The sequence below is a fragment of the Coturnix japonica genome, chromosome 2, assembly GCF_001577835.2.
Source record: "Coturnix japonica isolate 7356 chromosome 2, Coturnix japonica 2.1, whole genome shotgun sequence".
Taxonomy (NCBI): domain Eukaryota; kingdom Metazoa; phylum Chordata; class Aves; order Galliformes; family Phasianidae; genus Coturnix; species Coturnix japonica.
In genome coordinates this window covers 46,566,455-46,792,129 of record NC_029517.1, presented here as the reverse complement: position 1 = coordinate 46,792,129, position 225,675 = coordinate 46,566,455, and the positions used below count along the sequence as shown (strand labels likewise).

The 225,675-nt window shown below is 41.0% G+C and overlaps 2 protein-coding genes and 2 long non-coding RNA genes across 11 annotated transcripts in view; 1 reads left to right on the top strand and 3 right to left on the bottom strand.

Annotated features, from left to right (window-relative positions):
* Positions 1–1,976: 1,976 nt before the first annotated feature.
* Positions 1,977–14,376, bottom strand: FRRS1L (ferric chelate reductase 1 like). Its single transcript, XM_015854298.2, has 5 exons — positions 14,138–14,376; positions 12,211–12,295; positions 11,607–11,745; positions 9,274–9,520; positions 1,977–9,075 (listed from the first exon to the last, which is right to left on the bottom strand). The coding sequence occupies exons 1-5, from the start codon at positions 14,340–14,342 to the stop codon at positions 8,903–8,905; spliced, it is 849 nt and encodes a 282-aa protein (XP_015709784.1). The 5' UTR covers positions 14,343–14,376; the 3' UTR covers positions 1,977–8,902.
* A 20,029-nt stretch (positions 14,377–34,405) lies between these two features.
* Positions 34,406–196,506, bottom strand: EPB41L4B (erythrocyte membrane protein band 4.1 like 4B). 5 transcript variants are annotated; one of them, XM_015854295.2, is made up of 26 exons: positions 148,029–148,136; positions 147,748–147,852; positions 137,333–137,420; positions 133,942–133,984; positions 131,677–131,755; positions 128,441–128,485; positions 127,658–127,710; positions 123,185–123,305; positions 122,536–122,623; positions 121,314–121,402; positions 120,914–120,983; positions 120,576–120,745; positions 120,370–120,479; positions 119,488–119,518; positions 118,957–118,990; positions 117,826–117,893; positions 102,054–102,235; positions 96,560–96,675; positions 87,833–87,958; positions 78,121–78,188; positions 67,230–67,334; positions 63,703–63,838; positions 63,167–63,244; positions 43,512–43,580; positions 40,884–41,047; positions 34,406–39,064 (listed from the first exon to the last, which is right to left on the bottom strand). In XM_015854295.2, the coding sequence occupies exons 3-26, from the start codon at positions 137,369–137,371 to the stop codon at positions 38,995–38,997; spliced, it is 2,154 nt and encodes a 717-aa protein (XP_015709781.1). In that variant the 5' UTR covers positions 137,372–137,420; positions 147,748–147,852; positions 148,029–148,136; the 3' UTR covers positions 34,406–38,994. The 5 variants fall into 5 exon arrangements, with proteins under 5 accessions (XP_015709781.1, XP_015709778.1, XP_015709779.1 ...); XM_015854292.2 differs by lacking the exons at positions 137,333–137,420; positions 148,029–148,136 and adding an exon at positions 196,127–196,506; XM_015854293.2 differs by lacking the exons at positions 43,512–43,580; positions 137,333–137,420; positions 148,029–148,136 and adding an exon at positions 196,127–196,506.
* Positions 196,507–200,877: 4,371 nt separating this feature from the next.
* LOC107309469 lies at positions 200,878–222,581 on the bottom strand. 4 transcript variants are annotated; one of them, XR_004306082.1, is made up of 5 exons: positions 222,268–222,581; positions 217,789–218,793; positions 211,375–211,466; positions 204,601–204,688; positions 200,878–202,966 (listed from the first exon to the last, which is right to left on the bottom strand). It is a non-coding gene; the product is annotated as an uncharacterized LOC107309469 (long non-coding RNA). The 4 variants fall into 4 exon arrangements; XR_004306081.1 differs by having other exon boundaries at positions 200,878–204,688; positions 217,789–217,847; positions 218,634–218,793; XR_001553189.2 differs by having other exon boundaries at positions 200,878–204,688.
* Positions 214,590–225,675, top strand: part of LOC116652890 — a 44,132-nt gene continuing 33,046 nt past the window's right edge. The window contains exon 1 of the long non-coding RNA XR_004306083.1: positions 214,590–214,979. This is a non-coding gene — a long non-coding RNA (uncharacterized LOC116652890). The remainder of the gene's footprint in view (positions 214,980–225,675) is intronic.

Genomic DNA, 225,675 nt, shown 5'->3' with positions numbered 1-225,675 from the left:
GATCTGAAGGAGTATTTTTCAGGGCAGGGATCCACTACATTTGAAGCAGCTGGATGCTGTCCAGCTTTCTGCCTGTTAGAGTTTCACCCCTTCCAGTCACTCAGATGCATTGCAAGCACCTGAGCTCCTCTGGATTGGTCCTGCCTTCCCACCAAGTGCCTCACCTCTTTTTCTGATAAGTTGTTACTAATATCCAACATGACAGCAGACTATTGCAGAAACCTACCTGTGTCATCAGCCAGGGGAGGAAAAACGGGGCTTTTCCCACACTTAATGTAACTTCAAGGCCTGCCTGTTTCCTGGAGTTTTTGGCTTGCAGTTCCTACTCTTCCATGCCACAAAGGCTTTGTTACCGGTTACATATCCATTACTGCTCACAGATGTCCCTTTTGGCTCACGTAGCACCACATTCTTGTTAGCCAAAAAGACCCCGTGCAGGTTCAAATGCTTTAACTTCATTCAGCAGAGGCATTTAGAGACCTACAGGCACTTTGTTTGATCATGGTGATGTAGTACAAGCAGCTGTCCATGTGAGAGAGAAGCTCTTAGTGTACCTTGAAATGATACTGTCAATTACTTTTCTTTGATCAGATACCTTCTGGAAGAGCTCTGAAATAATAGCTAACAAATATGCATCACTACCTGAGCCTCTTCACTTCCTAGAGAAGTGTGTCAAAAAGGAGATTCTAATGGTTTATTATACATCTATTGCATTAAAATTCAATTAGCAACTGAGATTTGGATGGGGGAGAAGGATTATTGAGAATAAAAAGTGTGAGGAAATGGCATTTACTGTCTTGTGTTACCACAACATGGACACTGAAAAGCAGGGATGTGAACAAACAAAGTGGTCTCTGAGATGACAGCTCAGGGAGGGTCTTCACGAGATACTACTGAAGGTCTGAAAACTTGATTCCGGAACAGATTTCAAGCAGATTGCTGCCAAAGCAGTGATTTCATTGAACACTGAAGTGCAATGCAGTTTTAGATTAGATGGCAACTTAGGTATAGATTATCCTGGCACTTTGTGCTTTAAGGACTTTTATGGCCATAGGTGCATAGTGTACCTCAGGGACCTATATTACCAGAAATTCTCTGTGTGCAGCCTTTGGATGTATTTTGCTATTAGTAATTCTTCAAGGGTGAAGAGAATGGAAAGAGAGTGCTTTTTGGCCATGTGTGCCTAAAAGTATGTATGTGGCAAACATTGACAGTCCTTGATGCTCTCCTATGTAGACAGTTATACGAAAGATTATCTCATAAATAAACTTGTAATTACTGTCTGCTGCATCATTAGTGACTGTGTGTGTTGAACTGAAGCTGGTTGCCCTTTGAAAAAATCCATAGTTCTCATTCGCTTGGCGTGCAGTCAACACAGCTGCAATTGCCAGGCAGTCTCAGATGTGGTACCAAAATGCTGCATACTGAGGTGGCTGGGAAGCAGAGGAGACAGACAACATGGGCCACAGCAAATTAATCACGATTCATCCCTGTAATAAATGCACAAAACTATGAAATCACTCAGCAACAAAGCCAGCAGGTGTCAGCCCCGACCTGCGCATGTGGAAAATAAATCTAAATTTGGCCATGCAGAAAAGCAGCGATGAAGATCAGACACCCAGGTCTGAAATATTGGTATCTTGATTATACTTGCATCAAATCCATTACAAACACGAGAGGTCACCACGGAAACTTCTACATTCTATTTAGTTACACTGAATGTCAGTTGGGTTGATTTGTTAAAATTACAGCTGATTTCTTCTACTTACGGTGATTCTGATAGTGGAAAAGAAAAGCAGAAGTAGTCTCCCATGTCTGTTATGTTGTTACCATGACCAGGCTCACTGATTGAAATGGAATTACTCAGGGTAATAAATTGAAACCCACGGCAGAGGAAGAAATTAATACAACACAAGGCGTAGACCTTTCTTCTTCCATTTCTTTTAACCTTTTATAAAAGCCAAACCACACACTTATTAGACTAAAAAAGCATTTATTATAACAGGTTTATAAATATTGTATGTCACCGTCAAATAGCTAACAAGGCTCACTTTAACACCGATGTTTAGTATAAAACAGATGTTACAAAGCAATCCTCTAGGGCATGCATTGATTGTAAAATAATCCCATAGGTCACTATCATTCCATTATGTATTCATCCACTGTTACTTTCTTCTTTCAGAAAGACTGGTGCATGAATATAAATAAGCTGAAATGTTCACTGTCTTCAAATGGATGCTAGGTATTGGCATACAGAACTGAGTCTAGTAAAAGAAAAAAGAACACCAAAAAAAACAGAACACCACTTAGCGCTGTACTTACAAAGTGCTTCTGTGTATTAGACCTAATTTTCATCTTGAGAATGCTGAATGAAATCAAAAAGGCACAGATGACATTTCAGCTTCAACCATTACAATCGATGTAACACAAATCCAAGTGGCGAGCGTTAATGTATTTATGACAGTCTACTTAACTGCTAGGAAGTTAAAGCAAACCAGATCTCAGAATATATCCATCAGAAATGCCAAGACATACCCAGCATCTGATGTCACCTAAACAATACGGTTTTTACCTCCTGTGTTTTAAGTATGACATTCATTGTTTCCAGTTATCCTGACAGTCTACATTGAAATATTTCCTTGATTCTTTAACATCTTTTTTTCATCTTGTTTGGGAAAAAAAAAAACCCAGGACAATAATAATGTGAGATTTTCTTCCACCAAAGAAGGCAACAAGAATGCCGCTTTGCAACACTGGAGGCCCGGGTTCGAATCCCCCCTGTGGCGCAAGTGGTAGCAGTGCCGCTCTGCTACACAGGAGGCTCGAATCCCGGGGGTTGGACTTGATGATCTCTAAGGTCCCTTCCAACCTGCACGAGACTGTGATACTGTGAAGAAGTTAACATACTGAAAGATCAAATATGATCCTGTAGAAGGCAACATCACCGTATTCATTTATATTCTTCTGTATCACCATCCAAAAATGTGAGCTGGGAGTAAAAGAACATGGAAGCTTTTCCACTTTGTTTTAGGTTTTTGTTCGGTTGGTTTTATTCCCAAAATACAGTCTAACCTTGTGTTTTTAAACCATCTTACATGATTTTTTCACAGCCCTTCAACACATTCAGTATGCCTAAATATTGACTCTGGGAAGAATATGTTTCATTAATCTGGTTGATCACTCTTGTGAAAAATCAGTGATGTTTTTGTTCCTTTGCATAGAATCTAGGCGAGTTTTCCCCCTGTTTAGTCTTCTACTATTGGCAACTTACAAAGTTGAACTGACTGATGTGAAGCTTAAGAGAGAGCTCTGAGACTAAATTAGGTATCACGCTGCAATCACTTTGCCGTGAGTAGGCAAAGAAGCTGTAAGTGATTTGCAGCTGCTTGGCATGTTTGAAAAATCTAGTTCCTTCCTTACAAATGTAAACATGAATTTGCATTAAGCAGCATTTAGAAACAACTCAGAAGATTACGGCTAACAGGTAATTCTGTAATGATTGGGTCTATATAAATAATAGCGCAGAAAAAGAAGGTTTATCTAGATCTTATTGCATCTGCAAAAAATAAGACACTCAGATATATGAACTGCACAGGATAGTTAGCAAGAATTAGGTGAAGAGCTGGCATGTGCTAAATAAATAAGTAAATGAACATACAGATTAATTTTTATACTCAGAAAATTGAGATTTTCTTTTAATTGCCAACAAGCTTCCAGTTAGACCCCTATCTGTGCTGGGCAGGCTGTGGAAGAATGATATTAAGCCCTAACACAATGCTACAGAAACCTTGATATGCTTCTTTGCATATCAAGTAAAATTTCCATGTGATTTACACACATCTTTGCCACATGTAAAGTCATGCAAAAATAGGAAGTAAGACAAAACCATGAGCCCTTCTTCATCTTCCAGCCTTACTTACAAACCATCCATTCATCTGTCCTGAAGTTTCCTTCTCCTAAAGCTGTTACTGACTACTTTGTGTTGGAGAAACCATGTGGAGAAGAGGTTTAAAAACAGCATATCTGTATGCATCGCACCAGTATGTCAAGGGGTCACAATGTTAATTTACTTTGCAGTAAAATCAGCAGGTTTGTATACGAGCTCAAGTTCTGCCTCTAGAGTGCAGTGCAGTGTCAACAGCCAATGTGCCCAGACGAAATCGAAGACCACAGGGTGTACGCTCTAAAAGGAGGATAATTTACCTCTTTTTAAATGTCTGATTCAGTAGAAGGACAGGAAAAGTAAGGGTAACAAAGACTGAAAAAGAAAGAATGCCTCTTCCTTTCCCCCGCAACTCACAACAGTACTTAGAAAGAAGTGGAGTATCATCCACAATACAGAGTTCTAACTGTGACCTGGCTGATCGTGAAGACAGCTGTCTTTCAGTCCTCCTTACCTAATAACACCCCTTTACAGCTGGGCTGAGACCTCTCAGGATCATCACACGTGGACAGAGGTACAGGACATAGGCTAGTGACAAAGACCACAATACTTTTCAGAGAAGACATTAACACAGTTTTAACACCGTTTCACAGTAGCTGTTGAGCACAAGGAGAGATTTTCTTCTGGTCCAGCCTCATGGCAACCCAGTCAAGCTTCAAAGCTACTACCCGGGCAGTTTGCTGTTGCATGCATTGCTCCAGTTACTCTCTAATCCTTGCGGTGAAGACTGGAAAAGTCAGTGCCAAAAAACTCTTTCAGAACTGTTAAGACATTTGGGGAGTTCTCTTCAATTAGGGTGGCTACAAGTACTTATTTTCCTGCTAGCCAAGCATTGCAACGTCCATTAATAAAGACACCCATTAATAAAGCCTCAGAGGGCTTTAAAAATATCTAATCAAAATATACTCTTCCAGAAACAGAATAATTCTCTTATAATGTTACAACTGTAGATGAAAGCATCACCTTGTACCCAATAACATTCTAAAATCAGCTAAGCTTTTATCTGAGGAAAAAATAGATAGCATCTACAAGTGTCTCAACTACACATAAAGTTATTTGATTCCACTGAAGAAAAACTTTATAGAAGTCTTTATTCTCTGATTATTTTTCTTTCTCCTATGCTATTCTTTATGTTATAATTTCTGGCCAAACTTGGTATTTATTATGGTTTACCTATCAGACAATACAGTCAAAACACAAGGTCCCTTTGTGATAGGCACCATCTCAAAGAAGCTGACTGCTCCTTCAAATAGCTTATGAACTTTAAGTATATGGGTCATAGATAAGGTGGACTGAGTGAGAAGGCGTTATGGTTAACATAACGAGCTATGGTCAGAGCTGAATATGGTTCTGCATGGAAAGAATATATTCAAGACTGCTAATTAATGCCTTATGGTCTTTATGGTCTTATCTTTCATATTAATAATATTTGTAATTAGCAACCAAAATCAAATTTCCAAAGGCCACCATGCTGTAAACGTGACCTTTCTAAAGCTTCTGCTTCTGTAAGATCTTACCCTGCAGCAAGTTATTCTCACTCTCAAAATAAAAGCGCTTTGGAAATGTGTTATTTAATAGCTGCTTACTGGTAGTCACCATAAAGAATCTACAAATGATCCCGTTTTCAATTAGTTTGCAGAGAGCTACTTTGTAGTAACCATACAGCAGGGATCAATCCTGCTTTTAAGCATTAGGAAAGTATTAGGAAAGAAAACATGAAAAACAAAACACTTTCCATGCTCACTCAAATATTAATAATTATTAGTTACTATATAAAGCTAAGCACCAATGAATTAAAGCCTTTTCATTTCTCTTACAGCCTTTTTGTTCTCGTATTTACTCTCAGCCACCTATATCCAAGTGCTCGTACCTTCCTTGTTTTCCTGAATCTGGAAAGCACACAATCCTGCTTTTCCTACAACTCTCAAGACAAAGTGCCACGATACAACAAACTTTCTACTCCAAAGAAAAAAACAACAAAAACCCCACCACTTATCCTACCTCCTGAATCTAATTTATCTTCATTGTGTGCCCCGGTGGCGCAGTGGTAGGAATGCTGCGTTGCAACACTGGAGGCCCGGGTTCGAATCCCCCCTGTGGCGCAAGTGGTAGAAGTGCCGCTCTGCTACACAGGGGCTCGAATCCCAGGGGTTGGACTCGATGATCTCTAAGGTCCCTTCCAACCCGCATGAGACTATGAGACTATGATGATACTATGATTTCCAGTTCTCCTTAAACACTCTACCAAACATTTAGGGAACACACAGCAGCTTTTCTGATACCTGAGAAGTAGCGTACAAAAAGTAATAACATAGCTCAGCCATAGATTTAAATGCCAAGTAATAGATTGTTTTGCTGCTTGTTGTGGACCTTTATTTCCTCCCAATTAATTAGAAATGCTTAATTAGTGCTAATTAGATATTTTGAAGCTCATGGATCGAGGTCATTTAGAAGCACTAATTAGGAGTGCTAATATTTCAAAAAGAGAAAAAGACAACAACAAAAACAAAAAAAGGAACTGTATTTCTACCCCAGTTTAAAGCACGGGTACATCTGTGGCCTGGAGCAGTTTATGCTTTGCACGGGGCATTCCCATAAGTGGCTGTGCTTCAGCTCTGACCTCACTATTGCTTTAGAGCTTGAACTTTCAAACTTTACAAAGCTCTAACTCCCTGCAGAGTGCTTTACAGTGCAAAGCAGCTCTACGTGTGTTGTATATTTACCTTGGTGTTATTATTGCCATATTTAACATATGTCTCTGCCTAGATCTAGCCAGGCTATCTTTAGTGCAGTGCTGTATTAAAGGAGCCCAAATGGGTTTCTAGCGTACTTCAATACGCTTCTGTTATTAGATTACCCTTTTAGTGGGCAAGTGGGGAAATGCTTGAATCTAAACCAGTAAATTACAAAGCCATAAACTAAAGTAACCCTGAGGCCACTTTGAGCAGCTGTGATTTCACAAAAGGGGCTTTAGTATCTCAGCTCCCAAAACAGCCTAGACTTCAACACTGGAGAGAAGGAATTGGTCCTAATAACTTCCTCACTTCACCTGGCTGCTTACTATAAAACTCATTATCTGAGACTTCAGCTCTCTGCTTCTGCTAACCTTAGACCTCAGTTTTACAATCACGAAGGTCCAAAACTGACCTTCCTTATCAGGTGGCTTCCACTACATAATTTCATCAGATTGTGAGTTGGTTATTCCACTTGTGGAAGGTAATTTACACAAAAGAAGCTACTATTTGCACCTTGAAAGTTCACTTCAATTTGCATTCTTCTCTTCCCTATTTTAGTCCAGCAATGTTAAGCAAACAAATCCTTAAAGACATCAAAGAAAATGTTGTATGTTACTGGGAAATCTTTTTCTATAAAGATAATAAAGGTAATAAAGGATTTGTGATGGAGTTGTGATTCCTTTTCAAGCCTATTTCACTATTCTTTACTTACAGAATTGCTTTCAAGAATGTAGAACCTAAAATAAAACTATTAACTTCATTCCATGAAGAACGATGCAAACCCAGCAAAGCTTGTTACTTTTTTTTTACAATCTATACAGGAATGAAAAAACAAAGAGCATCTATCACATGTTTTACCAGATCCTACATTACAGAGCCCTTAAGTGCATCATGTTAGAGAATTCTGGTGCAATAATGCAAGTTGGGAAACAAATGAACAACTGTACCTAAGCACATTCAACCGCTACACCTATACATGTCACACGAATTACATAAATTCTCCACACAAATTCAGTGTTTTCAGAACATTCCATGGCTCAAATGTATTTTGACACTTTACAGTTTTATAATATTTAGCATTCATCTTCGTATCATTTATTGGTGATAAAAAATGGAAGTGCATTCCCTTTTTAGCCCATCTTTTCCACTGTAACTATGTTTCAGCAGCAATTTCGTGAAATAAAAGGTGCTGATCTTTTTATTAATTCTTATCTCAATTATATCTCCGTTCCTTTGTAAGCGAACATCTGCTGCTCATATTCACCTTTAACATGAACAGGATATACAAGAATACAACACAGTAAAACAGATTTCTTGGTACTGCTCCACAACTATTTAAAAACATATTTACACATCAGCAACATAACTGCTTTTAAATAGAAAGAAAAATCATACTTCATTGATTGGGAGGATGTTCTATGGCTTGTTAGAAACTTCAGTGTTCTCTGTGGCTTACACTTGCTTTTCCTATGCATGGAGAATTCAAATGATTGCATTCTCCTTTCCCTTTGTTTGCATAATGCAATATCTCACTCAAAAAACAAGCAGGCGTTTCTTTCAAGAAGGCTGTTGAAACGCTACTGTTGTAAAGACATTGATCATTTCTTTCCATTAAAAAAAAAATCCTGTTCTTGCTTTATTATTCAAGGATTGTTTTGGAAAGTACCAGAGCAAATAAACTTTGATAAATATTCATTTTAAGAAAACATCCAACTGTCCATTCAGGAAGGGTAGCTTTTATACTGCAGTGTAAGCATCCTGATCCTAAGTTCAGAAACCACACTTGGACTTTGCACCAGAAGTACCAAACGGTTTTATAATGTTTTCCCAAATTTGCTTTCTGGGAGCAATTTGGAAGGCATTTTTTTGCTATTTGATAAGATGTGCATCGCTAAATTTTCCTAACCACACATACAGGCACCCCTCCCAAACACACATACACACGCACGCACACACACTGATTTTACAAAAGTCTTTGTTAAGCAAGTAGTCACAACACTGAACATCGTCTCCTATTTGTTCACTGGTTATTCTTAAATGATTTGTCACCACTCAGCCACTCAAAAGATGGTGATTTCATTCTTCTGAGAAGCTATGTTCAAAAGCAGCTAGATGACGATGGCGGTGTGATATAAATTCCAATAGAAATACGCATCATCCATCCATCATATATCCATCCATCCTGAGAAGCTTTCACTGGCAAATTCTTGTTACTTTCCAGAGGTCAGGGGGTTCCCATCAATAAATAGAAGGTCAGTGCAACAATGAGGAGCAAGCAGAATGGAGAAGAAAAGGTCTGATAGGCAGCTGATGGCATGAAAATATCTTCATACTTGTAAATACTGACCACACGCTCTGAGACAGGTGGTGAGTCTATATCGTGACGAGTTATAGAACCTTTAATAGGCAAGGGCAGAAAGAAATAACATCAGCTGCATTTGACTTCTAAAGATTTATCAAACAAATAGGTAGAAAGACTTAATTTTCATACATAGAGGAGCATGCAGCGTTACAATGTCAGTGAGTAATAATGTCATTGAACAATTTTTATCAACCTTGATACCTAAGTTGTCAGTACCACAGATATCAACTTACCCTGAATTGCTGGACCCCAGGCAAACAGATAGTACCAACTCAAGTGCAGGTCTACGATAGTTTCCTCTCGGGGAACGTATACAGGACGTTTGAATCGACATGTTACACGATTGTTTTCAAAAACCCCCTCTTCATCTCTAGCGGGATTTCTCTGGATTTCCTTAGCCCACTGACCAACATTGTAAAAGTGCTGTATTCGGACTCTTCCATTATCATCATGAACACAAGCCATGACATCATCTCCTCCCTACACGGCAAAAACATTTTTGCAAAAGGAAAACAAGTGTCATAAAGCATTTCCTCATTTATTTATACAATTTCAACTATTAAAAAACAACCAAGACTTGGGTCTCTAATTCCCTTTTTCTAAGTTACAAATACACACATATTCTTTTCCCTAGGAATATTTCTTTATGCAGATTGAACAGCATGGACTAAATACTATCATTTACTTACTCTTACCATCTCTGCGTTCTTGTTTGGATCTTTCTAAGATCCAAAACAACCTAACATACACAACACAGTTATAAGGCATGATATCACCCTGACATCACACAATGGACCAGCAGAAGGCTGTTTTCTTTCATAATGTGTGAACTTCTGGGATCTCGCTTCAGTAAAATTGGAAGTCTTGATTCCTTGATGCTTGCAAAATCTACTGTATTGCAGTAGAATTGCAATATAACTTAATAAGTTAGAGAAGATTAATCTACTAAATCTGTATAACTATTATCATAAACTACAGACTGTCTTTTCTAATCTCACGTTCACTTACGATAATATAACTTCTCATTTATCTTAAGAGAAAATGAGAAATGATCAGCCAACAGTAACAATACAGAATATTGTAGAATACCAGAAAACATTAATCAACTTACGCCTCTTCCTATAGTACAAACTACCAATCAAAGAAACAAGGAATAGAAAGAAGTGTGAGGCAATTGTTTGTTTAAGTCGCTCACAGAAACATTAAAATAGTTGTTAGAATAGTTTATTCAAGGTAACTGTTAAAGTTGCAGAGCATTGCATCACTCAGGTATTAATTTTAGGAGCACTGTCTTGCTGTCATGAACCATTAAAACACTGCAAGTTTGATGCGTGGCATTTTGCTGAATGCCACTGCTGCAGGTATCACTACTATGTTAGACATGGGCCCTACTCTTCCAACACAAATCTTTCTGATAGGTCACACTGATTCCGCAAGCAGTGCTTGCTAGCGTGACCATCCATCAGTCTGCTGTTATGGGGAAAGGATTCAAAAAGGGCACGGTGTATCTCTCTGGGACTATGTCCATGAAAGCCTGGTAAAGATGTGTCAAAAGTGAGGGAATAAGGGGAAAAAAACAGTTTAAACACATTTCAAGAGTTTCTGTACCCAGTATTATTGCAGGCTACCTTTCCAACTTCGGTCTAGAGCCCATCATTGCTACTATAATGTTAAAACTATAATGAAAACTATAATGTTATCTGAGACAAAGAAATAGGTCACAGGAGTTAAAAAAAATCTGACAACCCAAAAACACTTTTTTTCCCTTGAAGTTTTTTTCTATCCAGGCCACAATGTTTTCATCAGGGCCTCCATGGTACAGCCCCTTTCTCACAGCAGAGCTCTTTTGATGCAAAGTCATTTTACCATTAAAGTATCCCAGATACCAAAACACCCTCAAGTTATGACAAGGGATGAGGTCAGCAGGGGAACGAAAGAGGAAGGTTTCTCTGATGCGACAAATTTATAATGAAAATCTTTCCACTTTCATTCTTATTACTGGAAACTGTGATTTCATGTGCTGTTTGGTCCACCTGGGCTGAAAGGTAACATTTGCTTTAAGGCATAGCTATCTATCTATCGTACCGTGCCAACCTTCCAGCCACCAAGCACAAGCACAACTCTACCTGCTCAGGAAAGCCCATAGGCTACAGCACACATCCTCGTGGCTGAGAAACAAGAGAATTTTCACAGTTTAAAGTGAAAGCCATATTTGTATCTCTGAAAGACAGATGATTTACTGAAGCATAAAGCAACATGATACTTTTGTCCTGAAGTGCCTTTTGTCCAAGTAATGTCAACGTGAGAAGCTCAACAGGATATTATAATAAAAAGACAAAAAGTTAGTAATATTCAGACACTCAAAGATAAACCAAAACACTGTTTAGCAGAGAAGGGAAAAGCAGTTTTGAGGAGACAGAAGACCCAGTGGCTATCGGATACTTTGCTTTCAACAAGTCAGTTTTTACATATATGCTCTGCTTTTGACAGAGAAAATATAAAGTATTAATATTGCAGCATGCTAAAGTGTTCACACTATCAACACGAAGAACTTTAAGAACCTTACCATTTTCTTGTCTGAGGAAAATCCCACTGCCACCCAGCCGTCGGTATCGGCACTCAACTCAAATTCAACATCAGCTCCTATTCTGCGGTAACTGAGGAAGTAGTCACAAGTCTCTGCGTTACAGCCAGGTTTGCCATACCTAAGTGGAAATTGAAAAACACACAAACTTTGCCTTTCAACTTCTTACTACAGAGGTTATGCTTCTGCAAGAAAAACTAAGAGAATGTGAAACGTAAATGATGCTCTATTAAAGTACTACTAATTGCTTGCAAATATCACTTTTTAAAAATAAGAACATAGAATATTTAAACATAATGACAAGCAATTACATACGCACAGCATTACTGTGTTGAAATGCTGAGTCCCTGTTTTGTAAGGAACTGCTTTAGGAAAATGCAAGGATCATAAGTTAATCTTGCCCACAACTATGATGCCCTTAAATAATCTAATTTACTTGAATAAAACAGTCCTGCACTACAGAATAGGTTCTCAGATAATAAAAACATATTCAAATGAATATGGAACATCAATGAAACTCTTAAGTACGTGCAATCAATCAGCATTTGCAGATGTAAAGGTACCTGTGTTTTTATCTCAGACTGACCTGAAGCATCCCTTTGTTCTTCCACAATCATCCACTCTGATTTTTGCAAATGGATCCACAGGAGGTGCAGTGGGGAAAGGGTAGCCTGCAGAATGAGAACAAAGCATAACCAAACAGATACAAGGAGAAAAAAAGCAGTAATGCAGAAGATAAGGAGTTCCAATAGTGTTTACTTTGACTGGTGATAAGTGAGTTGCTACCTTGCCACAGACACAGTCCCTCTATCAGTGGGTCCAGGATTGAGATACTAAAATAATACAGAGAAATGAAAAAAACCCATTTCCTCAGGTTTGCAACATTCTTCAGGTGCACAACAACAATGGAACACAACTTTGCTACAATAAGGGCAGGAAGCCTTCCACTGACTATGTAAGCTCTGGCAGCACCAACATGAAGCAGGCTATTCAGCTAAGGCTTGAGGATCTCCACTCAGCTGGCTCTCTGTGCAAGTCTGGATCCCTTGGAATCCAAGGCAGAGAATTCTGACTCCTCAGCTTTAGGAATGAATACTGAATGGATACTTTCTCCTTTAAGAGGTACAGTAAACATGCACTGAGTCGGAAGGGAAGAGCATCAAAACAGGCAATGCCTGCAGCAATGACCTGTAATCACTTGTCAGGTAAGGCACAGAGGAGACAGATAAGGAAGGATCTATGACTCCAGGCAATAGCTTATCTGCTGTTCTGTAATACAGTGAAGACATGGCATGAACATCTGCAAGCAGACCTTTCCTCTCTTAGAATCACTGAATCATTAAGGTTGGAAAAGACTACTAGGATTATCTAGTCCAACTGTCTGTCAGTCCATCCCCACCATGCCCACTAACCATGTCTATCAGTGCCACATCTACGTATTTCTTTAATACTTCCAGGGATGTTGACTCCACCACCTCACTGGGCAGCCTGTTGCAATGCCTCACCACTTCTTCTGAGAAGAAATCTTTCCGAATACCCAACCTGAACCATCCCTGGTGCAACTTGAGGCCAACACTTTTCATCTTATTACAGAGATTTGTTTTACAAATAGCCACCTTCGGTTCTAGTTCATCTAACGTGCAAGTGGGAAAGTTCTGTGTTCATTCCATCATGCCAGCAATGTACAACATAGGTTTTACTGTGAAACATCTACTCTGCAGATTGATTTGGGCTTGCAGAGGTTCAGTTTTTATTCTATAAACATTGGTATTTTAATGTGATTTTAGTCAGCCAGCTTAAAAACAAAGCACTATGTTGCATAGCCAGAAAAAGCTCTGAAAGTTGCAGGCTGCAGCATCTCCGAACAAACAGGAACACGTGCCCTGAATGCCCTGTGAGCCCTGATTCACTTTCTAGGCTTCTGATGGTGCCAAAGGAGAGGAAATATGCCATAACCCGCAAATTACAGCTTCCATTAGCCACACCATGGGCTAGGTAAAGCAGTCAGCTGGTTTAAGCATACAAAGCCAGCAACGTTTCACAGCAGTTCAGAGTGGAGCATCAGTACCAGACTGACTGCAGCACATCCCACCTTCTCTCCGTTTCATTTTTTCCCACTCTATCCAACATCTGTTTCGAAAAAAAGCAAAACGCGGCTGTATTTCTTGCCACTCACACCATCTCACGGCACTTCAACAACACGATAAACCCCTCCATCACTCTCCCGTGCCGACAGAGCACCGCACTCCGGGCACCGGCCGCCGCCTCCCGCCGCCCTCAGCCGGGCCCTGAGCTCGTGCTCCGTCTCCCCTCGCTTCCTTCGGGCCCTCAGCCCCGATGCGGGCAGCCCCCCGAGCCCGGCGCGGCACCCGGCGGCCCGCACGGCGTTGGCTGCGGGCAGAAGATGGCGGCGGGCGCTGGCCTTCGTCCTGAACGCCGCCGCCGCCCGCTCGCCACGGCCCCGCGCTGTCCCCGCCGCCCGCCCGCCCGCCCGCCCTCCCTCCCTTCCGCACCCTCCTCGGAGAGGTAGCGCAGGTCGTAGAACTCGCTGGCGAAGGTGCCGTACGAGGAGTCGTGGTGCGGCATCGCCGCCTCCTCGCCCTGCTCCCCGCCGCCCGCCTCCCGCCGCCCGCCGCCCTCCTCCGCCGGGCTGGCGGCGGAGCCGGCCAGGAGCAGCAGCAGCAGCAGCCGCCGAGCGCCGGAGCTCCGCACCGCCATGGCGGCGGCGGCGGCGGCGGGGTGGGGAGGCGGCGGAGCCGAGAGCGCCTGGCGCCCGCCCGCCCCGGGCTGCTGCGCCGCCGGCAGAGCGGGGGCGGCGGGGAAGGAGCGGAGAGGAGAGACCGCCCCGGGGCCGGCGGGGGAGCGGGGAGGGAACGTGGGACGGGGGCGTGGGAGGGGAGCGTGGGACGGCCCCACGTGGCGGCACCCCAAAAGCTGTCGGGACCGTCCCGCCCGCCTGCTGCAGGCTGAGCTGTACGCCGGGGTTGTGTGGGGTTGGAGGAGTACTGAGACGGGACCGCGTTACTTTCATGGCAGGTAAAGCAGCCACTCGCTGCCAGCCGCTCTTTTGTGCTCGCATGCTGTGCGGGTGTGCGTGCTCCCACCCGACGGGGCGTCCCCCGTGTGCTCCTGCTGCGTGCTGCCCGCGGGTAGAGCTTACACAGCAGCTTCGATTGCTTCAGGGTTTGGTTGCGCCTTCTGGCCGTAACTCCTCGCTTTTTGGTTGGGTTTTGCGTGGTGACACTTCCTCTACTCGGCCAAACTTCGGGGGGTGGCGGCGGAGCGGCTGAACAACAACGTTGTCATTGTACCCTGACAATGACAGTGACGCCTTTCGTTTCTGATCGCTGACGGTTGTTACTCTCAGATGGGGCTGCTTTTGGGGTGACTCCGTTCCCCTGGGCTCAGCAGAGGCTCTCACTGCTGTAGTGGTCCCACTGCTCACTCGAGACAGAGCCGCATTCACTCAGGGGTAAAAAAGGCTCAAGAGTAATTTTAATCACGTGCAAATTCAACGTGTTCCGTGGCAACCTGAGTAAGAAGCTGTGGGAGAGCAGCGCCGTGCTCACATACAAAATAACGAGTCTTTTCTTCCCCTTCCGATGCAGTTTGGCAAACTTTGCAGGGCCAGTGGAAAACAAGCGACAGCAATAGAAAAACCCTTACAAATCAGGCTGTGGCTTATTCTTTCCAGCAATAATCAGCTCTGATGAAGGCCCCCCCCATCTCCTTTTGGAAATAGCCACCCAAGTGCCATACTGGCTGTGAATAAGCATTTGCTCAGCGCTGGAACAGCTGTCAGCTGTGTGCGTCTTCTCCTCAGTGGAAACAGGCTTGGGAGCACTGTGTGACGCTTCACAGTGATGGTAAACATGTGGGATGTTTATCCGCATGGCATGCACCTACATGAGAGCTATCATTTTAAATCTGACAGCTGAGATACTGTCAGCGATCGCACTGGAGCTGTGCTCATTTACTAAGCCGAAGATACTGCTACTGACCCTATTGCTTTTGCCTCCTTCCTGTTAATTCCTTTAAATTAAAAAATAAAACAATTCTTGACATTTTTTTTTTCCTTTTATTTGCTAAAACCTCACCTAAGCATTGTCCGTGTTACCAGAATGGCTTGCTTGTAGGAAGCAATGCCGTAGCTTGATTGCTAGAGCATTAATGAGGACCCTTGTTCAGCCAGGAGAAGAGAAGGCTCTGGGGAGCCTTCATTGTGACCATCCAGTACTCCTAAACAGAAGGAAGACTGACTTTTTATATGGTCTGATTGTGAAAGGATAAGTGGGAATGGCTTTAAACTAAAAGGGGGGAGATGTATGTCAGATGGCTGTAAGAAATTCTTTACTCAGTGTGATGGGATACTGGAACAGGATTCCAAGAGAAGCTGAGGATAACCCAACTCTGGAAGCATTTAAAGTCAGGTTGGATGGGGCCCTGGGCACCCTGGCTTGTTGGGTGGCAGCCCTGTCCATTGCAGCAGAGTTGGAACTACATAATCTTTAAGGCTCCTTCCAACCTAAGCCATTCTATGATTCTATGAAACTAGTTTCATGAGCAGTGTCAGTCCTTGAATGTTCAAACTTTTCAAGTGCTGTACTTTGCAGCTTGAACAACCTGGTGACACCTTTCCTGGATAGAACATACAGATGCCACATTATATATGAACTGCATGCTAGAATGCACTGTGGTCCTTCAGCATGGAGCCACAGACCCATAGAATATCCTCAATTGGAAGAGACACACAGGGATCGTCAAGTCAAACTCCTGGTTCTAACATGACCACCCAAAATCAAACCCTACATTTGAGAGCATTGTCCAAACACTTCTTAAACTACAGAAGCTTGGGGCCATGACCTCTGCCCTAGGGAGCCTTTTCCAATGGCAGCAGTGGGAGACAGAGGTCTGTTGATTTCCAGTGCTTCTTAAGCTACTATCTCATGCTTCAGGGAAATCCAGAAGCCAAACTGCCTCCATCATTTCTTCATACTATTCTGGACAGTTCCTGGTTTGCTGGTGCTCAGTCTAGCAGTCCATTCCCAGAACTAGAGGCTGGGATTTATCTCACTCATCCCTGGAGGCTAGAAATGAAAGCTTCAGGAATAAGTTATGGTATGAGTATCCAATCTTTTGCCTTGCCTGGGCCACAGTGAGTGAAGAGGAATTGTCTTTGGACTGCATATACATAGGTTGCAGTGAAAGTAACGTGTCCTATTTATTTCCATGGAAATGATAGTAAATACAAAGAGCACGAAAACACCATTTAATAGAGCAGGTGTCGATAAATCTCTGTGGGTGCAATTTTTTCCACTTGGAAGGATTCAGTGGTACACCTTTGCTCCATCTGTTCTTCCATGTCAGACGCCATTTTGTTAGACTGCCCCTCTGCTGCCGTCTGTCACACACAGCAACAACATGTAATGAAATATTGGTGGTAAGGTGCTCTCCATGCAGAGCTCTCCGTGCTCTGGTTTCAGCTCAGTCAGGTTTAATAGCACACAGATGATGTTCAGGTGATGCTGAGGGGTCAGGCCACACCATTTGGCAGAGCAGAGCTGCCGTGGTGATAGGCAGGGCAAGGGGTGGGCCACGTTGTGAGCTATGCCAGGCTGCATGTGACCCATGGGCCACAGACTGAACATGCCTAAGTTATGGTTTAGATAACAGATGCAAAAATAAATCTAAGTTCAGTCTCCAGTTTCTTGTTGCTCAGGAGTGGCTGTAGCTCTGCACTGAGCAGGCTGGGAGGTAAAATACCCTTGTTATGTAATAGCACAATCTGACATGGGAAGAGGGCTGTAGAAAGGCTAGCAATGCTGTCAGAGTGTGAGGCTAATGAAACCTCTAGTGTGTGTTCTCTGTGTGGAACCACTCACCTCAAACACATCTCCCCTCTGCCTCAGTGGCCAGGTAACACTAGATCCTGCACCAGAAGAAGCAACTATTGCTTTCCTGCTTCTATACATAATCTAGTGGATTTTCTCCATTTAACTGTCCTCTTTTAAAAGGCTCAGCTTCCTTACTCAGCTCATGGCAGTTTATTACTGTTTCCACTGTGCTCCCCAAACCAGAGTCCGGTCAAGTTCTTACAGCTTCTTCCTCAGCCTATCTGTGCTTCAAGAAGAGCTTCTTAAACCTTAGTACTCCTGTCTGTTTCCATCAAGTCGACGTATCAAAAACTCAGTAGTATAAAACAACTCACTAGACAGCAGCATTCTTGCAATAGCTCTGCAATAATCTCAACTGGAATCTGGAATCTGTACTCAGTTTCTTCAGACCCTTATTGCAGGCTTGTTCAACATGGCATTTCTGAAAGCTGCTAAGCAAGGGATATGTAGGGCTTTTGGAGGGATGGTACTGTTTCTTGTCTTTTGGAAAAAGGTAAGAAAATACCGGCTCTCAGTATGTTACCATCCAAATAAAAACTACTTCAGACCATTAGATCATCTTTTGCTTAGCACTGATAAACCTTCCTTTTCCCTCCTACATGGAATTACGTATCTGGTCTCGATCCAAGGGCCCTCATGCCTCTGCAGTCCATACTGCTCACAACAGCACTCTTTTTATAGAACTAATGTAACATAGGAAAAAAGCAGTGTCTCTGAATTCTGTTTTGAAAGCATAACATGCCTCAATCTGAAGAGTAAGTCCTGCAGTTTTAGACACTAAATCAGCATGAGTTTTGCTTCAGCAAGCACTATGGAGCCTTCCCAAAGCATATGGAAATGGCACAGCTCTGTGTGTGTGTGTGTGTGCTTGTTTACATCAGGCAGTCATTTCTTTTCTCTGAAATTGTGGGGTTTTTTTACATCTCTGGCACTCCATGCCACCTCAGCATGAATGAAGCGCTAGGAGGTTGAGCTGCCCTAGAAGCCAGATCTGCCAGATGGTGGCACAATGTGCACCAGGAGGTGTTGGAGCAAAAAATTCCCCATTTTTATAAAGTCCTTGCTACAAAGGGGCTATTTATAGTGTTATTCTAATAAGGAGCCAAAACAGAGCAGCCTTTTATTAGAACTCGCAATAGAGGGCATTGCACTGAGGCCTCCCCATGCATAAATACCATTTCCTTATTGTGCAAAAGTTGGCCCGGGGAGCTGAAAATTCAGCTTGTATTTAGCAAAGAGCTCATTTAGGTAGGAATGTTTTAAGGAGTTTAAGCAGTATTGGCAGAACTCAATTAATTCCATGTGTGACAATGTCATCTCATCCTAATTAGTTAGGAACTCAGAAATAAGAATTAACAATATATTGGGGGTTGGACTCGAAGAGGTCCCTTCCAACCCCTACAATTCTGTGATTCCGTGAATATATATACAGAGGTCCCCATTTTGTCCCGAGACTCCATCCAGAGATGGAAGGCAGCTTTCTCTCCCTCGCAGGGATGCCGGGGCCCGGCCTCGGAAACATCGGGGTGCTCATGGCCTCAATTCGCCCTGCTTGGGGCTTCACCGAGCAAGCTGCCTCAATTCACCCTCTGAGGGCCGCGGGCAGTAGCAGCATCGGGCCGCAGAGAGGCGCCATGGCACCGCAGGATGAGCGCTGCCTTCAGCTCGAGCCCGCCTTCGTCTCCACAGAGCTGGGGGAACCCTGCCCGGCCGTTATTGAAAGGCACATCTGTGCCCATTAGCTGTGCTCATATAGAAGTCAGAGAAACGGGTATAGAGTGATTGCTGACTTCAGAATGACCTGCGCTTTTGTTGCCGTTTAAAACGAAGGGAAATCAGTTGCAGCCAAGACCTTTGGTATGGAAAAAGTATCCTCAGGAGGAGAGTGGAGCCTCTTGGAAGCCTCACTGCAGGCTGTGCTGACATCCGTGAGGTGTGTGGGAGACCTGCAACCTTGGATGCAGGAGTGAACCCAGCATAAAGCCATATGCCCTGCTGTGACCTGTCCCAAAGGTCTGCTACCAATACAGCCTTGGAGGGCTTGAAATGTTTGCAAACAATGTTAAAAAAAAAAAAAAAAAAAAAAAAAAAAGAGAAGTTTTTAATATTTGAGTTGTTATTAGTTTAAACTAGCCAGTTGCAGTTGCACTTCTCACAGTGCCAAAGAGGTCATAGTGGTTTATTTCCCCAGAGATTGCAAGGTACAGGACTGTTCTATAAAATACATATACTAGTCAGTGCATGGGCAAAAACATTACATTTAAGGGTTGTTAGAGGATAATTTGTGTCCTTTGGAAAGGATCTGTAAGTGCCAGTTGCTCCTCTTGCTTCTACTAACCAGAAAAAGATAAGTGGCTGGTATTTTCTTGTTAAGGTCTTTATGCAACACCAGTAATAAATAATAGAATCACAGAGTCTTTAAGGCTGGCAATGACCTCTGATATCATCCAGTCCAACCACCAACCCACCCCCACCATGCCTGCTAACTGTGTCCCTTGGTGCCATGCTCACACATTTCTTGAACACCTTCAGGAACAGTGACTCCACCACTTCCCTGGGCAGCCCATCCCAATGTCTCACTGCTCTTTCTGAGAAGAAATTTTTCTTACTACCCAACCTAAACCTCCCCTGGTGCAACTTGAGGTCATTTTCTCTCTTTCCGTCATGGTTATCTGGGAGAAGAGGCCAGCCCCATCTTGCTACAACCTCCTCTCTGGTCACTATAGAGATCGATAAGGTCTCCCTCCTCTTCTCTTGGCTGAACAATCCCAGTCCCTCAGCCACTCTCCATAAAACCTGTTTTCCAGATTCTTCACAGCATTACTGCTCTTCTCTGGACACGGTCCCAGGCCTCAGTGTCTTTCTTGTAGTGAAATAATAAGCCTATGTCTTCTTGTTTCTATTTTGCAGCTACATAACATATCCTCAGGTTACTTCAGTGTCTTTCATACAGATGTTTACAGGGATAAACCTAATTAAAGAACAGGTATTTCACTGGCTTGTCTTCATTTGGCAGTCAACATGTGCACAGAGCAAAGGTTGCCAACAGCCTAAGGTGCACTCTGTGCAGAATCCCTTCCCTTATACTTCAAACAAATGGCAGCATATGATGAAGCCCTTTCAGCGTGTTGCTAACTTGATGCTTTGAGTTTTGTTCCGATGCCGTTGCTATGCTGATTTGAGATGGGAAAATAGTCTTTACAGCATTTACTGAAACCAGCGTTCATCAGTGGAAAAGAGAAACAGTGGGAAAAAATCCAGACGTCAATCTGGTAGAAAAAAAGAGGAAAAAAACAAACAAATTCTTCCTCTCTGACATCCTGTTTCCCTGCATGTGTGCATAGCTCTCCCAGTGCCCTTGAAATTATTTGCATATGCCAACACCCCACTGAATGCAACAGCGGGTGGCAAAAAGGCTAAGGCTTTCTCACTACTTCTCACTAGCAGCAGCAATGTTCCCCTGCCAGCATCCTGCAGCCTCCCTGACCCCCAGGCATTGCTGGGACAAAGTCCTTCTTCCACCTATTGCAGGAAGGCATAAACCTGAAGCCAAGCACAGAAGAAGCAGTGAAGCTGGTGTCTGCTGCCACCCGCCATCTGTAGACACTGTCTAGTCGGTTTTCTTCTAGACATCCCCAGGAGAGATGAGTTTGCTTATCCCATTAGTCCTCTTGAATGCCAGCCACATGCCAAAGAGAGAAATCCCGAGAGAACAGTGCGTATGACTGTCTGAGGAGGTGCAATGACTTAAATTGTGTAGGCTGCAAGCAATATCGTAAGTGTTAGGCAAGGACTGACAGTATATTCCCTCTAGGATGGAGCAGGAGCAGCATGGCAGTCATGCTTGCAAAGCAGCACAACTTTCTCCACCCATAGCAAGTCACAGGATATCCTGAGTTAGAAGGGATGCACAAGGATCATCAAGTGCAACTCCTGACTCCACACAGGACCACACAAAAATCAGACCATATGTCTGAGAGTGTTGTCCAGATGCTTCTTGAACTCCAGCAAGCTTAGTGCCAAAGCACGTGTTCTGGGGAGCCTGTTGCACTGCCCAACCCCACAGTGTGAAAGAAACCTCAAACTCATCAAAACTCTTATTTGTAGACAAGTAACAATATCGACAGCGTTTTCCATCAAACATCAATAAAAGAGTGTCTTTTTAAAGTTTTCTTTAGGAAACCAGAGTTTTTGGTTGATCCTGTTGTTTTCCTCAAACTCATCATATAGGACTGTTCTTACTATATTTGTACATACCAGTTGCTCTTATCTAAACAGTTATCGCTAGAAAATTGAGTTGTGATGCTCCACTTCGCTTTATTCACAGAGAATTCTGGCTCTTCATTGCCAGCCTGAAGAATGGATTCAGAAGACAAGTAACCCCTGCCTCTGAGAAGCTTTTCCCTGACAGCCAGGCCATGATGAAGCTGAGGTTGGCAAGTCACCCCAGCCACTCCTCCCAACTACCTGCGCATCTATGGTGACTCAATTTCTAATGACACAGTCACACATTCATTTTTCCACTGAACCTGTCCCCTTTGACAGCTTGCAATGAATGAAAGAGTTGATCGGTGTTTATTTTTATCTTGTCTTTTTTCTTTGAGTTCTACTTTTGGGGCAACTGTCAAAACCATATTAAGCCACTTTGAACAACTTGGCACACAAAGATCTTCAGAACTATGGCTAAGCAAAAGCGTAGTTCTTAGTAGAAGCTAATTCTGCTTTATACTTCTAATTGTGCTAGTGGAGGGACCCAGTAGCATTTTGCAGGAGACCTACGTAGGCTTGAGATGCAATGCTGATATTTCATCTTCAGAGGAACGGGGGAGCTCTTCCACAGCACTGCATTGTTGTTTTTGCCCCATACATCCTGCTCCATCTTGAAAAGGAATACTATTTGAAGGATTGCAAATGAAACATTTAGGGATACAGCTGGCCACAGGCCCAAGAGACACAGGGACAATACAGGCTGAGTCGACAACTGTTGGCTTAACAAGGCACAGGTGTGTAGGCAGAATTACAAAACCAAACTTTAACAGTGCTTCCTTGTTCTTTGAACAGTTGACCTTCAAATCATCTCCCCCCTTTCCTTCACTGTTGTCCTCTCTGCCATCAGAGGCATCATCTCCTTGTGCTTCTCTCCTTCCAGTCTTCCTCATGTGGGCAGGTTTGACAGGAGACTTGCAGAGGGCTTCAGCAGAGTCTGATGCTCCCTGTAAATCCTTCTTAAACCAGAATTGCTCTTCAGAACTGGCTGGGCCTCCATCACATGGCCCACCCTTTCCTTGCTACTGGGATTACTGGAGGTAGAAGTTCTTCCCCTCACTATGCATAGCCTTGACAAGCAGCAGCTCATGGAATGCCATTTATTCATGTCAGCTCCTGTTTATGGATCTGCCCCTGCAGTTTCCACTGTCGGATGTGAGGGCAGTGTTTCAGCCACAGAGGACTGCATCATTCTTTAACACTGAAAGTAGAAAGTGATGTTAAGAAAATATTTGTGATATTAATCATTAAAAAAAGAAATACTGGGAGGCTTCATAACTAACCTTTCTATTGATTCATATTCATATCTAGCAGTGATTTTCTGTGAGCCTGCCCATCGCATCTCCCTTCCCCCAGATTACTGTTCCCTGGTTACCACGGGGGGGAATATGCCTCGAACGAAGATCACTATTTATAATCTATTGGTGGTTATTTTAACACAAGTCCCACAGACAAGACCAAGGCTCCATTGTTTCTGGTGATAGAACCATACAGATGTCATGAGTCCCTACTACAGGGCTGGCACAGAAATGAGACAGCAGATCTCAGAAGTCTTTGAAATATTACCCCCACCTGCTTGTTCAGGGTTCAGTTAAGCCAGCAGTGTTCCCCAGAGAGTGGCATTACTAAAACCTCCTGGTGAACCAATACCACAGGCTAGAAGAGAAGAATAACATTTCAAATGAGTGGACTGGCAGAGTTCAAAGGGATAATAAGCATTTAAATTCAACATGAAAGACATCTTCCTCTTCAGAGCTTTAGGAAGGAAAGTAGCCAGGCAGATAAACTATTTAAAAGCCCCTTTAATCAAGACCATTAACATAGAGATTTTTGTCTTAATTAAAAACATTCCCCATTCAATCACATTAAAGAAAAAGTAATACAGAATGTAATTTATTCTTCTGTTTGAAATTTTTAGAAGAACAGCAAAAACATTTTCACTTGCAGAGAACCCCAACTTCATTAAAAGTTATCTTTGAGAAAAAGATTAATTTAGTCTATCTCGCTGCTCACATTTCCATTTGGAGTGAACTGCACGCTTGTATTTCTACTTTTGTATAAAGACTACTTTCTTGGCTTCGCACATATTTGAATTCCTGACCGCAAGCAATAAGAAGACAGGCAAATATTTGTTCTCAGAAATTTCTTGGTGTCTCAAAAGAAGCTGAAGTAAACAATGCACTTCAAAGAGGAGTCCCAAGCAAAAAGTGAAGAGCTGCCTACAGTCTGGATGAATTTGTGTCACAAGGGTGATGTTGACATATAGAGAGAGCAAGAGGAAAATGCACAGGACCAGAGAAGACCTTGAAGATTGACAGTACCAGGAAACCTTCACAAATAAGCGTGGCATCTACCTGAAAATAAATAGCTCTCAGCGGGATAAGGGTTGCTGTTCACTTCATTTCAGCCAGACTTGCAGACCTGTGTGGTTACAGAGGAAGAGCAGCATATGGGACAGGCGTGAAGCCTGCCTGATCCTCCCACATGGTGCAGTCTGCCAGCTAAGAAATCTAACCCCAGGCAGGGAAAATATCACCATCTGACAGAGTTTTGCCAGCATGAAGCAGCATTTCTCTCAAACTGTGAAGCAGTTCTGTGGGGCAGCCGTGGTGTTGCCAAGGATAGATGTTGTTGTTGTTACTAGATCTGAAGAGGTTATGGAGTCATTTGCTCATCAAGCTCCTATTTCTTCATATTTCTCAGGAAGTTTGAGCCAGAGGAGAAATTACCAGTCATCCTTGCCCAGCTGATGCTGACTAAACTGACAGATGCAGGCACACGTGGTAATGCCTCTGATACATCATGACGGTGCTAGGTGCTACCTTTCAGTTACAGTACAGCCACGTGCTGATTCAGCAACACTGCTTTGGCCCTGGGACTCGGTTGGTCCCCTTGGGCAAAGTGCCTTTTGTCAGATTGCAGAAACCTAGAAACAGATTTGGAGATGTCCCATGTTCTTCATTTTGTCTTGAGCAGCGCAGAGTCAAGCATCATCTTGTCCTCTCATAATGGCCAAAGTGATCAAATACTCCGTTACCTAAACTGAGCAGCAGCAGAATAACCAAGCAGCTCTTGCTGTAGCAGAATGGTCCCACACAACCACTAATCTGCCTAGCATGGTTTTTCCATACTCCCCTCAGTCAGCTAATATTGCTGACTTGGGGTAGTCGCGCTAAATTTGTGCTGATTAAAGGACAACCGTCCTATCAGAGCAGGAAGATCTGCAGTGTTGGCCTGTGCTGCATAATGAGGCTGCTGCCTGCCAGAGCTCTTCCAAGAGTTGGGCTGCTCCCCGGAGCTCTCTAAAAAACATTATGTATATATATTGTCCTAAAGGTACACATGAGTACAGAGGAGCATCTGCCTTTTTAAAGGGAAGGAACACCTGCATCATCATCACCTATAAAACTAAAAGTAATTTCAAAGCAGCTCCATCTCCTCATTTTGCCCTTCAGAAATGTGATGACACACTTATTTTTACCATCCTCTATTTGCCTCATTTCCTAGAAGGGATGGTGCAGGCTGTGAGCAGAACAGAGCCGTGCCAGTTTATGGCAGCAGTCACCTGGCCTACATGCTCCTGTGAGATGTTGTAAGCTTACTAAGCCCTGAGTGCTGCCTCATTCTGCTTTGTGCATTGCATACAACCTTTCCTTGAATGTAACCTTTCTGGAGATGCAGAAAAGGCAGGATCTGCCTGAGCTGCTTAGATGGGTCCTAGGCATCAAATCTGTTTCAATCTAAAAATCAATTTAAGGATTGCTTGATGGCTTTAGTTAATTAGTCAGGTTTTTATTTGATGCTGGTTACTTTCAAATTCAATAAAAAAATATTATTTCCAGTATTATCTCTTCAGATAAGAAGTGTCACCTGCTTTTCCTGATACAATCATCTCTTATTGAGTAGCCAAGGAGGATTCACTATTGCCTCTCGAAGCTAAAGAAATGTCAGAGGTATTAAAACATTGACATTTTGCTGCAGTTAGATCTCCGAGATCAGCCAGACAGCTGCCTCAAGGCTAGCTACCAGATTACTCATCTGATTTTGTTACTGTGATATGGTATTTTTGCATACAATTACTGTGAGTCACTCCCTCTGGTGTCAGCCTCTACACCAATTCACTTTCCCCATTTGTCACGGTTATAATGGTTTCTATATGGCCAACGCCAGAAACGCAGAGCTACTTGTAATGTTTGTTTCAGAAACTAAGAATGTCCTAAAATCCTTGTTTTCTTTACAAGTGCAAAATGAGATGGTGCATATGATCTACTCAGCAAATGCTGAGTATAACAGAATTAAATCCTTAGAGAGTAGAAGGTTTGGATAGCTCAGCTGTGTCTGAGTGCCCTAACAAAAGATTTTTTTACTTTTAAATGACTTTTCTTCCATCCACCTCTCCCAACTCATTTTCATTTTATTACAAATCTTTCCAAGTGTACTGAAGGAAAAAAATGAAAAAATAAATAAATGTGGGGATGAAAATAACTCCTCTGGTACAATTTGCAGCCATTTCCTCAGGTCCTGTTTGTTGCCTGGTGCCATAACACTGTGCACTCAAGATGCATGTTTTCAGTCACCTGCTGTGCCCTTCAGCCTCGTGACAGTTCCTTTCAGCTTACCATTGCTTCTATGTTTTGATCTTGCCTGACTTTAGATCATGCAACAGCTGAGAGCAGTCTTTCCACTATATAAAGGCAGGTTATTCTTCCTTTTGGCCGGGACAAACTGCAGGATGCCCTGTGTTTATCTGACCAGTTCCAGCAAACTGATTATCTTTTCAGCAATTGAGAACATTTACTCATTTCCATTTCTTTGTTAAAGGAGGTTACAAAAGATGTGCTGTAAGCAGTACAGCAGTAAGATTTGACTGACAGTGTCATAACTTCTTCCTAACCCATTACCTGACAGGGCAGACAAAGCAGTGCAAAAGAAACCCGAATAACATTAGGAGACATCTTTCCTCAAACTGACAGTTTCAAATTGCACTAAATTTTAAGAAGGAAAGCCCATCATCACAATCACTGCAGTCTCCAGAGTAGCAAAGCTCTGACCAAGGTACAGCAAGATATTGCTTTCTCACTGACTCTTTTCCTGGTCTTGGTGTTTCCAGTGACATTTATAATGGCTCAGGACATTACAATAAATCTAAGGGAAACAACAACAATCTGAATAGCGAACCTTCCTTGTCAGTACCCCATGTGCATTTTCCCCTCTCTTTCACATGGCAGTGAACATACTGGTTCAAAGACAAGTACCCTCTCCAAAGCATCCCTGAATGCTCTGACCGCTATTTGATAAGTGGGATGGAAGAAACCCACAAAATAATAAGAGATCAGAAACCACTGATCTAAAGACATTGATTCTTTAATCAACTCAGATCCATGAGTTCTGGATAACCTTCCCAACCAACATGATTATGGCTATGTCATATTAAAGTCATATAAAACATTAGAAGCAAAGCACTGGAAAATTCAGTACTAAATTTTTTTTCTTTAACGCATACAACACAATAGAATGCACAATAACGACAGCAAAACAGCACAACCCCAGACCACAACAAGTGAGAGCTGCTCAAACATGACAACAGTGGGCACAGAGATAAAGACCCAACCTACCCTTGCATGACCTCAAACACACAAAGATCTCTAAAGAAACACCCTCAGTTCCACTGCCAACTCTTAAATGAGGTCTGGGAAGGGATGGATCCTGGCTCCTCCCCTTCCAGTCATTCAGGTTCATTGAATGCACCCGAGCTCCCCTAGGTTGGCCCTGTCTTCCTTCCAGGTGCTCAGTCACTGTTTCAAGCTGTGACTTCCATTTCCAGTTCTCAATAGTACCACAAGTCTCTTTGATAGACATTATCCCCAGGAGAAGATGAACCTTCTCCATGCACTGTGGAGGATGGTTTCATTGAAGCCAATCTAATTTTCATGAGGGACAGTCCCTTTTTGCTTACCAACCCTGCATTCAATGCCTTCTTTCAACCAACATTTGCATTTTCAGGTGTTGCAAGGTGAATGAACAAAGTAGTTGTTTTGTTACTGCATTAATTTTCCAGGAGATCAATGCCTTGTCACAATTATACAAAGACAAAGCCCTAGCAGCAGTACAAAGCATACAGCAGGAGCACTGTGCCACAGAAAGGCAAGAACCTGTCTTTCCAATGGCATCTCTGTCCAAGATCAGAGTAAACCACACATAGTACTATCCTCTGCTGCAGGATCGCTTCCAGCTCTTATGCTTCTGGTTCACTGAGAGAGCTGCCAATGCCACACAGCCTTAGTGTGCATTTAGAAACATTCTAGTAATTTATTTTAGCAGCTCTTGTGTACACACGTGCACTGCTTCCTTTCATCCTGCTGCGCCCCTTTTTGCCTTGACTACAGCCAGAGTTATGTTGAGTCACAAATTGTGGCTTATGACGTGTTATTATTTTTAAAGATTCCAGATTCTTACTAGCTACAAAGTTGGGGTCTGGTAGCAAAAGAGGCCATAGATGTTTCTACTTCTGTGTGAGCTATTTTATTTTATGTATATATGTATATATATTTGGTGCCAAAGATGCAGATAAACATCATATTTACTAGCATGATAATATGGGAAGGAAATATGCTTTTATTCATCTGGATGATTTTCATGTCTTATCTGCCCTTCAAAAGGTTTGAAGCCCAATGCGCACAGGAGCATGGAACATTTATAGGCTATGGTCTTGTGTGTGTTTTCCTAAGCTAAGGAATAGAAGACATTCTCAGGGCTCTTTTCTCTCACCCACTAGAAGCGGTATGCAAAATGTAGTTTCCATGGTCACAGCATAAGTCAAATGGGGTGACAGTTTCTCTTAAGTACTTTTCCATCCCTCCCTGACCTCCATAACTCTCCCAACTTTTCTTCTGAGCCTATGCTGAAGGTAGAAGTTATGATTGTTTGTGCCTGAGGTCCCCTGGCTGCTTTTCTGCCCGGTGCATTTCTGCCTTTGTCTTTGTACTTGCAGACCATGGTAGCTCTGAAAAACAGCAAACTGTAAACCCCCTCAGAAGGACTGGTGATCAGCTTCACCTTACTGCTTTGCATGTGGATCAGATAGCTCTGCCTTCAGGAGATCTTGATCTATTTGCTCATTCATTAGGCTTGAGACGCAGCCATTGTGCATAAAACTTCAGTGAAGTTTAACAATTGCAGTGAACCACCTCTGTGATTTACAAAACAATACAGTCTAAGAGTAAACCCTTTGGGCAGAAAGATATCAATAGATTAAGGAATACAGGTATGACTATGAATAAAGCATTTTCCAGCAAGCTTGGAAAGTCACCAAAGCAAATACACGGAGCTATTTACTCCTTTGGGGTATTGTTTAGGTTTCTTCCAGGTGTGTACATGAGTGCTCATTCATGTGGGAGCAGTTATCCTAATTCTGCCCTTCTGGTTCCTAGAGTTTTAGGACTCCTACTAGTTTTCCCCTTTAAACCGTTTTGTACTTGCACTGATTACACTACAGTGTACCCTTCCTGGTTAGCGCCAAGCTCTGAGTTTTCTTTATCATGATAAGCAAAAGCTCTCTCAGCTGTGAATGACAGGGTTTGTCATTTTTTTTACTCCTCTCTTTAGCTCAAGAAGTCTGACAACTACAGGGTGTACCCTCAACTCAAAGGAAAGGGGCTTAGAGTCTCTCCTTAAGACCCCTCTCCCTGCCTCTCATGAGCCCAAAGGCTAGGAAAGCTTGTTTAGTAGGACTGCTGCTACTGTGAATTTCAGCCTACTTTATGACTTACCCTATGATAACTGCAAGCCTGTGCTTTCAGAAGCATCCCAAGCACTTACATCAACACAACCTGCTTATCCTTTCCTTGCTGGTGCTGTCTGGGCTCTGTGCAGTAGAACTCCCAGAAAACAAGAGTTAGACCACTATGTTGTGGTCAAATGCACCTGGTCAGAAATCTCATGATGTGGAGTCCTGGCACTGCACGCAGTTGGGCATTGTTTGAATTTCCCCATCTATTTTGGGCCAGGCCTGAGAGGCAGTCACGTGGCGCAGCGTTAAGTGCCTTGCTGAACTCAGGCCAAAGCTTAACTAGAAGAAACAGGCAAAACCTGTGATAGCACACTAAGAAAAGAGAAAGATCTTGTCCATTCTCTTTTCCATACGGCATAGAAATGAGGAAATTATCAACAGTAAATTAGCCAGAGAGGAACATTTGGGTTAATGTTTCATAAGTTTGCACATCTGGCCAATAACAAGATGTGATTAACTGCAAGCTCTAACTCTATGTATAGATCTCTATTAAGTGATTAGGGGGAGGAATCTGCCTCCCTGCCCCCCCCCCCCCCCCAGATGCTTCATTTCCTGTTTTAATTTCATAATGGACAGTTTACATTTTCTGCAAACAATAATGGGATCTGTTTTCTCTCCTGGCAGCTTGCTCACTGCATTTGGTAGATGAGCCTGAGAGGGAAGCAGCCTTTAGAAGAAGATAGATGGCACAGCCGTGCATGCAATCTGCTGTGATGGGCATGGCAGCTCTGCAAAGAGCATCTGTCTGCTTTGATGGGAAAGACTTCCTGTTTACTCCTAAGGACAGCAAACTGTTTATAGGAGGATGCTATTCCATACTAATGAAAGGGCCTGTGGTCAGATTGTTGGCAGCTTAGCCTAGTCCTGAGGCATCCCACAAGAACATGGGGCAGTACTGGCTCTGAGGAGCTGTGGGTGCTGAGGTCTTTCCTCCTTTGAGACTCTTACTGATAAATCAGATCTGTGAGTTTCCTGCTGTCCTCCTGGAGGGGTTCAGTGGCCTGGTCCCTTCCCTAATGCTTCCCTTTGGGCCATTCTGTGCCACTAAGGGGCATGACATTGTATGAGTTACCCAAAAGGTGCTCTTCATCTTCCCAGGGTGGGACGAGGTTCACACCTGGCTGCCTGCGCATGTGGAAAAGCAACGATAAGTCCAGACACACCCCACGTATGCTCATGTTTACCCCTAGGGAATTGTACAGGATGTGAGTGGGACATTAAGCAGCCGTGTTTCTTGGGGTGCTAGCATGAGTGTATCAGTAACTGCTTGAGCCCACATTTACAGGCTGTAAGAGACAGATGTGCATAATTCATATACTTTTAATTAAATGGTAGCATCTCACTATGTATTGCATTTATTTTAATTACATTTATCTCCTCATTCTTGTCGACCAACTGAAGCATCGCTTTTTTTATCCTTTCAGTTACTATCTGAGCATAAACAACACTAATTGGACTTTAGGACAAGATGTGCCAAAGGAGCTGTGCCAGCTCTCCCCACAAAGGTTGCAGTGCCAGAACAGGATGGCCAGGAGCTGCCAGGGGAGACAGGAACTGCCCTGGGATGATCTAAGGAGAGAAGTCTCAGGCACGTGAAGATTGCCCGAACCATTTCAGTGTTGCAGGAGAGTTTCTTTCAGGATTAAGTTGTCCGTAGAAATAGGAGCCTGGAGTTTTTGCTGCTACATTCATATGTAATGCATACAGCTGGGAGACAAGGCTGCTGAGATCTACCAAGGCACACTCTTTTTAACTGAATTCACTGCTGACCACACATGGTTTTATGCTGGGACCCATCAGATGCAGCAGGGCAGCAGCTCACCCACATCTTTCAGCATTAAGTAAGCTGAGCTGTGCAGGCATGGGGAAGGTTGTACATTTGTTTCACACCACCAGTGTGAGCACCAGCAGTGTTCTCCATACTGGGAAACCAAAGTTGGGTTGGTGGGGAAGGATGGGAGCTGGATATCTTGCAAGTGGATAAAAGTGCATTGCTGAGAAATACCATTCTGTCTGCCAGAAGATGGTTTCCCTCCTTCCACAAAGGCATTTAGCAACCATGGTTTGCTAGCTGCTGCCTGACAGGCCCAATTTTTGTGGGTTTTTTGTTGGTTTGTCTGTGTTTCCTAGCACACACACACACACAAAGGAGAAAAAGCAATTAATACAGCTTCATTGTGGTTTAATGGTATTTCTCCTGTGAGACCAGGTGGGCAAAGCTAGATCTTCATTATTCATTTTGTTGCCACAACAGTAGTTCGGGTTTGTGAGAGGCTATGCTCCTATTAAAAAAGAAGAGCACCCAGCTTGTGCTGCCCTCATGGTTTATTTCATGCTATATGTTGCAAGATTAATTCCAGCTGTGTAGCTGTGGGAAGAGAATACTTAGTTTGGAGCACCTGATAGGGATTAATAAGCTGGCAGTTTGGCTTTATGGAGAATTGAGACGCTGAATGATAGAATAATTACAGTTGGAAAAGACCACTAAGATCACTTACTCCAACTGCCAACCAATCCCCATCATGCCCACTGACCATGTCTCTCAGTGTCACACTGAGAACACCTTTCTGGAACACCTCCAGGGACAGTGACTCCACCACCTCCTTGGGCAGCCTGTTCTGATATCTTCCTATTTTTTCTGAGAAATTGTTTCTAACACCCAGTCCCCTGGTGCAGCTTGAGGCCATATTCTCTTGTCCTATCACCATCATCTGGGAGAAGAGGCTGACTTGCGAAAAAGAAATCCATGTGGCTTTTACATATCCCTCCTGTGAGATGCAGTGCCAGATACTCTGATGTGTGGTCACTGGCACTATATTTCACATGCACTAAAAACATATAACTATACAGAACTAGTATCAATTGCGTACACAACAATGCAGTTTTATATGTGTTGTTTTATAATAAACTAAAAAGGTAAACGTTTCTTTAGGTGTTGCTTGGCTGTCAGGGCACCAGCAGCAGACAGTGTGGGTGGCTTGCTGCTCCCTTTCTTCTTGTTGCTTTCCCCTCCTCTTCCGCTGACCATCACAGGCCCTAGAGCCTGGAGCAAAGCCACCCCATATGCTGTATGTGCTGCTGACAGTGCAAAGGAAAGAGCTGTGATGGTCGGAGCTGCCAAAGGTGTCTGATGCCTCAGCTCTGTAGATGTCATGCCTAGCTTCTCACAAAAATGGCAAGGCTGCTCTCCTCATCTTCCACCAGTGGCTGGGATGCTCCCATGAATCTGCTCTGGGTGGCTGGAGGAGGGCGATGGCTTATCTTCTATTAATTCCCTCATCCCCTGGCATCTCATTTTGGATATCTGGAAGAAGTTCTTCACCAGGGGGTGGTTGGGCACTAGAGCAGGCTCCACAGAGTAGAAGTCATGGCACCAGCCTTGCTGGAGTTTGCTCAAGAGGTACCTGGACAACACTCTTAGCCATATGGTCTCATTTTTGTGTGGTGCTGTATGCAGCCAGGAGTTGGACTCGGTGATCCATATGGGTCCTTTCCAACTCAAGATATTCTGCAATTATATGGTCTCTTCCAGTAGGTACGGTTACAGCCAGCTCTGGTGTTGCTGTAGGGCTCTCCTTTAGGGCAAATTGAACATAGGCATGTGGGGATCCCTGTGCTGGCCACCTAGTGGCTTCACTGAGGTTGGCTAGAGCATGGCTGTGGCATCTCACAAGGGCTGTGGCTTGCTTCACCAATGTGCATCTGAACCAGCAATTCCCTGACTCACAGCAGGCTTTGTGCAGCATGGTTGGGCTGCCAGCTATGGCTTCATCTTCCCTCTAAGTTAATAGTTACTGTGCAACGTCTCTTTTCTGCTCTAGAAAGCATACCCCCTGAGAAAGAGACTTGATCTTAATGACCTCACGTCCACTCCCATAGATCAGTCACTCGATAATAAAGCAAGAAATGTTTCAGATTTATATCTCTATATCTCGTGCTTCACAGTCCCGGCCAAGTTACACAGGTGTGTCTGGCGACCTTTCAGTTCACAGCTGCTCATCCCCTGCACCCCAGAACACTATTTTTTTTTTTACAAAGACAGATCTTAAAGGGAATTAATTAACTAGGTTTGCTTGCTGGATAATCAATTTTCCTGGTATAAATTGAGTGCTGATGGAAGAACATTGATCTGTTGCATTTCCCTGTATAGAGATTAAAAATAGATGAATACCCAGCTGGAGAAATTGTGATGAGATCATATTCCTTCCCAGTACAGAGTTTTGGCAGCCTCAAAAATGGGGTGAATGTTACTGGGATTTCATTTCATAAATGCAATGGGAAAGTAAGAGTGAAAATGTCCTAATTTAGGGATCCTTCAACAAAAGAAAGTGGAAATGTTTCGTTCTGAAACAGCTTTTCATTAGACACTGAAAGGCTGGCAAGACCAAGGGCAAAATCTAAGTGAAATGTTCTAATTGCATTTAAACAAAACCTACTTACAATGATATTTTAGAATATTTTCAACATATTTATGTATTTACCACATTTTCCTCCACAGAGCAGCTCAGAAAGTTGGGGTCTCAGCCCCAAGTGCACTGTATACCTTCTCCCCAGCCCTGCTGCCCAGCAAAACCTTTTGCCACATTTGGGCCCCGGCTCAGACACCAGCAGCATGCCATGGTTCATGCTGCTCTACCTTGGTCTGACCAAGGTTCCCTTGCTACGAAGTTCGGCAGACTATTCCCTGCTGAGGGCCCACAGATGACTGGCACATACAACTCAGCCACGTGTTTCTCTTACGTATGTGTTTGTGGAAGTTTATATACACGATAAGGAGGTCCCGTGCCTCCGAAGTCACTGATCTGACTACAAATTGCTCAGACTCCATGATGTATTTTTCATCTTATTTATTGCAGGCATGAATACAGGAACAGGTAAACAGCTGAGCCGTAAAAGTTTCTCTCCAGGCACGTTTTCAACAAAACGCCATCACACACTGTCTGGTGATACATGCTGCTACCCAGATGGAACAAAACCAGGTGAGCAATCTTTCCTTAAAGCTGCTGCCCACCAGCCCAGGCTGCAGCTGCCAGAGAAGCCTTCTCCTCCCCTCATTCCCTCTCTTCCTTCTCCTCCCCGTGGGTTCTTTTACGGCGCTTAACTTTACAAAACACAGTTGTGAGGCTGATCTTACATGCAATTACAGATCAGCACCAGTATATTTATTGCAAACTCCTTAAACATCAGGACATTAAAATTAAAAAAAATAATAATAATAAAGAAAAGAAAAAAGAAAGGAAAAGGAGAAAACAATATTCTGTTGCATAATTACGAGTAGGTTTTTGTAGCCAATGAACCAGAAATGTATTCAGAAGAATAAACAGAAGAAAAAAGAAAAGAAAAACAAAGGATATTCATAAACAGTTCAAACAAAACATGGTGCTGCCTCCAATGAAACATTTCCCTGCATTGCCAGCTCTGTTTCGTGAGCACATCGGGTCCTTTTGCAAGAAAGATGTGAAGCCACAAGCTGAAACTTCCCAGGAGTTAATTTTCAAACATTGCACTTCCAGGGGCTGAGTACATTTGAATGTGAGAGATCTGCACACAGTGTGGGATCCGATTGAGACCGGGGATCTCAAACAAAATAGTATTTCCTAGGAAAACCCAGTTATCTCCTTTAAAACAAAATAGAGAAAACACCCGAACCACACAAAAAATGAGCCATAATTGGTTGGCTTCTATAAGAGATTGCAACATGAGAAAATATTTAACTCCTTGCATAGCTGCTGAATTGGCTGCTAAGTTTTGCTTGAATCTCCGAAGCACGACAACCTTGCATTCTGCCACTTGGCAACTTCACACCTGAAAGCCAAGCTCTGCCCACCAGGTCAGGGCACCCTGTTGCTCTCTGCTGGAAGCCAGGAGCCCCAGAGGCTTTGCCAGTGTGGCCATAGAGGAGGCATCCCCAGCTGTCCTGGTTTCATAACACCAGCTGATGCCTCTCATCTGCAGCCAGTGGCGGCTGTCCCAGCTCTTTGCTCCCCCCTTGAGGGATGAAAGCTGTTCTGAGAACAGGGCGTTTGGTGGTGTGTTTACATCTAATGAGCTAGGTCTTGCTTGCAGAGCTATGCTGGTCACAAATTGAATCTCAGAGGACCCCTGGATGGTGTAGCCTTGTTGGCAAGGGCTTGCAATGTAGGCCTAGCCAGAGAGACAGAGGGCAGGATTCATCTCACTTAACTGTAAGCAATTTAAAGGTAGACATTGAAGTCAGAGGCACCTCTGGAAGGCAGTCCCTTGTATCTCTCTGCAGGTGAGAGATGGTATATGCTGGACATATAGCATTAGGTGAGATGAACCCTGCTCCTGGAGGGCTGGAGGACAGACTCCTTCCAGATGCCCTGTTCTGTCACTAGCTCTGGAGACCATGCTTCAGAAGGCTGCTGTTTAAATGTGTTACCTTTACATGTGTCAATGTACATGATAATGATAGCCTGTGCTGGGCTTCATGCTGCCACAACTACATATGCAAGCTCATTAAAGCTAGCTCAGATACTTCTGCGCTATTATATAGACATTCCTTCAGGCAGAGTATCCTTTCACACCTGTAAAGTTAAAGCCTAGGGGCAAACCTAGACTATATGCCCCCAGCATACGTTTATGTTGACGTTGTCTTGTTTGCTGTAGTGTAGATCACAGGTGTCCTAAAGTTATCATTTCCAACTGGAGGCGAGGCAGGAGTGTTTGATATTCAAAGGATGTGGAAACTGAAATGCTTAGGCGTGGCTGAAGAAAATACGTAGGAAGAAAGAACAACATGATGACCTTCTGCAGCTAAAAGTTTAGTTCAGTATCAGTCTAATGCGTTAAATAAAGCTCCATTAGACTGCAGAATAGGAAACAGTGGCAGCCAGTAGATAAGACACTAAAAACAAGACAAGGCAACGTACGTGGGGGTTTTTGGTGGGAAATGCCCCACTGGAACTAAGTGAGCACACAAGCCTTTCCCTCTCCATCTGGGGGGACCAAGGAGCTCAGCTACACCAGAGCAGCCCCAGCTGTGGGAACACGGCCACTGTAAAGTCACCTTGGTTCACATTTTTTGTTTAGCCTAAGGATTTTTTAGACAATGGGAGTAAAAGGCTGCACTTAAAAGCATAAACTAATAGCTTGTTGATGAGCAAGAAAATCAGAAGGGCCGGTCTGAGTCAGGCATTCCATTTTGCTAAAGGCTTTTGCATATGTGACCAGACTGCCCTAATGCAGGGAACTGGATGTTTGCCCCCAGACCTGAAGGCACATTGCAGGGTTCTCAATGTCCATTCCAAGGCAATCAGTACAACCAAAGCGTGCACTCAGATTTTATTTCCTTTGTTTTCCCTCAGTGATGACTTCGTGAAACAGCCACCAGTTCACACGCAAGTGGGCACTGCCTAAATGCAGGCAGCAGACCAGGTCCAGTTAGTGTCAGTGCTGTGCCATTTGCAAACCTACTTTACCTTCCTGAAACAGCATCTCTAATCAGAGTTTCTGTTTATTTGTTCTTTCCAATGCTCAGTCCAATTTGGGTGCAGACAAAGGTGCTGCTGCTCCTCCCTCCATCAGGACCTTTTGGGAAGTGGTAAGCAAGGAGTAATGGGAAACAGAAGATACAGACTTTGATGTGTGTTGCATGTTCCTTTCTGGTCTCTTCACAGCAATTTAATGTTCCTAAGTCATTTTTAATGACCTCAGACTGATGGAGAGGTACGTGAAAACGTAAGGAATAGGAATGCCTTGGCACCATAACCAGAAGATGGACAACGTACGGGTTGTGTCTGATTACCCAGCAATGTCATCAGAGTGCTCTGAAATCTGCAGTCCAGGTGTGTTTCTATGACTCCTCGTGCCCATTCCTCGTGTTGAGCTACATCATTGCATTTTGCATTGCGGGTTTCTACCTCACAGTTGTATTGTTTATTCGGCCCCATTTCATGGTAACCGGAAAGGTTTGGGGTGCTGGATTTTAACTGGGAAGCCTCATGCTAGTTTCTTGTCCCAGTAAATCTAAGATAGACAAGTCATTTTATACCTCTAACATTGCAATCCACAGTCCTGCAAGGCTCTCAAGATTTCTCCTCTCAAAGAGGAGAAAGCAGAAGAGCACAAGCTAACTAAAGGAAACTCAGTCTCACAGCAATCACTTCCCAGCCTCCACACAAACAAACGGGTTAAGCTGAGATAAAGCCATCGTAATCAGTATCAAATTAAGGACAATCTTTTATCTTAGTACAAACCAGAGAACACAGTGTACAGAGTAACAGAAAAATATACATCTTCAGCCATACAAAACGCACAAAAGCTTTCCTGTTGGAATAGTATCTTGTAGCTGACAGTCAGTTGTTGGTAGCTTTGTAGGCAACCCTGCACTTCTGGACAGGGGGAAATGGAGAACTGCTCTTTAAAATTTAAGAAACTGTTGGTTGTGTTACCTGTATACCACAACACACTCCTCGAGGCTGCGGTCCTGCTGATAAGAACACCCACCCAACCCTGTGCCACAGTCTGTATTATTTTTAATGTGATCAATAAATCAATGCAGGAGGAAGGTGGATTGGAGAGGGGAAGCGCCTTGGCTGTGCCAGCTGTACTTGTGCTGCCCAGGCTCTGTAGCTGGAGCCATCTATGTGCGGGCAAGCTGGGGAAGCTGGAACTTCCCACCAAGTTAGAAAAAGTCAGTATCAAGGTAGAGAATCAGTAGCAAATTGCTTTAAACAACTGTTTTTGTGTTTGTTTTTTTTAAATCATTAATGGAAATACAGTAAGATTTAATTTCAGGTTGAGGTTGAGAAGGCAGGCTATGGGGAGTGTTGGGTGCGCATACCTGTGTGGAGGGGCGTCCTCCCCCTGCAGCTATTTGTATCTCTGAGTAAAGGTTAAGGTTAGGAATTTAGTAAGACAGCCACTCGTTTTTCTGTGGAGACTAACAGTCCTGGGGTTAGGATGTAATAATCATTCTTCTGCTTTAAAAACGGTTCTTTAACAAATAGCAGTTGCTCATTGCAATTTTCAGTTGTACAAAATGACATATTTTCTATGTTACTATCAAAATATTCTGCATAACATTAATTTCTGTGCACTTATTAACATATGTACAGAACAGTGTTTCCCAATAGAGATCAGTTTGCTCCTTGCTGATCCGTTTTGCCCTAGATTTACCAAAACCAAACCTGAAATTAACTGTGTTAATAGTATAAAATCTCAGGAGAGATAAAGGATTGAAGGTTTATTTCCCAGCAGCAAACGAATAAAGGAACTCCTTCAAGTTAAAGTCTGTCCAAGACTGAATTTTAACCAACCGTAGTGAATCCAGGCGAGTCAGGAATATCACACGTTTTCCCGATGCATTATGTTGAGTACACAGAAGCAGAGGAATGTAAACAGACAGAAGGCACATGAAAGGCCCCAATCCATTCTCCATCAGACGGAAGCGAGAATTTCATAATTCTGTCATCAAGAGTCTTTTCATCATTTTCTCTCTCTCAAGTTCACGCCTCAGAGTCTCAGCGCTGTGTAATTAATGCACAAACAGCCAATTATGGGAACCACAATAAGTCTCAGATTTCAATTTAAAATAATTAACATTTCTGAAATACCAAAAGAGGGGGGAAAAGGTCAGACTCGATTCAGTGAAAAGGCTGGTAACTGATGGCTGATTCTAAAGCAAGTACCGCTTGATATTTCTGAAGAGCAAACAGAAGCAAGGAAAAGGACACAGAAAAACCCATATGGCTAAACTGTTTATGTTTTAACTTCACTTCTGCTAAAGGCAGTGATTTCAAAGGGAGCTGAATGAGGACTCTAAGAATAAAACAAAACAGCTACAGTAAATGCCAGCACTCAAAAGAACGGTGTTACGGCCTTCTGCTCCTCAGCACGGCGTGAGCTAGATGGACATCCACCAATGCTGAATTTACTGCAGCCTGCTTCATTTTCTCATACCAGGGTAGGGGAAGCAGAGCCTGGATGTCCTTGGTCACACACACTGAATCTCACACTAGGAGTGACCTGAGTTGCTGGTCCCATTTCTAATAAATAGCAATAAATAGCAAAAATTGGGAAGAACAACAGTGTACTGTGTTGTTCTGAGAGTTCAGTAGGTAATGCGGAGAACATTACGGAGACATTTTGAGAACTTGTGTCCATTATGGACAGCAGGAGTGGAATCTCTCATTTGATCTGGGGACATCCTATGGAAGCTGACTTCATAGAATCAAGAATCACAGTCATACAATCATAGAATGTCTTAGGTTGGAAAGTACCTTAAGATCACCCAGTTCCATGGGCAGGGCTGCACTTCACCAGATCAGGCTGCCCAGGGCCCCAGCCAACCTGGCCCTGAGCGCCTCCAGGGATGGGGCACCACAGCTTCTCTGGGCAAACTGTGCCAGTGCCTCACTGCCCTCTGAGTAAAGGATTTCCTCCTAATGTCTAACCTAAATATCTCCCCTTTTTTAGTTTAGCTCTGCAGCTTCACAATTACACTTGTGCAAAAAATATTTAACGTGAAAGCTGGAACTGACTAGAAATCCAAAAGTGAAACATCTAATGTATCATAATGCCAAAGGAAATGTTTTTCTATTTGACATAAGCTTTGGACCTTTTGTGTTCCAGAAGTACCGAGTATGTCCACTCCTACATTTGTATTCAGTAAATCATCAGCCTGGGAAATTTAGCTTTGATTAAACTCTGAAATAAGAAGCCAATGAGGAAAACTGGTAGGATGGAGGAATAGAAACTGATTGCAGTGGAAAGATGGAATGGCTTGTTTTTCTGAGAAACTACAAGAAACATCACTGTAGGCTGACATTACAGAAAAAAACACCCACAAAAACAAAAACAACAACCAATAGGACAAAGAAAGAAAACAAGAATACCAGTGTCTGTTTTTCACTTAGAAGGGCAGATATTTCTTAATTTCAGCTTCCCCCCATAGACATTTAATTTCAAAAAACAAATTGGAATAGCAATTATTAAAGGAAAACCGTGGTTTGGGGAAAATGACTTGCCTGAGGAAAATCTGCACAACCTTTTCTCTCCAGGTCATTGACTATATAAATGGTACACTGCTGGCTGCAGCAGTTAATTAAGTTTTTGTGGTTTTGTTTTGTTTTTTGTTTCTCTTGCCTCAGAGCAGATGTGAAGTCTAGTCACTTCCTTACAAAACCCACCTGTTCTGAGTATCAAGAAGCATCTGAAAATCTTTTGGTACTGAGGGTAAAAAAGCACTCTGGAAAGAAGGTGAATTTTTCCCACTGCAATTAAGACAGAAAAAGAGAGAACTGGCCAATTCCCTTAAGTACAGAGTGTGAAAGATGTGCACAGTACCTGTCCGCCAGCGATATCGGTTTATGTGACGTGTATATTGTCTGCACCGTTGGAGTCGGCACAGGTTCTGCCAGGGCTCTCAGGACAGGAGATTTCGGTACCGGTGAAAGCTTGGGAGACGACTGTACCACACAGCACTGCAATTTGCTGTCTGTGAACTCTGCCTACAAAAGATGCATACAGACACGGAAAGAAAAAAAGTGTAGATTAGCTTCTACTGCTCTTGCTCATTTCCATCTGTTCATTGCCAAACCCTCAATACCAGCAGCTAATAAAGAGGAGAGGCTGCAGCTTGCAATGCAAGCTGTGTGTTCAAGGAGTGGCCAACTCTGCTGTTAGCTCTCACAACCTTTTGGCAGGGATTCTTTCTCGTACCAAACTACAATGGGTAGCACTACGGTGTAGGTCATGGGAAGGTCATGGAGCAACTGCAGGTTGCCAGTACCTTGGCACCCTTGGAATGCACTAATGCTGGATTTTTATCATGGCAACTTCTGTTCAGTCTTTGCAGCAGGGAGGAAGCAAAGTCACCATCATAAGGGAGCATATGATATTTATCCAGCTATGTGAATAGCGAATTTTCTTTCTTATTTTTTTTCCCTCAAAATCTGCAAGCCACATGACATTAATGCTAAAAAAAAACCAAACTAATTTGACCAGTAGGACAATTATGTGGGCCAAGGAAAGCATGGCTGTATTAGGTTCATTTGCTTTCTGTCATTTTTAGCATGTTTCAACTAAAAGCATCTGATGTGTTCCAAGAGAAGCTCTGAAGCAACAGGAATTCCATTAATTCCATGAAATTAAGAAAATGGAAAGCATAGAACCAACTAAACATGGAACCTTCTTCAATCCTGGTCAATCTTATGTGTAAATACTGGCTAATACAGCCTCTTCTGACTCCTCTCCCACTTAGCTTTTAGAGCTCATCCCTACATGCTACAGTGACATTGGTTTGGTGCTCCATAGTCTAAGGAATAAACATGAGCAGCACCACCTGTGAAGCTGATGTAAGTTCTCCCACCCCTACTGAAACCAGCAGTGCTATGGCGAATCACACTCGCTAAAGATTTGTCCTGAGTCCTAAAGTGTGTTTGCTTAAGATAATGGTTTTACTGTATATATCCAATGCATCTTTTTTTATATATGTATACATTTACATATATATGTATGTTTGAAAAAAATACTTTGCTGGTCTAAACAAATACAGTTCCATTAACTTAAGTCTATGTGACTTCCACCCACTGACAGCACGGCCATTAAGCCTGCTGTTTCTCCCTGGAAATTTCTGAGCTTCAGAGGGGTTTCTGCCATGAAACTTCTTTTTAAAGACTATAGGAAACCAAAATCTCTGTTTTTCCCTCAACATCTTTGCATACACACCACAAAATTAGAAACCATGCCCTCAATAACATTTCAGTGTTCTGTTCCAAGCAAAATAAATGAATAAATAAGAAAAAGTGAAGGGGAAGCAGGGAAAAGGAAAACAAAACAAGGAACAGGAGTCGTAAATGCTGGTAGCTGTCAGGGACTATGTCTGGAGGATACTTGGAATGAGATCCACCTGCAGGACTATCTCTGCCTTCCACATGCTTTGCTGAGGAAAAACAGCATTTAGATCCAGTCCCATGATCAGGTTTATCATGAAAGAAAAGCCTCTTTCTTTAAATCTTTAAGTGCAGCCAGTCACTGCACATGGCCCCGTGACTGATTCTGTGCAGGATACAGACTGCTGCTACCAGTAAAAGTTGTGGTTGAATTCTGAAATGCTTGATTCTGTCAATGTAATTTGACAAAACAGAAGCCAATTCCTGTGGTTTATAATTAGAGGCAGGGAACGTTTCTTACAAACCAGAACCACTTCTCACACTGGAAAGGATGGGAAGGGTTATAATCAGAGTTCCACATCCCATAGTCCACTATATCAAGTCCCCAAAAATCTTTTAAAATTCTCTGAATTGTCTGAGTAGATTATTTTGTCACATAATAATGTTCTGCCCTTAAAGCAGGGCTTGGATTGGACTTCTTTTTGAGTTGTCTAATAATTGCTCATACTCACACGCAGTTTACTTTACTGAAAGCTCTAAATCCCAACATCTCTGAAAGTTTAGTAAGAATTAAGTCTAATATTTGATTTGGGTTATTGAGTAAACACAGGAGTTTAAACAAGGATACCACTGTAGTCATCAACATGCTAACTGTAATTCTTCCTTAAAATTCAGATGCAAATTCAGTGAAAATCCGGCTTCTTTTTGTGATGGCACAGCAGGCAGTTGCAGGCAGCAGGCCATGCAGTCACTAGAGAGAGGACTAAGCCATCCCTGCTCCCTTGGAAAGATGCTATTGAGATTTGCATGAGCCCTCAGCAGCCCAGAGCTGAGCAGCTCAGTGAGCTCCATCATTTGACCCTTAGTCCTCTGTCTAGTATGCATCAACATCTGAATGCAGGCACATTCATCATTTGCATCATGGGAATATTTAACAGATTTGCACACTGAATTCTGCTTGGAATTTATCTTTTTTTTTTTTGTTTTTGTGGACTGCTCAATGCATATGTTTCTAATACTGTTAAATTATTCCTTGGAATTGTGTTAAATACACAGCTTTTCAGTTGCGCATTCTACTTACAGAAAACTGTGGTACTGTTGTAAAAGGATCGAAAAAAGGATTAGATGTATCAGCAGGGAATGTCTTTATCTTTAAAAAAGATAAAGAAAAAGATGTTACTTTCAGAGCATAAAAATGGAAAAGAAAAAAAGAAAATAAAAAGAAAAGCAGCAAAGCATCGCAACTACAGTGATATATCCAACAAATCAGAGCGGTTCAGCAGCGCTTGGACCAGACCAGAAAAGACCCCTCCAGAAATGCATATAGAAACCTGATGTGGAACAGTCAAAGCATAAATATGAAAACCTGAGAGACACAAATTTGTTGTGCACACGAAGTACCTTCCAATCCTGTAAACAATCACCAGACCATTACCTGCTTCCTTCCGCGAGCACCGCATTGTAAAACATGCAATATAAAGTGCAGGAACCCTTTTATTTTTTCCCACCATAGAAGCTTCATCTGAAGAACTTTAATTATGCTTATTTAGATAGTTTGCACCTCCAAATTTTCAGTTACACAGTTGTTGCCCAAGACAGACAATCACTGAGATGGGATCAAGAGACAACTCTCTGTAAAACAAGCCCTGTGGACAGTGGTTTGCTTCAGGCATCTGCTGGGACCTGGCTGTCTGCCTGTGTACAGTGATGGGCTGCCAATCTGGGATGAGCTTTGGGGTTTTTCATCACAGGACTTGGGGTCACAGTCAGAGATGAGCACGTCCCTGGGTCTCTGGGCAGAGAGGGCTAAGAATGGCCAGGGCTCAGCCCCGAGCATACTGTCACTTGCCCCATGGCCTGCTGGAAGTTGCTTCTGCCCTTAAGACTACTTCAAATGTTAATGGAAATGAAGGAAATATTCAAAGTGGCAACAACTTCCATCCTGCTCCACTGCATGTGGTGTTTCTCATGGTTTTCCCCTCTGGAATGCAGACATTACTCATTCATTCAACAGGAAGACAAAATATCAAATGCTCTGAATGGCACTTCATGCTTTCCACTTTGGAAAAAAAACCACATTTTTCAGTTTACAGGTGTGTTTTTCACTTTATTATAAAAATGCTGTGCATTTGGTGTGCATGTTTTCAAGCATAATTCACTACCTCCAGCTATAGAACTGCTGTTGGATAATCGCGACAGCTAGCCTGAAGGCCCTAAGACCTTGCAAGCCAAAGCAAAACCTGAAATTACGACATCAAATATAATTAAGTAAATGCATAGTGTTTATTTTGCAAATAAAATAACAGAAACATATTTGGCTTATCAGGATGCCAAGGGAAATTAAGAGCCATCTGTAGGGCTGCTTCTGCAAATACACAGAATTAGTCCTGGCCTTAATTGTCAGGCTTCATACGCACAAGGATTATAGATGGCAAAAATACATACCTTTTTAACAGCACACAGGTGGCTATAAATCAGTCACAGAGGTGCAAGTAAACAAACGACTGTGCAAAGGAAAAATGTTTTAAATTGCAATTTCCTGTGCAAATACATTCAAGAAAATCTCACACTTTTTAAAATAGATGTATAATCTTGTCTTAGTAAAGTGCATATTGCAGGTTAAACCTATTCTTGGCCTTGACACAACAGTTCCTTGCAGGTACAAACAGTACAGGACAAGGCACAGGCATGTTCCACTATAGATGCAGTCTTTTATCCTTTATCCAGGGATGGAAAGTTGTTTGCTCATAGATAGACAGGCAGGTTGAGTCTGATGTGCTACAGTCAACATCTTTCTCATTTTGCAGGTTGGGCTCATTAGGGAAACGAAGAGCAGTTACTGAATATAGAAAAGAAAAATGACACAGAACAATTTTCAGCAGCCCACTGAGGTTTGGGAGCAGAAGTATATGGGGACAGCCAGCCCTGGCAGGATGCTGGGGCACACAGCAGTGCGGAGCGCCTTGTAAAATCAGCACTGTGAACTGTGCCATAGGCAGCGGCCAGCAAAAAAAAAACACAAAACAACAGATAATCTGGCTTAGTTATCAGCAGGAATTCCTCTCTAGAGGAGTTGTCCTTATTTAATCTCAGTAATAAGACAATCCTGACAAATGAAAGGCTCTGTAGGTTCCAAACCCACCAATTTCCGGCATTTTAATGAAGCTGAAAGCAGAAATTAAGGGACAGAGGGGAAAAAATAAAGCATAACTGTGTTCAATTTAAGAGTGAGAAAAAGAAGCCATCCTGCTCAGCCTTTAGGATTTAGTCTTTCTTTTTTCATCTTGTTTCTTTCTGCTGCTCAGATGGCACAGTTTGAGCAGTTTGTTAGTTCGTCTGCCCTGAGATTTGATAAGAGCACTAGTGCTGCGAGAGGCCCTTATCTATTCATAGTCTGGTTCTTTTGAAGGAAATGGATATCACATCCTAATCCACCCAAGTGCAGAAAAATTCACTGTATTCAAGAGCGCTTGCACCTGGGGACTGACCTGCTGAAAGGAGCTCTGTGGATGAGGACCTGGGTTTTCTGGTGGATAATAGGTTGGCCATGACCCAGCAATGAGTCCTTCAGGCCAAGAAGGCCAATGGGATCCTGGGGTTTTCCCTGCCTTGGGGATGAATTTATTGTGTAGCACCAATATTCTAAGTAGCTCAGAAAGCAGAACAGCTTCCTGACCAAATGTCACCACCTGGGGACTGAGAAGGAAAGGGGAGCAGAGCCACCTCCGCCATCTACAGCAGATCTGCCATTATTCCATTCCTGGAGACCTTCAGGAGCTTCCAGGCTTCACCTGGGATTGCAAATGAAAAGGGACAAGGGAGAAGGAAGGACCACCTGGTATCACAGGGGCTGCAGAAATATCATGAGCAACAAGAGGACAGAGCTTTGTCCTAGCTGACAGCACAGATAGACTTTTAAGTGTGAAACAAGATCTTAACCACACCTGTACTCCCCATGGAAGGGAAAAGTCTTACAAAGTCACAACCACAAAACAACCTTTAAATAAGGCCCTGGAGGTACCTGTCATGTCAAGGCTCATTTCAGAGCCCGCGGTGCCTCTTGCTTGAATGCTCAGGGTGTACCACCATACCAGAACTGCTTTGGACAAGTAGCTCCTTGTCTAGAATGTTTAGCTTGGCAGGTTGAGAATTTACTAAGCTTAAAAGAACTCTTGTCTCTTTAAAAAAAAAAAAAGAGAGAGAGAGAGAGACAGAGACAGAGAAAGAAAAAAAAGAGAAGGAAAGAGAAAGAGAGAGAGAAAGAGAGAGAGAGAGAGAGAGAGAGAGAGAGAGAGAGAAAGAGAAAGAGAAAGAGAAGGAAGGAAGGAAGGAAGGAAGGAAGGAAGGAAAGGAAAGGAAGGAAGGAAGGAAATGGAGGAAGGAGAGGAAGGAAGGAAAGGAAGGAAGAAGGAAGAAGGAAGAAGGAAGGAAAGGAAGGAAGGATAGGAAGGAAGGAAGGAAGGAGGAAGGAAGGAAGGAAGGAAGGAAGGAAGAAGGAAGGAAGAAGGAAGGGAAGGAAGGAATGGATTAGTGAAGATAAAAGAAAAAGGAAGAAGACAGGAAGGTAAGGAAGGAAGGAAGGAAGGAAGGAAGGAAGGAAGGAAGGAAGGAAGGAAGGAAGGAAAAGGAAAAACTATGTGAAAATTATATATGGATAATTTGCTTCTAGTAATCAAAGATTCTTGTTACACTATTAGCTGTCCATTGAGCTGACATATTGTGGAGATATCTATCACAACTAGAAAGAATCAACAGTATTATTTTTCCTTGAAATTTGTACTGCAAATTAGAATGAAGGAGGCTGGAGGAAGAAAGGGGACAACATGATAAGAACATTCTCCTTCTCTGTGCATTTGTGCGAAACGTTCCTCTGGACTGAGTTTAAAATCTCAGTAAAAACACTTGTACTTTCCTGAAACACCTTTTAAATGGGTTAGAAGGAAAAGAAAATGAATGTATGTTCTCATAAAAGCAAACAGAAGTGCAGAGAGACAAAGAGAGAATTCCCACCTGAAATGAAAACAGCAGGAGACTGGTGGAAAGTGACTCAGTAGATGGAATGTGTTAATTGATATCAAATTAGCTATTTTTGGTATTTCTATCAGAGGGGAATATTAAAAATGTCTTTTCTGCTACAAAAAAGAAGAATTCTTTCCACGCTTTAGGGAATGGTGTGCTTAATTTGGGTAGGTCCTCCTACATTTAGAGTACCCAGGATACCCACCGCCCTGCCACAACGCACACTTTCTACCAGGGGCTGATACCGCGTTGTGCTGTTGACATGCAACCACTGTTCTTCACTCCCCTTGGCTTTATGCCTATCCCATGTACCTTGACCAGAGGCCTTACAACACACTGGAGAGGCTGTGTGCCATCAAGGCATTTGCACTGTCGCTTTGTACACTGGCCAAACACAACCCAAACTGTTGGCCAAACACTTCAACAGCTTCCTGTGCCTCGGAGCAGAAGCAGAGCTGCTGACACCTGAAAGGATGTCATAAATACAGCTCTCAGTGCATGCATACAGCCAGAGGAATATTATGCCGTTCTTTATTTAAAAATACATGCTATAAGATAAACACTGTCACATCTGTCCAGCACAGAGATTTGTTTCTACTTTTCAAACTAAAGAAAGTCAGCACTTGAAACTACAGGAGTACATTGCATTAGCATTTCCCAGTCCTGAAGAGTGACATACTTTAAGCACAAGTATACCTGCTTTCCAAAAAGTGATACAATTTTGGACCTTATAATTATTCAGTATAGCTCCTGTCTACTGCCATATCTTGGCTCAGTGGCAAAAATGAATAATGAGGTGGAAAATATGAAAACAAAAGTTTTTGGTGTCTTTAACCATGTGATACCCTTATGGCCAAACAAAGTATTTTGAGTGGAAGTAGTTCCTGGTTCCAGTGGTTGCTCAAGTGGTACCAACCCCAGTTCACTCACTTTATGTGGCAATAGAAATAGTATGATAGGTAGACATTAATCGATGCCTGAGTGCACAGAGCAAAAATCAGACCAAATGAGTGCAGTCCAGTAAGCCTGTCACGGAACAGAGATCTTAATCAGCAATACCATTGCACAATCAGTCTTGGAAAAGGCTGTGTGAACTAAATGCTCTGATGAACCAAACTTGGTGCGAGTCCCACAAGTACTGCATCCCAGAACACCTCCTTTACAAGGAAGGTAGGATTTCTTCTGCTTGTTGAACTGATATCCAGGTGTCTGTGTCAGCAGACAGATTCAATTCACATACACTGGAGAGGGGCAGTTGTGCAGAAATGTGACATTGAAAACACCCTAAGGCACCAAATATGAAGTTTCTGAAGAGGATGGATTTCTGTGCTCAGCCAGGGAAACACCATGTGTTTGTAATCACTGCCTACTGCTGTTCCTTCTGAGCAGATAACACTGTGACGTCTCACTCCCAGCTCCATCTGGTCTTTGGGTCTCCCTTGCTCATCTTGCAAATAACTGACAGGACTGGAGTTTGAGGATTTGCTTCAGACAACAACCACTGGCATCTAAAAAACAGCCAAACTGAATGCAGCTGTTTGACTCTTCCAACTGTTTGGCCTGGTTTTCCACACGAATGCACAACTGTAGTACCAAGCTCCCTCCTCACGCGTCCCAGAAATGTCCTATTGGTAAACTGAGAATGTACTACCTCAAGAACTGTGTTCAATCCCTGGTGCCCTCTCTAAGCCAAGCTCTCTTGGGTGCTTTTTGTATGATGAACATTCTGTTCTGCACACTGCTGCACACCAGCCCTTTTCTGAGCCTTGTCCTGGGCTGAATTCACCCATCCTGGAATATGGCTGGCAGCAGATGCTATGTTCTTGATGTCTCACCTTAACTTGTACAACAGGACTAATACTTTCCATCAGATACTTTCCTCCTTCTTAGAGTCACTTTACTCAACCCTTCCTTCCTGGTGCTGCCAGGAAGTGGCTCCTTGGCTGTGCTCCAGTGATCTCTGGCTCCCAAATGGATGCTTAAGAGAGTTCATGGAAGTGATGTATGTGGCTCAGCCTCTGCTGGAGCTTGGCTTTGCTGAAGCCATAGCATTTTGCAGATCTTAACACATAGTAGTTTATGGTTACAGTATAAGCCATATACTATTTACAAGCAGCTCTACTGAAAACATAGTAATAAAGATAAAATCCTGAATCAGCTTTACAGTGTAGCTTTGCCTTGAGACTGTGTTGGAGAAGACATTTAATTCTTGAAAAGAATACAGAGTAAGGACAATTCAGATGTGATGAAAGCATGACGGTGCCCACACTGTCACAGTCCTCAGGATTCCTTTTACTGATGCTGTGAAGGTAAACAAGCTTAAGCAGAACATAACCTCGTCATGGGGTGTCAGCCTAGTCAGCCTCTGCTCAGGAAAACATGGTGAAGCAAAGTGATGTCACAGTCTTGATGTACTGGCTAAAATGCGGTTTAAAGACTCCAGCATTTGTTTGGTCTTTGTTTAAAACACAGAAATGAAGCAATCAAAAAGCAGTAGGTACATTCACTGGAAGTGGCTTTTCTTCAGCTTTGCTGCAAAGTAAGTTGCATTGCTAGGACAGCTAATGCAAAGATATCTTTTTTGCCCCCTGATCTTTACCAATGAAATCAATGGTGGTCCAGATGCCTAGTTTGCAAGTGCAGCCAACAAAATCAAGTGGCATCTTCTACAGATAAAGGCTTTTGTCATAGAAGAAAGTCACTAAAGATGGATAACACGAAGAGGAGGAAATGAGTACTGTGATTAGATTGCCCCAAGTAAGCCATATACTTCCCAGTTTGACTGCCAGCAGACAGACTACTATATATGCATTTTATATATCAGGTGGAAACACACCATTAGCCTCACCTGATTATTTCTAGGAATAGGCACCGACAGCTCATCATCCAGTGACATTTCAGTCATTTCAATGGAGATTTCAAACCCAGGTACGTATCAACAAAGGCTGTCTATTAACCACATAACATGAATGCACATTTTCAGAAGCATTGGCATCATATTCATCAGCTGAAAAGCTGTGACAGTTTGATGCAAACAGTGCACTGCCTGACTCTTGCCCAACACAAGTAGTTTATCTTTCAATTAGATCAATCTCTACTTGTTAAACAGCAAGATCTAGCTGAAAGTCTTTAAGTGTCCAGAATTTCAGCCAACCATGGTCTCCTTGAATGTCAGTACGGTGAGGAATATTTTGCATTAATTTTCTGTCCTACTTTTATGGTCTATTAAGCTCTGCAAAAATCCCCAAGAGTTTGTACAATTCATTATTGTAAAGGAAAAGAATAGCGTAGGTAGGTTAACATCAGTGGAGCTACAGAACAAGTGATAAAATGACAAGCTGGACCACTTTTTAGTATACATCTATCCAGAAAGACACTTGAGCTTCTTTTCAACCTCAGTGCGTGACCTACACCAGTGACTACTGCAGCCTTGACCTGTGCACATGCCTGGAAACGTTGCCCCCCTCATGAATTGGGATCTACCCAGATACACAGAGATGCTGACTGCTGCAGTGTGTTGCTGTTGTCAGTCTCACAACTGTAACAGTCTGCCCTGAATTGGGCCTCCACATGATAACAAGACATTGCCATAGTAGAATGTCACCCTTTCCAAAATGAATCCTAGGAACAAAGCACTGCTTCTTTAAATGTTGTGGATACAAAACTGTTTGATCCTAACTTTGAGATCAACTTGATTAGGAGTTAGAATTCTACAAGCTACAATGCCTTGTTTGATTTAAGACTGTGCAATCCCATATCTCATATATATATGTATGTATGTATATATATATATATATATATATATATATATATATATATATATATATATATATATATGTGATATTTGCTACATATAAAAACCTATTTATTCATAACCTCATAGTCATGGCTATGGAATCATCCATATTGCCAGCCACGGAGTGTTGAAATAAAGGAACGGTTCTGCCTTGTCTGAAAGTAAAATCTTGGGGCAAGCATTCAAACTCACTAAACATATATATTTCTGAAATCAAATACATCATAATACTTTGTGAATTCAGTGACACAAAACACATTACAGCCCTCTGCATTTGTCATTACAGCAATCTGGCATCAAAGTAAATGTGTTATTCCTTTTCTCAGCGTATTTATTTCCATCTTTTCAAAAACAGATTGGGATGCTACCTTAAGAGCCACTGTTCTCAGGCATCTCCCATAGCTAATGAGATTAGTCCTAGCCAAGGGATAATCCCAATCGATTAGGGCTATTAGCACACTCTTAATTACAGCAGAAATTTCTCCCATGTATCAAGAGGAAAAGTAGAGTTCTTCTGTTTGGTCCAGAAATGACAGCACTTTGAATGCCAGAAGGATACTTCACCAATTTGAGCAGAGCTCTGCTTTCCCATAATTTGTTTACTGGGCTGAGGATCCAGAGAATCCTTCATTAAAGATATCTCTTTGAAGGCAACTGAAGATTATAATGCTGCTCTGGACAGTAAAGGAAGAAGGAAGTGAGAGAGAGGCTAACTAACAACAGTGCTGCCCCCGGAGCATTGCTTGTGGCACTAATTCAGGGGAAGAAACACACTGTGAGAAAACATCACAGCAGATCCTGATTCCCAGTCAGGGGCTTCCTGCCCATCCCAGTGGGAGCTTACAGGTGAGCCAGACTGGGAGCTGTTGATTTCCTGCCAGACACATTTCCAGCTCTACTGCCTCCCAGAGCCTCTCTCAGCACCATGTGATGGAGGCCAAAACACACTGTTGTCTGTCAACCTCTGCTGATGTTATGGTCCCTTGGACATTACAGTTAACTCATTCAATTCAGAAAAATCCTTGAAGCCTTTGTAAATTGTAAGAGGAGCAGAAACTGGCCCTGTTAACTGCATAACTGGGGAGTAATTAGGTGTCTAATACTAATGTCTCACTATAGTGACCACTCTTTCTCTGTAGGAGCACTGGGATAGCTGTCTAAAGTCTAAAAGCTGATACACTCTACTTTCATGGACAGGCGGGCGTTAGTATTTATTTATGCATTAGTTCTTTGCCTGCTGCTTTAGGAGTGTTACATCCACGAGCTCAGGAACTGGCTGTTCTTGGTGTGGGAGTGTGCCCACTTCAGCCACACTGCAGATGTGAAAGAAAGCCTTTATTTGCGCTGCCAAAGCGTCCCTGCTATTGGTGAGGGAAATCACAGACATTTTGGAGAGACTGAGCTTTGTCTGAAGTCTGGGCAGCTCAGTCACTGATGCAAACACACGGGCTCTGTCTGGATGTGTTCCTGAGCTTCACGATTATTGATTCTGACAGTTTGCTTGATTTGAATGCAGCATGAGATGAGTGCACAAATTTAGGTGGTCAGAAGCCCACTGTACTTGGCACACAATTTCCCATTTCCAGCACTGCCAACAAGGTTCACAGCAGGACACATGCTCATGCCTTGGTATGCATGCCAGATAGCACAGGCAGCTCCTTTCTTTTATGCAATCTTGGTAATACCTGGCACAGTGCTAAAAGTGACCAGGGGATGTTTCAGTGCATCAGAGAGCTTGCAAGACTCTAGCCAATTATTTTTCTGGCAAAGAAACAGCAAATGACTAACTTGTTAAATGTGTTTTGTGGAGGTTCACCTTCCTGACATCATGAGCTGCTCCTCCAAGAGGGAGGTTTTGGTCTTGTGTTGCTGAATGTGAGATGAATGTCAAGCCATACAACAGCTATAGATATGGCTTTTCCATAGCAATGGTTCTCTGTCCAATTTCCAGGCAATAACTCTAATCAGCACGCTAGAACTGCTTTCTTGTCAGCAGGCTTAAGCTGCTATGTTGTAGAGGACATCTACCTCCATTTAATTTTTTTTCCTTAGCCCAAAACAATTTAGCACTTTGTTTTTCAGAGAGTGATACAAGTAAAGATGAACCATGACAGAACTGAAGATAACACTTTCTTCTGTGTTGAGTGGTTTTCAATCCACTTATCGCAACAGTTGACAGTCTGTAATTAACCAACTCTTCTTTCTTCTATGATTAATTAATAATTTTCCATTATGATTTATGGTATTTGGGTTGAGGCACAGAAACTGTGCAATTACCAGAAAAAAACCTGAGATTTATGAAAGCTGAAATTTATCACTTTATCTGACCATGTATTTCTGTTATTGCTATTCCTCTGAGTTATAAGACTGTTGTAGTAGGCCCTGTACAAAGGCAAAGCACTTCCTGATGAAAATCTCACAGGACAATGACCAGACGTCCTCTTCCCTTCCCTTCCCTTCCCTTCCCTTCCCTTCCCTTCCCTTCCCTTCCCTTCCACNCCTTCCCATCCCTTCCCTTCCCTTCCCTTTCCTCTTCCCTTTCCTCTTCCCTTTCCTCTTCCCTTTCCTCTTCCCTTTCCTCTTCCCTTTTCCCTTCCCTTCCCTTCCCTTCCCTTCCCTTCCCTTCCCTTTTTACTAGTAGATAGACTATAGCACATTTAAATAGACAATATGTCTCAGCAGGAGCTTTTTCACTGTTGTGAATAACAGTGGAAAGCAGAGGACAAATCAGTACAATAGATGACAGAAAGTTGTTGATCACATGGGTACTGCTAATGGTTCATCAGAAGAGACTGCTATTGCATGGATCCATGTAGGAATTCTTATGAGTAAATGCCTTTTCATTCAAATTGAATGTGTTACAAGAAAGAATCAGGCTGATTTGATTAAATTAAATTATATTTCTTTTATATTGTAAGAGGAGGTATCAGTATCTAATTTACAAATGACTTCTTGTTTGGAAACCTAAGTTCATTGAAACTGGTTAACAAACAAGACCTGAAACTGAAACAGTTAAAAACTGCTGGAATGAAAGCATTCAAAACTGGCCTGTAATTTCTCTACCTTCTCACTATTCTCTGAGATTTGAATCAGGCTGTTTCTTTGAAAAGAAAATGTAGAAAACTACATTTTACTTTAACTCAAAATAGAAGAAGAAACAACTTCCTACCAATTCTGATTATTCAGCTGAGTGGTAAATAAGAAGAAAGTTTACTTCTTCTTTTTGCTATCTTTACTAGTTGAGACGCCCTCTAGATAGTCAAAAACCAGCTCGCAAAGCAGATGTTTGCATTTTCAGTTGCTGCTTGAAGGCTTTCAATTGAAATTCCACAGAACAGCCAAGCAGTTAGCATCATACTTGCTATCACACTGGAAAAATGTGAATTAGAATTACACGTATACCACTTCATTAGTGCATTGGAAAGAAAACAAATACACAATAGTTACTCACTGGAGTCTAAATGCAATTGTCCCTACTCTTACCAAAGAAGAGAGATTACAAATTTCACAGTTGCTGAGACAAAAAAGAATGAGGTACTTCTCAGGCCAAAGAACAAGTGATTAATATGTCCTTATCAAAAGACTGAAGCAACGTATCTGTATTTGTGTCACTGAGAGTAAGTGCACAAAGATATATCTACTTTCAAGTAGGCTTTAAAACAGAGGTGGAACTTTTTTCTGCTTCATGGATTACTGTAAAGGAAAAGGAGACTCAGTCAGTACATCCAAAAGTTATTGCTCTACCTCTGAAAAGCCCAGCATGTCTATTGTTTGCTTTTATTCTTCTTAGGAAGATGTTACAGCTGCTTACTGCTGCTAAGGATATGAAACGTGTTCGCTTGAAAAATAAAGCAATAATTTAAAATAAAATAAACCAACAACATTATTTGCAAGATTATGCAGGTTCTACAAGATTTGATCAAGATTTGCCCTCTATATGTTAGCCAATCTAAAATCTATTTGCTTTGTATTTACCTCATCCCCTCACTGATGCTCATTTCAAGCAAAAAAAAAGAAAGCTGCTGTTGTGGAATTGTCATGTTTTTGATAGGCAGGAGAAAGAGGCTGTAGGTAGCATTTTTATTTTATTTTTTTGTTAAGCTACAATAACCTTTATAATCCTCAGGTTTGCATAGAATTGCAGGTTGGTTGACATTGGAAAGGAACATTACTGGTCCAACTCCCCTTAACTTGAGGTTAAGGAAGCCAAAATGGTGGCTAAAGATATTTAGGAAAGCTTCGGACTAAAAATGTTCATTACAGCAATTATACTTAAATAGAAGCACAGTCTTTCACTGCCCCACCTATGGTGTCCAGCAGGTTCATGTGCTATGCATTGTCTGGGAGCAACCTCCCCAGTACTGTTTCTGTCTGTTGGTCTCCAGTCACCTACTGCAGATGTCTGTATCCTAGAGTCCTCATAATTTCATCAGACCTCATTGCAAAATTATTTCATCTGCCACAGCAGTCCCATTTGAAGTACTGCTCCAGAAGGTACACTGCTTACAAATGTACTTTATCACTCCCTTGGTCCTCAGGAGAAACTCTGTGGTTTCATGGAGGATTTGACCTAAGATGAATCACTTTGTATTGGGGGTTAGTGTTCAGTGGGATCAATGAGCCGATCCAGCTCCTGTCACAGCCACACAAAGGAGGCAAGAGACATAAAACCCCTCAGCAGCCACCTACAGAAAGAACTATGTGTGCAGCTGTGACACTACCTCGCTCCTTCAGTTTCGTAGGCGGCTTTTCATAAGCTGTTATTAAACTGAATGAGCACAGCAAACAACATGTCACAGGGCAACAGCCTCACAGACTTCAGTTATAGGGCAACAGGGTGTCACTGAGCATTCTCCTGACAACGCTCCTCTGTGGGCCCATGGGTGGTAGAAGAGCCACCAGTCTTCTGATGTAGATGCCCTCTGGTGTAACCGGCTTCTCAAATGAGCTTGACCATGTGCCAGGCCTGTTATGGAGGCCAGCCCAATTTCTAAGCTCCAGGACCAGCTCTCCTTGTGCGATATGGCAGAAACCAGATTTACGGGCAAGCTTTTGTTCATTTAATGATGTCTGCTGATATGGGGAAGGCACACTGAATGCTTGAGGACACTTAGAAAGGCACCTTAAGATGTACGGAAATGACTAAAAATAACTGTATGTGGCAGGTTTTATCACCTCTCCAGGAAAAAAGCTTGTGCCCTCTTGATCCAAACTACCTTCTGACATTGCATCTTTATCGTCATCACAAGTTTTATTAAAAGCCAGCCAATGAGTCATTCAGTATTTAAAAGCAGTGAATTACAGAGTAGGCACATTGCAGCATCACACACCTGCATTTATTTTTTTTCCACTTAACACCTTCCCCTCTTCTTGGTATCTTTTCTTGCTCATGTACACATCCCATCCAATTTATCACAGTGTCCACTGGTGCATAGTCAGCAGTGGATTTTACCTTCTGGATATTTTCCTTTTTTTGCAGAAATCACTTTCGATTAGTTTAAGAAATAGGGGAAGTGTTAAATCATCTGACACACATTTACAGAGCACATCAAGTTGTTCTATATGGCATGCAGATAAAGGGAAAATAAACATTCATTGAGCCTATGAATTTAAATCCCTTAAATCAAAGGCAAGATAAAAGGTAAATCTAAACTATCACAGTTCATCTTTGAACATTTTCTCCTTTTGCTCCTTGACTAACTCTGTGTGTCCCTCTATAATGGGCAAATGGGAACAAATCCCCAGACAGCTGAGTAGCAGCCAAAGCATTTTATATTTTTCAGAGAATGTCAAAATAAGATGCAGCAGGCAGCCTCACAGTCTGACTGCGCTCCCAGACACCCAGGTACATTTCACGCTAATAATTCAATACACTGCTTATAAGGGTAGCATACACTGGTAAAACCACATGCTCAAGCTACGTGCAGAGCTACATATCAGCGTTTATAGTGCTCTGTGTGTGTACATTATCAGAAGCAGCTATTGTGGGGTATGAAAGGCTCACTCATTATTTTGGCTGCTTGAGTGCCACGGCTGTTTTTAAAAGCGCCAAGTCTCCTCTCTAGTTATTAACACGCTTTATGTAACCCAGAAGATGCTCAGGTAATTTGCTTGAATTGGATGCTGTGCTCCCAGCAGCCCGGCACTGTATGCAGCACTGAGCACCTCCCCTCTGCAACCCCCTTTCAAATGTCTCATACCCAAACTGCCTGAGCACTACTACGTGCCCCTTTCAATCTTAGCTAGTTGAACATGCAATGCCCTTTTCTCCAGCGGAAAAAAAAGATCCTCTGCAATATCAATATTTCAATCTAAATCATTCCCTGGGTTCCTATGGAACTAGATTTATTGCCTACTGCTACAAGCCTTTTGTATAAAGGTTGTTTGCTTTAGCAATTGCTGCTCTTTGCTGTTTCTTAGTTTAATACGAACTTAAAGGGCACGAACTTGAAACTGGGAATAAAAGTACATTTAACTTGTCACTTACTTTGTGTTCCTATTTGTATATGTAGGTGTACATGCAACAGACAGGCCTCTCCTTTGAGCAAATTGTTTTGCTAATAATTAACCTTTGCATGTAAGCTATCCAATTTGAACATGCAAATACTGTAATTCAGAGGCTGGCTCAGAACAAAAAGCATTTTTTAACTTTTTTTGAATGCAGGTCATATTTATGACTTCCAGATCATCTTTTAATAAGAAATATATGTGCATGTATATTTAATGAAGATGTATAAGTAAAAAGCTGCTAATCCTGAAATATACCACACAGCCCAACTATTTTGGGAAGACCTAGTTTACCTTCACTGTGTAGTTCACAATAAGTAAAGCATTTATAAACTTGTCTCTAAGAGGTTTTAGAGATCTCTTGTGCACGCAGAGATATTGGATCTGTATTTGCAGCCAAGCAGAGTAGATTTGTGCTATCTAATGCTCTTATCAAATATTAGTCTTGAACTACATTATACTTTCATTTGGAAATCAGTGCCACAAGGACTGGTTATGGAGCTATTAAAATTTGATCTGTTTACCTGTCTTTCACTGAAAACCAAAGTGAAAAGAAGCTTAAAATGAAGGCAAGATAAACTGAAACAATTTAGCACTCCCTTGTCATTTGGCTTATAGCAACCTTGCACAAAAATTTGGCAACTAAAACTGTAATCAGCATTCCTTTATCAAAATAACTACTTTTAATGGGGCATGGAGTGAGATTATTTACCTCTCCTCCGCTACTCACTGCCATTTACTCACTGCAACTATCTGTTGAGAATTTACAAGGAAGTCTTGATGCCTCTATCACGTTACTGATACTCCTCACAGTCTCGCCAACGGATGACTGCCTTTTGACTTGGATGCCTTAATTTTATTTCCAAAATCATAGGTGCTAATGCATCAAATTCTGCATTGTTTCAGACTCACTGTGATCACTTCAAGCACTTACAGTAGTACTGAAATATTTGTTTCCAATCTGCCTTAAATAAAATATCTAGTTTTACATTGAAGGCCGTGTATTTCTCATTTTGAAAGTATCATGCTCATAATTTATGCCTCTTAAATGTTGTATCTCATGTTTTGAAAAAGCAAATGCTTTACTATTTACTTTCCTCCGCCAATAGATGGCAGGTGAAGCTCTAGAAATTTCTCCAATGGATCCAGCATGAAATAACATGTAAAGCTTGGAAGGAGGCAGCCAGCTGTAAATAAATGCTCTCCAATATCTTCTGAGATGTGATCATGTTTAGTCCTAGCCCATGCACCTCACATTATAATACTTAACTAGAGGTTACGGATAGTTCCATTTTATATATAAAACTGTACATTCTTACTTATTTTGTTCTATTCCATAGGATTAAACTGACGTTGGAACATACATCCTTTCTGTTTTGGTTGGAAAGGTATTTGACAGCATGATGGAGCAGCTGCTACACTCATTCGGGAGCTTGGGACTGAGCTTTCTATAATCAAACAAGAAAGCTCTGCATTCATACCCGTGTCACAGATCATGCTTGCTGTAAGCTGGAACAGAATAGCTGTCAGCTTAAGCTTTGATTTCCAATTCCATGAAAGCCAGAAACATAAGAGAGAGAGAGAGATGTATCTTGATGGCAGAAAGAGCCTACGAAAGTGACTAGTTTTAATAAGCTTCAGTAAGGATGCTCATAATCTGATACTACAATTCTTCATGTACAATGCTCTATTAAAGAAAAAGAAAAAAATCCAGTTCATTTTTTACATACAGAATGCAGGAGGCATTGCATCCTGATAGCATATAAGCCAGGCAGTGTTTGAAGTCTCAATGAAGTGGTACAGAAAGATAGAAATGTTGTCCTGCTCGTGCTGTAATGTTTTTAAGGACAGCATGCGGTGTGTTGTAATCAGTTAACTATAGGATTTACTTGAATAATGAAAAAGATATGCATGAAGCTCATGCTTTGGGGCATGCAGAGCACAGAAGGATACTTTTCACTTCTAGGCAATCTGCATTACTAAGTATACACTATTTCTCCTACAAAATGATTTTCTGCCTTGCCGTTGCCCTGCTGTTATTGGCAGTCCAAGTATTGATGACTAAGTGACCACTAGAGCTCAGTTGGTTCTCATGCATATCACAGTAATTCCTCCAGGCTGACAGAGTAGACAAATTTGGCTGCTCTGATCCCTGCGTGGTACGCTGGCTGAATACCATTAATCCAATCTATTCACTAATCCTTCCATTTTTATAAGTTAATTTGATTTTGTGAGCTCCACTTTAGCTCTGATCCTCAGCACGTTTTAAAACTTCCACTTTATGGGCAACAGCAGCAAATCATGGATAAAACCCAAGGCCATCAAGAAGCATCAACGATCAGACACTGAACAACAAAGACTGTGCACCTGAGTCAGTGACTATTAATCACTCTATGCCAGCAGCGTTACAGAGAGTAGGAAGTATGTCTGAAACGGCTTCAAATTAACAACAGCCCTTTGGTGCACGTAGGAAGTTTGGCAGCACACATCAATGACCAAAAAAAAACAACTCCCCAAAAAAGGTTGATTTTAAGTGTCCAACTTAAGAACTTTAGTCCAGACACCAAAGAGATGTCAGCTGTTTGAATGTCCTTCTGCAGGAAACCCTATGTAGGAACCTGAACTTACAGATCTATTACCTCAGGCAAATTAGGCAGCACGAATGACCCCTTTAGGCCCTGTACATGTCTCTGAGTAGGAAACAAACACCGGTACAATTAACAGCAACTTCCCAAGGGTCAGACTACAGCGTGTAAAACCAGCATGTTACCACTGTACTGCCACTAACACAATTCTGAGCTGAACACAGTCTGACCCTCAAATGACAGCACATGTTGCCACAACAAAATTGTCAAACATCCAAAGTTATGTATTTTCCTTCAGCTTTCTTTTGTTTGGAGATTCACTCCCTTATGAGCAAACTTTTCATTCAAACCTCAGTTGACAGAAATCTATAGTCAGTGAAACTGCAGGGAAAGGTCTGTACACAGTAACTACTCTTTAGAGAACAGGCTGACCTTTATAGACATTAAACAAAACAAGAAGGGCTGATTGATGCTGTGCAGTACATGCTCTCCAAAATATTAAAACCAAGAGAGTCATGGAAGGTTAGTTTATGAACATGAAGTATGAGAAATTGTGTCAGAGGATGGTGGGGGTAGGATAGAGGAAAGGGTGAAAGGGTGAAGTGTTTAGAGAAGAAAAGCTATTTCCTTGGCTGGAAATACTATAATATAATGTGAATTTCTCTTAAATGGAAACAAAACACAAACCCATGTTATCTAGAGCAGGTCAATTGCTAAAGTCTCCATGACTCAGTTTCAAAAATTTGGGTTACTAAAGTATGCTATAGTATAATATTTTAAATGAGAATTATATTTGCAATCTCCAGAGAATCATTACTTGAAGTTTAGCCGCTACCATCTTTAATAGTGAGAAGTACAATGTAACCTGTCTCAGTCTGCCTGTGTCTTGTCAACCTAAACTACAGGCAAAGATGTCAAACCTTATGGCTTTTTCTCTCTTTCCTTTGCTTTGTTCTGATTTACTCTTCCCCCCAGAAATGTACAGAGAGAGGTGTTTCACCCTCAGTACCTCTCCTGTCACTTCCTGGAATGGGACGGTTTTGTGTTCCAGCACTTCAGGAAGGTTCTAGGTTATCATTCCCATTTCAGTAGACACCTCAAATTGTAGTGGTATGTTCAGCTGAAAAAACATACATCTCTCCTACACGGCAGATGGAGGAGAGGTAAGCACTGCTGTCTTTGCTAGTGGAACTGGAACAGTTCTCTCACTGAGGAGTCCCAGGGGGCTAGAAAGACCCTTAAGTTTCATTTGCTGCTGTTAAGAGACTTAACACCTGCATTATGCAAAGATTGTTCAGCTATGCCAGGCTGAAGGGCAGAGATCATGAACAGGATTTTTACGGTAGGTGAAAAACAAAACTTGCTTACTGACCCTGCTGAAGTTGCAGAAGGTGCATAACATGCCCTCGAGGTCTTTGTGAATATACAATCACATAGGCTCAAAACTGCATGAGACAGACGAGCTTTCTAGAGCTGTGTCCCTTTAGGGTGAGCATCCATTCCTAAAATGCTATATACCGCTAACAATTTCAGCATCTTCTTAGCTCCCTTGCATCAAATTTATCTTTCTATCCACACCATCAGGTCCCTAGGCATAGCACACCCCATGCCCACACCATAGCTCAGTGCTGACTCAGGACTTGCAGAGAGTATGCCAAGAATACTAGTTGAATTCCTAATAAATGTGGTCTAGCGTTTCAATTAACAACAAGGATCTAGAGACTAGGCACCCACACAAATGGAGCTCATCCCAAAATGGGCTCAGCAGAGAAGGCCACATGCCTCCAAAGCCAAAAAGCCACAGCCGGGTATTCCCATCCCTTCTGCAAGTGAAGAACCTAGGAAGGGTGAGCCTTCATCAGGCATGCAGGGGTAACCACATCTCTCATCCAGCAGTAATAGGACACATGCAGTTATTTACAGACTGGTACCACAATATCTCTGCAGCAAAATGCATGTCCCCACAATACCTCTGTGATATTGTAAACTAGGATCTATCCATGTAGTGAAAGCAACATCCAGAGTGGTATTTTAATGTGTACTGCTGTGTAGATGTACTGCTGTGCTTTTCATATGCTTTACACATAGTTTCTGGAAGTCAACAAAAATGGCTTTTGACAGCAGAATAACTACCTGGCATTAGAGCTGTTTGCAAGCAGGATGATTTGGAGAAAGTTGAGGATCTTTTTGTGATCCTTCAAGTAATCTGCTGGAAATCTGAGGTGAAAGACCGAGATCACTGAAATCGAGAACCATTTTGATTTCAGTGGGGCAGCATATCTCCTTTGCTTTTAAGTAAAACCACAGATCACATACTTCTAGAAAAAGAAGTTAATATTCAACATGTTACAGACTATTTTGCCTGAAACTGAAGCACAGCACTGTGTTAATGAAATACAGAAGTGCATGTACATGTCTTTGAGTTGGCTGTTGGATAAGGGCTGAAGGAAACTCATGTTGAGAAGAATAAATTTTCCAGAAAACTACCAAAAGCAAATCTATGATTGTAGCAGGGATGTACATTAAAGGGTCAAAAGAAGCTGGTGAAACCAGTGCAGCAAGGTGTAAAGATATTCAGGTAGAAGAGAGAAATAAAAAGTCATCCAACAATAAAGAACCCCATTCAAAATCTCAGCCTTCTTGATGTGGGTTGATTTTCTGAGATGCTGAGCTGAGTTTGACAGGTGCTCAGGACCACTGAAAATCAAGCAAACTTACTTAATTCCTGTGCATTATCCAACACACCACATAACATCCCATTCATTCCAGCTGCAGACAAATTATTGAAAACTTTCACATTTTTTCTGGCCGCAAACTACAATTATTTACCATAGGTGTGGCCTCTGTGAAATCCATCAGAAGGTCACCTGGCTCCAGAGCAAAAGTACTTCCAGCATCTGTGGAACTCTAAAATGAAGGAGAAACTCAGCTTTGAAAAAGCATTTAGTTTCTATAGTCCTACGGTGGGACTGCTTTGTTTTCTTTTGTTTTTAATTCTTTAAAGCATAAATTGCCAAATGGATTTCAAATTACACACATTTTCAATTTTTAAATATGGCTACTCAGGAGAGACAGACAACAAAAGCATGCAAGATCAAGTTAAACGTTAATTTAATCCTCATCTATTGACCTCCAAAGCTGCTGAAAACCTATTCTTGATTTCAGTTGGGTCTTGAAGCGGGCTCTGAATATTTTCTGACAGTTGCACTTACAACATAGGTTAAACATGTTGCTACTACTACTACGCATTGAAAACTACTCTGAAATGTAGAATTACTTCATCTAAGACAAGTATTACTTGCAACTTCCTCCCAGCCTTCCTAAATACTCTCCAGTTGACATAAGTTCATCTCTTTGCACCTTACCTTGCCACCAGGCGAAAGCTGTGTTTGTCCTTCTGATGTCTGTGGGGTGCACATTTTCTGTGACCCAGGAGATGCTGAAGACACAGACGTTGATGCTGCTGCTGCTGCCAGTGCTGGAGGAAGGTCATCTTCATCACTGCAGTTGGGAAAAACAGACAGATCTTCTCATTAGAAAATATGACTTGACTTTTAACCGTACTTGTTCTGGAAGATGATCTGGAAGTTCTGTTTACTCTTCCATCTGTAATGCAGTATTTACAGCTAAATTTGCAACTGAATTAAATTTTTTAAGCTTTAAAGATTCCTTGAAAATCAACTGGCTGGTCAACTCTCATCTACAAATGGAAATCTAATGGGTCTGATGTGTAAGCAGTGTTTCTATGGAGCATGTTTATGTGAATACATGAACTTATTTGATATTACTCTACTTTAATGTTGATATTCTCTTCTACAGAGGCTGGCTTTATTGATAATAACAGATCTGGTTAGATCCATCCATCAGACCGACTGCTTTGTTGGCTTAAGTCTAAGGGGAATTTGGCACTCATTACAGAGTTAGTTCATAATGTTATTTTCAAAGTGGCTTTAAAAGGATTTTGATCAACTCCAGAAAGGTAGAAAAATTCTTGTGAGGATATGTTTTGGTTTTTTTTGTTTTTTGGTGTTTTTTTTTTTTTTCTGTCCCATTTATTCAGTTTACAGAGAAAGGATTTTTCTTAAAACAACGTTGCATACTTCCCTTGGACTCAAGGACAGCAAGCTGAGCTCTTTCCATCTCAACTAACCTATCACCACTACATAAGAGACAGTAGAGAATATATTACTTTCATTTACTTCTGTAGAGACCCATTGGCTACAAATCTTTGGAATCAGTCAGCCCTGGGTCAGAATTTTTCCAATTGCAAATTGGAATTGCACAGAAATAAGCAGTTCCAATCTGGCCTACAGAACCTTTAGTAGTGGGAATGATGTGTGAAAAGGAAAGACTACAGTTTGACAGTTTAAAGCATGGGGAAAAATGACTTCTGCTCAGAAGATAGCGCAAACTTTAACTAACACTTTAGGTAGTCTCAGTGCACAGAACCCTGCCATGCCAGTTTGACAGACATTTGCAGAACACAACTGTACTTGGTTTAGCGCTATCTGAAGTCAGCATGACTGTGCAAAACAACACTTCAAAACTACTTTACATACAGGGTATCTAGCCCTGTGGTGGATTGTTTGGCTGACAACAAAATGATGGTTTTATTATGGTATAAAGGTATGGCCATTAATATTATCTTTTTCATGGTTCACTTTTTGTTTCTTCTCGGAAAGGCTAGAATTTATCTCCAGAGTACATATAATATGTTTTTTACATTCTGGAAAAAGACTGCAAAATCTGTTGGCCCTACTAAGTATGCATTTTCTTAACTCAGCAAGCCAAATTTTGGTTGTTGACCTAGTTAATCTCTCTTTCAGAAACATGTAGCTGACATTTTCTCAGCTCTTGCTCCCCACTCTCAGTATGAACGCACTGGCACCCTCTCCTTCCTTGCTGGGTAAAGCTGTTCTGTTGCATATAAGGAAGTGGAAAATTATCAAGAACTTGCCAGTTCGGAATGGCTTCTTCAGATCTGCAAACTAAAGTGTTAGGCTTTAGTCTTACCAGCTATCAAGCTATCATCATGCTGGCTAAAAGTCTGAGCATTAGTCTTCTTCATTGCATATCCTGAGATATCCATTTTCATTATTCTGTGTCCAATTACCAACATTTATCCTTCTTTAGTGGTCACTTTCTATTTACAGGTAAATACAGCTTTTCCAGACCCACCCTACTCTAGGGCAAATAATTTTTTTCTCAGATAGTTAATAACTGACTTCTGACTCTCTTGCTGTTGTCAAAACTAGCTTATTTTACTACTATACTTTGTAGGTCCCTTGGAAAATCTTCTGTTTTGGCATACAAACTGTCACTTAAGTATACTGTAACTTAAAACTGTCTAGGTGGCATAATCCTGCTCTCTTTTTTCATTCTTTCTATTTATTTTATTTATTTATTTATTTATGGACATCTAGTAGTATTGAAGAACCAAGTTTAACGATTCCTGTAGGTTAAAGCTCAAATCAAAGAATCTTCCAAATATGCATACAAAACCTGTGACTATGTCTGCAATAGGACATTGTTTTCTACTCTTGCACATTAGCATGCTGTCATAGTTTTGTGAAGCCACGGGGTGGCTTCCCCCTGTCACAGGCATAGGTAAATCTAGGTAACCTGTGACACATGCTCAAAGAGGAGCATCAGCTATCATGCTCTGTTCATTATTTGCCATGTGCGCAGCATAACATAATCGATCCTCTCAGTGTCACAGCCTTATCCCTTACTGACTATGTAGAAATCCCTGCATTACATAAAAGTATGATAAATCTGAAGCATCTTGAAGTATTTAGGGGACTTTCTTCTCCTGGCTTGTAGAAAGGATGAGGTAGTTGAAATGGTGTATCATCCAAGAAAAAGCCTACTGGTGTTTAAGATCTGCTGGGCATAGTGAGTCAACAGGTTTTCAGGTCTTAAGAAACCACTCCTAGGAAATGCTGTCAAATTATCTGTCATGCGTTACCCTCAGAATTAGCAGACAAGACTCCCAGCTTGAGTGGTTAATTCCCATTTCAAACTGTACTGCCTGATGAGTAGCAAAAGAGCCTGTGTCATGGTCTACTTACCAAGCTGTGGCTGCATTCCCATATGTTTAGCTTTGGTCTCTTGAACAAATAAAGATTTGGCTAGATGCTTCCTTACTTCCTACCTTCAATTTGATTCATTCTTCTGTTTCTTCTCCTAAATAATTTTTCAGTTTTAGTGACGAGTTTCTGATGGCCTGAACCTTCTGATGGTTTTGATGGTTCATGTGAAGGACAAATCAACACACTAATTTCCATGTTTATCCCTAGACTCTAAAATTAGAAGAACTGGGTGTAAATGTGATGCCAAATCTCTGTAGGCACAGATAATTCCTGCCTGGAACAAGAGACGTAACTTAGCTGCTATAGCTGTAGTGTGCTCAGTAATTTCTGTGTGTGACAAAATCACATAGAGAGAGAGAGAGCTCACCCTTTCTAAGAGGGAATGGCTGAGCACAGCTTGAACACCCAGCAGCTAAGGACTGTTTCTCTCATTTTGCAGATGCGATTGTAATGAAGCAGACAGAGCAGCCTTCTCCGACTCATACCAGGTCTTTGACATTTCATGTGGAAGAGAGATTTTTAATTTCTGATCAATACACTCCAAAAAAAAAAAAAAAAAAAAAACCAAAAAAAAAACCAAAGGGGCTGCATATCAGTTTAGTAACTGCAGAGAGATGGCAAATTCACTAAGTATTAAAAGCTTTAAGATTCTCAGAGATGAAAGGAATGGTGTCAGCCTAAGATCATTATCATGTAATTGCACTCATGCCTTTCAGAAGGCATAGCTAGAGCAGTAATTAGCATCTCCTTTTACAGCTGAAGCAGGCAAAAACACAAAGATAGTGTTATATGTTACTCACAAGCTGTACTGTCTTGTTAACTTCCTCACACGAGAAACTTTAATTTCCTGCTTTTCTGTAGGGCCAGATGATGGCGTAGTTTCAGGTCGCACTGGAGCTGGACTTCTAAAAATAACAAGAAAAATATATGTGACACAGTCTTTATTTAACCTACTTCAGGCATGTTAACAAAGTTCTAACTCATCAACACATGTTTATCTTGCAAATTGGCAAGTGCTCATTGAAGTTCATCCTTTTGTTCCATTTATAGCCCACAGGCCAGTGTGCATGAACAGAAAAGGACATGTGAATCCACTCTCCTGTGCACTGCATGCCTTTTATAAAAGCAGAGGCTGATTAAAAATACAGAACCTATGTAAGAGCCCATGTGGAAGTGTTGCTGCTTCCAAAAGACAACATTTTAATAATGGCCCAGCTATTTGATCATGTCAGAAATATTTTTACCCAAAAAGCTTTTAGCAAAAATTAATTTTATGGATTGCAAAACCTGTTCTGCTTAAAATAGAAGCATAATGTTTAATTTGGGGGTAGAAACTGCATTGGAAAGAACAGTTCAAGGGAAATGAACTAATGGATTTGATCCAAAAATATATACTTATTAGAAATAAATGCAAAACTGAGATGTGAAACACAACTGCAGAGCTCCAGCAAAGATCAGAAACTGGAATGAGGAGACCCATGTAAAAGGATCTGCTCCTCAACCATTTATTCTTAGAGTTGACTAAGACTCAGATATAAGATTTTCATGACCTTGGAAAGAAACATTTTCAGTCATGAACTGAAGTGACATGAAGAGAAATAAATGATTTTAAATACTACTTTTATTTGAAGCAATGTATTATGATTAAATATACTGCATGTGTATGAGAAATGATATCTTAACACAATAAATATGCCAAATTTTGAAGGAGTTAATTCAAAGTCCTGATTAACAAATAACATGTGGGCTGTTTCCCATGATCAAATCTGAAGTCAGATCCTATATTAAGCACCTAAGTAGCCCTATTGATTGCCAATGGGACGACTCTTGCACTGAGGGACATACCACAGCTGGCAGAAGTGATTCAACCTTGTCTCTAAAATTATGCATTTGGGTTGTTTTTTTTGAGTCCACTTGCAAATCAGTCTTATATAGTGGGTTTTTGAGATTGCTAGGCTGGCAGTCAAGAAGAGAAAAAAGTCCAAACCACCTTTTCTTAAAAATCTCAAAGTGAGTACATCTGATCTGGAAATCTGTGAATCAACATCATGATGGAAGCTCCTAACAACATTTTCAAGTCAAGCCTTCAGAATGGATGATTGCTCCAGTTAGGCTGCTCTTTAGACAGCTTGTGCTAAACCAAAAGCAGCTTTTGACAACTGAAGAAAAAAAAAAAAAAGTAAGTTACAGTTATCCAAAGTGATTTTCAGTTCATGTTCTGACATAAGTAGGATAAATATGTGAAGACCTTTTTAATGACTAAATCTGACGGTCAAATCCTCAAGAAGTGTGAATGTGTATAATTCCATTATTTTCAGCTCACAAGTTCAGAAACATATCAGATAAAATACGTGCCCTGAGTGACCAGTTCCTACAATCCTCCAATACCTTTCTATGATGATAGTTTCAAATTTTAAACCTCTCCCATCAACTCAAGGAAGCAGGAGCAAAAACAGTGGTAACAACTACATTGAAAAATGTGCTTAAAAATTATGAGCAATGCATTCATACTATCAAGGGACTCAGGAAATGGCACAGTAACAAATCTATTTCTAGTTCGTTGCCACTCCGAATTTCTGAAGACAGAATTATAATCTGTGATGAAAGTATATCAGATATTTTAATAGAAATGACAAATTGAAATGATCATTTCAGTTCCTTCAGAAAGGTTCATTTCACAAAGCCTCCTTTGATTCCTTTGGTTTACAGTCTTTGAAAAGGGGAGGAGATGGGACTTTTGAAGCAGTCATCTTAGCCCTCAAATTGTTGCGTTTTTTTTTCTTTAAAAAAATATTGTGCCATTTTGTATCTAAAGCAGTTTATAATCACTACGAAGAAACAGAAAGGAAACTGATGTTAACACATGAAAAGTCTGGACATTTTAAATCTGATTTTCCTTTATAAAAAGATTCCCATGAAAAATTTCACTCAGCTGTGATTAAAGGTGATCAAGAACCAAGTGACCTATTCTCTAATCCAAAATCTTCTTATCTCCCTTTGAATGCTGCACATGTTTGAGTGAACAATTAATGAAAAAGCCAAGGTGCAGCACCACAGGACACACCCTCTTTTCAAGTGAACGCATCTGCTCAGAGAAACTTGTCTTTTGTATCACGCCAGTGAAGTATCCCACTCACTTATCTTGCAAAAACCATAGAAAAACCTGTAAAAACCTCTCTATTGTAAAATTTTGACATCATTTTCTGTTTGAGGCTGGATGCAGGGACTACCTGCTGATAGTATTTATCACACCTCTGGGAGAGACATGAGAACCACTTAATGGCATGTTTCCAGCAGCTGCAGGTTAGCTGGTCCATAAGCTGATGTGACCTTGGAACAAAAAGCAGTGGCAATGCCTCCATCCAAGGAGGCTGGATGAACCTATTCTACCATGTGCACAAGATGTAATGTTAGACTGCTTCTACCCACTGCAGAGATTGATTCTCACCCTCATTAAAACCTTGCTAGTGTAGTCCTTCCAACACCAGCCTAAAATATCCCTGACAACTCCTTTTTCATCTCCATTGTATGCTCTCCCCAAGTGCACTTCCTCAGTTCTAAACCATTGCTACCCTGACTTCAGACACCAGGTGCAAGAAGTGCTGAGCTTGATCATCTTGGAGCCTTATTTATCCCACTGGTATTCTTGAAAAAGAAGCAACTTTAAAGCAGAATGGTTTCTATTGTTATCTTCTGAATTCTACAGCCAGGATCTATTGCATTAAATGAAAAAGTAAGCTTCTTGAAGAGAAAACTTGCTGTAATTTTGACACTTTAAAAGAGTCATGTGCAATATGACCACTTGTAGTGTATGGCCCCATGTGTAGTAAATTCTGAAAGCCAGAACAAAACCTGAAACACTGGAGTTCAAGCTGTCAAAGACTTCAAAGAAAAAAAAAAAAAGTGCAGCATATTATAATTCCTTTATAAAGTTCCATTTCAGTGTCATTAATTGGTAAGTACCCTTTTCTCTTGTAACAGTATATAACTACCCAAGCATAAAAATGAAGGCATTGAACTAAGATGGAGTTACTAACGACTTGGCACCTCACATAGAAACATATCACCTCCTGGTGAGAATGACACTAACAGGACTGATGTCAGCATGCAGCAGTAGCTACCTCTGCACTGAGAGCCCGAGCATCAAGACACAGAGGTCTTTAACATCAGCAGTGAAGTTGAATTACGTATGTAGGTGCCCTGTCTGCAGTCATTAATGCAGACTGGCATGGAAATGGTTTGAAAGAGTTCAATTTGAATTATGAAACTGATGCAGAAATCACTGGTTGAGGTTCCTTGTTCTGTCTTGTAAAACATCAGAGTAGCTGATCCATTAAGATGCCCACTGGAGTGAGGCCAAGGTGATGTGCATTTAGCTATTTAGTTTGGGTTTGGTAAAGCTGGTTGAAATTTATCAGTTAGAAAGTGACTTTTTTTCTTTTTTTTTTTTTAAGATGGATGAAAAATCAGCTTTTTAAAACAATTGATTTTTTTATGACAAAGTCAACACATATATATAACATGTTTCGTTTTCAAAAAATATTTCATAATACATTTAGAAGGAGATATTTATTTATAATTAAAAATACGTATATATTTAACTCTGCCCCATTGAATTAAGTCTGCTGTGATTCTATGAAAACAAAACCTGCTTGGATTCACTGAAGTCCATGTCAGGGAAGACCAAACACACAATTTTTTATCATCTCTTGTTTTGGCCTAAGTGTTCTTTTGTACACATCGATTTGTTCAGGGAAATGAATTCCTTGAATGAGGACAGAAGTTGCCCATAATGTTCCAGGTGATTTGCATATTCTTAGCTTCCAAATGCCAACACGGACATCATCTTCCACAGCTCTCAGTGGATGAGAATTTCAGCTCTGCGATGCTTAGAAACTACCTTTTTAGAAACTATTCATGGTCAAATCCCTGGACTTACAGATCTGAAGTCATTTGATAGTTTTGTAAGATCTGTTATTAGATACAGTGACCAACAGAGCTTTGTGGACCACAGCTTGTCTCTGAAAATCCTAAATAAAATTCGATATTTGGGTCTTGAAGTCTTGAATAGAAAGGGAAAAGTAGAAAGGGAAAAGCACAAGAAGGCCCCAAATACCTGGTGTGACATATTGAGTCTGATGATACATGTAAGTTTTATGTAAGAACTATCATCTTTCCAGTAAGAAAAAGTGTAGGACGTATCCACATCATGCTGGAAAACATCAAATCTCATAGCCTAGTGCACATCAGAAGCACAAGCTGTGGCAGAGAAATCTCATTCTGACAATTTGCATGAGCAAAACTTATCCTGCACTGAAGAGTGCTTAAGACTACTTCTCCTCATTCATTTGTAGCTTGTAACAGCTTGATTTAATTTAATATTTTCCACCCTTCTTTTCTGGTGTGCAGTACCATCAAGCTGTGAGATAACATTTAATTTTATATTACATGTTGAGCAGCTTCTAATGTAATTAGTCTTAACGTAACAGCGTAATTTGGTTTTGGATGGAAAGATTTACAAAGAAAATTGGAATAAATGAATGCACAAAGCACCAGCTGGTGCTTATACCTACTCCCACAATCCTGTGCTATCCTATGAAAGATGAGATAATTTGGTTAACAAGGATCAACAAAGAGTGATGCAGCAGTTGGCCTAAACAGAAAGAAATCCACAGACAAATCCTGAATCATGTGGGATGTAAAGCGTGCCAGAGCTGGTAACAATCCAAAAGCATGTTATAAGGGAAAACAAACACTGCAGTCCATAAAAGTACCACATGGCACACAGTAGCAGATCACAACAGTGACAACAACGGTTGAAGCTGATCAGAAAATGAGAAGTCTTCAGATGAAGAAGGCTCTTTGCTGACAACTTGGGCACCTACCTCAGAAATACATGAACTTGCATTTAAATGTGTGATCAGTAATTTGCATGAGAGGCTGCGTAATCTTCAGCCTTATAGGATTTCAAAATCCAGCAAAACAAAACCACAGCTGGCCTGATTTTGTGTTGGTGATGGTCCTGTTTTGAGCTGTTTTGAGCAGCTCTTGAAGACCTTCAACCATATCACCAGAAACAGAGACATAACATGTCTAAACTTTCCTGTACTACAAGTAACCACGAAGGAAAACCACATTATCAGCAAATCTTGCCACCAGGATTTATGTCTTACACATTTTACTTCAATTGCTTATCAAGCTTTGCTCAACTTCAGGCATCCTTGCTAACATTTTCACTGGCTTGTCCCAAGATGAAAGTTAGGCTTGGCAAACAGGCTGTGCATGATGAGAGTAGTTGGTATTTTGATCTGTTCCAAAGTATCAGCAATTCCTAACATCTGTACTAATTCAGCCTAATTCTCCACATGTGGAAATTCCTGAAAGAGCACAAGAGTGATACCAGGAATCATATTTAGCCATTTGAAGAAGAGAACAAAACAAGAGATACGTTGACCTTTAAATTAAATATAGCTGATCTCATTGCACACAAATGTGCGCACATGCACTGACACATACACACTATAGGTGTATCCAGGTGGTCACAGCCAGAGAGAAAATATATACCTGGAAGAGTTTTCGGGAGAGGTTCGTGCACAGACATTGAGGAAGTTGTGTAGATTGTTCTTCTGTCCGGCAAAACAAAGAGGAATCACAAAAGGAATTCTCTTGATGAGGTTCTGTGGATAGTCATATGTTTATTGCATTTAGCAGATGAAGTAGGCAGGCAATTAAGTGGAAAATTTATCAGAAGAAAGTTCATGAGGTTATCTGTCTAGCAGCCTGTCCTTTTACTATGAAGTAGGTGAGGTTTATAAAAAGGTGAAGAGGTGACTACATGATTCACATTCCCTTCATAATGTCACAGATGAGAAACCGCACAAGATGGGACAGGCTCTGATCAAGAGGAAAGTGTGACCAGAGATAGCAAGCAAGTGACAACAATTTTTATATTTATTTTCTACAATATTTACATGTTTATATTTACATACAAACTTTCTGTCAGACAGCCTGACAAGGCTAAAAGAATCAAATAATAAAACCCAATTGGAGGAAGGTGATAAGAGACTTAGCAAAACTACAAAGAAGAACCAGCAGTAATCTCTGACCTGAATTACATTAGATATCAGGAAATTCTCTCTGAGCACTTCTCTTTCAATCTGGACATTGAGTTAGATGGCTGAGTGCAGGGAACTTTCCAACAGAAAGGCAATATCTTTGATACTTCCTCAAAATCCCTACTGGCCCAATCAATATCACAACAGATCCTCCTCTCATGACACTAAGGAAAATGTTCTGTCAGAAAGGCTTTTCTAGCTTTCATGGAAGACAAATTCCTCTTGTTGGTACATAAAAGGGACTTCCAAGATCCTTGCTTCCCTTCACCTGAGGAGTTGCACTCTGGGCCCTTCCCATAGGGTGTTGTTCTTGCAACGACTTTTCCAAATTGCTGAATTTCTAAGAGCATACAAAATTCATCACTACTGAAGCTGTGAGCTACCACAGCGTCTTCTTAGCCTTCCTGATTCTATAGAGTAAATGCAGCCAGAGAACATGGGCTGGAGGCATTAATTTGCATCCTCCCAACAAATTTGCTCGATACTTGAAGTAAATTGAGATTGTACTTTGCCCTCATATACAGGACATCCCAAAAGAAGCACTATTAAAAAAACAACAACACAAAAACAACAAACAAAGCACTGCAAAATGACTGGCACTGCTAACTCCATACTAGACCAGTGTTCACACAAGCCTGTTTTTGCTACCTGCCATAAGAAAGCCTTCATTGCTATTCAAGGTGGTAATTGCAAGCTAGCTGTATTTCTTCCTGAATTAATATAGGCAGTATATAAAATAAAAAATGCAAGTGCATAAATAAATAACCTATTTTTCCAGGTATTTCTTCTTTTATATAATATGGCATTATGCTCTGCCTTGTCCAAATTTCTTATGTTCCAGCTGTAGCTGAGCCACTTGGGGTCGGGTGTTATATTATTTGGGTGTTGATAAAACTATGTACTTTCAAGCCTGTTGCAACAGACCTATAGTAAGGGCAATTCTAACTCTTCTTAGCAGTATTTCTGTGTCTTATCAAGATAACTCAGGGCTCCCCAATTTAGTCTGCTTTTGAAATTCCTCCTGCATCCATCATTCTCATTTGACTTTGTTCTGCTGAGGGTTCTGTCGTGCAGCCTGGATGGATCCAGCTGAAGCACTGCTGCTGTCCAGATCTGCTGCCCTGCTATGGGTAATCAGCAAAGCAAAAAGCAGCAGAGTCAGCAAAGGAGATGCATGGCTATGTTTCAATTCATAGTGCACTACTTTAGCTTTAATTGCAGAATAAAGAGGGCATAAGCTGGGACACTGCAGCATGTATTGGGTTGACTGAGTCACCAGCTTTTCCCTTGCTGAATGAGAACCAGCAACTAAAATAGTTTAGGGGAAGGAAAAAAATAATTTCCAGAGGAGGGAGAGCCATAAGGACAAGTAGCTTCCAGAAGTAGGAAGGAGAAGGGACTGTACCATCCTGTGGGCCCACATCTTCATGAAGCTTAATCTGATGTCTACATGTTAGGTACTACGAGGAAAACTGGGAGATAAATGTTCTATTTCCAGCCTGTGTATCTACTGACAGAACAAACTTCATAAGCCTTGTCCTCCTGAATGTGGAAAAAACACTGCAATTTCAGCATCAGGGGAGTTTCTTTTTTCTGCCCATAGGTGATGAGCTAAGTATGGAAGGATGTGCAGTTTGCCAATGGACACAGTACAAAGGTTAAAAAGCCAACAGAACCACGATGGCTTAGAATAAGCACAACATTTTATACCATTCTGAGGCAAAGCCCAACAAAATGACTGGAGACCTGCTTGTAGCAAAAATGGTTATTCCACCCATATATATGAGTAATTGCTAGATGAACCAGAACTAATTCTATGAAGAGCTATAGCAATTGTTAGTCAAATTGAGTCTGCTATGGCAGAAGCCAGAATAATTGCTCAGGGGACTGTAGGGCTTATCCAGCAGTTAATTCATTACAAGTGTAATCTTCGGACTGGCAATGGATGAGAGAACAAGGTGGTAGCACAGAGCATCATTTTTTAATCAAACAAACACTGCTGCCCTTCTTCTTCACATTCTGTTTCCCTGTCTGTATGAAGAATTCAACATTCTTCCTCAATCATTTTCACAGATGTTGTCTATAGGTACAGACATACACAAGAATGTCCTCAAGAGTACTTGCAAGAATAGAAAATACATTTCCTGAGGAGGGCTGTTTTACAAAGGATATTTGTATATTTCTCAACTAATGCACAGAAAAACTCCTAGGTAACTTGTCTAGCTAGTATTAACTAACCCTTGACTCTGTTTGCATGCAATTCTTAGCAAAGCAAAGTCTCGTTTTTGTCTATCCAGGTCTTCAAAATAGAGGTTACCTAGGTGGCAAATAGGTCACACACACTGGCTGTGTGGAGGCATGTGTATGTCCTTGCAGAACAGGGAGCCAATTGAATGAGAAAGAGAATTGGTTAGGCAGTGTATTTGGTTTGCATTATTCTTCAGATTATGAATGCAGGCTGTTAAGATGAGTCTATTTCTGAGCACTGATTACTCGTATACTTGCACCTCCAGAACAGAGGCACAAAGCAAGAAAACAATACAATTTCATTTGTCACAACTGACTGTGGAGGAAATGATGCTTGACATAAACTAGATACAAATATTAGGCACATCTGCACCAGACTGCTGCATACTGAGATCTTTGGAATAGTTGTTATGAGTTCATAAACTTGGACATATGCAAAAGAAAAAAGCAAAATGAGCTTTGCAGCCAGGTTGCCAACCTTCCTTACACTGAATAGTGTATCACCTCACACAGCACATAACTCATTTACAACTCAGCATGATGAAGAGAATCTGTCACAAAATGGGAAATAGAAAGGTCTTCCTACAGATGTTAATCAGAAAGTCAAAGAAGGTCAGTAAGGAAAACAAGTCTTTAGTTGTCTTTCAAACCAGGTCCTCCCAAACTCCTTCTGGAAGTGACAACAATTCAGCAAAGGGTGTTCATAGCAAAGACAATGAGTGAAATTCATTTCTATTAAACAAAGCAACAAGTCACTGAGTAACATACACAAATAATTTTCTCATGGGTCATAAGAAAATGTTGCATTGGACTAAAAATGGTAATGGTAGAGGAAAATGAGAGATCTGAAGTACCAACTAGACTTTGCAGACCCTTGGACAATTAGAAAAATCACTGCCTGCCTGTTTAGAAGGAACAGCTCTGCAGGATGTCCTGAGATGAGAGATGTGGAGGACTGGGAATCATAGCTCTACTGCAGACAATCCAGGGACTGCCACAGAAAGCAAAATCATTCTTCCTTGTGCATCCTCCTGCCTCAGCACCACCAACCATTTTCACCATCCTTCTCTCTGTAGCTGTTTTCACTACACAAACGTAGCACCTCATAGAATCACAGAAACAGAATCACAAGATTGGAAAGGACCTATAAGATCATCAAGTTCAACCATTCTCCCTTTACCATACCTACAAAAAAACCCCTAAACCATATCTCCTAGCTCCCTATCCAGACCTCTGCTAGTAGAAACTGATCAGAAAGCAAATTTTGAATGAAATGTTTTTGGAAGACATGCTAATCTATCACCTTCTAGGAAGGATACACACTTGAAAAAAAGGGTGGCACATTTTCATCATTATAGATGTTTTCTTCTGAGTTCAAAATAAGTTATTTTGTCAAACATCATTCATTAACCAGCCTATCCTATAAGACACTACAATGCCTTCTTTAAGTTGTAAGAGTCAAAAGTAGGAGGTTATACATTTAAAAAAAGAGATAACTAGTACTTTGAGATATATAGTACATATACATAAGCATGTATATACAGCATATGTGTCAGCATAATCAGCTGATAAACAGTGATGACTGAAATGATAGAAATCCATAACTGACACTAACGATGTCCAAAGTGATGGCACTATCATACATTTAAGTTGGGGCAATTTCCAAATACCTATGCTGTAACTGCACTCTAATCATCTGCTGAAAGACAGCATACTGTGCTATTCAAATAATATTTAAATAAAATTATTAAGCACCCTCCATCCAAAGAAGAAGGACAGATATCCCCTACTAACAGAACAAAAGTACAATCCAAAGTAGTCACTCCTGCCTGGTAAGATAAGGAAATGTGTCTCTTTTTTGAAGGCTGTATACCTATATTTCTTTTTTTTTGAACTAGAATACCTGCAGAAATCAGAAAGAAAAATGAGCACAAAGATATTCCATCTTGAATGCTTCACACTTTTCTAATCCAAAACCTATAAACATTGACACTGTTGCATAAGCTTTCCCAAGTTTCTCACTAGACTTCATTTTTATTAACCTTGCTCTTATCGATTGTTTAAATATTGATACTCATCTTGACTTTTAGAATTGGGATTTTATTGATTCTTGAGCTCTGTCTGATTCATATGAGCAAGATAAGGCCCTTTCTGTTAGACACTGCTTGATTACCCAGGACATCTTCTCTTTGGGTCACTGCTTGATGGACTTATGAACTTTACACAGCAACTTGGGTATGAGCAAATGGACTTCTTGAGATAAAGTTTGGAAAATGGCTCACTAAATCATATATTTATTTGATTTCCCTACGGACAAGAAGCAACAGACCTTACATTAGGGTCCTGCAGGCTGGAGGTCTTACTGGGATTTACAAAAGATGTCTCTTCTTTCACAGCCTGTTAAAAGAAGGAGTTAAAGTTTAGTGCAACATCCACGTATTTAGAATTATGTATGTTTACTTTAAAGTATTCTTGTAAGTACCTCATAAAACTGCAATGACCAGAATACTTCCCCTGCCCTGAATAAAAAGCATAGATGTTTTTAATCATCATTGAACACTGAGATTCACTGTGATGAGCTACAATGTACAATACAGAGAGCAACAGTGATAGGAAGAGATTGGGTAGGGATAAAGATGTGGAAGCAAAGGAACACCGATATTTATGATTCTCCAAGAAAGTAGAAATAATAAGAATCAGTCCAGGCAAACATGCTGATATTTGAGTTGTTCTTTCAATTGGAGTAAAATAAATATTTACATAGTCTAATCAAAACCACGTCAACTCGACAGCTTTTCATTCAGCCATTAGAAAAATATAGTGAAAAAATGAGATCCCCTGCAAATAATCGCTCTGCACATGCAGTTCACAGAAAATCTCACCCATTACCGCTCTCTGCTAAATTACAGCGTCTTGTGTCTCCTATGTCATTTGTCTACAGAGCAGAAAATACTAACACTGCAAAATGACTTACATGGAAATTGCTTGATTACCCAGGAAATGCCCAGTTCAAGCAGGTGTTAGTAGATTACACTCTTCAAATGAGATGCAGGGTTCCACAAAGCATGTGTAAATACCCATTTCAGGGCAACACTGCACCCTTCTATAGAGAATACCGGCTGAAGACACAAGAGTATCTCTGAATCAGTAATGGACTTGTCAGGCTGTGACATTTCCATTCTGCTGAATGGATAGATGGAGATGATGCAGGTCTACAACAGAGTGATTCTTCAGTGCTCAGCATCTGAACCATAATAATCTGAGGGCACTGATGGAGATCAAATTGCATTAAATGTGTCAGTCTCATTCTGCTCAATAAGAATGAGACAGGTCCCTTCAAATCAAATCAAAGGATTTTATAGGCATATAAAAACATTGTAATTTTGACAAGATGTTCAATTCAACACATATCGATACATTCCATTTGAGGGTGCTCATAAGAAAAAAAGAAAAAAAGGAATTCAAGGCCTGAGTTTCTTTTACACCTTAGTAGTAAACTAAAAAATATCAGTAGTGATGCTCAGCACTTGGGGAAAACACCCAAGTCATGATACTTTTAGGTTAGTTTCCCCCTTGTGCCAGAGTGAACAACCCCCATAGCCACTATTTATCAGCACCAGCCATGGTGGGAATAGGCAATGCATGCTTGTACACGCAATTACCTATAAGGTACATTAAACCTGGAAGCCTTGTAGAAAGTGAATTAATTTCTGGCCTGCTCCAGTGCAGGCAAATACCTGAGGTAATGAGTGAGGCAGTATTTTGACATAAGGCTCTCCTCAACCTTGCACATCTTATCTTTATACTGAAACCACCACTGATATCATCAGCAGGTCTGTCCCTCTCCTGAGGGACTAGTTTTCACAGAGGAAGCTACTCTCTTCAGTGTACTCAGGAGCACGGCTAGAAGTTTCCTACATCCCCTGCAAATACTCTAAATATTAAGGAATGAGATAAAGGGAGGACACAGTCACACATTCACAAGCATTGTAACACAGCCACCAAATGTTTTACAGCTGAAGTTTTCAGTGAATTAGCATCATATCATGAATAATTTCAGAACCAGCAGTGATAGTTTTTGAGAAATATGTAATCATCACCAACTCAACTCAGTTCTAGAAACTCTGGTGGTTTTTTTTTTTCCTGCTGATCTCCTAGTAGCTCTGTATAGCCAAGTACTTAGTCACAATCTAGTGCTTTCTTAAAAGGAAATAACATGTTTTTTGTTGCTGTTGTTTGTTTGTTGTTGTTAGTTTAGTTTTTTTTTAGGAATTGAAAGACAGCATTGAACATCACTCTTTGTCGACACAGAAGAGCAGTGAAGTAATTTTTCTTTGTTCTGCAGAAATTATAATGCTTTTTATAAAGCTGTTGGGTTTCTGAAAGCTATAAACATGAATCCACCCATCAGAAACTTAATACACAGCATCTTCTTTCACACAGATGTCTTAGCAACATTTTATTGTTAAGCCTGACAAGCTAGCTGTTCATTCTGTGTCAAACTGGCTACCTTTTAAAACTATAATTTTTATTTTATTCCAATTTTCACCAAATTAACTGAGCTGCATTTTGAGATGCGCTTGGATGCAACAATAAAAAGAGAACATGGGGGTGGAGGATGCAAGGCAAGGGCTGCGACCAAAATTGAAATGATTAAAATTCCGCCTACTTAAACACCATAAGATCTCATTAGCCAGTTGAGAGGGCTTCATTGTATTATTCCCTAACAAATGGCCCTTGGTTTCTTATGTGTTCTGCGGCTACATTACCATCTTCTTTTGATTTCTCTGCAAAAGTAGGTTAAGCCTACTTCTTAAGAAGTAGTATACTCCTAAGCAGCATGAGACATGTCCTTTGTATTAATTTTCTCCATTATTACTCATGCCTCCAAGAACAGAAGATATTCAGATATCTACAAATAAATACTGTAGATTATTAAGCAAGTCATCCCACTTTAAACTGGGGGGAGAAAGGGAGCACATGAAGAAATGGAGGAGTCTGCTGAGCATCAGGTGATGCAGGTGTGCACTCAGTAAGGATGAGAAAATTCTCCCCAGCTCTACACCTCTCCTCCTTGCCTATAGATGAACGGACACAGGAGAACGTTACATCTGGGATCATTTCTGCACAGGTCCCCAGCCATCAGTACCTATGTTTCCTTTGCTTTACTTGCTTGCTTGTTGGGCTTTTCTTCTTGGTTTGTTTCCAGAAGGAAGTGGGCAAGTCATCGGCTAACAGCTTGTTTTGTTTTTCCCTCTAATTAAGTATATTAATAAATACTCAATAATTGTGCAAAGACATCCTCAACCTTATTGTAAAGATGTGTCCCATAATCTGAGTGTTATGACTGCACACACCACATACATACACTCACAATAATCATTTATATAGAATAAGATTTACTTGACAGTTATCCAAAAAGAAACAAGCTGTCTGTTCTAGCTACCAGACTACAAAGCCGACAAAACTGAAGGTTGACCCATACCATTCAATTCACATAAAATCATTTTCTTTTTTCTCCTTTCTTATCTGCACTGGGCCCATGGCAAAAATACAGAAATAAAAAAATCTTAACGTTCCACTTTCATATGCCATTAACTTTCTCAATAGTGCTAGAAACAAAAGTAAAGCAATATTGTTTCACAAGAGACATACACACAAGAGAAATACCATTGTACAGACTCTTTTCATAGGTAACTGCTATGAAAATTCAGTATGAAAAGAGGAGAAAATAATTTGAGTAACAGCAAAAGCATCTTGGGTATCTTTCCTCCATCACAAGGTGAATTGCTATGGCTCTAAGCCCATCTGATCCACAACAGGAATCACTTGAATCAAAGGCTTCATAAAGAATCTGATCACTGCAGCCAAGAGTCAGAGTCAGGTTCTTGTTTAAGTAAGAAAAATATCTGAAAAGCTCTTATGATACACATAGCAATTTCACAAAGTTCTCAGATACAGGAAGTAACAACACAGCTCTCGCATGTTTGGAGATCTTCAAAGATGAAGAAGCAGTGGCTCTCAGAGCAGTGGTCTGGAAATACTTGACATTGATTGCCCTTTCTGGCTGTGTAAGGATGCCTAGGAGGCCTGATGCATAACAGGTTTTTCAGCTCTTCATCAACATTTTTGTTATTTGTCAACCTCCCTGATTTTGGCTGATCTCATTAGATAATACAGGATAAGCAACACATCACTGGAAAAAAACATCCTGCCAAGGTGAACCTAACTTGGTGATTTAATATGTCAAACTTGTGATTTCAGGCAGAAAAACATGATGATTAGGTCTCACAGGAATGGTCTGCCATTCCTTCCCCCTGAGCAGGGCCGAGCACCACACATCTCCTGGGCCATGGTTGGCCTCCAAGACCTCACTGCAATTAGCACCATTCATCTCATCACATACTGGCACTTACAGCGAGGAGACATAGCTGACACATTGACAACGTGTTATCACAGTCTTGTGACACCACTGCCATGCTTCCTTCCAGTATCTCAGTGAATAACTTACAGATTTCTCTTTTTCCCACATTCTGTTTTTCTAAATCCTCCCTCCCCTCCTGTACCTCAGCAAAAGATCATTTCCTCAGCTCCTTCCCTATCTTTGAGGTGTCATTGCTGACACACTTCCAATGAGTTGCAATATATCATATATTGATTATCCTGGCCCACACAAATCCAGAATCTCGCATTTTTATACCTGACACACTTTGTTTCCTGTAGTCTCTCTTTGAAAGTTGAGCAAACCTGTTTCCTTTCAGAGATAGAAGGCAGAAGAGCCAATTTTGAATTCCACTGTTATGAACAATTACAAGCAACGTGACGCTGCACCCACTGTTGTTGGATATGAGAGTCCCAGCCCAATCACTTCTCTTTCCTTAGCCTGAAAACTTCTGGAGAGTTTATTGCTCATCCAAGTGGGTGACTAACAGCAAGGGCTGCAGCAAGGCACTGTGTGCACTGGGAGCTGTGCAGGCTTCCCCCACAGCCTGAATATCTCAGGCACAACCTGCTGTACATGTGTAATTCCAGCCCGGGTCTCTGCACAAAGACAGTCAAATTGTGGGGTTGCTTTTTGCTGTCAGTAAGGATGGGTGAAGGGAGGGAGGAGAAGAAAGCAAGAAGGATCTCGTTTGTGAAGGAAAGAGGTTAAAAAGTTGGAAAAGCTGATGGTTTCAAGGTACTTAAGTCAACATCAAGTGAAAGCTGAGAGCTCCTAAGGGAATCCAGAAGGATTTCCTTAAGTCCTGTTATAAGAGAGACTGCATAAGATTTAAATCCTCGAGTGTCTTCCCCTCACCTAATCTATTTTTATTCATGACCTGATTAGGGTTTGAATCCAGGGTTTGGAGCTTTTTATCCTTCTGCAGATAAAGCTCCAAAGCTCAGTTTATATAAAGACAGCGAATTATTTCTATATGCAATGGCAAATACACCTGGACATTCAGGTCAACAAGTCCTTACACTTTAATCTTTCTGGGTGCAGCTCAAGACAGCACAAGCAACATGCATTTCTTCACGTGTTTGAAAAACCTGAAGCATAACTGCATAATCATCACCTGTACCTGCTTCTTGGACAGAGAGGGAAAAGAGAGATGGCTATTGATGATGGTACAAAAATTTACCTGTGTATAGGCTTTGGGAAGAAAGACAGTGTGAGAAAGGGGCCAGATGAGTTAATGTGCCTTTACTTACTAAGAATCAAGGCAGGAGAATCAATTGCTGAAGTACTCAGACTTGTCTAAGCAGACCCTGACCAAGAGTCTCCCTTAGGGCTGATAAAGCAGAAGTGGAGAAGAGAGCATTGTCTGGCAGGGCTGTGCCTGGGAAGAGAAGGCAAAAACCTCCAGGAAAGAACCAGAGGGGAGGGGAATGCCTTTTCCCATCACTTTTCTCTTAACAAGCAACATACAGTTGCAACAGGTTGGGAACACAAACACCGCTTGCAGAAGATGTCTGGTACAAAACACAAGTTCTGAGACAAAGGAAGGAGCCCTGCTGAAGCGGTTGTACATCTGCTCAGGAGCCTGCACTTAATGCCAAGGATAAGTAGGATTTTTCCACACCCAAGTGGATATAAACAGCAACCAAAACCTCCTACTATCTTGTGCCCATCATTTGGGCCATGGACTACTTTGCAAAACTGACTCTTTGTGATACTAACAAGTTGTCCAGTCAATCACAGCATATCAGCACTGACTCATGCAAGCTGTGAAGGGGTTCTAAATGCCAGGCAGAGTTGGTCTTTTGTATTCTGGCAGCTCCTCATTGCTGCCTTATACCTCTCTCTCTCAAATGAAGAGTCTGGAATAAATGGGGAAAAAAAAAAGAAAAATGTCAGTTGCTTTGCAGTGTTTAGTGCTCCCCTGGAGCTTAATTATGTGGGAACTGTGATATGCAGTCTGTCAGCTGGAAGGTGGCAGATCCCTGTGGCACAGTTTGAAGGGAGTGTTGTGAAATACTGTGGTTTTGTTCTAGACCTACAGATACCCACGGCAGGGCAAACTGCAGATTCTCACAATAACATGTGAGTTCCTCACATTTCTCACCTGTGGCATCTGTTCCAGTGTGCTCCTGGATTGGGTTTCAAGTATCCTCATACATGCTGTACTTTGATTCCTCCAAGTTGCAGAATGGCACATAAATATTTCCATCTTCACCACACAAACAGTCACTCTTGTTAGTCTCCTGCTGCTCTATAACTCTCAACCACACGCAGGGCTCAGCAAATGGCACCATAAACTTAGAAATGTTCAGTCTCTAAGTCAGGACTATAGTCACAGGAGATGGTATATTGTCCCTTAGGAAAGCAATAAACAGCTCTTCAGCATGATTCAGAAATGAGCCAGTGCAGAGACCATCTTGCAGGACATATTTTCAAATGTACCACATTATTTTCCCTGGTTTTATATTTGAAATCCTAAGTATTGGAATTATTCCTTTCTAAAACTCTCTCAAGTTAGTGTCCAGTTGCCAAAAAGAAAGAAAATTATATATAATTTCCTGCCCTAGATTCTATTCCTCACTCACAAACATTTACTCAATTGCCAGCATTAATGACAAAGAGCTTCTACTACATGCAGGAGATGCCTCTATAAGATTGTCACATCCTGATGTTAGTAGCATATGGTATTGAAAACATCCTCACTGCTTTGAAGAGAGAGCTGGTACAAATATATCAAGCAACAGGATGTTAATTTTGGATCTGATCCCACAGTGCACCAATATTTTTCTCACCTTTACACCTAACTATGGAATGACAATGTCCTGTGAAATTTCATGATTGGTGGTTTAGGCCACAGGCATCTAAAAAAATATATTAGTAGATACTCTATCCAGCTTTTAAGAGAACATTTTATTTCAAATAGTATGAGCATAAGACATAGTCTGGTTCTTACTCCTTCGTTTTACAAGGTCAAGGGGAGAAAATCCTCAGCTTCTTGTGACACCATATAATAAATGAAGATCTATGGAGTACATGAGGAAAATCAGCTTGTGTTCCTTTATAGCAACTGAGACGGACTTTTCTTTACAGAACATAGATGTACTTCTTACCCAGGCTGCCTTGTAAACTGAAATATGTCAGTACAGAAGACAAGAGATGAGAAATTGGAGGGTATGCTTTTAAAAGAATAAGTCTGGAAGGCTTCACAAGGATTTACTGGAGTCAAAAGACAGTGCCAGGCAGAGGACAGCAGGGTTAGTCCTCCAGATATACTGGACAGCAGGAGATGTCAGATATGGTCAAAGAGGGGCCTGATCACTGCCCTGAAGGAATACATGGAATTCAGTGGTTGTCTGCCATGAAGAAATTATTTCTTATCTGCCCCCTGAAAAGGATGCTTTAAGTGTCTCTGGGCAGTGTAGTGCCATCCTGGCTCCCTTTTCCCTGCAGGTTACTGTATTACCACAGGGATATGGTTTACCTACTTGTATTCAGCCAGATTTTCATGCAGCAGGGAGTACAGGAGATTACTGGGTGTTTTTATGGCAAGTTGGTAAGGTGGTTTACAGGGACTCCAGGCAACCTCCTCCATCCTCCCATTTTCTAGGTGACAGACAGTTTATTTCCTACTACCTCCTTCACCTTTTGTCTACCCTTTCCAGCACTTGTCTAGCCACAGCTTCTTATTGCATTGGCTGACCATTGCCTCATCTCTATCTACTTCTTTTTGGAATGTATTTGGGAAGGGTAATAATTCCCACGTGCAGGAAGAACTCATCTCAGTATCACAGGCATTCCTGTGGCTAAGAAGGGAGATGAAGGAGGATTTCCAAGTTCAGGTGACATCCTAGTTTTCTGGCTACCCCTCTTAAGCCATAGTTCTTTAGCACTAAAAGCTACAGGAATTTCAGACTGAGCTGCATGCCATTACATTTCCACAACATGTGCTATCCTGCAGCAGTCCTCCTTCCATTCCTTCAATGTGAGATCATAAGGAGCCAAGCCTATGACATGTATTTAATCCAACCTGACTGCTAAATCCTTTGCAGAACAACATGGGTATGAAAAAGAAAAAAAGAGATGCTCAGGTTGTTCTGAACCTTATTTGCCAGACAGCAGCAGCTAAAGAACAGAGTTATGGCACGATGAAAAAGCAACGCAGGATGTTCTCCTTCAGAAAACCTCAGGGTGAAAAATTAAGTCAGGGCAGGTGAACTGAGAGATGCATATGTTTAGCACATTTCCTGTCTTGCCTTAGTAATGCTGTACTCTGAATGCAGCGGCACACACTGCTTCTAGTCTTTAACCATCCAGTCAAACATGATCATTAAGTATATTCTGGGGAAAATACAAACGTGAGAAACACTCCATGACATCCTGTAGAAAAGAGTCACAGAGGAAAAACAGAGGGCAAAACCAAGGGCAATCAGAAAAGAAAAAGGCTGTATAAAACACAGTTGATATAGCACAGATTTCAGAAAGAGGTGAGAACTGCTTCAAGCAAAACAAATAAAAGAAAAAAAACCAACCTCCTTCCCCTGCATGCTGTCAGATTTATTGCTTCTGTTTGTGAAATCTAGGGCAGTCAGAATAAAAAAGACAAGGATAATTCCTCAGGTCTAGCTAGACCAGAGGTAATCTAGTTCTTAGATGAAAGATCTGCCAGAGAACAACAAACACACAAAGATGATTGTTAACAAAATCTTTCCAGGGCAAGCTGACCTGCTGTGTTATTGTGAAAAGACACTAAGTGATGGAAGCACCAACATCATTTGTATTCAAAGAGAATAGTATGCACAAGGATAACACAGGAACATGTGATAAGTTATAAAAATCATTCTGCCTCTACTTTTGTTCCTAAAGCATTCAATTTGGCTTTATTTTTGTCACAAATAGCACTACCTTTTGTCCACTAATTACACTTGCAAAGAATCATGTATTTTAGGTTTCACATCGATCTACCTCTCACTGGGAAACTACCTTGTTACAGTCCTGCCATCTAAGAGTAAGTTTCATTGGCACGGCATTGCTGCAAAACTTGTGGTGTCTTTGAAATGTGTTGTATCTGATGTCAACACTGACCAAGCAGTGCAAATAGTAGCTTGAAACTTGGTACAAGGTATGCTAACAAGAAAACCATAGACTAGCTAACATTCCACATTAGACATCTGAAGTTAATCCCCTAAAAAAGGCTACATTCTGTTGCATAATGTTATTTTACAACATCTTTAGACATAGTTTCCATTGAGTGCTGGGCAGCCTCAGAAAACTCCACAGTTTAATGCTTCTCAGCTGCGAAGTAAGCAACAGCTGGTGTGACAGAATCAAAACACAGAGATTTCCTGAGACATTCTTGGCTGTATTATTTGTGTCAGTAAGGACAAATTTCCCATTTCCACTATATCAATCACAGTGACACACCTGAACAAACTGCAGAGCAGCCAGAGACAGCTAGTCAGTATGGATATACCTGATAAAATATGGTGGTTCCTCGGGAATTCCATGGCTTTGGAAAATTTCTGAAAGCTATACCTAAATTAGGACGTAATACCATAATAAAGGAAGTAATTCCGAAATACACTCAAGCATAGATTACCTGGGTGCCTACTCTGAAAGCAGCTTCTACTTGAGCTTTAAGGATGTTGCACTTCATATGATCAGGGACAGAGGAAGGTGACACAGGGGGATGAAGAGTCTTTTCAGGTACCTTTTTCTCTTCAACCTGTATTTAATAGAAAAGACAAGCACAGTGACTTATATTAGAAAGATATATCAACAAGATGGTCAGAGGTAAGACTTCCAGGTACAACGACCCAATTCACCAGTGCAGGATAAAACCTACATGTTAATAACTGAATAAATATGTCTTACAATAAAATATTCCAAAACATTAAATGACTTGATAGTATTAATGGAAAAAATAATAAAAATAATTTTAAAAAGCCATCAGGAAAGCCTGACTAATAGAGGAACAAACTACCTCACAGTGCTAAGAAAGATGGAAAAAGCCCAGCCAGGCTCTGGAGTGATTGCCAAACCTGTGATCACACTGAGTAAGCACGTTACCTCCAGAACATCACGGGCAGGCCTAAGTGGGAAAGTTGCGCAGCATTCAAGTGCAGCGAACACTGGTTTCTTATACTACTTTATGAATGTAATGGAGCTTTGGAAATTTAACCAGAGGGATTTGAAGGGATCTCCACATAATTGCAAGCCAAGCAAAATCTCTTTTATCAGAGAGAGAGAGTTTAAACATTGCTGCTGCTGTTTCCGCTTACCTACTGTCAACCCCTTACCTACTCAGTGTTCTGGATCACAAATCTACAGCCTCGGGACAGCTAGCTTAGTGACCTGTTCAAACATGACCTAAAGGTTTTGTGCCTTGAACAAACAACACCCAGCAAAAACGCCAGCATGAATAAACTTCCCATGCAGAAAAAATAAAAGGACAGTGTAATACTGATGTATCAACAAACAGGGTATGGAAGAGACCAGGCTTGTAAATGCAAACACAACCAAAACACAGTGCAATTTCTCACATTTTAAGGAAGAACTGGCTGTTATGCTGCTGGTAACTTCCCTGTTCTCTCTGGAAATGAGATCTGAACTACAGATGAATAATAGCCCCCATTATGCTTTCATTTTCCTCTCATGTTGCTGTGGAGAGTGAGTGGCTGCACACACCCGGATATAAGGAAGCATAATGCTGTTGTTCAGACCTCACTGTGTTCCCTGTAACCTCCTGTCCAGCTGGAACACACACAAGGAAAGCATCAGGAAACCTGGCCCAGCATATCCCTGAGGTTCACCTCTGGCAAATCAAAATTCAAGAGAGAACCAGCCAATTTTTACTCATTTATTTATTAAATCACCATATGATTAGCCCTTAGCTTTCAAAATCTGTTTTCTTTATTATTATTACCTAGAATTAGATATGAAGGTTGGCAGCCCTGCCTGTGGCAAAGAGGTTGGAGCTTGAAGATCCTTGAGGTCCCTTCCAACCTAAGCCATTCAATGATTTATCCTTCCTTCCACCCACCCTAATGGTTATCCACTGGCTGATAACTAAAACCTCAGTGACTCTTCTCTCAGGTCCAAGATCAATCATAGACAGAAAGGAACTTCAAGATCCAGGGGGAGCTTTCTGCAAGTGCAGCAAATCACAAATACAACTTCGTTGACTGAGGAGACTATTCTGCAAATGCTACTGGGGGAAGAACCAGACATCTGCAGAGTTCTATTGAGACCGCAAGATATTTATCGTGCGTTCTCAAAGCTGGTCCAGCAGGTTCCTGCACCCAAAATGTCCAAGCTGCCAGCTATGATCTCAAACAACTTACTGCTACAGGACTGCCCATCCCGAGATTTTTCTTTCTCTGTCAAATTTCGAATAATTATTACAGGCTTATTTGCCAAGTCACATTTACTACTTTGAATGGAAGATAGTTTCAGACATTTCATTCTCCTCACTTTCCTCCTAAGGGGAAAAGAAAGTATTAAAAATGAGAAGTGACGGCTTCTGTCTGGAACAACTTACAACTGTGGCTGTTTAGTCTTGACTGTAACTTTAGTTCTGGCAAGCATCTGAAAAAGAAATATTCATTTGCCATAAGTGTTTGCTTTTTTTTTCTGGGGTACTCATGAAGATTAAGAAGTGCAGATAATCAAAACAAAAAGGACCAACCAACCACGGAGAAAGTACAACTTTTTCTTGAGCAACAGCCTTGTTAACCTGAGTACACTGCTGTACTCTTCAAAAGAGCTGCCACTGTCATCAACTTTTAATAGTATTGATTTCTAACAGCAAAAAGAATAACACACTAAGCAATGACATTTCTAAAGGCCATGCAAAACCCCACCTTTGTTTTAACACTGGATTATAATTAAATAGCATTTCAGTGAAGCAAGATTAAGTAATTGCATTTCACTCGCTAAATAATGACAACCAATGTTTATTAGGACACATTAGGCTTGCTTCACAGCCTGCTCTGTCCACACAGGGATATTTTCCAGTCCTTACATTCTTCTCCTGCCACGTTTCCCCACACTGACCAAGAGCCCTCAAGGCTGCCCTGCAGCTGGGAATCCCCAGTAGGTATAAGGCACCTGCTGCACTTAGAATTTGATATCAAGATACATCCCCAGTGTGGTCCTTGACATGCCAGTCACATACTACGATCCTCATTACCAGAGGGATCCAAATGCTGCTGCCTTGGCTGAAAATGGCCACTGAGTTCTGCACCAGTTTTTGTTTGGGTCATCCCTTAAGCAAGCAAAACTCACTATGCTTTCATCCATCAGCAGCAACAGCAGCTCTGCAGACTGCTCACAGGCAATGAGCAGACACTGCTGCTGCTCGAGCTCATCCTGCTCCCCAAGTGCTGAGCCAGCAGCCCAAAGCCTCTGCTTCCCACCAGAGTTAATGTCGACTACACACTGACACCGACGGGGTCCAAGGCTACTCAACCTGACCCAGACTCCTCTACCTTCTGAACATATCTGAAAACGCATCTGAAACAACTCTGCCAGCCTGCCTTGGCAACAACAGAGCTTGTGCCACAGCGCAGCACACCCTGAGTCAGCCCTGAACTCAGCTCTCACACAGCTGATTATCTGAGCCTATTAGACATACATTTGCAGTCGCACCCAAGTTCCAGATGAAATGTGAACTCCAATCACAGAACAAAGTAGCAACTTGTTATTTCAGACTATTATCACTTTTAAGCAGCTATATAAGCTCCCATTGTTCTTTAATGTCACCAATCTTTACATATAACCCTGTTAATCTCCTAATTAATCTCCTTAAGTATAACTGTCACCAAGAAAGAAAAAAAATAACGACTACACAAAACCATACAGTAACTTCTACAGTTCATTTTCCTAGTTCAAAAACAAGCCTGACTGCATTATGGAGTCTTTATATACTATTACTGCAAGGAGAGCTGTAATATACTTTATTTTATTGTGGAATAAAAAAATCTTATGTTTCCAGAAGCCTTATTGCTTGCAGTGATGAGTGAAGCATGCAGACAGCAGCTGGGTATTTAGATGCTGCACCCAGGTTATAAGTTATTACAATTTTATTTTCATTTATAAACTAAGAGCATTCCGCGTGGAAGTCATTAGAAGTCTAAATATGGCACAACGTTAATGAAACCGCCAATTTTATCTTTTCTTATTATGTACTTTTGGAAAGTCTGAGATGGTAGTTTTAAGTGACTGTCTGAGAGTCAAAATGGCATTTGAAATAAATAATCTTCTTGCTTAAAATTGCAATCTAAATTCATCCTAAATGGTCTGTAAATGAGAAAAAAGAAAAAAGTTGACGTTAAGTGAAGATAGCTGATGGCACTCCAGTTTTCCATATCCACTTCTGTTGCTAAAAGATAGCAATGCACTCATATCCCTTGCACCACTGATGCAGAACCTTATTTTTCCAGAGAGGGAGGATTGCATTTAAATGGATTTTGATAGAAATGGGGTGAATAAGCTCATATATGTATGTATATACATACAAACTAGATGCATTTTTCTCTTTGTAAATGAAGACTTAGATTTGCTTTTCTCTTCTCAAATATTTACTTTAAATTCAATTACATTCACCGACACTGGAACTGAAGGCAGATCTGTACAGTGTTAGATAATGATGACACAAGCTTTGGTTTGCAAAGCTAACTGAATATTAAGTACAAGTACAGAATACAAAAATGAATCGCAGCAATACAATTTCTACACCTGACATTTCCATTCCCTCTGTTCTGAAAGGTTCATTCTCTGTTCCACTTCAAACTTCTTACTGATATTAAGATTAGTTATCTTTTGCCTCTGATAGTTTATCAGTAATCTTTCAGCCAAACAGTAAGTTTAATGCACATTTTTGCCTGAAGACTTCTGAGGAATCAAATGAATGTTTTGTTTAGGGCATGCTCTTCACTGCTAGCAATCACAGTAGGTAGGAGGCAAGATTTTAATGATAACAGCACTGATATGCAGATTCTGAGTGCACATTAGCTACGTACAATCAAAACCCTTGGTTTCCTGGATGCACCTATACCTGCTAACATGTATGAAATTGCAGTCACTTTCATCTCCTTCTCAACTAATAATTATGAACAGACATCATAATGGTAACACCTTTATGATTATGTGTTATTCTTATTGGAAAAGAAGATTGCAAGCAGAACCTGCATCTTTTATTAGAACAATATATTTGGAAAAAGAAACAAGCACAACAAATTCTTATTAAGCTGTCAGATACACAAGACTTTCTCCATGTCAGCTATCAGTTGGTCTAATGAAAGACACAACTCTCAATAAAACTCTTGCCTATATCCTGTTTTATAAAATATTGCTTAATATTACTAGACCCTGCTTCCATCAGTGCCAAGCTTCATGACAGCATTACTGGGCTATGCTATCTGTATTTCACAGAGTATGTCCTCTAGTCAGTGCAAGAAACCAAAGACCGAGCAGGCCATGAGCTTTGCAGAGCCTCCACATTAAGGCCTGTCAGACTTCCTTTGTACAGATGTCAGACTTCCTTAGTACAGACCTCTCTTGGTCTGCCTGCAGCTTTGTTTTCCTAGGTCTCGCTATATCTGCAATCATTTTATATAGATAACAGTAACACAAACAGTTAATTCTTTATAGAAAGAGATATGACTGACAGAACAATGTTGTATGAAGCAACACAGGACTGGTATGGCAACAGAGACCTTGTGGGGAAAAGGCATGAGGACGTGGTGAGAAGCACAGGTCTGGGATGGTAACAGTGGAGGCAGAGGCTGGTGCTGGAGACCCCATGATTATAAACAAATGCAGACCTGGAGCTGAATGAAACTGGTTTTGTAGGGGCTATGAAGGCAACAAAGGCATAGTAGCTAGAACATGTAAATGCCATTGAGTATAATAAATTCAGATGGGAAGTGAAGACGCAGATCAATGAAGAAAGACCAACGTGTAAAAGCATGTTAGCAAAAAAAGGCCCCAGACAGATCCTAGTATGACGAAGATGCCATCATCATGGAAATCACACCCCTGCTGCTGAAATACTCACCACAGCATCCCTTCTGCCCCCCATCAGACTGAAGCCACCAACCTTAGGACCCAGGAGCACCAGAGGATGGTGAGCATAACACCAGCAAAAGGGGTAAAAAAAATTTGAACTGTACCATTATTCTTTTTTCTCCTGGAATAATTGTACCCAGACTAGTAATGATCAGACTCCACAGATTTCAGAAATTGTAACTATACATTCTTGATTTTATATCATATATACATGTGTATACACGTGCGAACACATAGACCAGAAAGGATAGGAAAAAATGTATTTCAAGGAAAGGCTTGCAGAAAAGAAAATTAGAGATACATTCTCAGCTGCAGCATTTGGCCCTGTGTCTCCCGGAGATTAAGAAATGCACCAGCACAAAAGGGCATGAAACACATGTTGAAATTGACTTTTGTCATTTAGTAGGTGGACAGATATGTCTGCTGTACCAAACAGCTCTGGAAAAGAGATTGGACACATCCATTCATCATTCCCATGAGACAGAGTTTGCTGTAGCCAACAATCAAATTAATTAACTGCTGAATCTAATTTACCCAAATTCTCGTTAATTCTCCTCTGGGTTGATTATTAGACCTGACAAATTCCATCCCCAAAGCACTTTGCTTGAAAAAATAATAATTAGCAATGGGAAGAGAGCAAATGAAAGTTGGGACTCCACAATAGATGTGAAAACCATTGCTTTGTTCTCAGAAATAGAGCGAGCGAAGCTTCACAAGTGCTTTACTGGTTTTGATTAAGCATAATTTTTTAAGAGGACACAAAAGAGGGCATAAAAAGCACTTAGTGGGATAGAAAGCAATGGTGTGCTGCAGGAGAAATGTTGCAGCTTCACTTTTTTTCTCAGAAGCTAGACACACTGAGCACCCATTAAAACCTGTTTGCTGCTGGACCCAGTAGGTAGTCAACAGCTGAAACCAAAGGAGGTTTAAGAAGGCCAAACACTCAGTGGAAAAAACTTGTCAGAGTTCAATGCTATTCAGTCCTGTCTAACTTGCCCTGCTGCTTTTGTGCTCAGTGGCATTTCAACCTGGGGTTAGCCCAACATTTACAGCCAGTCCTCCTTTCACTGCCATCTGAAGTTGTTCCATGTTCTGCTCCAAGCTCAAAACTGAGTTTGTTTGTTTTAGCTTTACAAGCTCTGGGTATACATTTATTTCTCTTATTATCTAAGTCAGAAAATCATGCCTCAAGAAGGAACCACAAGGGAGGGGCCAAAAGAATTCAAAATGGTCACAACAACCCACTTCTTGTAATAAGAGGGCTTGGTTGATGAGACACTTTCCAGCGGGGCGTATTTCAAGGGCACATACAACTGTCAGATGGCTCAGAACTGTAATTTTCATAAATTTTGAGGGCCAAGCCTATGCACTCACATACATGGTAACTGTTGTTCATAGGATCGCTGCCCAGCTCCTAAAATCAAATCCTCTCAGACTGGCAGCAGAGGGTTTTCATTAGACTGCCTGTGCCTGTTGCCTGGCCTTCTGCAGAGCTTCTGCCAGAAGCAGAAGCAATTAGCAGTTCGTGGCGCTCAGCACAAGACATTTTCATCAGCTAAGCTTTGACTGATGGAAGTCTCAACACAGCAGACACTGGCTGCATTTGCTGTGCAGCTGCATTTATTGGGAGCATTGACTTGCTGTGCTACTGAGTTTTGTTCATTAGTACTTAAATAAATAATCCACCTGACTGTGGACAAGATTCTAGAGCTGTCAGGAAAACCCCCAAAAAAGCATTAGTTATAGAAGAGCTGAATTCTCCCCTCACAGAGCTTCAGAAACAAAAAATGAGTGAGAGGATCAGAAGTCAGGCTTTTTCCATGCAGAAGTTGCAGGCAAATTGCATGGTATGGTGGAATATAGGACTGAACTGTTTTAAGTTCTCTTTTAATGAAAGTAAAAAGGTCATTAATCCACTCATTTTGAGATCACAGGGGTACCTACCATTCAGATCAGCTGCTTGGCTCTTTTGCACAACACAAGCCAAACTAGTTTAACCACTTCCACATTACGGTCAGCAAGGAGAGAGTCCTCCAGCTGCTTTGCTTTAGCCCTTTGTAGATACCAGACTGAGCTGTCAGTAAGATGAATAATGTAGGACTATCTTTTCAAGCATGCTTTGGGCGTTGCACCTAAGGTTTCTGAGCTGGAGTCTAGACAAGAGTATCAAGAAATACAACTGAACTACAGTGCTCCTCTCATGCGATGTTGGGTATTCACTGGATGAACCCAGGAGATGAAGAATTTTCATTTGGCAAACTAAGCCAGTGACTTCAAAACAATGCCTAATGACGCAGGTCATTGCCTCATGACTCTTCAGACAGCTCTTGATGAGGGAAAACCCAGTACATCAGGAATGACACAACCTAATAAGTGTCCTTGGCATAGAGACCAGAAAAGGATCAATACAGCTTCCTCAACATATTGACTTCAGTTACCTAGAATGTAGAAAAGATAATCCAATATCTGATTTTAGCTTCCTTAACGTTTGTTGAAATAACATTAATAATTAAAGGCTATCTGTGAAACCAAGATAAAATAGAGTTCTCACCTGAACTGACAGAAACATTCCAAAAACATTATTTTTTTAACATCTGTATTATCACTGGTGGGTCAGACCCACCTCATTGCAATCCAGTAGCAATGTTTCATTGACTCCACTGGTCTCAGCTCAGGACTAATCCCAGAGGACTTATTACAAACCAGAGGTGCTCTGTAGCTCTATCCAGACTCTATCCATACTACGGAACAGGGTCAAGTGGATTTTGCCTCACATGGATACCAGAAGCCCCTGATTTGGCAGTCTCTGGTAGAAGTAATGAGACACAGCTGTTTTGCCACCCCTGCAAAAGTCCATTGATCAAACACCCACTAATATCAATTGCCAAGGGAGTTAACACAAATACTTCATGTAGAGAGAAAACCTTCTTCTAGTTGTTGTTTTTTTAATCACTTGAAGTGTTGTTATTTTTTTACAGCTCAAAGCTGCCTAGATGACTAACGCTTCACAACCAAATTAAAACTACATCATGACATTGTTACAGCAGCTTCTGAAACTCTCTAAATGGTGAGGAAGGAAATTCTACATCAAAAAACGAAACCCCCGTCCCACAAGATGGTGAGAGGTGATTAAAAGCAAAACAGTTACAGATGAATGTTGATTGGAACTGAAGGTGAAAAGCAGCAGTTTCTGCATATGAAGTGACAAGGGGCTCTCTGTCATATATATGTAAAAATATGTATGTACACTCTATACCTTGTTCATGCTGACGTGCAGGGCTGGCCATGGTCCAACTACCTTCACACTCTCCGTTTCTATTTTCTTCAGATGAGAGGTTTCATCATAAAGAAGGGGAAGTCCTGAGCTCAATTCTAAAGATGCCCAAGAGAGAAAGAAAGAAAACACAGTCTGAAGGGAGGATACAGAAGAACAGCAGAGCAAGTCACTGAACTTTGTTTGAAAAGATGGAGGTCAGCACATCATCTTCCCTGTAAGACCATCTAATCCTTTCATAAATGTCATAGAATCACAGAATTGTAGGGGTTGTAAGTTTGGAAGGGACCTCTGGAGATCACCTTGTCCAACTCCCTCGTAAAGCAGTTTTCCTACAGCAGGTTGCATAGGTAAGTGACTGGGTGGATCTTGAATATCTCCAGAGAAGACTCTACAACATCTCTGGTAGTTTGCTTCAGTGCCTGCTGAGTCATTAAGCCTGTTGGGTCATTTTTCCTTTTCCTCTTTAACAAACAATCCCTTCCCCTCCCCCCACCTCCCCAGCTCATTCTCTCCCACCCCTACACTTTGGCAGGGCTTTTGCCAGCTTAAGGGCTAGGTTCTTCTTCCAGCCACCCCCTTACATTCAACAGAGTTGACACTATGATGTCAACCCCCACTGGCACCAGAGAACTTATTTATGCGGCCAAGGCTCCTCTCTCAGAGCATGCGATATGTAGAGAGATCAGAGTATAGCTTTTGGCTCCTCTCAGATATCTTTATTTATATGTCAGTCTCTTTAAGACTGTTGTCAGGAATTTGCTGTGCTTTGTCAACAGAGATTTTGAGCAAAGACAAAAGACAAGATTTTGAACACTGACAGAGAAAGACAAAGCAAAATATTTTTGAGACACTCCTGAAAGGACTCCATCAACATCTTAGGGATGGTGTGGGATACACATATCTGCAAGTATTCTGAGAACAATGAGAGCTTCATTACACGATGATTTAATGAATCCTCGCCTCTTTCTGTATTTCTTTTTGCCATAGATTCTAGGTAATAATAGCTGGGAACAATTCAGTAGTCTCTGGATTCCAATTCAAAGCCCAGTGAAATCAATAAAAAACTTTGCACTGCCTGCAGTTCCGTTTGGATCAGTTTCTTAAGCTGTCCTAAGAATATTAAATATTGCTCACTCAAGATCTAATTCTACAGCTATTTAAATATACATTAAGGGCTTTGCTAATGCCAGTTTAGAGGGATATAAGCAAAATGCTGTCTTGGTACTGGTGAAACATAGTCAGTGGTAACAGTGGCCTAGAAGGGATTACGACATCAGCACTGACCTCCTATTGGTAGTCTCTCATCCAAAGCTGATGATGCCAGAGTTCAGGATTTCTGACATTGTGGTTGCTTCCACTGATCTGAAACTGTGAATCTGCCTGACTACAACTGAAAGAATCACCCCAGCCATCAGATAAGACTAAGTGATAATTCTTTTTAAAGATACATGGACATTCTATCGCCTGTCAAGATGGAACGCAGAGGGGAAAAGTGCATTATTTGAAATATTTACTTTCGCTGTGATTTAAAACTGACTTCTTAGATGGTTTTTCTTTTCTTTTTCTTAGCCTTTTGACTCAGCCTTGCAGTTATATATTATATATATATATATCAATAAAAGGCAAAAAATTGTCATACATCTACTGAGTCAGCATTTGGTCTTGGCAAACCAGGCTTTCATTTCAAGAAAGGATCTGGCAGGACTGTCTTTTCACACAAAGCAACGTCCCAGCCTGGAATTCAGCTTGTATTACACCATTCCTTGCACAAGGACTTTTGCATCAAGCAGGTGAGGAATAAAGGATGTCTTCATTTTTTTTTTAGGTGATAACTTGCAAGCTCAGCCTGAGAGGCAAGCTGAGCCCCTTCTTCCCATTTGTCATTTTCTGCCATAAAAATTCCAGGGGCTAACACAATGAGCTTGTTGGCAGCTGTTTTCTGTGACAGCCCCAGCTGCTGTGGGTGGGTTTGCTCACGTGCACGTGGTAATCCATGTACAATACTGCCGTCCCAGTTAGGCTCAGTGAGCAGTGTTGCCACGGCAAGGCTGGCTGCTGCTGAGCACAGTGGTCTCTGGTAACAGTGACTGAGAGAATAGATGGGGAAAGATCTGCTGCATGAGAAGATAGAATCTGTGTGTTCTGGCTTTAAGGTGAAGGGCAGCACTGCAAATACCATAATTAGGCAGAATGCAGGAAAACATCTTCTGCTGAACTGCCTTCACAAACACACGCCAGATTTATTTCAGCCAATTTTACTTCTTCCAGTAATCAAAGCAGACAAACAACTTGGAATGTGAAAAATCAGGCAGATCTAGCCTGGGTTTGTTTTCTGTAACAAAGTCCCAGGCTGTGTACTCACCGTGAAACATGCAGCAGCATTTTAAGGAACCTTGGCTAGGCACAGTGGCATTTGCACCACTCCTTTCTATGCCCTGTGAGCAGGCACTGAAATGTTGTAATTTATCGCAGCACATCTATAAGGACAAAATCCAGGCACCTTTTCCCCTCTCTCTATCACATGCTATGTACTGATGGGTGGGTCACTTCAAGTTCTAGTTTGCATATGATTAAAATCACCTCTAAACTCAGAGATGGGTCTGTCCTGTAGGAACTGGAACAACTAACAAAATGGAAAACCATCAAGTAGCCAAGCTGACATGCATAGCCTCGCCACTGTCAACCTCACAGGGAGGTTTCCATTTGGCTAGCATATTCCTCAAGTGGATCTTCTGGCCTTCTGAGCATATCCACTTGAGGTATTTTGATCACAAGCACCCTCTTCCCAAGAGTGTCCTTAGGCAGTGACCACACACTTCCTAGAAACACCTTCCCATTGAGGAACCTTTCACATGGCCTTCAGCCAGACACAAGCTCCCATGTCCTGGTCCTTATCTGGATCCCTTAAAGCATCGTCTCTCTCAGCTTGGGTGTTTCTGGTCCCACAGTGCCATACATGCAGTCCCAGAGAGGTGGCTGACAGTCAAGGTGCTGGAGGTTCACCTCCAAACGGATCTGCCACCCCAATGCACATAGGCATAGCTTTGATCCAGGGTTTCATCCCATCTACACCATTACCACTCCAACAGTGCAAGCAGTAGCCTGAGCACACCTGCTACCTTTTGGGGGGAATCAGCTTTGTGTGACAGGCTGAATGTACGGACACAGGGCTCTGGGGGACTGTGACATAGTCTGCTTTGAGGTGGCTGGCTGGCAGTCAGGACAGCCAACTTAGAAACTGGCACCACAGTCCCTCTGCAGATGGCACTCATGTTCCTTTGTGCTTCCTCAGGGAGACCAAAATTTGGGCTGCTTTGGGAGTACGGCAGCTGTTGGGCAGACCACGCAGGGCCTCTGTGCCAGAGTAGCATCCTGGGTGCAGGAAACATGATCACAATTATTACCCTTCCTAATAGAGCAGGGCTGTAGGAATTGGAGTCTGGCCCTGCTGTAGCACTGCTGAGGCACAGGGTGATGGTCTGGGGGAGCTGTGGGAGCCTGGACTGTAGGGAAACCCTGGGGACAGAGGCCTACAGTGTCCTCAGGGCCCAGGCCCTCAGCAGCACTGCTGCTGGCACTGGCTGCATTTCCACTGGCATGCTTCACTTCTAATTTAGGAAACAAAAAATAGAGGCTGGCACAGAGCCACAGGAAGGCGTCTGGCTCCTGCAGCACCAGGCTGACAGGCTGCATTGCAGCCTTCAGCCCCACTTCATCAAGCAGGCAGCACCCCTTTCCCAGGGGAAAGTCCCACCCCAGCAATGCCACAGCAGCATTTTGCTTTCTGCAGATCCTCTAATGTGAAGCATTTAGTGCCTAAGCATAGAGGAGTACAGAAGAGCTACTGCAGATTGCTGCTAAGGGAGTGGATTCTTCTAAAGCTCCAGCACGCAATTCATATTGCTGCTTAGGACTTGTTCTTCAAACACTTGCAATGCCTTCCTTTTGTTTCTCATGCTTAAAATTGTCACCTCCCTCTCCTTGGTAATGAAAACTAAAGAAAGGGTTTCCAGGTTTCTGACACAAAGTTCGAATAAAACTTCTGCATTGACAGCTCCCTGTACATAGCTGCTAAGGGAGGAAAGCCAGGAGCCAAGAGCACCCAGCACTGTCCATGCTAACATCCTGGCTACAGGCTGAAAGTTTCCCTAGCAGACACCTCTCAGAATGATGCACAAAGCCAAAACATGGGCAAAAGAAAAACTCATAACACCTCTGAAATAAGGAAAGGTCACACCTTGTTTTGTTCATCTTCTGAAATCCTTATTCAGTTCCAGCATCTCACGCACTGCAGGGTGCTGAGACTATAAATTTGGAGCACAAGAAACAGGATTGCTCAATGGCAGGGATGTTTTTCTTCCAGTTTTTGTGCAAACCTACAAACATCTGGCCAAGCTATGCACCTTTTACAAGCCTGTACACGTACAGCAGCCGAGATGTATGTATGAACTCCCCAAGGCTATATCAGAAAGAAGCAACTTTCTCTCCTCTTTGCTTTCTACATGCCCAGAATTTCTCCACAGAGCAAGTGTGCGTACTCCAGTGGTGGCAGCTGGAGCTGAGGGGGAATCATCCACATTACTGCCAGCCAAGTGATGCCAACCACTGGGACCAAAGCCAGTACAGCAAAGCGAGCCCTTCTTATGCACCACAGAGAAAGACATCACTTGTCTTAAGGAGGAAGAGCACCAGTGATGCAGAAGACAATAAACGCCTAGGCATGAAAAGAGTGCTTCTGATAGACATCTCTCTCTGTCTTTTTGCCAGTGGTTTACATAGTTCTTTTTTACATAGGTTCTCAGGTATTTCTGAGCTTTTGTTCTTTCTCCCTGGCATTTGGGTGAGCCTGTGAATGGGAATGCATCTTTGCCACTGTTATTAAAATCTATGGCATTTGCAGAAGTTTTCTTGAAGAGCCAAGAGAGCCTATTGCACTGGACTGGACTCAGCCTCAGTGCAATATTTTTTCAGCTACTCCTCCACGGCTGTCGACCCCACTACCAAAACAGAGAGCACAACGGTGTTTTCCCAGTGCTCCAAAATTTCTGCTGCTTGTGCCCAGGCATGAAAGCAAGAACCAGATCCAAACAACAAGGGCTGAAGGCCAGCTGGGCAGATCAGCAAAAGAATGGCAGATGAGGATAGGTTCGTTATATTATGGAGATAAACAGTAACAATGAAAAAATAGCCTGTGCCAAGTAGCTAGAGACTCAGTATCTGTGACTAATTGGATATTTGTTCAGCTGCAGAACACCAATCTAGCACCAAATCCCACAGTCCCATAGCAAAGCCAAGAAACTGTACATCTTGTCTCGTTTGCACATAGTACCAAGCTAGAAAATAATAACAGGAAGTATATTCTTCACGGAGGAAAAATGACACATGTGATGTTATTCTTTCCTTCGCCTCCTTGCCAGAGACAAAGCTGTAATCAGCACAGCTACTGACATGACACTGACAGCAGTAGACTTACTGTTTGGGTTGGGAACTCCAGAAACAATGTCTTTGCTGTCGGGAGCAAGGGCGCCGTAGTTGGCGTGGTGGTGGTGATGGCGGTGGTGGTGGTGGTGCCTCGCAGGCATCTTTGCAGTGTACGGTGCTCCGCCGTTCTCCTCAATGTTGAACTGGTGCAGGTCGCTGTTGTTCAAAGGATAGCTACAAAATAAATTTGGCTCTAGTTAGAGTGGGAAACAGAAGGATACATTGTGCTCTTGGAGAGAAGAGAGTGCAAATTTCATCTGGGGAAAAAAAATGTTCTTTTTTTTGGCAAATGAATTTTTTAATGACTTCTATACTTTTCTGTTAACAGGAGTGTCACAGGGTGAGGAAAAAGGACTCCTCTGCTCGTTGGACATGACTTCAGTGTCAGAATTCTTTTTGATTTTGCACACTACACAGGCTCTGCTGGAGTCTTACACCGAGTTAAATTCCAACTGAACTATGGAAGATGACTCACAAAAACATCAAAATTTGTTCTGCAGGAATTTGCAATTTCACCTCCAATAGGAAAAAGGTCAGGCAACAAACAATAACTCCTTTAAAGTTACTATCAGAAGAGGAAAGCAAAGAACAGTCTTTTAATGGACTTTATATCCCTGTGACTGTTTAGGGCTACAGAATAATGGTGAAAAGGTTCCATGCAAAATACAGGACTTAGGAAAAATGGAGAAAGACCCCATTGGAAAGAAAAGGTTTTACAGGTAACAGCACACAGGATAGCACACAGACACTGCAAATGAATTGGATGTACTCTCCTCAATGGGCTGTTTAAAATATTTATAATGTTTTAACTAATTCTGCAGTATTGCATTAGACAACAGTTGCAGTAAATCAACTCATTCCCCTGCGCACCCCCCCACCCCCCAAAAAAAAAAGCAGAAGAAGCCCCTGTCTATTTGGAAAATGCTAACAAAATTCTCTCTCCACCCACACGAGTATTCAGTTTGCTTCTGTTACCAACAGTAGCTGAAAACCTGACAACATGGCATGAAGACAAACAGAATAATTAAAGGAGCAAAGAATGAATGATACCTAGCTACTCGCTACATATGTTCTCTGCAGACTACTTACTGATTCAAAGCAAAATTAACAAGTCATCTGGACACACACACATCTGCATCATTTCCAAGGATATGCTGAAGCGTGCAACTCAGTGCATCAATTAGTAACGACTGCTTTCTTAGCAACAACTGACAGCATGAGGTTTCTGACTGGGTAGCAATTGAATAATGCTTTCATGCAGGTTACTTTTTTGCAAGCAGGAGGCGGAGAGTGGAAGGCTTTGTGTATTCGCCTTGGCAGGTTCCCAGCTTGTAGCAAGGACTGCCAATAAAGGCACTTCTGATGCTCCATTTGCCTCAAGGGAACAACACAAATAGGGGTCACAAACACAGGGAAAAGCTTTGGTGAGCTCAGATAATCCAGGACAGTCTTTTGAAACTGTACTATATCTTCACTGTTATAACCAAATTAAGCAAGCGCCTACTGGGGAAAAATGGTACAGGCTAATGAGATTGAATGCTAATAGTAACAGCTCCCCTTCAAGCTCTTTGGATCGAAGTGACACTTTTTTTTTGACAGAGAGAAGAGCTGGTTTTGTTCACAGAATGAAAATACTAACAGTTTGGGGCTGGAGTCTCAGCACATTTTGCTTATTCTAGTCTACGACTCAACATTTTTCAGGACACAAAACCCCATGCATTCAGGGGTTGCTTTCATTTCACTGGCTGACAGGTTTGTGTAGCAGATTATTTACCAGTCTTTTCAAAACAAATAAGATCACGCTGAATCTTTACATTGACTCCTCATATTGCTTTGGGCATGAAGTAGCTCCCATGCTGAAATGGGAATGACATGGGCAACTGAACCAAACAGCTCTGGCACGATTATGAATTTGCACCAAGTTCCCTAGATATATCTCTTGACTCTCCAGAAGGAGAGCTCTCGCCATGTAAAATGCAGGGTGACCTTTGCTTCAAAGAAGTAAAGAGCCCAACAAAGCTGCTGTTCAGGTGTGCACTGAAAACCAAACCCGCGCAGCTCAGTATGATGGGCAACCCCCTACTGAAAAAGCTGGCCCAGTTAAGAGGATGCAGTCATCTGCTCTCTTCTGGGGCTGGCAGCAACTGGCAGATATGGGCACAAGCTTACCCTGGCACTAAATTATCTCTTGCATTTCTGATGGATGTGGGTTTGGGCGAGGAAGACTTCACATCCACGCCCTCCTTCCCACCTAAGAGTTCTGTACAAACACACTCTAGGTTGGTGAGCCATCAAGAACAGTGCTTGCAGCAGCCTCAGATCCAGTGTGCTTGAGAAGCTTGGCAGTACCCCCAAAAAATATATTGAGTAGTCCAAATCCCTATTCTGTGTACTCTATACTGTTGAATTTAGGAGCACATTAGGCATTGTAGTGTAGTTGCTGCAAGACGGTATCTAACTGGCATCATCGTGGCATCATTTAGCAGTGATGTCACACCTATTATCACTAATTTCAGTGTTCTCCCACTATCTTACATCTAATATCCTGACACTTTTCCCACAAGGCATCTTTCTGCCATTAACATTCCTTTTTATTGTTTGTTTCTATCTGACTTACCTGAATATGTAATATGCTCACACATCGTTCTCCATCCACTGATACAAGAAAATCAGTAATTTCTGTGAGTCAGCTTTCAGACCATATCATACGCTCTCCAGGTTTTCATACTTGCTCCTCAGACATCAAGTTATGCTCTCAAACTACGTGCAAATGTGGGCAGATACTGGTTACCATCCTTTCTCCTGTAATTGTCTTTTGGTCCTCCTGGTACATACCGATGTTTCACATCTGCTTTTCCTTTTGATAGGCAATAGGCTGTTGTGCAGGTTTCCTGCTTTATTTACCTGTTGAGTTTTCTGATCAAACTCCAGCTGCTCCCCACATAACCAACTCTTGCCTTTCAAAGAAAAAGGCAGTGCTCTACAGACAGTTCTCTAAAGTAAGAAAACGTTTCTTCCCTCTCCATCCTGCACGTGGGCAAAGCACTTCTGCAGCCCCAGGCTAAACCTTTAAAAGGGTCAAAATTCACAGACACCTGGTAATGCTGTTAGCCTCAAACTTCCACACTTACTTTCTTCTGACCAAGAAGAAACAGGGCAATTGGTATATACCTTCTCATTAGTTTTTCCATTGTTTGGATTTTATTTTCGTTACTAGCCCCCTATCCCGATTTTACAGTTCTCACTCTTTGCTTTAGAAGTTATTTTCAGATGTGCTCCAGCTATCTGCTGCATTACCGAACCATGCCTCTATTGTACAACTCACACAGACAACCATGTAAGGGGATCAGGTAAAAATGGGGAGTAGAAAGGTACTGAGAAAGAATTCAGAAGACTGAATTCTTCACCTCTCCTCTCACGAAAGGACCCTCCAGGCCTACATTACCCCAGCTGACTGCCTGAGCTGAACCTTACAAACCTTCCCTAGCAGACTTCATGACCTCTCTGTACAGTCGATTTCAGTGTCAGCCCATGCCTTCACTTACTTTTTCCATTTAACCTAAGTTACCTTTACTGCAGTTTAAGCCTGTTATTTCTCCTCCCATCCATCAGTGAGCAAGTTATTTCTTGCTACAGAAGCCCATGTTTGTGGAAACAATTTCCACATCTTCCTCCAGAGTTTGAAGCACTCTGAACTCTCAGTGGCCCCTCAGTCATCACATTTTCTACAGCTCTAATCGTTCTTGCACCCTGTTCTGCAAACTCACCCCCTGCTCTGCCTCTGAGATGTTGTGCATTCCTGCTGAGGCCTTAAAGAGGCATTACATGCTTCCCATGTCCCATGGGACCAGTTCCTGTGTATATACTATAACACGACATTTGCTTTCTCCTATAGCATGCCGCTCTTGACTCACATTCAACTTCTCATCCTCAGGAGCATCACCCTTTCCTAAAGCAGCCAGGCATCCCTACCTCCCGAGCTGTGAAGCAGGTTACTCAGAACTAGGAGCATTCGTTCCTCTTGATCTGCATCTTAAACTTTCTGTTGGAAAGGACCCTTGATGGCCACCTAATCCAACTCCCTGCAATGAACAGGGACACCTACAGCAGATCAGGGCACTCAGAGCCCATCCAGCCTGACCTTGAGAGTCTCCATGCTCCAGTAGTAGTGCTCTCTCCCACAGGCTGGTGGGGCCAGAGAAGAAAGCAACCTCAAACTTTTGTGCCCTTCAGACGCCTATGTGTTTACTTTAGACTTGCCCTGCAGGAGCTGAACCCTGGTTTAAAAAATCCAAGGCTTCTGGATATGGTTGTGCCTACTCAACTCTGTCCCTTGCTTTGAAAACTTCTGCACAAAACCACTGCAGTTTTCTAGCATTTCAAGATCCTCAACATCTGCACAACCCCTCTGCATCCTGACCTATCACAGCAGCTTGGAGTGAGCCTGGTGGTGATTTCTGTAGGTTGGGCAGCACTAAAATACACACTGCAGGTTTCAAACAGAATGCGTTGGGACGCTGCCCTATGCATTTCCCCCCTAAAAGGAGACATTTTGCCCATCACCATAGCACAACCATACCTTCAACATCCAGACAGGCTTTAGATGCACTCCCAAATGGCAGTTGGGGGGATTATTATTGCACACCTTAGCATGTATGCGTGAAGCAGAGACTCTCAGAAGCGTAACGAAAGCAGTGATTGCACATTAAGCTTCAGCATGGCAGCTAGGGAATGAGATTTCACAGCTGTGTCAAGCCAAGCACTCATGTTTTAGGTTAGTCTCTGCATTTGGAGGAGAAAAAAGAAAGGAAGACTTTGGGCTTATTCCCTGCCCATGTTTCAAAAGAAGTTCAAAACAAAACAAGTTGCTTTTTAGTAAAACTTGCTTTCAGCTTATTCAGACTCTCATTCACCCCTTGTGTCACAGTAGCACGTAAAGTGGCACAGAGGGTATAGAAATAAAATAGCATACTGGAAATTTCTCTGTAGGCAGCAATGAAATGTGGGAATCAGAATGTGGTGCCCTGTGCAAGTATCATTTAATGGCTAGAACCAGCGTGCTGAAGCAAAAGGCTTTGAGAGGTTTCAGTGTTACACATGAAGGGAAGTCAGACCATGAAGAAAGGACTGCTTATGAAAGAAAAGGAGTGCAGTTTCATTTTTGCAGGCAAGGACCGAGACATATAACAGCAACAAGTGTTCCTAAGTAAAGAAGGAAGGCCAGGTTGGATGGGGACCTGGGCATCTTGGTCTAGTAGGTGGCAACTCTGTTCATAGCAGGGGCTAGAAAATGGATGATCTTTAAGATCCTTCCAACCCAAGCCACACTATGATTCTATAATCCCTACAAGCATACCTATGTGATTTTTTTCCCCTGCACCACAAAACCAAGGCCTCTTGGTTTCCTAAAATGTACCTAAAGCTGACATCACTGTTATACTTCAGTGCTGTGCCCTGACACCAGCAGATGACAGGAGAACTGGGGAGATGCATTGCACAGTCCTTATCCACTTGTAGGGACAACTCAGAAAGCCATGTATTTCTTCCACCCTAGAAGCAGAGTGGGCAGCCAGCAGCTTTCTCCCAGCCAAACCAGCCAGCCAGAAAGGAAAGGAGGAGGAAACGGCCACAGGGAAGCAGATGTTCAGAAACAACACTGAGAGCAGAGAGAGTTTCTCCTGTAGGAGAGACACCAGTTTCTTGTGTTAGGAGAAGCTGAGCTAAGCTTTAAAGCAGTAGGATCCAGCTTCCAATTAATGTGCAGAGCCTGCGGCAATGCATGTTCTAATACAACACCAAGGAACAAATCTCAGCTCGGCACAGCCATTATCCTCACAGACTTCACCTTATCTGTATAAAGATCATTAAAAAAAATACTGCCTTGCAAAACTGTCATGCAAGCTATCCCCACTGGGGAACTGAACTCACATTTCTTCATTTACAAATGGTTTTAATTAATGATAATGATAGCTAATGATATGTAATCACCTGTCAAAAAACAAATAAATAAAAAAAACATCACTGTCACGGCTGTCCTTGCAGATGAGGGAAACTCCAAAAAGAAGACACAGAGTTTTCTAAGACAGATGAAAACCCACCCTGAGCCAGTGCTTGCCCTCCCATCTCAGCCCGCACTTGGGAAACCAGCTGGTAACCCAGGGTGCTCTGGGAGCAAAGGCAAGGAGCAGCTCTGGCTGCTAAGACAGTCTGTAGCTGATCTCAGGTTGCTGACCCACTTCCCGCTGTTTAACCCATGAAGTAACTCAGGTCTTCCAAGGTAGGCACACTCCTGCCTTTCTCATTTTGCCTTCTGCAGGGAGAGTAACATGAGAAATGGCCAAAGCTCACAGAACATTGAAGGAATTTGGGACCTTTTGGTGAGAAGCATCTTGCAATGTCTAGGAAATGCTATCAGTAGCTCTACACAAGACCCAAAACACCTGAAAATCTGGAAATTTGAGTAAGAATAACTGAAAGTAGAAAAGGGAAGAAAATTGGGCATTTTGTGTGTATCAGGAAGCAGCAGCATGAGAAGATGGAGAGGAAAGGGAGGAAAGGAACAGCAACCTGTAAGCTACCTACTGCTCACTATGCTTGGCCCCAATCACCACAGCAAGGCTTTAGAATCTGCTGTTTCTGTTCCTGCAAAGATGGAAGGCTTTCAAAAAAACTCTTTTAAAATAAATTAACCAAACTCTATTAGTGTAATGCTTCCTAAGCAATCTGATTCCATATGTCTCCAATGCCCCACAAAGAAAAATAGGGTCACTTGAATGCGCCATAACATCAAAGTCTAGCAAGAATGTACCTGACATCACTGCCACATGAAAAAGCTCAGGTTATAGACTTTTGCCATTCTTTTATATATGTTATCAGTATAGCCAGTAAACAGGTATAGTTTACTGCAAGTAAAAACTTTCTTCAAGAGGTAAAAGTAACACAAAACCAATCACTCAGCACGTACAGCAAGGTAATTCTCAGTCTTGTGAGATGTCCTATCTATATTTTCATGCAACACTCAAGCAACTCATCAGAATTCCAGCAAGAAACTTTTCATTTCATCTTAAAAGCAGATTTCAGACTATTCTTTAAAGTCAGAAATTGAAAATAAGACAGAAATATATTAAATACAACAGTAGAATATGAAAATGACTGACAACAGAGCCCTTCTAGGCTCAGAAGCAGCAACTTTTTCTATTTCTACTTCCCCAAAGTTCTAAAAACTATAGAATCATTAAGGCTGGAAAACACCAAGACGATCATCCAGCCCAACCACCAACCCGTCCCCACCATGCGCACGAACCGTCCCTCAGTGCCACATCCACACACTTCTTGAACACCACCAGTGATGATGACTCCATCCCCTCCCTGGGCAGCCTGTGCCATTGCCTCACCGCTCGTTATGAGAAGAAATTGTTCCTAATATCCAACCTGAACCACCTCTGGCACAGTGGATTTAGTGGGGAAAATAACATACATATAAATAAGTATCTCATTACCTGGATTACAAATTGCAGTAGATCAGAATTTCCTACTACTAATTAGCTGTAGCTGCTTCTTCCATTTTCTTCAGGAGGCAGGAAGGATGTTTTGTCTTATTTAAAAATACACTTTAAATATATATATGTATATAATCCTTTAACATATGACACTGTTAAGCCAGGAATCACAGGTTTTCCATATTTTTTTTCCCTACTTGAAATGCTTGTTCATGCTTTAATTCAGTTTTTGACACTGAGGCACAGGTTTTGCTGTTTAACACTTTAAAGTTGAAGGTAAGATGACTGCTACTAAAAAAAACCAAACAAAAAATAATGAAGGAGGAGGAAAAACAGAAGCACGTTACAAGCTTAGAAGACTGGAAGCAGCATAAGAAAATAAAATTGGAAATGTGATTGTGATAGCAAGAGAAAACAGATCTGTTGGGGCATTTCCACTGGTTCTCCAACTGCTCAGCTCTTGTCTTGTTTTTAAGTTGAAAGGTTACTCAGTTTTCAGAAGGTTTGATGACTGTGGCAGCCATAATGAATGCTTCTTGTCAAAGAGACGAAATTAACATGCAACAAGTCACGAAGATAAGATGCTACCAAAGCAAAAGGAATCCCACAGTCAAGAGAAAGCCATTGATCTGGAAGCTCAAAGCCAAGAAGTAACAGTTGGGGTAAGATATTAGGCTGGTGGAACTTCCTACCTCCTATCTTCTTTATTACCAAATCCACTAGGACTCTACATAAAAAAGTCACACAAACAAAAGCCATAATCTTTAGTAAAGTTGGATTTTAAAAAGCTGCATTAAAAATTATAAAAAAAAACCCTCTTTTTCTCCAGTTCAAAACTGAAGGTTACAATCTGCTGAAATTAAAAGCAGTATGAACACAATCACAGAAGACATGTTTTCTGTATTCACCTACTAACACAAGTGGTAGTCAGTGCACAAGGAGGCCTGGTTTGAGAACTTTACAACTAAATTCAGATTAACACTCATGAAACCAATTGTTTACAAATAAGCTGTCTTGCTGTAAAGGACAGTCATGAAGCAGTCCTAGGTAAGTAGTTGAGATTAGAATGTTACCTGCAGAAGCTTTATTACTGGAAGTGACTCACTGAATAGAGGAACTCCAGCTGAATCCAGCTTTTATCTGTTTTTGAAACTCAGTGGCAATAAGACAAACAGAACACAGTCAGAAAGGAGGCCTATTTGGCCAGTCCTTTCCTGGTACAAGAACACATGAAAAATGAAGAGAACAATGGAGGCTGAACATATCCTCATTAGCACACGGTGCTTTGCAATGACAGGAGACAAACAGGTAGATAGGCGTGTTCCACAACTACCATTTACATTATGCTTTCACTTATCTACTTTAACTGGCATTGTTTTGGTCCAAAAGCTGAATATTCGTGCCTGTTTGGTGCCTGTTGAATAAAGGACTGATTTTTCTGCAGGCCCTTCAGCACTTATGAACATCAGATGTAACACGGTGCTTTCACAGGCTTTTGCAAATTGACCATAAAGTAGGAAAAAGCATTCATTTCTTAAAGGTTCAAAATCTCCGTCCTCAATGTTGCAGCACAAGTGCAGCTGAGATGCAGACTTAACTGGTAGAACGCTGTTTCAAGATGGCTCTCAGAGAAGATCCTTGGCCTGCTCAGTTTTAACACAAGCAGCCAGAATCCTGGTGGATCTGTCCCATTTCAAAGAGTCTGAGAATAATTTCAAGAAGTACAATCCCTCTTTATGTTCACTAATGCTCGTTGGTCTGCAGCTCTGTTTTGAAGTCTTAGCAATGTCCCGTGCAGCTCTGATTTGAAGTCTTAGCAATGCCTGGCTAGGCCTGCAAGGACAGCACTCCCACAAGACTGTTTTTCTCAGTTCTGTTTTGCCAGAGAAAGGCAGAAGTGCTTATCAGCAGTCTTTACAAAGATACGATGTGTCAGGTTCAGTGGATATATCTTCAGTCCTTCCAGCTAGGTAGTTGTAGCCCACCTGCTGGGTACACCAACCGGCGACTGGTGGAAAATCTGAGCAGTCTTCTGTATTCTTTCAGATCTCCATCTTGTCAGCTTTGACAAATCAGAAGCAAGTGGGCTTCAATTTTTGCCTGTCCTAGAAGTACCTTGACTCCATGTCAGCAGTGGAAGCTCCACTTTCAAAATTACTTGCAGGCTTTAAGTTTCTCTCAGGTAGAAGAGAGATTTTCTGCCACGCTCATCCAGAATAAAGGAAAAAAAGGCATTTTACATCACAGACCCACAATACATACTTTGGTTTTGTCCACAAAAGGAGAAAGAAATCCCTCTTCTGGTTGATTTGCATCTGGGTTCACTGGCAAAACGTTCTAGAAGGATGTGTTGATTCTTGTCCTTAAAAGTGCAAACTTCAGATTGCCAGCTTTGGAAATACATTACTAAGCCCAATTCGTTTGTTCTGTTTGCCTGTGACTCACATCAGCTAAAGAAAAATAGCTGAAAATGAAAATGTAAAGGAAAAGCCCACGCTAAAACAATTTACTGAAAGTGACAACACTTTCAGTATTGTATTTCAGTATCATATTTTAGTAGTCAACATGAATCATTAATTTACACGCTAGGGTCTGGCTGGGGCTGAAGAGTGATGTATTTCAGCCCAAGTGACAGATGTGGAGTTGCCACCTTTTCAACCCCCGCCCATAGCTCCTAAGGCAGAGCATGCAGGTTATGGAGTTGTAACCAGCCAAAAGCAACCTCAGGTTAAAACAGAATATGAGACATACTGGGAAAGGACCAGTTTACAGCTGTAGAAGATGCAGGAGAAACACGCAGGTGTGGACCAGAGGGTACTCAGCTTTGGTGCACCAAGCAACTCTTCAGAATGTGGAAGAACGCAGCCTGATATACACTGAACTTCAGATCAGTCCAATTTCTCCAGTGCCTTGCACTGTACTCAAAGAATTTCCCCTCCTTAGATTACCCAAGGGTAGCATTTATCACCTGTGATCTGATTACAGAAGAGTTTTTAAGTGCACAGTGGACTTGTAAAAAAGAAGATTTTGGACTTGCACAATTAACTGGACTGGGTGGGGAAAGTTTGTACAAACAGTTCAGAGGGTGCTCCTGAGAACATGCTTCATTTGGATTCACAAAGCGATACTTCCTTCAGGCCATGCACAAGGTTTTTTTTGTTCCTTTAAAAGCAACTTCCCAGTACATTTACAATGCATACAAAATTTGTTCATTTATCTGTACCTGCAACGAACACGACATGCTCTTTTTATGTATGTGTGTGGCATTTCCTCCTAAGAAGAGACTAGCTATGATAATTCAGCACAAGGAGAAAACACTCACCTACTAGGGCTATCAAGTTTCTATATTGGGTTTGTGCATCTATAAACTACCACTGGCTTCCTGTAGTAGCATGAATCGAAGATGTACCATTGATTTATATCATCAGAACAGCCCTGGTCTTTTATCTGTTCACTGCAGGGCTACCCACATCCATCCTTGTTCAGGTGGTGCACTAGTCAGATCAAGGCCAGCAAAGACAGAGAGAAACATCATCTCTTCCCAGCCACATCCCCACACATTTGTGGCAAGAAGCCAGCTGTGACCACAAGGAAGGAAAGAGAAATTCATCTGTTCTTACCTATCTGAATGCTTGGTGACATGTTTGGTACAAAATTCTGCAGGCAGCAAGGAGGATGTGGAATGGGAAAGTGTAAGGAGACTGCTGAGTGTGTGAGCTCCTTCTTCAGAGAGGCAATATGACCAGCGCGACATGCACCACGCACAGAGCACAGAAGTCTCACAGGATGTTCTTCATCCATGTGCAGACCTCAGACCTCCTGTGTGAGGCCTTTTAACGCCCAAAGACTGGTTAGGATCTGTGCTGTTTTTTCTTGAGATCCATCAGGAAGATCAGTACACCTCGGCAATAAACCAAACTACAAATAAAAACACATGACGAAGAGGAATGCTGACAACATGCACAGAATTTATGACACAAAACCAACAATGTGTTATGAAGGTAGGTGCGTGGATTGCGAAGCAATCAATGTTCCACCTAACTAACGTTTATTAAAAATAACAAAAAAGAAAACAAACAAACAAACAAACAAAAAACCCCAAACCACCCTAAAACCAGAAAAACCTCCTTCTCCAGGGGGCATTCAGTGCAGGTAAACTAGGCTCTTGTTCCAACCGCTCCAGCAAGAAGTTTCTATTTCTTCCTTTCTCAAATAAAACACTGATGAAAAAGAGGAAGACCAGCCTCAGGAAACTGAAGGCAGCCTCTATGATCTGAGACTTACTCTGGCACTGTCACATTCCAGTGCACAATTACTTTATTGTTTCCCCCCTCTCGCCCCATGGACATTAGCAGCACAGACATTATCTGTAGCAACACAGACACTACAGTGCAGCTTTAGTGATCCCAGGGCAACACAGGTACAGATCAGTATCGCATCTACGAACCCTCCCCATAAAGCTTTCAAAAATAAATAATGCATCATAACCAAAAGAAAAAGATTGAGAATTTTATTTGTACTTAGCACATACAGGAAAGATCAAAACCAATATTAAAAGACAGCATTTGTAAACAAATATACTTTACAAAAAGATATACACTATCAAATTTGCTCTGAAAAAAAAATTCATGGTTATAGCTGTTTATAAATGTATATTTCATCAAAATCAAGTTTAAAAATTACTTCACTTTTAAATATCCCAAATAAAGATTTATTCATTCTGACAACTTCAGAAAGACCATTGACGTAAAGCCAGATTAAACACGTGAGTGAAGATGGCACTATGATTCCCAGTTTAAAAAAAAAAATAAATCGGCAAGTGATCAAAATGCCAGCCAGTCTATTTAAAGAACCAGGTCTGTAAAATATATACGCAACTTTTCAAATGTCTACCTTAAAAAAATAGAGCTATTTTACTGGATCATCCTCCTCTTGTCCTGTGCAACCTACTGTAGGGAATAGGCTTTAGCAGAGGGCTGAACTAGATGGCCTCCAGAGGTCCCTTCCAACCCCTGCAATTCCATGATTCTATGTGATAAGCTGTGGTCTTGAATCCACGCAGTGAAGAGCTATCAGAAGGTAGCTTTATGCAATTGCGCTGTTCATTTTTGTAGTCACATTAAAAACAACAAGACAGCAGCACCCTTTCAGCAAGGATTCATTTTTAACATTCTTGCACGTATAGCAGCAGGTATGGTTTTGGGGATGCTATTTATATAATCACTTAGTCAAAAAAGTAAAACGCATACTCTATAAACTTTATTATAGTGTTCTTTCCCAGTGTTCTTTGTTTCCAAAGTTAGGCAAGCACCTCTAATTCTGCTGCAGAATACAAAAATTGAAAGCAAAAGACACCCAAACCTATGACTACCTCAGCAGGCTCCCTTTGGTGGCGTGCCTTAAGTCACTTTAATTGCCAGCGTGAAATCTGATTTCTCTTTTTTTTTTTTTTTTTTTTCCTCCCTCCAGTCTCCTATTTGCACATCAACTAAAAGACAAAATTTCTCCAACTTCATCTATTAATCTGAGTCAAAAGAAACACGATAATGAAAATCACTAAGGCTGGAATGGCTGACCTTCAACAGCAGGCAGAGGATCACAGATTCAAAATGTAACGTGAAACGTAAATCCCCAGAAACATTTCTGTTCCTGGCACACTGAAAATTCTTACCAGCTTTCACAAAGGCTTTTTCAAGATTTTTTCTTTTTACAAAGACATGGAAAATACTTTTCCCAAGAATGTCCATGAACACTAAACAAGGATGGATGTACATAAAAAAATGTACGTTAAAAGACACACACTTTACGCACGATACACTTTGAACATACTGCAGACAGACAAGGACCATGGAATGCAATGATCATCTAAGATGGCAGGTGAAATGAAGATGACTTTTTCAGAGAGTCGTCATGAGTTTATCTTGGTACACCATACTTTGGACTTCTCCTAAATTCTTCTGGTTCTGTTCTTGAATATACCGTAAACTGCTGTCCTCTCCACTTGTGGGGGGCTTCCAATATGGCCTGTCATCATGATAGGATGGCCTGTACCATTTGCACAGGTATTGGTTAGTGAGAGATGGAAGTAAACTTATGAGTGCTACACAGCAACATGAGTTCATCCAGCAAATGCTAAGCATGCACACATTGTGATGGACAGCTACCACAAAGAGGAGAAAATGGTGACAGGTCTCATAAGAATCTATTGATGTAATTGGGAATCTTTAATTCACTTCAAAGGGCCTTGAATTAGAGCTAAGCCATTTAAAATCTCTGTTTTCAAGCATTGTGCACCAATGCTCCTGAATCCCAGAGAGATGGTGCGGCCATAGGAAAACATACATGAGTACAACAAACAAGTAAAATAAATCACGCAAAAAGTTGAACTCATGGAAAAATATCATAAGGACTACAAAAAATTAAGAAAGATGATCCTATTAAGTATGAAAGTTGCTCTTCCATAAATATTGCCAGTCACTCACCACTGGTGCAGTTGGTTACACCAAAGCAGCCAGCACAATACAGTCCAATCTGTTAAGATGGATACCTAGAACCTACAAGTAGTACAGGTGTCTCGGTAGGACTACATGCTGAAACTTGCAAAAGTTTGAGCAGAATTTTTTTTCCTTGTTGGTTCATGACTTACTGGTACTTAGAGATATTAACCTCAACCAGTTCTACAGTTCCTTCTAAATCATTTTGAAAAACAAAACAAGATATTCTAAAATTCTAAAACCACAACTGTTAGTTGGAATGAATTTTCTCACAGAATGGAACATTTTGTTAAATGCAAGCTAATTTCATTTAAAGGTCTTTGCTATGAAAACAGACAGTTCCACATATTATTTGACAAATATTTTGTAGAAATATTTGCAAAATGTTTTAGATAATAAATAACTATAAAGAAATATATTGAAGCAGTATTGCGTGTTTAGTTTTGTTTCAACCTATAGCCCATGCTAGACTTGCATGGCCAATAGAAAAAATCTCATGCATCTGTGTTTTGATCTCAGATTCACAGTCAAATGAATTAAGCACTCTCAAATAAGGCTAACCAAGATGTTAAATGTCCAGCTCCACTACTCTGACTCTAAATTAAAATAACTTGAAGCTTCTAGTTTAACCACACATTTAAACATTTATACCAGATTGGAACAAAAACTCTAAGCACCTTTTCTAATGAGTTTACAGGAGAGCATTTAAGTATCCTTCTAGAATTACAAGCCTAGATATAAAAATGTCATTGCTCATATTTCACTGGCCTTAATCTTTGCCAAGGCAGCAGAGGGTGTGGAGGGGGGGGGGGGGGGGGAAATTGTCTACACACTTTATAATACATTATTGTGCTTATTTCAATATTGCTCTGCTCCAAGGTTAACTATTTGGCTTTAAAATGCATTGAAAGTGATGAAATCTTCAGGATTAAAAAAATAAATAAATAAATAAAATAAAAAAAATCAGCAAAACCTCAAATGACTTATAAAATTATTAGCTTTTATCAATACTTCCTCTTTGGTAATGGAAAATTGGATACTGAATATTTAAAATCACAAACAAAAGCCTGGACATGAAAACCCTAAAGCCAGGAAGGATCTTGAATACAAAGTACAGGCAGAGTTAATTATTCAATTTAAACAGTCTTCTGTTTCTGGCATAATTTTAATGTCTGCTTTACTGCTTTGACCAGGAATTCTGGGATGACAATGAGCATGCCTGCTTCTCTGCCTAAGAAATACCTGCCTTTTTCCTGCATTCTCAGGTTCAAACTCAAGCTAAATCGTCTTTTCATCAATTTTAAGCTCAGCGTCATTTCCAGAGCCCACCCACACCAAGCACAAAGTCTAGCTATCTGATGCAAGCGTATAGAAATCAAAAGGTAAAATCAACAGGAGTAAAGATTAGGGTGTTGGTATTTTTTCATTCAAGATGGTAAGTATTTGCCCAACATCCTGAACAATCTAGAAAGGTTACTCTTTAATAGGTCAAAATAGCAGCTGATTTTTAACACATGTACATGCACAGACACAAATCCACCATCAGGCGTGTGCCTCCACCTGTGCATTCCACCATGATGGTTCAAGGCTAGATTCAATTTCTTCCAAAATTTATTTTCACTTCATTTTTCCTATCAGTAGTTTGCCACAAGGAAGCACAACAGGAATATTTTTGTGATATAGTTCTAAAAAATTTGAAGTTGGTATATCCACCAAAGCTTCATACTAACAGATTAGCAAAGAAGTAATCTTTTCCATGAAGGCTGCTTACCTTACATTCACAGGTGTATGTGGATGCCAGTGTGGCTGAGCAGGATGTATATTAGGATGATACTGCGGCTGCAAGTGAAAACATTAAACCTGGTTAGTAAAATTATATAAAAACTCCTTGATAATTTCAACTTTTTTTTTTTTTTTCTGGAGCCTTGAGGAACATGCTACCTGTGAGCCCTAAAAAATCCACTGTTTCAGACCTTGTTCCATGCCATTTAGCACACATACAAGACCTCTTAATGATAAGCTTGCTTATTAGGACATACTTGTGGACAAATGCAAAGAAAATTGCTTTTCTGTGTGAGCGACAACCTGGCACATCCAGTGCTCCTCATAGAAAACACATCAGAATGCTCAGCTTTAATCAAAGGTGGAGAGTGAGAAAGGTTATCACAGTAGATGCCTTCAGAAGGTCACCTATCGTTGGTGACAGCATTTCTCTCTCACACCCGTGAAGTCTTGAAGAGAAAGAATGAAATAAAATCACTGGTGAGGTTTTTAATAAAAACAAGCATTCCATTCTCATGCACACACTCTGAGTGAAAGCATGACTTGCTTTCTCAGTAGCATGGCACTACTGGGTAAGGTTTTTCCATCAAAGGTTATAAAGGAGGTTGTTTTAAAAAGAAGACAAACACATATGAACAATCAGTGACAAAAAAAAAAAACCAAAAAACCCAAAAAAAAACAGACACAGAAAAACACCACCACAAACATCTGACCAGCAATGAACTCATTAAGTGTTGTTATGAGGGAGATAATCACAACTTTGAACTTGTGAGAGCTCCTCCAGTGTTGGATGCTGCTCTACACAAAAGTGTTGCTCACAAAGCAGTCTCCAAGAATGCACCATATGCACAGTCTTGTAGTCTTTAACCTGTGATCTCACAGGAAGGGAAGCGAAAGAGGATGGCAAATTGAGTGCATTCAGCATGCAGAGCATCCAAGAAGACAAGGGAAGCAAGACAGAAAAGTCCCTTCACTTTACCTGGAACTCCCAATCTAATGCTGCAAATTTATGAACCTGCTCCAGTTGGTCATTGTCATAACTATAGACCAGAAAAATTACTTGCCATTAAGTAATAGTATTTGAAAAGTAAATACGTTCCTCAACAATATTTATGCTTACCTGGTAGTTGTGGACTTCAGGAGTATTTTTAGCACTGAGGGAGAAAAAAACAAACAGCTTTTATGTAATAAATACTGACAAATCCCAAAGGTACACAGAAAATCTCATTTTCATTAGTACTTAAAACATTATAGGCCTAGTTCTATAAGTGTCCAATGGAAGATCTGTTCTACTCTTCAAGGAAGTGTTACGGTGAAGTAAAATTAGGACATCGGTAGTTTATTCAAGATATAAACCACAACACCAGGAACAAACAATGCTTAGATGAATTAGAATAACAGCAATGAGCAAGAAGGGAATATGATTTACTTTGAACTCAAATAAAAACACCTTAAGAATGAAAGTATTTCATTTAAAGTCTCACAGTCTGTCCCCAAGAAGAATGTGGTGCAGCATAATGACAGATTCCCAAGCAATTTGTCCTATACCAGAGAATGAGTGTCAACAAATACTGGCGAAGAAATGTTCTTTAGGATCCCTTTTGCCTCACAACAGCTACTGATAGGTAGAGAGAACTTAAGAATCACTTACCACAGTTGTGCTGCTTTCACAGGATTGTTTGCTTAAAAAGAAAAAACACAACAAAAACCACCATGAGACATTTTACAGTTATCATTGATGGGATGTTACACCACAGCTTAAGTGAATCCTTCTTTGTCCTGACACACCATATTTTCAGAAAGTGCATGGAAAATCTGCTAATCAAAATATCTGAGAATCCAAGACAGCGCTTAATGCAGAAAGTAGACTACAGACTTAATCAGACACTGTAAAAGTATAACCAGAGGGACTGAGCTAGGACAGAATCCAATGCTTGTGGGCTACTACTAGGAAAAGATGTGTGACAGAAGAATCTAAAATGAGTTTTTGCATGAAGTAAACATTCTGTCAGGATCTCAGAATGGAGATCATCTGGGTATGGCAGGAATTTTGCTCAGCTGCTGTGCACAGAGAACTAAAACAATCATAAACCACACTCTTTCACCCCAACTCACAGACATAAGTCACTGTATGGAAGCACTGAATGCAAGGCCTGACAGATCACACAGTTACAGAATGTTAATCTCAACTTTCACTTAAGAAACCTTCCATACTTATGTGATAAGTATTATTTGATACATTAAAGTAAATATCTCATACATTTAGTGTATGTCCGTAAGAGAGAGATTAAGAAGGAAAGCGGGGGCTTACAGCCTCTAGAGGGCATGCCTACTCGCTGTCCTTTTCCCCTCTGTGTAAATGAGAGGGTAGAAAAAAAAGAGCCGCTGTAATACCACAAAGACTTCTAATGGAACTGAGGTTCATATTCCAGGAATGCATAGGAATCCAAAGGCATCCTAAGGGAACATCAGCTCATTTTGTACCACACAGCAACTACTGCATGAACAGTTCAGTGACCATAGGTACACTTGCCTTTAAACGTCGAATGCCTTCGAGAAGGATATCGCTTGCTGGGCCGTCTTTCAAACGTACTAGTTCTGCGTAATCGTGTCCCATGTGTTGCTTGATACTCTGTCCGTCCACTTAAAATACAAAAATAAAGTTAACTGCTGTCATTTGCTGAATGCTGTACCTCCTCCTTTGTAAAACTAATATCTTGTTGTTACTTCACTAAATACCTGAATCTGAAGCGTGATCCCAGCCTTATGAAGTCAGATCTACTAGATTTACTGTTTGCTGGGGCTCGCAGTCTGAAGAAAGCATGATGCTCCACTGCACATTTCCACAAATGTTTGCACGTTTTGGCACTGTCTAACCGGAAAACAAATGTGTGCTCTTGCTCTCTGCCCTAAATGCAGAAACAAAAGCTTTGGAAGTTGGCATGCATGATATTAGTTACTGTCTGTGGCAAAAAATACAGCCCAATCCAACACTGTGCTGAGCTTTTCGTGTTCTTATCAGTTGAAACACACTCTGCACGTGTTTGGATCAGGCCAAAGAAAGGGCAGAAAGTTACCTGTTCATCATCTTCTACAACCACTAGTGTCAGTTTGCTCTTTTTAAAGTCCATTTTTGTGATTTTAGGCCTAAACACATAGGAAGCAAACAGAAAATTAATGGAAAAACTGTATTTTGTATTCAGGACAATTCTCCAAACTAGATGAGGGATTTACAATCCCCAAATACCTCAGAAATTATACTTTTACTATGATTCCCTGGAAATGTAGCAATATTTCAATAAATATTTCCCATTTGCCAGTGGTACTTCCAACCAAGCCAATTAACTTTTGGAATCTATTACAAACTGGTAGATGTAATCTGCATTAAAAAACACTGTAAAACAGAAAGATTTCAGCATTTAAAGAGAAATATATATATATATATGTATGCATATATATAAAAGAAAAGCAGATTACCAAAAGAATAAGCCTATTTTATTTGCTCCTTCAAAGATCAATATGCCTGTTGGTGTCAGTCCAAGAGCATATTCACAACCATCTCTTCCCTACAAGCAAACACAGAATCAATAATCAATATGCAATTAGTAGAATAAATTTTATACATGCTGTATCAAAATCCATTGGTTTTAATCTATACAATAAGGTTTGCATTTTTTATCATAACAGAGAAGGATATGCATCTGTAGTTGATGGAAATTAAAGGGTTCTGCAGTTGAGGGCTGCAGAGCACCCTTTGTGGGAGGAGGCCATATGCTGTCTCAGGCAGCTTTGATACCTGAGGAGCTCAAACATGACACATAAGGAACTCTTAAACACTCACACTTGTTTAAGAGCAAGCAATAGCTGCCAGGAGAAGTAGACACAGTGGGAAAAAAAAATCATGGACACTGGATAAGTCATGTGGAAAGGGACTTGACATGAGATACACTCTTTGGAAGAGCCTGACCACACAGGAGGAGAAACTTCTGACAGATCACGACCTGTGGACATCTCACACCATGACAGGGACAACTCCAAGGGACAGTGGCCACACAAGCGCAGGGATAACCTTGAAGTGCCATGGCCCATGGATACTCCACAATGGATGAGAGACAGTCCTGGTGGACTGCAGCTCACAGAGAACCCATCCCAGGACAGAGTCACACACAGTCACAGAATAGTAGAGGTTGGAAGAGATGCCTGGAGATCATCTAGTCCAACCCCCTCCAAGGGATGGCCTTGAGGGAAAGTAAGCCTGTAGGGAACCCACACAGCAGAAAATGAGCAGTAACAAGCACACATCAGTTGAGGAGAATGAGGAAGAAGCAGGAAGCAGCATAAGGAAACTGTTATGCAGATGACCCCAACTACAGGTTGTGACCTGCTTTGGGAGGGACTAAGCATAACCTGCAGGGAAAACAAAGGGAGTAGACACTAGGAAGAGGGGAGAAGATATGCTAGACTGAAGGATATGCTATAGCCTAGAGAATAGGGGAGGAAGATGATCGTGTTTCTGTCAATGTTTGTTTTATTGTCTTCTTTTTTTCTCCTCAGTAACCAAAGTGGTAATTAAAAATTTGTGTTAATTGGCAGTACATTAAGTTACATTCCCAGAGTTTACTATGTTTTGCCTGAAACCGCATCTCCCTTTAATTTTCAGACCCCATCATAATGAAACACAGTACAACATGTACCTTACCTTAACTACATGCATATCTACACCGTACATTTCTAGCCATTTGGCTTTGTTCAAGTAACACAGTTCAGCCTGTGCTGGGCTCTTTCCCCTAAGAACATAAAAATTATTTTAGATTATGGTACAAAATTTTTTGCCTGTTTTAGAAATTAATTTATTTACCCTACCCCCTTGTCTTTGAACACTCAATAACACTACAGGAATTTCAAGGTTAGCTTATGCTTTTACCCTGATCCCTCTAAGTGAAAATAAATCAGAGTGATAAATACTTAAAAAGGTTTACAATTGCCAATAAGCACGAGAATTCAGCTAAGGATTACCAAGATGTAACATATTCATTAAAAGAAAGAAAAAGCTCTCGCTACTGCCCTGAACACAAAACTTCGAGAGTGCGTGCATGAAAGAGAATTGTTACTGACAGTACCCCATTAAAAAAAGAAAGAGAATCAGACTGCACAGACTGTTACAGAACGATGAAAAGACAAACAAGAAAACCTAACTCCACCAACCTCCTCTAAGCTGTCTAGCATGCAGTTTCAGTTCTCAAGCACAGTTGCTGCTTTATGTTTGCTAAGGGGGTTACTTATTGACATAGTTGACTTTGGAAGAAAACAACCTATTCCTAGATGCCACTCCCACACAGGTATCCTACCTGCACTCTTTCCATTTCTGGAAGATGTCGAATTCCATTGCTTCAGTTTGGTTTGGTGCAAACCGGAATTCAGACACAAGTTCTGGCGTGTGCTCCGGGTGTTCACACTCTCCCAGTTCAGCTGAAATCAATCAGATGGGAAGTTAAAAACAAAGATCACGGTAAGCTGTACAAGGATATACTTCTGCTGACGTTGTAAATTAAAAACAAGCAAACAAAAAAACATCTCAAAAATCAAAACACATTCTAACATTTTAGAGCTGCAGACACTTCTCTAGATTTTGAAGTACTGAAAGGAAATTAAGTTTCTCTTAAAATCAAAATATCAGTACACTACTATTTCAGAGGAGGTTACTTTGAAGTCTTTTCTCACTGTAATGAGATCATATGTTTAATTCCAAGACATTCTATAGCTTGCTTTGTTAGATTACTGTAGGAGTCCAAGCAGTAAGATAATATCTGGTCTTGAGAAATCAGCAATAAATGTTTTGTCTTTTGCTTTAAATCATCATGACGGTGTAACATTCAGATTAAGCCATTTTTAAGGAAAGAAATGATGAAGCATCAACATAACTGAAGTATCACTTCCTGTTAACTTATTTAGGAACTGCTACAATTTTTTTTCTAGGAGCTAACACCTGTAAACTCTACTGAGCTCAGCAGGAGATGCAAGTGTTGAGGTAAGTTTTGCTCCTAGAACATGAAGGTACGTAAAGAGGCTGTAACGTCACTGCTTCAGGTCTGAGACACTAACAACAGTGGCAAATTCATTTTTCAGCATGGAATCACTGAATCACAACATGGCCTGGGTTGGAAGGGACCTCAAGGATCATGAGGCTCCAACTCCTCTACCACAGGCAGGGCCACCAACCTCTATGTTTAATGCTAGCCCAGGCTGGCATTGAACACCTCTAGGGATGGGGAATCCAGAACCTCTCTGGGCAGCCTGTTCCAGCACCTCACCACTCTCACAGTAAAGAACTTCCCCCTGTAATCCAACTTCAGTCTTCCCTCCTACAACTTGAAACCATTTCCCCTTGTCCTGCTATTATCTATCCTTTAACAGAGTTGACTCCCCTCCTGTTAGAGGCTCCCTTTAAGTACTGAGAGGCTGCAGTGAGGTCAACCCCATGGCCTTTGCCTCTCTAGGCAAACCCAGCTCCCTCAGCCTGTAAATCCCATGTCACCTGGCACACGTTGTGATTACAAACCAGTGCTTTGTAAATCAGTGTCTCTTTACTGTTACTACTACAAGGAAAAAGACAGAGGAAAATGACTGTTAACTACTGTCCTACACAATTAAGAGGGGAACTACAGTAAATACATCGGTAAGGAGGACTTCAGGGAAAACAACAACAACAAAAAAAACTAGCTAGCAAAAGCCTGTCTGGCTCTGGAGGTCCTGGTGGATGATAAATTCAATGAGTGAACAGTATGCTGACATGGTAAAGAAAGTCAACAAAATCCTGGGTTGCATCAGCAAAAGCATCACCAGCAAAGATAAGGAAGTGATTATTGAGGCTTACTCAGCATTTATCAGGCCACACCTAGAATACTGTGCTCTATTTTTGTCCCCACTATACAAAAAAGATACACATAGGCTGGAGAAGATCCAAAGAACAATAACTAAGATAATCAAAGAACCAGAAAGGCTTCCATATGAGCAAAGGCTGGGGGAACTGGGTTTGCTCAATCTGGAAAATAAGGCAGCTCATGGAAGACCTTATCACTATGTTCCAGTATTTAAAGAATAGTTAGAAGACAGAGACTCCCTTTTTATAAGAAGCAAGATGGAAAAGGCAAGGGGTAACAGGTACAAGTAGTATGCCACAGGAAATTCCAATTGGGTGCAAGAGTGACTTTTTTTTATTGTGAGAACAGTCAATTTTTGGAACAGCCTCCCCACAGATGGGGTACATTCTCCAGCACCTGCAACTTTTAAGGTTCAGCTCAGCAAAGTGCTAGACAATCTTGTCCAACCCTGCTTGTACCAAGATGATCTCAAGGGATAGACCAGATGATCTCAGAGGCCCCTTCCAACTTACGCTTTTTGAAGACTCAAAGAGTTGTATTGGCTCCCTGCAGTGGGGAAAGGCAGAAGAAGAAGGGGGAAGCATGGGGTCAGTATGAGGATGCTCTCAATGTCTTTCCTGTAGGAATTAATTTCCTTGAATGCCTGGCTCAACAGCACAATTATTTTTCAAAATACAGGCAGAGCAGAGAGAGCTACTTTGTGACAGCTTTAGCAAGTCCCCTCCTCTGGGGGAGTTATGGAAGGCAGTTATATTGCGTGCTTATATTCATTATCCCTGTTCTTAAATAAATAACTGCACAGACGAAGGGCCACTTTTAAAGGAAGTTTTCCAGCAGTCTTTGAAAAGCACAAGAAGCTGTATGTCTGTAAATACATCGCTGATTCTTTAGCACAGAAAGAAAAAGAAGTCTGCAGTGCTTCATGAAGAGATTTTATGCCGGTCTTTCAATTTTAAATTGAAAACTGGAGGTAGATGTGGTTAAGTACAAAAACCATTCATGACTAATGAGGTAGCTAGAAACTTATTTTACCAATGATGATTCAAGTTTCTTTGATTATAATTGCTATGTGGATAAGCATTAAGTGAAGCATGTGAGTATGAATATGCTTTACAAATTATGCCATACTGCAAATTGACATTGTCTTCTGGAGAATTCCTTCACAGGACAGGCAACCAAACAATTTATGTTTGAAAGACAGCTCATATGAAACACCAGCCTATGAAGCTGTTGTTTGAAACAAAGACAGAGCTAACCTCTATGAGGAAAACATAATGAAGTTCAAAGCTGTCCTATAATGAGAAAAAGCCTTTCTTTCAGAGAGTTTAGAGCTCCTATTTCTAAATAGCTTTTTAGCTTTTTCCCCAATTTAAGGAAAGCCACACTAAGGAGATTAGATTTTTCATGGTAAGGGCAACCTATGAGGACAGAATAATCACTTCACATTTCTTTAAGCTATTTGGCTTAATTAAAAGTTTCCAATATCGATAAAAATGTAATAAATGTAACACAGAAGTGCTAATTATAGCATATGCCAGCAGAGATAACAAATTTGTTGCAATAGCTAGAATATTTTTGGAGAAATGTATTGCAATGACATTGAAATAGTGGAAAACAAAGAGCAGAAAAGGATAAAAACATCAACAAAATATGGGTATGATCCCTCAGACAGTTTCAAGAAGTTTCAATGCCTAATTGGAAACACTATAAATACCTATATTCTACAAATGGATGATTAATGGCTCTTTATTACATTCACATAGCAATCACAGGTGTTAAATTACTATCCAAAATGTTGAGGCATCAAGCTATTTATTCTTTGCTTGGTTCTCCTTGCTTAGACCAGGGGTGAGGTTACTGTTGTTGTTACTGTGAAAATGGAAGCAGTGAATCAAATATGGGCTGTCAGATTTTCTCCATCTTAAAAACACACATGGAGTTTGCCCACAGTAGTGGGCATGTGCAACTAACAATCAGAGCTGTCCCAGACAGGTGAAAATGGAAACTAAGGCATAATCCACTGCTGTAAGATTTACACCTGTTGCTGTCTGGAAATGAACTCCCACTTTTAACTGTCAAGTCTGTCTAGAACCAGTGAGTTATCTTCATTGCTGTTTGAAACCAAGAGGCTCTGCCTCAGAACTCCATATATCATTGCCAGCCACCAGCAGAACAAGAATGGTATTTTTTACTTCAATTCATTTTACTGCTTATAAGCCTAGAATGATCCAGATCACAACACTTTTCATTTTGAAAAAAATGAATTCTGAGCTTCATTACACAAGTCTCCACTCTATCTGCATAACAAATAACCAGAAATGGAGAGAGTATTTGTAAAAATGTGTTTCACTATTGCAGGAAAAGAGTCTTGTAGCCCTTGCTTCTGTCACAGAAGTAATTTCAGTTCTTACCCTTCCATAATACTCTCTCTTCCTCAGTGTATGCCATTCCCTCCCTTATGCTATAACGATCTCCTGTTCCACATACTGCAGAGGACTTCTCTTAAGTACTGGTCAAGCAATAGGAAGCTCGTGTTCAAGTCTACACCCACACAGATCAGCATACCTGAAGTGTATGCTGACAGGCCAGCTTCTCTTCAGGCTGAACAGGTAACAACACTGTGCACACACACCACACCTTCTCCATCACTAGAAAACAATTTGGGTTTCTAACTCCCTGCTCACCAAGTTTCCATGAAACCTTTGCTCATGCTATTGAGGCTGCTTCCCCAGGATATGCCAACCTGGGCTAATAGGGCTCAAAGGTTATGAACTGAAGGCATGCACAAAAGGGATCTCCCTTAAATTCTTCTCCTCAAGTAAAGGAATGACATCAAAACACTGTCAATGAAAACTCATTAGTAACAAAGACTGAAACGAAAACCAGTAGGTGTGTGTTTTAAAATATGTTAAGACAAATCACTTAGAAAAGACCACATACCTTGAAGACACAGAGCTGCTAGTTCAACAGCCGTTTCATAAGGGCATTTCAGTCTTAAAGACAAAAGAAACAGAAAAAATAACAAGCTATAAAAATAGTGTATTTTTATTCTCAGTGACTTCTTGCTACTAAATGGTATTCTGAGAGACGAACTGAATGTGTTAACTTCCACTAGATCACTTAAACCACAAACTATTAGTGATATAAATAATCTAAGACAAATTTTACTTGCATAGGATTATTCTCTCATTTAGTACATTCTCGGTAGGATGAAACACATTATATGATCAATCATCAAACAAGTTAGAACTAACAAAAGGCAACCATGTTGTTTTCATTATTTTTAATTAGAAACAATATAGATCAGATATGAATTAATTGGCCAGGGTGACTGTAAGCATACAAAATTTTTTTTTAAGACTTCTCTTGCACAAGGACTGTTGCACTTCATCTTTTCTTCCTCGTTACTTGTCAGACTGAAAAATATGGCAAGCTAAAGACACAGAAGTCGGGACAGGCTTTGTCCTCTTTATATATTTCTGTTAGCTGGTCAATCCCTAGAAGGTTTTCACCCATTTTATTTTTCAGTTATACAGTCATAATGCACATGTCACATGCTTCCGTATTCTAAAGGAATAAATGCATATAAAGCTCCACACCTTGTTTACAACCTGTGCAAGAATACCATGAAGAATGAGAACGATCAAACAGCTAAAGAAAAAATTCAAATCACCAAGAGATAAATATTTTAAATAACAGCTGCAAGAGCAGTGAGGTACTTACTTCCCTGAAAGAATGTCTTGTCGGAGCTGTAATACAAACAGGTACCTGACAAATAAAAACACAGAAAGTCAAAAGTAAAATCATAGTGCAGCCCTTCCAGCACCAAAGTCAGGAAGAACATCCCAAATAGTTATGACACTTCAATTTACTTTCTCTTACACGAAAAGGGTCTTTGGGGTCACTTAGACATACCTTACCACTTTCAAAGTTCCCCCAACTTTTCCCATTATCAGGAAGGAGGGAGCATTCTTCACCTACTACTTGCACCCAGTACACTGTTCTAGGCAACTCTGTTTAGGTAGCAATGAAACACTCTGTCCCACTCTGAGCACACAACAGAGCTAAAAGTTATTGACAACAACACTCTCCTGAACTAGGTCCTGCCCAATTCAGGCAAACACTAAACTGTGGGAAGCAAACAAAGGTGAGACTTTCAGAGCTATCTCCTCAGTAAGAGACACAGTGCAAAAGGAAAAGTTCAGACTGCATTTTCACTTTAAATATTATAAAAGTTCTCAACAAGAGAAACTTGAATTCCACAGTGCCCACACGTTTATTTATTAGATGTCCAAGTAGGTATTTACAGCCTGCAAACAGCAGTATTTTAAGCTCCTGTTAATCTTCAGCTCTAGGCGTGCTTCATGTTTCACAGCCACTCAAAGCTGAGGTATGAGGCATGCTGAAGTGCTCCAGGCCATGCAAGAACTCTGTACAGAACAGGATGGCACAAGCAGGCTCTGCACCGATCTGGAAACTGATGGGTGGAGCTTGCCATGATGAGTTAATCAAGAGAAGAGAGCATGAAGCGCTGCTGACAGTCAACCAAGCAGATGCAAACCTATCTTCACAAAAGATGCTAGAAAGACAATGTGCTTTGCATCACAGGAGGCGTGCTGTGAACGCAATGAAAAAGGCATAGTTGGAATCAGGAAGAAGGACAGAACTGAAAAGTAAGGTTAAAAATACTTCTTGATGTACAGTGAAGCGAGATTTATCCACATTAGTTCCATGTCACGTCTCTAATTCACATTCTTGGCTAATATCTGACTTGCCAATCAAATCTGGAGATGTGCACGCATAGATTAAAGACAGACAAGTATGTTTCTTGTTCTTATTGTTTTTCCCTGATGATTCGCAGTCCTATCAACTCATTTAATTTTGCAATAAACATCTGGGCAGTAGTTCTCTCAGTGCCAACATGCCTGTACAGCACTGCAGCTCTGCACTCCTGGAGATGGCTTACTTTTGCTTCTTCTCTGCATGCAAATGAACAAGCATTTGCATCTCAACTGTTGATATTCCAAATCAGCAAAATACCTTAAAAATTCTCCACAAAGCACATGTTCCTCTGTTGGTTTTTTACCTCAAATTAATCAAGATCCCATAAAAGTGACAGCAGATGTCTTTCAAAATGCACTGGGCTTCAGTTATCAAATCAGAAAAGGACACAGAGTGGGTGAAGGGTTTCAACACTTCCCCATTGCTGTACTAATTATGAGAATATGATGTTTACAGCTTCACTAGGAACTGGAGCCTACTGAAAAACCGGTCTGCACAAGGAACCTCCAACAACTCCTCTCCCTTCTCAACCATTACATTTCATGGCTTACTGGTAATGATCATTTTTATTCCTCCTCTTACTCTGGCTTGGAATAACTCTGAGTATAGAGTTGTTAATCTTTACTTTTTTACTCCACAATGTACATGGAAAACATGATCCAAACAACATAAATATTCTTAAAAATAAAAAAAAAACAGCAGCACCCAAAAATACTTTTTCCCAATATAGATGAACAGTAAAATCAATTTTCAACTCATTTTCATTTTTCTTCTACAGTTTCGCTGTGGCTTTCTGTCAAATTTATAATTTAAAAAAAAAATAATCATGGCGCTGAAAATTTAGCTAATTCAAGTGGTGATCTAATTAAAACAGTCTTCAGAAATGCTACAACTTTCAGCAATAATTAGATTACGGAGCAGCAGAGGTTGATACCTTCAGAGGAAATGTCTTACTTGATCACAGCAGTGATCACATAGCTCAGAAACCCACATCTCACAGTGACTACGATCATATGCTTCAGAGGATTATGAAAGAAATCTTGTGGTAGACAGTAATGGGATAATTTGACCACAGGGGAAATTTAATACTTGTCAGATGTACCCTGATATATGAAGACATATCAATTTTCAGAAAATACATATTATTCCTACTAATTTAACTGCATTTTCTCATTAGAGAGGCCCAAAAGTCATCTTGGTTTTTGAACAAAGATCTTATACTCAATTATGTAACTGGCAGGGAGTACTATAAGTTAATTATGTATCGTATATGAATACGCCCTTATATTGGGTTAGCACTGCTGCACTAAATTGATAATGGATATTAAGGCCTCCATTGCAGTCTCATAATAAGGTGGTGATGATTAGCTCTTTGATCTTCTTGTCTGAGACTGTGGAAAAAAACCACGGTCAACAGAGCAGACAGAAAAGTAGACAATAAACATGGGCCTGTAGACCTGAGTTTCACGTAAACATCACAGGCATGTGAACTAAAACAATCACCAATCGTCAAACATCTTAGTATGAATGGGATGATGGTGATTTTTGCCAAGAAAATTAGAAGCTATAGAAAGTGCCCCCATTGTGAGAAAAGAAAAAAAAAGAAGAAGAAAAGATTATAAAGGAACATTAAGGTAGATGATTACCATACAATGAAGACATAAAGAAATCAGCTACAAAACCCTCTCCTCCAGCTGTGCCTTTCCCAATTTTCAGAGCATCCTCTAGGACATCCCAGGATACTATAAGCCAAACAAAGGATAGCACTCATGACCTAGAAAGCAGCCCATCAGATTGAAACAAAAGATATCCAGGTATTTTAATAAGTCTTTGCACAAGGTAGACTTTATGTACCTTCTGCACCACAGAGAACTTGTAGGAAAGTGGAAAAGATCCAGCCAACCAAAGTAATCTATTTCATTTTTCTTTAATATCATCAGACTTGCTACTACATCTTCTACAGGCTAAGATACTTGAAGGGGTCCTCAGATGTATTTTGGCAGCAAGTAAAAAAAAAGAAGACATCTCCCTGATAGCAGAAAAACAGCTAGGCAATCAGACAAAATGATCACACTTGGTAAGAAAGCTCAAATCTCTGTCTTAAAGGACTCCCATGTATTTTAGATATCTAATTTACCCTTCTGCCAGTCACTCATTGAACCACGCATGGAACCTACCTTGTAAACTCCTCATGAAGGTTGTTCGGTTCTGATGAATAGTATTTAATTCGAAAATGCAACGTGTACGGAGGTCCAACTGCATATGCAGAAATTTTAAATGGAGAAAAAAAGAACAACAATTGACACTACTGAGTTTTTGCTTATGCTGAAGAACCACCACCACCACCCCACAACCGAAGAAACCCAAAATGAAGGATGCTTTTAAATTTTTCAAAGAAAACAAAGTATTTCATGTGATTAAATTTTAAAAGGCATACAATCATTATTACAAAAATTTAGATGTCTGCCACACCTTAAGATACCTTAATCATTACTGAATCAAAATACACTACATTTGGGAAACACGTTCTTGCTCAGAGGTAAATTTCAGGTATACTTCCTGCTGCTGAGGGGTGAGGGAAGTAAAAGGGAATGAGAGGGAGAGAGAGCAATGCTTCTTGCTACAAGGTACAAACAAATCCAGTAAATCAGCTTATATTAAATGGATACAATTGAATGAGAAAAAGTAAAAGAAATGAGGTGAATAGTGCTGAAGGTGACTCTGAAACACAGGGAAACCTAAGAAACACAGAAAGCTAAGAAATTACATGAAGATGTATGCATCGTCATTTTCTAGTGCCAGAAGGCAGACACTAGGTCTGATTTTCTGTGTAAATGCAAGTAATAAAATGTTACTCTACTAATATAAGACTGGCCAATGCATTCTTATCTGCCTAAGCCTCATCTTGTAGGGCAACAATCTGCAAGTATCTTAAATGCTATTAACATGACTATTTTTCACCTTTTTTACAGTTTTCTGTAGCATTACATCAACATGGCATATATGTGCCAATTAATGATTTATTTTTGTGAAAGGCCTGGTGTCAAAACTCTAATTATTAAAGCTTTGATTTTGCCTCCAAGGATCACTCCAAGAAGACATAGGTTATAGTATGCTGGGCTAATGACTGGGCACCACTGGTAGATCTGCATCAGTAAGATAATGACTCTTACCTGCCCACTGTCAAAAAAGAGCACTAAGCAACATCTGTCCTGAAAGGGGAACTCTTCCCAAGGCACCTTCTGAATGAAAGATAATGTTTCCTGTCCTGAGACAGATGTTTACAACACTCATCAAGTTGCTTTACTCTTCACGGGTTCCTCGGACCAAGGTTTAGATAATCTGCCTTTAATACAGGGACTTACAAGATTAAGTATGGACAAAACTGCACCTTAACTGCGTAGAGGTGTTACAGAATTGTAGATTCTCCATATTTAAAGAAAGATCAGGAAAAATGCAAAGAAGTTACAGAAAGTGCACCTGGAAATCACTTTGCCACTTAAGGGAAAGCTGATTGTAGTGCTATGAATGGGCAAGAAAAGGGCAACCAAAAAAAATTATCCATAGCAAGTATCTTTACAATATATTCAAGCAGACTGACACCCCACAGTGTGGAGTGAAGGCAAACAGTCTTTTAAAGGCCTCTGAAGAAGAGCTTCATCCATTTCAGAAATGTTTTGCTTATTCTGATGCTTGTTAGAGAGAAAGGTATAGCATTACTGAGGCAATCAAGACTGTGGGGTTTTGTAAATGGGTGAACAACTTTTTTGAAAAATGCCATATTTTAATTCTATGGAAGCAGTATTATCAGTTGTCTACATGCCTACATGCCTGTTGTCTACAAGAGTGCATTAACAAAACAGGTTAGTACTGTCCTGTACTGTGCCCGAGCCTGCAACCAAATTGTTAGAGCTGCAGGAGCAACTCACCCACCTTAGCAAATATCCACAGAAAACTCAATGATGAAACCCAAACTCAACCCCTCCGCTCAAAACTCCCTTTGAAGAAACACCATGTATTTCTGCTAGTTTTAATAAAATGTACAAAAAAGATGGTGAGATCTACAGAATAAAATATTTTTCCCATTTACTTCTTGGAAGGAAAAACAAATAAATGACAAAGCCTGTTATGGATCACAAGCAGCAACAGAAACTGAGGTCTGTGTCCAGGCAACCTGCTTTCACAGATCAGACTGAAATTACCTGGCAACCTACTCTGCCTCAAACAAACAGGACATACTTAATGAGGGTACAGAAGACTGGTCTGTTCCTTATAAGTGCACTTGCATTTTGACATCTGTGATCCCAGCAGCCAATTAGCCATTAAATCAAATCTATTTTCTAAGAAATATTCAATCTGGAAAAGGTCATATTTACACAGTTATGTTAAAATACTCCAAACTTTTAAGGTAATAACAAAATAGGCAGAGACATGGTACTTACTTTTTATCTGTTTCTTAATGAATTTAGAATGGTCCAACCAATGCTGAAAAAGAAAAAAAAAATAAATCCAGATTTAAATGCAGCTCCATATCAAGATTTAGTTATCACATTAAACTCATTAAGAGCAAAATATCTCTTAAAATGTAAAACTGCCATACTTATTTGCTCAGCTTTTCACAATTGCCAAAGTGTTTATCTGCACATTTACCAGTCATCAAGAACCTTTCTCCAAGAAAGGAAGCCTGACTGTTACAGGCATCAGTACTGCCAGGGACGTTTCACTCTTTCAGAAGGGAAAATTTAAAATCCCAAACCTTAAGACAGCCACGTGGCAAGGAAAACTTGCTTTCATCCTCAGGTTCAAATATCACTCTGAGGCGTCCCCAGCCCAAATTCCTGGCTTTCATTCTTCATCAACTCCTTTATCTCATGTAAACCCTTCAGACCCTGTACTGTTTGGCCTTCCACTGCTACATAGTCAAGATTTTCAAGAGAAGGATGAACTTCCAACTTAAAACTCATTAAAACACTTAGGAAAAAATGATGTATGTATCCTTCTTAAACAGATGCAACTAAGATGACAAAAAAGTATGCTTCCCAGAAAAATTCATGCACTCTTATCAGCATAAGCTGCACTTACAACAAGTAGCCATAAAATATAAATGTAATTTCAGTCTTTATCTGTGGCTGCACAAAGTCCTAAAGCTACAGTTTGAGCTGAAGCAACGCCACCTACGTTTTCCTACCATAAGGTAATAAAAGACTATCCAGACTTATGTGAAGTGCTCTTCTCATCTAACTGTGATGTTCCTGTTTATTGCAGGGGAGCTGGATCAGATGACCTTTAAAGGTTCCTTCCATTGCTAAGGATTTTATAATTCTGTGATGACAGTGTTGGTATGTATTTATTATGTACTAAAGCCAAGGCAAATATTCATTTAGCAAAGTAGGTGAGTGTAGCTCAAAGGTTTGCAAATTTAAGATCTCTAAGTTAAGAAAATGTTAAGAAAAAAGAAGGAGAGAAAAATAGAAATTGAACAGTTATTCTAAAGGTGCTTTTATTTACATGAGACCTGCTAAACCTCCTTAAGTGAGGCTGTCAAAGAATTTCATCCTTGCAATCTTAGAAATCGTGACCAGATATTCCTTAGGGTTGCAAGGGATTTATTTTGTCTCTACTTTATTCTGTCATGAAGAACTACACCAGAAATTACAGCAGTTCACATAAGTTTCACAAAATTGCAAATTTCTGATAAGGAAAAATGATCAATGCTAAACAACAACAACAACAACAACAACAGAAAAAAAACACCTCCAGGGTAGATTAAATTCTTGTATTTCAAATAACCTAACAGCAAAATTGTCTCACCTCGCTATTCACTTCGGCTACAAATGAATTAGTCACAAAGCCAATAAATCCTGATTCCATTAGAAGAAAACTTTAGCTTCAACATTAATAAAACAAACTTGAAAAACATCTGTCCTACCAACAAAAATCCTGATGTCTTTTCATAGTTTTCAGTGAAATAGCAGTTAATATAACAGTCTCACTCTTGGGATGTGGTGCTCTAAGGCCACTAAAACTCAAGTAACAACAAGTTTTGAATCATACATGCAAATACTTTAAAGGTTGAGAAATAACTAACACAGCTCTAGAAATTACTCATTCACACCATTAAATGAGACATAACCTAGCTAGGAAGTAATCTGCAGGAGACTATTTTCCATACTCAAGCAGCCAGACAGCTAATCCAGGCGATAAAACACAACACACATTAAGCTGATCTCTTCACAGAATTGCAGAATGACCCATGTTGGAAGGGACCTCAAGGATCATGAAGCTCCAACCCCCCTGCCTGGCCGGGCCACCAAACTTCCACATCTAAGTCTTCTCTTCAGAAGACTTGACATTCCAAATGGCACACCATGGCTGTAAAAGGGCCACCACACAGGTCTCAAAGTAAAATTACAGTGGTAGGACATAGACTGGCAGTACTTGTGGCCTAGAGCTCCGAGACCCAGCAGCATCCACACAGATTTGTGAATTAATGCCAGTTTAAGTCAAATATTTTGTGCTACTTCTGTCAAAATCAGACCAAATTCCAGTGTTTCAGATGCAGAGAATTTCTTCACACTGGAAATCCTACCAACTTTCCAAGTGTCCTCTGAGCTCAAGCAGTGTTGTCCTATTATTTCCTTTCACATAAACTGCCTAGATAGTTGTAAGCGGGAACACAGTATGTGTGTTGAGAAAAGCAAGTACTGTCCTGTGAGGCTACAAAGAGTACAGTTGAGAGGTCTGAAGTCTTGAATACTTTTGAAGGTGTAGCAAGTTTTCTCAAAAACACTTCTTAATGAACCAGAAGAAAACCTCCAAACAATGAGCTGAAGACCGTGTGGCATTCTAACTACAGCCAAACAGGTTTGGACTTGGCTACCTGCTGCTTGCTGACTTCTGAGCCTGGAAGTGAAAAGGGTGATCAAGTGGAAAACGAATGAAAATGGAAGGAGCTTCCATTCTCACAGAACCTAAGATTATACCTTGATCTAAGCAACTGCTCTAGTTAAACAACTGCACATTATTCCAGGATGCAGACTTGAAGAGTCCAAACTTTGGATGTCACAGTGTACATTTCAACGGTACAGTGCTACATTCCCATATCCAGACTAAACTCAAAAGTAACAGTGCAGAAAAAGAAGAAGAGTTTAATTGTTTTAAGACTGTTTTACAACAGAAATACAGCTTCTAAGCTATCTTACCCACAGTAAAGGAAAAAAAAGCCACAAAATCAAAAACCAGTCTGGCTGCAGGTAAACAAGATTCTGCAACTTTTCATTTTGGTGGGTAAACTAGAACTTCAGTTGATGAATTAGCCTCCCTTTACAACTGTTTAATCTCAGTATAATTCTTGTTTTTTTCCTTATTGTCAAATGAATAACGTTTCCTCTTGCATTAATTAACGTAAAACAGCAGTCACTGGTTGGGATTCACAGGTTGAATTTTTAAGAAAGGATTTGTAATGTCTGTCAGGCAGCCACAAAATGGAAGATAAATACCATTCACTTCCACACTGAAACAAAACAAAAACTTTACAAAAACAAAAACACCTGTTTATTAAAAGACTGGAAGCAGAGCCTTAGCACATTATCCTGTTAATCACACATTTCATCTAACTGAAGATGAAAACAGAAATATCTTAACACTTCTTCAGTGGTAGCAATCAATATTTTCTCAGAATCTAATTGTCATACGGGAAGGCAAAGATGTATTTGTGTCAAGATATAGCAGATAATCTGTAGTTACTGAAGCAGTCTGCATGAGGACCACGATGACTGCTAAAAGATGACTAGAAGGGGGAGTACCACAAGTTGACACAAACCCATCACACACCTGTGCTTTCAAATTCCACTGGCTCCCCACTTGCTTCATTAAAGAATGAAAAGTCCTGGTCTTGATCTATACAGCCCTCAAAGGTGACCTGTAAAGGAAAAAAATTGGGTTTGACCCTTTTTGGCTGGCTTGCTTTGCTAATTTAAAATGCATGAAGAATATCTTAAATAGACTGCTTTTCCTTACGCTTATTTATATACTTAACTCTCAGAAGCAGAAAGCTCATTCTCACTGGAAGCCTTATTTGCTGTCTAAAAGTATGCTTAAATGCTTTCTCAAGCAGTTATTGAAGGAATAGCCGAGGAGCAGAAACCGAAACTGTTAAACGCTCATCTTCAGATAAGAAGGCATTCTGTATAAAAGCTGGCAATTTTAAATCAGAATTTAATTATCCTTTCTGATATCTGATTTCTTATGCCTCTAAAACCTATTTGTCTGCCATTAGCCACGTGGCTTTTTAAAGAAGAGAAGATAAAATTCTAATGTACAAGAGGAAGGAATAATCTTCCTCCCTAACACAACACAAAAAAAAAAAAAAGGGGAAAAAAAAGACCAATGAAAACCCTACCCAATGAACTGTGGTTTGGGACCTTGTCTATACGTCACTAGCATAAAAAGGAACAAAAGAGAATTAACTTTTTTTTCTTTTCTTCTGAAAGTCAACTTATAAATATTGTGGTGGTGACAGAAATGGACCAGAAGTGGAATTGCACAGAGAACCACAGACTACAAAAGCACGTAGTTAGAAACATTGCCTGTTCCTAAGAGTTTCAAGCTCTTTATTTCAGTGAAAAGGTCATTCCTTATAAATCCATATGAACTTCTCTGACCCATCCTAGAAAGTTATGCTGCAATTGAAAATGTAGACACAGAGCAAAACAGTTTTCAAATAAATTGCTGAAGTACAACTTTCTGAATTCAAGATTTAATGAACATCACTGTCAATAGAGCTTAATATATTTGCTAGTAACCTTAGTGATGTGGCTGAATGCACCTCTCAGTAGGGCTACTGATGAGTCCAAATCAGAGATGCTATGCAGGCAGTGTACAGTTTTAAAATTGGGGACCTCAAGTGGGTAAAGAAATTATTTTAACAAGGATTCTGTGAGACCAAAGCAGATTATTACAGCAGCCAGTACCCACAGCGGAGAAGGCTGGGTGTGCATGCAACATTGGGATTGACTGACAAGCAGATCTGCAGAAAAAGCCCTGTGGCTGCAAAGGGAAAAGGAACGCATAGCGGTGCATGACGGAGAAGAGAAGTCCCTGGAAGAGAAGCGTAGCCTAGGCAGCACTGGAGACACTGAGTCAGCAGATTCAAAGCACTTCATACGCTCCCCAGTGAGTACCAAGCCTACAGCACAAGACTACTGAAATAAGGGGCTGATAGAATCCAGGGCACATGGTGGAAGGGTTGATAGAATCCAGGGCACATTGAGGAAGTGGCTGCAAGTTGTACCAGAAGAGGTTTAGGTTAGACATAAGAAAAAAATTTTCTCAGAGAGTGGTCAGACACTGGAACGGCTGCCCAGGGAGGTGGTGGAGTTGCTGTCCCTGGCAGCGTACAAGAGGCGTCTGGATGAGGAGCTACGAGTGGTGGTTTAGTGTCTTATGGTAATGGGAGGACAGTTGGTCTGGATGATCTTGTAGGTCCCTTCCAACCTTGTGATTCTGTGATTCTATGAATGCAGGGTAGCCTTTCTGCTTAGCAAAATGGCATAGAGGAATCATCCCCAGGAAAGGGGCCTTCAGCCCCCACAACCCTCCAGGTCCTACAGAAACAAACCCTCTCTGCAGCAGGCCCAATGGAGGATAAGCTTTTATGCTCTCTGACACTGAGCATACTAGGAAGAAAGAACATCCTGAGCAATTGGATCTAATTAGGCTGGTTCTGAGCAGCTGCTTGGACCAAACACATGCAAATGTCTCTCCCATCATCTTGGATCTTTGAGGGTCAGCTGTCCTGCCTCCACATATCCAACACCCACAACAACACTGGAAGGTGGCCTCTATCCTATAACCACCTGGACCTGTGTTTATGCAATTGAATGCTGATGTTAAGCACAGCCTAACTAGCAACTGCCTTGAGGCTGTGCACATTCTAGTGGATCTCTTAAAAGGGAAAGAGCTTTTCCTTGGAAACCTGCCTGAAGACTATTAGTCAGAAGCTACTAGTGATTCTTCCAACCAGACAGGAGAACTTTTCCTCCAAATGAGGAGCTGAGATGCTGCAAAAGTGGTGTGGCTTATTCTCGACTCTAGAGAAGAGATCAAGGGGGCCCCTGATACTGGTCTTTCCCTAACACCCCACTTTCAGGCTCAGAGGACTCCAGTGGCCCCCCAGTAGATTGTGGTAGATAGTGGTACATGGCATACAATGGTGGATGGGAGGGCAGAGGTAACTCCTTTGGTTTGCAATAAGGAGAGAAGGCTACAGTTGCCTATTGGGAAAGTGTAGAGAAGGAGAAGACTGAGTCTTCTTGGGGATGAATTGGCAGAAGAACAATCAACACTAGGCCTGCATTTGCAGATGGATACATCACAGGGAGTTAAAGGAAAAGGTTTTCCGTAACAAGGGTGATTATACAGAAAAGTTGTCCAGAGAAGCTATGGAATCTCTGTCCTCAGAGGTTTCTGAAACATGGCTACATGTTCCTATATGCCACCTTTTCCTTCACATGATCTGGCAGACGGATCATGGCGCATGGTTCCTAGACTTCCCCTACAATGAGGAAAGCATTATATCAGCTGTTTTGTTTTTGAATCCTCTTTATTTGCCCGTGCTGGATATGGGCCAAATGCTTGCCTTTTTCTAGTGCTCAGGAGACTTCACTCAGTATCACAACCTCCCCAAGATGACAGCAGCCCTTACAATGAATTCTACCAAATCCCTTAGTACCCTTCAATACATCCCTTTTTCACTGCTTGAACTTCCACATGCCTGGTTGACCTATGTGCTCCATAACTATATTCCACTCCTAAAGGCAATGCTTCATACCACACACTCTGCTAGTAAGCTTGACAGTGGGAGAGTTGAGGGAGCATCTCAGAGCTGGAAATAGAGAGAGAGCACTATTCTGTAGTTAACAGGCCTGGTTTCCTCCTCCTGGTATCCTCTGTCACTTGATATGTACAGTTTCAGTACAAATATGGTCTTTGTTCCTACTGCAAAAGAAATCTGAGAGGGGAAGGAGAGTTATTTGTGTCTCATTGTATTACAATTCCCCATTTCAGTGAATACAGCTGAAGTACAAAAAATTCAGTAAGAGTTATTTCACCACAAGATCTTCTACCGGTATGGGAAAACAATTGCAGGTTTTTCTAGGCTATTGTTTAACAAGTACTGAAACTGCCCTTATTAAACCGTCCCTACCTCCTCCTAACATTCCCAGTTTGGTAAACTGATGAACTGGCACAGGGGCTGTTTCTCTAAAGAAATTTTTTGTTTGTTTTTTTCTGTTTTAAACTTAAATACTTGCAAGGTTCCATAAACTGCAAAGGCATGCAAGACTTTTCTATACTGTTATGTTCTCTATGGAAAAATCTTGGATTGAAAGAAAGTTTTTGAGAGGAATTAGGAATGGTCCAATGTGTACAGATTATGATACTGGATGAAAACAATCTGCCATCTTTCTGGACCATGAATACCACAAACTGTGGCAACTTTCCTGTGAATTAAAAAACAAAAATGGTGCAACAGCTGCTGTTAGTAATAACATTACAGAGGTAAGATAAACTAAGAAAATATTTAAATACAAGGTATGTTTGGAAGGATGCCTGTGATGTAAGAAAAATTCTTGCAGATTGCCAGAACATTTTCCATCTCTCTCAATGCAAGCTCCTAAAAATGTTCCCACAGAGAGGATGACTCTTGTATAGTTAATTCAGACTTGCTGCCAGTAGTCTAGCTTTTTTCCTCTTAGTTCACGTCTGTGAAGTCCTTAGAAATAGTCCATAGTACCTCGGGAATCTGCAATACCAGTATGAAAAAGCGCTGTACTATATCACTGTCAGAAAAAACTCACAAATCTAATGATTATGTTTATCTCAAAGGCAATACTGATGTCTATATTTCATGCCTGGCTAGAGCAGAAAAAATGTGAGGAGATTACTTCCTGTTCCAGGAGTCCTGTTTTCTAAGCACAGCGAGTTGAGGCTCAGATGCAAAGCAAGCATTTTCTCAGAGCTTTTCTGAAGTCAGAAGGCATTTTCCTGGCCACAGAACTACAGGATGAGAACATGTTTGTGTGTTGAAGGTGGCTGTGGTTGTGCAGAACACACATGGTAACTTTTAGTTCAAATGAACTGCCAGATCAGTTAGACTAAGCTACAGGCTAACCTGTAATCCTCTAATTAGAAAAGGCTGCCATAGAGATCTTGCACATGCCTATTTCAAAACACGTTTAGGGTCAACACTGCGTATGCATTACTTGAGGATTTATTCATTTATTTTAAAATGTACTGAAACTAAACAAAAATAATCTCATGTGAATTCCAAAACCTGCCATAGTAATGTTTTAATTATCACAGTGAATAATGAGGCTGAAAGAACTAAAAAAGAAAAATCCCAAGCACAGTATTATTTCTGGAATGTTGGAATTCAATATAACCAAGCAGTGGCATTCATGAAAACCAAGCATATCCTAGTCTGAAACTGTACAGAGCCATCTCAGAAGTATCCTGATACATGACATGGTTTATCTACAATCCAAATAAACTAAACATGAATAATGGAGAGTCACAGGAGCATCCTTCAAGATCATTATCCTATCCTAATTCATATACACACACGAGAACTAATCTGCTTTAGCCCAAGTAAGATTTTATTTTTGTAAAAGGCAATTTGTAACAAACAGGCAACAAACCTGACTAAATCTGAGGGAAAACAAAGGAAGCCACTTCAGCTTCTGTTGCAATCATACACAAGCGAAAACAGCAAAATCTATTTTGTCTTCGACAGACTGAACACTTGACTTCTACACACCTAATGAGAGGCGGAGAAGCATCGCTAATAGGCAGTCATGGCCGCCTGTCCTGCATGGCTGCTTCTCAAGTCTGTACTAGGGAAGAGAACTCCAGCCCTACTGAAAATAGTGAAGGCTGCTGGAAAACTAAACATTGGAATTCTTAAGGTTTCAGAGTCTGTCATAAAATGTTCACAGGCTGCAGTACAAGCTTGGACAGCTGCAGCTAGTAGCAGTTATTTGTTAGATGTCCAGCATTTCTATAAAGTCAGCCAAGCTGCCTTTGAACAGTTACTGAGCTGGCATTCATATCACCACCACTATTAGTTGTCAACGCATTGAGCATACATGAGATTGTTACCTGCACAGCTCTCGGGACTCTCCAGCTGTGCTTTATATTTGTTGCTCTGGGCTGCAATCCATACACATGCTTGCCACAACCACAATCCTAAAGAGCTCATAGTCCAGAGAAATAAGAGATTCAGGGAGGGGATGCAGTGTCACAGATTAATTTGATAGTTTATTTAAGGAATCTTATTTAAGGGGAAATCAGATGTTTCTGCCAGAAGCAGAAAAAGAAATCTTTTGCATTACTAAGGCATTTACCAACCCCTTTCTCTTGATATCAGTGTATCAAATGGTAATGCTTTTCCCCGTCTTCTTTTTCTGCTTAGCAAGTGCTCAGTTACAGTATTACAGTACATAAAGGAAAAAGACTCCCAGATAACACAATATGAGGTTAATTGACTAGTTTGAGACATTCTTTTTTCCACATCCTTCACACAATTAAGAAAAAGTAATAGTAGTACTATCAAAAGCGAGCAGTTGGATAAAAACCTCCCGATTTGAATGACAATAAACCCTTAAAAGAAAATTCAGATATAGCAGGGCTCTGAGCCAATCAGTACTGCAACATCCATGAAACTAGCTTATAGTGTGTAAAGAAAGGTATTATTATATTATATTATTTTTGGTTGTCCAGATTGCTTTACACTGCAGTGTTGGAAAACCATGATCCTGACCCTTTCAGAAAACTAGGGCACCTTCCATACAGGTGAAGATCTCCATGTCCAGGTCAGTAAGATCTCAATATATTGTTGATGGCTAAGACTACATAGTTCTTGCCATTTTACATTCCTTCTATTTTCTTACTTGGAATACTACAAAAACCATTCTTCTCTGTTTTCTCCCACTGTTTTCTCAGTTTTCATTGTAAATAAAACCCTATTCAGGAACTGGTCAATATTAATAAGTCAGACAAAAGTGCAGCCTATCAGGACAATTCACTGACAGTCCTCTTATCTCTTCAGGAAACTCTGGCCCTCATCATAGTCACAAGCACCATAAAGTCATCCAGTTCATAAATCCAGTGCTTCCCAATGTGCCTGATGCATTCATTGCACATGCACATACACTAAGTGTGGCACAGCTGTCTGCAGAGTGCAATATATGTATCCAACTATGAAAGGCTACACCATAGGGCCCTTCTTTAAGGATTAGGAGCCTTTGAGACATTAGTGATAGCATAAAGGAGTTAGATGTTCACGGAGACTTTTCTATTTTTATTAAAAAACAAACAAAAAAATGTATTAATGTTTTTGTTTCCATGCATTCCAAACTAATGTTTCACACCTGAAAGATTATAGCAGCTCATTTGGAAAAAGCAAGCAAAAAGCAAATATGTATCAATTATTTTTTTCCTCCTCAATTACTCTATAAGCATTCTCATAAACAGGAACAATCACGAAGCAAACAAAAGGAAATTTCATGCTAATCAACATCGGCAATCTTTTTGTTTGGAATTCCTGTAAAACAAGGGAGACTGGGAGGGCATTCGTGTTTTGCTACCACAGGACAGACAACTAGGACAATGCCACCACAAAAGGAGAGATCTGTGTCCTGCTAGAATCTTAGCATATATTACAGCACATAAGCAGGAGCAAAACACACAGCTTTTTTCTTAAGATAATATGGAGTAAGAGATAGAGAACAAAAATGAGTGATCATTACCTACTAGCAATTTAAAACAAATTGTCAGGAACCCCAAATTACCACGGAATGCTTCACACAGACCAGCTCCTCCAAAAGAAAACAAAACCAAATAAACTAAAGAATGCCACCCCAAAACCGGCAAACAAATGAACAAAAACACTACTTCTACATGGCAACTCAACTTGTGGAGTGTAGTCTCAAAAGATTTCACTATTGCATTTCACTATTTCCAGCTTTGACGAAAGATTTCAAGTCTTCCTGCTTTGCTGTAACACACGCACACCACAATAAAAGTAACCAAAACCACCAAACTTTCCATTTCCTCTAAACCATTTCAGAGACCTCCTATGTTTGAGTGAGACTCATCAACCACCCCGAGCACTGCCTCCCTGTATAACTGCTATTACAATTAGTTGAACAAGAAAGAGAGAGAGAGCCTATCGATAATCACAGTTTCTTTGACCTTCTATTTCCTTCCCTCGCTTTTTCATTTTCTTATCTCTCTTCCACAAACAGGAACAACAGAAAAGTGTACTGTGAGGTGGGATTGAAAACTGACTGACTGGTAAGTCCTGCAGGGTGGTGATCAGTGATCAGGTGGTGGTGGTCTGTTGTATGAAGTCTAGTTGGAGGCCAGTAACTACTACTCTACTACTGCACCCTTCAAGGTCCAGTATTGTTCAATAGCTGCACAACAATTTGTTGTGGAATGTCCTATCTTCCCTCAGGACATCTTGCCTACAGTATGAGTATGTGACATGATAGTCTGAGTGAGTACTCCACTATACTAAATATTAATAAAACTTCACTACATACACACACACACACATATATATATATATATATTTTAATTTTCTTTCCCTCAGTCCAATGGATCATCTTGCACAGTCCCTATGCAACTCAATTTGGAGATCACTGTCCTAGAGGATCTTGGGCACAGCGAGTCACACATTTCTGATCACTAGAACAGATGCAGAATACTGAAGGTCAGGAGTTTTGTTACTGAGTTTGGTAGGAACAAGTTGGTTCAAAGATATCATAATACAACTACAGTAAGATGCATTTTTATTCTTCACTACAGGCTATAAACTCTAAATAAGTCAAGGCAGTGGATATTATCAGACAATACATCTATGTCGTGCTTTAAATCTTCTCACTTATGAATAAAAACTTTCCACAACATGGCCTTGGAACACAGAAGCAATTTCCACTGCTCAAAGACTATTTCGTATTTTCTGATTTATAATAGTGGCTTAAAGATGTTTGGCTCTCAAGAATATGTAATAAAAGGCAGAGAATTAGAACCTCAAGTTTACACAACTTCAATCTCTCAGTCCCGCAACTGCCACTGTGTGGCAGGGCTGGAATACGCACAGGGAGGCTCTGCATTAATTGCTATGCAAATGAAGTGAGCAGGTCATAAGTTCAAAATCGACCATGAAAGGCATAGAATCTCCTTGCACAGTGTGCTAGGGATGATAAAACCTTATGTCTTGAATCCCTTTAAGTTCTACTCTCTGTCCAGCTTCAGCCAGGCAGCCCCAAAACAAATGAGAGCTTTTGGCCTCGCACCTGTGGAGGTGAAGAAGTTGGCCTTAATACCCACCCTGATCCAGAAAACTATAACTCTACTACTAAAGCCTTCCAAACAGCATTTTTCATGCTCTCCAAAAGCTGTTCGTAGCTCCTGACCCTCTATAATTACGTATATTCTGAATTACTTTTACACTTTTGCCTCCACCTGTACAACTGAGGAAAGGAATAGCTAAGGAAAGTTAAAAGTCCTTAGAAAGCTAAGGACTAAAACACAAGAACAAAGACATATTTTGCTCTGAACATCAGGGATACAGCTATTTATGGAAATCAGATTTGCTCACATTTCTGCTTCATCCTCCTTTCCACTCATGATGTTAAAAAAAATCCTTCCCTTTTGCTAATATTCAAGGTCATAAGCATTCTCCAGTTCCTAAATCAAGCCTTCAGGTTCTGGTCTGTCCTCTTTCTTGGTAGGAAAGGATATTCAGCTCCCCCTTTCTCTTTTTCTTCTTCTGAAACGTTACTGAACTCCTTGTTACTGTTCTCTGCTATGAAGTTCTCAATTCAGAGCTTTAACAATCAATCACAATAACATTCCTTTTGATTATAATGTGTAGACACTGCTCTTTTAGCTGCATCCTAATGATCATCTCCATCATAAAAGGGTAAACGTTTCATGTAATATATGTTTTTTTTCATGAACACATATTAAACTATCAACATATTCACTTGCATTTTTCTTCCCAAAAACACAGATCCCCTTTCTCAATAGCATTACAATATTTGGACAGATTTGCTATTTGTAACTCAAAGCCACTGGCTAACACACAGATCACAAAGCTGTTGGTAAAACACTGATCTGATCTAATCACATTGACTCAAGTTAGAGAATAAAGCTAAGAGCTGTGAGATGACAACAGTGTTTTTCACAAGACATCACTATTTCTGCAACATGATTCAATTATATTGTTCTAACATCACAGAATATGTTTTTATTGTCTTGCTTTATAGAAAAAAAAATATTTATGTAAAAATCAGATAGTTTAAAAGCACACTCTTGTTTCACAACTATATATACTCCCTATTCGCAACTCAGGTTGTAATCATACACAGTAACTCCACATGTGAGGTGAGAAAACAGAAAACAATTATAGCAATACAGTTTAACAACAAGGTTTAAGCTCTTTAACCATCCCTCTCTCCATTATAAGTACTATACTTTCCATTCTGCCTATTCTCCCTCTCCTCCCTTTAACTGCAGATGCTGGAGGTCACTAGATATGGGAGAGAAGGAAAATTATTCTCTCCTATTGCAAATGAAACTAAATCTACAGAACCTTGTACACAGGAATTGTTGAGTCACGGTCTGAACCACTAATTGATCACCTGGGAAAGAACCATGTCAGCCCTGGGGGCACAGGTGAAAGCAATGGGAGCCTGGATGCACCTCTCTTAGACCCCATTTAAAGGGTGACTGCTACTGGGGGAGGATATCTAGTTGGAGATCCCTCTCTTGTAGAGTTTTTCCCCATGAGCCTAGATCTTTGGAGACAGATGAGCATTCTTTTCCTGTTTGTCCCTTTTGCCATTTCACTCTTGTATCACCTTTCCACCGATAATCTTTCTGACTGTGAGAAATTTAACCCATTTTTAATACCATGAGACTACTAACCACAGCATATTTTCTTTTACCAGGAATTATTGCTTATTCATAGTTAGCACATACAAGTCATGCACATGCCACAAAATGACATGCCTTATTTTAAGGATTTAAATTTATTTGCTGGAACCAAACACGATACCAGTTGTTTCAGCAGTATAGCCCTTACTGCTTACACATCTGTGAAATAGCACTAATAACACATTTGTAACAGGCAACACAAACTACCAAAGAACATAGATTTTAACTGAAGTTATACTTACTGTAACCTGGGAAGCATCCATGAACTGTAAGCCAAAGTAATCAGTTTCCACAAGATCCAAATGATACACAATCTGGTCAAATAACTCCTGTCCCTTTGCATGTTTCTGGAACAGAATAAAGAAAAAAAAAAAAGGTGTTTGTTTTGTTTTTGTATCTGTATGTATGGGGGGATACTGCATATGGGTTTGGGTTGTTTTTGTTTTTCTGGTTCAGTTAAGGGGAGAAAAGTTGTACACGAGGAAATAGTGTCTCACTATGTGTTCTAAAGAATTATATTAACATTTTAACATTTCATTTTCTCAAAGATTTTCTTCAGGAATACAAGCGACACACTCCATCTGCATCTATTCCAACAGCAGCAGACTTCATTCTCAGAGAAAACCTTCAGTGTTCACAGTTACTCAAAGCATAGGAAAGAAATGAAAGTCCTGTAAGCACTCCAAGTCACAGAGCCAACACTTTAAATGTCCGGGATGCCAAATTCCACAGCAAATGCTTGCTTAACACACTGCCTGAAATCTGCCTGCTGTTATCACATATCAACTGCAGTTGTGCAGCATCACACAACACTACTTAAGCCACAAAATACATTCAGGACAGCTTGAATACTTAAAGAGCACCATGAAGAAAATTAATGGTATTTGATAAGAATCTTTCTATAAAGTTGTTAATTGCAATCACATTTACAACCTTCAAGTGGAGCCAAGTAAGTAGCTCTGATTATCATTTGGCACAACACTTGGAACACACAGGCATAGAAATTAAACTAACCCAAATCACAGGCTATGAGCACTGGTAGGAAAGTCAGCCGACCTTAAAGCTGGGCTGCAACTTGCCCGCGTAGTTGTTCAGAGGTTAAACCAAGAATTTAAGTACCCAATGTTCCAGCAGGGAGATTACAGGTGGGTAGGAGGGGAGAAACAAACCAATTTTTCTGCAAACCATTTCATGTTACTCAGGATATCTGATGCTACCATAAATCTCAAGAAAAAAGAAGCTACAGCTGTAGTTCATACAGGAATGGCACAGTACACAGGTCTGAAAAAAGTTATCTGCCTGTTATCCTATAACTTTGAAGAATATTTTTCTCAAATTTTAAAGCTCTAGTTTATTAAGCATTCCCACTTCTCCCAAATACTAACAGAATTCACTGATTTCAGCTGAATGAGAGCTAAATAACTTGCAGTTCAATTTGGCTTACTGTACAGTACCAGTATTAATCATAATGTGAACTCCTGTCCAGTCATCCAAACTGTCTAAAATCTATAACTACTTGCAGAAACAGCATTAGAAGTGCCATTAAAATAAGCTTCACAAAAACTCAGACAAGTGTTGAACCATCAGATGATCCTGCTTTGTTATTTTAGAGTGGGGGAGCAATAGGTCAAAACCAGACAGTCAAACTTCAACAAACTGCTTAAAGCAGATGAGAAGATAACATCATAGAATCATAGAATTACCCAGGTTGGAAAAGACCTTGAAGATCATCAAGTCCAACTGCAGCCTAACCATAGTACCCTAACTCTAAAAACCCTCTGCTAAATCATAATCAAATGCCACATCTTAAAGCAGTACATTACATTAAGAAGTCACAGATTTCTTACGTTCAATAATAGCTATAAACTTAAACAAAAATTAGTAAAAAAATGTATCCAGAACATGTTTTCTCACAGATAGTAAACTCACTATCCAGTCAAAAGAAGCCAAGCCAAAGCACAAAAGAATTAAAAATGATTCTGCTCCAATGACAGGGACAAGAAAACCTGCCAAAGCAATAAAAAAGGCAAGAAACAAGGAGCTCAGAGAACCAGGAAACACTGATTTGATGCCCTATGATTATTCCTGGCTGCTTGTTTTATGGCTTTAAGTACCTACATGTTTATCTTCTAATGTCACACACTCAATAAAAACCAGAGAGTGCACACTCCACCTTCTGTACCCAAAGCATAGTTAATGTTCAACATATGTCACCACATGGAGAACAGCTTTCCTCAGCCCAGCTAGACTATAAAATGAAGTACCACATGCAATAACTGCTCCAAAAGTAATGTCTCCTATGTTCTTATTTTGCCCTACAACACCAGAGGCAGATGATGATGATATGGCAGTAGAGGTTGAACTTTCCCAACAATATTCCAATAAATTTTGTTGCCACGCAACAGATGGCAGCAGAGGGGCAGTCTGTCAAAATGGCGTCTGACATGGAAGCATGTATGAAGCAAAGATGTTTCCACTGACATTCACTGATTCTTGCTGAACATTTAATGAGATCAACCAGTGGATATGAATACAGTGAGGTGGTAGGTGGTGTTCATTTCAGCAGCGGTGACAGCGGCAGTAGGTCACCTCCACTGGTATGGATTTTTGAGTGTAGCATGCAGGCTCTTGTTCGGCTCTAGCAAAAAGGTGTAGCTGTTGGTGGCCACTATAGAAAAACATTGTTTTGTAGCTGAGAAGTTATCTAATAGCATTATGGGACTCTTTGCATCCGTTCAAGTTTCCATGAAAATCAATAGGAAGCATTACTTTTGGAGCAATCCACATCCATAGTTTACAGGAGGTTATAACATTTCACTTGTCACTAAATGAGATTTCTCAGTAGTTGAATACCACACAGATAATAAGGCTACTGCAGCCACCAAACTGCTGACAAAGAAACGGGCTTGGAGATGTTACACTCGGGAACAATAAAGGAAACTTCTCCTCTGCTAACAGTAAAGGATGACCTGCTCTCCTTCCTTCTGCCTTCCACACTGACTTATAACCAGTTAGACCGCAGGTTGATAAATTGGTACCTATGAAATGAATCAAATGGATGGCAAAGGCAAAATAGAAGGGGTTTTCCTCGGGAATTACATAAGCCAACATGTATAAGCATTGAGTCTTTTTTTTTTCCTCCCTTCCTTCTACGTAACAGAAGCTAAAAAAACAAAACAAAAAACCCACCAAACAAATGCTATCTCAATCAAAATATGGTATCAAGAATATAGAAGCAACGTCAAACAAACTCTTCATTGAACATACGATCAGCTGGAATTCAACAAATCACACTTTCTCTACAGAGCTTCAATTTGTGAATATTTTTTGAAAACATATGTTAAAAAAACCCACTTAGGGTAAGAATATTTTATAGCCCTACTTTGCTAGATAAACGGTTCAGAACTGTCAGAAGATCTGCATAGCCTACATCTCAAAAAAAGGTACAAAAGTGGTACAAAAACAACATACACAGACAATTCCTTACAGTTATTATTTTGTTATGAAAACTACTTTAATTTGGAAAAAAATATATTACTAATGAAAATTGCAAAAACATTTATTTATTTTTACAGCTAAATCACTGCCAGTGTCTGCTGGAGCATTCCTTGGATCCCAAAAGAACCTGTGCAAGCACCATCAAACCTCATAGACAAACACCGGGGCCTTTCAAATGTCAAGCTTACAAGCCAAATTAAAACAACAGCACCAAGTGAAACTGAACTACCACAATGCAGTCACTTTGCAACCCCTTTTACTTCTTTGTCCTTGAGGAAGCACAGAGATTGAATTATACTTCCAGTTGGGAAGCTCCATAATGGAGAGCACTACTGAGAGCTAAAAAGAAGGGGAAGGGGAAATAGTTTCTGGCATCAGCCATCCAGGTGAGCCATTTACAACCTGAAAGTTGTTTCTGGAAGCCCAACTCAAATAACCTTCCCCTCATATTTTCCTTGGGATTATGAATCACAGGATCAGAGAAAATTCTTCTGTTTAATGAAAACTTAATGCTGGGTCCTCTTGCAAGGACATTGGCATGAGCATGAGAACCCTTGTAGAAACACAGGGACAGCTGCACAGCCTACAGTTAAAGTAAGCCTAAACTCTTAGTTACCAGAGCCCCCCAGTCTCAGGGAATGTAAGGGAATTCTTGTCACCTAAAACCTGACAAAACAAAGATAAACTTCTCCAACCAGAACTCTTCCAGACTTGTAAGAAGTTTTAACATGCTTTTGGTAGGCAAGAAGGGAAGGGCAAATTCATCCGCCAGGGACATTTTGCATCAACTGTTTTAGTCCAAAAATGCTGTTCATTGTTGATTTTAGCTACACCAGAATTGTTTGAAAGTTTCTGCCAGAAGGCATTAAAAGGGGATACAGAAGCCAGAAAAATTCCCCAGTCTATTACAGATGTGTTGAAAGAATGACACTGATCAGGTCTCACAGAGCACAGACAGCAAAGTTGGAAAGCTGAAGTGCTCTGAAAAGGATCAAATAGTAGTATGTAGAAACCAAGTATAGTGCGTTACATGTGTACTAACTGACTGAATAAGAGAACTGTTGAGTCACACTGGAGAGTTCAGACTGCAGCATTACTGAAAAACTCAAATCATTCTCTGTTGTAGCACAAGTGAATGCTTCTGGGAGGTGTTATGGCAGTGGGTCCTGAGATGAAAAGGGAGGAGGACAAAACTAAAGGATGATGCTATTTCAGTTTGTTCCAGGGAAGAGTTTCCAGCAGAAAACCCACAAACAGGTTGTGGATGTCCCCTCTCAGGAAGCACTGAAGGCCAGGCGGGATGGGGCTTTGAGGAATGTGGTCTAGAAGGAAGTGTCCCTGCCCATAGCAGGGGGTCAGAACCTCCATGGATCTTACAGGTCCCTTCCCCACAGACCACTCTACGATTCTATGGTTACAATCTAAGTATTACCAGACTTCAGAAATAGCTAAAGTGGTGCTTGGGAAGACAACATGTCAAATGGGGCAAAAGTACAAGAGATAGCTTGCATGCTAAGAAAAAATAAATAAATACCTGGAAAGTAAATAAAACTCTTCAAAGAAAAAAAGAAGTAGTCTGCTACAAGCTCAGGGTCGCAAATACCAGATTTTAGCTTCTGGTAAGTTAGTGAAGGAGTATTTGTAACTAGCAATTCCCTGCTCCGCAAGCATTAAACAGCTCTGGAGAAATCAGCACCTCTCCTTGGCATCTAAGGAGCTAGAACAGCTCCTTATGTTCTGCTTACTACTCTTACACATGATTTGTTAACAATTCATTTTTCAAGCTGATCATAGTGCTTAACAGTAGGAATTTGCTTTGTCTTCTAAAAGCTGCTGGCAAGGCGGTTCCCCGTATTTTTAACATGTTATAGGCAAAACGTACATGAAGCCAGTTAGGTTTCCTACTAACCTTGCACTGGACCACACCACAAGAAGGACGTGGAGCTACTGGATTGGGTCCAGAGGAGAGCCACAAAGATAATCAAGAGGCTGGAGCACCTCCCATACAAGGACAGACTGAGAGCTGGGGCTGTTCAGCCCAGAGAAAAGAAGGCTCTGGGTGGACCTTATGGCGACCTGCTAGTACCTGAAGGGGGCCCACAGGAAAGCTGGGGAGGGACTACTTATAAGGGCAGGTAAGTGACAGGACAAGGGAAATGGCATTAAATCGGCAAAGGGTAGATTTAGACAAGTTATTAGGAAGAAATTCTTTACTGTGAGGGGTGGTGAGACACTGGAACAGGTTGCCCAGTGAGGCTGTGGATGCCCCCTCCCTGGAAGCATTGAAGGCCAGGCTGGATGGGGCTCTGAGCAACTTGGTCCAAGAGGGAGGCGCCCTTGCTGATAGCAGGGGGGTAGGGACCAGGTGATCTTAAAGGTTCCTTCCAACCCAAACCATTCTGTGATTCAAGTGCTCATTATCTCTCCTTTAATTTGCTCTCAATAGTCAAGCCCTCAGTTTTCCCAGGCACCACCCTCTGCACTCTTTCAGCTTTGTCACTTGGGGGCATGTGACAACAGTTAAGATACCGTTTAGATTGTGACTCCTGCAGCCATGTCAGAGCTAGCTTTCAAATAAAAAGAGCCACATATCATGCAGCAAAACTGCTATGGTATCTTACAGCTGCAGCCAAGTAGACATTTGAGGCCACAGATGGACTTGGAAAAGCTGCACTAAACACCAGCACACTGTGCCACCAAGACTGATGCAAGTAGCAATGTCAGATTAACACCTTTTCAAGCTTCAGTTCCTGACTGCCATCCAGAGATGGCACACCCTGCAAAGGGCATGCTGCTCTCTGCAAACTAACCATGACCTTGGTATCTGCCCTACTGTTCTCCCAAGGGTCCTATTTGAACAGATTCATAAAAATATAAAAATGTCTTTATATTCGTTTTATAGTTTCTGGCTGGCCTTAAATGATTCCAGAGAGGTGGCATCCACAGCCTCACTGGGCAACCTGTTCCAGTGTCTCACCACCCTCATAGCAAAGGATTTGCTCCTAGTTCTATTTGTCAATGACCCCCCCAAAAAAAACTGCTTATGAACAACCAACCAACAACCACCAACCAAGCCATTTCCTTTAGGTTATCAGGAAAGGACCTCAACTAAAGAGACAGCACACTACCATTGAAGAACATTCACCCTGCTAGATTAGCATGTAACAGTGCAAGTGGGCTGAGTTTCTATGGCAAAGATGCCTATTCAAACTCTCAGACAGATACTAAGAAAAAAACCCCTAACATTGGGCACAGTAAACCTCACTACTGTTGCATTCCAGTGTTCCTCAGCAGCACTCAAACGCACATCTCTGCACAAGTTATTGGTGAGAAGAGTTGGTGTTCAATCCCTGCTGAAGATGATGGAAATATAGATTAACAACTACAATATACAAATGGCAGCTCTGCTTGTGGCAGCAAAGCTTCAAGGTAGGAAGGATGTGGAAGTGTCATAAAGGAGAAGCTGAACAATAATTAAACTCGCATGATTGATATGTAGCAAGGTATCAGAAAAAGCTAAAGGGCACTGGACTTCTGGTCATATCAAGACACTTTTTGACCATGTTAAAATGGCATAGGCAGACAGGAGAGATTCGATCAAAGCTTTCAACCTGCTGTGTAATTGCAAATTGACCATAAAGTTTAAAAAAAAAACAAACCAAAAACAGTGAAAAACAAACCCAGGAAACTCAAAACACAAAGATGGGGGGGAAAAAAAAAACCACTCTTTTCCAACTCCACAATAGGAATAAGGAAAGGATTTTGAATTATTCATAAAGAACAAACTCGATTAGATGAATCAGAGATTGGAATGTCAGCATAGCACTGGAGTGAATCCACAATAAAAAGACAGAGGAGAAATTACCTTATGCACATAACAGTCACGAGGGAGTCCAAAGCCATGCCAAGTAACTTGCTGGAAAGATGTCACACAACAACACTTGAAACATAATACAGATTCAAGAAGGTCAGACAAGGTCTGAAAGCCAACTATAGGGTTTCCCTTCCCTTTGCCAGATCACATATCCCTGCTTTCCTTTAATTTGATTTTCCAGTTCTCAGACACATCCCACCTCTTCTCTAAGTGGGCAAAGTACGACAGCATGTAGGTCAGCTTTATTAAATAGCCTGCCTGATGCTGTATTTTTTTTTTCTGAAAGCTGTGTTTGTTTTCAAAACACGCATTTTCACCACCTGGGTTTTAAAGCATAGCCATTCAAAAACTAGTTATAGCATACCTATGGCCTTAGAAGTCCATTTTGCTGATGAGAAGGAACATCAAACTCATATCTCAGGATCTTATCTGGAAGGAAGAACTTCACCATTTGCTCAGCTTCCCCAAGGGAAAATTGTGCATTGGGTGTAGGTGACAAAGGTTTTGGTAGTCAGCCCACCACAGGGACAGCCTGTGTGGGGAGAGGACAGGGGCTGTCCTGTGCTAGACACACAGTTGGTTTGAGCTGTCCCTGGAGTGGACTCACTGCAGATCACAACTGAGCCCATCAACCACATGCATTTTTCCTCTGGGAAAATGTATTTAAGGAAGAGCAGAACATGCCAGGTGTGGAGCATAAGAGGAGGGAGAAACAGCATCAAAGGAGGAAATTATCCATCCACTGGAGCAAATATCCTGTGCTGGAACAGCTGGGTATTCCTGAGGGACTGCAGCATGTGGATAAGATGCTTGTTGGAGCAGGGGAGAAGTGTGTAGAGGAAAGATTGGCAAAGAGGTTTTTGTACTGACCCCAAGCTCCCATCTCCATCAGAGGAGTGAGTGACTGGCTGTCTAGGTGCTCACACCTGGGACAGTCTTAAGCCATCAGACATAAAAACCGTCATACAGGGCAGTTTTACATTTCTGTGCAGTCAGAGGTCATCTGAAGGGCATGCAGTCTGAAGAGCCTTAACTCTCTCCAAAAATCACATGACAAGCCAGCAGATATCATAAGTGCAATTACTATTGGCAACCCCAATATCTGGGCTGACTTTCTTTTTATTGGACTCCGGTGAAGGTGAGAATTTCTGTTCATTGTCCCTATCACCTACCTATATGCACTACAGGCAACACATACCTCTTCAAAGAGAAAAGCACTGTCAACACTTTAAGTGGGATCCTCAGGCAATAGCTAAAATGTACAAGAGGCCATACAACAAAAAAGGTAAAGCTGACTTCATGTTCTGGAAGTGACTACAGACTCCTGCTGGCCAGCCTTTATCATTGCTATCTCAGATACAGGTAGGTTTCCTCATCGCATTTCTACACTGGGGGGCACAGTAAGAATGATTACTTGCTGGGAAAGAGATTTTCACCCCCATACTGCCAGCTCCCTCTCTTGACCCACTTGAAATACTACAGACACATTGGGCTGAAGAAAACACGTGCAGAAAGACCAAGTAACCAGAAAGCAGAAAACAGAAACTGATGCTGAGAGTTTCTTAAATACATTTTGCTACAGTGATACAGTTCTCCATTCTGGATCTCTCGAAGAAAAATGTGATTAAAGCTAAAGGTGTTCAAATAGCAGCCACTTCTAAGGGAAGATAGCATTAAACACAGCGTTACACTTCTCTTGTGTGAATTGCTTTTCACACTCCTGCACAGGTCATGATGGCGCACAAGAGCCGTTTTGATGAAGCTAGCTAAGATTCTAGATAATGACTTTAAACTGCATTTGAGAAGTAACACAACACCCATGTAAGCTAAGTTGACCTAGAAGAGAACAAGGACAAAGAGGCAATGGCTACTAGAAGAGATGAATCTCCGCTTTCTCATGCTAATAGCAGCACCAAAGTTTCAAAGATATCTTCCCTTTCTTCTGTATCAGCATTTGAATGTTCTATTAATAAAAGTGGTTTTTAAACAAGATGCAATTGTACAAACAGTATTTTCCACACAGATGCCTTTCCTGGCTTAATTCTTTCAGGCTTTGTTTCGAAGTAGGACATTTAAAACAGTTTACTTTTAAGGCTCTATAGGACAGGTAACCTTTCTCTGGCCTAGAGATAGCTCAGATCACCAGCTTCCAATTCTTAGCCAACAGGTTTGTCAGGAGAGCCAGGCACCTTGTTCTGTCCTAAGGAAATGAATACATGTGGAAATTGTGTGAGTACAACATCACTACTGATTTAGGATAACAGTGTTTTCAGGATCTTCTAAACACTCACACACAGTTCACACTGTACATGACAGCAGAAGGTCTGTCATGTCAAGAGCTGTTTCTTGAGAGCTGGGTAATGGGGCAATGAAGCAGCCACAAACCATAGAATGGCTCAGGGTTGGAAAGGACCTTTAAGATTATCTAGTTCCAACACCATGACACGGGCAGGGTTGTCACCCACCAGCTCAGGCTGCCCGGGGCCCCATCCAGCCTGGCCTTGAGTATCTCCAGGGATGGAGGCTGTGGCTGTGCCCCACTGCCCACTCAGTAAAAGACTTCCCAGTAACATTTAATCTAAATCTTCCCTCATTTAGTTTTAAATAATCCCCCACTGTGCTATCAGTATTTGCCCATGTAAAAACTTGATCTCCCTCCTTTTCATCCCTCCCTTTAAGAATAGATGGTCACAATAAGATCTCTGGAGGTTCTCTCTGTTAAAATGAAGAGGCAGCATCAAAACAAATGGAAAAGGGATATTAAGTTATATGTACTGCTGAGCCTACCCCATAGGTTTTCACTTCTGTTCTGCAAACGTGAAATATGACTGACAGGATCTACCTTTTCTGATTTAGCAAACTGTTACAATTCTGAAGGCTGCTATTTTGTATTGCAGCATTTGAGTTGCATATCAGCAACAAATGAGGAAGAGGAATTTTGGAGATGCAGTTTGAAAGATCTAGAAAGGATTGAATATTCACAGATTATTTAGGTTGGTCCAGTCACTGCCAAGTATTCAGGCACCTGTCTCACTGTGAAAGATCCCTGTAAAATGTAATTATTGATGCCCTATATGAAAGGTGCATAAGATGCGTTGCAGCTGGGAGGCAATAGCTGCTCTAAGAACATCCATCTTACACAATGCTTTCCTGCTCATTGTTTTTAAGGTACAGAACACTGCCCAATACTCCTCAATTTTCCACAAAATTACTGACCTGTAAAAGCAAGAAGATGAGCATTCATTTATTCTTTTATAAACATCACATCATGTATTTTTTTTTTAGAAACACCACAACATTTACTTTCCTTAGTAAGTTTCTGCAATCAGCTTCAGAAGTAGTCCAGAAATTCTCTGCATTAAAGCCTTTTGCTTTGCTCTCTTCATCACACCTCTCCTCCTGCATAATAATGTTTGCTATTTATGACCATAAAGTTAATTCAATTCTTACTATTGTGTTTATCTTTTTTTAATTAAGTACATCATATTTGTGTCATTTTTCACAGCAGGATTTAATTCTACACACACGCTAACATTAATTTCCTATTAACTTACCCTGTACAAAATCTTACAAAGTGCTGAAGCTTCCATTTGAATCATAGTAATCATTGATCATCCTGACAGCTACACACAGTTGATGAAGTTCAGAGCCACAAAACATTGAAGCAGTGACCACAAAAGGATTGTAGAGCTTCAGGATTAAGCTGTAAGTTGGCCTTTCTTCAGAAGCTCAATAGATCTAAAACACAAACGCTTTTAGAATCTACCTGTTTATTCAGGTAGCCAGCAGACTTCAAACAGCACTCTTCACTCCTTGTTATTTCATATATTAAGTCATAGGACCTTGTCAAAGAATCAGCTCGGATTGTTTGCCTCTGAAGAGGATCAGAAATCTAGAGACTGGGAGAAGTCAGTAAGAAAAACTGACTTACTTATAACTGGTCAATAACCAGCAGTTCAAAGAACAGAGGAAGACCAGAGAAGTTTGCCACTAAAAGTTGTTCCATTTAGCAGGTAGCTGGAAAGACACAGTTCTTTAACACAAACATAATTAACCAGGAATATACAATTTAGGAAGATCAGTAATAAGTTTATTTCTGACACAGACGGAATTTGCAATAGGAACAGCCAAGGTGGTTTAAAAACAAACAAAAATCAACTATAATTCCAATAATACACTATGCTTAAACTTATAAAAAGAAGTCCTAAGAGTGTACACACGAGGAACAGAAAGATCCGAGTTACAGTTAAAATTGTTTCTTGTATTTCATCTCAGCTAACAGATCTCCCAATTAAGTAACAAGCTAAGCACATAAAAGCAGTGACTGTTAACAACATCTCTAACCCCACTATTAGTATGCAGAAAAAAAGAGTATCAACTAGATTCTGGAAGAGTGACATGAATGAAATACAGAAAAGAGGAATTACAAACCTACACAAATGTCAGCTTTTCTCCCCTATCAAGTTCCCTGAAAACTATGATTTTTGTTGCCATTTTGAACAAGGTATGGTATGGTCAGCACTTCCTTTGGATATACTTCTAAAGATTACCTGCGGATTTACTTATTTATTTTTTACATACAAAAATACAGATGAAAAAGAAAATATTCTAATCAAAATGTGTGCTGTACATCCATCCATTCCACAGAATATAAATAAATCAGGAACAGCTGGAAGGCCACCACACTAATGGCTTGATTTGAAAATCCATTTGCATCAGGCTGCAGTGTTTTGTAACCTGCCAGAAATTCGAGTTTTATTTTTCTCTTTTAGGTTTGGCTGCCCAGCCTGCCTCCAAGCCATTAAGTGCATTCTGAATATTTACACGTCAAGGGAAATAAAACAAAATCCAAAACACCGTAGTGGAAATGAAACTCAAACACCAGACCTATCAGCTTTTCAGCTAACTTATTTTACACGTATAATGACTTATATTTGGATGCATCATCAAAACCTTAATAGGAACTTATGGTTAATTCAGAATGCCACACAAACACAGGAAAACATTACTAGTGTAACAGTATATGGACAGAGTCAGTAGAGCCTGAAGCTGGCAATGCTCCGAGTTTCCTGTTGTATGTTAACAAGGCATTCCTTGTGGCTGGCTCTTTCCACCTACGCATTTGATCTCAACAACAAGTTTTGTTATGTTTACAACTTTTGTGCAAACCTTTTTCTCAGAGCCTAGACCTCAAGACAGATGACATCAAACACCCTGCCCAGTTCAGAATTGCACATTGCTGAACCGCAACCACCTCAGTTGTTTAAAAGAAATTACTAATTGTTTTATTTCAGTTCCAGGAAAATATGGCAAGAAGTACAGCAGTTCCCTTCTCACAATATGAAGATATCAACCATGCTGTGCATGTTCATTTCCAAAAGCCACTGTAATAAAAAGCCACTTAAAAGCAGGCTTTTAGTTGGAAGGATAATGATCTAGTTGAAAAAGAAATCACTATGGCGACTCCAACAAAGGCTGTTCTTAGCAGTTGTAATACAGCCTCCATGTAGATAGTAACAAACATCTCTGTATATAAAGCAGATAAAAAAACATCAGTAAGAGGCTCTGTCTCAGGGTAGCTATTTCATAACTAATGTAAACACAAGAGCATAGTATTCCCTAGCAGTATTTCAACTACATATTCAATCAAACCTTAACCAGCATTAATACAAAGTGTTCTGATCATCAGAAAAGGGCAGGACCAGATTTTAATTGTCTTAATTCCAATTGCAAATTACTTCACTAATAGAAACAAGAGTTTCTATTTTCTAGACTTGCAGACATGGCCAACCAAGACAAGGGGAGACTCGGGTTCTTTTTCTAGAGCAAACTGATCTAACCCAAGCTCTGACCATAGTAACAGTTTTGTTGCCTAATAACTTTTAAATGACACCAACAACTCAGCAGACTTGTAAGTCATTAAGCACAGCCCTACACAAAGCAGGGAATTTGCACATACTCTTATTTGAAGGAGAAGGGGAAAGAGGACTTCGTTTTAATTCCAGACAAAATCACTGTTGAACTCTCACCTCACAGTGGGAACAATTCATATATCATGATTACATTTGAAACTAATGCTGAAAAAGAAAAGCAGCAGACTGAGTGGCTTTGACTCACAAACAGGTTTGGATGCATAGTACTTGATCTTTTTGATGTCTAACTCTTGAATGCCTACCCTCCGTCAGACTCCACAGTCTTGATCCAGGCACCTAAGCTTCTCATACAGCGTATACAGATTACTAGGCCTTGAGTATTAGATTCAAAATAGCCAGCGTTTGAGGGAAAATGGAGCAGAGCCACCTAAGGCTTTCTTTCTGCCCTAGCCTAAAATAAGGTTATCTTAGATTTGCCATGCTCATTACTGAAATGCAATACTCTCTACTTACAATACTGAGCACTGAACTTGTGTCCTTGGCAAGTGATAAAATCCTCTTTCACTCCCTGAGTGAACAGTGCATTTTTCTGCTGAAGGAGAAAATCTCTCCACCTCAAACATTCAGGGGAAGAAATGACTGTTCTATTAATCAATAACTATAGGATTTATATTTTTTAATAATACATTTTCTGCCATAGACACAATCAAGCCACCAGAATATTGGTTATTCCAATATGAGAGCTCTCAACTGCTTAAGTATTCCACGTAAAAGTAATAAGACCTAATGGGCCACAGAGTCAATTCAGAGTGCACACATGCCTACAAACAAGACGAAACAATTTCCAGCCTCATTTTCACAACTCTCAGGAACTCCAAAATGTCCTCATGCGTTTGAAATCATCCTTCCTTAGTCTGGGTTATCCTCTCATTCACAGTGAACCCTCCACCCCTCTAACTATGGAGCCATAAAGTATGCAAATGACAGTATTACACATATATTTAGAACTTCAAAGGTATTTTTAAAGCATTGCTACTTTAAATATAAATGTAGGCTTAGATTTATTACTTACCAATTCTTGCAAGTCATAAAGCCCTCCCAATTTTCCCCACTCCCAAATTTACTCTCCACTAGTAAACAGGCATCGTATTGACAGTTTACTTGCAATGAGCCTTTCCTGACTTTTTGTGCAACTCATACTGAATTAATGCAGTTTTCTTTACAATGCAACATTTACAAACATATCATTTTCTTACATTATGTTCCAGTCATCTTCCACCTTTATTACCATTAAAGCATCTGATTGTTTTGAATTTTAAAGATAAAGACTAAACTACAGTAAATATTAAATTGCAGAAATATGGTGCAACACAAAGATAATCATCATAAAATGGCTTATGTTGGAAGTGACCTCAAAGATCTGATCATCAAGTTTCAAACTCCCTGCCATTAGGCAAGGTTGCCAGCCCCTAGACCAAGTACTAGATCAGAATGCACAGAGCCCCATCCAACCCAGCCTGGGATGGGGCATCCACAAGCTCTCTGTGCAGCCTGTGCCAGCATCTCACTACTCTCATAATAAAGAACTTCCCCCTGACATTTAATCTAAATCTCCCTTTCTTAAGTTTAAAACCATTCCCCCTTGCCCTATCACTATCTACCTATGTAAAAAGTTGATTACAACTCATTTTTTATGAATTCCCTTTAAACACTGGAAGGCTGCAATGGAAGTCTTCCTGGAGTCTTCTCTTCTACAGGCTGAACAAGCCCAGTTCCTTCAGCCAATCTGTCTCCATAGGAGAAATACTTAACCCCTTGGATCATCTTCGTGGCCATCCTCTGGATCCCCTCCAAAAGCTCCACGTCTTTCCTTTGTTGAGGGCCCCAGACTTGGACACAGTAGACCAACTGGGGCTTGGTGAAGGCAGAGTAGAGGGGGACAATCACCCCTTGTCCCTGTTGGCCACCTCTCTTCTGATGGAACGCACAATACCATTGGCCTTTTAGGCTGCTAACATGTGCTACTGGCTCATGTTCAGTTCTTCATCAACCTGGACCCCTAAATCTTCCTTAGAAGAGCTACTCTCAAGATGTTCTTCTCCTAGTTTGTATACATATCTGGGATTACCTCAACCCAAGTTCAAAACCTTGCACTTTGCAAGTTTGTAGCAGCTCTGCCATTGTTCTCATTCTTTTTATCAGCGTGTTGGTAAACTGATTGAATCTTACTAGATACTTTCAGATAGCTTGGAGGCTAGAAAACCCAAGTAATTTTTTGTTCATGCAATGTTATGGTAATAAGGCAGATGAAAGTACTCCCTTTATGTTAAACAAGACAGGCAGATAACTGCCTAGCAAAGAAAGCAAATAATGCCAGTCCTAACTTTTCATACACTACTGATTCAGAAATTAAAGAGTCAAGAAATCACTGCTGTAAAGGGAAAAACTTAAGCTGAACAAATTGAAAGCTTCAAACTACATGAGACATTTAGGAGTCAAAAGAAGACAGCAAAGAAATTGAGGAAACAGGAATAACAACCGTGGTAGGAGGCATAAATTTTCACATATAGGAGGCATATACAAGGGGAATGCGGTCTGGGGAAGAGACTGTGGAGAACAATATAAAAACAGCCAGATGTCTTCTACTAGTGTGAGACCAATAGAGGTTGCTAATATTAATATAAACACACACCCTTCTCCATTTGACACAGTATACACACTTTACTGAGTCCTACAAAGATATGTTTAGAGTTGTGAATTCACCTTGCTGCTCAATTCTATAATGCTCATCCCTAAATAGTGCCAGGCTGCACACTGTTGACATGATTCTGATGTTCACAGTACAGGTATTGCATGGTGGCAAAACTAGAAAGGTTTTACCCAAACACAGATATTACAAGGACAAGCAACTCAAGAACTTCTTTAATGATAAAAACAGACATAAATCTAAGTTTGGAGGACCAAGAGGTGGGGAGGGTAGAAGGTGTTAAAAAAAAAAAAAGCAGATAAACTATTTACGGAATTTTTTAAGACTGATCCCCCCCCCCCCCCCCCCCCCCCCCCCCCCAAAAAAAAAAAAAAAAAGAAAAAACAACAAAACTTGTGCATGTATAAATAATTGCACTGGAGAACAGATTGTATTTGGCAATCAGTTGGCAGAATATCCTGAATCAACAGCCCATGCTCTAAGGACTTCCCAAGCAACACATTGCACAGACAAACAGTCCCAGAAAATGGTGTAACAAACTCCAAAGAGCCAGTGCCTTGAATTTACAGAAAGGAAGCACAGTTCTCACATCACCCACTATCTCTGCCACAGCTTTTAAACACAAACTCAAATTCAGTTTGCTCATGTTTTGTTCTGCAGGTTCTCAACACAAGCCTGTGACAGAAAAAATATTCTTAAATTACTTTCACTTCCAGTAAGTATAGAGATATGGAATACAATATTTCTGAAAGACAATAATTAAGCAGCAGTTGAGATGAAGTTACAGAGATGATCAGTTGTATAATGATAACTATAGAAGACTATTCAATATTAAGCATATTGAGAAGAGGTTTGAACTGTGCTGCTGCAGCAAGCCAATTTTAATCCTCAAAACCTAAAAACTGTCATTTGGTGTGAATACAGATAGGCTTTACTAGCTTTTGAAGCCACAGTCAGGGATTATTAAACATACCCTAAGAATTCACAAGCTCTCTACTGCTTTTAAGTTTCTTGCTTCCTGTTTTGCTGAACTTGAACTGCCATCCGTTGGCAACAGAAAACACCCTTGCAGGAGAACTGATTTGTTGGAATACAAGGAGTTTATAAAGAAACTGTTTCTGAGGAATTCTCAGTTTGTCAATGTAGTGAAATGTGCACATGGGTGCACATGTGAAGATACCCAAGCACAATTAACATCCTGTTTTCTCAAACCCATTTCAGACCAGAGGTTGATCTGAAGCAATAATGTAAGACTACTAAAGATTCCCAACAAGGACTGTTATAATTCCATGACCGGGAGGATATTTCTCATCATTATGAGAAAGATCTTAAAGAAAACAAACAAAGGAAAAAACAAACAAACAAGCAACAACAACCACCAACAATCCAAGTGTAACAGAACTGTGTTTAGCCTCCAGTTGATAGGAAGAAAAAACAGATAGCAGTGCTGGGGCCAGAAGGATTATTGTTCTCCCCTAGGGTAAAGCCCAAAAGATGACTGATGCTAGTGTTGAACAAAGCATTCTTGTTCAAAGGGACATTATGGTTTTTCTCTCCATACTTCTACCCCTGTGCACTAGAGGTACATTAACTGAGTATCTGCAGTTCACAGAGGCTACACATCTGTACACACACTCACAAGCAAAATAAAGGAAAAACAAACCAAAATGCACTGTCAGTTGGATATTGAACCTCTGATTACCCTTTCAGCCAAGTGGTCTAGCTGATTTATAACTGAATAATTGATTATTCATTCATCCCATGTTTCCTCAACTCCTAAATGAGAATGCAATAGTAGACAGCATCCAAAGCCTTAGTGAAGCCAAGCAGTACATTTACTGCACTTGTCAGTCATATATCCAGTCATTTTGCCTTAGAAGGGTAAGCATATCCTTGTTAAATAAATTGAATTTTAAGAATTCATTTCTTGACCACTTACTAGAAAATAGATTCCAACTGGAGATGGGCCATGATCTTTCCAGGATCTGAAATGAAGCTGATAGGCCTATAATTTCTGGAGTTTTTCCCAGCTTTCTCGAAGCTGGGTGCAGTATCAGCATTTTTCCATTATTTTTTTCCTCAGAAATGATCTGAGGTTGGAAGGAACTTCTGGAGGTCACCTGATCCAAAATCCAGAATTCACAATATTCTTGCAGTTGCAACAGCCAATACTTTCAGCTTTCCAAGACGAAATTCATCTAGTACAACGAATCTCAATGCACCTAGTTGCTATAAGTAGCCCCTAACCATTGTTCCCAAACATGGCCTACCTATCTCCTTCTGAGCACACTCAAAGGTGAGAATGAACTATTGCTTACCAAGGACCACGGCAAAAAAGGCACTGCATATGCCATTCTTTCCCATACTGCCTATCACATGAATGTCCAGCCTTTTCGCTCGCTTGTGCAGCATTGGCTGAAGAAGAGTCATTTCAGCCCACATTGTAGAATATATAATATAGTTAATGTTCATAAGTAACAAAACTATTTCAATATTTTTATTAAAAGAAGAGGATAAGGCCATGAAATTAGTGGGATATTTGACTTCATTCTTTGAAACAAATGTATCAGTACCTGGTTTGAGATGGAAGTGGTTGCAATTCCTAGTTAGTTATCAAGGTATTCATCAGATATTTTTAATCTAATTTTACTCTTCCTGTATTTCATCCATGAAAACAGTTGTTCACAAATGTATGTGCTGCCAAAAAGCAATTACATGAATAAGGAGTGAAGCAGGAGATATTTTCCTGAGGTAAAAAGATGCAGTCAAAGTTTTTCTTTGAGTTTAATGTCCGACTGCAACTTTGTACATTCCATTTGAAAATTCACAGGTGATGTATTTATGTAGAATGAAAACAAAGTTACAAAAAATACAAAAAAAAAAATTGATGATTTTTTAAAAAATTCTTAAACTTCATTTTCATCAACATGGACAACAAGGCTGCTTATTTTCCACTGTTCACAGGACAGTGTTTAGCTAAATGAATGAAATTATCTGCCATAACTTGAGCTTGTAATAGCTTAAGTTTCATCTTGAACTCTGTTATGATTTGAAAAATAGTGTAGATTAGTTGATTTTCACCTTGAATATGTTGAAAATTAAAAGATTTGCTTGCTTACCCTTGCTGTAAGGAAGTCCTTCCTGATGTCCAATATAAACCTTCCCTAGTGCAACCTGAGGTCATTTCATTATCTCCTATCACCTAAGAAAAGAGACTCTATTCTCTTCACTGCAAACTTCTTACAAACTACTTATCAGGTAGTTGTAGAGAACAATGAGGTTATTTCTCGGTCTCCTCCAGAATAAATAACCTCAGTTTCCTCAGCCACTCCTCATAGCTCTTATTTTCTAGTCCCTTCCCCAGCATTCTTTCCTCACATTCAAGCAATTTAATATACTCCCTGTAGCAAGAGGTCCAAAAACTGAGCACAACGTTTGAGATGCAGTATCACAGAGCCACATATGAGGAGGCAGCTCTTTCCCTAGTCTGGGCTGGGCACACTTTCTGTTTCAAGTCAGGATACCATTGGCCTCCTTGGTCACCTGGGCATGTTGCTACTGGTTCATGTTCAACAACAGATGGTCAGCCAGATAGTTTTTGGTTGGGCAACTTCCCAGACATTTTTCCCCAAGCCTATTCCTCTGCATAGGGTTGTTATGTGCAGGACCCAGCATTTAGCCTTGTTGAAGGCTATGCTATTGGACTCATCAATCCAGCCTGTCCAGATCCTTGTAGAAGCCCTTACCGTTAACCCTCATTAGGCTCAACTCTGGCTGTTTCCATCCTCAAATTCCTGACAAGTTCTTACAGACTTCTGTTGCTTGCTCGCCTATCTACCTATCACATGCTCCTTTTCTGTGTTTATATTCATTAAAACAAACAAACAAAAAACTCTTGCTAAGTGGCATTTCTGATTAAAGTCCTGATTTTCATGGAAAATTGAATGGACTGCTCTTCTGCTTTCAATGCATTTTATTTTAATCCAACGGCTTCCTCCTCCATTGCACTCAAACGCTTGAAACATGCCAAAAAGAACATTACCTTTGGCTGTTCAGAATTTTTCATCCACGACACTATCTGCCAAAGCTTTATGGCACTCCAGCAAGATATCTGTATAGCTGAAAGCTTCTGTAAAGAGGATAGACAGAAGACCTCTAGTTGCTTGCAAATAGTATTACCTAAGATTTCCTCCTTGTTTAGCATTATTATAGAATCATAGAATGGCCTGGGTTGAAAAGGACCACAATGCTCACTTAGTTTCAACCCCCCTGCTATATGCAGGGTCGCCAGCCACCAAACCAGGCTGCCCAGAGCCACATCCAGCCTGGCCTTGAATGCCTCCAGAAATGGGGCACTCACAACCTCCTTGGGCAACCTGTTCCAGTGCGTCATCACCCTCTGAGTGAAAACCTTCCGCCTAATATCTAACCCACAAAATCAATTTTGTTCTTTCTGATTCTGCCTCAGACTCAATAAGCATGTTCCTGCTTTCATATTCAAGCTCTGTACAAACAAGGAGCCGCCTAAGCGAAAGTACAAACTCCTTTTTCCCTTTCAACGCCTATCTATGACTGTGATACGCTCACACGGGATATCTCACAAATTCTCTGGTATTTAAACTGCATTACAAACCTACTTATCTACATAATTTTGGGATATGTCTGATTCCATTAAAAGAAAAACTTAAACAGTTTTCTTATGCTGAAAAACATTAGTGTCTTTTAAAGGGGAATAACATTTAACACTCAGCTGTGTAACTTAAGGTATTCCACAACATCAGTTCTCTTACTAATAACATACTGGCACTATCACTGAGTTTAATGACAAGAGGAAAAGCTCTCAAAATACAAAACGAAGCACTCTAAAAGAAGAATAATCCCTTCCACAAAACTGGATCTTATGCCAAATTAATTATTAGCCAACAAATCCACACACACACACAAAACACCCAAACCAACAAATAGTACCCTAACCAAAGCTCAGACACCATGCTCCGTATGATCAAAGGTCCTAGAAAAATAATTTTAGTTTATTTTTTAAATTCTCTGTTTAACTTACAGGGGCTTCTATTTGCCTAGGAAACAGAAGGAAGACAACAGAATTTACAAGCTATTACTTACTGATCTACTGCTGCTTCCAGCCTAGTACTTAAAATGCAACTCTTCAGACTTCTGGTATCTATCAGAATAGAACTATAGGAGAGGGCCATCTTCTTTTCACACTTAGGTTATTCCTGTAAGCTCTTCGTAGTTTGACTTTCACTTTAAAGTATTTGGTTTTTCCTTGGGAGGGGGAGTATATAATTGATGTCACCCCCTAGACAAGATCATTTCATGCACTTTCACTGGAAAGATTACCTTCAACATTTCCACAGGGATCTAAGTTTCCCATTTAGACTCCAAATGATCATGATGCAGAAGGTACAGCTGAGAGAAGAACCAAGATGAATGTTATCTCAAAGATTGTTCTTTCTTTACCAACAGATCAGTTGACGCAGAGATTGAAAGGAAAGCTAAAGGTTCAGTCTTAATATTGCCCCAGCACAATTTCCTTAAGTACTCTTATAAACAGGCTGGAGAATTATGATCTAAAACAGAACAATGCGGGGACTCATCTGGTAGAAAAATTGCAATAGGAAGATAGCAATCATCAACAACCCCGCAGTGAACTGCTAAATAACCAGCAGAAGGGCATTTAAAGTTATTTCCTGGACCTGATACTTTCCAACAGCTTAATTAGTGGTTTTCATGACAGAATGGGTACAGTTTAAATATTTATAGATGGCATCAATATAGCTCATATTCCAAATTACTTCAGTGAAACTGTCCAAAATAAACTGAATCCACAATTAAAAAATGCACTACTATGACTGACTTTTTAATATAAAGCAAGTAACAGCCAAAAGAGTTTTAAATAAATGCACTCACTATATAATAAAAAACAAAACACAAAATACTATACAAAGGAGATAAACCAATGAAGCACTATTATAGAGGAGAATGAGGAGTTTACAGTGCATTGAAAATTACACACAGCCAAAACTAGACTGTTGCCAACAGAAGCAAGTTCCATTCCTAGGAAGAATGTTATCCTAGACATGCAGTGAGGTTTGGAAAGCAATTACTGTAACTTGGCGCTAATAATGCATCACAGTTGGAATCCAATATTCAGCTTGGAACTCCAAGTTTTAAACTACCGACAAATAAAGACAAAGTACCCAAGAAACAGGAGACAGCAAGAATAATAGTTTTAGCAAATAAGGATTATAAGGCTCATAAGGAACAGTATGACAGTTGTTCAAATGTTTGTCACAAATGTGCAAAGAGAAAAAAGCCCAAAGATCATCCTGCTCACCACCTAAGAACCCACAGCCAAACCATGGTACAAAATACACATTATCAAGAGGACATTTATCAGTGCACATGTTCCAAATAGAACAAGAACATTTAATCTTGAAGCTGAGATGACTTGGAATAGAAGAAAGCTTTATGAGTAAGAACAGTAAGACAAAAGGACCAAAGGATTTTACGGGATCTCCTGACTTTGATGATTTGCAAGAGTATGATTGTCAAGTGGTCCAAAAAGACTCGACTACAACCTACTATCATAGGGAAATAAACACCAATCACTTGCATTTCTATGGCAAAAAATATCTTTGCAGTTTTAAGTCCTGGATATGCTCAAGAATTTGGTTATTTAAAAGATGATCACGTTAAGAACAGAATCTGAATGGTCGAGGTAAGAAACATCACTGAAAGTCATATAGTCTAGCCCCCCCACTCAAGCATGTCCACCCAGTGGAGGTTGCCTGAGACCACGTCCAGACAGCTTTTGAGCATCTTCAAGGATGGTGACTCCCATTAACTTTCCAGGCACCCTGCTTCAGTTCTCTGCCATCCTCATATTAAAAAAAAAATAATGAAAAGACCCACAAAACAACAACAAAAAATAACCAACAAACAAAATCCATCACCAACTATTTCATTTGCTACAGATAGAATCTATTACATTTCAGTTTGTGCCTACTGCCTCCTTCCCTCTCACTGGGCACCACTGAAAAGAACCTTCTTCCAACTTGGTCTACGCCTGCCCTACAGATATTTGCAGAAGTTGATGAGACACACCCTTCAGCTCTGAGCCTTCTCCAGACGGAACAGTTACAGCTGCCTCAGCCCTTCCTTGTAGGAGAAGTGCTTCAGTCCCTTCATCAGCTTTGTGGTCCTCCATTGGACTTTCCAGTAGTACTGTGTTTTATACTGGAGGGGCCCAGAACAGCACTTCAGGTGTGGTCATATCAATGCTTTGTAAAGGGGAAGGATCATCTCCTTCAACATGCTGGCAGTATTTTTCCTAATGCAGCCTAGCATATCAGTGCATACTGCTGATGTATGTTCAGATCAGCACTCATCAGGACATGCAGGACACTATTCTGCCAAACTGTTTTCCAGCTGGGTTGCCCCCTGCATATCCTGGTGCCTGGGGTTGTTCTTCAACAAGTGCACGACATAGAAACTGTCTTTAGGTAACAGGAACAAGAAGGTAAGACTTCTCACCAAATAATCAAGGATGAGTTTATCTATGACTCATGACAAAAATAAGATAGATTAAACGTTTTCTAGATTCTGTCTCAAATACTAATACTGTGGGACGAACTTGAGAGAGGGTATTAATCCTTACTGTGCTTTTGCAGGAGAGTTTGGAGTAACAACATTAAAAGAAGGTCCTGACAGACCACAGTTCAAACCACTGAAATTTTGTCTGTGTGTACATAACAATGACAAATGCCATAGAGTATTTAGGCACTGTTTAAAAGACAAAGTCTGAAATGCTCTTCTTCTTGTTTTTTTCTTAATCTCAATTTCACAATTTTTGTTCTCTGTCATTCTTTTTAGCAGCTCAACTTTAATGGAAATAGAACTTCTTTACAGGGTTGACTTGAGCAATCTGTTTCCCTACTATCTTATTTTATACCTTGCCCTTTCAATATTCTCTTCTGTGTTTTTCACTATCTACCAAATCTTTCTTCTGTTCTCCACATCATTTCAACAGCTCTCAATACTACTCTTGAGAGCAATAAACTCCTTACATATCACATTTGTAATGTCCTGCTACAACCTCAAGATCTTGTCAAGCCTGTTCTTCAAGGCACACACACCTTCAAGCTAAATGAAATATATTCAAATGAAGTCTGAAATTACTACTTGATAAACAGCACCGCACTTGTACACTGTCTCAGTGACTCATCTCTACCAGAGAGCTAATACACATGCATGCCAAGATCAAACACAACAAAACAAATGTTCTCAAGATTAAGAAGAAACACACACGCACAGAGGTTGGTATTTACAAAGCAGCATGAAGTATAGCATATGCCTATCTGAAATTAAGTGAAATTTGGGCACGCAACACCAGCCTTCAAGCAGCTTAACCTTCAGCTATGCCTCAGGTTCAAATAGAGGAATAAATAAAGGCAACAGCTTACAGAAATAACGACACTGGGAGGCAGACTTCCAATTTTAAACCCTGTCTTTCACTATTGCTTCAGTCCCTTATTTTCCCAATTTGTTAAGCAGCTGTCTGCAGTGCTTTGAGATGTAAACAATGCACAGCACAGGCAGAGGTCCGTGCTGCTTTCAATTAAGTCTGCAGAGAGTTCAGATAATGTCAGCGGAAACACAGTTTATAAAAAGCTGTATTTGCTCTCAATATTACCGCTAGTAAGAATGTTCTTTATTCTGGGTCACTGAGCATATCTATCTGGTTCCAAGTACGGAAGCAGATTCTCAGTTATCACTCTGCTGTTTCAACATCCAAAACTCAGATGAAGAAATGCAGGTTTGTAATGATTCTTTCTACATTAGTTTCTTCTGTGTACTGCTCTCTGTTATGAGCAAGCTTTGACTGGTAGAATCCTGCTTTGTTACAGATTGTTTCATAGCACTGAGTTTGTATTTCCTTCAGTGTATGAGGAATGTTTCTTGACTGTTCACATCAGATAATCCTGGAACGTGGGTTCAGCTTTCACTGGAAGCACTCCTGCTCTATTACAAGTACTCAGGTCAGTTTCTCTATGCTTAGAATGCTCTAGTTTACTGCAACTTAACTACTACTGTTTGAGATTTTAGCACCTTCACTGGTTGCAAAGCATTCCATATGTTTCCCATTTACTGTAGTAAAAAAAGATTCAACTCTGCTAGGTATGTCATCATTCCTGTGGCTCTCTGATTATCTCGATAATTCTTTCATACGTAAAAGCAAAAAAAAAGTTACTCAACTGCCTTTCAACCAAATACTGTTGGGGGGGGGGGAGGACTGTATTAAAAAAGCAACCACAAAATGTAACTCTTTATCTTCCAAATAAATATTAAGTGCCCTCTATTCCAGTAGCACCACTTCTTAGTATCTTTGAGGAAGACAATAAATTCACCAAAATGAGTTTTAATCAAAATTGCATTTAAAAACTAAGCAACTCTCTCCAGCAGATGTCATTCAGGAATAGAAAAGAGAACATATAGGAATCAAAACAGATGTCAGTAGTAAGAGCTGTAACATAAACGTCTGTCTTGAAATCACACACATGCGCATACGCACACACACAAGCGAGTGCACAAGAACAAACAACATTCCAGTCTAATTTAAGCTGAAATTAAGATTCCATACCTAAAGGTTGGCATGAAAGCATTCATTAATTTCGCCTTTTTTGAGAGGAGGAAAGAAATTAATTTAGGTAACTCTTCCAAGAAAACAGATGATCTCCCCAACAGAACATTTATTCTTCTACTTTTTCATTCATTTACTGAACAAGACATATATCCTGATATTACATATAACAAGATTAAGAAATTAACTCAAAAACAAAGCAAAACCACCCTTTTGGGAAGGTTACAGCAATGTTTTATTTATAGAGACAGATACTGAAGAAAAGATAGAAGTGTTTGTACTATTACCTTCCAGGTATATCAGAACACAGGCACACATCAAGCTTGCTGGAAATTTGTCAGAGTCCAGAACTAGAAATATTCAGCTTATCTTGAAGCACATTACAATATATCCTTTAAGTATGAGCATAGGATCTGAAATCACATCTCAGCATCACAAACTTGGTGCTTCTGCTCATTTCTTGTCAAAGACACCATTTGTGACAAACACCCAAGGTTTATGTTGATAAATCAATTCTGTGTGGGCAGTGCTGTGATTTCTTTCTAAACCTCTCCATGAGAATCTGCATATACCAGGATTTGGTCATGAAATAAAATTAGCATAAAAATTCTCTCACTCAGTTTTGGAAAAAAGCAAAATATGATGTCATTTTATAGGCAAGAAAGAAGATCCCCACCATTACCTGTCTTCAATATCTGAGTTTCCATCAAGAAACCATTTCTCTCTGCCTGGATTCCACTTCTTCCAGGCAAGCATCTGACACTTTTTAAGACAGCACCCAGCCAGCAGTGTCCATGGAGCCTGCTCATCTGTGCAAAGTGTGCATTCTGGAGCTTCAGTTGTGCATCAGCCCAGATGCGTGTACATCAATGAAGTTAGCTCCGTCTCCACTGTCTTACCTGCCCTGCTAACATTCATATCTCTGAAACAACTTTGCTGAAAAAAAGGGTGGGGGGCAGGGGAGGAATGCAAGCCAAGTAAAACTCACACACAGTCCATACAACCACAGGTTGTGTAAGAGCTGTTCCCTCACATTCTGCCTACTCACATCCCACTTGTGGCAACAAATAGTAAATCTCAACATTTGCAATATAAGAATCTGTTGAGTCCCAGCTACCTTTAGATACCTAATTATGAGCAAAAGAACTGAGCTCCCAAATTTGAGCAGCTGCTGAATTACACCGGGGAAATAAATGCTCAGCATGCAGCAGTTGCCCTGCAGACCTCCATTGCACACCTACTCATTTCGAACGCAGACAGAGGCTGCCAGGCCTCCTTTTAGAAATGCAAAAGCACACCTATGTTAGCAATCTCCTTGTTTGTTCACATTTCTTCCTACCAACAAATCTAACAAAGCTAAAGATATCATAGGCCAAGAAGTGACTGAGACAAGAATATGAGCACAACTGACTTTCTTGTGCAAAACCAACATTCTAAGTAACTTGGAGAGGGAAGGAAAAGAGATAGAAGTATTGCAGCAGCACCTCAACTCCAGCAGCTACAGCAGACAGTTGCTTTTCAAGCTATTTAGACAGTCTTTCAATGAGTAACCAATGGCAGCACATTTGCAAAGCTCAAAAACAGCTTACTTTGCAGGCTGCAATAATGATAAAACATACGTTACTCAGTGTGGGAATAGGAGCTAGCATAGGACATCCCTCTTAGAAAATTTCAAATAATGACATAAAAGGGATGAGCTCAGACGCCTGCAGTAATGCAGATCTGCAAAAGGTTTCTGCTGCATGATGCAGGTGTCTTGGTCTATTCTCTTAATAACCTTGTTTCCAAAACAGAAGATGAAAAATCTGAGGATCAGTCTGTAGACTGCTACATGGGCACTGGCTCCTTACTTTCTTAAATCCTTCTCTTCTTCGCCTAATAAACTTACTGAGTAGGCAGGCAGAAAGAAGATTGAGACAACAAAGACTGAAGCTTAATATTTGCTTTAAGCACAAAGCATATTTCCTGTATGGACAAACAGATCTACACCAATCTGAACTACAAAGAGAAATTCATCATGGTTGAATATCATCTGCCAAGATAGTCCACCAGGCCTTTGTTTGCACAGCACAGGTGAAAGGCCTATTGCAGTACTATTGTTTGCACTGCCTGCTTGCCTCCTGACAAGGGTGAGCACTAGAATAAGCAGGTCCCAGCCTGTTAATACCACAATAAACCCTGAAATACCAATTTCACTCTGGTTTTGTCCAGAAATCTTAGCTGTGTCTTCCTGAGTTTTAAGCACAGTGTTGTGGAGTCATATTCCTCTTGGGATCAGTAATGAGAACGGAATAGTGTCTGAAATGTGATTTCAAGGAAGGTGGGGCAGCAGCATATGGGCTACAAACATGATGCTACTGGGCAAAAAGAACATAATCTCAGTATGCCCAAACCCAAAGTGTACATCAACAAAAATGGATCCATGAAGATAAAAATACCTAATGACATTAGGACATGACACATTAGCAATGACACACTTTCACCACCAGCCTCTATTTAAAGAGCACTTCAAAACCCACTCATTAATATCAAGACCAAAAGCAGGCCAGCGGATCAGCTTAGATTTCTTCAATTAAGGGGACACACTACAACTTTCCCTAACGTACCTTTCCTCCCCTGCCTCCTACGTCCACACTCCCAGAAAAAATAAAACCATCGTGCAACAGTTAAATATACTTACAGAGTCACAAGCATTTATTTGAAGTTTGCCATATTAATGAATGCTGCTCTTACAGCTATTTCTAAGACCCATTTATACTACAGCTGGATTGGTTCTTTCCTAGTTCAGTAGCTTTCAATAGAGGCTTCATTCTCAATTCAAATGACAAATTTCTCCAGCAACAGCATACACATGGTTTCCTCAAACCTGGCATTCTTAGTTTTAATAGCGCCTTTTAAATTTGCTATGTTTTAATTACTGTGTATACGTATTACTTTGGAAAATCTGTGCAAAATAAGCAAGCATTCAAATTTAATACATAACTAATGCAGACAAAAAGGATGTTTTAGATTCTGAATAGATCTGATCATGTTTATTCGTTTCGTCTTTAATGCATTTTCCCAGCAAAAGCTTTACAACATGAACTAAAAGAACATAATCCCTTAAACAACAGGAATAAAACAAACTCTGTTGACCTCAATCTGTTCCCATCAACTTCCTTTATCTGAAAATTGGCTCTCATGCTAAATGAACAATATAAATAACAGCACTTAATGCATGGTGTTTTGTGGATAAGCTACGACTGCTTTTCAAATCACTGTAGGAGAACTGTATTTGTTGAAGTCGTGATCTTATTCATATATTGCACTCTAATAAATACTTTCCTTCTTGCTCACTTCGGGCAGGCAGAATGTTTCATTTCAGAGGACAAACAGCACAGTCATCTCAGTTTGTTCACAAAATAACATGACATTATCTTTGCCCAACTTTTAAATTCCACGCCATAGTTGTAAAAAAACCCAACAACTTTGCTACCAGATCTCACAATAATTGTAGAAGACACAGAGCACAAGGAAGGGAGAAAAAAAAAAAAACAAAACAGAAAAAAAACAACAGCACTTAAATATGTTACAGATTCAGATCTTTGCTGGATTTGTTATTAGCAGAATGCAAAAATCAGTGTGATTAACTATGAAGCCGGAGTCATGCTTCATTCTGTGACCCTGGCAGAAGTTCAGCAAGGTGCTTGCTGTCAACAGAGAGCTTGTGACGTGGAGCTATTAAAGGTGTGTACATGCTACATGCAGCTACCAAAGTCACACTCTTATTGCCTTTGTCCTTCCCTTCATTTTACTGCTCTTTCATTCATGTGACATTTTAAATTAACACCAGGTTTCCAACCTTTACGCTACACCTTCCAAAGCAAAGGTTCTACTCTTGTTGGTTTCCAGAAAACCTCTATCAACCTTGATTTTAAAAGTAATGGCAGAATAAAATTTAACATCAGTAAATAAGCAAACCACCTCATGCTACAAATGCAAGCAAGACAGCTGAACTTCACTCAAATAAAGAAAATATCCTCTGGCTATGACACAATCTCTATAACAAAGGCAAATAGAAATCATTTGGCTATTATTTGACCATAGGAGATTATCCTAATCAGACTGCCCACATTTCTTTCATGAATTCAGGTATGTCTTTGACCACAAACCTTTCCCTTCTTCTTCCACAACTCTCTTCAGACTAAACAAGTACATTATCTACACTGGAAAAACAAGTGGCAACACTTCCTGTTAATCAAAAAGCTCATCATTTCTTACCTTCTCAAGCTCAGGTTTGCTTTTAGGTCAGTTTTCCCAGCACCGTGCTAGGTATCGCTGCCAGTTTATTCATCTACTGTTTTAGAAATACGTTTTTAATCACGCTGTGTATCTTTAGGTCCCAGAGCTCTACTTGGAACTTCCTTTGCCCAAAGCAAGCATAGAATGCACCAACATACGATAGGAAATCGGGAAGCAGTCATTAAAAATACACATGAAGAGAACCACCTTCATGAAGAGAACGTAAAAGCCAAACATCAATAAGTGTCATGAGTTTGGTTTGTCATCACCGCCAAATGAGTCATGGCAACTCAAAACAGATCATTAGATAGTCACAAAGCATACATAACTAAGGTTTTTTGAATAACAGGTGCACTTGGATGCTTTTGAAGTAAAAACATCAAGTTACTGCATTCTGTGAACATGAGATCACTGAGGAAAGCAGTAATTTCATTCAAATGTTTATCTATTAAAAGGAAAAGCCTTTACAAACTTCCAACATCTTACATTTACATATATTTCTGTCCATGTTATCAAACACTTACAAACTCCTTAGAGTGGGGAAATTCTACATATGAAGATCTTAAGATTTTTAAATCTTTTTTTTCCTGAAATCATACGGCAAATTGAAGGCATATCAATTTTCTATCAGGAACACTAGTAAGCAATGCTACAGTCTGTAGTGTTATTTCTTACTACAATAAACAGATCACAGTAAGTTGTGCGGGCTTCCGGTAGGTTAACGCAATCTCTACATTCAATAAAAATAGAAGTTCATCTTTGTTTAGAAAAATGCAAAACATCACAGTGCTTTACATGAATCTCTATAAGCTGTTCTGTTTCTAACCTCAGTATTTTGCCATTAATCTTTTCATGTGTTAATGCTTAACATTCCATTTAACTAAATCCAAATATCACTAAGGTTATAAAAACCAGTTGAACCCACCTGAATGCTTTTTCTTGATTTTGTTGCCTCAAAAGAGAAAAAAAAAAAAAAAAAAAAAAAAAAAAAAAAAAAAAAAAAAAAAAAAAAAAAAAAAAAAAGAAAGAAAGAAAAAAAAAAAATGAACTGAGATTCCAGATTGTCTTATTCACCAGAAGGCCGAAGAAGAGTTTAACCAAATCTCTCTCCAGCATCCAATGAACTCTGCATGCCAAAGTACCAAATTTCAAAGCTCCATAAAGGTTTCTGCCACTTGACAGACTGAACCACACTTTATTTGTCAAGTGCCCACCAAAGCAAGTTTACAACATTCTGTGCACAAGGCTGGAAAACAAAATGCTATGAGCTTGGTATACCAGACCACAGAGAGCATTTCAAATTCAGAGGATGAAATAAGGAGCATAGAACTGTGCTGCAAGTAGGACAATCACTGGTGAAAACAGGATAGCTTTGTTAGAGCCATCCTGGGACAGAGCACTGGCCACATTAACACTGTCTTGAGTATACCAGCCAGTACAGTTGAAGCTGAATCAAAATAATTATTAGAGTAAAATAGCTGGTTCTTCCATCAGCATGATGGATGTTGTGTAGGTGAGCACGTGGGAGATACTTAGAGCTTTACATCTCAAGATGGAACATCAGGATGTTCTGTCTTGATATGAAGACACAGAAAGAGAAAGAATGAAAAGAGAGTATATCGTTTAAGTTCTGTTCAACCTGTTACTCTCATATACAGATACTTAACTGTTCAGGTTATACATCTAATGCTGACAGCAAATATGAAATTGTGGTGACACCACAATCATCATTTAAGATGTAAATTTCACACTAAAAGTATCAAAAGAGATGAAAGTTTAACTTGAATGCTCAGGTTGAATTTGAAAATTAATCAGTTTGAGGACAGAATCACAGAATGACCCAGGTTGGAAGGGACCTCAAGGATCATGTAGTTCCAACCCCCCTGCCTGGCAGGGCCACCAAACATACACATTTACTAGATCAGGTTGCCCAGGGCCCCGTCCAACCTGGTCTTGAACACCTCCAAGGACGGGGCATCCACAACCTCACTGGGCAGCCTGTTCCAGGGCCTAACCACTCTCCTAGTGACAGAAGAAAAGAGATATAAAAGTAATCTCCTCTGATTTGGTGTAAACTTGAATTAACATCATCCAGTTCTGCAGCATTTCCATTCTTTCCATCAGACCATCCTCAAAAAAGCATTTAAATATGATTTGATTAAAACACTGGAATCAACATGAATTTTAGTGCTTTCTACTCTGCAGCAACCCACTAAACACAGCACAGGAAGCGCTATAAGACTTCTACACTTGGGGCCTAGCACACACCACTTCTAGCATGGATTTTACAAGAGGATTAATCTCAGGTATCAGTGTTTAGCTGCTTGTTAGAGAGACACCCAACCGAGGACAATAAGGTTTCATATTTGAATGCAAATGCATATAAGCAGCACTGACAGTAAGTAGAGAAAACTACTTTTTTTTTTTTTAGAGGAAAGAAAGGAGCTTAGCTACAGGATTTTAGCAACTCTTCAGGCCTGTACAGTTCTAACAAAAAGCACATTGAGATAAATCACTTCCCTACCTTCAGACAGAAGGCTATTACAAAGCATATACTAAGATTATACTTCACTGAGACTAGTAAATAAACTATATGAAAGTATTTTATGCGATACATAAGATATGAATATTGCATTTAAACTTCCTATTTGTTTTACCCTGATTGAATTAACTAGTAATTTGTATGTCAAATGTATTAACGCATGCATACACTTAGTTAAAAGCAGATGGACTTTATTTCTCCACCCTCAGATTAGCAGAAGCATTTAACAAGCTGCAAAGCAAACAGAGGACTTAATTTTGAAGAACCTCCCTTTCCCCACCTCTCCACCCTACAATGTACTACATGCAGTAGAACCTACAGAGTACTAAGCATTTGGGCAGGGGAATGCCCAACAGAATTTCATCCACAAACTCAAGAAGTTTGCCACAAATGTTTGGCTTTCTGTGACTTCGGGTGTACAACTTTATCAAGTCACCAATACATACTCAGAATGCCTATAACCTATATAAATAGATTGTAGCATAGGTGGAACCATATCGTGTTAATTATCTTCCTCCTCTGTACTTTAGCACTGTTCTTTACCAAATTCTTTGTGGACAGGCTCACATAAAAAGCTGTAAGCTTTTAATCTTGTCTTACAGGGAGATTCACACAGGGTGTTCCACAAGGAAAGTTCATCTTTTCCACCCTAGAAGATTTCCCACAAGACAATCACTTCAATCTCATACAATAAAGAAATTAAAGCAAAAGGAACTTTGTACTGTAACACTGCAATACCTTTAGTCAACTTCCATTATTTGTGCAAGGTGAAATCCTGCTTCAAGAACAAAGTCCAGATAGGAAGGCACTACAGCTAAACTAATTTCCTCAATCTCATGCTGGTCAGGGAGCTTTATGTGACTTATATGTCTTATATTTTTGCAGTCTATCAGCCCAACGAAGAGCTCATTTCTCATATAGGTTGAGGTCCCATTCTGGCTAGTATAAAACTCAAAATTTGCTTCTGAAATACATTTGTAGCAGTTTGCAGAGGCCTTCTAGACAAAAAATAAATAAATAAATGAAAAAATCCCTGGTGGATAACTCTGTGGATGTAGAATAACCATCCCAAAACTATATCAAGAAGTTGTCAGGACAAGCAACCACTGTTCACAGCTCTTTAGAAAACCAGAACAGTGCTCAACTCCCATGACAGCTAGCAACTGAAACAGCAAGCTCATGGGAACACAAGAGCAAAGGATGTTCCTTCCACACTGATGAAGCATGCCACAAGGGTCGACTTTCCATTAAGGTGGACACTCAGGTTGACAAATCTTGAGGGAGCTCTTGAACAGAGCAGTACTCTGTGCACAGCCCACACTGCTACGGCTCTGCCGAATACCATCCTTCACTCCACTGCACAAAACATATTTTCATCTCTGACAGTGCAGTGCAGGATTTTGTGGTTTAAACTCATATCAGGTTCTCCAGCTGACAGGCTAAAATACTGACACATACATCCTTCTGTCAGTTTACTCACAGAGCAAGATAGCTGAAGGCAATGACATCTTAAGCAATCTCTGGTAATCTTTTTTACAGCTGTTTATCAAAGTCTCAAATCCTTCTGTCCAGGAGGAGATTACCAGCATTGTCACCTTACAACACAGACAGTCAAACATCTCCAAGGAAGCTTTGGGAACACCACAGGAGAAGCAACAAACGCCTACTGCTAAAAATAAATGAAACTGAAAAATAAATTGAATCTTAAATTGGGAATCTTTACCTAGGATGGCTGACAGTAGCAGCTTCTGCCTCACTAGTCAATACAAGTTCACCTTTGACTTCCCAGACCCTGAGCTCCAATTCACTTCCTCACCTTGTAGCTGCATGGCATCACACTCAGAGGGTTCCAGCACAGTAATGTCCCTGACTTCAGATGCATGCAGACACACATACACAAAGAAGCACCAGATGGCCCAGGAACTCTGTTTTCTCAAGCATTTTCGAAACTGGGCTCATTCCAAAAGCTCAAGAAGAATGCAACTAGTTGGTTGTAAGAAAGGAAATACTGAAGCTAAATTGTTCCCTTGTTTTTTTCTCTCAGAAAAATCCAAAACAAAACAAAGAGCATGTTTATTCAGATGTTTAGAATGGTTGTCATTCTAGTTGAAACCTGTCTTTCTAATGTAACTTGTGGATTGGAAGGTAAAAAGCATATTTTTCACTGGAATTCTATTTAACGTGATTCAGAACTGTCCTTTAGTGCCTTCAAGACAATCTTCCATCTACTACTTAAGAAGTGCTGTTTCATGTCACGTCCTTAAACCAAATATCCTTTTTTAAAATATATTTTTTTTAGTTGGGAAAATTAATCATGAAGTCAAACTCAGGCACAGTCTGATGTTCAAATGAGAAGCTAAAAAAAATAATTCAGAAATTAATTATTTCAGTTCAAATTTGGTATATTTCCTCTTCCCTTACGATCAAGAACAACTGTTTGTACTGGCAACAAGATTCACTTCTGGAATATCTACATACAAAAAACTGATAGCTTAATTTTGTGGATCACTGATCGGTTTGGCATCCAATCATTGCTTAAAGCAGTATTGTGTTCCCTCAGCAGCATAGTTGTCTTTTACTTCACTTGCAACCAGTGTCGAAGGGATAATGAGTACGGAAAAGGTACTCCATCACAGGATATCCACACTAAGAAATGACCATCCAGAAGTACTTTCAGCTCTGGTTCTATTTGAGACTCCACCGGTTGAACCCAGAAAAAAATGACTCACTCTACAATTCTTAGAATCTTTCTAACTTCAGCATCAGTCTTATTATTCTCATCAGTTCTGGCTCTCTATTAGGTTCCAAAAAATAAAAAGAAACTAGACAGTTGGGTCCAGTCAGGAATGAATTAGATGACATGATTTAAACCACTCAATGGTTTGAAGAAAATTAAATCTCATAAAATTAGTAATTTCTTCCTCTGTATGACTGCACATTTATTAAATAACAACAATAAAGAACCTCAGAATAATAGGTTTCCACACGGCATCTGACTTGGGCACTGATCAGCTCTTTGAAATCTAGCTTGAGCTACTTGCTACTATTCCCATCACTGAGTCCCACGGTGCAGCAGTTAAATATCTCTTGCTCACTTCACGCTAAGCTGGCTGACTTTACTGGTGCAGGTAAGGAACGTTCCCACAATCAAACTATGAGAGCACTGAGTAAATGAATCAGCCATTCCTAAGGTGATTACTTATACCCGCAAGCCCCAGTTCAACAACACAGGCTTTCACGGCACTTCGGCCTTAAAGAGCTCCCATGCCCTCTGTCAGATTTTTCTGCTTGCTTGGTCCCTTTCTTGTACCATACCTCTAACAGAAAGTATTTCTGACATTCAATGCTGCAAAAGCATCTTCAGAGTGAAACATACCTGGACCTCATCCCTGAGCTGGCTTTCAGGACAGCCACGCAAACAGCTGAAAGGACAGGGGCCTGACTACTGCACAAGGATGGAAAAAGAAAGCAAGAGCTGCTCGTATTGCCTAGGAGAGACCTGGGCAAAAATAGAGGTAAGCATTCCTGAAATAGACATGTGTAGACAAAGAAAAAAATTAAACAGTGAGAAAGGGCAAAGTGGAAAGCAACTAGTCAGCAGCACTGTGCACAGCGCAATCCTGAAGTGTTCTGTTCTGCTCACAAGAATCAGTTTCCCCTGTGGAAGTGTTAGCAAATCACTGCTGCTCAACTTTCCAAACCAGCACAGTAGCAAGAGCCAATGGGTCTCACTGGTCGCAGTCTGATTCACATCTTTGGGGGATGCAGGACTGCATCAACACACTGTAGCATGAATCAGTGAAGCCGCAGGTCATGCATGCAAACAAGAGTTTTGGTCACGCTCATTAGACTGAAGATAGTGCCCAGGATTTAAGCAGCGCTGTAAGAACTCTGGTGTAAAAGAAAAGCAAATGAACATGAGCTCTCAGTATAACACTGCAGCCAAGGAAGTAAACATGAGCCCTGAATGCATAAGAAGGCAACATTAGGAATGAAGTAATGCCATTTCATGTAACATTCACCAGCCATTATAATAACATTACTGCACTCAGCTCAAATGTCCGAGCATTTCAGCACATCAGCACAGTCACAAATGAGATACAGAGAGTAACTCTGAGTTTGAAAGGCCGCAGGAAATAAATTTCTTTTTATCTATTTAGAATAAAGGTAGGATTAAGAGGTGAGTTGCAAGGACATTTCCCAAGCCTTCCGACAGAGTATTTTTCCCTTAGTCACAGGTCTCTTCATCACAAGCCTGCCCAGACTAAGCGAGGGGATAACAAGGATCATAAAAATATCAGATATATTAAAAAGCTTGCTATTATTCTTAAGAATTCCCACACAATCTGGAGCAGTAACTGCTTCTCATTACAGACTCTTAAAAGTAGATGAACTACTTAAACCCAAGGAGAGACGTCACTAAAAAGTGATGGAATTGAAACATTTTTTGAAAGCAGTTCTAGAGACTGGTCAGGGAAAGAGAACAGATTAAGTGTTCACAATGGCCTACTCTGACCTGAAATAAATCTACAGTTCAGGACTCACACCTTTACAGTCATCCATATGACTAACTATCCCATATAATTTAAAGAGCAATATTCTAAATGACACCAAGGAAGAACAGTCAGTTAACTTCCATTTAATGCAATCGTAACAACCAGAACAGAAGATGTTACAAGTAGGAACAAATGAGAACAAAGATAGCTGGAACCTCTGCTAGACGCTTAGCAGAAGTAAAATTTCCTCATTTAGCAAATGAGGTGGCACTATCGGAAGCAGCAATAAAACTGACAGGCCTTCACAGAAGAAAGAGGAAGAAAAAAAAAGACACAAGTAAGTAAGAGTAATCCTACCAGTGATTTTCTGCAAGCCTTTCATTCTAGCATAGTTCCCTTTTAAAAACTGCTTGCAGAAACAGAAGCAAGAGCAATGTGATCCTGGTACTATATGTAACTAAGCATTCACTTAGTTAAGCCATAAGGGAACTATCTCCCTACGTACCTGCTCTCAAGCACAAAGAATACAAAAATAATAGGTGCCATAAATCCTAGCTACCTTAAACAACAAGCCTGCTTTTTTTATGTCGCCAGGAACCAACAGACTCAAAAGAGCTTTTTAAGATACAAATGTCGTTTCAAATAACATCATAAATTCATTTAGATCTGAAACCAAAGCTGCATGCTTGCCTCCCAGCAGTAACTGTGGTGCCCGTTTCCAGATTTGTAACTTACCCTTCAGCTATAGAACCACTCCAAGTTTATTAGCACTGCAGGTTATGTCTGTGCATAGGACAGAAATAGAAGTATACTCCACAGCACACATTTCCTCATCAGCCCTGCACCCAGCCTTCCACCCTGGTTCATCTCTGCTCCTGTTTCTGTTATCCAAGTTGGGATGTTTACAGAACGAACTTCTCAAAAGGAGGCTGAGGGGAGAACTTAATGCCCTCTTCCAGTACCTGAAAAGTTCTTACAGTGAGAGTGGGGAAAGTCTCTTCTCACTAGTGACAAGTGACAGGACGAGGGGAAATGGCCTCAAGTTGCACCAGGGCAAGTTTAGGTTGGATGTTAGGAAGAACTTCTTTACAGAAAGGGTAGTTAGGTACTGGAATAGGCTCCCCAGGGAGGTGGTTGAATCGCCATCCCTGGTTGTGTTTAAGAGCCATTTGGATGTGGTACTCAGGGATATGATTTAGCGTAGGGTTTTTAGAGTTAGGGTACTGGTTAGGCTGCGGTTGGACTTGATGATCTTCAAGGTCTTTTCCAACCTAGGTAATTCTGATTCTACGATTCTCAAGCAAAGCAGGCTGATGCTTTTGGAAGCAAACAAAGCAGTCTCACCTGGTTACTTTGAAACTGCACCGATTTCTCATTTTGCCTTCAGGGACATTTTGTATCACAACAGTCTTCTCCTGGATTGCAGTGGGACATCTGTCTGGCCATTTGTCTTCAATCAGTGCTTTCACTTTAGGCACAAAACCACAGAGGGGAACCGGTTCTGCTCTCCACCTCACTAGCATCAGCTCCACAATGAAGTCTATTGTCATGCTTTACAGACTAGTACAAGAAATCTGCACTTCTTCTGAGGCTCATAAGAAATGCAGTCACCAGCTGAAGTGCTCAAAATTCCATGCTTTAACACTTAAGGAAAGCCTGCCACTACACTGCTTAAAACTGAAGTGTGCAAGAGGGGAAAGAAAGGTTGCATTGTTGTTGTTGTTTTGTTTTTTAATAAAAAAGGCTGGTGAAAGAAATACAATGACAGAAGCGTTGTGGCAGCAAGAACTGAACTGCTGTGAGGAGAAGTGGGTGATAAGTTTTCCTGTGGGTACTGGGACTTTACAGCTGGAGGAGCCGCTGGAGGAGTGGGGGCGGCAGTGCCTGGAGCTGCTCTGCAGGGATGAGCTGCCTGCACCAGGTTTCCTACTGCTGGAAGCTCCCAGGAGGAAGAGCTACACCAGCCCTGGCTGCAGCAGCCTGCTAATGAGGTTAACCCATACACAAGGAATAGGAATTGGTATTCTTCAGCTCAGTATCACCCTACCTTTCTCTCAAGCTAGCCATCTGCTTGCCTTGTTGCCTGAAAGCAAAAGAAAGTTCATCTCGAGGGCTATGCCTTCAAGATACCACTCAATGTTTTATATTTGCTAAAAACCCCACGTCTTTCAAGTTCACGTCTATACTTCATACTGATCATGATGGAAATACCAGACGATATGTTATCTCGGCAAAAATAAGCTTAAATTCATCAGCATCTAACACTATAAAATGCAGGGATATAAATCAAGGTCTCCCCTTTCTGGCCATAACCATATTCTTAAAGAAGTGATATCTTTACCAAATTAGCACAACTACTTTTTAAAATACACTTTATGATGAAGTTACAAACCAAAATACGGTGGGTGCTTAATGTGAAAATACATCAAAATCCGAGCACAAACTGTAAAACGAGAACATCTGTTGGCAAATTTCAATAGCAGCAAACAAAAAACGCTTGTTCTCATTTCACAGCATTGAATTTTTCTATTCCCACTCCCAACTGAGAAGCACAGTAATCAGCCTCAACCTATTTTTGCTAAAATACAGACAACTGCTCAAACTTCTCTCATTCCTCTCTATATTTTCTAATCATCTTCACTTTTTAAAGCCACAAATGAATTCTCATCAGAAAGGCCTTACTATGGGATATATTTATGATGGGAAATCTTGCATCTAGATACTACATGGGGGAAAAAAAAGCCATTTTAAGCAATGTTGGTTGCTCAGAGAATTCAAGAGGAAAAAGAAGCAAAGACAGTGAGTAATCTCCGCTTGTTTCTAACTGTGAATGTAAAAGAAAAAAACTATTAAAAATATTTGTTGCACAAGTTATTTCCTTATATACTTCACTCCTAAGATGTAAGGCTACCTGTGAACTATCAAAAACCCTTAACTCAAGAAGAGAAATCTCCTTTAAGTGGTCGCTCTTTGCAACAATTAAGCCATCAAAGCAGAAGCATCTCACTGCAGTGGACACTGATTGACTTCACTGCTGATTCCTTTTAGAAGCCAGCCTTTTAGTAAGCAGTTGTCCCTATTAAAAAAAAGGAACCCCAAGAACATTAACACCTTAAATTAACTGGAAGTCAAGAGCAGAACTCTAGGGAACACAGACCCAGTTGCACAAGGCACCTGCAACCAGGTGTTCCAAGCCCTGCCAAGCACAGGTAGTATCTCCAGACTCAGCAGCAGCTGGGCAACAAGTCTGGGAAGACTCCACCCTGAAAAAAGGGGATGCAAAACAACAACAAAGAGAGGGTTGCAAGGTGAATAGCAGGGAAAGGAAAACAAATAGGCCGTGCCCAACACACAAAATAGCAGGAAGAAGAGGTCTGTTGCACAGCAAACAAGTTCTATTACTGGTCTATTAAATCAGCTCTTCCCACCCTATTGTTACAAGAAGGCTTTAACTCACACAGATATAGGCAAGAACCCAAAGATCACAGTGTGACAGAAAATAAGTGGACCTTGTCTATTGGATAGCATGCTTCCAGGGCACTGCCTATCCTAGCAGTACGACCTATTTTAAAGAATATTGCTCTTTAATTATTCTGCTTAATTCAAAGAGATAACACACTCATCATTCATCATCATCTCTCAAAGCAAAGCACTCATGGAAGGTTCATTATTCAGGAACTGCTACTCAGTAAGTAGCCTGCATACAAAACCTACATGCTGTGGATTTGCATCTCCACTGAATAGTGATCTTTGTTACAACACGATGATTGTACACAGTACTGGCATTCTCAGTTCTGCTTGTAAAAATAGAAGCTCTTGGTTTTGGTCTTTTTACATAAATGCAGGCCCTCAATTTTGAATCATATATCACAGTTACTGGAATGACTAACAAGGTACGTAAGAAATGTAAATGACAGAAAACAACCTTGACTGATAACGGATGGGTAACAAGGGAGAAAAAGAAGAAGAACAAACAGAACTGTTCATTTTCTTCACGAACGTGGAAAATTTTCACTTGCAAACTGAGAGCAGGTAACATTTGGACATTAAGCAATTTTGTTCAGACTTAACACCAACCAGAAAAGTGTGATGCAGTTAACAGGCTTTTTTTTTGTCTGTCAATATTATACATTCGTCTGTAGCATAGGATAATTTTGAAGCTTAACGCAACAAATAAACTGCTTACAGTCTAATGTGTAACATACAACACTCCAGGTACTGAAATGTGCCAAGTAAGAAACTTTCAGCTGAAAAAATGGGAAGCTAAGCCTGCTAAGCTAGAGAAATCTCCCAAGTGCACATTTTGCAATATGCATATATAATATACAAAAAATACTGCAGGAAATAAAACATACAATATTTAATAGTACAAGGAAAATAAAATGAAAATAAAAAGCATTGTTTTCAAACAGTCACAACTGGATTTATCCTTGGATGAGTTAACCTTTAAAATAATACCTATTGAACTACAGGTCACAAGCCTCAAGTCATAACACAATGCTTTTCTAATTGTATATTTGAAGCTGCTATGTTGATACGAGTCCAGATTCCTCAAAATAAAGGGCTTAGACTCTCCATGTGTTTATACAGAGATACCTGATATTTCACAAGCAAAAGATAGGATACTCTGTTAGGATTTCCAGCATCTGTTTGTCATATAAGTTGCACCACATGTATTAATATCACAGAATACAGCAAGGTCTCAAGTTAACACATTTCTTAGAACACTACTTATTGAGACATTAGGTATTTTTGAATTAACTATCTGTGGTTCCTTAACAACAAGGGAATACATTGCTCTCAAACTGAATAAAACAAAAATATTTACAGCCAAGATGAATTAACTCTTAATATTCTTCATGCTTCATAGCTGGAGTCTGAACCTGGCGTTTCAACAAATATTTCAAAATAATCCATCATAATATAGCTAATGGTTCTGGACATATTTAAACTGATACAGAGAAATAAACAGAAATAAACAGAAATAGCAAGTCAAATAAAGAGCAGATGGTCACCCTAAGCACATCATTACCCTCCAACCCTTTTATTTCTAATGCAACATGGAAAGAAAAAACAATGTAGCCTCTATTGGAAAACATATTAAAGAAAATAATCAGTTTCTCAAGTAACATAAAACACTAACCCAGCAACACTGTATGTACAGTCAACAGCTGTTGACTTCACCATTCTGGCCTAACTATTGATAGCTGTGAAAACACCTTTTAGTGGGGAAGAACTGCACAGAAAGGAGTTCCAAAGTTCTGACAACTGTAGAGAACCACAGAAAATTTAAATGGGCAGAAGGAAAGCAGACCTCTAGAGCTCTTTCAAGTGCGTTTCAGAAGAGGTCCTCCACAGCAAACTTCCACAGCTTTTGTAGCTGCTGAGGGGATGCAAAGACAACTGCTTTATAGACTGGGAAAAGAGTGAGGAGAAAAACAAAAAGAGTTCTTATTATGAAGGAAATTCTCAGAGAATCACATTAGTAACACAGATGATGTCCACAGGGAAGTATAGAGAATTGCTCAGGGAGGAGATGGAGAAAGAGAAGGATGAGTGGAAACAAGTTGGGAATTTAAAAAGAGAAGCTCTGAAATCTATGCTTAGAAGAGAGACACTAAATGGTATCAGCTTTCCAAAGTTACAGGAAAAGAGCGACTTACATTGAGGCTGCAAGTAGAAGCGCAAGGAAGAACAGCAACAGTAGAGAGCACAAGTAATTTCTGTCCCTTGTCTTTTGATTTCCATACTCAAAAACTATTCTCCTTTCACTATCCTGGCTCCATAATACTGTCTCCATGTCTGCACTCCTTAATCTTTCTGTATCCCAGAACATAAAATTACTCTCATCCTGATGAGCCCACAAGAGAAAGCACTGCAGTTCCTACTGCAGGTTATCTTCCTTCTGATAGCTGAAGAGCTGTTGCTTCTCAGGCATATCTGGAGTGACAGTGTATTCTTGTTTTTACTCTATATTGTCTATCTTACTGTCAATTTTATACTACTTTCTCAAGCTCTGTATCTGTTCTTCTCACATTCGAAGCCTGTTTCTTCCTGTACCACATTCTGTGATCCCAACAGAACTACTCTCCCGCTCTTCTGCACTATCTGAGCTTCCAAGGTCACTTTGCTCCTTTTTCTTCCATCATAGGAACTTCTTTTTTCTTTATGTGCCTGATCAGATATTGTTTTTCCTCTTCTGTACCCCTACTAGGAGGAGCATTAAGCTACTGATTTGCTATTCATCAATCCTACCTAGAACACAACCACAAGCTAAAAACAGATGTACTCTATTTGCAAATAAACATGTATCTTGTAACCACTTGGAAAGTTTCCTTCTTATTGATCTTCTTTATCCAAATCCTTAGTGGCCTTCAGTTTTTCACCAGTGAAGCCCAGTTTTCACACTGCTGCTACAAAGCATTTACATGTTAACCAGCAAGGGGGCTGGATGCACAGACATGGCATCTTTCACTTCAGCATAGTTGTATTTCATTGTATCAGTTTCCATTGTTCCACTTCCAAAATAGTACATAAAACAACCTCATCTGCTCTCCATCTCTTCAAAAACATAAGTTCTCCATCAAAGAACCAGTGCCAGCTGCTCATGTTCTTGCAGTATACTGTTCTCATCATTGACCCCTTCCCCTCACCAGTTGACAACTCTTTCCGTGCTCCTATTCCGTGCTCCTTCCATAAATAACTAATGGCACTCACAAGCAAAATTTATCTAACATGTGCCAAAATAAAACACTGCTCACCACATCCCTGTTTCACTACATACCGTTCAAGTGTGTTTTATCGGTTGTAGATTTATTAAGGATGATTGGTGAACATGCCAAGAGCCTGAAATTCCCTCTTCTCTGTCTAGAACCTACTCATGATGCAAGTCTGAGGCACAGCTGCAGTCCCACGTGTACATCCTCCTCTCATTCCTGTTCCTCTGGGGCTGTACAGGTCCCTGGCTGTTAGTATAAATGTCTACTATGAATATTTTTCCACACACTTTCAGCAGACACAGCAGTGCATCGAAGCATGTGATACACACACAAGGTAATTAAAGGCTACTGCCAGAAGATAACACATCAGGCTCTGGCTACAGTTACTTCATCAGAGCTTCGTGGTAATGAAAAAGCATTTCAACAAAAGCGATGGAAGGAAGATGCCCAAGCACTTCTACAAAGAGAGTTTCAGTTTATGAAGGGGATTACAGGAGGTGGTAGCCACAGTAGTTCATGCTCACAAGCACAAGGCGGCCCCTTGCAAGCCTGAAAATACGCTTTCAGCATTTGAAGCACTCTGATTTTAGATTCTTAAAAGGTACTTTCTAAATAAAGAACTATATTACCAGTTTTGTGCGTTAGAAAAGCTTTAAAGAATTAATTCTCAAATATCTGTTCCACACCCAATATAAAATACATATTTGAGGGGAGAATAAACCTTCAGTTAGGAGACACCTGAGAAAGCCTTAAATTCAGTGTCTGCAGCTTTTACTCCTGAAATGTCATTAGGAAATCACCTCCTGTGTAAGCAAAAGGTTGAGTGGTACCCCTCTACAAATATTTATCACTTTATTTTAGTCTAACATACTTCTAACTTTAAGAATTTGAGATGACTACTCAAGAGTTAATTTAACATTTACATTCTATTTAAGCACAGAGGCCAGCAAATAGGTTTTGTTATGCTCATGCGAGTCAAACAAGGGGAGGATACAACAGACAGAAGATTACGCAGATTAAAAAGGGCTACAGAAGAACATTTACTATCCCTGTCCTGAAGTGTTTCCATAGCAGCCGAAACAATTATTAAAACAGATACACCAAAAGGAAGGCAAAGAAACAATATGAAAGCTCTCCACCTGAAAACAACCCATAGATAACAAGAGTTATATGTAAAACTTGTTCACTAACTTAATGATTAAATGTCACCTTCTACCTAGTATATCACATCGGTCTTCGTAATGATGTCCATGGCAGCACAGAAATTTGCCACAGCAATGAGTATTGTGACAGACAGTGCTTCGACTGCTGTGTCTCCGTGGCACTGAAAACATATGGTTTCCTATGTCTGCTTTGCAAGATGGGGATTTCCACAGTAGAGTAAGCTTACTATTTGTTTCCTCTCTCATCCCACTTACGTTAAACAAATAAACAAACAAACATTTGTTTCGTACAGCCCCCATTTTCCCCAAACCTTATCACAAAACACCATTTTCAGTGGCACTAAAAAAGGAACATCAATGGCTGCTGCTCCGTACCTTCTCACGGAGAAGACATCTTCTCCTGAGTCTTTCTTTAAGCTTTCATAAGATGCACTGAATTAAAAATTGGATACTCTGTTTTTAGAAATGTCTACATCCACATCAACAAAAATTTGGGATTTTTTGGGCCTCACCTTAAAGCTATCTACAAACCTTCGCATTTATGTATTAACTAGCAGGCATCATCATTGCTGTGTAAAAGTCAGTGCTCCTTGCCTGTATTCTTTATGTAAGAACACAGCATCACCTATAACTAGTTTCTTTCATTAAACTCATGAGTTCTCTAGAAAACGAAGGGAGGACTGTGTTGACAGCAGTGAGCAAGTGGCCTTCCATCTACCCACAGCTGAGATGCAAGATCCAAACACACAACAGCTTCCTATTGTGTTTTTCCCTGCACGTTTACTTCTAAGTATACTCCTTTTTTCTTGCATCAATCCTTACAACCAGATTTAGGTGTGCACAAGCGTGGCATTGGGTCAACTAGAAGCGATGATACCTCCTTAACACCCTTAACATGGGAGGTGGCAAACAGCCACTCCCAGAGCCAATCTCAGATTCAGCACAGGGCCCTGAGGAGCTTGTGGATTTAAAAATCCATCCAGTGCATCATTCTGTTCAGAAAGAATACTTTTAAAGTACTTTAAGTCTTGCCTTAAGAGCAACCAAAAAGCCACCACTATTAAGCAATCCTTGAAACTCCGTGCAAGAAGCTGAGTACAGAAATCATTACCCAGGGTTCTCCACAGCTCAGAATAATTTTATGTTGACACCGTATGAGGAGGAAACAAGTACAGGAAAGCCAGGGAGCACCTACAAGTGAAAGGCAGATGGGGAACTTGAGGGCAGGGGAGGCCCTGTGCACGTTCTGTAAGGAAGAGTAAAGTGCAAATATTCCTTGAGGAAGCGGTAGGGGAAATGCAGATAAACAAGAAAGGTGACTCTGGTCACAATACTTCCACACAGCCTCCAGAAGAACAAGCTGATGAAGAATTCAGGTGGGAACATTACTAAAACTTACCAACTCTACCATTTCTAACATAGGTACTATTGCATAAATGCTGATATTAACCTCAAAGATGGTATCGGCCTACTGACGTGCCATTTGTTTTTCCAGCAATACCACCAGCCCCCACATAAGAGAAAACACCGGGGCAGAACCTGATACACTTCACCTACACAAAGGAGTCGGGGTTTTAGCTTTAATGTATATTAAACAAACCAACCAAGCAAAACAACTGAACTTTTTCTTCCTGCACACGCAGCTGAAGTTTTCAAGCAGCCATGCCTCTCTGCCATTCCTCCACACAAACACACAGACCCTGCAGTCTTTTTAATTAATATCTAACAAGCCTTGAAATCAATTCCAATTAAGTTTCAGGTAGCAGTTTGAGAAGCATTAGTTATGAAATTATTGTGCCCTAATGCCAACGTGTTCCTTTTACCCCTGGAAAGACAGCTGGGTTTTAATGTTCACAGGCAGTAGAAGGAGCACATTTTCCAGATGCCAGTATCTCCTGAAATAAGTGCTTGCGAGCGTGATCAGCAGCACAAAGTCCTCAGCAATTACCCACATACTAGACTTCCAGGGTAAGCTGTCTCGCTGCTAGAGCAGGGACCACACTCATTCCTTTGCCAAAGAAAAACTAAGCTGAAATGTTGAGAATCAACCATACGCTGATTTCCTCGCTTCTAATGCTATAGAGAAAATACTGCCCAGTTCATTCTGCTTAACAAGTACAGTACAACAGCTTCTGAGTATTAAAGTGCGTTCTGTCTCAGGCCCTAATCCCATCAAAACCGGTGTTCCAAAGCTCAGGGAAACATTCCTGATCAAATTCTATAAATGGTGCAACGCCTCTTTCAGTTTTTCTGCCTCTCTGTGTGGGTGTTACTTTCTGTGAAAGAAAGGGAAGCAGCATGAGGAGCAGAGATGCAATTCGACAGCACCCTTTTTAATCCCCAAGGCACTGATAGCTGTTTCGCACCCCAACATCCTCCAGCAGCCTAGAAATGGTACCAAAGAACGCTCTGACTTCTCATCCTCTCACTGGATAAAGGAACTACAACCACCAAGCGTGCATCTTGTATCACCACTGATATCCAAGCTTGGCTTGGACATCACAGCACAAGCAAGTATACTCTACAGCTTCTTTACTGGACCAAGCTGGTACACTTCCACATGCTCCAAATACTCAAGGACTATTCAAGGTTTACCATTACCTGCTGTTTCAAACCTGCAGACTATCTTAAACAGGTTCTATAGCAATAGCTGGACTCTGATAAGTTGCAAGGAGTATAACCTTACATGAAATATTTATTGAGCTTATCTACATAGACGTCTATAAGCATATCCTCAGCATGCAGATAACATTTGAGTTCTTTTAAGACAAGCCTCGTGCTGAGATGTTAGGAGGACTGCAGCAAGTTGAGAAGGAGATGTGAAGAGAGGAAAGCCATTAGCATTGCCAGTGCCTAGAGGTGTGTGAACTGCTCTGCGAGGGAAGGGGCTGAGTGTGAGGCAGCATCTCTAGGTGGCCCCATTCCACACTCCCCTATTGGAGCAATAGCCCATCACTTCAGTTTCTTTTAAGCAGAAAACAGTTGGACCCCCAATTTCCGTATTCTAGTTAAATCATGCCAACATACACAGGTGATTATTAGCATGGAGGGCACCCAACAAAATTCAAGAAGTATCCTAAAAAAGAAAGAAAAACAAACCATCACATCTTTCACACCAACAGAGAGTAAAACGATCCTTATGGGTCCCTTCCAATTCGGGACATTGTATGATTCTAAAAGCAGCGTGAGATAGATCAGGTTGTTAACGCCGCAACCAAGTTCTCCCACCTGCTTTTTGTAGGTCAGGCTTAATGGCCGCCGATTCTTTAGTTTCGAAACAAGTTTCAATGTTTTCCCGATACGAGAAACTGTAACACCGCTTCGCAGGAAACCTCGGTTCTCACGGGGGAGGGGCAGCAGGAAAAGACGGGCGCCGGGCACTCAGCGGCCCCGGCAACGACTACCCGAACAGCTTCACCGCGGCGTGCAGGGAGGGCGCCCACCGGGCTCCGGCGACGCCGAAACGCCCCCAGAAGCAACACACGGGAACGCGGCAGAGGCGGGAGAGCGGAAAGTTCGGAGGCGGCCCCGCACCGACGGCCCGACGGCAGCCCCGGCACCGGCTCCACAGGTTGGGAGCGACGAGCCCGCCGAGTAGCTACAGCAGCGAGCTCCCCCCGAGTGGCTCCGGGGGGCGGAGGCGCAGGTGCCGCTCTCCGCGCTCGCTCCGGGGAAGGAAGGAGCCGCGGCCATGGCGGGAGGCGCACCTGGCGGCAGGTGTATGCGGGCGGAGAGAGGGGAGCGAGGAAGCGACGCCAGCGGGTACAGGAGAGATGCGGAGGGGTCGGAGCGAACCGCGTTACTCACCGGCAGCTCCACGCTGACTTCGGTGCCGTCCAGGAGGAGGACGCGGCACTGCAGCACCGGTTTGCTGCCGCCGGCGGCGGGGATGTGGACGGGAGCTCCGGCGCCGTGCGCGACCCCGCCGGGGTGCGGCGAAGAGGGGAAACCCCCGGAGACGACGGCGGCCGCGGCGGCTCCTCGCAGCCCACCGTCCCGCTCGTCGCCCTCGCCTCCGAGCCCGCCTCGCCCGGCCCCGCGCCCCGCTCCTCGCCCGTAGCGCTGCATCGACCGCCGGCCAAAGGTCCTGCGCAAGAACCGCAGCATCCTGGGGGCGCCCTGCCCGGCCGCTCACACCCCCGAGCCCGCAGCTCCGCGCCCGGCCCCGGGCGCCTCCCGGAGCAACGCAGCAGCGCCGCCCGCCGGGAGCCAGCCCGCGCCGGGCGCCGGCCGGCCCGCCCCCGCCGCCCGCTCCGCCCTCCGCAGCGCCGCCCCACAGCGGAACGGGGGGCGGGACGCGCCGCCGCCTCTTGTGCCGCGGGCCGCGGGCAGGGGGAGCCGCTGAGGCGGGCGAGCGCAGAGGCAACACCTGTGGCAGGGCAACGCGGGGCGTGGAGGCCGGAACGAGGCAGCCCGGCCACCGCCGTGTGGGGTTTGTGTGCGAGCATCCTCAGGTGGGGAGGGGAGAGGCGTCTCTCTGAGATCGCCGTTGTTAAGGAGACAACCAGCAGGATGAGGTCCCGCGGAGGAAGCGTTGTGTCCAGAGCTTGCAGGTGTTTTGTTCCCTCTTGTTTCTGCGAGGCACACTTGTGGGTTTATTCCAGCGTCACGTCGCGTCCATTGGTATCAGAGTCAATAAGATCAGTATTTACATAGGTTGGCTCTGGGGGGAGCGCATCTGCCGAGGCGCCATGCATGACGCAGTGGCATTGCTGGGACAATGGTGTTCAAGACCAGGTTGGACGGGGCTCTGGGCAACCTGATCTAGTAAAGGTGTATGTTTGGTGGCCCTGCTAGGCAGGGGGTTGGAACTACATGATCCTTGATGTCCCTTCCAACCCGGGTCATTCTGTGATTCTGTGTGATTCTGTGACAATCAGTGTCACCCATGGCCAGCTACGCCATCTAGGGAGTGTGGACAGAAGGTATTGGATGCTTCTGAAGTTCTGGAGATCTTTTCCATAGAATCATAAAATCACTTGATTTGGAAGGGACCCTACTAGATGTAGTGCAAATCCACTCTGATGAACAGGGACACTCAGGGTGTTCAGAGCCACATCCAGCCTGACCTTGCACATCTCCAGGGATGAGCATCCACCACTTCTCTGGGCAACCTGTTCTAGCGCTTCACTATCCTTAATTGTGAATAACTGCTTCCTTATATCCAGTCCACAGAATCACAGAATGACCTGGGTTGGAAGGGACCTCAAGGATCATGTAGATCCAACCCCCCTGCCTAGCAGGGCCACCAAACATACACATTTACTAGATCAGGTTGCCCAGGGCCCTGTCCAACCTGGTCTTGAACACCAAGTCTCCCTTCTTTCAGTTTGAAACCATTTACCCTTTCCCTGCCACAACAGACCCTGCTAAAGAGTCCAGATCTGGGTTTGTTCCCCTTTGCCTTGCTCCCAGGCTGGCTGTCACTAGCATCCTTCTGTTGGCTGGCTGTGAAGCCTTCTAAAGTGCTTCAGCTCATCTCTTTGTGTCAACTCCAAATGGTGCCAACAAATCACCACCTGATCCCTCCCTGTGTTCCTGCAGTACAGGAGGTCCAGTCCTGAACCACCTGAAGAGTTGTTGGGAGGAAATAAAGTTTCTGGAGTCAAACAGTCCACCACTGTTTTGTATCATGCTGCCAGGAGAGTTTTCTTTAGCTATGAAACAAGGGCCCTGAGCAGCTGTGGGTATGGAGGAAGCCATGACACATTTATCACAAGATGAGAGGTGATAAAATGGATATTTACATGCTGGTTTGCACTTTACCTCTTTACATTATCTCCTCATTTTCAGCTGGACAAGCCCTGAAGTGATCTGGTTTTGGTGGTAAATCTGTCCTGTGGTGCTTCTCAGCACAACTGCTGCTTGCTTTCTTCCCCATCAGAGGCACATGAAGAAACTACAGTTCCTTCTGTGGTCCTTAGCTATGCCATAGTTACATGCACTGCTTTTAGATCTTCACTGAAATAGCTCTTCACTGCAACATCTGCCTCCCAGTGAATACTCCAGTCTCCCATGGAAGTCATAGAATAGCTAAGGTTGGAAAATACCACTAAGATCATCTATCTAGTCCAGCCATTGACCCATCGCCACCGTGCCCACTACCCATGTCCCTCACATCTACACTTCTTCTGAACTCCGTCTGCTTTTCCATAGTTTCATAATGGAAGCAGCCAGTTCTCGTGGATGGTGAACAAACCACTGACAGTCCCACAGAGGGAATTTTCCTTCACTGGGTACATGTGAGCTGTCTGTATACCAGAGTCCTCTTACTCGCTTTACCTTTCATTGCTACAGTCACATTGGTGGATTGCTCCTGGCCTGATTGACTTTAACTATCTGCAAAGTAGTGCTCTACATTTAATTTACATGCAGGTAGAGTTTCTGTTCTTGAGTAAACGTTATGTCTTTCCTGAGTAGCATCAACAGACTTATCTTTTGCAGAATTTTGCATATTCTGCCAGAATATGTTTCGTGATGGCCATTACTAAAGGAGACTTGCTCAAAAGGATTCAAACAAAGAGCAATTATTGCTGCAAATATACGTATCTATGTGAATAACACTCGGGGAAAAAAGAAGCTTGAGAAGGTGTGGCATACATATACATACATGGATTTTTATGTTTTGTTTGCTTTCTAAAGCTAGAAATGAAATGAAATAGTAATTGCTTAAAGGAGATACTTTTCAGCAGGATCATTCATTAGATGGCAACATTCATGTAGCACAAGGCTATCGTGTGTTTGTTTTCCCCAAAGCAGGTCAGCCGTATGAGTAAATGTAATTTCACCGTCTTTCAGGAGCACTCTCTATACAGAAGCAGATCAAGAATAAAATGCAAAAGTAATTCTGAGCTATGTGGCCAAGGGTGATTTGCATTTATATGCTATCTTTCAGCTAAAGAGATCCCAAAGCAGTTCTGTGAAGGAAAAAAATACCACAACAAATAGAAAGAACTATTTCACCGAGTCTGAAATGCAGCATCTGTTTAACAGCAGAGAAAAACACTAGGAATCTCATGCACAATTGAAATAGAAATGTGAATTTAGATAGGCAGAAAGTTATTATGCAAATCACGTGGCCATGTTATTGGGGCTAGTAGATGTATTCGTGCAGGATGTGCAATGCAGTCGCGGGTAGTCAGGGCTTTCCTTAGTAATACATCAACACCAAGTGATACAGGAGAGCCACATGTGGAATTAAATTTAGTATGTCTCCATTTGAAACAGAAAAATGTTGCAGTATGCATACAATACATGGTGTTAGAGTAGACATGGATTTCAGCAGGTATTACCTCAGTGAATAAAAAAGCAACCAATTCCAGGATAAGTGTGTCTACATATATAGGGCCACTTGTAGTATATCCAGGGATGTTTGTAAAGATGCAAGAGCAAAAAAACCTTTCCTTGAAACAAGGGTCCCTGGGCTGACACAGCAGTGCTGCATGCTACTCTGGTATGATGGGGTAATGAATCAGTTGCTGGAAACCTTTAACGTGCACTAAACATCATCCTAGAAATGAAACAAGGGGGCAAGTTTTAATAAGTGTACACCCCATTAGGTTTATATAATTAAAAGGCATTTAAGTCAGAAACTGAAGAGTTGTTTTTCTCCTTGGCTCCATTTAGCTGGTACCAGAAAGGATGCAATCTGGAAGTGTTTAAGGCCAGGTTGGATGGGGACCTGGGCAATCTGATCTGGTACTTGGTCTTGGGGCTAGCAACCCTGCCTGTGGTGGGGAGGCTGGTATTTGATGATCCTTGAGGTCCCTTCCAAACCAAGCCATTCTATGATTCTATGACTTAGAGGGGGAAAATATTTTCATGATGTTAAATGGCTTAAGAGGTACTTGATCAGTTTGGCTTTCTGACGTGCTCTTTTCCTACCACGATATATATAAAGATTTAATTAAAAGTACAGCTCTTGCTGAAAGAAATCTTTCCTAAATTCTTCTCCTCCCCCATCGCAAATTAATTTGTACATGTCATGCAAAAAGACATTGCTTTGTGCTCAACATCTTCCTGTTCTTACTGCCCCACATTGTGCTACATGTATTGTCCTGTGCCTTGTTGCTCTCATGTTCTTCTGTGGCAGGAATCATGGGGCAAAACTTCTGTCAGGTTTGCAGAAGCCCTTGCCAAAACTCAGAATTACAGCAATAGAGACTGGCTGCAGCACAGAGAAGGAGGATCACAAAATCCTCCTTTACATCACTGGAAGGAAATTTATATCCTATGAATATTAAACAACGGCAGCGAGTCCCAAACACACAGCAAAATTAAGTTATTTTTCTCATCTTTTAAAAGTCAGTGATACAGAAAGACATATTTTCTCTAAAAAACATGGAAAGGCATTTGATTAAAGACTGGCTCTGCTCAGAGGGCAGGGTTGCATAATAAGGTAAGAGCAAAGTGCTGGGTACCGTGTCTTCATCAGGACAAGTTAAAAATAAATAAATAAATAAAATAATAAAATAAAATAAAATAAAATAAAATAAAGAATAAAATAAAGAAGGATTAATCCCAGTACTTAATTGTACTAAAATGTTTTAATGGTATTTTTGTAAGAAAGCTTGATAGCTTTGACAGTATTATAAAACATTGCTGAGGAGACAGAAGCAACTAGTTTGTTTACTTAATTTCCCTTAAATACAGTCTAAATTAGAGCGCACAAGAAATCTGTCTTAAAATTAAGGCACTTTAAAAACAAATGTGACTACTAAGGAGAATTCTGCCTGAAATGAACAAATCCACTTACACGCCTTTGTTTTTTATTAGACCATTAGCCCTAATGGGCACCTTCTCCACAGTGCTCTGCGTGCCCTCAGCCACAGCTGAACACAGTTGACTGGGAACAGATGTACTTCAGACACAGTGGCCTCACTCCTTTGCAGACTTGAGCACATGAACTCACCTCACAGCTGCAGTGCAGAAAACATCTGTCTTAAACCCTGATGGGTGGGACCAGTGGCAGGCTAGGGAAGGTCATTAAGTGGCTTTAGGTGAAGCCTTTGGAGGCTCAAAGAGAATTCCTTTCTTGTTCCCTGGTGTGAAGCCATGCAGGGTGAAGCTTGCTGGGCTAGACAGGATTTTTTACCCTGGCAACTCTGAAAGAGTAAGATGTGTCATACAAATTATTAATATATAGTGAAAATAATGGTAAGCCTATTTAAACGTAAGTTCTTTTATATTGTATTACTGTGCTAAACCTCTTAGCAATTAAGGGAAAAAAAACAAGACAGTAAAAAAAAAAATGTTGTACCACCTTGTAATCCCTTCTCCTGCCGAAAGCACAGCAGATGTTTGATTCCCATGTTTACATCTTTGGAGACAGGCATAAAAAATTGTGTTAACAGGCAGGCAACCGTAAGTATTCTCTGTTTAGGCATTTAAGTATTCTTGCCATCACAGATGAGCAAAATGAAACTGGAAAATCCACTGGGCTGTACACATTTTTCCATGAGGGTTGCTCTGCATGGAGCAATGCAGAGGTTTGGTGATAGGCAGGAGAGTTTTCTGGATCCCTCACTGGAAAAGGAGCTGGAGTGGGATTGCTGCCTGCTCCATTCTGCCATCTGAGGAGGTGAGGGGGTCTTTGGAGGAAAGGTAGAGAGAAAAGGGGCATCTCAACTCCATTAGATATGTCCCCTGCAGGTGTATGGGACCATGCTACTCTTTGGGCACTCAGTGTGCAAAACAGCCCAGGACAATCAAGCCACCAATTAGGGGTGGCAGCCTAAAACTCTGTGTAGCCCAGCCTTCAGTGTGTTCAGGCTGGGATCTTGTTTCATAAAGAACTGGGGCCAGAGTAGTTTATTTGACCTGAGTGGACAAGGGATTTCAGTGTGCCTCTGGTGCTTCTTGACCAAAGACAAAAGGACTGCTTGCTTTTTGTCAGGAGTTCTAAAGTTTTCTTAGACTTTGCTCAGAAGTGAAATAATAAGTGAAAAAAAAAATAACGAAGAAAAAAACCTCAAAAAACATCATTTTCTGTTTATTTTTTTTCAGTCTTTTGAAACTGCTGAGCTGGCCTATAGTTATCCAGAAAAGGTAAACAGAATGTTACTGTATTAGGTTTCCATGTAGACATTGAGATAAAAGCATTATGACAACAACATCGCATTCATCAGCTGTTTTAAATGTTTGCAGCTGATGTTGTATATTTTCAACAATTAATATTGCAAATATAAATGCAATATTACATATATTGCATTTGGAAGATGGAGTAGAGAGACTCAGGAACAGAGAGCATGAGATCCTCAAGAATACTTAGCCACAGAAACTACAGAAAAAGAAGCTAGAACTGAAGTCGGGACAAATGTGATTGTGGCAGTCCAGTTTTAACTGATGGCAGTGGCTGGAAACAGCTGTGGGATGGGCTGGGAAGCTGAGATTGCTACCTGCCCAGAGTGTGGGAACAGCAGGCATGTATTTGCATAATGATGCAAGCTAATGTTTTGAGCTACTGGGCTCCCAGACAGGATGTTACCAAGAGCTCCTTTGCTGTGGGGGAAGAGTTGAATCTTAGATTAAAAGCAAAAATAAATGGAGGTGGGAAAGAGATGAGTGTTTGCTTGTCCATGCACAAGCTCTTTAGATGGATGAATGTGCCAAGTCCTCTTTTCCAATCATATGCTTTCTGTGAAAGACCTGCAGGATAAAAAGGTTGTATTTCAATTTCCAGTGTTGATAGAAAAAAATGGGACTGTGCATTCTGTTTTGTAGTGCCAGATCCCGTGTGCATTGGATGTCATGATGTGGCCTTTCTCACACACCGCCTGTCCCTTGAACCCTGGAACTAAACATGCACTTTGCTCTTTCTTTGGACAACTCGTAAAGAATTAAGTTCTTCATTCACATGGAAATTCTGAATTTTTCAAACATGTTAAATAGAAAAATCTTACCTTAGAGGCTTCAGAAAACTCAGTTGGGAACATAGCCAGGTACAATCTAGAACTGACATGAGACTCTCTTGAAAACTTTCTTATCTAGCTACATAGCAAGGACCATCTCCATCTTGCAGTGACTCCCTGCTATCCAAGATAAAATGTTCATCTGAGGTGTTATGCTGTTCCCAAAGTGCCTGGAGGCACATATTTGCAGCCTACAGAATTGCTTATGCAAAACTAAGAAAGGGAACCTAGAGTCATATGGCCTGCTCTGGTAAAGTCAGACCAAAAAAATCTCACACATAACCTAAAACCCTCCAGGCCTGTCCTCAAGCAAAAAGCTTGGCAGTCATCCCATATTGGAGCTCTGCCCAGCCAACTGGGAGAGCTGAGGGCTACCCACAGACAACTCCCACTCTGATATGCACAGCTTATGGACTGGTTCTGCTGCTGGCATTGGGGAAAGGGCAAGCAGGGAGGCAGCTGCAGTCCAGATCACAAGTAACCTTGCTGCAGAGTATAGTTGCTGTTTGCCATCTGTGTGACACAAGCACTGAGTTCTATACAGAGGGGCTATGTCCTTACAGATGAGTTGCTAGGCTGCTGGTGTCTGTGAGTGGACTTGGAGTCTAGTCCCAGCTAAAGCACATTGCAAAGGCTGGTGCAGGGCAGAGTTACTGCTCATGCTAACAAGGACAATGGTCTATATTTGGCATTTTGGCTTGAATCTTTTAACTGCATCCTCTAGGTAGGTATAATTAATAGTGTGATTGTATGTCTCAGATATCAGCTAATGTGTAATTTCGCAAATCGCAGTCAGCATCTGATGAGAACTCCATGGCCAGTGTGAAACTTGGACCTCCATTCATCAGGCAGCAGGGCTGTCTGATAAGCAGTGTCACAGCTTGAAAGGGCCTATTCTTGTCTTCCTGAATGGCAGAGATTTGATGGAGACATTTGGAGATGAGTGAAAATGAAAGAAATAATAAAGTGAACCTGACAAAAGAGTAAACCTCTGAAGAATAAAGAATAAAGCTTGAGAAATACAGGACTGCTTTACTATTCACTCTCATGTCCACCTTCTGCCCAGAGATGGGCAAGGTCTAATGTCCCATCTTCAGGAGGAGAAATCACAGTTGCAGTCATATTGCTTGCCTAGCAGAATAAGCAGGCAATTTTAGTTGCTTCAGAAAGAGCATTTTTTATGCGCAGGTAAAAGGAAAGGATGCACTTTCAGAGCTGTTAGTGAAGTTGTTTGCTGGCTTGAAGCTTGTGCTAATGTAGAAAGTGACACTTCAGGATGTGCAAATTCATCAGAGCTCTGCTTGGGCAGGTTGATCCTCTGCCTGTCTCTGGCTTTGCATAGGAAGAGGAAGCATTGTGTGGGTCACTCACCTGCAGCACAAGGAGGAAGGGTGGAAGAGTTTCCAAGTGTAGGCGCAAGGGAGCTGTCATTATCATCCTTTCTTCTCTCCCACAAGAACTAGAGAAGATGTAGCAAGACATATTGGAGAGTAAAGGGTATGTCTGGATAGCTGGGGTCTTCCATCAAGAGCAAAGCAACTACAGCTCATGCATACTTCAGTTTGCTTGTGTTGGGGGGTTATGATTGATGGCAGGCTGAATCTGAGTCAGCAGTGCACCCTGGCACACTGACCCAGCACTGCCAGCTGAGTGAGGGAAGGAGTTGTCCTGCTCTGCTTTGTGCTGTGTAACCTCACCTGAAGCACTGTGTGCAGGTTTGGGCACAATATAAGAAGGTCACAATACTGTCAGAGAAAATCCAAAAGAGGATTACAAAGATGGTCGGGAGGGCAAAATGTGTAACGAGCAGCTGAAGTCTCTTGGTTTACTCAGTGCAGATCAGAGGCCTCATGGAGGCTGCAGCTCCTCACAGGGGGCGGAGTGGCTGTGCTGATCTCTTCTCTCAGGTGATAGTGACAGGGCTTGAGGGAATGGCATGGAGCTGTGACAGGGGATGATCAGGTCCAGGTGTCAGGAAAAAGTTCTTCACCAGAGGGTAATGGGCATGGAGTAGGCTCCCCAGGGCAGCAGGCATGACCCCAAGCTGATGGAGTTCAAGGAGCATTTGGACAACACTCTCAGGCATAGGGCTTGAACACTGGGTGCTGCTGTGTGGAACAAGGAGCTGGACTCAAAGATCCTTGTGGGTCCCTTCCAACTGGGGTTATTCTATGGTTACATGGTTATTTTGGTGGAATTCACTGACTTCACATGCATCCCCTACTCTCAGTCTTTTTCCTGGGCTTTGCTACTTTATATAACCAAACTTTCGTACCAGTTTGGACCCAAAATTCATGGCAGCGTTCTGGACAAATTTGGAGGTAAGCTGAAGGTCGCAGGGAAACTGAAGTAAATACGCAGCAGTGAGCATGATGGTGGTGAAGGAATGGACAGAATTCCATTGCTCATGATAGAATATACAATTCTGTCAGATTTGGCTGTTGAGGGAAATGTGATAGGAACGTTTGAGAGCCCCCTGCTCAGTATGGCAGCACGGTGGGTGCCTTTGTTTTGCTGTGTTACAGCTCTGTCCTCTGATGGCAAACAAAAACTCTAAAATAAAACAAGCCCAAAAGCAGATATAAAATCTCACAGAGCTGCTGGACTTCGTACAGTTTAATTAAATGCCTAATTGGATTAAGAAATAATAATTTGGATTATTGGATTTACCACACAGTGGTTTTCAAATGCATCACAAACCCAGCAATTAAAAATATTCTGTTAAGTGGGGCAGTAATTGGAGTTCTCTCGTACTTCATGTATCTTGAAAGTATCTTTCTGAAACCCTCATTAAGAACAATAAGTGAAAAAAGGGAGCAGGGTGTTTGTCAGGAGTTCTTCAAAAAAAAAGAGTATTTGCTCTAAAATCAATATTATCTGTAACACTGACTGATTTGCTGTTCCTGAATAGTAGCCCATTTCAGAAGCTCAATTTTTCTTTACCTGCATGCCAGTGTAAACCACATCAGGCATCCGAACTGAGCAGTAGAAGCAAACATTTAAATTCCTTACTCTTGGTCTGCGGTCATAGTTTAGTTCTGACTCCATATCAGCTGTTCTGAATTGTCTTTCTTGAAATCTAAAAGAAAATGTTGCTTAATCTTGAGAATACCTGGAAGCTAAGGTGTCTGTAGCATAAGCAACAAACAAGCAGCGTGGATGTAGCTAGCTCAGTGGCTTTTCATCTTTCCAGACAATAATCTTTTATATCTGATGAAAGAAAAACTGATTTAGATGTCTGAAATTTGAAAACATGGTTAAAATTTAAAGAATGGAAATTCAGTTAGGAAGCTTGGCGCTAGTTATAGCGCAAAACCCCTAAACCAGACAGATGTTGGTTTCCTGAAGAAATTGGAAGTGCTGCAAGCCAATTTCCATCACAGAAGCTTGCTTGAAATGTCACCAAAATATGACTCCCAGTAATTATTTCTAGCACAGGACAAATATCATTGTTCCTGACCAGCAGTGTGAAAGTAACACAAAGTGAATATGTGGAATTCTGTCTAAAACAAGCAGCTCCACATTATTTGCTCAGCTCAAGAGGAGCATTGTTCCTGTAAATACTCACCATAATAGAAATCTAAGCACAGTATTTCAATAATAGCTTAAATAATCCTTGATCAGAGAGCAACAGGCTGGCATTAAAAGCCAGACTGATTAAATCTTCCTTAGATTGAAATATGGAGTTATAGGCCTAACTGCTGTTCTAGCTGACTTAACTGGAGGAGCTGCTCCTTCCTAATACTCTTGGGGTGCCAAGAGGGAGCGGGGAAGAGCTGTGGTCCCCAGATAAGGATGCAGTGGCATTTACACCTTTGTCCACCCTGAAAAGAAGGGGTACTGGGAAGGGTCCTTGCAGGGGGGCACATCTTCCCCACCGCATCCCTGTGGCTGTCTGCCTTTGGTGTTCTGAAGGACCAAAGATACAATGTAGTCAGTCCTGATTCACCTTTGGCTGTAAGAGCTGAAGTACTGGTCCCATCCAGCCCCTCATCCCACCAGGATGGGCTGGCAGGACACGTCACAGATATGTATCTACCTTATGTGTGCAGTTTCAACTACGCTCAGGAAAAAAAGGCATGAGAAAGGCTGCCCTGCATTCAGTCCTTGGTATTGCAGGCTGTTCCACCATTTAGAATTGTAACTTTTTTAAAGACATCTCTTGGTAAATCATTGTTGTTTGCTATCTGCAAAATTAAGGAAAACAGGTTGGTATCAAGTGGAGGTGCCGCACACTTCTGTGCTTGGGAATGGGAGCTCCCAAACCGAATCCTATCTGCCCAAGTCTCAAGACCTGAAATGCTTATCTTTGAAGGCTTGCAGGATAACAATCTGCAGTTTGTACACACGTATCCTGAGTTATTTGGGCAGGTCTGGGAGCACCACAATAGCCAGCTTAACCAAATAATCTACTTGTTCTTAGTGCTTTCCCTTATTAAAGCATTTTACAAACCCTGCCTTAATTAAAGTTCACAGTACTCCTACAAGTTAGTAAAATGTCATTATCCCAATTTTACAGATGGAGAAGTTGCAACAGAGAGGTGAAATGCTTTGCTTGAGGCCTCTGGAGACTGATTCAGAGGCAGGATTAACAGTCGGGAGTTTTTGGCTCTGTGCGTCTCAGCCAACCTCTGATGGCGTGATGGGGGAGCTCAGAGCAGCACCAGAAACCCTGGCCTGCTTAGGGGTTCTCTTCAGCCCTCTGTGCTGACTTTGAGGTGGCTAAGGAGCCAATTTGGCCACTAATATCTCCTCTTACTCCTATGCTTCTTATCTACCCCAGCTGCACCATGCCAGGTTTGTAATAGGAAGGAGTAAAGTTGCAATGTGACCTTTCTCTGGCCATTACAGAATCTCAAAGATATCCTGTAAGCAGAAAGGGACCAAAACAGACTCAGCAGCCTCTGGTGCTGGGCTAAGCTGCAGTTGTCCCTGTACCACCTGTGACTGCTGCTGAATTCAATACTTGGAACTTGGTCCTCAATCCACAATGCCTTGCTGAGACACAGACGTGATAGTGACCACATGCATATCAAGGGTAATTAGAAAGCTGATTCAAACCCTGGTCCAGACAGCTTGCCATTTGAAACCCATTTGGAGCAGTATAGGGTGCAAACTTCTACTCTGAGTCATGCACCAAGGACCTGGGGTTGGGTGTCCCACCCTTAGAGCCACCGCCCTAGCCAGAAGGCTTAGAAGAGTGCAGCTGACACTCCTGTACCTTCTATTTTCATGTAAATGTTCAGATTTCATTTTTGCCATATAAAAGGTAACCCCCTTTCTATGCGTAATATGTATGTATATAAATAGAATGTGTATATCACAACAAAGCAGGACTATCAGCCACTGCTAAGATGCAGTTCCAAAAGTGGACATAGAACATTTGGGTTGGAAGGCTCCTCAGGAGGTTGACAGTCTCACCTTCTGCTGTAAGCAGGGTTGGCTCTGAGGTCTATCTGATCAGGGCACTCATGTTTTATCCAGCTAGGTCTTGAAAAACTGCAAGGGTGGAGACAGTTCAACAGCCCAGAGCAAACTGCTCCACTACCTGGTTTCCCTCACAGTGATTTCCTCCCTCTATGTTCTGTTGGAAGCAGTTGGATAATTGTCCTAAAAAGAAATGTGCCATTTCATCTGGTTGTAACCATTCCGATTAATATTTTCCTTCGCTTGAACCTCTGCTAAAAATGTAAAGAGTCCAGACAGTTTTCCTATAAATTTTATCACAATAGCACACTGTCAAGATCTCACGCTGCAGGCTCATGATTACATCTGAAATTTGACAAGAGCATACCTTTTTTCTTTTCTTTTTTCTTTTTTCCCCCAGAAAGCAGCAGCTTTTCAAAGACTCAGGTGTTGTTTCATTTTTTTCCCCCTCATTTTAATGAGATCCTGCTTTCAGACCTCTGTAACAGAATACAGATCAGAGGTCTCTAAAGTGCTCAAGTTTACATCACGTCTTAATCCCCTAAGGCATAAGTATCATGATTGTGATATACTGCTGAGATTCACCTATTATATTCATGTTGCATCAGTAATATTAGACACTTGTTACTTTCTGGAAATTCTTTTATAGAAACATAATTCTCTACATTTCTTCTAGAGTTCTTTCTATATTTACTTTCTTGACTTGAGGGAAAGAAAGGGAAAAAAAAAAAAGGAAAAAGAGGAAAAAACACAGATTCCAATCCTCACAATGAATTATAATGACACCATTTTGCTGCTTCCTTCTGCAAATGTGCAGACTCTAAAGTAACAGTGGAACCAATGGCCAAGGTATGAATCTCCTCTTCATGGTTATATCTACACTAAAGCCATGATCTTCACACACTGTGGTCTCAGGCACATGCAAGAGGAATGTAGGTCTCATTTGGCTCTTGCCATAAGAATCTGTGCCATGACTCTGTGTTAGAGTAATACTAAGCATCAGGCTGGTTATGCCCATAACTGTATGTGGGGCAGCTGTGAAATATTCTGCTTTGCCTGCTTTGTCCTGCGTACAAGCGTCTGTGCACCTGCGCATCACAAGGCAGAGCTGAGGCTTGGTCCCAGACACCTGCCATGGGACTCACATGGTGAGCAAGAGAAAGTTAGCACCAGAAATCAATGGGATAGCATGAGCGTGTGTGAGGAGTTGGGCCTAACAGATGGAAGATGTGGAAGTGAGGACAGACTATTCTACAATTGGTCTTTTCTAGGAGCGTTAATAGAAGGACACTTTCCATGGAATGAAATATGAAGGGGTGTTGCCCTAAAGCTGATGTTTGTTTACTTATCTTGAGGACCGTGTCCTCCTACACCTCAAACACTGTAAATGTAGAGCAGAAACCAGTGGCCATGATAAAGGGCAATCATTGAAGTGCCAGTGTGAGTCATTCAAGATTCACTCTGCTTGCTTCTCCCTCCTGAGTCCCTGCTGCCCTCATTGTCATGCTCTCCCTCATCTTTCACCTGCTCCTCCTAGCAGCAGGAGGGGATGTTTATGGCAGCCAGCTCTGCCTTGCTGGAGGGGAGAAGCGAAGCAGAGAAGCCTGATCAGACCAACAGAGTGATGTGGGTGCTACGTGTTCTGGGTTTCGCAGCTAGTCAGCCATATGAACACTCTTTCCACTCTGCACTTAACATTTCACTGAAAATTCCTCTAGCAGACAAAACAGTTGAGGTCAGTCCACATCCTTCTAAAAGGAGACAGTTGCTCTCTTGAAATGACATTGCGGTAAGGGGGATACACAGTCCTATCAATTTGCTATCCTTCTAGAGCAAAGAGATATTGAGTTAAGTACGGAGAAGAAAAAAAATCAATAGAGTTTTGTGGAGTTTCCCCTAAATTTAGTTTGGAAGATCTTATTTGTACCAAAGCCCTCAGCTTCTCTCCCTGATATCTCACTCCAGGGCCCTAAATGCATGCAAAGCTCAGGAGCAACTTCATCAAGGCTCACAAATGGGACAGGGCAGCACAGCCAGCAGGACCCAGGAGCCTGAAGCCTCTAGTGATGGGAGAGGTTTGCACTGCAGCTTGTGAGAAACATGCTGCATGTGCTTCTGGCAGCTTGAATAGCTCATATGGAAGAGCTGCTGCATGGAGATGATCTGGGTAGCAGCATCATGCACACTGATGGCTGTCACCAGGAGAGGTGTGCAGCCTTTCCCCAAGCACAGCTCAAAATGAATTTCTGCTGTAATAGCACACACAGTGCCCAAGGCCAGATTTTGACTGCTGAATGGGTCCTTGCACTGTGAACAGACTCCCCAAGGCCAGTAGGAGTCTGTTCAGAGTAATATGTTACACACCATGTGCAAATGAACCACAGCATGTTTCAAATAATATTAAAGGGCCCAAGTCCAAAAACCACATTTCCAGCTGCTAAGAACTGCATCAGGCTCGGAGCTTCCCAGGTTTCAATAGCATCACCTGCATGGGTAGAATTACCCACATGCACAAGTAGGATCATCACAATTTTCTTAGGGTAAGGATTGCCTTCAGAAGTAATTGCACATTCTGCCTGGTCTTAAATTATAATAGTGGACACAAACTATTGAAACTGGAAGAAGGATTTCAAGTGTGTTTTCTTGCCATACTCTGTTTTCATTGGCAGAACACATGGTGAAGGAGAAACACTCAAAAGAAGTGGCAAAACCCCATACCTTCTATTTTGTGTAGTGCTAGAAATGATGCAGTCTCCAAAGGTTTGTTCCACAACCAATGTTATGTGCACTCTCAATCTGCAAGACAGATACTGAAGAAAAGCAAATTGTATAGTAGCACATATTGTTTGACTCCCCACAAAAAGAAAGGAAAGTAATTTATTGCAGTAAGCAAACACAACAAACACAGCAGAGACTGAAACCTACCACTATTTCATGGACATTACTATTTGTATCCTACATTATTTTCACATCAATGGCGAAAAGCTGTTGGTGAGAAAAGGGGAGTTATGGAAGGAAGTGCTCACACCTGGAACACAATAGAATGTATCAGACACTTGGTCTTAAAAGTTACAGATTATTTTCCTCAGTCTGAGGAAAGCATATGTGGAGAGACAGCTATCAGCTGTTCAATATCACAAAATAACACCTCTAATACTAACGTAATTGTAGCTGCAAAAACAAAGTGATCTTCTTTTCTTTTTTAAAATCATCACCTATTTTGTACCATTTAAAAAGTGGAAAGTACCAGCTGCCTGTGGTGTTTAACAGGAATACACACAAGTAAATGAGAAGGTGTGAAGGACACGTTTCATAGAAACTGAATGCCTTCCCAGCTGGAAGCAGCCTGGAAAAGCAGAGATCAGCACTGAAGAAATGCTCCTAGAAGACCTAACCTCCTGCAACAACGCATCGTTTGCACTAATTATGTTTATGGCCATTATGTCTAGCACTATGGCTTGGCTTCTTTAAACAAGTGGGAGATCCACAGTTGTATCAAATGTTTGTGTGTCTCTGTGCACTGGGACTTCTGCGTTTGAGCAGAGTGCTCTTTTATCAGGTATGCAATATATGTTCTCTTCAAAGACTGATTTTACAGCAGAGGCTTCTCTATTATTTATTTATTTATCTACCTATTCAGCATTCTGCAACCTGGAAATGATTTGAAGATATTAGAACAACATACAAAACGTTTAGTTGCGTTTTGAAATGTAGAATTAGCAAGCTATGGTTAGTTGTACATTCCAAAAATAGCTTTTCAAGAAAGTTCAACCAAATGCTTTGCTTTTATCCTAGAGAAGCAAGCCAACAAATGTTCAGGTTTAGTTGGGAAGTTATTGATTTAAAATCATTCAGAGTTTTTACATATCTGGAAAAGAAGCCATCTTGATGTGATTTTGTTATGAAAATTTGTATATCTTCTGTTTTTTCCTTCTTTCCCTGGATTACTACGAAGGTCTGTCAGGCAGCTGCCTCACTATGCTGATAAATGCACTGCAGAACTCCATGGGCACTGGCCTGCAACACAGAGCACTCCTGACAAAAACCAAGCATAATACTCTTTCACCTGCTCAACTGCGAATTATATTTAAAAACAAACAAACAAAAATCCAGCAGCATTTGAGTCCTCTGCCTGCAGACTGAAAAGGGAGGCTGTTCCGACATGCTCTGACACACGGTACCTGTAAGGATCTTCTATCAAAACTCAGTGAACAATTATTTTCTTAATATTTGAAGGACTATTTCCAAAGTTATTCTCAGGCTAAAAGTAAGTAAAATGTAACAATTTTTCCTTGCTTCTAATAACTACATAATTATTCTCCATCATTTTTATATACTCAGAATAGGCATACACAACTACTTTCTTGGTAAAATGGAAGCAATGTGAGAAAACTAACTTACCTCCAGAAAATATTAAATATTTCACTTACAGGAATCCTTGAAGACAAATTTTCTTTTCTTTCCTGGATTCTACTGACAACAGAAACTGACTCCCTGCACTCTCTTCGGAGAGCAAGTATTTGGCATGGTTGCAAATGTGCCTGCCTAATAACAATGTACACGTAACAACCCATAACGGCATGTGTACCTGCATATATACATACAGTGAAGTACCATTGTTTTAAAGAACTGTTGAAGGCATATGCAACGTATTACTGGGGCCTACCCAACCCTGCACTGAGAGTAGCTTCCTGAGCTGTCAGAAAGCAAGAAGAAGAGTGAGTCCTGCTGAGGGAGTGATCCAGCAATTGGTTCTTGCTAATGATGAATATTAAAGAGTCCTTGGTTATCCTGCACACAGTTGTGCTAGAAAGCATCAAAGTGGCCTCAAGGAGGCATGTATCATTCAATTTATTTCTTCTTGTTCACCAGGTTTCTCCTCTGCTCCCAACCCCAAGGGACATGTACTAAGGAGGAAGAAACTTGCTCTGGTATTTTGGGCATTTTGGCAGAGGCTGATACTACCTGACCAGCCTACCAACCAGCAGCACACAGAGCATAATTTCAGTGCTGCCGGTGACAGGAGTACAGGCAGAAGAGTTTCTGCTGACTGCCTTGCTGGTTTCAAAATGAGCCTGCAAAATTTATTAGATGTAGCCATCTGCTTCTCAGTCATTCTCCTACTCTACCCCTGACAGTGACTGACAAGAGAGAAACAATGAATTTACAGCAGTGGGTGAGAATCAATTACTTTTCTGTTCCCTGCTCCAGAGCTGCTATAGTTCTTACCGTAGAAATGGAGCACCTGCTAACAAATTTTGTCTGGACTTTCAAGGGGTGAACTAAGCACCTATGGTCATTACAAAAGTGGATGAAGAAGAATCTACAAAAAAGCTGCAATTATTATTTTTTATAATGGAGAGGAAGATTTCCCAGTAACAGCCCTGTAGTTTTAATTTGTTTGGTTGGTTGGTTTAGTTTTAAAAGCAACCCTTTCTTAATTTTTATCAAGACATACCCATTGATTTTAAAAGGTTTCGAATATTGCTGCGAATATATGTTCATTGAGTAAGGAGTTTCTCTTAGCCAATTCCAGTCTTCAAAATATGTTCTATGGTTGGTGGGGGTTTTCTCGGTAGCAGTTACATAATTCTCATGGCAAAGTGACTTCTGGATGCAAATGCTCCTTCTGAATACTTTTCTTCCATTACTAATGAAAACTTAAGGCATCATTCTTTTTCCCCAATATTTATGTGATATGAAAGTCAAATCTATGTAAGTAATTACATGTTGCCAGAAAGACATAAAAAATTGCTTTGATTCACAAAATCACAGAATCACAGAATGACCCGGGTTGGAAGGGACCTCAAGGATCATGAAATTCCAACCCCCCTGCCTGGCAGGGCCACCAAACATACACATTCACTAGATCAGGTTGCCCAGGGCCCCATCCAACCTGGCCTTGAAGGAACAGGCCTTGAAAGCATATTCACCTGTATTTCAAAAGTGATGCTTTTTTTTTTCTTTTACATTTCTTTCTTCTATTCCAAATATAAAAAAGAAACCATTATGTCCCAAATCTTGGCTGTTTTTCAAACTACGTCAGCTGATCTGACAAAGAATAGGACTTTGACCTGCAAACTTGGTGTGAAAAAGTGGGAACGTTGCTGAAGGTGATCAGTGGTTCAAGGCAGCAGCATAGCTAATTCATTTCAGCTAGTTTAAGAGATGAAAGAAACAGAGGGAAAAAAAATGCTATCATTTCTTGCCTGTAACCTGAGGTTTGTTCTGTGCATATTCTTGTTAGGTATTTGTGGAAGAAGCCTTTCACAAGTAAAGAGAAGTGCCAGGGAAAGGAGCTTTCAGACCGGCTGCTGTGGGAGGTGAGCACTGAAGAGCACAAGCGCCTACACTTGCACTGCTTGAATGCTTGGTGGCACACACAAGAATGGCTAAACTGAATCTGCTTACCTCATTAGCTTGCCTTTCCTCCTCAAGGGCTCACCTCTACGCTGAGATGGGATGCCATGATATGCTGCATGGGGTTCCTCTTCCCCTGAGGCAGCACTTGGCCACCATCTTGGTGGTCCAGTAGCTTGGTGACTTGACTGTCCTGCAGTGAAATCTAACTCTCTCTTGTACAGTGTACATCCTACAGCTCTGCAGGTTGTCTGAATTTGCCTAACTTGCTTTGTTCATGCTTCCAGCACAGGCATGCTAACCATGGGATAGAAAATAGTGTGTGTGGGTAGGCCAAGAGCAGTCCATATGACCAGCGTCAGACTTCTCATGAACTTGTTTCACATATAGGTCTCTGCTTAGAAGTAGGATGTGAAGACCCTGTAGAGTACAGACTCAACAGATGCTGGTGTATTGCAAATGAAACTGTTGTGTCAATTCTGGGGAAAGCGAAAGCTACATAAACATAAACAGTTCATCTACTGTTTGTGAGTAGCTTATGGTATCAGGAAGTACAAAGAAATATTTGCACGGTGTTAAGTCACCGCAGTAAGAAAGAAACATTTTGTTGTACTGAGCCATGTAATGGGACAATTGTATTCCTAAGCCTAAAAGACATAAAGATGTGATTTATAAAGGAAGGGGGAGAATATATAATGTTATCTGTCGGAATTGCTGCAAGGTCATTTAAGTGATTTGCAGAAATACCCACAACTCACCAAGAAATACCATCTGTGTCTCATCCCATCCACAGCAGAAGAAAACTGGCATAAGCAGAGTCTTGTTGAAAGCACTGAGTGCATTGCATGCCTTCTTCTGACTAGCCCAGCAGCCTAGCAAAGCACTGAAATCAAGAGCTGAGGCCAGTTAACATCCACCTGAACAGACTGACAGCTTGCAAAGTTGGATTCTGTGGTCTATTATTATTATTATTGTTATTAATTATTATTATTTTAACCCATGCTGTACTGGTTACCTGCCAGTCTTGCATGAGAACAAGCTGCAGAAAGCAGAGGCAGAAGCATTTCTGGTAAACTTGGGAGCAGACTCACTGTGACTACAACCATCTGTATTTTGATTTTAGAACAGCGACTCTCACTGTAGTATCTTTGCACTCTCCAAGAGGTAATCTCTGAAAGTAAATACATGTATGCTGCTCCCCTGAGTTGCCTAGATTGGATTCGTCCTTTAATTCCATGTTCTGTTGGAATTGCTTATGTAACGGGCTTTTTCTCTTCATTATACTAAGGTTATAATTCCAGAGTATGGAGAATTAGGCAAACATTTCTTATCATACAACCACAGCCCGTGGGCGTGATGGGCTTAGGGCCAGCATCTCTGAGCAGACAAATGTTTTTTGTCATTTTGAAGAGTTAGGAAATCAGACAGATCACACAGAAACGAGGAGTAGTAAATGTGTTTCATTAAAAAAATGTTTTCTCAAGATGGTCTGAACAAAAATATTGAATATTGGAAATATTGTTATTACACCTTTTCCAGCACTGCAAACATAGGCCAGCGGGCCTGTTCTAGAGGAGTTAAGTAGTGGGGGATCGAAAGGAGTGGATAAAGACAATCAGTTTAACATGCATTGATGGAGAGGATGATTGCAAAGCAAAGCAACCCCAAAGACTAGAAGGGGACATGTATGATGAGCAGCTGAGGTTCCCTGGTTTGCTCAGCACAGAGCAGAGGAGCTGAGGGGAGGCCTGATGGCGGCTGCATCTCCTCACAAGGAGCCGAGGGCAGCGCTGAGCTCTGCTCTGTGTGCCAGCAACAGGGCCCAAGGGAACGGCATGGAGCTGTGCCAGGGGAGGGGCAGCTGGGGCATCCCTTTCCAACTGGGGATATTCTGGTACTCTGTCTCCAGGTAGAGTCTGAGTGCATCCCCAGCAGGGCAGTCAGACCAGAAGTTATGCCAGATTCCTGCATTTCCATTCTGGTTCTAGCAGGCTTGCTGTGAGGCCACAGGCTTCTTGTTTCTGCCTTTTTGTCTTCATTTGTCTACCTGGGAGAGCTAAAAGTCACACTTTGATGATTAGTCGTTTAATAAATTCTGTTGTGCTTTGCATATGCAACACATGATTTAGGCATTCCTGTGGCTGTGTCCTGTGCTGTCATTAAAAGCCCAGGAGTGGTTGAATAACAGGTGATCATATTTTAGCAGCCTATTTCACAGATGCATCAGGTTGCCAACAGAATGTAATGTGATTTCAAATACAGTATTTGAAAATGTTATGAGCTCTCACATTTGTTTGGATTAACATAAGCTCTCTCCTCTCCCTCCCCTCATCTAATTTCCCACATGTTTAAACTATAAATACAGCTGAATTTAAATGTAATCCTCATGCCTTACCAACTCATCTGCATCAAAAAAAGCACATCATTAAGAAAAAAGTAGTGTCCAGGGGACTAGCCCCCTGATTCCAAGCACAATGCAGGCTTGCCAACTGCTAAAAGCAAAAAGTATGCCAATGATTTAAATTTATCTCCTTAGCATAATAAATCAGTATCAAAGGTCTTGTAGATGCAAAAGAGTCCAGGTTCAGGTTTATCAAAGCATTTCTGTAATTTTAGGATGCCGTATTTCGTAAACACTTATTACATGTAAGCAGTCACGGTGCCAGAAGAAAACGTGCAGTTTAATCTATTATTGATTATTTTTACAATCTTCAAAAGCATCTGAAGTTTGTCTCAGGGCAGAAAAGGAGAAGCTGAGCATGTAGTACTTACGCTGGGGAGCTGCCAGTGTATTTCTGTCTGCTAAGTATGCTGACCCAAACTGAGCAAACCTGGAAGAGGATAGAAAGCATTGCACTGTACCCCATTCTTATGTAATGGGTAGTCAAACAGAACATGTTTGCTTTGGGGTTGGGCTTTTTGCGTGGTACAACAAATGTTTCTGCAAGAACCATTAACTTAAACTGGTGGAGTGTTTGGGAAACTCATCACATCACATCTCAGCTGTATGGAGAAACTTGGAAAATAGTCTGTATGTGGCAGTTTTTGCCCCAGCCAAGGCTTTGTCCCGGTGCAGTTTTGTGAACCACAGCAAGTGTAACACCAGCCAGACTGGAAAACAACGACTACTGAAAGAGATAATCATTGGAAGCACAAGAGCACGTAGTTTGATTGAGATGAGCTGTCTCAATAAAAGAAGGGAGAAGTGAGGTACCAAGAGCAGCCTGGTACAACCTGTGCAAGAAGAAATGGTCAGGAAAACCTGTGACAGGAACATCGGAGTAGCCATTCTGAGTCAGGCTGTGGGTCAGTTTGGGCCAGTAGCAAGTCTCTGGTCTCTGGTCATAGCAGCCACAAGGAACAAGAGTAGAGAATAGATTAGGCATATTTTCCCAGAATATTCTTCTAGCCTTTGAAAGTTTCTTGATCCAGAAGGGTTATTCTGGCACTTAAAAGCCTGAGTAGATGTTTGTAAATTTACTTAGTTGCTTTCAAACTAGTGTGATTGATTGTTTTTCCCCATCTCTGCAAGGAATCATTTCCTTTGATTAACTCTGACCTGGTGCCATTGCATAGGAAAAAAGGCTTTCATGAGACAACCAGCAGTCACTCCCCACCTTCCTTCCCACACTGCTTGATGCTGCTGGTTCTTCTTGGACAGATCCATTTCCAGGCTGGAGACTCCTGATTTTTATGGTGATTCCTGGTGTGGAAGCCATCAACTTTGAATAAACACTTCACCTGAGATCACCATCCTCTTCTTCACAAGTTTCAAATCTGCTGGCATAGAAAGGTTTTTGTATTTTTTTTTTTCTTTCACAAGTGCATCCATCCTGTGACATGAATGTCACCCCTTTCACATTGCACAGACACACAGCCATGAGCCTTCTCTCACAAACTGCTCAGCTCCATTGCCAGGTCATGCTACAAGCTGACAACCAATTTTCTTCCCTTGCCCCACCTCATTCCCCAGCAGTTTTTAAACACTGATGTTATTCACACACCTCCATTAAACAGCTACATGTTTGTTCATTTATTCTCATTGTATTAGCTTGTATGGCCCAGGTTGAATTTTATTACTATATCCTCCAAATAAGGTTTCTGCCTGCATGATAGAGTCTTTGCTTCCTACTATGAGATTAGCTTCAAATTTAATTTGGCAGCTATTCATCCCCTCTTGATACCAACCATTAGCAGCAATAAAAGTAGAATTCAACAACTGAGATTCCCAGCACCCTTTGGGTACCTGTTCTTATTTCAATATAAGGTTGTTGATCGTTTGGTTTTATCTATTTACAGTCCTCCAAGTAGTGTTCAGTATACAAAGCAACTCCCTGACATGCTATTAATCACTGTCTTTGAAACGACTGTAGAGAAGATACTTGGCTGTGAGCCAGTACTTTTGGGATCGCGTTAACAGTTTTCCGTCGTATTTCAATCACTTGTGCTGTGCAGAATAACACCCGGTGTCCCTCCCTCAGGGTATTAAGTAAAGATTGTAGCCCCTGTTATAAGAAAGGGTTCTCGCAAACATTAATCTGCAGGCAGCTGCTGGGCAGGAAGAAAAGGGTGAGAGCATTGCCACATGCCCCTTTCCTCCACAGAGGGCTTCACTTAGGCACATATCCTTTTAGAAGAACCCTCTTTCCCCATCATTGACGACTCATTGCTACAAATATTGGGGTACATGTGGGTGGTTTTCAGCATCCAGAGCTTTCAGTTTATGCAGATTTAGAAGATCCTTAATTAAACAACAGAAGGCATGTTATCCTGTCTCCTTTCATCAGCTTGGTATCCATCAACTACAGCTGGCACAAACCAATTATCCCTGTGGCAACCATAGCTTTTGACAGCTCTTGACACAGATCACTTGCAACCTGTAGGCACCCCGAGCTATTTCTGTGCTTTTGCAGCTGATCAATGGCTGTGCTGAGCACCTCCTTTTCTTCAGGGATGAGCTACTGGACCTCTGCAGTAATGGCAGCCAGGGGGGGTGCAGCAATGGGGATGTCGGCCATCATGCTCAGGAGCAAGTTTAAGCTGTTATCCAGACTCTCTTTGAGCTGCTATCTGTCCCTGCAGCCCAGCACTGCCAGGCTGGGTGACGGATGCCCTGAGGTAAGCAGCCTCTGAATTAGTTGTATTGGCAGGACTATGACACACATCTCACCACTCAGGTTCTGGGAGACAGGACGTTGTATCCAGCTGCCTATATAGTGATGTGACCATTGGTAGGAGCATCACACAGAGGCAGCAGTAACTCATTGCAATGTATTAGAGGAGAAAAAGAATAATGCTGTCAGGTCTTTCGAGGTAGCAACACCATTTCATGGCTAATTAGAGGGCAGGAGGTGCTTCCTGGGCTGTTGACTCAACTGGCTCTGCATCATGGCGATGAGCCATAGGTGCTGGCCTGGGTTACTCCGCCAATGCCAGCAGCCCTGCAGTCACTTCCTATGCAAGGATGCTCATGGCTCAAAGGCGGATTTAGCGTTTTTCTAAGTTTGATCCACTTATCTTTCTCCAAGAGTACAAGCCAAAGGCTAGTGTCTTAAACAAGCTTTGCATTAGCTTCCTGGACTGCTGGAATTATGCGCAGATAAAATGGCCCTGAAAGCCCTAATTTATAGAAATAATATTTATTTTCCCTCCATGTTTCATTCCATGACCAATTATACAGAAAAATGAAGCATGTAGTAGGATGTGATCAACATTGTAAGGACAAAAAACTGTATTTTTCTTTTAAACACCTCCCTGCAGAATTGTAGTCCAAATCTTCTCTCATGGAAATCAATGAGTGTTTTAGAAGTGAGATCAGGAGAATCCAGAGCAGTCTCTCTACACTTTTTAATTACTTTAATTAACAAGCTACAGCTCTGGGACTCAAAATTAAGTTTCTGTTTAGGTTTGTATATTTTTCCCCCTCCTTTGAACAGATGCATTTATTATTATCATTTCTTGATAAAACTACAGTATAGTTTGCAAAGGAATCAATATACAGTTTGTCAGAGAATGGAAAGTATGATTTTGCCCCTCCCCCTGCCTTTTTGTAGCAAAATACTGTCAGTCTGTAGAGTGGAAGAACAATTCTATTACCAAATGCAGAACTTGCCAGAATTCCCAGAGATTTCATATCTAAGTAGATATCTAAGAACTAGAAGTTGATTTTTAATGTGTAATTTTTAATGTTGATTTAGGGGTGTTTTCAGACCCACCTTTTAAAAATTGTCTCTTCTGTAAAAAGGTAACATTTTGTAAAATTCTGTCCTAAAATTTTAAGAACTTTGGCAAAGTCTTAAGGTACCATGGAATATTTAGGTTCCTCTTTAAGACACTGGTGAATTTAGGCACTATAATTTTAGCCACTGGAGGGCTCCCCAATTTTTTAATTAATTTAGTAGGACAGGCAGTAGGAAAGAATGGAAGAAGGAACTAGTCAGGGTTGTTTGAGTCACTACCAGAGTTAATATTTTTGGTAGAGCAAGACTTCCACTATATGCTGACCAGCTAGCAAGACTGAGTATAGCAGGCTTATTAGATACAAAGATAAATACACGATCCCCCACAAGTTTTACTTTAGTAAATCATTCACTGAAGTTAACACTCCATCTTCTTTCAGACAGTTCTGGAGTAGTGTATGTGTGTGTCTTCCCTGAGCATCTTCAAGCAATGCCCAATGGGGCAGGGTGTTTGAAAGCATGCTTTGATGGGGACCATATTTTAACTTGAATATAGCGACATAATAATAATTTTATATTAATTATCTATGTACATTTCAACACTGAAGATGGTTGCTTACTGCCAGGTCAGTCTGCAGCACAGACCAGAGCCTACTCATTGTGTCTTATTTTGGCTGTTGTGCTCTATACGCCCAGCAAATCACCTTGCAAGATCCTGTTATTCACTCAGGGTCTCACTTTCCATTAAATGGAAGGGAAAAAAAAGGGAAAAAAAAAAAAAAGAGAGAGAGAGAACAAAGAGATTGAGAGATCCCAAGGTGAAAACATATTAAGAGTGCCTGGTTTACCAAGCACGTTCTGCTTTTCCAGCTGTGGAGATGCTCTAGACTGTACAAAGCAAAGACTCCTGAAGTTGCATGTACTACAGCTTTGTTGGTATATAGACAATGAGGGAGGTGACACTACCATGTTTCACCTCTCTGGATACAAAAAAGTCCACCCAATACACTAACTGGAAATTTTGTTCCAGCCTCAGAGTTCTGAACCAAAAAAGAAAAATGATGGCACTCACCCACGTGTGCTGTGATCAAGGAACTTCCTGCTCACTCCACCTTTTCAATGGCTGATTTCATCAGAGACCCAGTGATGTTCCTCTTGCCTTAACTCCGCTCTTATGCTCTTTGCAGAATGAGAGGCCAGTAACCCCTAGTGATAAAACATTTGCTAGTGAATAGCAGAGGACACATCATGGGCATACTTGTTCCTCCAATAGCCATATTGTGAGAAGTAGGATTGAATGACTTTTAAATACAGTGCTGCAAAACCATCCATTCTACAGACCTACTGGCTGTACAACTTCTATGTAGGGCTACCTGTGGTCTGGCTTTTGCCACAGTAAGAAACAGATTCAGACTCTTACAGAGAGGTATATTTGCTGCTAATAAAACATTAACTTAGAAGAAAGGCTGGTAAAATATTTAAATATCAGACATTCCTCTGCTCTTTGACTTCCCAGTTGGCACAAATAACTGCCATAGTTTGGAATGTTATCAAACATATTTCATAGGTACAAAGGGGCTAATTTATAAAGAAGAATTAATCCCTCTACAAGACCAGGCTGGCTGAAATTTCTCTTTCCCCTCTTCATGCTGCAAGGCTATCAAACATTTTTCTTCATTGAGGTTCTGTGGAGATTTTTTCCTCCAACAGGACTGACAGCCTTTTGAGGCTATGTGCTTTATTTCAGAGACCCAGAGGCTGAAAGTTCCTATTTATCCACAAGGCAAGGATTGGTTCCCCATTGACTTTATAAACATTTAGGTGGTAACCATTCAGCCTATCTCAAGGAGTGCAGGAGAAGCCAGAGACAGCCCTGAAACCAGAAGAGATGATGAACAAAGGTACAAGGTCATGACAAACGTAGTGTGGCTATACAGAACTGGTGCAAATAGAGCTCTCTCAGGGCATGAGAAGTGAACAGAAGTAAGAGGAGCACATAGTGACCTTCACCTTGTGTAATGGAGGTACACATGCCTGTTTGCCCCACAGCAATGAAAGCCACCCTTGAATCACAGATGGTAAGGAACAGAACTACTTATTTTGATCTAGTACTCTGTGAAAAACTGGGAATTACCATTTCCTAGACTCTGTCTCACATCTTTGCTGACCATGAAGGCTCCAGTCACATTTTCCTCACTTCTCCCTTGAGAATCCTCCTAACTTTTGTACCTCCTCACCAATAACATCTGTACACTGAGAAATGCAATTTTGACGGGGATATTCAGCACTCTGAGATTGGGATTGGTTGCTTCCTCTTATCCAGTTTATCTCCTTCCTCAAATTACTATTTCTCACTTGGCTTCAGAGCCAAGCTGCATTACACCTGCTGTGTTCACCCACAGAGACACTGTTCCTGCAGATCCATTCATCTTGGTAAGCAGATGCAGTGGGTGGGAGAGGGGAAGTGACCTCAGGGCTGTGTGGAAGACAATTTGCAAGAGCAGTCTGTGTATGTCACTATGGATCTCAATTTATCTGTTGGAGAACACTCCACTGAGAGGCAACAGCCAGCTTACATTATGCAAAGGCACCAAAGTCACTGTACAATGCCTTAGTAGAAGCTGCTCCTTGGTCGTAGGCAAATCTGGGTCTGCTGCTGTGCTTTAATGATGTGTACTTGGTTCACTTGGAAGCAAAACCACTTATACCAAATAATACAGGTCAAACTAACTTTGCTACCTAAAGGGGCACTTCTCACCTTATTAGAGAAGCCCACCTATCCAGCCCACCCCACCATCCTGGGGCAAGCCCTCTGTCCCACCACATCTCTTATTCCAGCCATCTCTGCAGCAGCGCCACAAATACACATATACAGAGAAGCACCTTCCAGACGTATATGTTGATCATTAGCTAAATATATTGAATTAAACAACAAATTGGCATTAGAGCTGTCATGGAACTTTAAAATCATTAAGTGTTCAATTATTTCCTAGAAAAGCCTTGAAGTGGTGCTTTTAAACTCAGCTCTCTGGCTGCTATCAGTGTACTGCAGAACAGGACATTAGCATACCCCTGGCCTGGCTCCTGGCAGCCTTCCTGACTTTTATTTCATTGGGTCTAGATGCAGATTGCGGCCATAAAGGAAAGATTGGTCAAAGTGTTTTTTACTGTTTGGTGTTTAAAAAATCACATTATAAATGCCTCTTTAAAAAGATCCTGTTAATCTCAGCTTGGCCTGTTGCCTGGGAAGTTTTCCTTGTAGCGTTTAATATTAAATATGGCTTGTGAAGATTTCTTTCTTTTTTTTTTTTTTTGCTGAATTGTTTGTGATTATTTCTGTTTTCATCACGGTTCAGAACTGGTTATTACATGAGAACGTGGGTAAAGAAGACACTTTATCTATGTTTCATGCAAAAAATCACCATCATTTTGTTAATCACAGAACAGCTATTTCTACTGCATTAGCCTGTGGAAGATGAGAAAAGGAGAACGGAAAGGTTTCTGTAAGAATGCCTAAGGAAATGGCAGAAACACGATATAGCTTTCGAACAGAGACAAGGCTTCATTCTTTCTGTCTTGTTTGATAAAAAATGAACTGCATAGTGAATGCTGTAGCTTCATGTTATTCCTGTCAAATCTTTAGCAAGTGGGTGTCCAGGGAATATGATCATAAGCAGAGGGAGTGTTCCCCTCATTTGAAAGGTTTTTCATTATGTTTATTAATTTAACTATTGACTTTAAGAAAGCCAAATAAACTGTTTTCAAAGGGATCTGATAAAGTAAGATCTCCCTGGCCCTTTGCAGGCTATTATGAGGGAGGCTAATGCTATGTATCAATGGAAATATACAGAGAGAATACATGTAATATAATTATTCATAAAAGAGAGCTAAATCATCGAGCAGTTACACATCGCTTAGGCTGAAAATATCTTCAATTAAGGTAGGAATGAAGTAATATTACATTTTATGAGAGTTCTCATCAATAAGCCTGACACATGCCATCTCCCATTTAATAACGTATTTTACTTCTAATAATTATCCTTCCCCCCCTGCCCCCCTGTTCATGAAACGTAGGAGAGGTCTCTCAGAAATTCTCACACAAGTGAAATGTAGTCTGGGGAGGAATTTAAGCCTTGTGTTTTAGAGAACAGAAAAATCCCCATCTGGGGAGGCTGGGAAGCATTTTCCTGTTTGGAAAGGAGCACTGACAGCACGGGGTTGCACCATCAGGATGGGAGCACTGGTTAAAATCAGTCTGCAGCCAGTGAGCTGTAGAAACAGAGCTTCTTGTCTCTGTTAATATACTAAATGCTACTCTGTGTGCATGGCAGGGATGCACTGCACATCATCCCACCCCCTGCACCTGGGTCTTGGTGTCTGCAGCACAGAGAGGAACCAGGTTGGAAGGCAACCAAGGACACCAGGCAGTGATTCCCACGGGCAGCCTCACTCAGTCCAGCCTCACATAAGCTCTCTTCAG

Bases quoted from the DNA above. Each gene is read 5' to 3' on its own strand.
- FRRS1L (XM_015854298.2), bottom strand. From the start codon at position 14,342: ATGGCGGTGCGGAGCTCCGGCGCTCGGCGGCTGCTGCTGCTGCTGCTC. The intron at 9,521-11,606 runs GTAAGGTTCTTA...TTTGCCGTGTAG, and splicing joins TTTCCTCAGACAAGAAAATG to GGAGGAGATGATGTCATGGC. The intron at 9,076-9,273 runs GTAAGTTGATAT...TGCCTATTAAAG, and splicing joins CTGGGGTCCAGCAATTCAGG to GTTCTATAACTCGTCACGAT.
- EPB41L4B (XM_015854292.2), bottom strand. From the start codon at position 196,426: ATGCTGCGGTTCTTGCGCAGGACCTTTGGCCGGCGGTCGATGCAGCGC. The intron at 128,486-131,676 runs GTAGGTTCCATG...TTTATTTGTCAG, and splicing joins CTTCATGAGGAGTTTACAAG to GTACCTGTTTGTATTACAGC. The intron at 39,065-40,883 runs GTACTGTGCACA...TTAATTACACAG, and splicing joins CCGATATCGCTGGCGGACAG to CGCTGAGACTCTGAGGCGTG.